The 288358-nt window shown below is 36.5% G+C and overlaps 4 protein-coding genes and 1 non-coding gene across 26 annotated transcripts in view; 3 read left to right on the top strand and 2 right to left on the bottom strand.

The window, feature by feature from the left end:
• PTPRB (protein tyrosine phosphatase receptor type B) overlaps nucleotides 1-14695 on the top strand; it is a 118383-nt gene extending 103688 nt beyond the window's left edge. For all 5 annotated transcript variants that reach the window (XM_074325419.2, XM_019748966.3, XM_088800758.1 and 2 more), the window contains 8 exons: nucleotides 168-258; nucleotides 934-1010; nucleotides 2748-2882; nucleotides 3899-4021; nucleotides 4170-4333; nucleotides 5922-6057; nucleotides 12848-12968; nucleotides 14460-14695. In XM_074325419.2, the coding sequence (XP_074181520.2) occupies nucleotides 168-258; nucleotides 934-1010; nucleotides 2748-2882; nucleotides 3899-4021; nucleotides 4170-4333; nucleotides 5922-6057; nucleotides 12848-12968; nucleotides 14460-14482 (870 nt within the window). In that variant the 3' untranslated portion in view covers nucleotides 14483-14695. The remainder of the gene's footprint in view (nucleotides 1-167; nucleotides 259-933; nucleotides 1011-2747; nucleotides 2883-3898; nucleotides 4022-4169; nucleotides 4334-5921; nucleotides 6058-12847; nucleotides 12969-14459) is intronic.
• Nucleotides 14696-32618: 17923 nt separating this feature from the next.
• KCNMB4 (potassium calcium-activated channel subfamily M regulatory beta subunit 4) lies at nucleotides 32619-88207 on the bottom strand. The gene is made up of 3 exons (XM_019748944.3): nucleotides 87732-88207; nucleotides 68572-68699; nucleotides 32619-35688 (listed from the first exon to the last, which is right to left on the bottom strand). Exons 1-3 carry the CDS (start codon nucleotides 88065-88067, stop codon nucleotides 35520-35522), a joined length of 633 nt encoding a protein of 210 aa, XP_019604503.1. The 5' UTR covers nucleotides 88068-88207; the 3' UTR covers nucleotides 32619-35519.
• An 11699-nt stretch (nucleotides 88208-99906) lies between these two features.
• CNOT2 (CCR4-NOT transcription complex subunit 2) lies at nucleotides 99907-208056 on the bottom strand. 8 transcript variants are annotated; one of them, XM_074325422.1, is made up of 17 exons: nucleotides 207918-207960; nucleotides 169649-169721; nucleotides 153228-153285; nucleotides 143995-144117; nucleotides 133307-133373; nucleotides 122724-122871; nucleotides 121815-121997; nucleotides 119416-119495; nucleotides 116685-116810; nucleotides 114803-114927; nucleotides 113680-113800; nucleotides 113432-113588; nucleotides 111014-111075; nucleotides 110875-110924; nucleotides 108866-108966; nucleotides 107013-107157; nucleotides 99907-101050 (listed from the first exon to the last, which is right to left on the bottom strand). In XM_074325422.1, exons 3-17 carry the CDS (start codon nucleotides 153246-153248, stop codon nucleotides 100964-100966), a joined length of 1596 nt encoding a protein of 531 aa, XP_074181523.1. In that variant the 5' UTR covers nucleotides 153249-153285; nucleotides 169649-169721; nucleotides 207918-207960; the 3' UTR covers nucleotides 99907-100963. The 8 variants fall into 8 exon arrangements, with proteins under 8 accessions (XP_074181523.1, XP_019604497.1, XP_019604495.1 ...); XM_019748938.2 differs by having other exon boundaries at nucleotides 169649-169791; nucleotides 207918-207956; XM_019748936.2 differs by lacking the exon at nucleotides 153228-153285 and having other exon boundaries at nucleotides 169649-169791; nucleotides 207918-208056.
• On the top strand, nucleotides 159431-159561 carry LOC141570283 (small nucleolar RNA SNORA18). The gene has a single exon (XR_012494288.1). It is a non-coding gene; the product is annotated as a small nucleolar RNA SNORA18 (small nucleolar RNA).
• LOC148759089 (uncharacterized) lies at nucleotides 207913-217850 on the top strand. 11 transcript variants are annotated; one of them, XR_016022248.1, is made up of 5 exons: nucleotides 207913-208052; nucleotides 208497-208564; nucleotides 213312-213384; nucleotides 215945-216000; nucleotides 217104-217850. XR_016022248.1 is itself a non-coding variant. In XM_088800740.1 (3 exons), the coding sequence occupies exons 1-3, from the start codon at nucleotides 207949-207951 to the stop codon at nucleotides 217259-217261; spliced, it is 330 nt and encodes a 109-aa protein (XP_088656866.1). In that variant the 5' UTR covers nucleotides 207913-207948; the 3' UTR covers nucleotides 217262-217850. The 11 variants fall into 11 exon arrangements, 2 of the variants coding, with proteins under 2 accessions (XP_088656866.1, XP_088656874.1); XR_016022242.1 differs by lacking the exon at nucleotides 215945-216000 and adding an exon at nucleotides 209451-209532 and having other exon boundaries at nucleotides 213175-213384; XR_016022241.1 differs by lacking the exon at nucleotides 215945-216000 and adding an exon at nucleotides 209448-209532 and having other exon boundaries at nucleotides 213175-213384.
• The last annotated feature ends 70508 nt before the right edge of the window (nucleotides 217851-288358 follow it).

Below are 288358 nucleotides of genomic sequence, written 5' to 3'. Positions count from 1 at the left end.
GTTGGAGGCTGTGGTGGGGATCCGGACTAATGCACGTCGAATACTAGGCATTCCATAGACAGTAGCTAGTGTACATCTTCTCATAGTATTATGTATCTCGAGGATTGTGTGATTTGCTGTATCCTATTTCATATTCTCCACTTGCAAACTTATTTTTGACCTGATAGGACTTAAAAGACGTGGGTCGAAACCAATCGTGTGACATTGCACTCTTGCCGGAGAATAGAGGGAAAAATCGATACAACAACATATTACCCTGTAAGTTTTGTGTTGAAATTTGTAATACTGCCTTCCTCTAGCTGTTTCTTCTCTTTCCCAGGAATAAAATGGAGCTAAAGAAATATGGTGTAGCTGGATTTGGAAGATCTGAGGCTCTGAATGTGTTTACAAAGGAATGACTTGCATGTTATTGCACTTCCCTCCACATAAGCAGTAACCAGCTTCAGCTCTGGTTCTGTGAGGCCTCTTTTGCTGTTGGCATTTCACCCTGGGATCCTACTGCTTCTCTTTCGAGGCCTCAGAGCAGTAACAGGCTCAATAGCACAGGCCAACCTAGGTTTACTTAACAGCCTCCAGTTACAGTTATTATCCTTACCCTGTATGTGAAGCAATAGAAGGTAGTTTTTCTAGACTGCATTTGTTCAAGCAGTGAGAGGGTGCTGGACACTCCTTGGGCAAATGTCAGTGTTACAAAAGAAAGCATAGAGGCGCCCTCAAAGGGTGTGGTGTGTGTTTATGAGCCACCTATGCAACCTGGGGCAAGTCAGTTATCCTGTCTGAGCCTCATTTGCAAAATGGAGATGAGAATACGTCCCTTACGGGCCTCTTGTGGGGATCAGAGCTAATGCATGTCAAATACCAAGCATTCCATAAACCACAGAAAAATCACCCCAAGACTCAGTAACAAATCTCTCTTAAAACACTTCTTTCCAGATGATGCCTCTCGAGTGAAGCTGTCCAATGTGGATGATGACCCGTGCTCCGACTACATCAATGCCAGCTACATCCCCGTAAGTGAGCCACTAGGCCGGGATGCCTGGATGAAGCTCTGATGGGTGGCCACACTGCAGATACCTCTCCTCCTGTATGCTAGCATTGTTCTCAGGTCCGGAAGCACACAGGCTTAAGACCATGTCTGATTGCCATAAAACATGGGGTGTCCAGTTTGATCACTGCTAAGGCCCATTTTTCACAATGGCTATAGTCACAGGATATTATAATGAGCCCAGCATGCATTGTCACAGGTTGTTTTCTCTCTATAGCCCTTAGGCAAGATTAGTGCTCTCTAAAGAAGCTGGATCGCCCCTGCTAAGGCTGCCTAGTTAGGGAAGCTGATTCAAAGTTATTTAGGTTTTTGAAAAACCACAGACACACCTCAAAGTTTGTGTCAAACTTTTAGGCTCAGATTCTGGCTAGCATCGTGCCAACTTCCTAGAGCACACTGCAGTGGAAAAAGCTTTAAGGTCAGACAGATCCAGATTTCAATCCCATCTCTGCCCCTTGCTGACTCTGTGACCTTGGGCAAGTTATGTCACCGCTTTGGGCCTCCATTTCTTTTCCAAACAATGAGGATAAGTAATACGTATCTCAAATAGCACCTTCCATTCATTCAATAAACACTCGGTAAGTGCTAGCTATAAGTCAAACACTGAGCTGTTACAGGAATAAGGTAAGATATAATCCTGACTCTCAAGGAATTCTCAGCAGAGTTGGGGCATCAGGAAGTGACAAGGCGATGGCATGAGAAACAGGCTGGAGCAGTGCTTCTAACGTTAACATAGATCCACATCATCTGGGGGTCCTGTTAAAATACAGATTCTGATACAGCAGGGCTGGGGTGGCACCTGGGATTCTGCATTTCTAACAAAGTCTTAGGTGAGCCCCGTGTTGCTAGTGTGACGACCACTCTCTGGGTGGCAAGAAGCTAGACGTTGCCAAAGGAGTTTCTAGGAGGAGAACATCACCCAGCAGAGAGAAAGATAAAGGAAAGCTCCTCAGAGCAGGCCGCACGCTGAGACTTGGAGGATAAATAAGGAATAGCCAGATGAGAGTCAGTGTTTGGGTGGGTGGGACGTGGGAGTGGCAGAGGTGATGTAATGTAGAGGCCCTGAAGAGAGACAAGGAAAGAAAGAGCTTTGACTTGGATCTGCAAGGAATTCTGTATTGCTGGAGTACAGAATGAGTGGGTGAAAGTATCCTAGCTCATAGAGTTGTGGCTAAGATTAAATAAGATCTGTGAAAGTCCTGTCCCACGGCATGTTATATGGTAGGTGCTCAATAAACAGTGGTTTCTCTTTCCTTAAATTTCCCTTGCATGACACCTCTTACTAACATTCTACTGTCAATCATCCAAAATGACGAACTTCTAAGTTGAATAAATAGGGAAAGAGCCTGATCAACGTCAGTCCCTCAGACAGTTTACACACACACACACACACACACACAAACACACACACAGAGAGACACAATTGCAGGTGAAATGTTTTCTAGATTTTCACCTGAGTCCTCCATTGCCTTTCAGAATAGACCTAACCTAATAAAAGGGAATTTGGCTCTTAACAATAGTGCAATGTTCCGGCCTTATGTCCTTCCTGCTCCCAAGCCTTGACACTTGTGTTAGTATCTTTTTCTCAAATCAGGAGCCTGGCAAAGACCTACATATCATGTAATCTGCAGCACTAACCCTTTGTTTATAGTTCTGAAGAGGCCCATTGTTTCTGACTCTCCATATTGTAAATTCATCTCAGGGCAACAACTTCAGAAGAGAATACATTGCTACTCAGGGGCCTCTTCCTGGCACTAAGGATGACTTCTGGAAAATGGCGTGGGAACAGAATGTTCACAACATTGTCATGGTGACCCAGTGTGTCGAGAAGGGCCGAGTGAGTAAACAGTCTTCCTGACTTCTGAACTTTGCTTTCCGACACCTTGAGGGAATTCTTCACCATCAAAAGTTAAGCCCACAGAAGCCAAGTAGGGAGCATGTAAGAACATCGTTAGTGAATTAAGCCACTCAGTTATAAAACGCTCTAATAGGTGATGCCCGATTTGGATTCTGGGTCTGAAGTTTCAGTCAGAGGTGTTTCCGTTTGAGGACTGGGATTATCAGAAGTGTCCATGACACAGACAGATGAATGGGCGCCATCCTTCAGTGTATGGTGAGCGGAAATGCCTTGCTAGGGTCACTGGCTCTGCTCCTATTTTTACAAAAGAAGGAGAAGGGAGCTTTGGGCTGTGTCTGCAGAAACAAAGAAAAATAGTTCATTGGACAAATTAAGCAAACCTCTTGTCATGCACTTGTAATCCTCTATTTTATATGGTTACTTTGAGAATGAAAGAGATGACATGTGAGTACCCCCGTATCTGTGGTCAATAAATACATGTCCACAATCTTCTTTCTCCTATCTTTCTACATATAAATATGAGCTAAGCTAAATGTTCTGATTTTTCAAAGATCATTTGGCCCAAGGTATTGAGTCCAGCTTAGGACAGTGATATCAAAATATAAACAAAACCAGGCCTGGAAGACTATACCTTCCTCTGCCCAGCTAGATCTTTCTTCAGAAAGAACCATTGTAAGATACGGTTTATCAGCTAGTGGAACTGAAATGCTAAGGAAATCAACAACAACAACAAAAAACCATGAAACACTGCCTGAAAGGCAGACGAATCCAGAGGTTGCAGAGCATGTTCCCTGAGCAGCATGTCTCCTTCACTTGCAGCAGGAGCCCAGCTTCAGCTCTGGCCATGAGCAGGTTAATGCAAAGCAGATGGTCAAATTGCTTTAGCAGCTGGTCCTGACTTCCAATTTAGGAAGATATGTCGAGGAGGAAAAGTCCAGGTTCACAGAGGAGTCACATTTCCAGACTCACTTTTTTTTCTGTCTGTCTTCCGCTAGGTAAAATGTGACCATTACTGGCCAGCGGACCAGGATTCTCTCTACTACGGGGACCTCATCCTTCAGATGCTTTCGGAGTCCGTACTGCCCGAGTGGACCATCCGGGAGTTTAGGATATGCAGCGTATGTTAGTTTGACTTGTTTTAATAACCCAGCTTGGAAAGATGAAGGACACCTGGGAATCCCATTTTCGCTGGCTCCCATCCTGTCGCAGTTGTCAAACGTGAAGGGCCTTAGGTCGGCCCTCTCATTGTCCTCTCTGCTCTTACAGGAGGAACAGCTAGATGCACACAGACTCATTCGCCATTTTCACTACACGGTGTGGCCAGACCATGGAGTCCCAGAGACTACCCAGTCCCTGATCCAGTTTGTGAGAACCGTCAGGGACTACATCAACAGAACACCCGGGGCTGGGCCCACCGTGGTGCATTGCAGGTACGTGGTGACTAGTGGCCAATAACATGGCAGCCAGATGTCTGAAAACAGGCAGAAGCGTGGGGCATCCAGTGGGGGCAGGATTCATCTGGACCTACCAGCCTGTTTAGGCCCAGAGGATGTTCTTACGCTCTCTTCCGCCTTCTCCTCCCCCAACCTCACTCCTTTTCACTGACTTCTCCTTCTCTGCTTTCTTCACATCCCACCTCTCTCTCACCCTCACTCTTCATCCTTATCTCTCTCTCTTGCTCCTTTTCCTGCTGTACAAAATGCAAAGGCCTTATGTGACTTCCAGGCCCTCCATAATGGGGCCCCATTTTACCCCCAAGCCAAGTTCCCAGAAACTCTCTCCCACTCTAGCTGGAAGGAGACTGCACATGCTTATTCTGGCTTCTTGCCATTCTTGCTCCTTGGAATGGCCTTAGCACTCTCTCCTCCACCTATTTAAGCCCTAACTCTCCTTCAAGATCCGTGTCCTAGACCTCCCTCCAGGTTTAGTAGCACTTGCCATCTGCAGCACCCAATTTTGCTCTTAAATTTCTGTTCTCTCTTTGACTTCTCTTTGCCTCAGATTATGTGTCCATAAAATCAGCCTAACAAGCAATCCACCTATCTCTCTGTCTCTGTCTCTCTCTGGGGAGTCTGGTGTTTAGCTAATTAGTGTTTGCAGCAACACTTTGATAGCCCTAACTAAACAGCACTAATAAATAAGGAGCAGGGAATTGCTACAGTAAATGTCAAATGCTTTCATTTTCTCCCAATCAGCCCAGCACCCTAGGAGCCCTGCTTTTATATGTCATTGGAACCCTGATGCTTTTAATAGGCATGTGAGGCGCTCAAGAGCTTCCTGCTTTCTGAACATGGCAGGCATTTTCACCCAGGACCACTGAGGGACTGTTCTTTTTCTTACAAATATGTGCATCAAAAATCCCCCGACTATGCAATCACTTTGGGGAGTGGGCAGGGGGAGCAAACCCTCATGAAGTTTAAGGTGTTCACACCCTATGATATGGTAGTTCTGCTTTTAGATATCAACCCTAGAAAAATACCCACAGGCGTACACAGTGGTGTTCACTGCCGCACAATTTTTAACAGAGAAAAACTAAAACTGATCTTGCAGTAGGGAATGGATTAGCGCTGGTTTATGAACTCTACAGAATAGTTAAGAGAACTTAGACATACTTGTAACAACATGGATAAATCTCAAAACACAATATTGAGTAGAAAACTTGGCAGAAAGATAGAGGAAACGTGTTAGCATTTTAGTAAATTTTTGTAACACATAAAATGAGTATATTGTTTATGGATTTACATGGCTATAGGAAAAGTATAAAAACATGCATGGAAATGAAACTTACCAAGTGCGGAGCGGTACTTACCCCTGGTGGAGCGGGAGAGGTGGAGGAAAGAAGTAGAGGCGGGGGCTCTAAGTTCTATTTTTTTGAGAGAGCACATGGAGAGAAAGAAGTATTCCTATGTTCTCCCTTAACCTGGAAGGGAGAAGAAAGACTTCAGTAGAGTCTCTGGATGCAGTCTTGAAAGGCCTATTGAATAAAAAGGCTCAGCTTTCCTTCAATATCTCTTCTAGTGCCGGTGTGGGTAGGACCGGAACGTTCATTGCGTTGGATCGAATCCTCCAGCAATTAGACTCCAAAGACTCTGTGGATATTTACGGAGCAGTGCACGACCTAAGACTTCACAGGATTCACATGGTCCAGACCGAGGTAAGGGTTGCTGGTGGAAGGACACGGACCACATTCCCTGCCTCCCCCCAGTCCTCCCCCCGCAAATGCTCAGGGCTTTAATCTGACAAGGGGAAGTAACTATGACTCATTAGGAAGAGAAAGAACACTGAATGTACATGTTTTCTAGGACTTGGGGTTTTTTTTGTTTTTTTTTTAAATTTATTGGGGTGACAATTGTTAGCGAAATTACATAGATTTCAGGTGTACAATTCTGTATTACATCATCTATAAATCCCATTGTGTGTTCACCACCCAGAGTCAGTTCTCCTTCCATCACCATATGTTTGATCCCCCTTACCCTCATCTCCCACCCCCCACCCCCCTGAGACTTGTTATTTTAAAACAAATCTCAGTGACCTTGAGGACAGTGTGTATACCCTTATATTTACTGAACTGGTTGCCCATCTTCTGCAGGTAGGTAGGAAGAAAGACAGATTAAAAAAAAAAAATCAATGCGTTATACATGGAGGAAAGGCCACCGCCAAGCCATCCTGAAGATCATTTTCAGGTAGTTTGGTGGGTGAATCTAAGAACTTCAATTAGTAAAGAGGAAACAGAGTCCAATCTTTTCTCTCCTCCTGCCCACCCCAGCTGCACCCACAACTCTGGAGACACCAAAGGAGTGTATGTTAAATGTGAAGAATAAATGCCTCCATTTGTACAGTCCTTTGGCATTTGCAGGACATTTTTGAATATGTTATCTCATTAAATTTTCACAATAATCAGATGAAAGAGGTATTATTTCCCATTTCCAGGCTAGAAGATAGGTTCAGAGGTTAAAGGACTTACACAGCTGTGAAGTGGCCACACTGGGACTTGAAACTGCTGTAGAGAATCCTAAGCCCTAAGCACCACGTCCGCTGCCCCAAAGCCTCAGGGCCACGTCTGTGTCCCCACATGGACCAAGCATGTCACTCCCCTGCATGATTGCCTTCCAAGGCCCAAGTTCGCTTACCTTTGTGTTTCCCACGTAACTGCAAAATCCTCTTTAAAAGAAAAAAGAATTCCCATGGTCAAAGAGGTAGAAAGTCCTACGTGTTACTCTCTAGTTTGTATAGTCACAGTATATGTGAAAACTGCATAGGCAGCTGTGCTCCGCAAAACAAGGTTGTCCTGCAATAAAGCACCCCCTAAGCTTCGTGCAACCCACTATTCCCCAAACTACCTTTACCCTGAATTCTTTTCTTGGGTAGCACCTACTAGTATCTCACAGATCTCATATTCTGTAACACATTTGGGAAAACATTGGCGCCATTGTTTCTTGCAGGCAGCGCCCACACCATTATTGTCCTGGGCTTGGAGTACATGCATTACAGCAATTATTACACCACATTTTGATTTCATTATGGGATTTTTTTTAAATACATAAAACTAGGGAAAATAGTGTTATGAATTTCCATCTACCCAAACCCCAGCTTCTGCAATTATCAGTATTGTGGGTTCTTTTTTCATCTACATCCCACATATACTGTTCCCCTACCCTATGACCTGATTGGAATGTTTTAAAGAAAATTCTATGTATCACATTATTTCACCTTGAAATATTGTTTGCGTAGTGGGAGGCCACCATTTCCTGGAAAACGATTCTATTGCACGGCCATCTAAGATGCTGCCGGCCATGACATGCTTGGCTGTGGGAAAAAATGATCAACTCACAGGCTGTAACTAAATGGGAAAATCAATGCCTGAAGTAAGGGTACAATTAATAAAGACTTCACAAGGAAACAGAGCAGGAGTATGATCAGAATTAAAGTTTCCACTGCCTAATCAATTGCCACCCAGCTCCTGTGACCCAAGGCTGGAGAGACCGGGCCAACTTATAGGATAAGGACTCTTTTTAAAGTCATGACCACAAGATCATTACATCTAAGAACTTTAACCGTAATTCCTTAACATTAGCTAATATCCAATCAGTATTTAAATATTTCTAATGATCTCAGAAGTTACATTTTATACTTGGTTTGCTTTAGAATCCAGAGGCCACACATTGCTTATGGTTGAAGTCTCTTTTAAATCCCCCTTAATGTACAATAACCCTCCTTCTACTTGGTTTTCCATGCCTTATATTTGTTAATGAAACCAGCTCATTTATTGTGTAGATTTTCCCACATTGTGGATGTGGCAGACTACTTTTTATGGTGGTCATATATTAGGTTGGTACAAAAGTAATTGTGGTTTAAAAGGTTAAAAATAATTGCAAAAACCGCAATTGCTTTTGCACCAACCTAATATTACTCCATTCTCCATAGTTTTTGTCAGCCAATGTGAGGCTCGATTAAATTCAGGTCTGTTTTTACCACCACAGCGCTTCACGGGTGGTGCTGAGTATTTCCTGTTGCATCACATCAGGAAGTACTTCCTGTCTGTGTCTTTCTCTCAGTGTTGATGAAATTGACAGTGACCATCCACTATCATGTTCCTCATTAGCCTTTCACTCAACAGTTTGGGAACCCACTGGTAACCACTGTCTAGTTCTGTTATTTCATTAAAGGTTGCAGAATTATATCACACTGTATCATAATTGTTATCTGTCAGCTTTCTCTAAAAGACTCTGAATTCCTAGAGGGTACGAACATGTTTTCCTTCTCTCTATCCTCAATAGTTTTGTCTGTTAAATGAATGAACACATATTCTACGATTACGTTGTTAATGTGTGTGTTTTCAGGCTCCCTAGTTATTGTCAGAGGCTTCTTGGGCCACGTGTCACTTCCATACACCTGCCCAGAACTCTGGAGATACATTTTGGTGATGAGTAGGCACTCCCTATTGATGATGAGGCAGGCACTGCCTGACTTCCAGGGCAAGGGTAACACGAGGTGCCAAAGTTCTGCATCCTTCTCCCTGGATATAACTCTTTCTTTTCCCTGACTTCCTCTTTTCCTCCTGCCACTCTGAGGATTCTGTGGCTCTTGTTCCTTAGGTTGCCTCTTCACTGTTCAAGTTCCCCAAGCTTCTGTCCTCAAGGCGCCACTCTTCTTTCACTGCACCTTTAATCTTTGTGATGTCCTCCACTGCCCCACATGGCCTCAAGAACCACATGCGTGCTCATGTTTCCCAAATCTCATTCTCCTTCCCCAGCATCCACCTAAGTCCCTGCCTATGAGTAAGTCCTACCTGGAAGCCTTACAGTCAACTCAAAAAACTCATTATCTGTCTTCAAAAAACAAAGAACAATACTAAGAACAAAAGCACTCCTGCAGTTACTCCTTCCAGTTTCAGGTAACGGTGTCTCCACCCACCTTGCCTTCCACCTGATTGCCCAAGCCCGGGGTCTGACTTCTTTGCCTACACTTCCCACACTCAAACAGCCACAAAATCCTGTCCGTTCTACCCAACATCTTTCTCTCTGTTCTAGTCTCGCCATTGCCACTGCCACTGCCCTTGCCCAGCCCTTTCTCAGCTCTCACCCGGACCTGTTGCAATGGCCCCCTAGTTGGTCTCCTGTCTCCAGCGTCTGTCCTAATACTCCTCATCACTACTGCCCCCAACAAAGTTCTCTAGCTAACTGTGTCAGCTCCCCGCATAAATTCTGAGAAAGCTCTCCATCACTTGTAAAAGAAAGTTCAAACTCTCATCCTTGTGTACAAGCCTCTCCGTAACCTAGTCCCAGCTCACTTCTCCAGTTTCGTGGTGTAACACCACCCATCCCCATTGTTTTAGGGTCTGACAAAATTAAGGAAGTCCCTCCCGCTCCCCGGGCCAGAATAAAATTTGATTCTTCTGTTCATGATGCAGTAAGTGTTGCAGTAAGATAGAAATGTTCTCTCTCTCTCTCTCTCTCTCTCTCTCTCTCTCTCTCTCTTTTTCCTGTTGTAAATGAAATCCCAAACACTATGCAGATAGTACCTGTCTTGCTTTAAGACTGCTGCAGTCAGGCTGCTTCCATAGTCTCAGCAGCCCTGCCCCAGAGCTGACAGGGCTCAGAGCACCGAGGGGTGTGATCCACAGCTGAGCCCCTGCGGGTGACTGTTCCAGGAAAGGCGGAAGGACATTCTGACCCCTGGTTACGCTTCTGCGTCCATGGCAATAGTCAGCCTCCACTTTATTCTACATTATTTGTGATACTAAGGGAGGCAGGTCTTCACAAGTTTTGAGAAGTGTATCAAAGACCAAAGATTTGTAAACAAAGAGGCATTAGAAAGGGGGTGGGATTTATAAGTGTGTCCCTACTTCTCTTTTAGCCTGTCTTGGGCCAAGCTGACTCTGAGATATGCACTCAAATGGAGCAGAGAATAGTAGGTGACAGTCACAGACTGTCAATCTCATCTGCTTCCCATGAGAAGCGAACAGTGGGATGTTGTGGGACTGCTCACATGGGGGATTTTCCTGGGGGGTTTACCATGACCCATGAACCCTACATTTTAGCTACACTGGACTACTCACAGTTTCCAGAATATATGTGCACTTTCATGCCATTTGCGTCATTTTGAATGTACTATTTCTTTGCTCCAGTTCTTACAAGTGTCACCTTTTCTCTCTAGCTTAATGTTTTCCTCCCCCAGAAGTGAACCTGATGGCTTCTTCTTATGTATAACGCTTTATACATAATTCTGTCTTACGTTTATCACCTTATAGATATTTGTTCACATACCTGCCCCTCTGCTAAACTCTGCACTCAGACCATGAAAAGGTTTTAAGTATAATTCTATATATATTACCTAATATTACAATGATTGGCAAAATTGAATGGAACTGAGGCTTCGCCTAGATAGGCTTTAGCTAGACAGAGCAAAAAATGATCTTTTATGATCTGAGGTTCATATATTAGACTTTATCTGCTTTGCGTGAATAAAGTGGGAAGCACATTATCAACCTGAAGGTTTTAGTAGTAATCATTTTCAAAGGGGCATTCTATTGGGAAAAGAAGAATTTATATTTAAGACAAGGCAAATTAATGAATATTAACTTGTTTCAAAGCCCATGGTAGATCATTGTTGAAGAATTTCTTAATAAGGCATAGAATAGAGGTAGAAGAGCTCATTCATAGCTGAATGCTGAGGTCCCAAAGTAATTTAATATCCCTGTAGAATTGAAAATGTGAATCATGCTTTGGATAGGAGGAAGCAGGAAAGTGTCTATAATTTGGTGGATTGTTTTCAAGGCAGCAAGAAGTGACTGCCTCTACTAGCACCCATTGTCAGGATAGTACTCTCCTTGAATTTTTCAAGATCAAGATGGCATAAAACCCTCATAACAAGTGAGCAGAGTTTGTGAGCAGAAAGGCAAAGAAGTTAATAGCTATTAATATTAATAGATGTAAATATCAGTGCAGGCCTCATTTATGATTGTGCTCTCTCTTTGAATTGTCCTAATCTAACGATTATACCAGACCTCCATTACTTAAGTCCCATAAGTAGATGACCACGCTAGCCAGTCAGAGTCAATTTCTAGTGCCAACCCATAAAAATCAATACTTTTTCACTTTTAAAGATCATTTGTGAGGGAAGATCTGATAGTCTCACTTTGTATCTCAAAGCTTTAAGATATTCTAAGGCGGGACCACACTTTAAACATGGGGTCTGTCTAGTTGACAGCAACGCAAAGTCTTATACCTTTTAATGGTCACAGGATGTTAGCTATAGAGGAGACCTTGGCCTCCTTGTTGAATAGACAGAGAAACGGAGATCCCATGAAGCCTTCTGATTCAGCCTAGGCCAGCTGGAGGCAGACAATGAGCCCAGCATCCCTCACTTGGTGTTGCTCTCCTCCCAACCTCCTCTCTCTCTGAGCTCTGAGCAGTTGCTGTGTCATTAAGGGAGCCTCAGGCCAAGCACTTTCACGTGAACATCCACTCCCTTATAGAGAGCTCAGTAGGGAGCGAGGAAGGGAGCCCGATGCACAATGCCTGTGGCTGAGCTTCTGTTGTCTAGGGAGGTCTTTGTGGTGTCTTGATGGTCACCAAAACACCGACTCTTCTATATTTGTTTCTATTTTGAAAGTAGTTAGTTCCCAGATAGTTGACAGGTGGGTTTGTCTTTACTGTGTAACCCTCTATTGTTCTCTGCAGTCAGCCAATATCTTTGAGATTCTTCCATGAGCCAGACTTGAATGCTGAGAGAACCAAGATGCATAAGACACTGAACTTGCCCTCAAAGAACTGATAGTCCACTGGGGTCTGTTGTCCACATCTCCTTTTTCTCACTATATTCCCAAAAGAAAAGAAACAAAATGGCAGAGTACACAGTGAAATGATCTTCTCTTTCAATAATGCAATGAAATTAGGATTCATCTAAGAAAACTGAAGTAGTGAAAAGAACATGAAATTTGAAGTCACATACCCAGGATCAAATCTTACGGTCCCATTTATTAGCTGTGTGACCTTGGAGAAATTACTTAACTTCTCTGAGTCTCATTCATATGGATGAGTATATCTACTTGATGAATTTTTCAAAATGATCAAATGCGATTATTTATGTAAAAAGCAATAGCACAGTGTCTGGCATTCATTCATTTATTTAATAAATATTTGTGGAGGACCTACTATGTGCCAGACATAGTTGTAGGCCCTCATAGAACATATTCTATAAACATTCATACACCTAAGAAAAAAGGAACAAATACCACCTTTCTGCCCATTACCTTTATTATCTTTTCAGTGGACACAGAAAGCAGCCCCTCCACTATGTACTAGCGACCATTGTGAAAGTGATGATCAAGAAATTTGCTAGCCATATTAGACCCCATTACCGTTGATATTTTGTGAGAGTCCCTCACCTTCCTTAGACTTGAGAATTTGCCTTCCTCTGACATGTTTTCTGCTCTCTCCTAGTGTCAATATGTATACTTGCATCAGTGTGTAAGAGATGTGCTCAGAGCAAGGAAGCTACGGAGTGAACAAGAAAACCCCTTGTTTCCAATCTATGAAAATGTGAATCCAGAGTATCACAGAGGTAGGAGCTTTTTATAGTTAAAAGTTTGAGTGAAAAAACCTGAATGTGTAACAGTAGAGGACGAAGTACACCCTGGTGCATTCACTGAACAGAATACAATGTAGTCATTAAAAATGATATTTTTGAGGGTAATAACATGGATATTCTTATAAATAAGTAAGAAAAGCAGAATGTAGAACAAACAAAACAGCACCTGAGGGGAAATGACTGAAACGGCATATACCAGAATAGTAAAACAAATTTCTCTGAGCAACAAAATGTGGTTTTTCATCTACTTTATATGGTTTTTAAATTTTCTAGAACAAGCAGGTGACATTTTTTTAAATAAAACATTTATTAGGAAAAGGTATAAACTTTATAAGGCACTGCTTTGATCAGACAATAATTATCTGAAAAATGAAGGGTCTGCATGCCTTTTCTTACTCTGGACCATCATTCGACTTAATTTAACAACATCAGCTAAATTGTAAATTTGAAGTTACATTGTATTAGTGATTTATTACCACCTCACAAACTACCCCAAAACTTAGCATCTTCACTCAACATTTATTTATTACCTCACAGTTTCTGTAGATCAGGAATTTGGGAGGGGCTTAGCTGAGTGGTTCTGCCCAGGGTCTGTCATGAGGTTGCACAGTCAAGACATTGGCCAGGTCTGCCATCATCTGAAGGCTTGACTGGGGCTGCAGGATTCACTGTAAGATGCCTCGCTCACATGGCTCTTGGCAGAGGTCACAGTTCTTTGCCACATGGACCTATATCCATCTATAGATTAGACTTTTTTTTTGACAAACATTATTGCAGAGCTATTTTATCTCCATTTCTAAATGATCTTCCATTTTATTTAGTTCTCTGCACTCTCTATACCCACCCACCTAGTCAGTATGTTAAATAGTTAATAAAGTGTAAAACACAAATACGTAAGAGAGCTGCTATTGAAAGGAGTCCTTTGTAAATCACGTAATCCTTTTGTATTATAAATAATTACCCCTTAATTTATCTGTATAGTAAATTAAGGTTTTTGCATGTCAGATTCTTTTAAGAAGCTCTAGGAAGGAGGGAGCTCCTGGGATCTTGGAGTTTCCTTTGTCTTGTTTTGACATGTTTGAGAGTCTTTTTTTTTAGAGTAATCCTGGGTGCTCCTGAAGGAAGTTCACTGTGGTATGGTTAGCTTCAAGCATCTGAAAGTAGGATTCAGGTCCTAGCTCTGGAACTAACTAGCATTAACAAGCTGTATGTGAGGTATTCTGTCTCTCTGGACCTATGGGCTCATCTGTAAAACCAGAGGGGATGCACTAGAATCACTAGGCTTTTCCAATTCTAGATGGCTCTGAATGTAATGAACAGGCCCCCACAGCGATGGTCTCCTCCTAAACTGTATTGAGTTTTAGTCATTTCTGCTAGTCTTTCCCACTTGTAATTTTCATAAACAGAGCAAACAACTATGACACGCCCCACTACACTCTCTAATTACAGTATCCTTCCTTTCAGATGCGGGCTATTCAATGCATTAAGAATGTACCCGAACATCTCCTGGATAAAAGCTATTCACTGTGTGATGTAAAAAAAAACAAAACTCGCTTCATGCCCTATAGAGGTGCCAGCTATTTCTATTGATAGTATACATAATTTATTAATCTGGAGAATTTAAAAGAATTTACGTAATTTAAAGGTAACAGATATTATTGTATATAGTTGTATTTTGTAGTTTCTTCTGTAAATATGTATTTTTTCATAATGTTTAATATTAAGCTTTATATAATACTATTTTTCCACACTAAAGTGTTCCTGGGTTGTTCTACATGAACAAATTCAGCCTGTATGACAGGACTACGTAAATGTGTATGGAGGGGGTTGCGGAGTCAATCCCAGGGGCCATGTTTTTTATCGCTGTTCATGATAACTGGACAGGATAAAGGGCAGGGCTGGAGAGAGCATATAGTATGGCTGGCTTTGCTGCACTTCTGTCCATTGAATCTTGGGATCCAAAGATGATCCAAATGCTATTTGGACAAATACAGCAGTCAAGAAAAGGCTTGGAAAGAGTGGAAGAGGTGAAGCAGGACCAAGCTGAAGGATGTGGTTGTGCCAAAACTAGTTCCTCTCCCCTTTCTCCTGCCAGAGATGCAGGCCAAGTGGCTAGCGTAGGGGCCGTGTAACTTGCAGTGCACGGCCAGGCTGCAGGGTTGACGGTTCTGGTAAAGACGGATCCAAACAGAAGTGATGAATTCCTTATGTCAAGAAGAATGCCACCTGTACCTCTGATTGGAAACATGATCAACATGCAGAGCCCCATCCATCGTGATGGATTATTTCAGTGAGGAGTGTGAACACGCACCCTTCCTGTAATGGATGTGGGTCAATGGGCACACACTCGTTGTTGTCTTATTTCCAGTGGGCTGCATTCCTGGAAAAGTCAAAATTAGGCCAGTCATACTTGGTTTTCCCATTAAAAGGAGATTGTGGTGGCAGATTATACTCCTGATCAAAGGACCCAGTGTCAACATTTTTAGAGAAATGTCCACAAACATCATATATCGTTAATTTTAAACAATAATAAACAACAAAACCAAAAACTCAGCAGTGCTTAGTGTAAAATTTTCCAAAAGACTCTTTTAGTAAATCACTGAGGTCAGAATATCCAGTAGCCACCTTAAGTTACATTTGATATAAGAGGCACTGCATACTCTACCAAGTTTATCTTCAGTATTTGTGCCTGTTGTGACTCTAATAAATTTCAGTGAGTTAGAAAGTCGGCATCGTCCCCGTCAAGGTCCAGTTCTGAGAGCTGATAAGTTAAAAGGTATCTGGATGGAATCCTCCTGACTACCCGAGAAATGATCTAGGAAAATTGGCCCTTTTCTCACATAAATTTCTCTGTAAGAAACTTAAGAATTAGAGATCAAGTTTGTTGATCTCATAGCTTTATTACAAAAGGAGCATATTTCTTTTCAAAGTACATATTTTTGCTATGTACCATAAAGTCTCATAAATAATATAATGGGTATAGTTGGTTGGCATAGTAATTGAAAATCATTAAATATATCCAAAATAGTTATTTAGTTATGTAAAGCCACAGCCGAACCGGAATTGTTTCCAGGGCTATTTGAAGTGTATAAAAAACAGGGGAAAACTATAAGAATGAATGTGAAGAGTAATAGGAGGGTTCCAAGTTTTCAGTTTCATTGTGTTCAACGCCCCTGTGAAATGACAGTATCAGCCTTTGATTCTGCTTCAGGGAACTAGGTGGATCTTCTAAGAATGAAAGAAACAACATATATGTACGTGTTGCAGATGTACAAACGGGGAGAAAACAGAGGTCAGAGATTTATGAGATGTAGTGTCTATTAGGAATAACTTTCTCTACATTAAAAGGTAAAAGCAAGAGAAAAATAAAACAGAATTCTTAACTAACGTTGCTCAGTGCAAAGCACATTATTAATACATGGAAAGGAAAATTCACTTTGGCTTTTTATTCACTCAGAAAACTTTTAGTAAGTGCCTGCAACCTACCAGGCAGTGTCCTAGAAACTCCACGTTTCTACTCGTGTAAAGAGAATGCATCACAATAACAAAGTTAGGGTTGTTACTATTTTCAGGTAAGCTTGAAAGAGGGCCTCAGTTATGCAGCTCAACAACCAAACCAGTCCAGGGCAGCTGGCAGCCTGCTCCAGGACCCCCTGGCAAGTGCTGATGCTGTTTCCGTAGCAAGCCACTGGATCTAGAAGAGAGAATAATTAATTGCACAAACCAAGAATTAAAACCATAAAAACCTGCACATCTGTAACAGTAAATAACACTCACGTAGTCTGGTGTATCTGGGGCGGAATCAGTGTTATGGAAATGGACATCACAAGGGAAAACTGTTTGTTCTTTTGGTCTAATCCAGGAAATATTTATTCTTACCCTCCACCTATCTAATTTTAAATCTCCTTAGCAACAAATATTTCACTATCTTCCCTCCCACCGCCACCAAAGACTACATACGTAACTTACCTAGTGAATCTATTTATTAAATTTAGGAGGGGGGGAAGGTTTCTTTGACATTCAGCTCAATTGGATGTATTTAATTTAATCCCATCATGTGCTCTATCTTGGTAAACACTCCATTTCCTGTCGTGGTGAGCATCCTGTCTGTGCACCTGTGCAGTACAGTTTAATCATCCGTCTTCAAAGTGCTTTGGAGCTATTGAATCTTGGGAGATGCCCGTCTTGCATCTTAAAAATTATTTACCCAAGTTCTTTATAATTAACTCCTTTAATCTCCGCTCATTAAGTCAATTTCGTGTTATCATTCTGTTGTTCTCTGGATAGCAGCCAATTTTTCAGTTCTTGAATCTGATTTTTCTAAGACTCATTGCCCTGTCTGGGCCGGCACAGATTTGTCCTGAGTAATTTACCATTCCCTTAACGGTTCTGAGTTTCTCGTTTTCACTACTTGTCCTCTTCTCCCTTTTGAATATGTTTGCTTTCCTGGTCAAATGTGATTTTGTTTTCCGTTCATCTTATCTCCTCCTGTCCATTAGTATTTCACAGCCTTTTTAGGCTCCACCTTGTAGAAGAAATGACCATGATTTCACTTTTAAATACTAAAATGACCTCTGCACACAGACACTTGGGGGAGGGGGTCAGTTTTATTTGGGAGTGTCTTTAATTACTTTTGTTATGACCTTTTGGAAGACAACCCAAAATGACATGTGAAAATAATGTGATACCACTAAGCACATGTCCAACAATACAAAAATAGGCCTCACATGTTACACTTAACAGTCTGATTCTCTTGCCTTGGTGTCTCAGGAACCAATTTCGTATATTAAACATTCTTCTTACCTTTTGCAAGAAACTTATTAGCCATATACTAAATTTGCCTTCACTTGGCTTTCCTGGGCCCTTGAGGTTGGAATCCTGAAATCATAAACCTGCCAGATCTGTATGACAGTGAATGGTAAGATCTGAGTCCCAACTCTGGGATGCTCCAGAGTGAAGTTCACACATACGAGCCAGACCAAACTTGACCTGGTGAAAAAAAAATAGGTAATATTTTTTTGAGGTAGCGATTCAACGACTTTCCAGTTCCATTTCATTGAGGAAATGAAAGTAATTGATCAGCCAAGACAAATATTGGCAAGAAGGAATGGTTCATCTACCCTCCCTCCGGAGCTGTGAGGCAAGCCCTCCAACCCTACCCCATTCCTACCAAGTCAGAGCGGAAAAGGCCTATCAACCCTAATGCCCTAAGTTTCTGAGTATTTTCAACTGTAGATTGCAAATTACATCTAGTATCCAAAGAATGTTTCACATCAAAGGAAAATCCATAAACCATGACTGTTGAAAGCAAGTGAAATGATGCAGATAAGGGGAAATATTTGAAAAGGCGATCTAACCAGATGTCATCAGGAAAAGAAAATGACATCCTTTCCATGTGTCCAGACTGTCCTTTGAAAATGTTATGTTTCTATTAGGACCTATCATCCTTTTGAGGTTTCACTTTGATCACTGGCCGGATGATTTAGCTGATTAAGCAATTGAATTGATTCATTTAGTTTTGTAAATTGACCAGGTGTTTGACTAAATTGACTGAGTTTGGAGTTCTGAACACACTACCTTAGATTCTTGTGGTAGATGAGGCCTTTGAAAATATTTGGCCATTTTAGTTAAAATGCAGGGTATCATTTGATGCAGCCTTGATAATAGCAAAAATCTGTGCTGTTCTAAAAATGCTACTAGTAATGGAAATATTTCTGACTAAAAGAATATTCTTGACTTGTAGGGAGGCTCCCTAGGAATAAATGTATACAATAAAAATTATTTTTTTAAAGGTTGTCTATATAGATACATTCATAAAATAAGGAAATTGTTGGTGAATGCTCCTAAAATAGAGGCTTATGTAATGGAAATAAAAGAAATCTATTAACAGATTTACCAAACATTATTTTTATAACCTATATGCCAATGTACATGATCTTATATAACAAAATAAGTTGTTCAAAACTGTGAATAATGTCAGACAAATGTAATGTGTCCTTTCTAGAATATTCACAAGAAAGGTTAGTTATGGCTGTTTTCTGCCTTATGTAATTTCTTTTAAGAAATACTGTCTTCACCCTAAGAGTAAGCTTTGTGTTATGTTTCAGATACTGTATTTTAATAACTGAGTAAGTAGATAAGCATCCCAACAAGAAAGGAGCATATGCAATTGTGGCTTTAGGAGTTTATAGTAGAGTTGGACAGAGTTCCATCTGCAAACTAGTGGGAGAGTCTGCAGTAGCCTTCGTGAAATTTCCTAGTCTCAGCCACACTGACACACGGGTGCACGAATGTTGTTATCTGAAGAGTTCTTGATCTGTGGTCTTCCAGCGGGACTCATCAGGCTTATAAATTCTGCAACGACAAGGCCTAAGTCTTTCATCTCTTCTCTCCTCCTACCTTGTAGAAATTAGTGCACAACTCATAGATATTCAACATACACTTTTGGAGTGGAAATTGCTCCTGGCCTGATACTTTGGATGGTAGGTAGGTTGTCAGTGTCTAATAACGCTATTGTCCATTGAGGTTCAGCTGATGGTTCTTTGATTTGTGTGAAGCTTAAATAAATAATGTAAATAAATCCAGCAACTGAACTCCTTATGTTCTATAATAGAGCACTTTTATGTTTTTAATATCATGTATTCTTTCTTTGCAAATCTGGTTATTTAAAATGGCAGGAGATGATTTTATTTTTTCATACTGTAGTACCTTGCAACAGTGTGGTGTTTCTAACCAACTCAATTTGAACAAAGAACTTCATTGGTCTTCTTATTTAAATTATGTATTTGCTTAATATATTTTCATATCTATAACTGTGGTTTAAAAAAATCTATAAAGTATCTTACGCACCTTCTCGCTAGTACAGGAATAAAACTGCTATTTGTTGAAGTAAAGTGTCCTGTCTTCTATTCACCTGTTTCTCATTTATTAATTTCTGTCACCCTTCTGCTCAGGAGAAAGGTCACAAGTGACTGCTTTTAAATGAGAAAAATTTCCCAGGCCATTATCATAAAGAACACAGTTTTCTTAACCTTTACTCCTGTGGGTGCTGAGTTGATTGCCTAGGGTATTAAGTACAGAGAATAAACTCTCTGGTTGACTGTCTCCAACTAAATTCTTGGTTTTAATTCTTTAGTTCATTACTAACCAAAATGTCATCTCTTACCAACAGTGCTGGTGTATTCTCAGAGGTGCTGCCCCAGCTGGGTCACTATGAGCTCTTCACACATTGGTGGGCAGTGTGACATTTGATAAAGAGCTGCTGTGCCGATTTCCAGAATTATTATATTGCCCTTTTACCTTTTTCATATTTCAGTTGAAAGATCAGTGTCCTTCACCACTTCAGTATTTCATTTTTCTACGACTTACAGAAATCTTTGTTTTTTAAAAAAAATATGCAATCCTAGATTGTATATTAAATCAAAGTAATCCTTTTAACACAGTTCCTGGATTCAAATAATTAGGCTAACAAAATAATTTGACCTATGAGGCTGCACTTTTTTTTTTTTCCAAAGTAGCTCTGTGTTTCATGGAATTTCCTCTTAAAGAAAAGGAATATTACAATTCGAAATGATCACTTAGTAATTTTGCTGATACATCCTTCACAATCATAAAATGTTAGAACTAGAAAGGCCACCTTAGGGATGAACAATGAAGGAAGCCAAAACCCAAGTTTACAAGTGACACAGCAAAATGGGACAATGCTGGAATTGAACTTGGTCATCCTACTACTTACAGGAAGGACCTGTCTACATGTAAATACAGACAAATATGAAAGCTGCTCAGAAGCCAGTGAATGCAGCAGCCAACTCCAACACTGAGACAGAACCTTCAGTAGAACTTCCAACATTTTGTGTGATTGTTCCTTTCATTTTTGTATCTCATACGTCTGGAGACATCCGTTTGTTAAACAAATTTCAGACTGTATTTTCAAGTACCTTAGCAAAAGTCATCACAATCTTAAAGTTGAAATATTATTGAATAGAAAAGGAGAGAACATGATTTTCTAATACAATACTATTATGAAACTTATTAAAGTTAATTAAACCAAACCACCTGAAATCCAGAAGAGATTCTACAGCTAGATTTTGAAAGAATTGGCAAGGCATTTGATGTTGCCAATAAAAGGAACATTCGTAACAGAAGGGTAAAAATTAATTGGTAAAATTCAAGCTCGAGTAACTGAGAAAACCTTGTAGGGATGGTTGTATGTATGAGTTAATAAACATTTATCTCCTCACCAAAGGAGGTAACAAATCCCAAACGTCATACACGCTAAAATATTTCCCCAACCCAGTAGCTCTCAAGGAAAATTTTACAATTCTAGTAGAGAATGGTTGATCTGAGTAGAACTTGCCTTTTTCTCTGGGGGTTATTGTAATGATGCAAGAACTTCTATGTAAATTACTTTTGTCTGCTCTTAGAGTCCTTGACCCCAGAAACAAACTTTGCATCTATTTCAGTCTTTTAGGAAGAGCTAGCAATGAAATGATTCCTGGCTCTGCTATCCTACTGCATGCCTTTGGTGGCCAAGAATGTTCTATGTCTTAGGGCTTGCCAAGGAGCTAAGGCAAGAATCAACAATCACAAAAATCAAAAACAAGAGACTGACAATACAACCATAGAAACAAAGGGCATTAAGAGTGGAAAAGTTCAGAAGCCTAAATTCAACCTCAATCAGAACATACCATTGTAAGACATATAAAGTAAAATTTTAAGCCATATTTCATTCCTAAAGAACTTTCGGCCAGATGTCTCAGTTGGTTAGAGCACGAGCTCTGAACAACAGGGTTGCCAGTTCGATTCCCACATGGGCCAGTGAGCTACACCCTCCACAATTAGATTGAAGACAACGAGCTGCTGCTGAGTTTCCGGAGGGGCAGCCGGCTGGTTCAGTTGGGTAGAGCACGAGCTGTTAACAACAAGGTTGCTGGTTCAGTTCCTTCCATGGGATGGTGGGCTGCACCCTCTGCAACCAAGATTGAAAACGGCGACTGGACTTGGAGCTGAGCTGCGCCCTCCCCAATTAGATTGAAGGACAATGACTTGGAGCTGATGGGACTTGGAGGGACACATTATTCCCCAATAAAAAATTTTTGGAAAAAAAAAGAACTTTCCAATGATCCCTGACCCAGTCTTTACCCAAATAGTAGATGTTCCTTCCCCACTCGTGACATATGGCTGGGGAAGGAGATAAATGTCTACATGCAAAGAATAACACATCAGCAATAAATAAAGGTGAACCAGGACAGAAGAGAAATAAAGTAAAGGATCTTGCTTCGATGGAAGACTGAGGAGAAGACAACGGGGGAATAAAATTAAAGGAATCTGAAGGAACTATTGAGTCTTAGATCTCTTGTAGTAGCAGAGGATTTTCAAATTTAACCCATGAGGAAGACATTCCAAGTCCCATTTAAAGTGTTACAGAAGGGTACGGCATGTTTAACCTCTAGGATGGTCACTAAAAGTTGTGATATCTAGACAGTGCTTTTTACTTTTAAAAAGTGTCGATGTAAGAAACGTCCAACCTGTAGCAATTTTTTACACTACCTTAGTTGAGCCAAAATGACCACATATGCCAGGGAGTACAATCTCAAGTGCTCCTCAGAATAGCCGTTTTGAAACTTCTTTTATGCATTCGAAGTTAAAGAGGGAATGTAAGGAAGATTACTTATGTGGAGGTGAGGAAAAGCGAGGTGGGGATGGGATTACAGGATAGTTAACAAGCTTCTGTGCTCTCTTGAGGGTGGTTAAGGCTTTTTTCAAAGGTATGTTAACCTAGATGCACTGAAACAATGGACAGGGCTTGCTTAGGACAACAATAAACCTTTTACTAAACAAGGTGTATGCCCGGGGTGTGACTACCCACTATGACCTGCCCAGTTAGGAATTTATGATCAGATCACCCTGTGAGGTTAGTTTCCACAGAACCCCTTTCTTTGTCCACAAAAACATTTAAGGTTATTATCTTATTGAGTGCCTTCAACTGCAATATAATACAGATTACTGAATGTCCCACTTTATAGATAAGAAAGTAGAGGTACAGAGAAGACCAAGGTAGTGCCGAAAATTTTAGCAGAAGAATAGGAATAGCTAAAGCATATTAAGTGCTAACTGTGTATTAAATGCTCTCTATGTATCATCTCATTTAGTTCTTCATACACCCTAGTTATTAGACTTATAGAAAGATAAGGAAACTAAAGCTTAGAGACAGTAATGTGCCCAAGGCCATACAGTGCCAAAGCTCAGCTTCCAATCGGAATCCTTCTGACTTCAGACTGTGACCACATAACCTCTGCACTAATGGATCTCAAAGTCTGGTCCCCAGCCAGCAGCATGGGCATCACCTGGAACCTTGTCAGAAGTGCAAATTCTCAGACCTACATCCCTCAGTCTAACCAAATCTGAAACCCTGAGCGAGGGGCCCAGTAACCTGTTTTAATAAGCTCCCGCCTCCCCCGCCAGATGATTCAGATGTATGATATTCCACATGGAGTTTAGGCAGCCTCTCTGCTATGTAGCTTCTCATCAGTCAAATCTAACTTGTCTAGAAGAAACTCTGTCAAACCCGATTTGACCAAGAGGAATAGTAATGTGTAATATTTTTTGAATGCCAGCAAATACTAAGCACTTAATAAATGTTAGCTACTATTATGATTATGTGCCAGGTACTGTTCTAAACTGCCTTACCTACACTATCTTTTAATCTTCCCCAAATTAAATAAGCTGAGGACCGCAAGTATTCCCATTCCACAGATGAATAAACTGAGGCTGAGAGAGAATATCTTGCCCTAGGCCACATGGCTAGCAAATGCCACTTTGAACACGGACAGTGTAATTCTAGAGTCTGTGTTCTTAACTGCTTCATGTATCATAAGTTGAAGAAAAGGTTGATTAAGCACCACAGCGTAAATTAAAGTAAACTTTGGGCTTCCAGCGTTCAATTCAGTTTTGCAGGTTCATATGTGCTTCAAATCACTTCCTGCTACACTTACCCTATTGACTCTTGCCAAAAGTCCTATTAGTCCATTAGCCCTGATGTTGATGGACCTCGCAGCATTTTAGACTAAATGTGACAGCAGTCACCCATTCTAAATTCATCCCATCTGTTCCCTCTGGGGCCCAGGAACATGCTGATAAACAATTCTCCAAGTAACAGTAAATTCTTAGGGCAAAGGGACAGTGATTGTCTCATGAACAACTGGCATGTCAACTCAGAATGGTAGACACAAAGAAAGAGAAGTCGCCACAAAGAGGAATCCACAAGTAAGATGGAAGAAAGGGACACCGAGAGACAGCTCCCAACTCGCAGACAGTCTATAAAAATCAGGACCAAATGACTGCTGAGCCATTTGGGGAAAGGAGAAGAAAAACCAGGCTCTACAACACTGTTCAGAGCAAGCGTGTCCTCCTTTAGTCTTCTCTAGAAAAAGTATAGTTTCTTTAACCAATCCTCAGATGACAGCGAGGCAGGTTAGTCAGCAGGACTCCAGGCAGTCAGGAATTTCCAGGTACAATGGACAAGGACAGTCTATCTACAAGGCCATAGCCCTGGGAAACATCATTAGCACAGGACAGCGGGTTTGTTCCACAAAGGCTTCTCCAAAGCCTCCTCAAGGCTGAGAATTTGATAAAACAATACCAATAGATGTCAGCTTTTCTCCTTAGATACACAAGAAGCAGTATAAAAACAGAAGTCTTTGCTTTAGCCGGTGGGCATCCAAGCTTCAGGTACCCCTTCCCGCTCGGGAGCCATAACTCTTTGCTTTAATAAACTATCCTCTTCTGCAACCCCTGGCCTCTCTAGTCCATGCCCCATTCTTCGGTTCCACGAGACTACGATCCCGGTGCGCGCACACACACACACACACGCACACACACACTAGAAATCCTACATCGACAGTTTCCAATCTTCAAACCACCCTGGAAAATACAGCAGCCAAATTAACACAGTACTAGTAAGGCTCCAACACCACTTTTGTGCATTTCAATCTATCTTTTGCCAAAATAGGATTTAGAACTCATAAAATTTAAGCAATACTTTTTGAGTTTTAAAAAAGTGAGGTAAAAAAATGAGGTGATAGTTTTCTTATATTGACAAATTGGCTGTGAACTTAATGTTCCTACAAAATGAGTCACTTGGATTGGAACATTAATTTATTTGAGCATTAGAGTCCACATTACTCTGAGAAAAGTGCCATTGCTCTCTCCGTACACAGATCATCTCAAAACAGTCCTGACTCTTGGCCATAGTAGTAATAGCTTTGGTTTCCTTCTCGACTTCCCATCCCAATTCTCAGATACTGGAGGTAGTAATGCCCCTTTGGAAGAGAGTTCAGTATGAGAATCCACCAGGCCACTCTTATTCCACCCACCCAGAGAGAGAAGTTGTTTCCTGAAACTCAGATTCAATGCGACCATATGCTCTGTATTAGAGACCATGTCTTTGTCAGAGAAAGTGGGTGAGACATGGCATCTTCAGGTTTGAATTAACCCACATGGTCCATAAGAACTGCAAGTACCTCATGGGGAGGAAAGCAGAGTGAGAGGAGCACACTCAGCTCTTGCAGGGGTGTTTGGTGTTGGCCCACGAGAGCCAAATATGAACTGTTCTGAACCAGTTGTTAAACACAGTCATTATTGAAAAGCAAATTACATTAAGCTTAGAATTTCATAAATTATATTAAAAACAAAGGTACTAAATACTAAAAACTCATCACTCTCTAATTATTTTACCAGATTTTATTATTATCTCTGCTCTTGGGGTTATTTTTGTCTACTGTATCCATATGCTTGAAATACCATATAATGGTGTCCTGTGCATCTCTTCCCAATGCCGAGTTCAGTGATGTCACATTGATAACTTGTAATCAGAGACAGAGGGTTTATTTACACCACAAAAATCAGCAAACCCTATGAATGAAGGCACTCCTCTCATCCCTGGCTGGGTGTCAAACGTTTACCAGCTCACCACTTCCCATCAGTAAACCTTTCCACCTCATACCCCCAAACACACACAAACACTGCACCCCGCTTACTCCATCAAGGGGTACAGCCATCAGCCTCATCATTTCATCCGATAATTATAAAAGGCAAAGTAAACCTCTCTGTAGAGTTGTTTGTTTTTTCCTTTTCAACTTTTCTTTTTTCTTTTTTTGGCTTGGAAGTTTTTATTCACACATTTATACTTCATCTGTTTCCTCTTTAAATTTCAGAGGAGATTTTAATTTTATAATAACACAGAATTGGTATTTAAGACATGCCGTCTCAGAAAGGAGAATTTTAGGAATTAATGCAGATACTGCAGTGTTTTGGGTTTCTCTTGGTCTCTGATGTAGGAGACATTGTGGAAAACCTCCCTGGGTATTCTCCTTCCTAAATGACTTTTATGTCCATGGTACTGGAGTCCAGTCATTAAAGACACTCCAAGGTTTCCTCTAGATTCCCAATTTCATTCACTTTAGAACTTCAGTTTCCCCTCTGTAGCCACAACACCATCCAAAAGGCTTTTGAGAGATTGTTAGGTTTGTTCATATATTTGGGGAAAGTGGTAGAAAAGGAAAACTGCTCAATTATCAGGGGCAAAGTATTTTTCACTTTTCATTGTCAAAATCAAATGTCACTGAACAGAAGCCCTCCACTCGATGAGTCCTCCCCAAGAAAAAGTCACCTAAAGGGGGCTAAAAAGAACAAATGTAAAGAACTGAATTCCTCCCTCGGCTTGCTGGTAGGACCGAAGGGGAATGGCGTGAGATGCTGGAAGGGAGCAGGAGGGAGCGGATGGTCCCTGTCAATCACTCTAGATGAGAAAGTAGCGATGACCTATGAATTGGAACTCTGAATTCATCGACAATCTGTAGTTTTCAGACTGCTCAGGGGTTCAGGTAAGGATGGACTGAGGAGTTAGGCGATTATAACATAGCTAACATTCATTGCGCACCTCCATTGTGCCAGGAACTCTGTTAAGCAGTAAGCAAGCATTTTGCATATATTATCTTTCCATACATTTTCTTACCGATTACCGTGACTAAAAGGCCCCTCCCCCCAAGAGTAAATACTCTCCTCAAAGTGTCTTTACACACTTCCAAGTAAGAGATTTAGACAATCTGGTTAATGATTGCAAACAAGCTTTAAAGGAAACAAATACTGCTTCATGGCTCCAACAAGATGAATTTTGTCGGAGATTCCAGAAAAAGCTGTTGGACAAACAAAACTGAGTTTATTAAATTTACAGCAGCAAGGGAGACTATCTTGACAAAGTCTTAGTACTCTCTCAAAAAGAGAAAGAAAGGAAAGGGTACAGAAGTTAGAGATTTGAACTCAAATGATTTAAGCTGTTCTTTTAAGGTTCAGAACTTAACTGGGACTGAGCCAAGTTCATAAGATAACAGTTGAGGATTGGTGAAGCAATGAGGTGAGAATCATGAGATAAGTCTTGATTAACTGTTGTCCTTAATAGTGAGCCTTCCCCCCTGATTTTGGAGTAAATCCCTGGTATTTTTGTAATACATTCTTTGAACTTCTCCAAAGACTTGTCCCTCTAAGGCAGGGGTGTCAAAACTGCGGCCTGCAGGCCAACTGCGGTCCGCAATCCATTAATTGGCCCGCAGCAAATTCCAAAAATATATTTAGTTTACTTAAATAAACCAGGTGAGGCAATATGTACTTCACCTCGAGTGAGTGGCCCAGCTGTTTGTGTATTTTACTGCATATGGCCCTTGGTAAAAAATGTTGAAAAAAGTTTGGACACCCCTGCTCTAGGGCATTATGGAAGCAAGATTCTTAGGAGTTACCTGTCTCCCATCCATCATAACAAGTAGGGTTTTTTCTTTAACCTTCATTTTATGGCATTCTACCTCTTTTAGAAACATTAGAACACTTAAGAGTTTCTTAATCTTTTGACCACTTTTCTTTGTTTTATTTACTGTAGAGATCAAGATCCTTAGTTATTTCCAAAACATTCCCCACCTCTTGCCATTGGTGTTAACTTTCCTATATCTACTATCTAGTGAGTTGAGAAGTCCTGGTGAATATAATGACTTCTGCCTTCTTGGTGAGTTTGGCTTGAGTAAAACCATCATTAGTCTATGACTGAGTTGAGATCTGTTTTTACATATCCAACCTGATAATTTCCTGGTTTTGTCTTCAGGTATGACACATCAACAAACAAGGTTAACTCTGGGTTTTCTAGAGGAATTTCTAATATATTTGTTCAGAGAAGAGGTTAGGCAGCCTCGAGTTACCCCTCTGGTAAAAGAAAGAAAGCAGCAGGATTTAAAGTATTACTACCAGAGAAGGAAATGTGTGAAGGAGAAAGTAATAGAATTTCATGAGAATTAAGGTTACCTGCTTAACTGTAGTGTCTTTTCGGTAAGCAAAAATGACTGTACATCATGAAGGACCACGAGTCGGAGGAAAACCCCAGTTAGCAGTATCCTTCACTGATTTAGCTGCAGCCTCTGTTATTACCCTGAGATGAGGCAGGTAGACTTTAGCCACTGGGTTAAGAGAAAAGTTATAGCAGGCTTTTCTCTGATAAAACCATGCAATTGAATCAAAACACCATGGACTTGTACAGATTGTTTATGCATGAATAAGTAGAAAGGTTTGAGATACCTAAATTGATCCAGGGTAAGAAGATGTTAAAAAGCTAGCTTTAAATCACAAAATGTTGTCTCACATTTAGGTTTCCAAAGAAGAGTTGTCATTACTGATAACAGTTAAATAACAAAGAGGTATTTTTAGAAAGGTTGGGAACTAACTGCCTGCAGTAGCTATAGGACCCAGGCATGCTCTTAATTGACGGAATTGTCTGAATGACTGGCCTGGGCAAGTTTTGAATGACTTTTAGTCTGTCCAAAGTGAGAGATTTACCTCGTTGGAGTAAACCTTGTCCTAGATGGTATAATTTGTTTTGAGAAAATTATAACATTCCTTCTAACTTAAAGTCCTTCCTGAGTTAAAATCCTTAAGAAGATAGAAGAAATCCAGAGAGCTCAACTCATCTTTAGAAACTAATGAGGTCATTCAAATATTGGGTAAGACTAGAATTTCAGGGAAATTTAAGGTCCATACTGGCCTAGTCAGGGACTTGTTAAAAAAGAGTAGGGGGGCAGCTGGGAGGCTCAGATGGTAGGAGCGCTGTGCTCCTAACGCTGAGGTCACCGGTTCAATTCCCACACGGGCCAGTGAGCTGCGCCCTCTACAGCCAGACTGAGAACAACGGCCTGACCTGGAGCTGGGCTGCCATAAGCTACCATGACCAGCCTGTGGCCAGCGTGCGAGCGGCCGGCGAGGGATACCATTGACTGACTGGCTCAGCTGGGTAGGACTTTGTCAGGAAAGCACAAGCAGGATTACCTATCTCAATCTAATCTAGGATAATACATGTTTGCTGTTTTAAGTTGCTAAATTTTAGGGTAATTTGAAAACAAATATAGCAACTTTCCTACCATTCACTTGTTTAAAGGGCAGCATATGATATTTAAGTACAAAAAGCACCATTAGCCTGTCTTTATTACAAATTTTCATTTTAGACCAAAATTGCAATATGTATTTGTTTATTCATTAACTTACACTTTTACCAGGTTTAACTATGCCCTGGATATATGATAAAAAGTTTAGATGCACACAGAAAGCACTTAAGAGTTAGTTGGTGTTTATTATTATATTTTTTGTCATTATGTACAAAAAGATCAATAAGATATATTTGTTGTCTTCTATATCTGAGGAGAATATATGGATTATATTCCATATATGGAGAATGAGTGGATTAACAGCCATACAACACATGATCAAATTTTATAATACATGTTCAATTCTTAAAATAACAGAGGTATGTACAAATACCTATGTGATCACAGAGGAGGAAGTGATTAGTTTTGCAGGTAGGATGAAGGGAGGAGGTCAGGCCTGAAAGGTAAGGCAAAATGCCCCAATACAGGAAAGGACATAGAAAACAAGATGTACAAAGGGCATAATGAATCTTGGGAGCATTCATCCATGCATTTACCCATCCAATACATACTTATTTAGCACCTTCATGTGTCAAGCACTGTGCCAGTGGTGAAAAAAAGTTTCACCAATATTGCCGACCCTCATGGATCTTATCATCTAATAGGAGAGTTAAATAGATGTATTTATGTGCTAGTAAACAAACAAATATATAAAAATCAGCAGCAAATAGGTACAAAAAAGAAAGCAGGGTAAAGAGGAGAAATCTACTTACATAGGACGGTTAAGGAAGGCTTCTAGAAAGGGTCAATATTTAAGCTCAGACCTAATGAATAAGAAAAAACATATATGTATAGATGATGAGAAGACAGACCTAAACCATGGGACAGAACCACATATGCACAGGCCGTGAGAAGAGAGCACAGCATGTCTGGAGGTAGGGCACGTGATGGGAATGTGGAGCTATTGGGAAAAGATGTTAAATGGTTTGATATACTTCAGTAAGTTTTCAGAAGAACAAACTGTCTGAGCCAGGTAAATGGTTCCCAAGCCATGTTGTCTGGTAGTAATTTTGTCCCATTATTTATTCTGTCACTGCATTGTCTGCCCATCACTAAGCTTGACACAGAAGTCTAAGAATGCATCCAGAGCATGGAACAGGTAAGGACAGGGGGTCAGAGATCTGAGAATCGCCATCTGAGATCCCCAGATGAGACCATTCAGAGGAAGGCAAGGTAAGTTATATCCTTGCCACAACATAGATCTAAAATACGTGGCTTCGGCATTGTAGCCAGGCAGCCAGCAATGAGGAAACAGATATTGCAAGATGGAAAACTAGACACCCTTGCTATGCTTTGACTAAGCATTAGGTAAAACTGTCACTAGTAGCTCACAACTTGGAAAGCAGGCCTGAAGCAATGGGGAAAGTGGGTAGAAAAAAGCAGAATGATGACATGCACTGTTTGATGTTTGTTAGTAAGGTGCTATGAAAAATAGTTGAAGTGAGACAAGAACTAATTTACAAAGAGGTAACACAGCTTTAGTCCAGGAGCTGTACCTGTGTCCTGCAGCCCAGCTGCTTCTGCGTTCCAAACAACAGAGAGATGACTTTGCAGTCTTCCTCAAATTACTCAGCTACAGGGGTAGCCGGTTAGCCCAGTTGGTTAGAGCGCGGTGCTAATAACACCAAGGTTGCCGGTTCGATCCCTGCATGGACCACTGTGAGCTGCGTCCTCCTTAAAAAAATTACTCAACTATAAAAAAGACTGCAACCTTACCATTTGCAACAAGATGGGTGGACCTAGAGGGTATTATGCTAAGTGAAATAAGTCAAAGAAAGATAAACACGAGATGACTTCACTTACTTCACTTATATGTGGAATCTAAACAACAAAATAAATGAAGAAACAAACAAAAACAAACACATAGATACAGAGAACACATTGGTGGTCTCCAGATGGCAGGGGAGTTGGAAGGGATGAGTGAGAACGTCAAGGGATTAAGATGTGCTATTGCCTGTTATAAAAATAGTCCTGGGGACGTGAAGTGCAGCATAGGGAATATAGTTGTGAACATTGTGATAACTATGGTATCAGATGGGTACTAGACTTACGGGGTGATCACTTCCTAAAGTACGTAAATGCCTAATCACTATGTTATACACTTGAAACTAATATAATATTGTATGTCAAGTGTAATTGAAAAGTAAATATTTTTTAGAGTCTCCAGGGGGCAGCCAGATGGCTCAGTTGGTTAGAGCGGAAGCTCTTAACAACAAGGTTGCCAGTTCAATTCACTCATGGGATGGTGGCTTGCGCCCTCTGCAACAAAGATTGAAAACAGCGACTGGACTGAGTTGAGGGGTCCTGGAAAAGCACACGGTTCCCCCAATATTCCCCAATAAAAATTTTTAAAAAAAGTCTCCAGTAAGTATTACTGACCAGACACTGGGAGTCAGCTCAGCAGAAAAGATGAGATAAAGGGTTTTGCATTCCCACTTAAATTTATTGTTGCAGAAGGTTTCAAGGTGGCTGCCGTTAAATTAAGGGATGGGTTGTGGGCCAAGCACAGAGACTACTAGTAAGTAAGATACTGCTGGCTTGAGAACTGTGAAAGAGAGAACCTTTGGCTGTGGTTACTTTCATATGAACTAACTGAAAGCAAAGAGAGCAGAAACCCACTATGGTTTTGATGAAATTTTATCTCCAATGTTGTGGATACCCCTCAGATGGAACATGTCATGCAGGGTCTCAGCTCCTGCTCCCCACACAAGAACGCAGGATATGGTGAGGCCAAAAAGGAACACCCACAGAGCCATGGATGGGGGGTTCATGCCACTATAGTCTCGCTGGCGGCTGGGTTGGAGACACAGGAAGCAGGCTCCACACGATGCACACTCCGCCACCCGCTTCTCTGCCAACCAACCAACCAACGCCCTAGCGTAGCCACGGCAGTTATATTAGTGGCTAATGGCTAACCAGTAACAGCTGATGGCCACCCAGCCACAGCAAATGGCCCTCTGATTACAGCTGATGGCCATCAAATAACTGAACCAGCACCTTTCCACGTGAGGCCGAGAGCCTGGAAACTGCTCTCTGGAACTCTGTTCCCACAGACCACTTAACCCATAATTTGGCTTGGATTTGAGACTAATAACCACACACACATAAAGAGGGTATGAAAAGGTTTATTATTCACATAATGAGACTTTCTGGGGAGAGCAGGGCAAGTCCCCAGGCAGATCCAAAAAATGACTGGACTGGCTTGACTTTTATTGTTCTTAGAGTGTGAGGCTGGGGTGAGGGTTCCTGTGTGCAGGCCAGAGCTTGTATAAATTTGAACTTCCCACCTGGCCCAAAGAAGGAGGCCCCCAGGCTTTCTAATCAGCTTGACCAGATATGGAGCTTAGGAGCAAAGGGGAGTGAAGAGGCTTGAAAACTCTCAGCAGTCACACATCAAAAATGGAGTTGGCCTCTTTATCACAGCCAAATGAACTATAATCCTAGCCTCTAAGAGCCTATGTTTGCTCAGTCTCTAAGGAAATCTAGGTTACAAATCTGTACCAGCAGACAGGGGCCTGCAAAAGCTGTGATGCCCCCTAAAGTTTTAGATATGGTTATGAATCTGATGAGCAAGAATTTCTTAGAAGTCAAGCCTGGGACCACAGAGGACGATGGACAAGAGTTTCTCCCAGACAGCAGATTCAAGGTTTAACCAAGGACCTTATTTCCTGCCAGGGCAAGGGATCTTTGTCAGCCCTGCTCAGATTTTCATCATGGCATGAGCTATTCATGGCTATGCATCATTCTTTCCTTTTACGCTAGTATTCGCTCTCCCCTTTTCCTTTTAGTAATAGAACCTTTACCCTGGAGTTTTAGAACATATGTCCATCTAGCTGGATGTAACATGCCCCAGCCTTCCTTGAAGCTAGGGATAGCTACAAGTATGTAGTGAGTAGTTATGAATGGATTAGGAGAAGTGATGGCTGAAATCTCCTTAAATGGAAATAGCTTGCTCCCAACTTCCTCTTTTTATACAGTGATGTGCTTCTTTGAGACAGCTTGGACCATTACCCTTGGTAATGAAAGAATAAGGTAGGTGAATCCTGGGTCCCTTGATTACCTTGTGAAACGGAGGTGCCCTAACTGCCCTAGACTTCTCAACTACATGTGGATAGCTGTGTAAGGAAGAAATAAACTTCTGTCTTATGTGAGAGATGATTATTTTGGAGTCTTAGACCACTTATACAAAAAAAGAGAATTAAAATATTAAGAAGTTAAGTTTCTTTACCTTTTATGATTTTGAAAATGTTATTTCCTTATTACTGTAGGTTTTATCTTTAATGACAATTATAAATAAAGTATCTCAAATTTAACTGGCTGTTATCATAGATTACATAAGTATCATAGATTATTGGATTAAGATAAAATAAAGTCGATTTCATTTCCCACAATGGGATGCTAAGATGATGATTTTCTCTGATTCCCATTTGCATGTGACTCTGCTTCAGAATAGTTTATTGTGTTGCTAAGACAACAGGGATGCTGCAATAGAAAACCTTGAAGTCAAGGTACTATAGCTGCTTCAAAGGATGTCATAAACAGTGTGTTCAAGGCCTTGTTCACAGTGCAACCTGTAACACTTGAATTAGAAAAAAAATCATCATACTCATCCAGCGCCCTTCCACAGAAGACTATGACTCTCTCAATTACTTGCATTCTAAAATTAAAAGAACAGTGGTATGTGGACTAAAAGTCACAAAATTGTCATTCCACTAATATGTATTTTTCTTGGAACTCTGAGCAAATCAATGCGGGGAGCTTGTCCTTAAATTCTAATTTGTCGTTATTCTACTAAAAGCATGTTGAAGGATATTAGAAGAAAACAAAAAGAAATTAGGTTGTCAATATACATTTCATCCAAACAAAGTTTGATTCCACCTGATAAATAAATAGGGTAGGTTTGATATTCACTGAGACCTGTGACTGATATTTGGAATTTGAATTTATAAACAAATGCAAAGAAGTCGGGTCTCCTCAACGAACTTTAGATAAAGGCACAGAAAGCTCAGCAGTGATGCGAGCTGGGTTGCATCTCCAGGTTTGTCCAAGCAAACGAAACAACTGCCGCAATATTTTTGCTTTAATACTGGTAACATCAAGGCAGGGACAAAGAAAATCGAAACAAACTGTTTAAACAAATTTGGAATATTTTTTTCTGACCTACAAAAGAAATGAAAACAGCATTGAACTAAGCTGAAAAGTGTCCTTCACATCATGTACATTCTATTGTATGAGGATAAAATCCACCAAAAACGACACGAACAGATGAATAAAGGAGAGCAGTGCTCTTAGAGCGAGGACAGGCCTTGTCCCCTCTTAAGAAATAATCTGGTGAAAACTAATGGGTAGTCAAAGGCAAGTGTTGCAGGATATGTGTTTCCAATCTTTGAGCGTCGCTTGCCGAAGAGTCACAGAAGTGACAGGAGACTGAGTTAACAGCGCAGTAACCTTCTTTCAAGCAAGAGTCCAAAGCTACTCTTTAATAATGGAAACTGGGGATTACATAGTGACGTCAAGACTTGTATAGGATCGGAATCTTCACCTCCAAGTAAAAGTTCAGTCTTGCAGAACCAAATGAAACCCAGAAGACCTTTTTTTTCTTTTTGAACCCGTGTTCTAAGCATAAAAAAAGGAAATAGAAAAGAACACAGACCACGCTATTTTAATACTTTTAAATACCATAAATCATAATGATTTGTATACTACACTGTACAATTATATACTGTTACTTTCCAAAGAAAATGAACCTCTTATCGGATTTTCTGACACTGATGCTCCAGACTGCTGAGAGCTTCACCCTTGATCCATCGCTACAACACACACAATACAATCTGCGAGGTTCCAAGTCTTCCAGTCGTGCCTGCTGCTGCTGCCGCTACCGTTGAGGGAGGAACCTCTCCGAGACCTCTCAGAGCCCCTTCCGTCTCCTGCGCCGGAAACAGGCTCTGCAGGTAGATGTGTGCGGATGGATGCAGCTTCTGGGCTTTGCTTCCCACAAGCCTCCTCCCTTCTAGGAGAACTTGCGCTTCTTCATGGTTTCTGCCTTGACTGCCAGGCTCTTGGCACAGATGGTCAGGACCACAATGAGAACGCCCACCACAAATGTCACCAGGGGCCAGAGGAAGCAATGCAGGAGGACAATCTCATCATGCGTGCGATGCAGAAGCACATCATCTGGTCTGCAAGACAGTGGAAGATAGAAAAGAAAGAGTGGTCAACTGCCTTGGTGTGGCACTGAACATTTTTTACAACCTGGACTCCTACTTGCTTTCTGGTCCAAAGGGGAGAATCATTGACAGTCAAGACCTCATTCTGACTATAAACACTGTCCTTTGTGCTTCACATCCATTACTGTCAGTTCTGAGGTCTCGAATCAAGTAATTGTGCAAATGTATATATGATTTATAATGTAGTTCACATGTGGCAATGTCAAAAGTGTAGCAATCGCTTATGCTACTGTTTTCTTTCACTTTAAGTTGCTTAACATATTCCATTTCCCCACTCAGTCTTTAATGTCGGCTGATTACAGTGGCTCAGATCAGTCTCTGGGTGGTGAACACACAATGTGATACATTGATGATGGATGAGTATTACAGAATTGGACACTGGAAACCTATGGAACTCTACTAACCATTGTCATCCCAATAAACTTTCAAAGAATACAATTAATAAAGTGGCTCAGATCAGTCTAAAAATTACTTATGGATTGACATTCTCAAACAAATCAAACTAGACCTCAGCACTCAATCCAAATGACCCTAATCACACACACACACACACACACACACACACACACACACACACACACACACAGTTAAAGCCACTGTTTAAATTTAGTCGGAAAGACCTATGCTGTAGCCTTCCAGTTGATGCAGCTTCACTCCATGAAGGCTTTTATTAATGAACAGACAAATAAATGGTTGAATTTAATACATTTTCCCATGCTTCTAGGTGGGATTAGCCATCATTTTGAACCACTGACCACTTTCTTGATAAATTTTGCAAAGTCTTAGCACTATATTTCTGTCTTATCAATGATGGGCTCTATTTCCAATTCCAGCACTGATCTCATTCACAGGAAATAAAGCTGAGGTATGTTCCACAGCCATGATCTCTCATCTTTGGCCATTAGAGAGCGAGATCCTGGGAATTTAGCTTTCATACAAGAAGTTTACATTCTGCAAGCTATTTCCATTTCATCCACTGGAAGGTTCGTTCTGTTATACTAGAGCAGTGCTGCTGTCTCCGGAAAAGAAAACAATGCAAACTATTTGCCCTCGAGAACATCAGAGTCTTTAGAGAACAAGGGCAGTGCATTTAACACGTTGCGTACGGCGGGGTTTAAATCCCTCGTGAAGATTCTCGTGATCCGTACGCAACGTGTTAACAGAGAAATGTTTCCTGAGGAGCTCTCACTAATCCTAGCTCTCATAATTCATGACCTATTTTCCCCGAAAACTGACAAAGAATGTTGGGTATATCTCTTCCACCTATAATGCAGCCATCACGTGGCATCAACAAGAACAGTTTCTGCAGATTGGCTTTGGAATTACACAATCGTCGCTCCTTTCTGTGCATAATATAATTTTGAATTTTGCATATAAACAGATTTTTATTGATATCTTATATTATTTCAATTAAAATTAGTACTAAGTGAATACAGAGTCATTATAACAATTAAGCAAAAATCATTCCTGTTTACAGAAATTACTCCTTTTTCTGAATCCCTGTAGCAACACATTGTTTTCAAGACTTGTGCTATCATTAACCTGTGATATATATTAATATACATACATATCCTTGTTTCCCATAAGGTCACTGACTTTGTCCTTGCCTGTTATTAGACACATAGATGTTGTTAAACAACTGCTTGCTACTGATGAAGGGGAAACTGTCACTGTTGCAGCCTTGTTGTCCATGAAAAATTTTAAGAAACTTCAAGTTGTGACTGTTAAGAAAGTTGAGGCCTCGGTCCAAAAATAATCAGGACATAGTATAGTTGCAGTTATATTTTACAGTCTTTGAAATCCCAAACCCCTCACTTCCACAATTCTTTTCCCAGCTACGAGACTCACAGCTTCAGATGCCTAAACTCAAGTGTGCAAGGGAAGGTAAAAGCTGTCTCAGGATGAATTTCCTTCCCTTCCTTCTTACCTTCATTCCTACCTACCTTCCTTTACCTTCCCCTTCCTTCCTCTTTTGTTTTGAGGAATTATTTTGTCTTGAGATCCTGCTCCTCCAGAATCTATTGGTACAAAGATAAACTAGATTCTTCACCAAAGTGTGAAGGTGCACAGTGTGAATGTACTTCATACCACAGACCTGTACTCTTATAAGTGGTTAAAATGGTCTGATAACAACAAAAAGGCAGGGGAACTTGCTTAGATTTGTAACACTATTTTAATGAATTTGCATGTAACTTCCATAAGTAATGTGTTTTGCAGTCAATTTTCTAGTGAAATGCTTCAGTGAGTATCTTTTGTATTCCTCTTCTAGTCATTGTTTTTTCATATATTTTTATTTGTTAATTTATTTTTCCAGTTATAGTTGACATTCAATATTATTTTATATTAGTTTCAGGTGTACAGCACAGTGGTTAGACATTTATATAATTTATGCAGTGATTCCTCCAATTAGTCTGGCACTATACATAGTTGTTGCAACATTACCGACTATATTCTCTAGTTGCTATTGGTTAAATTCTTTACCACAACGTTGTACAGTTGAGATAGAAAAATAGTCACCGATGAAGGTGGTTAGAACACTTACACCTATTATCTAAAACACAATTTGAAGAACATTTACTAAAAAAGAATGTGGATAAATAGGAGAGGAAGAGAGAAAATAATAACTGGAGCATGCTGGACCCAGATATTTTTTATTTAGAAGCTTCTTGGCATTCTACCCCCTATAAGAGAGCCCTTGGGACAAAACTTTATTTTAATATTTCAAATGACAAAACATCATTCCCATGAGCTAGCAAATTCAACACAGAATTTGTAATCACTTCAAAAGCCTTCTTTGAGGTAATATATAAAATATTTTATAAAATATTGTATAAAAATGTTCGCATTTCTTTATAAATAATTAATGCCTGCTTTCATTTCACACAGTTCTAAGACGCCCCAGCTCCCTTCAATGGAATGAAGGGTAGCAGAAAATGCCACTTTGGCATAAGGATTATTTTGAGCTGATGGCAATTGAGAAGCATATACAAGAAAAACTCTCCACCCTCCCCTTATTTGCTTAAAAGCAGGACATAAATTTGTAAGGTGCTCCCCCTCCCCTTTCTTCCAGGAAAGACAGACGCTCATCAATGGAGGCAACTGTAGACCATTATCAGCCCAGAGAGGGCACCAGAGGAATCTATATTACAAACTTTACTGACTAGCTCTTTCATTAGTTCCCCCATGTATTCACCTCCCTATAATATGCTGCCCTAGAAAATTAAAGTCTCTTTCCTTTGTCTTTTCATGTCTCGAAAATTTATTGCTTTTTTAAAAAGATGCTAAGTAAGCCCGAGTTCTAACCACCTCTTTGAGTTACGCACCACTGAATGCTTCCACATGAATGGATGATGCACATGTTAATAAACTTCTTTGCTTTTCTCTTGTTAATCCGTCTTTGTGGGTCTAATTTAGCACCCCAGTCAATGAACCAAAAATGGGTGGAGGGAAAAGTTTTCCTCCCCTACAGAAATAACTTACTTCTCTGTACAGTAATGCTTATGTTCACCATTCAGTTATAGGATTTACTGAGCTTATCTCTAAATTGATCCTTGTGACATAATTAAAGTGTGGCTCTTTCAAACTGGGCCTTTAGTGCCTTAATGGAATGCACTCCCCTGCCTCAGTTTCCTCCAATTTTATCAGGAAGCTTTCAGATGGGTTAGCAAAAGTTATTTGCAAAGGGGTTTAGACTTAGAATTCAGTTTTTCATAATTCCATGATGGTGGGACTAAAGAGGAACTTTTTTTAAAAATCACTCTTTTTGGCATTTGGCAAACTAGATAAATGGTCTGATGAGATGTGAATATGATAGAGTGAAATCAGGACGGTGATGCAGGCAATAAGCAAAACAAACAAAAAATAATGATGATTACTCTATCTGAGGACTTCAAAAAGTTGGGGTGTGTAGAAACACTAATGGAAAGCAGTTTTTACTCCCACACGGTTGGGTACAAACACCATAAAAACAGGAGTAAGTGCTGTGGGTCCCTTTATAAATACTTTCCTAAGGGTTGGCCCTACCCTGAGTTGAGCTCTGAAAGTATATTGGGATAACAGTAGTTAGCATTTATTAAGTGTTCACTGCCCTCATGTGCTCTGGTAGGACATTTAATCTCACTGGATCCTTACAATAACCCTGTGCTGGAAGAATTTTAACCTTTTTACAATCAAAGAAACAAAGGCAAAGAAAGATTAGTTTGCCCAAGATTACACAACTTAAAATAATGATACAAATAATGATTTAAAAACCATATCTGTATGCTTTTTAAACCTGTACTATTTACCCCTCAGCTAGCTTTTCTCAAATTCACATCACTTCTGGTGTTCGCTGAAATTCACCTTCCTGGGTTTCAACCCCTGGTTGATTATATCAGAATTTGAGGTTGTGAGGCCCAGACATCTGCAGTTTTGAGAAGCTCCTGGGTGATGCTAATACACGATAAAGTTTAAGAAGCACTGTGTAAATTCTAATAGTTTAAAAAATTTGGTGTGAAACATGAAGCTACTTAGTTGGCTATTTCTGAAATTGCCTAATTTCATTTTCATGGCCTCCACATACTTTTGTGCATAAAGGTGCCCTAAGATAAAACAGGAGAGTGGGGATGGGGGGTGGCGTGGTCTTGGGGGGAAGGGTAGGGGGTAGAAATCCAGACCCTGGTGCTAGATTTTCCAAGGGGAGGGGCTTTGTTCTATTTGGCAAGATAGGATAGCAGATCTAATTGTACCAGATAAAAAGACAAAGATGTGGTATATATCATCCTAAATATAAAAATATAACTCATAGATACAGATAACAGAATAGTTGGGGGGAGAGCAGGGGGGAGGGCAAATTGGGTAAAGGGGACAAATATATGGCGAGGGACGAAAACTAGACTTTGGGTGGTGAGCACATAATATTCCATTATACAGATATTGAATTATAGTGTTGTACATCTGAAATTTATATAATGTTATTAACCAACATTACCTCAATAAACTTAATAAGAAAAAATTAGTGAAAAATATATTTCCTTTGACTTTGTCTCACCAAATGAGATTTCTTCCAATACCACACAATGCCTGTTCTATTGGCTAATAGGGAGAGAAAATGGTGACCTCCTTTTTTAATGAGCTGGAAAACTTCTTAAACTTAACCAGTTCGTATAAAAATCTGAACTGCATTATAATTTACTAGTATTGTATGATGGTAACTGTACCAATCAGGACAAGGCGATCTACTCCAAAGTACTTCCTCCAAGAGACCCTACAGGAAATGGAAATCTTTCTAGATTTATTATTACAAGTACTTCTCATTTACCTGAGCAGAGAATTTTGCTTTTCATGGAGGCTACCAGAAAGGTAAAATTTGGCCCAACTCTAGCAAGACTACACAGCTTTTTCTGTGCCAACCTCTCATACTTTGTCTCATTTTCTTCACATGTTTCTGATTTATTTTGTATTGCTAAATTCTATCAACTTTAAAGCACTCGCTTGACCATTCTTAGAATAGGCATATATCAGTTATCTACATTTACATATGAGGCATACAATAAACCTTGGAAACTTTTTCAGTTGTCAAGTTTTACCCATATTTCCATGAGAAATACGATGTCATTACAGGAAGTTGCACTTATGTATTTTGATAAAATCTTATTTTAAAGTCTACAAATGCTTCATCATTATCACAATCATAAAATAATTCTGCAGGCAAAATGTCAGTCCAGTCTGCCAAGCCTCTGTATAGTAGCATAGCCAAATGACATAAAAATGTAGTGATTTCATCTGCCAAACCTTTAGAATAGGTGCTATCTATTCCTGTTCTAAAGCTTGTTTATTATTTATAACATGACCTACTTTTCAAAAGAACCTGAAGTAGGTAACAATAAAAACAAAAGACCTGAGTACAACAAAATCCTTAAACTGACAGTAAAGATCAAGTACAATTTAATTAGGATGGGAAAAAAATAGAAATTCCAGGCTAGGAATAGCTCCTGCCTTAAGCATCAATGGAACTCACCTCTGAATGTCCCAGCACCCAAGGAAAAAGGAACAGAGATGCATTACACCGTTGCCATTTAAAAAAACAAAACAAAACAAAAAAAATGGAAGCATGCCAATTCGTCAGAAAAATACTTTGTTGCTAGGGCTACATTCGATAAATTAGATTGTGTATTTTTTACATAAAGTAATCTGTATAACACATTTAAAAGGCCGTTAAAATAGTAGTTTTACAAACCTGGCTAATGAAATCATTTGAGGAGTTTTTACAATATTGATTCTAAGGTCTCAGATCTCCTGAATCAGACTGAGGTTTTAAACAGCTTTCCGAGTGATGCTAATAATTACTCACATCTGGGCATAACTGACTTAAGGCTTTTTAAGTATCAAAAATGGTTTTTGACAATAACTGAAGAGCAAATCATTCAAGACTGAAATCCCTGAGGAAACATTTTATGTTACTGGTTGAAAGGAGAGTCTTCTGTCAGGTTAATTCCTGACATGGAAGTGACAAAACGATATTTTATCATGAAAACCAAAAACCCTGACATGTATTCATTCCTGTATAACTTTGTCTACTCGGAGCTGGGTTTCAGACAGCCTTTCAAAGTTTTCCATAAAAGTCTCAAATGTATAAACAAATATACATTTGAAATTTGACAGCTGAGAGGTGACTATGTCACAGATTTTCAGGCAGGAATTGCTGATCATTGATATCTAATCTAGAAAACTTTGATGTAGGTATTTTGATTTTCAGCAAGACTCCATGCTATGGGCTTTCTAGAAGGAGCTTTCATTAAAACGCACCTCAGGAAAACATTTGACTTGATCTATTGATCAATGATTTTTAAAAGATTTCAAGACTTTTCTACCAAAAGATATTAAAGACTGATTAATAACATTGAATCTGGTTTTGACTTAATTGAGCTATACTATTGACCGTAATTAGCCACTGTGGTTAGTTGCTGTTTGAAGCAATCATAGGGCCTTGACAAGAAAAAAGTATACTTGTCTTCCTATGTGATCACAGGAAGGCATTTGAACAGAGAACCTAGACACTGTATCCAGTTCTGTTATAGCTCTCTACTGTCCACCATGTGAGAACACAGCAAGAAGATGGCCGTGTGTAATCAGGAAGAGGGTTCTCACCAGAACCCAACCACGCTGACACGCTGACCTCAGACCTCCAGCCTTCATAATTGTGGGAAAGCAATGTTTGTTAAGGTAAAAAAAAATAGGAAAAAAAAATTCCACTATAAATTACAGTAGGAATACAGGAACCAGAATAGATATCCTTAGCAGTTTTTCTTTCTTTTTTTTTTTTTTTTGTGATTTGCTCTATCATGAGCCTATTTTTGCCCACTCCAGTTCAGCAATGATATTGTGATTAACTAAGGGCTTTTAAAAGCTTGGGAGGTATTGTATCAAGATCATGGCTCTGTTCTACAGACGGTTCCTACGTATGGATGAAAGGCTGATTATAGATTTATAAATGTTATAAACATCCTTACATTTTCTTAACTATTTTCTCCAATTAGGTGAATTTAGAGTAGTAATGTTCAACTGTATGAAAGTTCTTCCTCAAGCTTGCCTACTCTTCGTGCATATTCAGGAAATTAAATCAAGGCCCAAACCTGTCATTTCTGGAGAGAAAAATGTGCATTCAGCTTTGGCAGCATATATAACAAACTGGCAGGTGTTTTATTTTTGACCAATAAAGTGTTGAATTAAGTATAAATTGGAAAGATTATAAGTTCACACTGATGGAAAATCCTAAGTAGCCTGGCAAGTGTAGGATAGTATTTCAGATCATGAGCTTGAGTTAGACAAACTTGGGTTTGAACAGGGGCTTGGCAACTTGCTAACTAAGAGAAATAATTAATCCCTCTGAGTCTTAACTTTTTCATCTGTAAAATGGGGATAATAACATCTACCTTACAGGGTTATCCTGAGGAGTAAATGAAATAATGTATGCCAAGTGCTTAGGCAGATGGCTGCCTAATAGTGAGTATTTAATACCCAATAAGGGGTGGTAATCATAATGGTGAGCATGATACATTTGGGGCTCACAACTCATACAATGACTTTTAAATGTTGGCAATAACACATATTTTCCAAATATCTTCTTCAATCTAAGACTATCCCACTGAAATCACAGGAAATTCCTTTGATCAAATTAAAATTTTGGCATTGCCCCTTGCCCTCTTGTACCCCTCGTAGTCAGCTTTCCAAGTCCTGTACAGGTAGGCTTAAATGTAGCGGTATTAAGAAACAAAATAGATTTAACAAGCAAATGATTACTTTCCATCTTAATATATGCATCTCAGATGGAGATAAGTAAGAAAACAATTTCTTTAACACCAGTCCCTGGATTAGGAACAAATAGAAGTTATCCCTAATTTTATCCCCAAAGCCATTATTTAACAACAAATTATGGTGTTTGGGCTTAGCAATGTTTTCCTACTGATTAAGATGGGTGTCCTTAACAGTTGCAGCCCAGACAAGTAATTTTCTCACCCCAGATCTTCTAAAGCAGAGGCCTAGGGAAACCACTGTAGCTCTATGTTCCCAATGTACAAACTTCTTTTAAGGTTTTATTCACACTGTGTGGTAATTACTCTTTATACATCTGCCTGTTTTCCCAACTTGATTCTAAGAACCCTGAGATCAGGGACCTCATCTTATTCTTCCCACCATAAATAAATAAATAAATAAATATTAAGATGGATCCAAAACTTAATTGTAAAAAACAAACCATGAATGCTCTAGAATACCTGAATTTTAAAAAATAAGCTTAAAATGAGAAAAAAATGTCTTTCTAACATGATTTTTGGGTGTAAATATGTCCTAAATATTCTGTTAGACTTACTTACACAAAGAAATTATTCACTGTTTATTAAAAATTAAAATTTAACTGGTGTCTTTTATTTTAATTTGCTAAATTTGACAACCCTAATTTCTAAGTAAGACATGAAGTGTAGAAACTATTAAGAAAAGATGGATGATCTAATTATAGAAATGTAAACATTTTTGTATAGTCAAAAAACCTCCACAAATCCCAAACAAGAAAAAAAAGGAATTCATCATCACTAAACCAGTATTACAAGGAATGTTAGAGGAACTTCTTTAAGATAGAAAAAAAAAATAAAAAAAAAATATGAATAATAAAATGGCAATAACTACATATTTATCAACAATTACTTTCAATGTAAATGGATTAAATGCTTCGAACAAAAACATAGGGTGGCTGAATGTTTAAGAAAACAAAACCTTTACACATGCTGCCTACAAGAGACTCACTTCAGATTGAAAGACACACACAGACAGAAAGTAACGGGATGGAAGAGCACATTTCATGAAAATGAAGGAAAAAATGCTAGGGTAGCAATAATTATATCAGACAAAACAGACTTTAAAGTAAAGGCTATAACAATTCTACTTCTGGGTATTTATCTGAAGAAACCCAAAACACTAATTTGAAAAGACATATGCATCCATATGTTCGTTGCAGCGTTATTCACAATAGGCAAGATATGGAAGCAACCTAAGTGTCCATCAACAGACAAATGGATAAAGAAGAGGTCGCATGTATATACAATGGAATATTACTGAGCCATAAAAAGAATGAAATATTGCCATCTGCAACAACATCGATGGACCTAGAGGGTGTTATGCTAAGTGAAATAAGACAGAGAAAGACAAATACCATATGATTTCACTTATAAGTGGAATCTAAAAAACAAACACAACATAAATGAACTCATAGATACAGAGAACATTTTGATGGTTGCCAGATGGCAGGGGGGCTGGAGGGATGGGTGAAAAAGAGAAAGGGATTAAGATGTGCAAATTGCCAGTTATAAAAATAGTCATAGGGATGCAATGTACAGCATAGGGAATATACTCAATAATATTGTAACAACTATGTATGGCGTCATATTGGTACTTATCACTGTGATCACTTCTTAAGTTATACAAATGTCTAATCTCTGTGTTGTACACCTGAAACTAATATAATATTTTATGCCAACTATAACTGACAAGTAAAAAGATACTTAAAAACAAATAACAGCAGTGGAATGTGGTAAAAAAAACACAAAACAGCACTGACCTCAAATTTTTAATTTCTTGTAGTAAATAAATAAAGTTCCATAAAGCAAAAATAAAAACTCCATAGGCAAAAATAAAAACATATTGCTAATATTTACATTAAAAGATGCTGAATTCCATTCATTAATGAAAGAAAAGCAAATTAAAAACAAGATACCATTTTTTACCTATAAATAACACTCAGTTCTGAAGAGAATGTGGGAAAATAAAACTTTTATGTAAGTTAAGTACAACTTTTTTTGAATAGTTGTTAGTATCTATTAAAATTTTAGATGTATATAACTTTTGATTCAGCAATTATACTTCCATGAATTTACTCTTCAGATATTTAAAAAAAAAAAAAAAAAGGCAATGGGCAAATTTTTTCTCTTCAAGATTTTAAAAATTAAAGTAGGGGCATAATTTAGGATATTATCTTTCTTTCAGAATCTACAGCTCTCTATTCACTGTAGCAATCATTTCTTTTACTCGAAAACTTCACCTCTACATCTTGTTTTCATGTTTTCAGTTATTCTGCCAATTTACATAGATGGTTAAAGCTGCTTTGAATATATTTACTTCAAAATATTATTCACACAGTAAATAACAGAAATCTGTTGTCCCACGATATTTCAGATATATAAATCCATATTATGGTCAAACACTGTACTATGTATGAATTGTCCAAGAAACCTTCACCAGACTCAACTGCAATGATCCTAAAAGAGAAGAGTCACCTAAGGAAGAACGAGGCTGGACTGGGAGTTCTTCAGAAAAAATGAGGTTTTTAAAGGACCTTTAAAAAAAAGATGGAAGGGAAGGGGCAGGACCAAGGATGAATAAACAATGACATAAACCTATAACAACACCGTCAGGAAGGCAACGCCCAGAATAAGATGAGCTGATGAAACATGCTGCAGACAATGAAAAGGGCTGTGAAAGCTATGTTCAAAGGAAGAATCAGAACAAAACGGACAGGCTACCCACCTACTTAGGACAAATGACTCAGTGTTAATAGAGAAACCTGGAACCACAAAACTCACTGTTCTCATTTCTCCATGGAGGAAAATACTATTCAGATTGGAAATGATGGCCCAAACCAGGATAACTGAAACCCAGGACAGGCAAGAAGACAATAAGAGATGGCACTTCTGAGACATTTCTTTTGCTGGCTAAGGAAAATCCCCTGGCAAAGGTATTCCTAATTCCACAACAGGAACACTTTTCCTTTTCTCATTAAAGTAAAAAGAACTATTATCTTATGAAATGTTCATGTCATCATCGGTGCTTTCCCAATACAATGAGGCCCTCAGATATAGACTCATAGACCCACAGATACAGACTCCCTCTTAGGAGGCAGCTGTGGGTCCCCAGAAAGAGCACAGGCTTTTGATTTTCTTAGGGATGGGGTGAAAGTTGTGACTCTCCACTTACTTTAGGCAGGTCATTTATCTCACCAAGCCTCAGTTAACTCATTTGTACAACGGGAAATAAAACCCTTATTAGGAAGATCAAATGAGGGTATTTATGTGGAAAATATTTTTCTACAAAACCAAACACGGCATAGATGGCCTTGAATCTAGTCCATATCCAAGTTCCCCAACGTTGGAGAAATATATTCGTCAACCCACAGAACATAAAACACAGAACCAGAATCTTTTAAAATTTGTGGCATTGTCAAAGCTCAGACTTAAACAAAAGCGAAGTCAAAGTCAATTCCACTTGGAACTATCTACAAATTACCACCTGTATGTTTTCTATGCAGCGGTAACAAATTTAGTGGCTTAAAACAACACAAATCTATTCTCTCATAGTTCTAGAGGTCAGAAGTCTGGAATTTGATTCACTAGGGCTAAAAGGAAGGTGCCAGCAGGGCTGCATTCCTTCTAGAGGCGCCAGGGGATAATCTGTTTCCTTGTCTTTTCCAGCTCCTAGAGGTTGCCTGCATTCCTTTGTTCATGGCCCCTTGGCATCACTGCAACCTTTTGCTGCCATCATCACATTCCCTACCCTTCCTCTTATCTTCTATCTCCCTCTTATAAAGACCGTGTAATTACATTCAGGGCCTATCCAGATAATCCAGTATAAACCTTCCAACTCAAGATCCTTCACTTAATTACAGCTACAGAGTCTCTTTTACCATATATGGGAATATAGGTAACAAGGTAGGGAAACAAATCTATGAGGATTAGTAGGTGGACATCTGTGGGGGCTATTATTTAGACAACCACACTACCATAACTAGCCTATATTATAATCTGTTCCTTATTAATACAAGTATTTTTATCCCTTTCCCCAGTTAGTCATTCAGAATTAAATCAATAGAAGCATCTTTAAAAAGAAAAAAAGAAAAAAACCCCAGAGAATAAACTCTTTTCTATTACCCCAACCTGAGTTATAAAAAGTATTTATTTTTTTCATCCTTTTTTTTCACATTTGCCCTTTTATTACAAAAGTATTTACATACAAAACACACCTGCCTGAAGATACTATGAAACACTTCTCTTTCCTTCATCTACATCTTCCTATTTTGTGCCTGCGCCTAGTCAGGGCTCCACAACTTCCCTCTCTACCTACTGTTCCTAACCACATCATTAAGGAGCTTCCCGAATTGGAATACAGTCCTCCATTCTAATCCTCCCTCAGGAATTGCCCTCTTATTTCCTATAGGATTTCCTTTCTGTCTCAGCAATACGTCTTTGCCATTTCCTTTTCAACTCTATTCTTCATCAAGTGTTTCCAAAGCTTCTTAATTCTTCCATACTCAGATCTTTCATGAGTAATTTTTCATATTAATTCTCCATATTAATTTTAACCACAATGCTATGCCATATCATGAACTTTGTCTCCATTAACTATTCTCCAAACCTTTTTCAATTCTAAATTTAAAAATTGAGATAGAATTTCTATACAGGAAAATTCAGAGGTAGTAAGTGTACAGTTTCGTCAGATCTTCCTATCATTTTAATACTGTTGATTTCTGATCCTTTTACTTCTATGTCATATTTTTAAAAGTTTTACAATTTCTATCCAACGCATTCTTTTATTTAACAACCTAAATTCTTCCATACAATTATTTTTCTCATAAAGATCAATACTGTATTATTAAATCAGATTTTAGTCTGAAATGGGTATGTTTAAGGGTGGGACCATTATGTTCCTAAAAGAAATCTCTCAGAACCCATTTCCCATCAATGGAATGACACCTATTCCTGGAGAAACATCCTCAGAAAATGGAAATGTTGACTTATGATGTAATGCTTGAAATACCCTTCTGTTTTTCAATTCCATATTTAGAGGAATTCATTCTTAAACATCAAAAGGTGCTTGTTGCCACCTATCATGTCTGAGAACACACTGATACAAACGGGTCTCCTAAAACTGGGAGGGACTAAAATCAACACTACTAATTACACCAGGACACCCCAGGATTCCTCTCACTGATTAAGACAAAACAACAGGGCCCCTTATTTACTTTGTGAAGCAAAATACCAAACGGGAAAGAGAAGTTCTCCTTATAAAAAAGACTGCAAACACTGAAAGGATAATCATTGTGCAAAATTATGTGCCTTTTTCTTCAAAACATCGTCAAAAACAGGGTAGAGGCTCCCCTTTGAAATCAAATGATATGCAAAGGCTTAACACTGAGCCAGTGCCTTCTAGGCCCATTTAATATTCTGATTCTGAGATCCTACTGTTCAAACCTGCTGCATTGTTTTAGGTGAAGGAAGTCATAGGTTGCACCCAGCATAGTAACTGCACACACAGAAAAAGACTCTTTTGAAAGAGATTTTAACAACCACATTTTGTATCATTTCCCTAAGCTGAGTCATGTTCTCAGCCCTCACTGCAGGCAAAGGGGATGCCGAAACTAGCAGGAGATGGAATCACAGATCACACACTTGCAATGTGGGTGTGAGAAACCGTTTCCAGGGAGAAAATGCCAAACATATTGATGCACCGAAAATATGCATATAAGCAGGGATTCCATCGGGTGTTGGTAAGACTGGAAAGAGCTTCAGAATTTGGTTCTCAAGGAAATGAGGCGGGTAAGGAATCCCCCCAAATGTCAATGTATCTTCTAACCATCTGAAGAATACTGGGCATATTGTGTGCAGATGAAAAGTGGCATTTTAAAAGGAGGTTGAGACACATTTTCCCCACAATTTTTGATATAAAGTCAAGATGGCAGAGGCTGCTTAACTAGTAAAATAGAAGTGGGGGCAGGGCAACAGGGCTCATTCATCCACCCACGGCTCCAACGCAAATGCCCCAACTAAGAACAGCAGTCCAGAGGGTCTGCCCAACTCCACAAAGCCTGCATTTTTTTCCCAGTGATTCTCACACCTAAAAGAGCATCACTCTGTGCTAAGCTCGAAGTGAGAGCTCAGTAAATGTTAGTGGAATAAGAAGGGAATGAAAATCCAGTGCCACCGTTTCAGTGACGCAAATGTTGCGATTGGGGAGGGGAGCAGGACCATAGACTTCATGGGAATTTTTTCAAAGTCTACTTCTATTTGTTTGAAATCGCAAATATCATAGATGCATTTGCATAAATAGTCATGTGTATTTGCTTGTGTTTTTACAGATTGTGCCAACTATTTTCAGATAACTTCCAAGAGAAAGTGATCATGTGTACTATTCTTTTTTGTCATTACAAAATTTATTTCCTTCCTGCTTAGTTATTTTAAAACCTATCTCTAGCCGGTCCAACCAACCCACACGCACATAACTACTGTCTCTCCAGGTTCCTGTTCCTTCAACTCACCTGCCCCATACCTGCTTAGGTGCTTTCCCCTACTTGAGATGCCTTCCAACCCTGTGGCTCCTATATAGGCCATTGTTTCAGACCTAGCATGCTAGGAAATGGTGCCAGCACCTAGTTAAGCCAAAACCAAATGAGCCCAAGCAGGTGAACAGACCTTCTATTTTTTGCAAACCTCTGAAAAAGATCTTGTAACTCATTCCACATTAATTCATTTCACAACTTATTCTCAGGAAATCACCATTAATGTCCGATAGGTTAAGTTCAATTCCCTATAATTAGATTCTCAAGGTAGAAAAATCAGCCAGTGGACATAATTTAGTATTTTCTTTTCTATACCTCTTGTGTCAGTATTGCTCCATTATTTTGGCAACTATGAAGAAACGGTCAGAAAAATGAATCCTGGGTAAGGGAAAAATGAATCACATATCTTTTTTATTATTATGGAAGCTTGAAGGAAACATGCAGCAAGGGCTACCTCCTATTATACTATTTTCATTCTAGAAGTTTCCCAATTGTTAAAACCCCATTTCATTAAAATGTTTTGTGCACCAAAGAGTTATTTTTTAAATTAAATAATTAGCAGAGTATATATACTTCACTGCTGCATGTAGGAAGGTAGAACTAGGCTAGCATTTCTATCCAGGCTAGTAATGCATCATGCATCCTAACCCCTAAATTATGTTGTAAAGACTACATGAATAATAGCTTTACATTCAGCTTTGTTGGAGTCTGTTAAGCAGTTATTTCTTTTGGTATAAAGTGCATTGAACAGATATTAAAATACTCCTGCACAGTAAAATTAGCTAACTTAATTGTGAAGCTCTTTTCCTAACTGATAAATTGCTTATAAAGATATGTTTGGAGAACAGAAGTTTTATAGAGAAATACGCATAACAAAGTGATTACTTATGATACAATAATAGAACTTATAAAACTTGAGCAATTAAAAAGACTATATCAGTCCATCTTAAAGTTTCTCTTGGATGTACTAGTAACTTACCTTTACTCTGGTAACATGTAATACTCAAAATTCAAGAAAATACATGTAAATAGTTACCAGATTGTTGGACTTTATAAACACGATAGAGTTTGAAGATTGTAGGCATGGGTATTCCTAGTGAAATTTGCTTTATTTACCTCTGCCATGAGACTAATGTTAATGTCCCAGATCGGGGCCACTCCTTTAGCAGGGAGCACAGCAGTGGAGGACCCAAGATACACATGTACTACAAGCAGGAAATAAACTCTCATTATTGTGAACTATTGAGATTTCCAGGTTACCACAGCACAATTTAGCCTAAACTCACCAAAATGCACAGGTATAGACTGTGGATCCTACAATTTCAATAAGTAAATAGTCACGATGGTCAAAATTAGTCTTCTTAATCTAAAGCACAGAAACAGTTTGCAGATACACATTTGAGAATTTCAAAAGACTTTCTTGGGACCCAATTCTCTTGCTTTCAGCCATTCAACAACATCTGTGGAACACCCACAATGAGGGAGACACTAGGTCTATACTGGTCTGTGGGCTTTCACTAACCAGCTGTCAGCTTTGGGGCACAAATACTGTCTGCTCCTGTCTGTACTCACATTGCCCAGCACAATGCCAGGCACGTGCTCTAGGTGCTCTGTAAATGTTTGTTGCTGTTTATTGTTGAAATATATTTCAAAATGCAATGGGCATTTGTACTAAGTAAAGAGGCAATAAAAGAAGGAGTGAGCGATCCAAGATGGCAGAGTAGATAAACACTGTGCCTGCCTCATCCCATGAACACATCAAAATCACAACTAAATTATAGAGCAATCAACCTTGAGAACCATCTGAAGTCTAGCTGAACAGAACTTTTATAACTAAGGATATAAAGAAGAAGCCACATCGAGACTGGTAGGCAGGGAGGAGACACAAAATGGGCTGGACCCAAACCTTTCTGTGGCAGTTCAAATTCAGGAGAGAGATCTCTGCCACAGAGGTTCCCCAAAGAGCAGTAAGGGACCCCAGCCCCATGCGGGGCTCCCCAGCCCAGAATACCGGTGCTGGGAAGAGAAGCTCCCACATCTGGCTGTGAAAAACAGTGGGAATTCCAACTGTCTAGGTGAAACAGAAGGCTGCAGAAAACCCAGATGTACCCTAAACGGGTCTGCGCACAGACTCACTCGCTTGGACACACTCACCCTGGGCTACGGTGGAGGGACAGTGATTTGGGGGGTGTCAGAGACATACCGGGATAGAATAAGTTGCGTGGCTCCAGGACAAGGACTGGAGGGACAGTTACCATTTCCCTATGTGAGTTCCTACTTCCGTGTAGCCGGCAGGCAGGCGCCATCTTCCCTGTGTTGAATCCTCCCCCACAGGCCAAATATGAATTTGAGTTGGTCTGGTGAGCTCCACTGGCTCCAATCTGGTGACTCACTGAGACCCCACCACATCGAACTCCGAACCACACCAGGCTTTATCAGCAGCTGAACCTTACAAAAACTGGCAGCTAGCAGCAGGCCTTGGAGTATCCTGGCTTTTTGCGGAACTACCCCAGACCTGGTACTGGTGGTAGCCATCCTTGGTTCACAGCGTGGCCTCTCCCACATGCCTCCAGGTGCAACACAGGCAGTAACCAACTTTGGATTGCTTTGTAGCTCCTACCAGTTAGTCCCTGGCCCTGAACCAGAGCCCCTCCCAAGAGGCCCCAAAACCGACATACTTGGAGGTTGGCTTCAGACCACAGCAGAGCACCACCCAATTAGCCCCACAAGTGGCACACACAAAGGGCGGTTTTAACAGGTTCCAGAGTCCTCTCAGGTGAATCCTGTTCCATGGGGTAAGTCCCCTGCACAGCAGTCTGTACGTTGTGGATGTGGCCAAACTCCACAGCCAGTCAGCCTTAGCGTCAATCCCACCCACTGATGTGCCAAGAGCAACCAAGGCTCAACTCTAACAGGAGGGCACACACAACCCACAGAAGATACACTGTGTAGCACCCAGAGCAGGTGACCAGGGACACTGTGCCACTGGGCCCCATAGGGCACCTATCACATAAGGCCACCTGACAAGACTGGGAGATATAGCTGATCTACCTAATACATAGAAACGAGCAGAGAGGCAGCCAAAATGAGGAAACAAAGAAATATCTCCAAAATGAAAGAACTGGAGAAAACTCCAGAAAAAGAACTAAACAAAATGGAGGTAAGCAACTTACCAGAGACAGAGTTCAAAACAATGGTTATAGGGATGCTCAAGGAACTTAGTGAAAACTTCAACAAAGAGATAGCCAGCATAAAAAAGGACACAGAGACCATAAAAATAGAACAAGTCAGAAGTGAAGACTACAATAATAGAAATGAAGAATGCACTAGAAAGAATCACCAGCAGACTAGATGAAGCAGAGGATCAAATCAGCGATTTGGAAGACACCTTAGAAGAAAACACACCATCAAAACAGCAAAAAGAAAAAAGAATTTTTTTTAAAAATGAGGACAGTTTAAGAGACTTCTGAGCAACATCAAGCATAACATTTACATCATAAGGGTACCAGAGGGAGATAAGAGAAGGCAAGAGATTAAGAAGCTATTTGAAGAAATAATGACTGAAAACTTCCCTAACCTGGTGAAGGAAATAGACACAAGCCCAGGAAGCACAGAGAGTCCCAAACAAGATGAACCCAAACAGGCCCACACCTAGACACATTATAATTAAATGGCAAAAGTTAAAGACAAAAAGAGAATCCTAAAAGCAGCAAGAGAACGGTAACTAGTAACTTACAAAGAAGCTCCCATAAGACTGTCAGCTGATTTCTCAACAGGAACTTTGCAGGCCAGAGGGATTTGCAGAAAATTTTCAAAGGGATGAAAAGCAAGGATTTACAACCAAGACTACTTACTCTACCCAGCAAGGCTATCGTTTAAAATTAAAGGACAGATGAAGAACTTCCCAGACAAGAAAAAGCTAAAGGAGTTCATCACCACCAAAGCAGTATTACAAGGACTTCTTAAAGACAGGAAGAAAAAAAAACAAAACATGAATAATAAAATGACAATGCTTACATATCTATCAACAATTACTTTCCAGGTAAATTTGATTGGATTAAATGCTCCAATCAAAAACATAGGGCTGAATGGATAAGAAAACAAAACCTTTACATATACTGCCTACAAGAGACTCGCTTAAGACTGAAGACACACACAAGCTGAAAGTAAAGGGATGGAGAAAGCTATTTTATAAAAATGGAAATGAAAAAAAAAAAATCTATGGTAGCAATACTTATACCAGATAAAATATACTTTAAAATACAGGTTATAAAAAGAGACAAAGAAGAACCCAGCAATCCCACTTCTGGGTATTTATCTAAAGAAATCCCAAACGCTACTTCGAGGGGATATGTGCATCCATATGTTCATTGCAGATTATTTACTATAGCCAAGGTGTGGAGGCAGCCTGTGTGTCTGTCGGTGTAAGAATGGATAAAGAGGAGGTGGTACATATATACAATGGAAGATTGCTTGGCCATGGAAGGGAGATGGGTTCTCGTCATCTGTGGCGGCCTGGATGGACCTGGAATGAATTGTGCTGAGTGGAGTATGTCAAACAGAGAAAGACAGATGCAATGTGATTTCACTTATATGTGGAATCTAAGAACAGAATTAACAAACAAAACAGAAACAAATTCATAGATACAGAGAATATTTTGATGATTGCCAGATGGGAGGGTGGTTGTGGGTGTGGGTGAAAAAGGAGAAGGGATTAAGAAGTACAAATTGGTTGTTACAAAGTAGTCATGGGGATGTAGGTTATAGCATAAGGGATATAGTCAATACTATTGTAGTAACTATGTATGGTGTCAGATGGGTACTAGATTTATCAGGATGATAGATGGGAGGAGGGTTGGGGGAGAGTGAAAACTGTGAAAAGATTAAGAAGTAAAAATTGGTAGTTAAAAAATAATCTTGGGGTTATAAAGTTAAGCATAGGGAATATAGTCAATGATATAGTAATAACTATGTATAGTGCCAGGTGGGTACTAGACTAGTCAGGGGGATCACTTCTTAAAGTATATAAATGTCTAACACTATGCTATACACCTGAAATTAATATAAAATAATGATGAATGTCAACAGTAATTGAAATATTTAAAAAGGGGAGGAAAGGTGAAGGGGTATAATAGGTCCAAATTTCCAGATATAAAACAAATACCAGTCGGTCATGAGGATGTAATATACAGCATAGGGAATATAGCCAATAATATTGTGACAGCATCGTACAGTGTCAGATAGTTGTTAGACTTACCACGGTGATCACTTCTTTAGGTATATAAATGTTAAACAACTATGGTGTACACCTGAAACTGATATACTGTTGGATGTTAGCTACATGTTTAAACAAAAATCTTAAAACAAAAACAGAAGGAGGGCTTACATGTTCCTGGGAAAATAAAGAGGAGATATCTTTGGGTCAGACATGACAGAAGAATGGGAGTTTAGAGTCCAAGTTTCTTAGGAGAAGATACAGCACATCCAAAGGCACAGTGGTTTGGTCTGGCATGTCAGATGATTTTCCCACTGATGATACACTGAAAGAAGGCGACAGTAGCAATCACTTTGATCAGATTCAGTAGAGTCCCTTATGTTATCCTACCCCAGTATGGGCTGGACTTATGTCCGATGCCAGCAGCAGTACAGCAGGACACTTAAGAGCATGGACTCTGAAGGCTGAGTGCACAGGTTTGAATCCTGTTTCTGTTACTTTCCAGCTGTGTGATTTGGGCAAGTTGCTTAACCTTTTGTGTTTCATTGCCTCATGTATAAAAGGAACTTTATGACAACAATGCCTTGTAAGGGTACTGTGCAGATTCAATGATATTCAATGCATAAAGCACTTAAAGTTTCTGGAACAGAGTCAGCACTCTATCAACGTATTGGCTATTATTGGGTAAGGCCAGAGGAAAGTCACTGGTGAAACAGTCAGGTTCCTGTCTATGACCCAATCCCTTTCAGCATTTTAATCAATAACTTGGGTAAGAGGATTGAAGGCCTTTTGATTTGCGATTAGGATAACATTTTATGATGGAAGAACTAACAAAGATGACACATGCCAGAATCAAGATTGAAAATAATCATAAGAGAAGGGAACAATCAGTAAAAAATCAACAATATGCATTTACTACGTAGCGATACATGTTAAATTCTTGCATTTAAATCTAGAACACCATTCTCGCAAGTTTAGGAATGGAGGGGAACCTACTTTAAGAGTAGCCTGTATGAAACAGATGTGGGGGGAGTAAGTTTGCTAATTGTAAGTTCTATATGAATCAACAGCATGGTGTGGCTGCGAAAAATGTTAGTGCCATGTTAGGCTTCATTAGAGTTGTAGTCTATAGATTGAACAATGGGGGCAAAAATGTTCTGCCCTCCCCTGCACAGGCCAGCCTAAGACACAGTAAGAAAAAAGGACGAGCATCAGAAACAGTGAGAACAAGTCTATTCTCAACACTGACAGCAGGATGGACTTGGGACACCTGTGGTCTGAGCAAGGACTCAGGATAGATCCTTCCCCTGCTCCTCCCTAGTCATGTGACCTTGGAGACTCTTCGGTAGAACTAGGATAGCATGGTCTACCTTCCCACTGAGACCATGCACTAGGCAAGATGTGATTTTTTTTTTTAAATAAAATATACGTAATGTAAAATTTGCCCTTTTAGCCATTTTAAGTATACAATTTAGTGGCCTTAATTACATTCACAATGTTGTACAACCATCACCATTACCAACTTCCGAAACTTTTTTATCACCCCACATGAAAACGCTGTCACCGGTAAGCAGTAACTCCCATTTCCTCTTCCCCCAGCGCCTAATTGACTTTCTATCTCTCTGAATGTGCCTGTTCTAGATATTTCCCAAGATGAATTACTGATAACGAAAAATGTTTGGAAATGGAATAGGCTTCTTCAGGGAGAGGTAATATCCATTGTCACCAGAGTTGTTAAAGCAGAGAATGGGAAAAAGAAAGCTTTTCATTGTGGAGGGGGTTTCCTTTGGGTTGGAGTAGATGACTGGAAGGAACTCCACAATAGCCTGTTTGAGGCGAGTCCTGGCCCCATTTTATCTAAGATGAAACTGAGGCAAGAGCTCCTCAGTAAGTAGCCCAAGGTCATATACTGAATCACAAAGAGAGCTATGGATAGAACTGAAGTCTCCTGATGCACGGCCCTGCCCTGCATTCTGTCATCTTGACAATGCTGCGCTCCTTGACCTACTTGTCCCACAATTCTTATAGCTTTCCTCCCAAATTCCCTCAGGGCTTTGTTTGATGGCTGCATAAACTATCTTAAGTGGAAAGTGATTAATAACATCAAAGTCTGAACTTTATTGCCACGATGATAAAAGCTGTTAGACAATTAATTTGCGAACACAAAGACACTTTGAATACCCATCAGGAAACAGATCCTCAAATTTCTATCAACAACATTTGCGGAATGTATGGACATTAGACTTCAAAAGCACACTGGAACAGATTCCATAGCACACTGAAAGAGCCGCAGCACTCACTGCTTTTCTTTTTTTTTAAGTACAGTTTGAGAAAAAATAAAAGTACGGAGTTTGAGAACAAAGAGAGCCTTCAATTCTGATGTAATCCCTCTTAGTACGGAAACAGACACAAATGTATATGGAAAAGACTCAATTTTTAAGTAAGATTCTAGATTCACTGTTTTTTTAAGACTCAAGAGACATCATTGGACTCAATATCTAAAGAGAAGGCCATTATGTATGTTCCTTTAAAAAGTAACAACAGAACCACTATCTTCTTTAATGACAGGCTTTAAGAAATATTTTTCAGAGTAAATAGAGAAAAAAGTGAAAATCTCTATTATAAATTAAATTTTTACCAAATATCACATCTAGTATCTAGTAATTCATTCAAAAGTCAATAAACTATCCCTATAGAATTTATTCAAAATATATGCTCCCATCTTTATATGCACATTTTCTCCCATGTGTATCCTAAGTGGTCTGCCAGTAAAGGCAAGGATTTTTTCTTTAGTAATTTGTTCTATAAAAACCAAAAGGAAAACTCAGAGAGCCGATGAAACAATTAAATTTAACATATAAATATATGCAAAGAAATCTGTCTTTAGGGCTTCATAAGGCAAAAACGAACGCAAAGGCATTGCAAATATCAATTAAAAGTAACCAATCGTTTTTCACTGTATTGGTCAGAAATGTATTCAAAGGCACGTATCTAAGCATGGAAGTGTTCGTCTCACATCATAAGACATCCAGGCAGGCAGGGCGGAAGCAGCTAACCAGCGCTGGTGCTGGAAGCTGGCTCCTTCTGCCTTTTGCTCGACTCTTCCCAATGGTTGTGCGTCCATCCTCCTGCTACCACTTCAAAGTCGCACAGGGCGTTTATACTCCTGGCATCAAGCCACATCTATCCACTTTTCTGCCAGGACAAAGGGACTGGAAACAGGAGTACTTACGTCAGGAAAGCAAACGCTTTCCCAGAATCTCCCTGTTGATGTTGCCTCTGTGGAGGTTCAGAACGAGTCACCCCAAGATGTGCCTCTGTGGTATGCAGGTTATTTTGAGCTAAAGGTAACTTTAGCCACAGGCTCAAGAGAAAGTTCTGTCCCTCCCTTAACTACCTACTGTGTTTCCCTGAAAATAAGACCTAGCCGGACAAGCAGTTCTCAAGTGTCCTTTGAAGCAAAAATTAATATAAGACTCGGTATTATATTATATTATATAAGACCTTATATTATAGTAAAATAACTTGCAATAGGGAACTTCCCCATAATGGGAGATTATCAGACATAACCTATTCTGACCTGTCTATAGGGCAAGACAAACTTCTGTTTACTAAGGATCTGCTCTTTCTATCATCCTGCAGGGAAACTAGGAAGCCCCCAAGGCAGTTTACGCGGTCCCTAGCTCAGGCTGTCTTATATACTCACGTGCTCTTTCTATCTCAGAACCTCTCCTGCATGTGGGATCTCTGAGTCTCTCACATATGTGAGGTACCCTTACACATGCACGTATTACATTTAGTTATTCTCTTGCTAATCTGTCTCATGTCTACTTGATTATTAGACCAGCCCGAAGAACCTTGAGGGTAGAGGAAACTTTGCTCCTCCCTCCACGCCTCTCGTACAGGTACAGTCACCCAGGACGGAAAGCCAGACTCACCCAATGCCGTCCTCTTCTTAACCTGAACCCCATCATGCATCACATGCATCTCTGAGTCTGAGCATTTCACTTCCTTAACGTCTCACGTCCATACCCTCCTTTCCTTCCTCCACTAACTCTGCCTTTGCCCGGGCTCTTTCAGTCCCATGTCTAGACTGCTGCAATCATCTCCAAACTGCATACCCTTCCCCCAATTTCAGCTTGTATCCAGTCTACCCTCCATGCAGCCACCAGACTGGTCTTTCTAAAACACAAACATGACTGTCACTCCTCCACTGCATACTCGTATAGAATAAAGTCTAAAAGCCTTAGCATGACATAAAGTTACATTTCATCTGATTCAACCTCTTCAGATTCATCTACCACCTTCCCCCTAAACGCACTTTCCAAGCACATGAAGCTCCTTACTTTCTTCTAGATGCCCATGGTATTTCAAACCTTAATGCCTTTGAACATGCTATTATTTTCCCCCAGATCCCTTTCTCTCACCTCGTTTATCTGAAAAATTCCTACTCATTCTTCAAATTTCAACTCAAACTTCTCCCCTGTGAAGGCTTTTCTCTCCACTCCTTACCTCCTTCCATACGTCCAGGTCCTACACTGCGTGTGTATGTGTGTGTGTCATTATGTCACTTATTACATTGCATTCCAACTCCTTGTGTACACATTTGTCTTCCATACTAGGCAGCTGAGTTCCATGAAGACAAAGACAAAATGTTATTATCTTTGACCACTGCTGCCTGGTATATAGCAGGTGATGAATAAATGCTGTTGACTAAATGAAAGAGTAAACGATTGAAATGGTTATAATTTTATGGGCGAAATCGAGGAGACTGAACAGGGTAACACCATGATAGAAGAGTGATAAGCTTTTTTCTGACAGGAAGATCTGTGTAGCTCCTAAAATGACATTGTTTATTCCAAAAAGAGGACGTAGTTATTCCTATAAGTGAATTCTCCAAATAATTAAAATTGAACATTTTAAAATTCAATGAAAACTAATAAAATTTTAAAAATATTATTGGTAAAATATTTCTAAAAATGCATTACACATTTCCTTGCCTTTTAAGGAGAGTGTGTTGAACCAAATTTAACCTTTTTTGATGACTCAGTGTCATCATTATGAAACTCGATTATTGTGGAGGCAGGAGGACTGTCTACTCCTCTATTAAATGGCTACAGACTGTTAACCATTTAGTTCTTTGCTGATTTTCTTTCTCTTCCACCATCAGGATTTTATCTGCCATCTTAAGCTGTTGTAATTGTACAAGCCTTCAGAATCAGAGAATCACAAAACCGTAAAATTTGAGAACTTAAGGAATCTTAGAGATCATTTAGTCTCTCCATTTATCAAATTTTATAGATAAGAAAATTATGCCCTAAGTAAATGAACAGTCCTTTTCTAACTGGTTGCTTTTAATAGATTTCAAACTGTGTTCTGCACTCTACTCAATTTTAGCTCAGGCCATTATGTTCATCTTTTTTTTTTTTTTTAACATTCTAAGGGTAAATTGAATTTAAAATTAAATACTACAGGACAAACATAATTTGAATTAACTTAAAAAACAGGACATATCTGCTCAGTATCAGAAGTACAACAGATTTATTTTATTTATCAATAGAATCTCTGCTTTTTAGTTATTTGTGTGTGTGTATTCTATTGCTTTACTCATTAACAAAGTCTCTATTATTTATTAATTCAATACCTCACTCAGCCTCCAATCAGTGAATAACCAGGCTATTCACTGATCAGTTATTTCTACCCTAGTGGCTAGACATTTATAGGACAAGGGAAGAAACACACATACATTTAATAAGTACACATTACAGTACAGATATAATCCTTACCAAAAAAAAAAAAAAATCCCTAAAGATGCACAATATTATCCTCATTTTAATAAATTTCCTTGGTTTCCTTGGAGGAAACCAAGATTGAGGAGTTGCACGGTTTACCCAAGGTCATACAGTTAATCCGCGGTACAGGAGAAATGTAAACCCAGATGCCCGATGCCACATGGTTGCCCTTGAGGAATTTATAATCTATAAAAGCAGAAAGGCACATGTTCAACTAACACTGTACCAGCATGGTAAAAGCAACCATGGCAGTGTGGGATCACAGAAGAGGACATAATTATGCCTGAAAAGTTGAGAGATGGTTATACAGTGACATTTGAGGCAAATCTTATTAATAGTAATAAAAATAATAAGAGCAAACACTTTTATAGGTATTACTATGGGTTAGGCACATGCCATCTCATTGATAACCTCACCGTAACCGTATTATTTTTCACTTCTACAAAGTGAACTGAGGCACAGACAGGTTACAGTAACACACCCAAGACCACAGAGGCTAGAAAGTGGCTGGTTCCAGGGTTCCTTCTATAACCACTGTGATATGCTAATTCCTAGAAGTGAAAAAGGAGAAGGTGTCCCCTTGTGAGGGAAAAGGACAGGAACAAGAGCAAAGACATCAAAGTGCATGAGATACAGAGCACCAAATTTTGCTGTGTATAATGCGCACTTTTTTGCCCAAATTTGTGAGGGAAAAATAAGGATGCACATTATTCATGGGCAGAATTAATTCCGTAACTATATAAATGTTTTTAATTCTTTTATTTAAGCTTATGAGTTAAAAGTGGAACTCTAGAAATCAATAACGATATCTGCACGCAACATAATTCCCTGGCATACGATAATGGTTTTGTTGAACTTTAGGATGAAGTTGCAATGACAAAGATGTGTAAATATCATAAATTTGTTAGAGGTACATAAAATTTTTTGTACCATAATATGTTAAGAAATTAAATGCTAAAATTCCTTTATAATACAAAAAACCAAGTACCTAAATGTAAACAAATAAAAATTTGAGTTAAAAAAATTAAAGCCAAAGATTTTTTGCCCTGAAAGTCTGGGCCAAAAATGTGGGTGCGCATTATACACCAGAGCGTATGATACTCTGAGGTGACTGGAAAAGCTAGAGTGAAAGTTTAAACCATTAAATTAGATCATGTCACCACTCCTTTACTTAAAACCTATCCGTGGCTGCTTCCTGCATTTAAGAGAAACCTAAACCCTTCCTCCTCCCTCTCCAGCCTCAACACTCACCATGCTCCCTTTCACTCACAGCTCTCCTGTCACAATGGCCTTTCAGTTCCTAAAACCAACCAAGCTTTGCCTTGCCTGAGAAATTTTTCACCTGGTGTTGAATCGTTCTGAAATAGTCTTCCCTTCACTTTTTACCTAGCTAACTCTTGAGCGTCCTCTGGTCTCCACCTAATTATGATTAACTCGGACTGGTCTCTGAAGTGCCCCACCTTGTTGTAATATTTCATAGTAGAACCCTCAGTTTTTCCTTCTAGCACTTACCCTACTTTGTAATTATTTATCTAATGGTGTGGTGATAGATTACAAGCTCCGTGAAGGCAGGGACCCTGTCTGGTTTTGTTTTCTTGCTGTTTTAATTTTGTTTCCATCTGACTGACACATAATTAAATAGCAGAAGTTACAGCTATAATTGGAAGGGCATGGTCTTTATCCTATGGACAATAAGAAGGCAAACAAATTAAATCAAGGACTGTGTCAAGATCCAATAGTGGCTTAAATAAAGCAAAACAAAACCTAGTGTAGCGTGGGTGACAGACGAGACAAAGACCAAGGCTGGAAGACGAGCTCAGGATTACTTCAACAATCTAGATGAGAAATAGTGAGGGCCTGAATCCAGGGGATGAATTTAAGATTTCACAGGTGGTGTGTGGATTGGTTCATTTGATGACTCTCTGTGTGTGTGTGTGTGCACTCTCTGAACTACTATCCACTAAGAAGTATAAAATAAAGCATTAAAAAGTAAATCTGTATAGAAAAACACTATGTTCTCCATTGGAGGAACAGTTCAAAAAATAAAGCCTGTTCACTCCCCCTGGCCCTTTGATCCACAGGGAACTGAGGAGTGAGTAACCATTTTCCAGGGACATCCCTTCTTCAAAGGAAAGTCAGTTAAGACAAAGATGAAGAGGAGAATTGCATGAGAAGACTGAGACTACAGACACTACAGCAATGGAACGAGGGTTTCGAAACATATTTGGTAAGGGGGTGTAATTCAGGTTTTACTGAGAAAAGATAAGCCACGGAAAGACTAAGAGACAAAAAGTGGTACAGGGAGGGTAAGTGTAACCTCATCTATGGAAAATGTGTAAAACAGAAATCTACACATTGGAAGGAGACTGTGAGCCCCAAGACTGAGGGAGGCAAAGAGCTGAATGAAAGGTGATGTGGGAACACCATTAAAGGAAGCAGCCAGTGCCAGGCTCCCCTAAGCCCTCGGCGTCCTTCTGGGCGTAGGAGGAGGGGTGGCCATATGGGGCCTGGCCTCCCATGCAGACATGGCTGCTGGTGGTTGCTCTGGCCACTGCAGATTGTACTGCTGAGTAGCGCTCTCCTAAGTAAGACTTAAACCGTGCAAAGCTAAGACTCCGATAATCTTCGTTTTCAATTTTTTAAATAACATCTTCCTCTTGAAAGTGGAAACTTCTTGATAAGCATTCTCCCTAATTTCCTGCATGTGCGTGAAATCTAAAGGTTACTTTAAATATAAAGTTCATCTTATCGAGAGCATCTGGGAAGTCTCTACAGTAAGGTTATTTTGATCTCTATTTAGCAGTAGTAAAAAGTATATTAAGGGAAGGCTCCAGGGACCTGCCATTTTTCACATTCCCAACCAGCACTCGTTTCCTCTTGCATATGTCATGGTAAAAGAGCCAAACTCCAAACTTCTGCTTTCCTGGAGTCGCTGAAAATCATGTCTCGAGTGTTGCTGGTTGTGACAGACCACCCCCACGTCTATCCACAGCCCGACAGTTTGGGAATGAGACAGTGAGATGATGGACAGGGAGTGAGAATGCATTCTGAGGGAAGTATGATGGGCTTAACTTGACTGTTACTAAAGTTAACACAATTGGTATATAATGTAGGATTAGCTCTTTTCAGATAGTCCTCACTATTCTGGGGGTACAGTCCTTGATTGGGTACTGAGGATATGCAGACTTCATTCCTTCACAGGAGACAACCCTGTTTGGGGGAGGCCACTTTTAGTGAACTCGGTGCCTGAGTGGGGAGTGAAAGGAAATTTATTAAGATGACCACCAGTTAGTTAAGAAAGCCCCTAGGAGGGGGTACCCCTGTTTGCTTCCAACTGCAAGTTCAAGTTCAAGCTCTCCCGCATTCTGAAACCGGAAGCAAAACAGATCACCCAATTCAGACAGTGCTGGGTTCAGTATCAAACTGTCCTGACTGCTGGTGCCTATTCTCTGTAACTTGGCTCTTGCTTCACAGGCAAAAAACATCCCTACTTCTTAACCTCCTTCCATTTCCACTGCTCTTGCTTATCAGGCTGATCACGGCTCTCAAAGTGCTTTATCAGGACCAAGCAGATGGTTAATAGAAGGATGTTTGGGAATCCAACTAACTGGATTCCACTTAACAGCTGTGTGCACTGGGCAAGTTATTCAATTTCTTTGGGACTCAGTTTCTTCATATGTTAAATGGGGCTAAGTTCTTAGAACTATTATAAAAAAATTGGTGATCTAAACAAAATATTATTTGCAATGGTTGGCACAGCATAGCCACTCGATAATGTTACTGTTTTCACTCAGTACTCTCCTTACTTGCTTCATCACTGAGCTAGAGTTTCCAGCCTTTAATTTATCTTTTCCCTCCAATACACATTCAACACTCACACCAGTTATCTTCCAAATCAGAGATCTGGTCATGTCTGTCTTCGGTTTTTAAAAAAACAAACAAAAGCCTTTTACAAATTTTCATTGCCCATATGACAAAGACCATTTCCTTAGTACGGCATTTATGATCTTTAGAAATCTGATCCCAAGCTACCTTTCCAGCTTACAAACTCCCCACTCCTAATTATATAACATGTATACCTAATGTACTATACATTGTCAAGCCTTGGTTTATTAGTATATTCATAAATATATTAATATATTTCAAATATTAGATTTACATATATATCTAACATACACTGGGGGTGCCAAAAAATGTATACAAGTGGACACTTTGGTCAAAGTTGCTCAAGCAGTAGTTCGCTGCAATCAGAAGTGTCTGGACATGGATGGTAGTAACCACTTTGAGCACCTCTTGTAATTGCAGAAGTCAAACATGACTTGTATTCACCTTTTGTTATTGGTATATATTGAGTATTATAATTTTAATACAGTTTTCCTTTCTTAAAATGTGTATACATTTTTTGGCACCCTCTGTATGTATAGCTATGTATCTCATATATCACAATGATATATATTATATATATGTCATATATCATATATATTATATGAGGTATATTAATACATAGATTAATACATATCTTGTATATTAGAATTTCATATATTAGATATATGAGATAGAAAGTGATAAATATTATATAATATTATAATATATATCTCATATATTAGAATCCCTGGAGTTAATTTTTAAAAATAGTAATGCCAAGGTTCAGCTACCAGAGATTCTAATTTAATTGGTCTGCAGTGCAATTTTTTTTTAAACGTTACTCTGGTATAGTTATATGGAGTGAGGGTTACAAATCTCTGGGATGGAGCTACACACAGAACATGGAAGACACACCTTGTAGCTGATACTTTTGGTTGTTCCACAAATTCCATCACCTTTCTTCTTCCTTTCTAAATCTATTCAGGTGTATACCTTTCCTCCATTCAACTTAGGACACATTGCCCTATCCTTAATTCAGAGGTAAATTCTGATTGTTCTTTCTTGTGATTGGCTTAGGTGCAGGCAAAGGAACTCATTACAAACCAAAATACCTGAGAGGAGGTTGGCTGTGAGACATTGTAAAAATAAAAATATGTCAGGGGAGACCAGCTCTTTCTGGCTTCAAACACTGCTGTGTCTGGCTGTAATATCCGGAACCACAGCAGCCATGTTGTAATCATGAGGGGAGCCACCCTGAGGCAGAAATAAGATCAAAAAAGGAGCTGGGTTTTTAATGACACTTAAGTCATTGCATCAAACAACCCTAAGGCTGCTGCATTTATGCATTTCTTGACGTATGAAATAATAAATTGCCCAACTGTTTGCAGTACTTTGAGTCACAGTTTTATGTTTAACTGCAGCAGATGGCATCCTAACTGATATACAACTAAATCAAACTTGGAGATCAAGTAAAGCAGCCCAGAGAAAGTGATAGTTGAGGAGTCCTCAGCAAGGTAGTCAAGAAGCAAGAGAAGCAAATAAAAAGGTATGGATATAAAAGTATAAGATATTCTGGGAACTGCACATAGTTCGGAAAGGCTATTCAAAGATTAGGAGTATGGAGATAAGGCTGGAGAGGTGGTCGTCTGGGGCACGGGGCTAAGGAGCCTGTGTGCTATGGTAAATATGGCCACACATCTTTGCAGCTTTTTGTATCAAAAGGCAGCGTCTATTTCAACACCCCCGGAACCTGGGCTGCTTCATGACTTGCTTTCACCAATAGAACGTATCAGAAGTGATGTGATGGGAGTTCCACAGCCAAGGCCTGGCTCTCCTGCAATGCTGTTCTGAAGCAGCCATGCTGTAAGGAAGGTGATCCTGCCTACTAAAGAATGAGAGGCCAGGTGGAGGAGAACTACGGTGCTTCACCTGAGCCAGCACCAAGTGCTGGGCATGTGAGGGAAGAGGCCCTTTTGGACCATGCAGCTATTCTAGCCATTATCTGACAGCACATGAGCCCAGGAGAGATCTGCAGGGGATACTCCCAGTCAACCCATAAAATCATAAGAAATAATAAATCAGTGTTGCAAACCGCTAGATTTCGGTTGGTTTCTTACACAGCAATAGGTACCTGAGGCATAGGCCAAGCCAAGATGTTTGGGCTTTACTCAAAAACTATGAGAAGTAACCTGCTTAGACTAGTGTTTTAGAAAGATCCCTTTGGCAACAGCTTGCAGAATGGTTTGGAGTGGGGGCAGGGTGCAGATGGAAGGACTTGTCAGAAGACGACGGCATTAATAGAGCTGAGCAATAATGTGGATCAGAACCAAGTGTCAGAGGGAAGGCCGAGAAGAGACATTACAGAGGTCCAATCAACATGACGATGAACACAGGTTATAGAATATAAAGGAGGAAAGTGAATTAAGAATTACTCAAAGGTTTCTGGACTAGGTAACCGAGTGGATAATTGTGCCATTCACTAAGAGGAATAGAAAGTTGACATCACTGGAGAACATCCAAGTGGAGATGTACAGCAAGGACTTTCGAATACTCAATAAACGTTTGATGAATGAATTAGTTCGATTAACCCGGGTGGGACTGAAGTGTTCTAGTCCAAGGAGCCATTACTAGATGGCACAAATTGAGTTCTAAGTCAAATAAAGTTTGAATGGTATGAACTCATTTTATTGATACTTTGTCAGAATAGAAAGGAAACGGAAAGATAAGATTTGACGCAGTCCAAAATGCTGACAAACCTGCAGTTGTTTACCTTACACACATTAACCTGTAATTCTCAGGGAACACGACTTGTATACAATGATCCTACCGAAAGGCACTTCCTTAGTGTATCCAGAGGGTAAGCTCTAAATACAAATTTTGGGGTTTTTTCTTGTTCTTCTTCTTTTTTTTTTTTTTCGGCCTTCAGATTCTTTACATGCTTCCCATCCTGTAAAGTAAGGAGGGGCTTCCCTAACTACATGTTGGAAAGAATTGAGACTGTCTCCATATTGTGTATTTGTCAAGCGAGCACAATCTATGCTTTATTGATGTCAAAAACCAAAGAGGCTATAAACAATATCAACATGCACATGTAAAAATTGACTTACCTTTGAAATTGATTAAAATAGCAAGTAAATGGCTGGGAACCAATCTCATCTTTCCAGTACTGTTGCCAATTCATGACACTTTCCAAGTTCTTCTGATTTTCTCTCTTACAGGGAGGGATATAGGAGCACTAACAAAACAGAACACAGAAAGTAAACCTATTATTCCATAGAATATTGAAATACAGTCCATTTTTTATAGAGATATGGCATTATGCAGATAAATCTAATTCTGATGTACCTAATTTTTAATACAACCAAACTGAAATTACTAAACTTTGGCGAGTCCTCACTTAACATCATTGATAGGTTCCTGGAACTGCAATGAAACAATGTATAACAAAACCAATCTTACTTTAGGCTAATTGACAGAAACAAGAGTTAAGTTTCCAGAGCATCTCATCAGTATTATAATGAATAGACACTGAACGAAATGACATTATTTGAGGACGTTTTGCATTATTTCAAATTTCCAATTTGGCACAATACAGAAAATATTCCAATAGCAAAAATAACCTTTTGTCCTTATAGGATAAGGATACATTACAAATAATTAGTTACAATCTAGTAGCAAACAAAAAGCTCTCTTTTGAGAGGCTGCCTATCAACAAAGGGAAGCAAAAAATAAATAGTTAATTTGATCTCCAATTTCTATCTATGGATGTTGATATTTTCCTCTTCTACCTTTAACTAACAAATTAAGCTCAACAGTTAAAACTCCAGTTTTCTTTTGTTACATTCTCTCGGACAACAAAATCAGCATTAAAGTTCCTCTCAAGTACATACTCAGTGCATTTTGCTAATAGATGCCTTTTCCTAGCCATGCCTCTTACAAAATAGTTCTCTCTGAAGGGGCTCTATTACTCTAAGCAAGATAGATTCAGCAGAATTGGAAAATCACTTTTAACTCTGGAGGTTAAAATTAGCCCTTAGCATTCTCATCCATTTTCTCCAATTCAGTCTTTTATAACGATGATGAGCAGGATGAGAACAATGCCAGCTTACAGTTATTAAGTGTTTACAATATACCAGTGTAATAAATGCTTAGCAGGTTTTAACTGGTAACAATCCTATAACGATCTCCATTTTATAGATAAGGAAATTGAGATTTCTGTCAGCTCCACAACTGGAATTAGATTCTGGTAATTTTATCACATTCTACTCTCAGATGTTTTACCAAGGTGTCCATTATTAAGCAGGTAAAATATCCATTAGCTTTATAGTGTAATTTCAGTGGTATCATTTTAGAGTATATAATTTATAAGTACCTTCCCATTATTTCCTGGTAAAAGACAAACTTTCTAGCATGATGTACAAAGCTCATCATGATCGGATCCCCGTCTTTCCTTGGCCTCACAAGCCTGGGGTACAGCCATATAGAAGCACTTGCTCCCAAAATCTGCCACGTACTGCCACAGCTGTACATGCTATTCTCTCTCCTCTTAATGCCCCTTTCCTTAGTCCCCTTCTTTCAAGATAACAGTTTTGGTGTTACCTGTCTGGGGGAGGCTTCTTTTTTTTTACTCCACAGTTAAGCCCCCCTCATTTGTGCAGCCATAGGTGTTGCACCCCACATTCTCACAGCTGAAATCACACAGTAGTATACTTGTCCGTTTTATGTCAGCCTCCCCAGTTCGCTGGCAAGTTGGGACAGGGCTACTTTTTTCTTTTCTGTATCTTCACACTTAGAACTATTTCTGATGAGTGAAGTTTCAAAAATGTTGGTAGAATTAATTAGTAATGACACACTTAACAACCAGCAATTCCACTTCTCGATATTTATCCAAAGAAAACGGAAACACTAGTTTTAAAAGATATATGTACCCCTATGTTCATTGCAGCATTATTTACAACAGCCAAGCTATGGAAGCAACCCAGGTGTCCATCAATAGATTAATGGATAAAGAAAATACGCAGCAATAAAAAAGAATGAAATCATGCCATCTGCGATAATATGGATGGATCTAGAGGGTATTATGCTAAGCGAAATAAGCCAGGCAGAGAAAGACAAATACTGCATGGTCTCACTTATATGTGGAGTCTAAAAAAACAGACTCATAGAAACAGAGACTAAAGGGATGGTTACCGGAAGGGAGAGGGTGGGGGGAAGGGTGAAAAAAGTGAGGGGAACATAGTCAATAATATTGTGATACGTTTGCATGGTGACAGATGATTACTAGAATTAGTGGGGTGATCACTTTGTAAGCTATAAAAATGTCGTATCACCATATTGTACACCTGAAACGAATACAACTAATATAATATTGTATAATAACAATACTTAAATAATGACTCTTAGAAACATTTTTATTCAAAATGATAAAGCTATTTTCACAGTGGTTAAACATTTTTTTAAAAGACAATATAAATAAATTTTAAATTTTAGTCAATTTGGTTATTTTCTATTATATATAGCAAATTCACATTATGCAAATATTATTTTAATGATGGAATCCCTGCATATTTATCTTCTGCATATATAGTTCCACTTCTATTAATAACAGTAATATAAAGCTAAAAGTTTCTGTGAAATTATGAATTCTGAGTTCATTCAAAGCAGCAGTTGAGCTTAGAAGCAATGGAGACCGTTAGATAGGGCTCCAGTCTTATCATTTGTTGGGTGTTTGGGCTTGAATACATGACATCTTTTTTCTGGATTTCATTTCTTTTTTTTCTAATCTGTAAAGTCTCCAAAACAATCTCTAGCTTTACATTTCTGATTCTCTTCTTGGAGGTACAGCAAACATGTCCCCAGCAGAAGCAGGACTACAAATACTATTGCAATCTTTTTCCCAGGAGAGATCCTGCCCACTGGGGACATGACCGGGCAGCCCAACCAAGACACCATTTCAGCTAGCAAAAGGGCCGAGTGTGGTAGGTCCTTTCCTGGGGGTCCATACTTGGGGAAATGTTCATAAGGGGACTCTGATTTTCCTATTGCTTATTTCCTATAATGTGCTGGACGTTTCCGTCTCTTCTACTAAAACATTTTTTAAAATATCCCAATCAATTAGTTTATAAAGGGAGAACAGGAAACAATTGTGCTCTTTGTAGGAAGGAGAAATTTCTAGATTTAGAGGTAGAAGCCGTGAAATCCTAAAAATTCATCAGAGCCCTTTTTGCAATGGGTATACTCGACATAAGGGGTATAATAAACATTTTAGGGAATAACAAGTAACAACCAAATGTAATTAAAGCAGACTTAAAATTTTTGCACATTAACTGGGGATGGGTTTTAAAGAAATGTCTCTACCAAATGACAATTCTATGATCTAACCAGGAGAATCACACCTACATGTTTCTGAAAAAGTCACACACAAACTTTCACTGAGTGCGTGAAGTTTTATATTACATATGTCATGGTTTCACATGAAAGAAAAGTTTCTTGCCTTTACAAAATTTTGAGCTAGTGTGGATGGATTCTTGGAAGCAAAGTGTTTTTTTCATTAAGGAAAATAACCTGAGATCGAAATCCAAGTATTCTTTCCATGGACTGCATTCTTTCCAAAGAGTATCATAGATTAAATAATGATCTTAGACTACTCTAGCAATGTTTAAAGCTCATATTGCCTTGAAAGGAAAAATTTTTAAAGCCTAAACTTTATGTTTTAAAAAGTCATTATTGTTCATTTTCTTTTATCTTGATTCTCCAGGTTAATTGGTCTTTAAAATATCTGTGAAGCCAAACTCAGATTCTCCCTAGATTCCTCCTCAATTCTACTTAAGTGGATCAGTGTAAATTGTTAAAATTTTAAAATAAGTTATAAATTAAATTTCAAAGTAGTGTGCTAGCAAAAAATTTTAGAAAATCAGTCATAGATTCCTTTTCTTTCTAGGTTGCTCAAGTCTGATGGCTTTCCAGACACTATAATAGCTCCATCAAGAATCTCTCACCTTTGGGGGAGGGGCACAAAGAATAATGGCATATCGTCATCACCATCACCATCACCATCATCATCATCATCAACATCATCAAGGCCAACATTTATTGACTATATGTCAAGTATCTCATTAACCCAATCTCATTTAATCCAAATGAGCAAATATTATAATCACCCCCATTTTACAGATGAGAAAACTGAGGGGCAGAGGCGTTTAGGAAAACTTGCCCTAAGTAACAATGAAACGGCAATGCTGGGATTCAGACTGCCGAGTTCTTAACCACTGCACCACACTGCCTCCCACATCTCTCTGTCTTTACAGCTTCCCAGTTTTCTCTCTTTGGTGCTCCCTGATTGGGGGCTAAGGGAGATGAGCTGACTTTTGTATTCCTCTCTTGGAGAACTAGTGTAATGATTCTTTAGGAATGAAATTGGTGTAGTCCTCCTGAGGACTATTAATGGCTGAAGCATGACTGGAACCAGTCTCTTGCAGTCCTTCGTTTTCCTGGTACATTCTCAGAGAAATGCACGGTAAGTCTTCGCTTGTGCCCTCCGGCCTCAATTTGGCTCTAGAGTTGGTTTTTCGTGCCATGAATGTAATTTCACTTAGATGAATTTATAGATGCAGTGTCTTTAGTCATGGAGGACAATGAGCATTCCCTTGGAGAAACCTCATACAGTCCTGACATTTTTTGGTTTTCATTTGCAAAGGCATCATTTCCTAATATCTAATATGACTGTTGCCCAAATAACCTTCCTAGAGTCTGTGTCATTTGCTGCCTAAACTTGCATGACATTACTTTCTTTCAAAGGTCAGGAGAAAAAGAGACGTGATATATTTGTTTAATGCTTACCTTTTACTTCTGCATTCATGAACTAAGTTGATGGGATCAAGTGGGCTATTCCGAGTATATTAATATAAAGGCTTCCAGTGAGTTTATTAAGGGAAGATACTATGTATCATCACTTGACGTGGAATATTTGATTACATACCTATTATTACTTATTTTTCCATCATCTTATTTTAGGGCTTATCAAGATTTATAATAGCATTCTTTTTCAGCCTGCCACAATGGATTTATATTTTAATAGAACTCTTCTTGAGTGGGTTCTTTGTGTGGTAAGTGTCTTGAGGATTACATTTCAATCATGTGGGCAGAGTAGGCAGAATTCACTTTCTTCCATTACTGAGTCATTTAAGAAAACCACTGCACAAAACACGAGATCTATTTAACTAAACATTGGGGACCACGTTAGATGTTCCTTGCTCCTTACGCCTTTCCCTCCTCCCTTCCCAAGAGCATGCAGTGTTGTAATAGCATATTTACAAAGGGCTTTGTGATTACAAAAGAGGAAGTGAAGATTGGGCTTTGGGCTTTTGAGATTTTGAGAGAAGACTTTACAGAAGTCTTCTGTCTTAATAGAGATTGCTTCCAAGTAAATGGGTTGGGAAGATGACATTCCAAGAAGAAATGGAATGTGGAAAGACTCTGTGTGTGGATGTTCCAGAAAGACTGAGTCATCTAATGTGCTCGGAGCACAGGGGGCATGGGAGATGGCGTTGGAAAATGCCCAAATTATCTGAACTACTACTCACTGGAGAATTGTTCTTCTCCCCTGAAACGCTTCTGTGAAAGTTTCTCCTACCTTCCACAGAGGATTCCTACCCAGCCACCAATGCTCCTTTAGTTAGAATTTATCATTGTGTGTTGATACCACATCTGCATTTTTTAAATGAAATAATATTCATTTAACTTTTGGATCTGACAAGACTGCTAAGGTTGGTGATATTATTATAGCTGAGAAAAGTTTGAAACAACACTCCACTTTCAAGAGAAAACAGTTCATTCCGCTTTAAAGTTAGAAAAGAAAAATACACAGTCTTGCCAAATGTAAAGGTCACTTCTAAATAGAAGAAGTCAGACCAAAACAAGAAATTTAATCTGGAAGAAGCTCAATGGTTATTATTTATAACAAGCATGACCGTACATGTAAAAATTTGTTCAATGGCTTATGATTGTAGTATAAAATCGTTGAGGAGGTGGCCAATCCTCTCATGAGCACATAGGACACTGAAATAAAAGAAAACTTTCTTAAATGTTCATGCATGCATTCCGATATGCCTCACTAATGACATTAGTGTGTCCTGTATTGTTTATTGTAAGGTACACAAATCCAGTGTGTGTGTGTGTGTGTGTGTGTGTGTTTATATTTAATGAAATATTACAAACATCATTTCTACATGAAGGAGACCAGTAAGCCCTGTCCATGATGAGTCCCCTAGAACCAGATTGATAGATGGTGGTGATAAAAATTGATGTTTCATATTTGTAGCAGAATATATTTTCCAAAGATGACTGTACCAATATTTATCCCATTTCACATGCTCTTACAATGTGACACTGACACTCCTCTATTCAGAGGTATGGGTTTATCTTCCCTTCCCTAGAACGTGGATGAGCCTGTGATTACAGAGAAAGTGATGCTGTGTGACTTCCAAGGCTAACTCAGAAAAGGTGACATAGTTCCTGCTTGCATCTCTCTCTTAGGAATGCTTGCCCTTGGAATCTGGACACTGCTGTGAGGAAACCCTAAGTAGCCAATGCAGATAGATCACATGAAAAGGCCTGTGTGGAGAGGAACTGAGCCCTCCAGCCAACAGCCAGCATCAACTGCCTGATATGTGAGTACATGAGCCTTTGGACGATTCCAGCCTCCAGGCGTTGACGATCCCACTGGGACCTCAGACGTCATGGAGCAGAGATAAGCTGTCCCTATCATGCCCTGCCTGAATTTCTAACCCACAGAATTTGTGAGCATAATAAAAATGATCTGATCCACAGAGATCTTTGACAGTGGCTAATGAATCATAGGACTCCAAGGACTAAAATGGTGGATAGCCTTCTAAGGTTCTCCTTGACCTACATACCTGAAAACTGCTTGAGGTTTGATGAAATAAAGCCCAGTGATGTAAGATAGGGCTCCTCATCAATCCCCAGGCCTAAAGCTCCTTGAATGAAGGGGAGGCTGGTTAGCCTTGAGGAAAGATCCCGTAGTAGCAAGTCAGGTCGTGCCTACTGAAATTTCCTCCTACCCTTTCTCAAGAGAACATACAGACATTTACCAGAGTAGCTGTGCAGTGAGGAAAGGGCAGACGTGTAGAGTATTACTGACCACTGGCTCTGTGCTAACACTGATCGCCGGCTATCTTAAGCATGACAGTGCTCAGAGTGGGGGTTCTCTGGGTCAGGGAAACATAGTTTTGACCCAAGTGGTGTGACAATGGGCCCAGTGATCCATGAACGCTCCTGTGGTTGTTCCTGCAGACCCTGAATGTACAGATACAGGACATGTTAGCACCAGGCCTCACGCCTACCTTGAGCCCCTTACCCATGGGCAGAAGGCTACTATGGTAGATGACTCTGAAACTACTGGCTCCTTCCCCAACAGTAAACCTATACACCAATACTGCTTCCCAGGGAAGTCTCAGAGATGACAGGAGTGGGAATTCCTATCACACGCCCATTTACCTTGCCTGTTTGGCTCTTGAAGAAGACAAAAAGTCTTAGAGAATGACTGTATTGTTAAATGAATCAGTAGTGACTCTACTTTCAGCTGCCGTTTCGGATAGAGTCTCTTAAGCAAATAAACTAACCTCTGGAGCCTATTCTATGGTGATGGCTCTAGCAAATGCTGTTTTTTCCATCTGTGTGGACAGAGAGCACCAGGGATGGTACAGACTTGGCTGTCTTACTCAGAACCACCTGACCTCACTGGTCATAATGCTACAGTCTGCAGGGACCTTGACCCCTCACTGTCCCATAGACTCAGATGTTATTTCTCTGGAAAGCAGAGAATACAAAGTGCCCTAGATTCCTTGGTGAAGCACAGGTGAGCCGGACGGTGGGCAACAAGTCCTGTCACATCAGTGATGCTTCTTGGGGTCTAGTGGTCTATGGAATTTCTGGATATCCCCTCCAAAGTGAAAGACAGATAGCTGCACCTTTCACTTCTTAAAAGAAGAAAGAAGCACAATGCTTGGTGGGCGTCTCTATACTTTGAAAGAAACATATAGTACCAGTACTTGGGATTACTACTCTGACCCATTTCCTGACCCGTAACACTGCCAGCTTCCAGTGGCAGCCAGAACAGGTGAACCTGCTCCAACTGTTTAAGGCTACAGAAAGTCCTCTCAGTTCACTATTGTGGCCCAGTGCCCCCAATAGTATACAAGGGGTCTGTGCCAGTTGGAGGATATAGGGCGCCCACTGAGAGTCCTGATAGCATAAAGTAAACCCATACTTTCTTTGGCAAATAACTATCCTCCTTTTGAGAAGCCACTGGTTTGTTACTGTCAGTAGAGTCTGAATGCCTGAACGCGTAACATCAAATCATCATATTATCCATTGTACACTGGACTATGTGACCCACTATGACACATGTGTGCGTTTACAGGGCTGAAGGAGGTCCTGCAGGCAAATAAGTTTCATAAGCAAATGGCTCACACGCCCAAGGTGCCTTCTCTTTGTGTTCTATCACCTTTCCCAACTTGTCCTGCTATGCAATTGTTAATCTAGGCCTGTTTTCCTCATACTAGATGTACGTACTTCCAGGAGTACGCTGCAGTGTGCTAGTGGGTACTTGAAGCCTATGACCAATTTTGGCAGATGAAAAAAATTGAGTTCAATGAAAATAACTTTGAACAAAACTTCTGATCGTTTATTTTTCTTTTAAGAAATGAATGTTGGGGGTACAGACCTATACTCATTTATGGGCACTGGCTAACAAATAATAAATTGCATTTTAATTATTAAACTGATTCTCTTCTCAGAAACAGAACTCTGATCAATTCATAAACTCTAAAAGTTGTATTTCTCATGCACTCTTTCTCAGAAAGCTACTTGAGGATGTACTCCACCAAAACAAAGGTATAAACCAAGAGAGTGGAAGGCATGTGGTCAAGGAAACAAAGTGTCCGACAGAGGAGATCCACAACAGTCCTAAGGAGCAACCAGTTCAGTTTGGGACACTAGGCTGCAGGAATCCAGAAAGGGTATCTGAGGAAATTTTAAAAGGAGAATGAAATGGTTACCTATTATGAATAACCATATGAAAAACAGTATATGAAGGTGGTTTACAATTCTTTGGGAGAATTTTGGAAAAGTACATAAGAAAGTAAAATATGAAAAGGGGATGATTATTAGTTCAAGAAAAATAAAGTTACAGAAATGCATACATAGTTAAAATAAGTTAAATATTCAATATTAATTTAGTAAAAAATTATGATAGGCCTATATTTAAAGGATGAGGGAGGAAAAATGGGATGGAACAGGATGATGTAAGAAAGTTAAATCCTCATATTCCATCATAGGTGGGCAACAGCATCTAAAATATATACATCAGACAGCCTACTGTTTAGAAACATGAAGGTAAATACAAAGAAAAAAACTGAAAATAGTTAAAAACAATTGTCTATAGGTGGCAAAAGGGGTTGGGACAGAGGAGTTCCAACAGTTCTATTGAGAACTTTCTCCATTTCTTTCCTCTATGGTAATTGGTCTATTTTTAAAAAAATCTCTATTAGATTATTTTAGTTTGGAAGTTTATATTATCCTATGGAATCATCATATCATCCTACGGTTTTTAAATTTATTGGCATAGTATTGATCAAAGTATTCACCCAAAAGTATTTTAACTTTTCCTGTACTTGTGGTTATTTCCTCATTCTTGTTTCTAAGTATGTGTTTTTGAAGAGCCTTTATTTGGTAACTAAACTTGTTGAGGATTCATATCTGACCTTATCTTTCCGGAAAAACAAAACAATCCTGCACTCCTTGAAAATGCTCAGCATATCTCCAGTGGGAATTTGAAGCTCTGCAAGATTTTAATGCCATGAATTTGTGTTGTTAATTTTCTACCCAGCTGCTCTGCAAAATCAAATAAACATCAGCTGAAAAACACTGAAGGTCAAAGTGTTTGACATTAACCCGAAAACAGACATTCAGTATATCACCTGGGCATGGGAGCTAAAGCTGGATGAAGGAAAGCTCAAGGCAGCGAGGAGGTAGAGGCCACCTCAAATCTAAGCAGTAAGTGCACCCACCATTGAGTGAAGTTCTCCGCGGATTGCACCAGAAAGCAAGCTCCAACCCAGCAGGAATTTCCTTCACCACTGCATCCCCAGAACCTAGAGTAGAGCCTGCCACTTACAGGTACTCCATAGATCTCTGTTGAATTAATGATCCTGCAGATATTTAAAAATAATACAACCTGTAGATATTTGAATGAGTAAATACTTTCCCACCAGCTATAAAGATTAAGGAATGGAGAACTGGAGGTACTGAGATACCAGACACTATGCTGCTGCCTCAATATTACAAATAAAGTTTGTGACAAAAATCCCTAAACTCTTTCCTCATCTGTGAAATTTTCCCTACTTGACGCCTCAGTAAGTACAAATGCAAATGCCAAGATTTACCTGTTCAATTTGTTCAAGTATTTATCAATAATACCTTCTGGAATGTTACATACATTATCTATAATCCCCAGTCTGTGGAGAAACTGAGGATCAAGAAGTTAGGTGACTGACCTACAGATGCACACCTAGATTCAGGTGTAAGCACCACGGCCTTTTCCATTATTCCTATTAAATCAGCTATGTGTGCAGCTCCGTCCTGGACACTGTCTGTGAAACCTAATATTGTCCCCAAAATGGGGACTGGAGAAGAGGCTTTCCATTCCCTCCATATTGTGGTGACATAAACTGGTTGGGTGAGATGGGTATACAAGTACAACACACTATGGTTTTCTCAAGTGGCCTCATCTTCAGTACACTGACCCTCACAGTTGTATTATTTAGTCTTTTCCCACGTGTTTCACAGAGTATTATGGGGGATTGGCTCACGCAATAATGGAGGCTAAGAAGTCCCATCATCTGCTCTCTGCAAGGAGGCCCAGGAAAGCTGGTGATATAATTCTGTCTGAATCTGAGGGCCTGAGAACCAGGGGAGCCAAAGATGTAAGTCCAAGTCCAAAGGCTCAAGAACCAAGGGCACTAATGTCATGTTCCAGCCCAAACAGAGAACAAATTAGCCCTCCCTCTGCCTTTCTGTTCTACTTAGGTCCTTACAGATTGGATGACGCCCACCCACATTGGCTCTTCTTTACCAAGTCTATAGATACAAATGCTAATCTCTTCCAGGAACACCCTCACAGACACACCCAGAAATAATGTTTTACCAGCTATCTGGCATCTCTTAGCCCAGTCAAGTTGGCATATAAAATTAACCTGACACCTAGTGTTCTATACTGAAGAGATGGGCATTTATTGCTAAGATTTCTGCACATGTTGAGTTTTGAATCATTTCTCTACCATGGTGCAAATATTCTTCCAAATTTTGTCACTTTTCTTTCAATTTTAATGTTTCAAAAATATATATGTTGTAGCATGTATCAACACTTCATTCCTTCTTAGAGTCAAATAATATTCCCTGTATGGATATAGCACATTTTATTTATCCATTCATCAGTTGCTCAACATTTGAGTTGCTTTATTTTTTGGCTATTATAATGCTGCTATGAATAACTGCATAAAAGCTTTTGTGTGGACATGTGTCTTCATGTCTCTTGGGTATGTACCTAAGAATGGAATTTCTGGGTCATATGGTAACTACATTCACCTTTTTGAGGAACTGTCAACTGTTCTCTAAAGTGGCTGCACCTTTTACATTTTTCCCAGCAATGTATGTGGGTTCCAGTTTCTCCGCACTCTCACCAACACTTGTTACTGTCTTTTCTAAAATACACATATAGTCATTCTAGTAGGTTGGAATTGGTATCTTATTGTGGTTTTGATTTGCATTTCTCTAATGACTAATGATGTTGAACATATTTTCACATGCTTATTGGCCATTTGCATGCCTTCTTTGGAAAAATATTCACATTTTTTGCCTATTTCTTAATTGGCAAAAAATTTCTTAATTATTTGCCCTTTTTATTATTATGAGTTATAAAAGATCTTTATGTATCATATATATTCGACCTTTATCAGGTATGATTGGCAAAAATTTTCTCTCATTCTGTGGTTGTCTTTTCACTTTCTTTTTTTTTCAAGTATGCATTAGTTTATTTTGTGTATTTCTTAACCTTATGTAGACGAAATCATCCATACGGGTACTGACAATCAGAACTGAGGATTTCGTTGTCACTAAGCAGTATTATTGGCTGGTTTTCCATTCATTAGAACCATTTTAAAATAATGTTGGCCGATAAAGACTATTATATAAATATATGTATTACAAAGGAAAAAATTAGATTAACTTTCTAGGATTTAGGATTTTTCTTTAATGAGCTACAACATCAATATGTGCTGCTGTAATATAGTGAGATTATAACTAATAAACTGGTCATCACATAAGATTTCAAAGTCCAGTTGGTCTACTAAATCAATTAGATGAATGGTTCAGAAGAATTAGATGAACGGATAGTCTTTCACATGTGCAACAGTATACAGAGACCTTCTAGTGACCCAATCTACTGAATTCTGCTACTCAACAAAGCAAATACATAAAATGAATTTGTTTGAATTAGTTCACTTACAAGAATCATCACAAAATTAAATAATTTCATAAACACATGGTTTTCAATATAACACTGGTAATTTTAAAAGAAGAGGATATTACTACAACTCAAAAGTACAAACTTTTCCACATGGATTTATGTGTCCTAGGGAATAGCGACGGCACAGCGTGAGGAATAGTTAGAAACATACGTAATATGAAAAGTCATTCTATTCAGTATTTTACTGTGATTAATTATGGTAATTGTAATATAAGTGTACTGTTTATCTAGGAACTCAACTGAATATGAAACTCTGCAAAAGACCCAAAAAAAAAAATTTTTTTTAATTCAAGCTAAATAAGGCTTGACATCTTCATTTATAATAAGTGTCAAAAACATTTTAAATACACAAAGTGTGTCAAAACTTATGAAATATCCCAGCAGCCTGCACATTATATTGTTTCTGAAGAGCTGTAATATGGGTGTTATTAATATGTTCTGACCAAGTCTTTAAATATTTAATCATATTAGTCACCTATTCAAAGACCTTCCTTGGCTTCTGTATTAATTTCCTATCGCTGTCGTAACAAACTTAGTTAATAAAATTTGCTTAAAACAATGCAAATGTATCATTTTACAATTCAGGAAGTCAGAATTCAGAATGGGTCTCACTGAGCTAAAATCAAGACACCAGCTGAGCTACATTCTTTTCTGGAGGCTCTAGGGAGAATCCACTTTCTTGCCTTTTCCCACTTCCTTAGGAAAAGGGGGCTGCCTGCATTCCTGGCTCATGGCCTCCTTCTCTATTCAAAACCAGCAATGGGTTGTAGAGTCTTTCTCAGATTGCATTATCCTGACCTCCTCTTCCACATGTCAGGACCTCTGTGATTACACTGGATCCACCAGGATAATCTCCCTATTTTAATGTCAACTGATTAGCAAGCAGCCTTAACTCCATCTGCAAGTTGAATTCCCCTTTGCCAGTGTCACATAGGATGTTGACAAATTCTAGGGATTAGAATGTGGACATCTTGGGGGGCAGGGCAGCACCATGGCTTCCCAGTGTTTAGTAAACCTATGCTGGCCGCCAAAGATTTCTCCTGCCTTACTCACAAGCCTCCACTCTGTGTGCCCTGTGTTCCAGTCCACCTGCCCATCCTGTAAAACACCCCTTACTTGCACAGCTCCATAGCTTTACTCCTGGCATTTTCTCTTCCTTGTTCTCTTCATACCTTCCAGCTTTCCTCCCACGATGAAAATCCTACTCATTCTCAAGATCACGGCAAATGATGTTTCATTCTCCACAAAGCTTTTCCCTTAACCTTTCCTCGCTACATGTGCATAGCGTATTGTTTGGACCTCCCTGCAGAAGTTAACATTGTACCTTGTTTGATAGTTGTTGGTGTTCTTATCTCCTCTGCTAGACAGTGATCCCCTGAGGGCAGAAACTCATGGATTCATCCTCACTTATATGGATTTTCAGCATGTCTAAAACGGAACCGTTGCTTTTTCATCCATGCTGCTCGAAAACTGCTCTCCTCCCGTTTTCCTATCTAGTAAAATCAGCTCCTTTCACCGAGTAGTGCTTGCCATGGACCTTGGAGTCATCCTCAACTCCTCTCTCCCTCATTCCTTCCATAGGATCCATTAGCGAACCTCACCAGTGCTACCCCTGATCTAAGCCGCCACCATCTTCTGCCTGTCCTACTTGACTCCCCATTGCCAGTCTTGCCTCTGTACCTCTCACCTTGTACAAGCGATGTGTGTGTGCACACATGCACTCACATACACACAAAAAATTCTATCATCAACTCAGCAGCCAGAGGAATCGTTTACATTTTTTAAAAGTCTAAGTCTGATTATATCTCAGTCCTGCTTAACGTCAGTTAGCTTACCATTCATTACTGGTAGAATAGAATCCAAAGTCTTCATCACGTTCTGTAAGGCCCTACTCTCATCTCCCACTGTCCTCTGCTTCGCTGTGTTCCTACACCATTGCCTTCCTCACTGCTCCTCACACAAGCCTGGCAGTCATGTGCCTCAGGGCCTTTGCACTTGCTGTTCCCCCAGCCTGTGGAACACTCTTTCTTCAGATAACCACATGATTCATTTCTCTATGTCCTTTAGGTCTCTGCTCATCCCTTCAGGTTCTTTGGGTCTTTGCGCAAATGTCACTCCATCAGAGCCATTTTCCCTGACCATCCTATGCAAAAGAGCAGCCCTTCGTTTCTTCCATCATTGTCTCTACCCTCCCATGGCTTGAATTTTCCGTACACACATATCATTACCTGACATTACATTACAAATCTATTTCTTGTCTGTCACCCTCCACCAAAATGTATACTTCATGAGGGCAGAGACTTTATTTTGATCTCTATTCTAGTCTCAGAATCTAGAAGCATGCATAGCACAGAGTAGGCATTTAATTAGGCATTTAATTCATATTTGTTATATGAATGAACTCATCTTTGTATGTCCTCCTGTTTCTTGCCCAGTTCTTTGATCATAATAGGTGCTAGAGAAGTATTTGCGGAATTGAATTTGATGTACTTACTCAAAACTATTTACTATAAGCCCCAGAGGAAAAAAACTACAGTAAACCACATTGTCATAAAGAAAGAAAGACTGTAAAGATGTTGTCACAATTCAGCTTAGCCTTTTGTTATTTAGTTTTGATACCATGGACCTCCCTGGAGCGCAAAGGATATCACATTGAACATTTACTTCAACGATGGAGTTCAGAAATTAATCCAGGCAGCACATGCTGTCCACCCAGGGATTGTGTGTGTGTGTGTGGGGGGGGGGGGCACACAAGCACAAATACCAAGAAGGTCCCTGTAAGCCACAATGCCCGTAGTTAGGTACACCCAGTTTGGGGGGATATACTTAAATTTTAAAGCGACTTCTAATTCCACCTAAGTTTTTCTTCTCATCAATGCATTTCTCTCACTTTTACAGTACTGGTTTCTCAGACAGACCTTTGTCCTTTGTTTTTAGGTCTTTCGTATCAGAGAAAGAAACAAACTCAATGCAAAATTAAAACATTTAGCTTCTAATCATCCACTCTCTCGTTTCACATGCAAAAGGCCAGTTTTAAAAATTTATCTTTTCTTGCGATTCAATGTATATATTGATGCAAAAGCAAATGTCTGGAACTGCATCAGCTCATTTCATTTACACTCAACCAACTTAAAACGATCATTTCCAGACTACAGTTGCTCCTTGAACAAGGGGCTAGAGGCACCAACACTCCCGAGTCCAAAATGTTGACCAGAAGCCTTACTGATAGCACAGATAGTTGATTAACACATATTTTGTATGTTATATACATTATATACTGTATTCTTGCAGTAAAGTAAGCTAGAGAAAAGAAAATGTTATTAAAAAATCATAATGAAGAAAAAATACATTTATTACATTTATTGAAAAAAATCTACATGTAAGTGGACCCATACATGCATTTCAAGCTCATGTTGTTCAAGGGTCAAAGGTAATTTTAAATGATTCTCCACTTGTCCTTCAGAACTTCCTTGAGTCCCTCCTTTTGTACCAGGACCCTATATCCATCCAGTAACATGGGTAACATCTTTTACCGTAAAAACACAAACATTAATCACAATGAATCCTTTTGGTTATTTTACTTTTCTTGATCAATAGATGAGTGCTTTCTCTAACCCACTGGTTTTTGACTCTGTCTCCCCATTAGAATCACTTGCAAAACTGTTTAAAAAACGGGACTGCCCAAGACGCACCCACAACCAAGTACCAATCTTCGAGGGCTGGACCAAGGCATTAGAATTTCTTTTTCAAGTTCTCCTGGTGGTTCTAACGTGCAGTCACAGTGAGAATCAAAACCCTTGGCATACACAAGTCACAAAGAAATTATGCAGTGATGGGAATAGTATCAAGAGGAAGTTGATCACAAATTTAGATTTTGCTACAGTTAATTCACAGAGCAGATCACTGTCATGTGTATAATTGGTTGACTTGAATACTATATTACACGACTAGATACAGTGATTACTGTGGACCATAAGGATATGATTCAAAACATAAATAACTTGAATATGACTTGAAGACACTTTAAAGAAATTATTAGTCAAAGGTCAAATTTTTTCACACTAGCTTCTTTAGTAGTCTATGGTTAAGATGTTACGTAGTTGCAATGTTTTTCCTTTTCCAGGCCTTGTGCTGTAATTAAGACAGCAAATTCGAGGGAGGGAGAAAAAGCCTTGTTCTCTTTTTTCTAAAAAGTGATTCCCTAAATGGTTTCCCGTGGTAGGAGGGGTCATAAAGAACAGAAGGCTGAAGGTCATTGGCATCCATGACACTGTAGGGAATCCAGGCATTCTACAAAGGGAATAGGCGGATAATGGGCCTTCAATAGAGGTAAGGTAAGGCAAAAAAAAAAAAAAAAGAGAGAGAGAGAGATATGTAGGCAGCCAAAATGCAACAGAAATGGGCACTGGGTACTGCCTAATTGCAAGGACACTGGGGAAACATTCCGCTTATGTGCTGGACTCCGGCACAACATTTTGGTGACATTGAATTTTTCCATCACTAATTGCTTACAAGAATTTCCAAATTGAGCATTTAATTGCCCCAAAATAGAAAGATAACTGTAAAAGAACAAACTTATGTCCTATAAATACTACACTGCATCATAATTTGGATACAGAGCTGTATGTATACTGATTTGGCTGCGGAAACCTTCAGTAAATTGACTGGCATGTTGTTCATCATTTTCTGTAACAGATACATCTTTCACTAATGCTGTCATTTCTTCAATACTTTATACAACGTTATTTTGTTCAGCTACTTCTTCAAAACAATAGTTGCCAGGATCTGAACTGGCAGTAGAAGAAAATAGATTATTTGTAACAAAAGGAGAAAATTGTAGTATTACATAAAGCATTATGACTTGTTCCAAGTGGTCTAAAAATCTATGTCCTAATCATTTCAATTTACTTTTTCTGCCAGATCCTTCAAAATTGCCTGGAAATTGGGAAACTGCCTTTTAAAATAAATTCTAACTTCTCAATGTCTTTATTAGTATTAGCCATTTACTCGTATATGTGTATGTAATTTATTAGTGACTGAACCAGTATAGTAAGCTAATTAGCACTATTTCACTAATTTTAACACCTCCTAGATGATAAACTACCATGCAATTTCTGAATCACTATTGCTGCTTGGCATCTTTCTTTATATTAATGGCTTAATCTGGGGGGAAAAAGTGATGTTTCTAAAGCCCTGAGATTTCTTTTGAAATTCCTGAGCATTAAGTAGACTAACTTCGAACTACTTGTCTTTGAGACATTATTGCTTTTCAAGACTTTGAACATTACAATCTGTCTAAATTCTGTATTTCTGTATTTACTGTTTATATGTTATCTTCATTTTACAGGTAAATGAATATTCATTTATCAGAGGAATGTCTTTTTTTAAGAGGAGTCATATTTTTTAAAAGGAATCCCTTTAAAAATTTTTCCTAAATTCAAGAATTTATCGTTTTGGAGATAAGACCAGGAGTTTTGCTGTAGAGAAATGGTAAGCTTATTTTAAATACTTTAAAAATATTAACATAGAAATGCTTTCTTTTGGATTGATATAATTATATCTTCTCACATTTCACAGAAAGTTTTCCTGTGTATACAGGATTCATTCCCTTTTGGACTGTTTTCCTGCTTGATGGTCAACAAAACCCTCACAAGGAGGGAAAATGTCAGTAACTTGAAAGAAGATACACACCCTCCACTTTCATAGGGAAGCAACAAAGATAGTAAAAAAGACCAAGAGAAGAAGAAAGAAAATCCCTCTTGCAGAACCAGGTGTACTACAAAGCTCAATTAGATCACAGACTGAGGACACTGCTTTTTATAAGTTTTTGCTCCAGGGGGAACAGTTTGCTGAGTCTTCCTCTCGCTGCTCTCCGTCCCTGGAGTCCTAACCAGGTTTTTTCTCTTTTGCTTGTGAGAACGAAAAAAGTTGCCAGGGAAGGGATATTTGGTGCATTTCACGGAGGATTTTTCTATTTTCAGCAAGTTTTACCGTTCTCCAGATGCTCCCAATTTCTCTAGACCATTTTGAGAATCTATCTCACGAAAACTGTGAGTCCACTGTCCCCTCCCCAATGGACCTATACAGAATTTCGCATTTGATTCTACTTCGTTTGTCGATCCTCAAAAGCTCATCTTTGGACCCCAAGTTAAAAAATACGTCTGTCTAGAGTTAAAAGGCAAGGAACCCTGTAACACCATTCATGGGGGCTCAGAGAACACCTGAATCTTCCCAGGCGAGTTCTTGACGCGGCCAGTGGGAGCTCCGGCCTTGACCGTGCGCGGCAGTAGTGGATTCCCGCTACCCACTGGCATTAATCGGAGGGAAAGTTAACTTTCCTCTTCTTGCATTTCTCCAAAACCTGTCCTGTAGGAGCCGGATCTGACCTGGACCAAGACCTCAAAATCTGAGACCAGGCAAGACAGGCGTGTAAAGAAAGCCTCAGGGCACCCGCGGTCGCCGCCCACAAGCCCACCTATAGGACCAGAGCTCCGGGGCTCCCCGATGTACTTACTCCTGGTTTGAGTACAGCCTGCGACGCCTTGTCTACTCCTAGTAACGCGAGCGTATTCCGAGCCCACCCCGCGAGCGGTCTACCCCTGAGGCTCCCCCAAACCTCAAGACCTCCGCAGAAGCGAGGCATCTCTCGCCCGGCGCCCTTACCTTAGGGTTTGTCAGGAGCTGGTGCTCGTCGCTGTGCAGCAGCGCCCTGGAGTTGGACTCGGAGTTGTTCACGTAGACCTGGACGCAGGGGTACTGCGAAGTGCCCCTGCAGTCGGCGCCACAGGTGAACGTGCACTCGAACACCTCGCCGAGCTGCTGCACCGACAGCACCGTGCAGTTGGCCGCCGTGGCTTGCAGGTCCTGCAGCGCGGGACTGAGCCAGCAGAAGCCGAAGATGAAAAGCGACACGACGCCGGAGATGATGAGAAACAAGCCGAGCCGGATGCTCTTGTCCTCGGCTTCCGTGTACTCGTAAGCCACCCGGAGCTTCGCCATCGCCCCCCACTCCGGGCGGCTGGCGCGCTCCCCCCGCCCCCTCCCGCCCCCGGCGCCCTGCCCGACTGCCTCGGGCGGGAGGAGCCGCCGCCGCCGCCGCCGCGCGACAGCAGGGGAGTGGGCGGCGAGGGGGAGCGCGCGAGAACAAAGGGGCCGGGGCCCGCGACGCCCCCGGCCGCGGCAGCGCCCCCCACCCCCCAGCCTCGCCGCCGCCCGTGCCCGGGAGGCTCGCGGTGCTGCCGCGGCTTCAGAGCCTCCTGCACCCTCGGGCGCGAGGAGCGCACGGGCGACTCCTTCCTCCAGCGCCCCCTGCCAGCCTCCGCCCGCGCGCTCTCCCCGCCTCCCCCACCCCGCCTCCTCTCGCCGAGTGTCTCCCGGTCTCCATCGCCCGCCTGCCGCTTCTCTGCGGACTCGCGGGGCAGCTGCCCCGAGGGCAGGAGCGGCTGAACTGGGGCGAACTGGGGGGAAACCCCGAACGGGATGTGGCTCCGCCCAGCCCCACCCGCCGTCGACCTGGGTGGTGGAGCCTCGTCCCGGGGGCGTCTCCGTGAGCAAGAGGCGGATAGCGGCGGCTTGCGCTCGGGAGCCTTGTTAAATCCCCTTGGAGGGACGTCCGAGATGATAGCTTAGGATCAGTGCAGTTTAACCGGAGTGAAAGTTAAAAGAAGAAGGAAAGAAAATAAGAAAGGCAAGAGGGAGAGAGTGCGGTGTAAGTGGAGCGGCGGGAATCTTGAACTCCAAACGGGGATTGGTCAGCCGGCAAGGAGAGTGAGCGCTGCCAAGCAGCGGGCGTTCGTTCCCCTGGAAACGGACAGCGGGGACCCGGCGGCCTGGGGTGGAAGCCCGCAGAGAGCGGCGTGTGCTGGGGCGCGCCCTGGGGAGACCCTGTCTTCAGTTCCCACCCCGCGGACAAACAAGCTCCGGGCAGAAGGCGTGACTCCCCCCCTTCCTGCCCACCCCCGCATCCTTCGCACCCCCAGAGAGTGCGGTAATGGTCGTCTCAGGCCGCTGCCCCAGCCCGGACCCGAGGGCGGCAGAATAGGAGTGAAAGAGGCTGAGTCGGGCGGAGTTTCCTGTGGAGGTAACATGCGTGGGGGCAGGGGCCTGCGACCGGCGAGACCAAGGAAACTCGCTACCTGGGTCCTGGGTAGACCTCGCGGCAATTTAGGTATACTGAAGCTGGGTTGACTCCACTCGATTTCTCCCAAGGCTGAGAATGATTAAGGACCGAAGGAAGCAGGTGGAGAAGCTTGCGGCCCTGAAAGGAGACACGACTGTCCCCATTAGGACCGCCCCCTCGCTCCGGGACTCCCGAGAATCCTTTCTGTTTTGCTTCCCTCCGTAGGAGTCTTGCCACCCTAGGCCCGCCCCAGGATTTGTAGATGAGCTTTCCAGGAGCTCTATGCATGGCGACAGCAGCGTGCAGATCCACTTTGGAACAGGTACCGTTTCTAGAGCTGCGTTCTGCTCTCCTTGTTCTTCCCGTGGCTGCCCCCGTGCATACCTTCAGCCTCTACTCTTTTCGTGACTTTTTTTAAAAGTTAAGATTTTTTTTTCCCAAGCCACACTTCTATCCTAATATCAAACTCGAGAACTTTTTCGACTTGCCATTTTTAAGAATCAGAATGTTCACTCCTTTGCAAAATACATAAACATACCTTTTTTCTTGATTTGCAAGTCCCAAATGAATATCCTCTTGAATCAGTTATGTTCCTGATGAATGTGGAAACACCCAAACATGGAATTGACTTCTCTTTCTTGGATTTCAAATATTACTTAGCTAGTATTGAGTACCTGCCAACCGCAGTGCTAGTACGTTACTTTGAAGTACTACATTCCCTTATGGGGCGGGTACACACAACAGTATTTCCAAGCCAGGAGCAAAGCAAATTTAATTACAGAAAGAATAAATTAAGAAGATGCGGGGTTTGGAAAACTTTAAAATCAGGAAGACACTTTATACTTTAATACCTTTCAAGTTTTGAAGGAGTAGATTTCTTTTTTTCTTTACCTAGGAATTTTCTTCCCTTTCTGTTGGCATAAAGACAATTGTTAGTGATTACATTACCTGAAGGAAAAGTGAGGTGATAGTTGAAACAGCTTCACCTGAGATCCCGGCTCTTCAGTCTGAATCTCTTTCCTACTGCAGGTTATATAATCTGCCTTTTCAAGAAGGCTAAAAAGCCAGACCCAATTATTCAAGCTTGGTATGCTGAGCAATTTAACCTTGAGGCAGAATTGACTCTTACTAGTGTTTATAAAACAGGGATGGGGTGTCTAAAATAATTTAATGAATATGGTTCATTTCCAATGATTCCAGAGCTCAGAGTTCTGTGAATGAGCCCTCCTCTGCCTCAAAACTGAAGCAAGACAGTCTTCTAAGTCTAGAGAACTAATATCAGAAAATTCTGTCTTAATTTAACCTAAATGTTTAAGGGCTTTCAAATCCATTCTCTTTAGAGTTCTTCATTTAGTCACTTTCCTTCCTTATGACGATTCTTAAAGTATTTGAAGTAACTTTTGCCATCTAGCCTTCTGTGCTTTAAACATGTGCTTTCTCCTTTTATTTCCTATTTTTAAATTCTTTTCTGAATCCTTGCATTATGTCTTTCTTATTGAAAGTCAGTCATATCAAGACTTCCCAAATTGTCAGTTTTTATTTTACCCTTAATTGAATAATGTGTATGTTTTTAGCTTCATTTACTTGAGGTGGGGCTGCCTTATCACATTTCCAAGGAAGGTTGGACATGTCAGCCTCTCAGTTTCTGAAAATGGGTAACCATTGACTCTCTAAGTTAGAATACCGTTTCCCCAAAAATAAGACCCAGCCAGACCATCAGCTCTAATGCGTGTTTTGGAGCAAAAATTAATGTAAGAACCGGTATTATATTGTGATATATATATATATATATATATATATATATATATATATATACACACACACACACACACACACACACACACACACACATATATGTACACACACACACACACACACCAGGTCTTATATTAATTTTTGCTCCAAAAGACACATCAGAGCTGATGGTCTGGCTAGGTCTTAAACCCATAGTAGTAAGAACCCCAGGGATCCCAGAGATACTAAGCTGTGAGGTCACTTAACATCTTCTGTTTCCTTTCCTGTGGAGGTCAGAGGCAGCACAGCAACTCACACACACACACACACACACACAAACTAGTCCTTCCTTTGCTTATGTAGTTTTCCATCAATTAAGATAAAAAATGTAATACTCAGAACTAAACTGACTTATTTGATGTACATCACTGCAGCAATGTTTTCAGGAGAATCAGGGCCAAGCCTTGATGAAATTCTTTTCAAAAGAAAAAGAAGACCTATCTAAACACTCTTATCATTTGTTCTCATATTCAGTATTCTTCAAGAAGTCCCGTGACTGATGTTAAAGTTACAATATAAATTTAATATGTATATATACTTTTGTTAAAGGATTCTAAAAAGAATTATAAGGAGGGCTTTGGAATCCTAGGAATAGAAGGAATTCAGAGCATGTTGGGAAAATGTTTATACACTGTTTTAAAAATTTGCACATTGTGAAGTTTTTCAATAACAAACTGCTACTATATACTCTAATAGCTAAAACACATAAGGGAAAAAATTAATATTGTATCACCTTTTCTCATTAGAATTCACATTCTGGAAAGATTTTTGATGTTTGCAACTAGAATAATTACATAGGAATAAGCATGAGTGATCCAATCAAAGAAAACCATATAGAAAATCTTTATCTTTTCTTTTTCATTCAGTTTATGTAACTGTAGATTTTGTTGTCATAGAAAATTAAGTTTCCTTTTTATTTAGTCTTAACTTAAAAATGCTTACAGTTGTACTACATCATTTCTAGCTTGCCAATATCAAAAAATTAACTTTCTTGCCATGCTTCATTGTAAATGTCAAATATTTGTTATTAACCTCAGAATTTTAAATTCAGAATAAGGTTCCTATTTGGCTACTATTTTTCCTAATTATTTTACATTCTTTCCTGTCCATAAACCTTATTTGTTATGTTGATCATGTAATTATTATTGAAATTACTATTTCTAGATATTTATATTAGAAAGGAAAGAATCTTACATTATCACCTAGTTCAAAATTAAGCAGGAAAGGAAGCTCCCAGAGACTTTGCATTTTGTTTGAAATAGTAAAGAATGATTATTAAAAATATTTTTGTTACAGTTAAAATGTTTGCATATGGCCTTTATGTTTGCAATTGAGAAAGGAAAGCAAAAAGCACAGATAGTCACTTCTTATTTGTAAATTCATAATACCATACTGGAAGTGCTGGCTAGATTGCCTAAATTCTCACCACCTGTTAGTCTTTTATTTTTTTTATGTTAATGTAAGTGAAAATACACACGTAGTACAAAGGAAATTAGCTTTGGAATAATAAAGCAAGGAGTTAAGAGGTTTTGGTCTCGGCAGTAAGAGAACATAATTTGATATAAGATAAATAATTGATGTTCTTGAATTGTTTCCTTCTCTTCATATAAAAGGGTTGGACTAACAGAGAATTTTAGTATTCTGATTTTTAGTCCAAGTTGATCTTGTTCTTGCCGTGTTCTTCAAAAACATGGGTATTACTATCAGATAGTACCTAGTCAAATTAAAAGGTCTTTTAATAGTTCCAAAATATGGAGACCACCTTGTGATACAATGGCTAACAGCGAGTGTTTGTCTTTGGAGAAATGGACCTACAGCTGTTGAACACGTAATATAAACAAATGTCCTAATTTAATCTTCCCATTAGATGAAGAGGGAACAAGAGATTAAGTAATTCCAAGGATGCACACATTGACAGTGCCAGATTAAAACACCTACCCATTCTTTTTCTACTATACTATGCTACCTCTAAGAAATAGCTGTTAAAAAAAAAAAGTGTAGGTAATACAAATGGATTTAAAATGTGCTTATATTCTTATATTCAGGTATAGTTAGGCTTGCTAAAAATCCATAATTGTGAAACCTGACTCTGAAGGGGGACAGTGGGTGGGTGAAGGAGCTAATGATTTAACCTGGTCTTCTTGTTTAATTTTACTTTGAATCACTTGTGTTGAAAATAGCCTTTTTAGATGCATAGCAAATATAAGTAGTATTGTTTTATGCGGGAAAGGGAAATTAAGCGTAGTATTTAGGTTTCAGAGAGACTTGTTGGAAATTCAAACTACATTCACAGTAAAAGTAAACACAGGGAACCGCCACATGTTAATAAAACAAGTCATTAAATAGTTGCAGGGTAGGAAAAAAGCCTATCCACCTAACGGGAGGAAATCACGTAATACTTCTAATAGATTTCTTGGCTTTGCTTGGACACTTCTGGTGATGAAAAATTCATTAATTCCTAATGCTACCCATTTGATTTTTGGACGTTTTAAGTAGTTGTAAATTGAAATCTGCCTTGTCATAACATCCACATAAAGGTCCTTATTCTGCCCTCTGGTGTTATGTAGGCTAATCTGCCTCGTAAAAGATCCCACTTCAGATTGTGGGAAGAAAATTATCTTCTCCCTCTTAGGCCTTTCTTCTTATACTTGTTTCTTCAGTATTCTTTTTTGATATGGTTTAGAAAACTAAGGTCATATCCTTACCCCAAAATGCTAAGGAAAATAGATAATTCAAGGTGGGAAGGATACCCAGTTTCAACATTCTCTAAAACAAGTCTGTACCTTTCTTTTCCATGTTATCCAAACTACAAACATGTAGGATGGTAAGATTTTGTTGCTCATTAATTAACAACGTCATTGCAAACGCAGAGAAACTGGGAAAGAATTGTGGCTCATCTTCAGTAGAATTTGGATTCCAAATAGTGATGTTCAAGTCAACTAATTTAATGTTCAAATATTAAATCCTTGAGAGTGAAATAAAAATGATATGAAAGTTCAGATTAAAAAGGGGAAATCGAAATCAATTTTTGAGCAGAAAACTAACGACTTGTTTTAAAAAAGAGGTGTAATTTTCACTCAGTAAAGGAACACGTTTTATATTTAAAGAATATTAATCAATTGAAGATACTTAAGTCAAAATAAGAAATCAAACTCATTTCTCTTAAAGAGGGGAAATATTTAACAGTTCAAATTTTCTTTTAAGACAGTCCATTTTTTCGTGCAACTGTTACATATGGTAATTAAAACTACATCTTAAAATAAATGTTCAGTATGTAACACATTTAAAGGTAGCTTCCAAACATTCTGTCTGCCCCAAATCTTTATTTTTATGCAAAAGATGAAACTATTTATGTCACTCGGCATATAATCTTCTCTCCGAGCTGTATATTTTTGAAAAATAATCAGTGCTTAAGTTTCTTCATTATAAATGAGTATCAGTAAGGCTTATCCTAAGAATCAAGCAGTCAGCCATTTGTTGACTTCATACCACCCTTGAAATTTGATGCATTTCTTCCAAATGTTTAAAGACCTCTTGTGTTATTACTATCTTCAGTATATTAGAGACTAGGTTGGCCTGGAAGAAAAACATCACTTGTTAAAAATTTTAAACATTAAATTATGTAGTCAAAATGTTACTTAAATACGAATGCAAATTATCGGAACATTACATTTCAGGATATGCTTATGAAAATTAAGAGACGAGTTCTGATTCACAGTATAAAACTGTTTTCCTCAGCTATTGTCCTCAATTGCTTGTTTAAAGGAACTACCACTTTTGGCACAAATGGGGCCAGTTTTATTTCATCTTGTAATAAAAATGTCAAAAACATATTGTGGTGTGGTAGCTGCCTATCAGGCCTTGGAAGTGAAAATTAAGTATCTTACACAGAATGAAACATTCGTTTTGCTATATAGAAAATGAGCTGATCATATGCTTCAGACTATCCAAGAATTTGGGTTTTTAAGAGATGGGGAATTATGACAATGAAGACGACGATCACTGTGAGTTTTATGACATTTTTCAAGAAGTCATTTCAATGGTTGAGGGAAAACTATGGGGCAAACATTTGGAAATGATTAGCTTTTAAAACTGAACATTAAATTCTTATGATAAAGAAAAAACAATAAAATCTTCTCAGGTCATAGTATTATACAATAGATGACTAGCTTAAAACTTTTTTTCAGTTAATGGACATAGAAGTGATAATGTACATTAGCTGCCATTAGTATTTATGCACACAAACTAAAGTGGAAATCTAAAATCTAGACAAAACATTCCCAGGAAATAGCTAAGGTTTTAAAAAAAGCATCTCTGCTGTTTTATACTTGGAAATGGATTTAACTTTCCTCAGTCTGCTCCAGGAACTACTACTGTAATAATGTGGTTTTTGTGCTAGAACATTGGATACAGAAAAAGTTAAGGAATGCCCAATACATAGGAATGCATTACTCCAAAACTAACTTTAACGGGATTTCACCAGAACCTTAAGATTTTATTCTAGTTAGTACCTGTACAGTCAGCCAAGTAGTTTCATTGGTAGTTCACTAACTTCTGAAATGACTTGTGGTATTTACTAAAGTATGTATTCCTAGCCTCTCTCCCTGGACATTGGAAAGTCAGAGTATCTGAGACCTAAAATTGACATTTGAAACATGCTTTCTGGGTGATTGTTATGGCACATTAAGTTTGAGACTTGCCTAACTAGAGGGTAACTCTGACTCTCGTTAGTTTCTGCAGCTATGTCAATCTAAATTGAGCCTTACATCAAATTTAATGATCAGCTTTAAGTAAGAAATAGGATTATGGCTTAATCTAATTCTGTAACCACTACTGTAGCAGGAAAACGGGAGATCGGACACTAATGCAATGTATAATTTCATGCTAAACATTTATCTCAAAACTTATTAAAAAACCCTCTCTTCCTTCCTTTGAATGTAGTACATACACAAATAAATCTGGTGAATATACATACATACTCGTATGATTTACTATTTGTTGTATTTTACTGTTTCATGTTTCTGAAGCTTACGAAAAAAAGTTGAATAGGTGCCTCCTGTAACTTTAAATCTTTCCAAAGAGAGCAGTGAATTTAACTAAACCATATCTAAGACTCACTGAAGACCACATTTTACAGTAGGTCAATGTTAAGTATATACTTTTAGCCCTGATGACACCATATTCCTCAACTTCAGATCAAGGAAAGGATATCAACATCTTAAAGAACAGAAAGGAGGCCTAGAATTTATCAAATCCAACCGTTTACTCAAACAGGTTGTCCTCTCAATAGCAATTGCTAGTCATCCAATTTCTGCGTGAATATTGAAATCCTCACTTCATGAAGCAGTTAGTACTGGGACGGCGCCGTGACATACAGAACCAAGATCTCACCCAGCTTCCCCCACCTGCTAGCTGGAGAACTGCCTTCTCATCTAAGTCATGCCTTTATTTGAAGATGGCTGTCATGTCTCCCCTTAGTTGTCCCTTCTCCAAGCTGTTCTAAGATGCACATTCTTTCCAAGCATGGCACCTTTGAAATTGGTATGCATTTTGTAATTAATGGCTTGTCATAATTTAATCGCACTATTTTTCCTTAGAGGTACACAAAATAATGTGCCTTACAATTGTTGGCAATTAGGTTTGCTGAAATACAGTAATTATCCCACTTCAGTGCTTTTTCAATAAACGACAGCACATTTAGGATCATTCAGTTCAACTCCTTATCTTACGAGTTGAGTATATACAGAACACTTTCCATTCAGTCTCTCCTTGGTTATATGCTGAGATGGAATCTAATGTCATAAAGCAACTCATTTCAGTATCTTAATGACATCAGTTATGTTTTAATATTGCCCTGACATCTTTCCTAGTTCTGCTCTTTAGCCACACAAATGAATTCATCATTGACAGCTCTTGAATTTGATATTTGAAGACAGACACCATGTTTCCATAGTTTCTCCTCTAATACTCAACATTCCTACTTCCTGGGTGGGATTTTTTCTTGTTTTTGTATGGTTATTTAAAATGGAAATTAAAATCTGCCTCAGGACTATGTTGAAGACAGGCTACAATAAGCATGCAGTGTACTTACTGCCTAGCAGCTAGAAGGCATTCTACATGCTCTTCCCCTGCTTTCTCCAGTCATGGCAGCTCTTAAAATACACAAGACTTCCTACTCTGTTCCAAGCGGTATCCTTTTCCTAATGTAGCTGAATATTAATTACATCAGTCTATTTGGCAACAGAATCAGTTTACATTGATGTACATAGGAACCACTCTTAAAGCCATGTTATGTTCCACCATTCTTTTTCTTTGAGCAACCAGAGTGCAAAACTAAGTAGTTATCCTGATTCGATGCATCTCATTTGATGCAATTCATCACAAAATTACTGGGTTTGATTCAGATCTCAATTTTGTCTATTGTATTTGCTTCATCTCCTATACTGGTAATTTATTCGTGGTATGATCTAATTTACTGTCAAGGTAATGCTACTGTCAAGGAGTGAGCCTTGTGACATGCTATTAGGATCTAGCTTTTAAAAAGACTGATACACATCTGGCTTATTTCATTCTCCAGACTGTCTTAATAGAATCATTTAGTAGGTATTTCTATGTCTTCATTATAAACTACATAAACCATGGTTAAGAGAACATTAAATACACACATCCTCTTACTTTCACATACATGGATGTTTAGGTTTTCTACAACTTTTCTTGCAAAGTTGATGCCATTAACCAAATCTAAGTTAAATGAGTCCTCCTTTGCAGCCATGCTCAGATGCCACATATTTAATGAGCAATGGGTGTAACAGAATGGAAGATCTATGATTTCTGAAAGAAGGATTCAGAGGAAGTGTCAATAAGAAGGAGCAGAGTGGGAAAAATTTGAAGTTTTGCGTTAACTGAAAATGCATAAAGATTCTTTTGAAAATGAAAAGCAGAAATTATAAATTATTTCAAAGCCCAGTGCTTTAATTTGTATATTTTATTTTTAAATTGAAATATCAATTTATACCATTCAATCAACATGTAATTTATCAAGCACCTATCGTGTTTCAAGTTCAGTGGCAAAAAGGAAAAGACTAGATAAGTGGCTGCCTTTATACCGCAAGAATTCAAATAAACTTTTTTAAATTAAAATGTATCCAAGGAAAACTGTGCAGTGAAAAATCCCTGAAAATTGAGTTTTTTCATATAAATTATACCATCACAAGAAGCATAGAATATATAAAGGGTGCCAAAAAAATGTATACATATTTTAAGAATGGAAAAAACTATTAAAATTGTAATGCTCAATATATACCGATAACAAAAGATGAACGCAAGTCATGTGTATACATTTTTTTTGGCACCCCCGGCATTTGAGACTAAATAGCTGAAAGGACTTTCCTTTGCAATTAAATAGCTTTTGGTTGCAGAAAGCCAATTATAATATAATCACAAAAATTACTTAATATAATGTACACCTTTGTCATTAGTAATATAAGGAAAAATTAAGAAAATTTATACCTAAGAAAATGTGAAATATTAGTTTAGGCCAACTCTGTACATGTTTAACCACAAATTATAAAACCAAGGAAAATAACCGTTATATTAAAGAGTTTAATATTTTAAAGGTTTCATATAGAATTTTAAAACTTGGGTTTGAAGTCAAGAGCATGGTTAATTTCTGATATTAACAAGTTGTAAAAAGTTGGTTTACATGCCAAGAGTTTTCTCATTTTGATGATTCAGGGTAAAAAGAACTCAGAAATCTGGAAAAGTATGCACTTAAAACTTAGTATAGGCAATTAAAACAAACAGCTCAAGCCAACACAAACCACTTACTACGAGCTATCTTGCTTTTCTGAGTCATTCACACAGTACCAGTCATGATCATGGTGACATTTTAGTGTCTGCATTCACAATAAAGATCCTCTTCCACTTGTCTGTTTCTCATGGTTATGGAGGAAAAGTTACATTTTACACAGCAAATTATTATGAAAAAATGTAATCTTTAAGAAATTATAGGATTTGACACTGGTTTGTCAAATGTAGTGTTTTGTTTTTTTTGCACAATTGTAAAACTATAATTACGTAAGTGCCATCTTTCCTACACAGGAGATGCTTTGGTTTAAATCTGAAAGATTAAAAAACTGATACTTTTATGTCAGTTTCTCACCTCAAAATACATAGAAAAAGGTAATCTTAAGTCACTTTATATTCCTGTTACACAAACACAGCAATACCATAAATGTTTCATTTTTAAACATGATTTGGTAAATGTCAATAAACTTTTACTCTTCATAGAAAAATAGGTTAAAAATGAAAACTTAAAGATCAAAACTCACTGCCTTTTTAAACTCTCTAGTTCTGCTCTCATAGCTTCAGTCTTCAGACATTTTCAAATACACTATTTGTCTTTAGATGGAAAAGAATCCATCAACTTGTTAATGTGAAATATCCCGGCCAGCAAACGGAAAGTAAAATCTACCTATCACCGCTTTTGGCTTACCTTGATTATACTTTGTCTTTTTTTTTTTTTGTTATATTACCTTGAGTATTAATCCTCTCCCCACCCGACTACTTCTTAAAGATAAAACTCAAAGGTGTATTAAGAAATTTCTCATAAATTTCACACAAAGTATTTTGACTGGATCCCAAGAATGTGCAGAAAGTATTATTTCTAATAGTTCTATAATGTTTAAAAAATTGTTTTCTGTCTTGAAGTTGGTTAATACTAAGAATGTCTACATTTTTTACCTATAAGTGAAATGGTGTATGGTTCTATTAACTACTTGTCAAAAGCTGAAAAAAAAGACTCCGTTTTGAATTGTTTAGTCACACCATTCAGTTTGATATTTGTAAAACTTTAGGTTTTTCTTCCCCTCCATTTTCATGTTGAAGAAGTAATTTCACAATTTCAAATCAAAGTCAACACTGCAGTGAGGAGAGCTTTTCTACTTTATTACAAAGAGAAGAAGCCTTTATGTGGTCAGAAAATACAAGATTGATCTTTTTTTCTCTTCCTATGAAACGCTGCTGTTCAAACAGCCAGAGTGAATTGTCTCAGTTCACTTCTTTAAGTCCCATCACATTCACTTGGGTATGGATGTCCTTGGCTGCTGAAAATCTGGCCCTTTAGTGCACAGGGCGACAAAGTCCCCTGACCAGCCGTTCCAGAATGTCCCATTTTCATATATTGCATCCATGCACACCTCCTAAAAATGAGGTACAGCAGGGCAAACATTTTCCAAAATAGATGTCATATATATAATATATACACATTCGTACATACATACCTTTATTCATGTGATGTCCAAAAATTTAAAAAAAATGTACACATTTATTACAAAATCGTAACAAAGACTGGACAGTGTTTTGCTCATTCTGGAAAGATGAAGCTCAGTAATAACACAACCCTGGAAATTATCCAGAGATTGTGGCAATATCTTTCTTCTAAACAGTCAGATATTCTTGCGTTAAGCTTGGCGAAACTGCCTTTCAAAAACAAGGGGAAGTAAAATGAAGGAAGTAGACCTTGCTTATCTTTCCAAATGAAATACGAGAAGGATCTTCACATAAAAATGTACAAACATTTGTTATTTTATTACCAATAGTGCTACAATGAACAATGCAAATTTTGTGGTCTAATTGTTGAGTCTTTTGTGGATTTTCTTTTTTACATCTTAGAAACTAAATGGTAACCTTCTGTCAGTGTACTTGTTTGTCTTTATAGACTCAAGTCTGTCTGCTGGCAAAAAAAAGAAAATAAATGAAAAAATTCAGACCCTGCTCGAACTAGAGAAAAACAAATTACAAATTTAGTTGTTGGGCAGCACATAATTAGTAAGGCAGGACCTCAAATGGTGACCCTTTGCGTAAGCCAATTGCCAGATTCTCAAGGAATTAAAACCAGGGTGCCTGAGCCACATCAGTTCTGCAGTTATGTTGAGTATTGTGCTGAGACAGCCATACCCCAAGAAAAGGGAAGTCTTTTTTTTTAGAAGGCTTGCTGAGCAGGGTTGTAGTTGAAGGTGGATGGCAGGTGAGGCCGTTCTTCTAATTTGTCATATTCCAGATGGAACTCCTATAAAACCAAATTTAAGAATTTAGATTTCTTCTCCTTTGTTCTCAGGGTTCTGTCAAAATATATTTTACTACATGAACCAAATACCTACATATATGAGAATGAACACAGATATGCCAACTCTTTTTTCCTTTAGATAAAATACAGCTTGAATAAAACTAACGTACTGTAGTTTCTACCTGATAGGTACAAAAATACAGACTTTCTGTGTAGACTTCTCATGAACATCTACTTTATGACACACATTCTCTACATTTTTTTTGCTCAAAAATAAAAGCTTGAAAGGGAAATCACTGTATCACTAAAAAATAAAAAACACTGAAAATTATAAAATATTTAAAAGTAAAACCTCCTTCAATGAAGTATACAACCTAAAATTTTTTTTTCATAAAAATGTTTAGAAATAAAGAATTTCTTATAAAATTTGTCTAATTTGTCTTATAAAAAAAAAGATAAAATTATTCTAATCTCATTAAAATCTGGGGAAAACAATGTATTTAAAACTCTTACATCTCCAGACTTCCCATTTCACAAACCTAAAACTCTGGAAAGATGTAACTGCCACCCAAAACTAGGCAGTGGTTCATGTAGGCACATTTGAAGATGAACTGCACAGTTTATTTCACTTAAACTTTCAAAATACTACATTAACTTAATGACTTTTGTAATTTAGAGATGGTGAAGCCATTTTTTCATACTTACCCAAGATCAAAGAGAGATGCAGAATATAACTTGGTGTATTAAAACAACAAAAAAACACTGCAAATCCAAAGAGCAAGAGGTTCTAAAATCACTAATTCTACAACCTGAATTCAGTTAGCACAAACTATCTCAGTCAATCCCACTTAAAAAATTATGAACCTTAGTATGTATTATGTTTTAAAGCCAGAAAGTAATGTTAGACACATGGGTTAACATATTTTACTGTATCTGTATTGTTTTGAACTGATTCCATAATTAATGTTTCCATTATTAAATTAAGGGGAAATTTTCAACATTAAAATGAAAACCTAGGTCACAATTAAATTTTGAAATACAAAACCAAGTATTTAAAATTTAAGAATATTATATTAATAATTACAGAAATCGTAGGTATCTTATTGAAAGCCTAGTATGTATCAAAACTAGAGGTACAGCTGATTTTATTCTAATCTTTGATAACTCTATAAAGTACATATATTATCTTCATTTTGCACCTGAGGAAATGAGGCTCACAAGTAACTTTCCCAAATCAGACAGTAATTATCAGATGTAGGTAAGATTAGGATCCAGGCCCATGCGACACCAAAGCCCATGACTTTTCTAGTATAACACATTACTAATATTTTTAGCCCAAGATCCAAAAAGAATCACTTCATTACAACCCCTGTCCAGAAATAATGTTGAACAAATTCAGTCCACTGACAAATGTTTATAAAGAAGGCACACTGTGGTGATTTTCATCTACAAAGTTTCACTTTACAGGACTGACTGGGAGAATGACTGAGGCACAGTGGTTCTTCTGCTTCCCAGTAAAAACCAGCAAACACCAGAACCACCACTGCAATCACCATAACCCTCCCTAAGGCACCACTCTCTCTTCCTTCCCATCTAGGCTTTACAAGAATTTTATTGCCTGGCTTGAAGATGAATATCCAAGTTAATGAAGAAAATATCTTCTTGTTACATCATTCTTGAGAAATTCAAGTTAGCATTTTAGTTCTAAACTATGTGTAGTTATATGGTAAAAAGTCTATTTGTAACCGTGACAAATCATGCATCCCACTGTTATAAATATTAAAATATTATTCAATTATCCTGTCCTTGTTGTTGTCCATTGGTGAACTACATTCTAATTATTAGAAGTTTAACTAGAGTAACTTCATCAATGCACGTATTTTTTTCCCTACATCAAAAAACAAAAAGATCAGTTTAAATCTAGGGAACACAAATATTTTTAAGAAAATCTCAAAAGACCTTATATATCAAAGATTCAAAAATAAAATAGGTCATATTTTGTCTTCCGTTTTTTAAATCTTTTTTTTGGAGGGTAGGGGTTCCATATACTTTTATTCTTAAAACACGTAAAGCTTACAGTAACTGGTATCTCTGTTTCCTAACTGTGATTGTTGATAATATCTCTTTTATGTGTTTGTTATATATACACACACCACACACATGTACACCTTTGTATAACCTGTAGGGGCGAGAAGAATGCCTTTTTCATACACCACTACCTATTGCCTAGAACAGTGCCAGGCCCCTAGCAGGTGTATAATTAATGGCTGATGAATTAATAAACACAAGTTTTCTTCACTTCGTTTATGAACGTAACAATTTTTTAAATATTCAAAGATTCAGTGTTAGAAGGTCTATGTATATATTTGCTTTAAAGGAAAAAAGAATCTAGATTATAGTTTAATGATTTAAAAGGCTATTAAAAAGAGTTCTAAATACTTTTTAAAAATAACTTTCAATGTCTTAGTTTTTCTATTAATAAAATTAGGTTACATTCTCAAAGGGTTACTGTGAAGCAAAATTGAAATATATGTACTGGATTCAGATAACCAAATATTATTATTATTACAAAAGCATTAATGTCATAATTGATCTTATTTCTCAGAGAAACATACTCTGCAGGACTGTTTCCTCAAATTCTCAAAAATGTCAGCTTTCTCTTAACTATGATAAATCCTCATTAAATTTTAGAAAGTAAACTATCTTAAATAGTTAGAAATAATTTTTATTTTGAAGAAAAGTACATATTACTGATTCAAGTATAAATATGTAATAAAGTGTACCAATGAAGTTAATGAAAAAATTTACATTTATATTAGGCTATGATATAAACACCTAAGCATTAAAAATCCTATTCAGTGTTCGACCCAAAAGGTGAAGACAGGTTGAAAGAATTCTTCAATTTTTAAGTCTTTAGTTTGAGAAACTTATTGCTAATAGGGCAGCCTCCATTACCTAAAAATTCTCTGTGGATGAAACTGTTTTAAAAAATTTTACCCATTAAGATTATATACACATCTCAATTACCACAAATTTTAAATTAGTAATTCCCACTAAATTATACAGGACAGACTACACAGCCTGCTGACAAGTCAAGATTATCTAAAAGGAGAGAATAAGCAAATACAGTATCAAAATTTTATGTACATACATTATTGACAGATAGGAAATTCTTTAAATAAATAAGGGGCTGCATCCGAGAACTCAGAGTCAGAATTTTTAGGGATAAGAAGTACTTTTGATTTAAATCATCTAATGCCTTAATATTACAATTCTTCATTTCTCTGAAGATATCAAATAAATTTGCAAAAGAAAGAACCTCATATAAGATACTCCGAAAGGAGACCTGGTTATAGTTTCATGGGGTCAATACTTTGCATGATACCATGATAACATCAAGCTATTATTTGTAATACTAATTCGTACTACAGACTTCTTACAGTGAGTTGAAGCTATTTAATGCATGTTCTTTACCTGTGAATACCTGTAGTAATCCACACCTACTTTACAAATGGGGATTTTGAAGTTAACTTGGGACATGGACTTTTTAATGGCTTTTCTGTAGCATGATGAATTGTTAATAAATATACTATGAATGAAACTTAATTTCTTAATTCCTAATCCACTTTCCGGGAAAACACTGAAAACACCCTTAAAAAAAAAAAAACCAGAAGTCACTGTAAAAAGTTTATTTTGTGAGTACAATACAACTTAAAAGTTTTAAGTTTATGAATTTGTGTTTTAATATAACCAAAAGAAATTAATATTTGATAGAAACCAATAATTCTACTTGCTTTCATCACTATGAAAATAATTTGGTTGAAGAATGTCAGTGCAAGTGGCCAGCAAATTATCTCAAGAGAGATTTCTTAGGGAATAATATAATGACATTTCCCAAATTTTATTTTCCTACTTCACTGCTAAAAATTTTAAAGCTCAACTGTACAGGAGAGATGGGATAAAACTGGGTGAACTATTTTACTCTCTCCCCCACAATTTTCTTTCAAATGACATTTACCTGACTGGGGAATTGCTTTTGTGAGAGAATAAAGGGGCCCTATTGACATGTAAGTTGTTTCTGAATATTTAATTTTATGGGTCAAACTTAGTTCTCTAGAAAAGTGATTTTTTTCACATACGTTTATTCACATATACTGAACTAAAATTTAACTAAAATTATATATCTATCTACTTCAAACATCCATCCCTTTTGAATACACTAAGTTTGGGATAATTTACAATGACAGTGAGCAAAAACTTCAAATAGATGGAGAAAAAAAGCTTCAGATAAATGGTGAAAACTTCAGTGATTTCCTAATAGAATTTTCCTCCCCTCTAAAGATACTTCCTCTCCCCTGCAGAATCAACTAACTGAGAGGTTCTCAAAATATGGCTCTAGACAAGGACCAGCATCACCACTGGCATCATTTGGGAACTTGCTAGAAAATGAAAATTCTCAGGTCCAATCCACAGACTTACTAAATCAGAAACTGTGGAGGCATGGCCAAGCAACTTGTTTTAACAAGGTCTCCAGCTAATTCTGATGCAAGCTAAAATTGGAGAACCATTGACCTAACCTAACAATGATCAATTATCATTTTTCCATCTTTGGAGAAATAGTAATATGCTGTATTAACAATGACAATAGGAACAGCAGAAACAAACTACCACAACTACTCCCACGTATGAAATATCCAATGTATGCCAAGCACTGTACTCAGTGTAAATGTGTTTGTGTGTAATCTCATTTAAACTTCATGACAATCTAGAAGCAAACATTTCAATTTAAAAGGAAACCTGCACAAGTAAAAACATAAATAGCAGAAACAGGAGTTAAATCTATGACTCAAAAACTATGGCTTTCTATTACACTATACTTCTTAAAGAACACATGTAACATACACAATGTCTCATGTACTATTTGTAATGAATGTAATTATTTCTATTTAACTAAAAGGTTGGTCATGGATCTACCTTTTGAAATCAATGTATGCGTAATAATTAGAATTGTTAGAATAATTCAAATACAGTATACAGTGGTATATGGACTTGGTCTGAGAAGTGATGACATTTACCTTTGAGAAACACCGAAATATAATTTAAAAAATTTAACCTGTTGTATGTTTTGTTTTGGTGTTTTTTTGTTGGGCTCATCTTTTCCTATTTCTTTTTTTCAAGTTTTTATATGAAATCTTGTGATGTAAAACTTTTTTTGTGATTAATACCTAGTAAGCATTTTGTATTACCTTCTGAAAATGTTTTACCTTTTTATCAGTTTAGTAAAGCTGACTCAAAAGGAGGGGGAAAAAAGCCCAAACCAAAAACTAAAAAAAATCATCCAATGACCTATCAAGAAATATTTTTCTGTAAGTAATGCTATAGTGAACATCAGGGTTCAACCAATGTCACCCCAATACATTTATTAGGTTGGTGCAAAAGTAATTGCAGTTTTTGCAATTTTTAACCTTTTAAACTGCAACTACTTTTGCACCAACATTATAATTTAAAAAAAAGAAGTATTTTTTTCTATTTAAAAAACTCAAGCATCTTCCTTGCAATGAGTGCAAGTGTTTTAAAAAGTCTGTTACCTGTTTACAAACTGGTTTTAGAAAAATCTCATACTTGCTTAATTAGAAGTAATAATAATGTAAGAATACATGACTAGGATTACCAGGGGGTATCTTTATTTTCCAGCTGAGTAGACACAAAAATATTTCAAATGTCACCAAGGCTTTTGAAAACTCACAAAATTTCTTACCAAGTTCAATCCCTTTTCTAACTATGGGTGAAATGAGCTGTTTCTGCATACTCTCCTAGAGTTCACTCAAGCCAAAGAGTGGAGACAAAAGACTTAGCAAATATCCGGCACATTATTGGAATGAATGCATTGGTACATATAAACAGATAAGAGGTCACTTCTTTTTAAAATCTAGATTTATATATTTACACATGGAAAAAAATATACCTTAGCTACTTTCCTCCAGTTAAGACAGTCAAAGAAGTAATATGTTCCCCTCTCATATGTATTGGTTTTCATTGTTGGCTCCATGCCTGGTGCCCTGGTAATCCATACTCGTTCTTCTTTGTGGTATCTCCAATCACGGTTAAAACTTCAATTTTTAAGAGAAAAAGACAATTAATTTTTTCCTGTGGCTCACATTTTTTAAAACTTTTCTCAGAAAATAATTACACATAAAATGCATAAATATGAATGCTTCTTTATCCTGCTTTTATTGTTAGTAAATACAACCCTAGTGAAATATAGGAAAATAATTTCTTAGTTTGTGTAAAATCCATACTCTTCAACTAATACACACATCTTTATTTAACTGAGGAAACTTTTATGCAAACAAAACAGATCTTTAAAGCTCTATGAGCAATGTGATAAAAACTTAGGCAGACCAAATAAAAATACATTGTGTTCCAAAAACTTTACTCTTTTCTTGTTCTTCTTGATATACAATAGAAATTGAGATATCTATTAAAACACACAAAAACTCCAACTATTTGTATTATTTTGTAAGGCTCTAAATACAAAGTCTACTTGAATTATTTAAATTCACATAATTCTGTAACTATGTTGAAAACAGAAGATCCATTTTAAAAATTCTTAATGTATTATTTTTATTTTTTATTCAAATCTCATTGATCCTAAATCATCAAAAGCCAAAAGGATATTCACCATTAGAATTTATTCAAGAATCAATGAGGATTTATAACCACTTGTAAATTGGGGAAATAACATTCAAAGGAGGTAAATGTACCACAAAAAACATCTCTGGTAAAACAAACCTCCATGTAAACAAATACTTTTCTACCAATACCATAAGGTAAATTTTAGACAGAACTAAGATATGAGACAAAACTGCCAGTGATGGATGGATAAATGAATGAATGAATTTATTTACTTATGAATAAATTAAAAGAAACAGGTAACAATTGCTATATTACAAAAAAAATGAGAGGAAAACATGGGAAAAAACAAATTCTCAATTGAGAAATAAAAAACAATTTATTATCAACACAGTGAATTTTACATTTAAGTATGTGATCCAAGGCCATTTATAGAAATGTTATTAGGGGTATTATAAAATACTTAAAATCTGTTAAAAGGTTTCCTAATCACAACATCACGAATTTTTAGTGACAACTCACTCTATAGTAAACATGATTAACAGTATAGTCTATTAGTAACAAAATATGTTACCAATAGGACATGTGAGAAATGACACAAAATTGTTATTCTTAGGGCATCAGGTAAAAACAGAAATGCTCAGGAAAAAAACATATCCAATGGACCAACTTCTTAACACTATTTTCTTTAAGTTGGCCAGTAGGCTCCTGATAATGAATGTGGATTTTTTTAACACTTCAAAACGCACAAGAAATACATAGTGACTTGCCGATATAATATTTAATAGATGTTTATTAAATGATGAAATTCACTTTGTGATTCTATAAAGAGTAAGATGAGCCACCGTTATGAACCATATCTTGTACTTCATGTATTTATAAAAATTAGATTCACCAAATCCACGAGTCAAGTCGATTTTGTCTTCTCATAAATTTAGGGTAAGTTTAAAATTCTTCTTTTTATGTATACAGTAATTATGAAGCCATGGTAGTGTACGTTTCAATCTAGATTAGCTTTAATTTACTAAATGTAAAAATAAACAATTTATATTTCCTGATGGAGAAATATTTCCACTTGAAAAACAAAAGACAAAAAACTACAGCCATCATCATTTTTAAAAAGCAGCTTTCAGAATAAACAAGACCACTATAATACAAAAGTGTTTAAAAATACTTCGAACATACAGCTCTACTGCAGCTAAAAGTTGTAATACGTCCCCTCCATTCATGTAATAGAGATAGAAGAGAAGGTCTTCTCCGTATCGGCCAAGTTTTATTGCAGCCAGCTGGAAAAGAGAAATATATTATTCTGAAAGATAAAACTAGTTTGAAAATCCTAACATAATTGCTACCACTAACGTAAAAATAGGAAGAGAAACAGAAACTCATTTCTTTGTAGCAGATAACTGTTATTATACGATTACACAGGTAGTTATAATTCTAAAGAGGAGTTTCATCATTTAGGGGAGTTTTATCATTTAAATGACTAAAGTCACTTAACAATTATTTCTGGTACATCTATTTTATGTACCAATAAGAAAAAAAAAAGGTAAATAAAAACTTCTAAGCAAGTTCAAATGCTGTCTTACTTAAGGGATTTATTAATTACCCAATGTGGCAGTAACAGTGGAAGGAACACTGCCCAGAGATGCAGGACGGATATTCAAGACCTAGTTCCGTTACTTACTAATATGCCATGTCCAAGTTATTTAATGTATTTGAACTTCAATTATAAAATGTAGACAATGACATCTGTAAGGGTTACTAAAAATGAAAATGAAATTAAATAAGTGACTATATGTGAACACACCTTGCAGAGTGATACATAGAAAACTTACAGGAAATGTTAACGGAATCTACATCTGACAGTGATTCACAAATCAGTTGGTTATGTATTTTTAGCAAATCACAGATGTTACGTACAAAAATCATAAAGAGCTTGCTCTTTATTTTGTTTAAATGGATGACTCAAATATGACTGCTTTACGTGTCCCTCCACAAAGCAGAAACAGTTACCTACAAACTATAAAACTGTGAGTACAGTAAGTCTCAAATTCTCACATTACGGTAAACCTTTATTAAAAGTTCACCAAGATGAAAATACTTCCACCTCTTTCCCTAATCATGTAACAAAATGTTTATTTAACTATCACACATTCTCTGAATATAATTTTTCTTTCCATTCATACTATCCCCATTCAGGTAGCACTGCCAAATGTGTCAAATTCTCCTATATTAGTATTTCTTAGCTTGGCATAAGAAATGGTTCTGGAATCCTTAGGTATTTGGAGCAAAATAGTGCTATAGTGGAGGTGGCAGCAAATCACATAATCCAAAAACAGAAAAAACTGGTCTGATACTTCTTATCTTCCACCCTATTCAAGTATTAAAATACATAATGAGAAATATGTCTATTTACTTGGCTGTCCACACAGCTGTATCCATTTGACTACACAACTCCATGGTACAGATGCAGAACACTGTCATTCAAATTAGACATTTATACACATATGAATAACAGGTAAATGTATATAATTTTAATAAATTATAGCCTTTTACAAGACCAAAATTTAGATATCATTTCTAAAAACAATGAAATGAAAACTTGCTTAGTTCTTTACCCTAAAGCAAGAGTTTAACATTTTTCTTTCTTAGATTAAAAAGAAGATTAACACTGCTATGTGTTAATAGTTACTTTATAACTAGAATTTCAGGTAATTAAAAAAAGACAAAAAATACAGAAAAAAGCAAAAGGTCATAAATAAGATATATATATATATATATATATATATATATATGACACTATCTGTAATATTTGTAAAGAAAACTCTTTCTTAATAAGGGCATAAAATTAGAATATCAAAAGTAAATTTAAATTTTTCAAGTGAGTTTATTCCCATCAACTGTGGTTATGGCTGTACCCTGTTATTAGTAGCTATAAAAATATTTTACCAGTCCTAACATTGTTTTTAAAATATTTTAAAAATACAATCTAGGACCTCATAAAAACTTAAAATTACAAACAAAAATAGAAATAAAATTGTTAAATATAACTGAGTGAACATGTGACAGCATACCCAAGACCACTGCTAATTATTTCAAATATACTGTCTGAACTCAAAAAAAAAAAACTGCACCTGAAAAATAGATAAATTTGTGTTGACTGAGTAGAATAATAAATAAACTACACTCACCTTATCCCTAATGTGAATGTTCGTTAAGTACTCAGATGGAACATGAAAGTCTGGATAATAAAACGAAAAAAGCTTTATTAACTGATTCTCACTTACAAACATATTTTTAAAAGGTCTGAACACAAATATATTTTCCTACCTATGTCTTGAGGTCGACAAGGTGAAGATGCCCAGGGTGATGCAAATTTGGGGTAGAGATTTCTGAATAAGAGGGGGAAAAAAACACTCTGAAGTTCAAAGTAGAAAAAAAGATTTCTAATTTTAGTTCAGGAAATCAGGAAAAACAATGACTTCAAAAGTGAAATGAGCATTTTTACTTCTAATTTCCCTTCTTGGGTTTACTATGACTTATATACAACAGGAAACTGAAACAAGGTTTTATATATATATATATATAGAAATATTACTTCAAACTCACTTAAACTGCTTTAAATTCATTAATACCATGCCCCCAAGTAAAATTACTTTCCCATTTATATGGCCAGAAAAAAAAATCAGTAATTATTAAAATCAAAGGTTCAAATTCACCAAATATTTACTAAATGCCTATTAGATGCCTGGCACTGTTCCAGGTGCTTGGGAATACATTATGGAAGAAAGCAAAAATCACTCACAGACAACAGGAAACCTACTTTCTGGTTGGGGATGGTGGATAGGAGGGAGGCAGACAAAAATAATTTGTGTAATAAATAAACAATATTCCACGTTACTGGAAGGGTAGGGAGGAGAGAGTAATTGCATAATTAAATAGGGTAGTCAGGTTAGGTCTCATTTAGAAGGTCAGATTTGAAAACAGATCTGAAGGATGTAAGGGAATTAAAAATATTAATTATCTGGCAAAGACTTTTAGTCTGAGGAAACTGCTAGAGCTAAGGCAGCAACATGACCAACATGTCTGAGGTACAGCAAGGCCAGTGAAGCTAGAACAGAGAGAACAAAGGGGCTTTTGAGGCAGGGGCAGGAGAGAGACACAGATCATGCCTGTTGGGTTTTTAATTATAAAGAAACTGCAAACCCTTACTAGGTAGTGAGCAGAGAAATAACTTACTCAAGAAGAACTGTCCTGGCTGCTGTGTATGAAGAAGAGATTGTAAGGGGCACCGGGAAAATCAGGGATACCTATTGACTGGCTAACAGAGTAATCCAGGCAAGAGAGGATGGTGATTAAAACCAGGGTGTCAGCAGTGAAAAGCAGTGGGAAGCAACACAGCAATGATTCCACTATGTCAAATGTTGCTGACAGGTCAAAAAGGTAAGTTCCTGGAAGTGACCACTGAATTTAACAACACAGTGGTCTTTTCATGACTTTGATGACAACTTTTAGTGCAGTGGAGGGCAAAATCTTAACTGAAATGGTTTTAACAGAGAATAGAAGACAAATACGAGACACAGAGATGTCTCTTTTGAAGAATTTTGTTTCAAAGGAGACTAAAGAAACGGGGGGCGCATCAGTCAAATCAAGAAAAAGTATTTAACATGAAAGAAGTAACAGCATATTTATATGCTGATGGAAATAATCCAACAAAATGCAAACAATGGTGAAAGCATGTATCCACTATGGCAACAGGGTGGAGGATAAGAATAACGGGGTACAGATGGTAGGTAGTAAGTAGTTAGATTTGGTGGGAGAAATGCTGACATTCTCTTCTGATTGCTTCCTTCTTTCTGAGCAAAGTAGAAATAAAAAAAACAAGGTCATCATCTGAGAGTAGGGCAGGAGAAAAGGTATTAGAGGTTTGAATAGGGAAGTGTAAAATAGTTGGATAGGAGAACAAAAGCATGAATGGATTAGGCAGACCAGCTATGATTATGGTTGGCAGAATAAGACTCCTACTTTTGAGGTTCCTGACAACAAATTTAAATTCAGACCAGGCAGCGAAGTTGTATGGTTTTCTCTAGCCAAGCTCAGTAGCACAGGTCAAAAATGGAACAGGCAGAGATATAACCAGGGTTGTAGTTTCTGTCATGCAAGTATGACAAAGCAAGAGAGGGGCAAAGGAGTCAAGGGCATATATGACTGACCACTGCATTTAACCGGGTAAGAAGTGAGTTCACTGCAGGGAAAGAGAGACAGGGATGCTGAAGAACAATGAAAAGGTAAAAAGAACGGACTGAAGGTCCCAATGGAGTCACATGATTACAGGAGCCAGTACTAGAGGGAGAGAGATGGAAAACAGGAAGTGGCATGGGAGCATGAACGTAAAATTACAGAGAAACTGAAGTTACTATTACTAGTAATGGCAAGGTCAGAGGATGACGAAAGAAGCGAGCAGCTGAGATATGGGAGAGGGTAAGATTTTTGAAGAGAAATTCAAGGAGCTGAGATTTCAGGATTTTGGAAGGACCCTAAAAGTGTCGAAACTGCCAAGTTCTAAGAGGAATGATATTGGAAAATGACAGTGATCAAGGAGCTGATGAGAGGAGATAACCCAAAGAGTCAATAGGTAACAGCAATAATGAGTGGCAGCAGGTGATACAATTTGATGACATGAAATTAAAAACTGAAAGTCTACAGGGAGGTATTATATACAAATGTGGAAAAAAGAAAAAAACTTACTCAGGAGAGTTCAGATTGAGGCCTAATGTTGTTAAGTCACTTCCTAATGCAAGATGTACCATTCCTGGGTCTGTTTCTGCTGCCCTGATAAATGTTAACAGGCCAATCATTCCAAATTGGTCCGTCACCATCCCTTGAGGAATGTTAGTAACCCGACCTGGATAAGAAGATTATGGTCATTTTAATCTTTGATGAAACAGTAAAGAAAATGAATTCTACAATGTCACTGACATATTTTAGAGTCCCACCATCAGGTAACACCTGGATCCCTTTTTTCTGCTGGTTATTATTTTGTGTTGTTGAACTTTTATCTCCAGGGAATTTGGGTCCATCTGTACTTGAAGTTGTCTTGCCAGATGTATTCAAATTCTAACATGAAAAAAAAAAAATTAAATGTAACATTAGTAAATTTGTTAAGTATAAAAATTTCCTGTTCACATATTAGTAACTTTCTATTTATTCTTTATTATATTTACATTGGTAGCAAATTATTACCTGTTTTTCAAGTTCTACATGAAATTTTTTGTTTCCAAAACTGTCCCATGGCATACAAACAAATCCTGTATTATACACAGTTAAGTATTTAAAGGGCAAGGAGTATATGGAAAATATTATTTATCTCAGATCTCCAGTCACAGATAAAATACATTATCCATCCATCCATCCATCTATCCATCCATCCATCCATCATCTCAGGACTTTATTTATGCTTTTGGATACACTTGAAGTTCCACTCTTCAAAACTTTCATTTAGAAGAGAAACTAAATATAATACACTACCTAAAATGTCACCATAAAAACCTCCAAGATAAGTTAGAATATATGCATTTTTAAAATTCATATATATATATATATATATAAGTCTTACCCAATATCTTCTTTATCAATTATTTTAACAATATACAAACTCCCATCACAAAAAAAGCGCAATTTTCAGTGAAACGTGGAAGAAATAAACATATTCGTTAAGTCAGAAAGAGGAAGCTGAGTTGGCTGAATCAACACAGGAATAAAAATGTGTATAAAGATTCTTCAAGGTGAAAACTTACTCAAGAAAAACACAGCTCCTTAGAAGGCTATAATATCAAACTTCATGGGATCCAGCTGACAGGGACTACAATAAAAGTCTAAATTAACTCTGAGAAGTTCAACAGAAATTTGCAAACCTACATGAAATAGGAAAAAAATAGGCTATCTTCTAAGTCATAAAGGTTTTCCACATTCTTCAGAAGTTAGATTATTACAGATACTCAAGAAAAACAATTTTGTAATAGTATTTAATAAGTCCTTAATACAATCTATAAAACTGTTTATAAGAGAAATCTGAAGGGAAAAAAAACTACATCACTCACATAATTCTCAGTTACTTACAGATTTACTGTCATCATTACTTGATGTTGGATCTTTATAGCTGGAACCAGGTAATGCTGGAAAATCTTCGTTGTGTATTGAGAAGTCCTGGGATTGCTCATTTGCTGGTTTTGTTACCATTCCAACTATGCAATAAAAATAATCCAGAGAATTGCAATTGATATTTATGCTATTTTGCTACAAATTATAAAAAGTTAACTTTCCTCATGAGAATATACCAAAGAGATTCTTATTTTGCTATGAAAGCATACTTCAAAAAAATTAGTATTGAGGGTAACAATAAAGAACTAAATTTTTATATACTGATCAATAACTCAATATACAAAAAATACAAGGGAAATAAGTGGTAATCTTGTAATTCTAATCCAACGTCATATTATATAGATGCTTTAAAATATAATTTGATATTGGTAATAATTATTAACATTTTTGGTTTAAAAGCTTGCTTTATTTAAATACTGGACTAGCTATTATAAACACCAGTTAATTGTTAAATACAAATGAACAAAATAAGTTTTAAAAGAAAATGTCAGTATTCTACTTGAAAGTGACTTACAGAGTGAGCAAATTGCAATCAATTATAAAATAACTCCATATTAGTTCAGATTTTCTTGGACTTCATGTAATAGATGTAAAACATGCAAGAACTGGGAAGTAATCCTCCCACTATACTTGGCATTAGTCAGGCCCTTATTGGAGAACAATATCCAGTTTGGGACTCCACAATTCAAGAACGATATGGAGAAACTAGAGATGGTCCAAGGAGAGCAACGGGAATGACTAAAGGGATGAAAAAATGGACCTATGAGGAAAGGTTAAAAACATTAGAGTCTGAACTGAGAACCAAATAGCTAGGTAGTCAACTTCCAGGGCAGATCACTTTTTGTTATTTCTGGAAGAGTGATTTGGAAACTTTAAAATAGGAACAACAAATTTTTCCCTTCTTGACATATTGTTATTTGTATTCATATTCTGAAAATCATGGAAATCCTTTTAGACTGAAAATGGGAAAAACAGTCATAAGAGTGACGAACTGATCCCCTTTAAGTATATTGTTTCTGCTACTGGCCTCCATCAGGTTCTCCCAAAAGGAAACAATTATATGCAAAGGACAAAAACAGTATGGCTACATTGCTGTTACATAATTTTCATTTCTAAATTGTTACTGCACGTTTCACACACCCCCTTCTTTTCATTTAGCTTCTATTAACCAAATCTCTCATTTATTGGAGACATTAAAAAAGGGGTATTAATAGTGACCAAGAGTCTACATAAACTATACATGACCCATGAGTAGTGGTTCTCAACAGGAGACAATTTTTTCTCCTTTAGGACATTTGTCAATGTTTGGAGACATCTGTGGTTGTCACAATGGGAGAAGGTTAGAAGGTAGGGAGTGCCATTGGCATCAAGTAGGCAGAGACCAGGGATGTCGCTAAACATTCTACAGGACAGCCCCACATTTACAAGGAATTACTGACCCAAATGTCAGGAGTGCGGACGTTAAGAAACTGGCTTAGAAAAAGTCTTTACTGTATGGTCAGTCATTATGAATCACTAAGAATGCAGGAATGTGTTCTTTTAAAAAAAATGTGTGATGAATTTTTAAAAAAGGCAGACCACAAAATAATCATTAAGGTGTATGAAGGCAGAACTGCCAGAAGAAAGTAAGTTCTGAATACCAACGAGGACTTCTTTTTGGGGTTTCTGTACAAACTAAGTTTTCCCATTTAGCTTTGCTATGATGGTATTCTGGGAGGAAAAAGCACTTTGTATGTATCACCTGACAAATTACACTACTCTGACTAGAAAACATACATGTGTGCGCATGCGTGCACGCAATGGAAACGTTCCATTGGCCGTCATTAAAAGGCTTAATTACCATAAGGAGCTCTTCCAGCCAAGGGGTTTATTAATGGAGTTGGGTTACCACTTCCTTCCCTTCTGTTTCGGTCTGCTAATGCTGGAAAATCTGAAAGGTCCAATCCTGTCACATTTTCACTTCCATCTAAATAAGAAGAACACTAGTTACTGATTCTACAAACATTTAAAGAGATTATTAAAGACCAACCATAACACACTTTGAAATGACAGTCCCTTCTTCCTAAATGATGCACAGCACTGTAGTAGGTATACGTAGGTGCACAATCAACACTGTGGACTGATTTCACATGAAAAAATTTCATGAACAATCAGCAAAGCAGTTTGTAACTAGCATAATAAATATCCCAAATCTTAGAGACTTAAGATAAAGAATAAGGAGTACAGTGGTACATTACTTCCCCTGTGAAAGATAGTACTCTAAAGTTATAGCTTGTTAGCTAGGAAGAGAGATTGTTGTGATGTAACTGCTCTTTTCATTATATTCAAAAGCAGAGGTTGTATCTGGAATGCTTGGTGCTTCAGTAACATATAGGTGTGAGAATGACAGTGCCTCCTGCAAATGGCAGAATCATATCTGAGGCACAGGCAATGGAAGCAAAGCCTTATGGACTTCTGTCCTGTGGTCTGTTGGTTCCATACACAAATGTGTATGCATGCATTTGTGCATGTGTTTACAGCTGGGCATGTACGTAGGGTGGCAAAAAGAGGGTATAAGTAGGGTTTCCATGTATGGTGAATGCTGGGAAGCATGGGAATATGATGTAAAGCCTAAAAGTTTATATTACCTATTACACAGTAGGCGCTCAATAAATATATATTGAATGAATAAAATTTATTTTTGTTCATTTTAAAACTCAGCTCACTTCCTTTTAAAAATTAAAATTTAACCCATTTCTACTTTGCCTATTTTAATCACCCCCTTGATTTTTTAACTTTTATTATTCTATTATTCTTATAATTTTGTATTTTTAATTTTAGAGACTTTAACTTTCTACCTTAGTTTTAGCCTGTACTATGGCTTTTCTTTAATTTTTCTTTCACCTAGTGTTTTATGACCATTTTAAATTTATTTTACCCTTTATACCAGTTAATTTTAATTTTTCTCCAAGTTTCATAATTAGAAGAATCTCAGGAAAAAGAACTATTATCTCATGTTTATTCTGCTGATAGAAAAATAGTATTAACATTCCAAGTTAGGCGACAATTTAAAATTATGAAGGGTGAAAGATAAAAATCATTCATACCTACTGTTTTTAAAGAAATTGCAGTTTATGAATTTTGCATTTTAATGATAGTACTATCTGAACAAGACAATAGAAAATAGCAATTTACATAGTTTCAATCTACACAGTAACCTCTCGAATTATTTGATTACAAATTAACTATAAACTCTTAATATACATATATTAACTTTTAATTTACATTTTCAGTTCCTCTAAGATGGAATTTAAAATTGCCATGTTATTTGAGACTACTTTTAACTTAAAAAAGTTAATAAACCCCCAAATTTATATTTTTAGGGAAAGACTTAGAAACAATTTTCTTATTGTTAAACATAGTTAAACTGCATTTTAAAAATAATTCTAAAATTTATAGAAGTGTATGAAACCATAATTCAGAATATAAAATGGCACTGTCAGACACAGTTATTTTATGGTCCATTAAAGAAAAAATCTCACCAATTAAACTATGATATGCAGCCTGATTTCAGAGATATTAAAATATGAAAAAAACGAGCATTTTAGAGATACTGAATATGGTACTTCATATTATTTTAACATCTTCAACACAAAACTATAATTTTCAAATGCTGAAACTTTTCATTTTAAAGTTTCATTCGATCAATCTCTGCTGCTAAACATACGATAACATTTAAAAAATGAAAAGCCCATAGCCACAAATGACATTTCATTACTAAATCTCATGCTTCCACATATGCTCCTTTTCACTGATCATTCTTTTCACCTTCTACTTCCTTTACATCATTTCTCTCTCAACAATTGTGTTCATTTTGCTCCTATGACCATAACAACATCCTTTATTTCCTTTATCAGGAAGGGTCTGGAGGCAAGGGCAGAAGAGGGTGAAAACCGAAGGAGAATAGCAACAAAGCTGCCTGTTTAGTCTGAAGCAGTTGATAAAAGATTAAATAAACCAACAGACTGCAGGAATTATTTACTGTCAAAATCAGAATTGGTTTTCCATGTAATTAAATTTTGAATTTTACACATAAAACTGGATAAAAAATTCATAAGGATTAAATGCCAAAATGAGTATTATTAAAACTATTAAGAAAAAAATTGTAAGTGATCCATATTATTTTAACAATTTCTTTGCTCTGGGTCTCAGTAACAAGAAGGCCATACCACCCAACCTAGTTTAGACTGCAGTAACAGGACTGAGGATAGGAAACGCTTTTGAAGCAAAAAAAAATTCTGCAGCATAAACATAGTCTAAGTTAATGTTTAGGCTTCTCTAGGTATTAAGAAAATACTGGTATTAGAACATTATGCTATCACCGTGCCAAGTGAAAAAATATATTTAGGTATCTTCCAAGTGTTCACTGAATTAAATCCTATTCCTGTCAAATCTTCACTAAATTCAATTCTACCATTTTAACACACACACAAAAAAATCCTGTAATATTTTAAGACCAGTATGCTGAATTGCTTTATATTTCAAAGATCTACCATATTTTTTATAGGGTACTAGCTCCAGAATAAGCTTACCTGTTCCATTAAAAATGTTACTTGATAAGGAGTTATTCATTCCAAATGCCTGATTCCTGTTCATTCCAAATCCAGACATACTGGGTACATAGAAAATAATTTTAGATATACAGTAAGAACACTAACTTTCAGATGATGAAAAACAAAAGTGTATATTTTTGATCTCCTCATATAAAACAACATGTTTTAAAACAAATACTAATTTTATTTTTTTGAGTATAATCTTTAATTTTATTTAAAAACTTCCCTGAGTCCTTACATGAAAAACAGAGAACCAAAATGTCTTATACAGATTAATTAAAAAACAAGGAATTTATATATGTCTTGAAGAAAACAGAGATTAAGGGTACTACTTTGTGTACTTGGAGAACCAACTTACAAGATAGGTACTGGCAGAACTAACCTCAAAACTATGCTGTTTAATGTAAGACTATGGTTCCTGAACACCTGCTTTTCTTCCACTACTGGTAAGGCGTGCTATTGTTACTTGCCATAGAAGATCTTTTTCCTTACAGCCTGTCTTTTCCAACTAGAATATAAACTCCTCATGGACAAGGTCTGTGGCAAATTCATCTTTGCATCCTCTGCCCTTAGTATTCAGGAGGATACAACAGGCACTAAACAAATGTTCGGCTGACCTGAATTAAATGATGTTTTTCTTTAACTGAATTCAGTGTTCCAAAACACATCACTCTTATCTAAATACAGTGTATCTTTCAGCTACTTAAAAGAAAAAAATTCTGTCTGTAGTGCCTTCAATTCTAAATTAATGCACAACTGGTATATGGTAAATAGTTACAAATGCCTCCCCTTTTCCCAAAAGCCTAAACATGGGAAAATAAAAACAAAAAATAAGACTAAACCTAAAGCAAGGCCAGAAGTAATTAAGAATTTCAAAAAGAATTAATGAAAATTCTTCACTGAAAGAATTCATCTTTTACATCAAATTATCTGATAAAAGACAGTGTATCTGTGTTATGAGTAGGGTTAAATTGTTTGAAGATAACAGGTTTTTTCTGCTTTGTTTTTGTTTTTCTTCCCCCCCAAATCTGTAAAACTAACTTTGGCCAAACAATATCTTCATAAAATATACAGCTGGGGGAAAAAGAATACTTTAGTAGGAAAGCCAACAGAAATTTCTGTTTAATGGTATGTTGGAATTGCTGATGATACAGGCACCCTCAAACATTGAATAAGTACTAAGAAATGAAAACATTCTATAACAAACTTATCAATAGTAATGAGCAGGATTTTAGAGACCTATGTTTAATGACAATTTACAAGCAAAGTGTTTTTTTAAATCAATTAAAATGTGAAAAAAAATGGAAAGGCAAAAATTTAAATATACATTCAATGAACAATACTACAAGAAAGCAGAAAGATGTGATAAACCCAAGAAGTATTATACCATTAGGAATCTATCAAGGAGATTAGAATTTTGATAACCCTTTACAGATAGTAACTTTTTAAGAAATTAAAAGAACAGTAAAATTATGAAAGAAATACTAACAAATCGAAATAAGAGTAAGAATTGGAGCTTATGAGATGAAGATTAAACAGGAAATGGGTTAATAATCTATTTTAATTGAGATTTTACAAGTATTAGTTTAAAGAAAGTGAAATAAATATATGATGATAGCAACTAGATCAAGGTCCTTCCCCCCCTAGAATTCTCCATTTTAAAAAATTAGCAAATTTAAATGCTATTTTTGCAAGGAAGAAAGCCTTATATTATAGATCTAACTCTCATATAAATTATCTAAACAGCTTAAAAAATCTAACATAGTGGATAATTGGTCTTTATACTGTTGTTATTATTATTTGCATAATAGCATATGCAATGGATAATGCAAAAAGGAGTAAAAAAGCATAACAGGTCATCTTTTTGTTTTAAATCCCAGGACATGGCATAATTTTCAAATACTGTAGATGCAGTTTTAAAAAGTCTTCGGTTAGTCTCCAAAACTTAGTTTCAGTTGAAGAGGTACTTAACCAAAGCATAAGTGGAGCAAAGCAGTAATAACAGTCAAACATGTCTCCGGTCCTATTCATAACCCTGGAACTCTTAGCACACAGGTGACCAGCCTCACTGAGTAAAGGAAGGGCATTATCAAGAAAAATTTGCCTGGTGGCTACCTAAGAACAATCCTATTCTAACAGCAACAACAAAAGGCTTTAATGTGTTTTCTAAGATCACTGATTTTCAAAAGAACACGTCCTTAGTTTGGGGAAGTTCAAGTTGTAATGTTTAACAGAAAGAGAATCTCTGGTCATAAACACATGATGAAACACACTTATGAGACAGAAGCCACGACTCAAGAACAGAATGTTGAATATGAAAAGGCAAATCTGAAAATACCCAGAAAGACAAGTATACACAGTATCAATAAACATCTTACCTGTTCACAGTAAAAGGCTGTCGAGAAGGCTGCTGCTTTGGCATACATATTATGCTTGGCGAGCTTCTGTTGGGGCTACCTAACCCTGAACTGCTCATGCTATTTGTCCTGCTAGGAATTCCAATGCCCTGACCAACCTGGGAGTGGTTCATCATATTCCTAGGATTCATAGGCAAAATACCCCTGAAAAAGAAGTCCATTATACTAAATAAGCTCTCTACAATTACTCATTAAAATTCTCTGTAAATAATCAATTGGCCTAATTCTAGAACTTCAAACACACTTTCAAATTGCATTGCTAATTTTTATTAATTGAATTACTTTGTCCAGTCATTCTAGTTCTTTGAAAAGAAAACCAAAGTAAACAAACCAACAAAGGGCAAATTATAGTGGAAATAATATATGGTGATACCTAGGATGAGAGAACTATTAGTGTGACTATGACATAAAATAATACAACTGTATTTCACACGTAATTAGAATAATTTCATTCCAAATGTATGTCATTCTATCTTCTTCATACTAATATGCATCATCTATGTAATCTGTTTTATTTTATTCTCACTAGAGCAATGGGTGTGTGATGAAGGACGCAATAATCAGAATTATCTGAGGAGTGATTTTAAATTGCACATCCTCTGTTGAGGAAGAAAACTGGCTTTTGAAAAAGCTCCCCAGGTGGTGATTAACCCGATATCCACCCAGTTGACAATCAGTATGATAGTTTCAGGATAGAAACATCTTACACTGGACTCAACAATTTGCAGTGAATAAAAGGAGCAGAGGGTATCGACTTTCTTTTCCTCAGTGAAAGGCACTGAACTATTAGTTATCTTATTAAAAAACTAAAAAGCTTGCTTACTCTACAAAGATACATTTTGAGAAATATTCTGGTCCATCAATAAATACCTGCTTGGAGATGGAGGCGTGTGAAGTGACATTGTTGGTACCCCTGTTGTTGGCGTGACGTGGCTCGGTAACTGAGTGCCTTGTGATAAGCTGCGATTTAACTGAGGGGTATTGTTGCTCATCCCCCTCATTGGAAGGCCTAGTGCACCTAGTAAAAAAATTCAGAAGAAGGAAATTCATTGCCATCAGGAATGAAATTGTTATCCATCTTCTGGAGTTGGCAATTTAAAACATTTGAAAATGACCTAACATGTAATATAATATGCAAATTTTGAATGGATATATTAAATTCACTCCACATGGACTCTGATTTTAACAAAAATAATGTTCTAGTCTGAAATTTAGTATTATGAATGGACATTGCTTTTATATTTCTAATCTTTTCATATTTCTATTTTACAAAAACTATGTCTGTCAATGATTTAACAAATTAGATGACGTATGTTCAATAAAAACATTTTGTACAAATATGCCTTTAAGAAATTTGCAATCTTGTGTTTTTGTTTTAAATCATACCTAAGGTACAGACATTTAACCCCACTTTGCTGAACTTTAATTAACTTTAATTTTTGTGTGATCCTTCTTAAATGCATTTAAGAGTCTCTTTACCACTACTTTATACATACACACTTCTCAACATTACAATTTTTACAAACCCAACAGAAAATGCCAACAACTAATTAAAAACTCAACCTGAATATAACTAAAAGCAACAAAAATTTAAAACATTTAAAAAAGTTTTCAAAGTACAATGACCTTCTATTTATCCAGGACGCCTGGTGTCAGATGTAGGGATAAATGTGTTCCAGTAAGTGCCTTTTTAAAGACTAGTGAGGGTTTACCATTCAAACACAAAACACAAAAAAATTAACCAACTGGGATAAACATTTCAAAAATGTATGATATATTTCCTTCCTTTTATTAGTATGAAACATAAATTAGTATTTTCTTAATGACATAGAATTATCATGGATAACTAATGTGCTAGATGCCCCCCCCCCCCCCCCAATCCCTAAAAGTAAGGATGTTTAGCTCTTGCCTCCATTTTCCTGACCCACACTTTTCGGTACTTTCTGTTTCTGTCAGCTGTGGAATGGTACATCAACCAAGCTTATTCTGAACTGGAGGTTAAATAAAAGTGGTAAGATGTAGTGAGAGCTAATGATAAGTAGATGACTTTAGTGCTAAGGATTTAAAGGGACTCCCCTTGCCCCTTTACTGGTCTAATTTTGAGTCCAAGAATTGCACTGACCTGAATATTTTGAAACTATGACCTTCAAAAAAATTTGAAGTATATATACGCTCTGAATGTTTCCTTCAAATATCTTTGCAAAATTTATCTTTTGGCATAATAATGAACCATCTTCTAATCTAGGGATACCAGTGGATCACAAAGATTTCACTGGAATCTGCCAGCCTCAGTCCTCAGTTTATAGCCTAACTATGCTTCTCAACTGAATGAAGCCAATGAGTATAACTCAATACAGCTACTATATCATCCTCTTTTCATTCATGTTCCATGAAGACGTAAGTTTGGTTCTGCATTTCTTGAAGTCACATAAAGAGAACTGGCCTATATGCTGTTTTAATCACTATATGTATGTCTGGTCACTACACATTTTATGACAATGAGTATACCACTAGTTGCAGCCACTTTCTCTGAAACTGGGACAAAATAAGGAGGAAGAAGAGATTAAAAATCAGCCTGTATCAGATTTCTCCAGAAGAAATCAGTCTTTTCTTTCTTTCAATCACATAGTTTCCCCCTTGGCCCTCTAGAGGCTCCCATACTGAACCACCAAAGTGATACTTTTTACATCACTCACTCAATAAACATTTATTGAATGTCTACTGTGTGCTAAGCATGGTGCTAGCTGCTGAGGATACAGCAGTGAACAAGACAGAAAAAGGCTCCTACCCTCAGGGAGCTTGCATCCTTCTCCCCAAATATGCTGTCCTAAAGTCAGCTATAGCTGCAAATTTCCCGCGGAAATGTGTTTCTCAGTTACTAATCACCAAGAAATAATATACAATTTTTAACAGACTTCTCCAAGGTGACACAAAGAACCAAGAGTAGAATTTAGATCTCTTAACTTCTAGTGTTCTTACTGGCAGTCTTATGGGAGCTCAATATAATATTAAATTAGTGCCCTTGTGAGTTCCTACTGAATCTTAATACCGCTTACATAGTCTGCTTTTTCTCTTACTTTCTTTTTTCTTTTTTTGAATCTTACTTCTCTTCAAACTTTTTCTAAACCTCTATCTCTTGTTCTCTTCCATTTTCCTTTTCCCTCTCTTCTCTACACCTGTCAAGTTTTCTTTCCCTACTTTTACTTTTCCTCTTTTTTTCATTTCCTTTCACCTTCATTACTTTAAACATACATTTTCCAAAAATCTAGTACTCTTAGGCTCTTTTCTAATCATTGATAAGCCCTACAAAAAGACTCACTGAGATTTGTTTACTTCAACCCTTCACATACATATTATTCTATTCTGTCTTATGAAAATGTGTAACTTCAGAAATATTTTAGAGAATGGAGATTATCTGAACATTAGCAAAAAAAACTTTTGGAAAAGGAAACAAGAATGGGTAAGTCAGTTAAGGACTGGCAAAAGTGAGTTAATTTATAGTGCTGAGAGTGGAGGAAGACTTAAAGAAACTCAAAGATTAGCATTTACTTTTATTTTTCCTTCAACATTCTTGATTTCATTAAAGAAACTAATAAATTCAAAAGGTCTGATTTGCATTTTAACTAGGTAGGTATGAAAAAAATCAATAGAGCAGAAAGGAGTGTATCAATTTCAAACTGTATGATCAACCCTTGAATACTTTTAGTAACTGAATTATTTTAAATTCAATGTAAAAACCAAATCCCTTTAAAATATAATGAATTAGTATCGCTGAATAGGAATATACAAGGATTTATTTTTAGTAAATAAAATACACTAAGTCATTAAATTTGAGTTAGTTGAGTCAAACTATTACACTGGGTAGGTTCAGGGTCCTGAGGGAAAAATTGACTCTTTTACTAGTATGGTTACAAACAGTCATGGAAAATCATCTCCAAATTATTATATCAAGAAAAAGACATGTAAGCTAAAAGGGAAAAACAAAAAAACAGCTCACACACAAAAAAAGGTCTGGCATAAAATAGCTACAACAGGTAAATACAAATATTCACGCATGAGCTTATATACTGGCAAGTCAGAATTAAAATTTATCAAGCATCTATGTGTCAAGCACTATGCTACTTCATTTCCTTTCCTCCTTATAACAATCCTATAAAGGAAATATTTATTCCCTTTTTACTGAATAGGAATAAAAGAACGAAAAAAAGAAGTTAAAAAGGTTCTCAAACTCTTCTGAATCAAATTTTTCTTTCATTTTGACAAACTGATAATAATAATACAGTATTAGGAGGAATATATATATTCTAACTAGGAATCTATTTATTTGGCAGGGTGCCAAATCAAAGGATAAATTAAATTCTTTATTAATCATTTTTCAGAAACCCAAAAGAATATGATCTAAGAAATGTTTCCATAAATTATTTTCACTGCACGAACTGATTAACAGCATATCCCTTAAATACTTATGGGAAGATAATGTCATTCTTTATTCAAGGTTTTGCAAGGGATAAACAATACAACTTAAAAGAAAAAAAACTCAATCACAGCAACCAAATCCTTGAATACACATACTTACGTAACGGGTGAGGGGGGAAAAAAAAATCCCTAACTGATGCAAGAGGGCTTAAAGTGTCCCCATTTCCATTCCCAAAGCAATGAGCTTCCCCTAGGAACTCAATGTCGTACACACACTAACAAAGGACAACCATCTTCTTACCTCCAAAGTGTCCTGCATGTAGCTGGTTAATCCTCCCTGTAACATTATTTCATTATGCAATTTCCTTCATTAAATGAAAAGATTTTAGAGATAGAAAAGTCTCCAGAGATCACCATTAAATTTAGTTATAATGATCATCCAACTAAGTTATATATGAAGAACTAATATCAAGCACTAAGTGACTCGCCCAAGATGTAATTTCTTGACTCCTATTTCAATCCCTTTTTGCAACCAATCACTTTCCACTTCTTATAGCAGTTGTTAACTTTTGCATCACCTGGGTAACTTTAATGTCTGGGTCCAATGCTCAGAATCTGTGACAGTCTGGGTCTGGGCAATTCATGGGCAGTGGGATTTTTAAAACTCTACAGGTGTTGCTAGGGGTACAGCCGGGGTTGAGAACCACTGTTCTACAGTGTCAAATCCAATCACAGTTTAGTCTTTAACGTCCTGTCAGGTCCCAAAAGATTCTTCTAATCTTTATTTCATTTTCTTTCTTTCCCAGTTTTACTTTACTGAGATATAATTGACATATAACTCTTCCATTAATATTTTACTCACTCCAATACATACTCTTCTTACATACCATATATTTGGCTTACAATCTTTTTCCTTCTTTTTCTATCCACTCCCCTCATCTGCCCCTGAACATTTTATCCTTCTCCTCACCGAGAACACCTTCGACAAAAGACTTTTAAAAAAAAACAACTACCATGATCGAGCTGTTTACATGCAATATATGTATGGTGTGCTTGGGTGTGTGTATATAGGAAGGACCACTAACTCAGACTAACTCAGTGAAAGAAGAATGGATCTGGGATCAGAAAAATGTTTCCTGGAGGAGACTGTACATGAATTAAACAATGAAAGAGACCTAGCCAGGTATTCGGTGGTGGTGATGAGGAAATCAAGGGGATAAAAATGTTAACAACAGGTCAGTCTGAGAAAACAGCAAAATGTATGAAAATGCAGACAAGTGACAGGCCTGGGAAGAGTACGCTTGCTTCTGTGTACTAAGGATGTGTGAGACAAGAAGCATGGATGGAGCTAGCTGGCTTCAACATCCTCAACTATGAGAAGTTGCTGATATGTTAGAACCAGCTAAGCATCCCAGACGACATTGGCTGGATCTTTACAGCAGCTGGCACCCTACCTATGGAACAGCTGTGTGAAACCCTATATACACTTTTGTACTCCTCCTCAAGCTAAGTTTCCATTTTGGATTAGTGGAACCCATTCACAAAGTAACACAGGTCTCAAACCTCCCTTTCACATCCCACATCACCAAATCATATTAGCTCTATTTCTAAAACGGCCCACGTCTGACCCCTTCGCAACACCTCCACCACTCGCTCCAGTCATCCTAGTTTGCTTGCCTCAACTACTCCATGAACAGCCTTCTCTCTCTCATCACTGCTCCCTCCTCCATCCTGTCCATTTTCTACATACGTAGCAAAGTGATCTTTTAAAAATGATACTGTACCTTAAAAATTCTTCCTATTAAACTTAGAATAAATCGAAATTCTTTACCAAATCTTTACAAGACTCCATGATCTGACACCTGCCACTTCATTAATTTTCTATTTTGTTCATTACGCTGGTCCTCTCACCCTTAACACAATGAGTTCATTTTTACATTCTCACGAGTAAGAACTTTTGCATTGTTGTCTGTACCTGAGAAGCTCTCCCCCAGATCTTTCCAAGGACTACCCTTCTCAACATTCAGGTTTCCATTTGAATATTACCTTCTCAGAGACTGCCTATTTGCCTGATCCATGTAAAATATTAATTCCACCCATTTATCAATTATTCTGACTTTATTTTTATAGTACTTATTACCAGAATTATATTATTTACTTAGTTCTCTGCATGCTTATTCTGTCTTCCCCCCATTTATATATAAGCTCCATGAAAGTAGGAACTTTATTTGCCATACTCTCACATCTTGGAATAATACTTCACTCATGGTAGGTACTCAAAAAATGACACAGTAAATGAATAAATCCTACGTAATGCCTTAGTCAATACTCTTGCAATCTGTGGATTTAGCATTTGTAGTTTCTACTATGTGCAAATGGCCTCCTAGGGTCATGACATTCAGTAAGTATTAATATGTAGCATCCACGATTCAAAGAAACTGTTGTTCTCAACTCATGTCCACAGTTACACTTAGAAAGTAATATAATCTAGGCTCTAATATTTACTATCTGTATAACCTTGGGCAAATCCTTTAACCTTTCACGGGCTGTGGTAAAGATTAAATGAGTGAATTCATATAAAGTACTTAAAATAGCACCTGACTGCACACTACACACTTAATAACTATTAACTTGGGGGGCAGGACAGGAAGATGAAACCTGCATATGGAAAGAAAAAGTTAATAGGTGGTCCTAAAGGTGAATGTGGTAGCCTAATGGAGTAATGGTTTTCACCAGAAAAAGTTGTTTTCTGGGGGGAAACAGTTTGCTATAGCTGTGTTCTTGAACTTGGAAAGTGACAAAGATCTTGAGATATGTTTCGCAGAACTGTGAAGATTGTAGCTCTCAGCTAAAACCAATGTAACAGCCTAATAGGTTTCCTGTGCCTTAATAAACTAAAACACTCCCAAATCGATCCTACCCCGTGCTGTAGATGTTGTCCACACTACTGAAATAACCTTACCTAGAGTCTCTCCAAGGCCAATGTCAAACAAGATCTTATCTGTAAATCCTTTCCTGATCATTTTCCAAGATATGCAATTACTTTTGAAATACGTCCACTAAACTCTCTACTCATTCCTCCACTTAGTAAAATAACTTGTGTACTTATCCTACTATATTCGTGTACAGACCGTATCTTGCTCAACATTTCCTGAGTGCCTGCCATGTGCAGAGTCCTGAGGACGTAAAGGCAGTGAGCACACGCAGAACACGGCAGCACATGTATGAGTGTGGTGCAGAGATGGCACAGCAGAGAACGATCTCTCCAACCACACATCTGCAGTATCTAGCATGATTCAGTATAGCATATGGTAGGCACGCAGTTCCTCCCTCCTTTTTTTTTTTTTAAATATTAAATTTATTGAGGTGACAATTGTTAGTAAAATTACATAGATTTCAGGTGTACAATTCTGTATTACATCATCTATAAATCCCATTGTGTGTTCACCACCCAGAGTCAGTTCTCCTTCCATCACCATATATTCGATCCCCCTTACCCTCATCTCCCACCCCCCACCCCCCACCCCCTTTACCCTCTGGCAACCACCAAACCGTTGTCTGTGTCTATGAGTTTCCTCCCTCCTTTTTGAAGCTTTCCTGTACCACTGCAACTTACTGTGCTTTTCTCTCCAAACCTAAGTCTGTCCATAGTATTCAACATACCTCTACCCTATGTATTAGCATTGCAAGCTGTTATTTAATACTGTTTTATATAAAGGTCTTCACTTCTCCAACTGTAACGTGCTTCTTGACAGCAAGAACTCCCAGAGAGTTGTTCAGTTTTAATTCAAGTACCTTGTCCTCAATTTCCTGAAGCTACTACCAAAATGTGTCATCTGCCTACCTACACTGTCAACAGCATCATTTCTGAACCAGCCACCTATGTTCTGGTTCTCCACATGGTAAGTAACCTTCACAAAAGGTGTTCTTAAAACATGAGGCTAAAGGATATTGTTGAAAGCATGAGACCATGCCACTGCTCTCAAGCCAGGAGATCCCAAAAAGACAAGTTTATTTCCTCTCCCAGCTAGACACCAGGGTCCTCTGAGAATTCAGATAGACACAAATGTGTATGATGGATGCAGCCATACAGCTAGTTAATCCATGTGCCTATAAGATAACAGGCATGTGGGAAGCACTCAGTAAACAGTTTTCTTTTTCTCCAACCTTCCAAGGCTCTAGATCCTGTTAGTAAGAAAAAGTCACTCCAACTATACTACCACTTAATTTCAACGCACTGAATACCCAGGAGAAATTAATTACTGGTTCCCTTTTCGTTCTAATATAGTAGACAACTTTAGGAAGCCTAGGGATCTTTAAAACTCTAAGTATACCTACAGTTTTATGCACACACTCCAAGTAGAGAACAAGATCATACAACTTGAATACAACATTTTATTCACTGACTTCTATAGTTATCATGTGGTGCACAGTATTCACAGGAACTCCTGGATGAAAAGTTACTTATTTATTTAGATACAATCATACTGTGATCATACGAGAACCTGTGATCCAGCATTTCCTGGGTACCCTTATGTATTATGCAATCACTTCCACCCAAATCTGGCAAAATGGAGGTTTAAGCAGTTCTGTATCCTCTCCAAGAGGAATTCCCTCCCTTGTCTAATCTCGTTAGTCTTAGTTTTGGAGAGGGCACTCTTCCTTCTCCTAATCTCTCTAATCGTTAAGAACATAAAAACAGGAGACCTCCACTTTAACAGCATAAATTCCTACTGAACTTTGCCAATCTGAATATAGTTAATGGTGGTACTCAATACACTTGGAAGGCAAAAGAATTTAGTTATACGAAAACCAATGCACAATTACAATTAATTGCTCTAATAATAACATCTGTAATCTATTACTACCTACTTATTCCTTCCATCTCCTTTCCTTTATAAGGTCAGCCCCTTAACTTTTATGATGCTTAACTATTAAAACCTGGACCTCAAGTCCCCCATAGTAGCTGGTGTTCTCTTCTCTGACAAAGTATGTGTTCAGATTACTTACCAGCTAAATGATTTATTTGGTGCTTTGGGGTCTATCCTAACAGATACTGGGAATCCAGGCTCTCTCTTTTTTCACTACTTGTAGCTTCTAAATCAGTATGCTGGAAAGGAATAATTGTATCCTGACTTGAAACATTTTAGTTCCATCTAAATTGGATGGTTCAATTGATCTAAGGTTCAATTTTTCTGTAGGCTAATATCCACAATGTCAGTTAAAAAAGTGAGCCATATATTGAAAATGCTGGTTCACGACTACTACAGGAATATAGCCATTTAATATACTAAACTCTAACAGGAAATATTTGTCATACATGACCTCTTTTTAAACTAGTAAGTACCTTAAAATACATTTTCTAATGAAAATACCTTTGCACATTTATATCCTTAACAATCAGCACAATCATCTACACAAATTAAAAAGTCAATAAATGTCTACCATACCAATGAAATAATTATATTAAAAAACCTAAACCATTCCATATCTTAGCCCAATTACAATTTCACATTTGCAGATTAAAAAAAATAGATCAGATTTTTAAAGTCCACAGTAAGTGATTTTACTGTAAAAAACTGCCATTCTCCTTCATCACATAACCTTAGCTTCTCAAATATAATTTTTCTCCATTCCATATCTACTTTTTTGCTGTGATAAATTGTGGGCTTTAAAAATAAAACAAAGTAAGTTCTTTGCAGTTACGCTATAGAAATAAATGGTAGCTTTAAAATAACTAGATATTTCCATGGTAAGGATTATCAGGAAACGTGAAAGTAGTAGGTTTCACACTAAAACACAAGCTAAATGAAACAAACTGCTAGCTAATTTTTCAACAACAAGGATGAACATTTGTGGATAAATAAGCAACACTTCTTTTAATAATAAAAGCTTTTAAAATATGTTCTCTGCTTAACTACAGGAAAACTGCTAATATCTATAAGCAATCAATAATTTTATTTACTAATTCTGTATTAATAAAATTGTGTTCCATAGCAAGAGAAAGGACATAAAGAAAAAAGTAGATGGAAACTATATTTGTCTAACAAAAAAACTGTCTTCCCCCTACTATCTTCAAAATAAGTTTGAAGGGTAAAGTGAAGGGTAACCTAACAAAACTTTGCCGTTTATTACACTGGGAAAGAGTTTCAAATCAAATAAGTGATTTTTATTTGAAGCTAGTTAAGATACTTGGCCATCAGATTACCTTCTCTAGTTACCTTATTATTCTGTAATCTACGCCAGGAATTTATATCCCTTTTAACACTCTCCTCCCATTAACAGAGATGAGATCAGCAGCAGTTTGACATTAACAGATATGATAAACTATTATTAATATATAACAGTTTGAAAAATTAATTTGAAAAAATAGGAAGATTTTATAATTTAGCTTTATAAAGGTTTTATATGATCATAGCTAAAATTTATTGAGCGCTTACTATGCGCCAGGCACTGTGCTAAGCGCTATAAAACTACTACAATACTTAAAAAGAAATAAAATCCTGTATATGGGAAAAGCATTAAACTGTGAGTCAAAAATATAGATTCTATACCCAGACTGAACTAAAGTAAAAGTAGAAATATTTGCTAAACAAAGAGAACTTTTGACAAACTGTTAAGTAATGGGCTTACGTTATTAAAAAGGCCAAAACACACAAACAAAACAACCTAGTCAAGTGACAAAAAGAAAAAAACAAAAAACAAAACTTTTAACTTCCTCTAACTGAAAACAGAGATGTCTATTTTTAATTTGTGTAGCAAACTCTTCTCCAAAAATATTACAAAAGAATATAGACACAAAAGATGCCCAAATAAATTTTATCTATCCTATAACCAAGTAACAAATTTTGAATTAGAAAGGTCTGAAATAATGAGTGAGGTTTTGCTATGTAAGTGAAATAAAAAAACCCTAAAAATTAAGTTATCTTTCCTTTTAAACCCTAGAACAAACCCACAAGGGCAGTATCGGTTGTTCTTTACTTGGTAGCTACATTTTCTTTAAATAAAGTATTCCAGAATAAATACAAAATTCTTACTTTGTTGCCCGTATAAACTTGCCCCAAACTGAGACAGCTGACCTGATGTAGATGGTGATGCCAGCATCTAGAAACAAATTAATTATATTAGAGCATAAAGAAAAGTACACAGATGTACATGTTACAAATCTGTACAATATATCATAATACATTAAGTCAAACCCACATTTCTCATTCTTCAGAAAAAAGCATAAAACAAACATTACATAATAAATTCCATGTTCCTTAAGAAACTATCACAATTGGATGAAATCAAGCTGTGCAAATAAAATGAATTTTTTATTACTACAAAAGTTTTTTTTCAAGCTACTCTAAATTAAACTATAGCAGAATTATTTCGCTTTAAAAGAAAATAAACTAGGCTAACAAAAACATGAAGTCAGTATCTGGAAGTCTCTAAATTTATAAATGAAATTACCTAATTGTTAGACGCTATATAAAGCTAAATTCTAAATTCAGTTCATTAAAGTTGAAAATAAAATTACCTAAATAGAAGATGTATATTTTGTAATAATAGTTCCTGATTTTTATATACAAATAACTGATGTGTATCACACGGGTAGAAAAAAAATCTAACAAATATAAACACAACCATGTACGTGGACACAATACCAAAAATAAGTCAAAATACTTACAAAAATATATAGACTTGGTATATAATGTATACCGTTTGTTAGAGAGTAAGGTGAATTTCATGGCATTTCCATATAGTGTCTTTCAGTTTGTTGCATCAAAGTCTTTTTTTTTCCTAGTAGAATATAAATTCTTTCAAGGCATATTATATTCCTGGAACATGTTCTATTCATTTTTTATTTCCTCATAGACTACCACTGTATGTGGCAGTGCTATACACAAAGTAGATAATTAAACAGAGTGAAAGTGTACAAGTAAGTGCATGTTTGTGCATTATTCCCTGTCTTATACTAAGCAACCATCAAACTACCTTAATTAAACAAGACATGGGCTGTATCATCAAGTGGATTATAATCTAGTGAAAGAAGAGAATGAATTATACAACTAATTATATTCTAAGGCACAGTGTGGTAAACTCTCTAAAGGAAGTATAAAGGACTACCAGGAGAAAATAATTCTAAACAAGGGTGAAATAACAGGAATACTTTGTAAAACAGTAACATCTCATGTCAATATAGATGAGTGGTCTTCCAGGCTGAGAATACACAGTGAAGGTACATCTGATCAAAGTTAGTGACGTGATTAGAATACAAATAACACACATTAGTGACTGGATAACAGATTAATTAAAGAAAGGAGATAGGGTTGCCCCTATGCATACTGAGGCATAAAAGAATGGGAAATAAAAGAGTATGCCGGGGCTAAATGTAAAGGGTCTTCTTAAATGTCATACCAAAATGGCTACCGACTATGGCAATAAAGAGAAAAAATAATATCAAGCTAGGAAATGACATGATCAAACTGTACTTTGGGAAGATAATTCCAATAGCAAAAATGGATGGAAATGGTAACATATTAAACTAGAACAGAAGTGGGACTGCACAGGCATTCTGATGGTAGAAGCAACAGTATTTGGTGCTATATTGAAATAGCTGAGGTATGGGGAAAAGGAGGTGGGTGAAGAATCACCAGACAGGGAACTATCAGAGGTCACTCTGGTTTCCAGTGAAAAACTGTGCTGACGCTGACCACATTAGGAAACCAACAGGAGAAATATTTAAGCAATAGAGGTTTTATAATACTTCATGCTATTTTCATGTCAAAATTTTGAGTTATTTCATTCTAAAATGCAATAATTTTTATACTACTGTAGTTTTAAGTTAATGATACATATCAGACTCTAGTAAGGTAGAGATGTTACACACTACTCTAAAATAATAGTATTTAAATCTAGAAACAAATTTTCTAAAAAAGCATCACACCTTATAAATATTCCTTTTCATATCCAGAGGATATGTAATCTAAACAAAATGAAAAAATACACATTTCGTGCCTGATTGAGTCCTTTTTTTAGGTACCATTGTCATGACTGTTACCACGTAACTGGAAATATTTTAAGCTCATTAAAGATTAATTTCCAAGTCGCAAGAACAAGATCAAAGAAAACGTGTAATATATAGTGAAGCTTTCGTTAGTGAAAGAAGGTAAAAGGTTTCAGGGTCAAGATTTTCGGTTATCATTATAAGGAATAAATGAAAGTAAAAGAGTACAGCTGTTTTCAAAGGCGTCAAATATGTTGTTGGCCAACATGAATGCATGACTTAGAATGACCCATAATGTGAACATTTTAGAATGGACCATTTAAAATGTTACTTTTCCCAGAAATGTATATGTTTAGTGCATATGTAACTCCTAAGAACAGACATTTTAGTCTGCTTTCTCACAAAGGTCACATGTACATACATTCACAAGTGAGTTACAGGTGTGCCGAGACACTGGCCCTCTCAGCACTGAGAGGCTAAGTAGGGAAGGAGGCACAGTAAGAAGGCAGAGAGGGCATGCTCCCTGGACCAGTCATTGGAGACCAAGAACATCAGGAGATCCACTAACCAGACAGACATATTAAATATCATTTTCTCAATGTGTGAGTACATGAAGAAAGTTAGAAAACTCTGCTTTACAGGAATATGAAAGTAGTTTAAAATTTCAAAACATCCATGTAAAGCAAGCAATGATCAGCTATACAAATAGATGTTAAAATGACTGCCTCAAAACATGTCAAAAATGCATATATAATTTCTTATAAAGAAATATATCAGGCTTATAAAGAAATTATATACCTGATGTATATACCTGATGGTATATACATGTTTTAAACTCCAAAAACATGCTTCATGAAATATATCAGGCTAAAAATAGATTTAAAACAATAAAGCAATGTGAATGGGATAATATGAAATGGAATGTGAAATGTTATTTATGAGGGCAAAGAAAATGCGTAAGAAATGTACCCTGGCACAGCAATAAGTACAATTAACAGAAAACAGAAAATTTACATACATTTTAAAATGCTGAAAGTTAACAATATAAAGGTAAATTTCTTATGTAGAAAAATATAGATCAAGAGACACATTACAGTGTGCAGTAAGAAATGCAGCAGAAGTAGAAAGACCTCAGCTTTGGAGTCAGAAATAAATCTGGGTTTGAATCCTGGTTCTGCACTTACCTAGGGGAGAGCCGAGTTTGTTTCCTTCCTGTAGGTGGAAGTAACACTACCTACCTCATGAAGTTGAAGTGAGGCTTAAATGAGGTAAGATATGGAACACAGTAAGTGCTCAATAAATGGTGACAGAAGCTGCTAATAATCTAGACTTCCTCCCAGCGGAACTCATTAACAGCAGTCAGGGGCACTCAGCCTTTGGGTTAATTTTTTGAATAGTACCCTAAATTAATTTTTGCTTAAGAAGCTAAAGAAAGAAGTTTATCACCACAAATTCCTGGTAAAATAAGGACAACTTGTGTTCTTAGAGGGGAAAATGGTAGAAAAGGATCAAATGTCAGTCAGTAAAACGCTGAAATCAAGTAGAATACTGTGTTCCCAGTCTAAATAAAACCATCATAACAATTATACTCTTCCTCATTTCTCAGTCTATAATAAACACTGCAGTCAAACAACAACAATAAAAACCAGGAAGCAACTAGAACTAGTAATGCGATTCAAGTTATTTCCCTGACCCAACTAAAAAGCCCCTTGACCTTTTAATATATAGAATGTCAAATAAATCAACAGATCATAAACTATTTCTAAATTATTTACACCGCTACTAGATAAAAACTGAAATTCACAACCAAAAAATCTAAAAATTTTAGTTTAAAAAAATGTGTATTTTAAAATTTAATAGGCAAATCTGGCTCCTGCCAGCAATCCATAACAGCACCTGTGCTCTCAACAGTAACCACCTCTCACAATTACTCCTTCCAATAAGTGTACTTTCAATTACAAATCCTATTTTAAGAAACAGTAAAATCAGTTTGGTCAAGAAATTACTTCAAAGTATAAAAAATAAAAATTTCCTGACCACAGAAGCAATTAAAAAATGAACTAAATTTTCAAATGTTTTTAAAAATTCATTGTACAATATACTTAAATGTATGGTGATAACATAATTCCTAGCATTCTGTTTTTATTTCAGGACAAAAACAACAAAGAAATATGACTTTGACTATATCATAGCTACAAACAGAAAAAGAAACAAAGGGAAATGTAGACAGAATCTGAAGAACATTTTAAAATTAAAAATAGTATGGTTAAAAAATACATGAAACCACTGAAGTCAGAATGAAATCTAGTAAACAGGCAAAAAAAGAGAGAAAGACTATGTAAAGCTAATACAGTAAAAAAAACGAAAGAATGGTCTTTCTCTTGTCCCCCACACGGACATGGGAGGGAGCAGGCAGAAAAATAAACTTAGTCACAGGACGTGTTATCTTATGAATAAGATAACTAACAACAACTTATGAATTTACTAGGTATTTCAAGTAATTTTGCTTAAACATAAAATTTTCAAAACCAAAAAGTATAATATATGCTGAAATAGTAATAATTGTCAAATAATTAATAAAAAAGTGTGGGAATGAACATCTTTATATTTTTCTAAATTTTTGGTTAGAACCAAAGTACAAATTTATAGAAAGCATAACCAAGGACTGTTCACATTTTTAAAGGCTCTTACTACGCACTGATAAACTGCTTTCTACAAAGTCTGTATTAATTACACTTCCACAGCAGTGGAATGATCCCTCACAGATATTGGCTCTTCTTCCATTAAAAAACAACAAAAACTCCTTGCTAATATGATAGGAATCAAATGGTATTTTCTGAATATGAATTATTATTGAGACAAAACATTTTGCAATCATTTTTGTAGATAGAGCAAAATTTGATATAGCTTGTATCATTTTAACTTCCTTTCATAAATAAGTTTTTATCTTTAAAATACTGAATTTGAAGATTATGTGAATGTCAATGAATTTAAGAGGTTTTAGAACATTCCCTTCAAATGATCTGACATTTAATTCCAATTTCTTTAGAGTACAGTTTGTTTTATTTCCATTTAACTTTATCAGGTTATCACTCTTATAAAAATTTGACATTTATATGCATTCACATTTTCTATTAAAACTTTTAAAGGTGATTTTTGAGTTTTTAAGGTAAATAATATCATCTGCAAATAATGTTAATTCTGATACTTTTTAATATCAACTTTCCTTCCCTTTCTTTAACAAAGACTCACTGAGAAACTACTATGTCCTACACATTGTTAGAGATTCTAAGAACACAACAGCAAACTAAACAAAGTCCTTCTCCTTGTTAAATTTAAATTCTAATGGAGTAGACAGGATAATGAACAAGAAATATGTACTTTCAGGTAGACAGATGCTGTAATTGTTAAAATGCAAGAAAGAATTTAGAAAGATATAGAGGGAGTAGTACTGATAGTATATACGAGGCTACTTAGGAACAGTGATCAGAGAGGTTTCTCAGGAAAGATATTTTAGCAGATACCTGGATGTAGTGAGAGAGAGAGAGAGAGAGAACCATGTGAAGATTTGAAAAATGAAAGTACTAAGGTCCTGAGATCGAACGAATTCAATGAGCTGGAGAGTCAGCCAGCACGACTCCAGTATGTAGTTAAGTATTAATCATGAGGATGACAATGATAATGGTAATAGAAGGTATCCTTATTTTATGCTGGAATTTAATAAAATATTGATTATTAATTGGCCTGCAAGAAATCCCAGTTGCTCTAACTGCTGTAGGCTAATGCAAGGATGAAAGCTATGAGTTCAAAAAGGTATGCGTTCAAAATAGGTGGTGTTTGCCAAAATAAGGAAGTAGCCTACTCTTAAAGTTTAAAGAATTTTTAAAAGTAAGGAACAGATATATATTTCATATCTTTATAGCATATACTAAAACAAGCAAAGAGATTCCCACAAGTTTGTCCTTCCAAAATGATTATGCTTAAGAAAGATTAATGAGTACACAAAGACTAGTAAGTCTAGAAAATACGTTAGCAATTAAAATACAAATACGTATATATTAAAAAAAAAACTCTAAGAGTTGTCTACGACATGTCTTATATGAATATTTTTCATTTTCTATAAGGTCTCCAAAAAGAAAATAATTATAACAAAAAAGAAATCAAGCCAATATCTGCCTCTGATTTATTTAGTCTTTTAAAAACATTTAAGTTAATGTATCTGTAATATTTACAAAATTACTTATATTTCAAAATAGCAAATTCAGCATTCTAAAGACAGACACATTCACATACAGGCATCTGTTGAAATAAAAGGTCTCGGAAAGTGAAAACTAGTCCTAAATAACTACTTAGCACTTTAATCAGCACACAATCTCATAAAGAACAGTTTCCCAAATACTTCTATAACCACGTACCGTGTTTCCCAGAAAATAAGACCGGTCTTATATTAACTTTTGCTCCAAAAGACACATTAGGGAGTATTTTCAGGGAATGTCTTGTTTTTTCATGTACAACAATCTACATTTATTCAAATACAGTCATGTCATCTTCTTCTGGAACATCGTCATGACGTACTAAATGCGTCCGTCTGGCTGACAATCTTAACTGCGGCTTATTTTTGGGGAAACGCGGTATATGATGAAGAAAGTAACATTTTATGCTCTATGAATAGGGTAAATCAAGAAATTGGTTGGTTTTGTTTTTTGTTTTCTGTTTGATAATTGGCTTAAAGATTTCCTCAACCACTGGCCAGTTTTCCTTTATCATAAATTACAATTTAAAATTATTTTCTCACTGTTCTCAGATAGAAAAAATTACAAAATTATCCCATTTAGTATTTTAAAATTTTTTCTCTTCAAAACGTTTTATAAAAAACAAAATAATCATTATTTGCAGATGATACATATAACCATACCTAAAAAAATTAAGAAATTGGATGGAATGTTATTCATATCAGTAGCAATATTTATTTAACATTTACTATCTGGTCTTCTAAAAGTTTTTCACACAGTTATTCATTAAATCCTTATTACCACCCAGGAGTCCTATACTATTATTCCTATTTTATAGATAAGAAAACACACACACAGACTGAGTAACTTGCCCACGGCACACAGTAAATCATGTGGCTGAGATATAAACTGATCCAGTAGGATTTCCAGAGCCCACATTCCCAATCAACAAAAACTATTAAAAGAGCTTTGTAAAATAGTTGGTTGTAAGTATATACACAAACTATTCTATATCAGTAAAAAAAACAATTAAAAAATGTAATGAAAATAGCAACCATAAAACCCTACTTACTAAAAGGCATAAAGAACAGGAATAAAAAACAGACATACTCTTCTGAAAGAAGGTAAACATCAGTGTAAATGTGCAATAGTCAAAAACATTTTTATAAAGGATGGGAAAGACCTTACCTGACTAAGATGTGAAAATTGTCTATACACTACAGCAATTCAACTATGTTGTAGTTCTGCCATAGAAACAGTATGATAAACAGAACAAGCGAGTTTAGAAACAGGCCCAAGAATACATCAGACATTGGTATGTATTAAAGAAGAAATTAAGGGAAGGCCAAATTACTGAGAGGAGGCCAAATTACTGAATGCAGGCCAAATTCAGCACACTGCTTATATTTATAGGGTGTATGAACCAAAAAGAAAACTTTTTTTTACATTTTAAATGGTTATACAAATACCCACTTAATATCCTTTATTTAGCCTCTTGGCGTGCAAAGCTAAAATATTTACTATCTGGTGATTTATGGAAGTTTTCTGGCTGCTAATCTAATCATAAACGGTGTTGGGACAATTGGTGAGGGGGAATCTGGCATCATAAAATTCACACCTTACACCAATAAACATTTCTACTTTCCTAATGGATGTAAGTTATATGTGAAGAGTGAAGCACAAAAGTGCTAGAAGAAAGTAGTTGAGAAAAGTCTTTCTAAGTGTAATGTGTAATCTCAAAAACAGAAACCATAAAAAAAAAGAGACTGATGAGTCAAATTCAATAAAAATGATGAATATTTTAAAAACCAAAAATTAAATCGAAAGCAAAAAACTGGGAAAATATTTGTAACAAACAAGATGTTATTAATCTTCATATATAGAAAACACTAAAAAGTAAACGTTACCATCTCAACAGAGAAATAGAAAATGGTACAAAAATAGGTAAGCCACAAAGGAAGAACTACAAATGGCCAATAACTACATAGAAAAGACACAACTCTCTCTCTCTCTCTGTGTAAACCTAGTAATATTCTGCTGTACATTAAAACAATAAATTGGTTTTGTCTGTTGGGAAAGACTTAAAGGCATGGAGAGTGCTGATGACAAAAAATTGCCACAAGCTTTCTGATGGAAAATATGTCACTATGTCCCAGAGATTTAAATAACATTTTTAAGATAAAGTAAAAAATCAAAATCTTAGCAACAAATTAATTATTCCTGACTATCAATATTATGGGTACTTTTCTTCTCCCATGCACATTTTGTAAAATTTGTATAATGCTCCTGGTACTATTCTGCAATTTAAAAAAGTATCAGCGACAGCAAACATTGATAAGTAGTTACTACACACATTATTATGAGTCCCATTTTACAGATGAGAAAACTGAAGCTTGGAGAAGTTCTTGCTAATAGGCAAAGCTAAGATCCAAACACATACCTGTAGTGCTTTAGTGCCAAAATTCTTAATACCTATGTCTTATTACGTTCTTATTTAAAAAAAAAAAAAAAAAGTTTTATGAAGCAAATCATTCTGTGTTCATTCTGTGACAACTAGACTAGAACAGTAACCAATATATGTGAGTATGTGAATAGATGTAAATAATTCTGACTAAAAATATTGACATATTTCTGCTCTCTGAAAGAAAAATAACTCTATCATTTATTCTTCTCACATTATTTCAGATTCAGTTTGAAAGTTTCATATCTTCCTAATTAGAATAAGTGCTTTTCATAAATAAATAATATTCCACTGCCACTTTTCCATCAAACTTAATTTGCACTACAATCACAGTAACACACATGTAGATTAGTTTTATAGTTTCTGCAGTGATGCTACCAGAAAGACATTCCAAAATCCTTTAACTGCAAGATCAACACTTAAACAGAGCAACTTATATAAAAAAATAATTCTATTGTAATTTATATAAAATAGCTAGGACAGAAATATAACAGAAAATTAATTAGATGACATTATTCTATCAATTATTAAAATGCACACTAATTATGAAGAAAACCACCACACACATAATTTGAAAAGAGCCTTGATAATGCCATTGATACTTTGTTGCCAAAATGACACCATTTTCCAATAAAAATAAAGGGGAATAACACCAAAATGGGGAAAATTTTTTAAAAGCCCATCAAAATCCTAACTTAGATGTAGGTTAAGCCTATTTGTGAAATTCTAAGACACAGGAAGTAATTTACTAATGACAAACTTTAATGAAAAATGAGGACATTTGTTACATATATAACTTTGTAACTATTTTAAACATCAGTAAGAATCTCATTAGGTTAATAACTAGAGTAGATTATTAAAAAGATAGGTAAATTAGAAATAACAAGTTTATAAAATGAATATGCCATTTAACATTGTTTCACTATAATGTTGATGAGAAAAAAAAAATCAATTCCCAGTAGGGATCACTGAGTGTATGGAGTCTGCACGTTCTCCCCATGTGTGGATTTCCTCCAGGTACTCTTCATTTCCTCCCACATCCCAAAGATGCTAATGTCACTGGCACGTCTAAGCTGGCCCAGTCTGAGTGAGTGTAGATTTCTGTTTCTGAGTGCGCCCTACAATGGAGTGGCATCCTGTCCAGGGTGGGTCCCACCCTGCACCCTGAGTTGCCGGGATAGGCTCTGGCCACCCTCGACCCTGACCTCGAATTAGTAATTCTCCTAAATGTATGTATAGCTCACATTTCAATGTTTAATATTGGAAATGTTTTGGGTCTTTATTTAGAAGTTTGGTGATATTTTTATGACCAGAATATCCTGTAGCAACCTAACTATTGCTTCTATCAATTAGCCTGTGCTAAAACTGGTTTTGTCATACGTCGTTTTGTTTAAAGTCACAGTTTCCAAGAACCTACTGATGACCTATCGATGACATTAAGACTTACTGTATAGTGTATAATTTAAAGTAGCTTACCAGAATTTGAAAATGACAATTGAATTTAAAATATTTTATCAGTTGGCTAATTATGCCTAGCATGTGTCCTAAATCCTTCCATTCCAAATGGGATTATTGAATTACTATCCTTACAAAGCACTTAATTCACACCTCTATAATAGGAAAGATGCTGTTTCTATCTGAGGTCTAGGATTATAGCCAGAAGATTACAATGCAAAGGTAAGGTTTCATTGAAGCCTGCCTTGTATCTTTAAATTGTGCAAATTTGTTTTCTATTCTGTGTGTTTCAACATAAAAATAAGTTACTTCACACAAAAAAATTGATGATTTAGAACTAATACCATGTTCACCTATGTCTTTGAGTACTTCCTACTACAGTATTACCATATCCCAACTTGAGAATCACAGAACATTGTTTCCCATTAAAATGTAAGCTCATCATCTTTGTATCCCTGGGGCCTAGCAGTGTGCCTAAAACAGTCCCTTAACCAAAGACGGTACTCTTCAGTTCATATACTGCTTTTCAGAAACCACAGAGAGGTGTAGGCAGCTGAGTAAACACAATGTAACTGATTAACTTACATCTTTTTCTGACCGATGTGGAAACATAGAAGACTGGCTGTAGTACATATTTTCGTCATGGTAGTCACTGTCGACCCCCTCTACAAACTTCTTTCTTGAAGCACCAAACATGCTGTTTGTCACCTAAACAAAAATATTACTTTTATCAAGAATATTTTGGAAAATATTATGTTTTACCTTACTTTTATGTAGAAACAGAAAATGAAGGGAGGATTGCTAAAATAAAGAAACAGATCAACTAAGGGCTAATGGGGTACGTGAGAAAGTCATTAATCTGACTATAATAATATAGTATTAAATATTTACTTCCAGGTCCTAAAAATCAGAGCGATGTAAAGCCTGTCTCATGTAATTATTCTACTTACTTCAAAAGAAATATCACTTACTCTTGAAAAATAGCAACCCGAAATATAATTTTCGCATTAAAGATTTTTAAAAATTAAGTTTGGGTTTAATTATTCAAAATCTTCACATGCATCTTCAATATTACTGTCTTTGTCATCACTATACCTACTTAAATTATGTTTTCCAGAGCATATGATCTTCACTTTCATTCTGAGATTATTGAGATACAGAGCTTTTTGAGTCAGTGTAAAGATGCATACTAGAAATTTTATTTCAAGCCACAAGTACCCACTCAAATAATAGTAGGATAATTTTTTCATTCATCATCCTGGTATAAATTTATGAGCTCCACTATGTGACCTGCTTACTCTTTCACTTTTTAAGCCTTTACCACATTCAACACTAGTAATTTGAGTCCATACCAAAATAATTACTGAACCTGTACTAATTTTTACTGTTGTTTTTTTTTTAAGGTGATCTCTATAAAGTTTCCAAAACTATCAACTGACTGAGTTTATTTAAGGTCAGTGTATCTTCTCCCTAACAGTACTTTGTAGTTCAAAGTAAACTGAAATGTTGTGATAGGAGGGATTTGTAAAGACCTGAATACACACAGTGACGTCTTTTTACAAAATTTTGGGGAAAAATATCAAATTTGTTATCTGTCTTGTATACATTTTATGAATAATGCTTTCTTCAATTGTAAATAAGAAACAATTTCTTTTACTTCTCATTTCAAAATGAAACATTGTAGTTACCATTATTTATTTATCAGTAGACATGGTGAACTAGTACGTGAGGGACATTAAAACGCAAATTTAATGTGCAAGTTTGTTGAAAACACCCATGCTATTTAACAATTGCTTTATATGTTAAGTTCCCTGTTAAAACTGTAGAAAACTAAAATATTTAACTACTCTTCCTGTTGAAGTCTGAGAAAAAACTATTCAGTTAAATATGAACAATAGTGTGAAAGACAGCTTAACCACTGCAGCGCTATGTTTTAGGGCTATTAATCTCTTTAGGTGTGAAATACAGAAAGATATTTTTAAATGGCCTATTAATTTGTTAGAACATACTTAATCTTCTTTGGGCAGTGACTCCCTGGTGAATCTCATGAAAGCTAGTCTATAATTCTGAATGTAATTTCAGGGACTAGGATCCTACAGGCCTATTCACCAACAGGAAAAAGAAGTGTTGTTTAGTGAGTTTAATTTCAAAAAAGTAACAGGAAGAAAAGCACTTCATCACCTACAAACTGAGACTCTTTACATATGAGATTTTAAATGTTTGTTTTGCAAAAGTTTAAGATACATTTAATTCTCTTTAAAGGACCGTTACTATTCAGTTCTACTTCTAAGAAAGGATACATGGAAAAAATGACACGAAACTTACAGGATTCAATAAAATTCCAGGCGAGTACCAGGATATATCTCACCAAATTTAACAGTCACAAATTAACTCAAATGGATACAAAGTAAACTCTTCTTTTGACAATTTTTGTGTCACATTTGTCCTCATAACCAATTACAGAATGCTAGAATTCCAAAATTGTACAGAGAAACTTCAGGTAATATTGTACAAAGAGGTTTTACTGTTTTGAAAGTAAAACTAAACATGAAATGTCTCAAAGGAAAACAGAAATGTTCCTCTTCCATCAATACCAATTTTCCCAGATTCTGTGTGTGCGCGCGCACCCATGCACGTGCCAGAGAGAGAAAAAACACAAATACACAGAAATTCACTTTTGTTTTATGTGCTTCAACACAGAAATTACACTTCAGTGAAAATACTAATATTCTTACATGACATAAGCAAAGAGTGTAATATTTTGCTCTCCAAATGCAAGCCCCAGCCCAGGGACAGTTACCAGGATAAAACAAAGAATTTTATGATCTATGGCAAAATCAGAAAGGAAAAAAAGACAAAGCAAATTTTTCAAAAAAGCTAGTTTCATTTCATTTTAAATGGCCTGTCCAGTATTTCATACAGAATGATGGAATAGGGTAGGAAAGTATTTTAGAATAGCCAGCAAGGGTGAAACTAGGAAGATAAGCAGGTAAGTAAGGGAACCAATGAAGCAAAGACCTATAGTGAGAATATTCAATACAGAGGGAACAGCAAGATCCTCAGTAGTGTGGCTCAAGAGCATTAACTTAGTGGAAAATGGTAGGAAATGAAGTTAGAGATAGTGGTGGGGGCCAGATAATGTACCTTGAAGGCCTGAGGGACACTGGATTTTATTATACACGAGATGGGAAGCCAAGAGAGGGTTTGGGGGCAGTTTAAGGCTGATGTGATTTGGCATATATATATGCCAAGTGATTGTAGCTACTCTGTAAGGAGTGAACAAAAGGCGGGACAAGAATGGAAGCAGGGAAACGGGCTCTTGAGAGGTGGCGGCTCAGACTGTGGCGGCAGTGGCTGAAGTGATCATAAATGGTTAAAAGATGTATTCTGAGGGAGAGCTGACACTAATGAATAAATGGATGGATGATAATATGAATGGGTAACATTACCTTCTGGAAGAGAATAAGTAGAAATCAAAGGAACCTAGAAATCAATTTTTATTAATTTCAAAGAGATATGCCAACGCTATTTTGAAATACACTAAAATTACTGGTTATTCTTATTTATATTAAAGTCAACATGCTAAATGGAAATTTTAAAAATTTAAAAATAAATCATACTTTATTTTACATTATTACATATGAAATTTGTTAGAATCTTTGGTATTTACAATTTGTCAGTTTTTTTCAAGCAAATATACCTGCTCTACTGACTCTCATACCAGATGTTATAACAAAGGACAAATAAAAATTAAGATTTTTACTAAGAAAAAATATGATATATATATGCACTAAAAGCAGTGTTTAAGATTTTTTGGAACACATATCTTAAAAATTTAATCAAAACATTTTATCTTTCCTTTGACTCCACAAGAACTAATGAGAATGCATGCATGCGCACGTACTTCATTATTTAACTTGGAATAGACAGAAATTCTTAAGGTATGACATTCTCAACATTTAAATACAGTAGTTCAAAGCTAAAGGCAGTAAATCAGAATCAGAGAAAAAGAACTCACAAAACCCCAAACCTGAGATAATCTTAACCAACAACTTCAAAGACTGGTAAAGCGGCCCCTGATCCCGGCGGGATGAATGGCAATTATAGAACATAAAAAATAAGAGGCTAGGTCTGGAGCTTTTCAAATGGCCAAAGAAACAAAACTAGGACACCTTATAAATAAAACTTGAAAATATGTATGCATGTGCGTGTATGTGTACAGATATAAAGATAAATACGAAAGGTTTAAAAACAGACTTAGATCATATCCAAGGCAGGACAGGACAATATTGAATCATACAAATTTCGTTCAGTAAAGCCTCTGGAGAGAAACTGAACTCTGAAACCCACTGACTGCCTATAATGCTGGCAAATACTGGCTGATGCATGGAATCCTACTTCCAGGGGACAAACACATCCGTAGCAGAGTGGTCCTTTTCCTGATGGCAAACACATGCAGTTTGATTTCAAAATCTATCTTCAGTCTTAACTCAAGGTTCTAGCAGTGTATTTTTTTTTTAAATAAATTTTATTGGGGAATATTGGGGGGACAGAGTGTTTCTCCAGGGCCCATCAGCTCCAAGCAGTTGTCCTTCAATCTAGTTGTGGAGGGCGCAGCTCAGCTCCAAGTCCAATTGATGTTTTCAATCTTTAGTTGCAGGGGGCGCAGCCCACTGTCCCATGCGGGAATTGAACTGGCAACCCTGCTGTTGAGAGCTCGCACTCTAACCGCCCCTCTGGAAGCTCAGCAGCAGCTCATTGTCTTCAATCTAGCTGTGGAGGGCGCAGCTCACTGGCCCATGTGGGAATTGAACCAGCGACCTGTTGAGAGCTCACGCTCTAACCAACTGAGCCATCCGGCCGCCCCTAGCAGCATATTTTAAAGGGCTGCTAGATATTTCTCTCTGAGAAGTACAATTTAATAAACTACGGCAGTAATATTTAAAACTGACTTCCTGAGTTATTTTCTCCTGTTTTGTCCTGCACACCCATCAAGTTCTCTCCTTTCTTCAAAGTGTCTTTCACATCTGTTTTTGCCATTCTTCATATCATCATCTTACTTTAAACTCCAGATTAGTTTTTTTAAGTCTCCTGACTGGTCTTTTCACATTTCAACAAACATGAAGTCTCCTCCTGACTGGTCTTTTCACATTTCAATAAACATGATGAGGAGCTATATATATGAATTATGCCAGAAATTCTGTTAATGAACCCAAAAACTAAACAAGTAACAGCCCCAAGTCTTGAACAAGCTCAATCTAGCTAGGAGACAGATCTGTAAATAAACAATTACAAAATAAAAATCTGTAAGGTGCTTTGGTAACACAAATAAGGGACTATCTAACTTTGAGGGAAACAGACTTTAAGATTTTATTATAAAAGAAGTAATAATGTTTGGGTGAACACAGCCCTGATTTTAAAAACATACAAGTGTGTGGGGTGAGAGACAGAAGCAAACTTTGGCAGAAGAGACAGCATGCCAAGTGCTCAGAAGTGAGAGCAAGTCCAGGAAACAACGAAACTTACAATAAAGCCAACGTGGAGGATGTCTGGAAGGACAGTGACAGCTGGTAAGGAAAAGTAGGCTGGACTTCTGCCAGGTTAAAAGGACAAGCATGTAGGCAGGAAAACCAGGTACAAAAATCTGGGTGAGGAACTAAGCTGGACTTCCCTCAGCTAACACTTTATTATGGCGCCGTATTAATAACCACGGCATCGACTCTGTCCCTCTCCTGTTCTAGTATCTCGGGTTCATTCCCCCTCTCCCCCCCCCCCCCCCCAAGAGGACACAGACCAAGACTCCTGAGATCGTGACCTTACATAACTTTGCAGCAGGAATCATTTCAAAACCCAACACAACCTTATGCCTTAGCTTAATTTGGGTTATTCAGTTGTTCCTATTCATGATAATCTCTGAAAATGCCATATATAACCCCTGCGATCTTCAACAATGGAAACTCAAGCTGATCAGACTATTTATTGAAATCGTCCGTATCTTTCCATCTGTCATGGACTAGCACAAGCAACTCCAATACCCTCCTAACAGATCTTTATTAACCCATTCTTATTCCCCTCAAATCTACTCTGTCATATCAGCCAAAGTGAATTTTTCAAATAAAAATTTAATTGCCATGGCTCTGCTGATGGAAATTGCTTGCCAAATCAATAGTAAGTCTTACAAGGCCCTAGGTAACCTCTGTAACCTTAACTCTCTCCACAGATCACCTGCCACCACTAAACTGCTGTTATACCTCAGTTACTAAAACCCAGTTTTTTTTCCATCTCACGGCTTTACGTATCCTGATACCTCCATTTAGAATGCTTTCTCCCATTCTTTGAAGCTCATACTAAGTGAGAACCCCTGATTTACAGTCGTTTAAAACACCTTATCATAACTATAATTATACTATAGTAATAAATAACTCTTACTGACCACTTACTATGTGCCAGGCAATATATTCTAAATGTCTTAAAATGTATTTACTTATGTAATCCTCATAATTTATTTAGTACCGTGGTCCCCCCTTATCCACGGGGGATACATTCCAAGACCCCCAATGGGATGCCTGAACCCTTGGATAGTACCAAATCCTATGTATACTATGTTTTCTCCTATCCATGCATACCTATGATAAAGTTTAATTTATAAATTAAGCACAGTAAGATATTAACAATAATAAAATAGACTAAACAACATACTGTAATAAAAGTTATGTGAATGTGATCTCCTTGTCTCTCTGTTAACTAATCTGATAACCCGCTACTAAGTGACTAATGGAGGATAACCTATACAGTGTGGGTATATCGGACAAATGGATAATTCATGTCCAGGCAGGATGAACAGCCTGAGATTCCATCAAGCTACTCAAAACAGTGTGCAATTTAAAACCTACAAATTGTTTATTTCTGAAATTTTCCATTGAATATTTTCTGAGCATGGTCAACCATGGGTAATTGAAACCACCGAAAACAAAACCGTGGATAAGGGGGGAAACTGTAATAATTACATAATTTACTTATTCAATCCTCATGTATTGACTTATGTAGTCCTCAGTTTTTGATGAGGAAAACAGAGAACCAGAGAAGTTGGGTAAATTGCCCCAAGGTCACAGATCTGATGTGTCCAATGTTCTGTGTGTGATAAGTGACAGAGATGGGATATAAACCCAGATAATCTACTAGAGTCCCCCTTTTATCCACTACAGTACACTGACCCCACACATACAACTAATAGTTTAATGTGTGTATTCTCCGCAAACTGTAAGCTTCATAATGGGAAAAGCAGGAAGGGGTAAAAAAGAAAGAGGGGGGTTTATTTTGTGGTGAACAATGGTAAGTAGAGGATTCCAAAATCCAATATTTATCCCTGTCAAAAAGATCTCTGTAGCAGAAGAATGAGAATGGACTGGCTAGCAGTATATGATACAAAAGCCAGTCTCTACTAGTTGACTGTATCTATTTTAGAAAAACTCACATTATTATTTTTTTTAATTATGCTTAGAAGAACACTATTACACCAATTAAAAATTGTTGTTTCCATAGTCCACATGAACTAATATTTTTAAGTTCTTTCTAAATATAGAGAACATAACTTAATCCTTCAAAGAATTAGGATGATTTTAACGGAACTCTAAATTTCATTACAAAGCTACTGAAATATACATTGTAGCATTAAATATGTAGGATACATCTAAAAACTGGGTTAAATGAAGAATAATCCCTAATGGCAACTTTTTCTTATGGATTCTCTAATGTTCCCAGGAGTTTTACTGTTAGCATGCTGATATATGTGAACCATAATAAAATCAACTATTTTACAACATTAAAATATAAAGACTTCCATTGACAAGTTTTCACTTTACGAACAGAGTTTGCATTCACCTTGTATTATAAAGGATAAAGAGTGCCAAAATACAGTGGGGAAGGGGGTAAGCCACACTGTTCCTTTCTCGGTTTTCTCTAATGGAGATTTCACTAATTCACTCTAGTTGGGGAATACAGCATTTGACCGCACGCTTACATTTCCCTCCCAATTCCACATTTATTATCAGCAAAAACTTCACATACACATACACACAGGATTCTCTGTTGTCTACAAAGGAGGGAAAAAACTAATAAAAACTCACAGCCAACTGCTATTAACATTTATCTGTCTTTATCAAGATGTAGTTAATCAACATAGAAACAAATCATGACAAGCCATAATATTTGAAGATAATCTGGTTATTTTTATTATTGCCCTTACAGGGAAGAGCTGATAGGTCAAATCTCACTGAGGGACTGCACACATTCTACAGAACTAGCATATTCCTAGTTCAAATATTAAATCTACAACCCAGAAATATTTATAACCCGAGGAATTTTTCTTTAGGCAGTACATTTTGGTAATAGGATTCTGAGCAGTAACCAAACATGCTTCACAACTATTATAAATAACCCTATTTTATTTAATTACTGAAAAACACTAAAAAAAGAAATGGGCTTAAACAAAAAAGAAAAGGGTACATACAGTGGACAGAAAAAAAATCTAGTTTCTTAAAGAACAAAAAACTTAATTTCTGGAAATCTTTAGGAAAAGAACAAATGATCTTTCCTCATGTAGGAAGCATATTACTCTTGAAGGAAGCATATTACTCTTGAAGTTCTACTAGTTCTAGAATCCTGCAGCATGATATTTATCGTATGATAATGTATAATGAATAGTTTATGAATCTGCTTAGAAGGAATCTAAGAAAAGTGAAGGTTTAGATAAATTTTCAAGGTAGAGTATCTAAATTCATCAACTTGAATTGACAGCATGGAAAGAAAAGCAATACAATTCAAAGTTTTAGCAAATGCAGAATGCCCAATAAATGAGCAATAAAAGTCTTATTAACAAGTGGCAGTCAACAGGCAGATGCGCAGGAAACATATGACTCTGGTTGGAAATGTGATTCAGCAGAAAACTAAGCGTCTATATGAACATATCCACTTCTGTACTTATTTTGTTAACCTCAAACCCAGAGGTAGAAATGTTCCCGTCTTCCTGTCTGTATATTTCAAAGAAAAAGATGCTTAAAGTTTCTATTCCTGCAAGTATTAAAAATACAGCTACCATGTTTCCCCGAAAATAAGACCTAGCCGGATCATCAGCTCTAAAGCATCTTTTGGAGCAAAAATTAATATAAGACCTTATATTAAAATAAGACCGGGTCTTATATAATATGATATGATATATATCATATGATATGATGTATGATATAATGTGACATAAACCCAGGTCTTAATTTTTGCTCCAAAAGACACATTAGAGCTGATGGTCCAGCTAGGTCTTATTTTCGGGGAAACATGGTACCTGCCTAATATCTTGAGGAAGAGAAGAACAGCATGTCTAAAGCGAGTGGAAGGAAACTACAACTTGCCTCCTTCTGAGACCAAGTTACATGTAGCAAAATTTTAAGTGTACAGATTTACATCTTCCCCCAATTTTTTTCTTATCTTCTTTTCTGAAAATGAGTTTTCTGGTCCTGCTATACACAGTGGAGAATATGAAATTAAAAACAAAACAAAATTAACACCCTTCATTTGTATTGTATTAATGGTTTATTCAGTTTAAGGTTTTTCCCTGTTTCACATCTAACAAGAAGTAAAATTATTTCTTAGAGCACTAGGCTTTTATTTAATAAGTTATGAGACAGTTTTATAAGAAAAATAATTGGTAAGAAACATCGTATTTTCAAACTAACAAAATGAGTCACTGGTAAAATGGCCCAACATGCACCCTCACAATACTGATGAAAGCACGATTTTTCCCCCAGCCATTCCCACCACATACTCACCTGTGCAACTTCTTTCAACATTTGCTACTCTGGGGATTGGAAAGCTCAGAGCTGGAGGCTGAAGTGAAGAAGGAAAGGTTGGAGGGTGAGCCATGGCACCAGCCCCACACTAGGAGCGCCCCTGAGATACTACAGCCTGGTTGACACCATAGCTCTGAAGTTCAAACTCCAGCAAACGTAAGAAAGGAGTCCAACCAGAATATGATAAACGATGGGATTCTTCTGCTCTTTGAAAAATAAGGAAATGGTGCTATAAAGATCTGAATGTCCAGTTTCAACATTATAACTCTGTTTCACATCGTTATTTCCCAACCCCAGAATCATCTCTCAGACTGATTCAAAGTACTAATCAAAAGGGAAGGAGGGAGGGCAGAGCTGTCTATAAACTTTCACATTTTTCCAGAAAAATGACAGGATAGGGCTTACCTGGCCATCATGAAAACATCTAAGACAATATATTAAAATGCTTTGCCTATCCTCTCCTTGTATACTCTCTCGCTCTCCTCAGCACTCAACATTAAATCTAACACTCTGCTACACATTTAAAATAAATTAACACCATCAACAGCAGAATGACAACTGGACTACAGGGATGCATTTAAATTCCTAAAAGTAGACCAGTGAGTTTTTAAAAACCAGGGATAAGTTTTGGTATAAGTATATTCCTTGGGAATAAATGAATCTCTTAAAAGTGTTCCACTGATAAACACAAATTAAGAACCCATCAATTAAAATAAGCAAACTAGAGAAATACAAAGATTTTTTTAAAAAAAAACCAATCTAAATATAGGACTTAAAATAAATGAGATACTCACTTTTATAAAAATGAGAATACTTGTTTTATAATATAAAAAAGTAAATTAATGATCCCGAGAAAACTAGATTCTATTATGAATATGAAGGCTATAAAAAGATTCTTATTTATTTAAAGATAACATTAACATATTGAAGGTAACAAATATCTTAAAACAGTAAACTAAATATTGAGGAGTATAAGAATCCTGAATTATGTTATATGAAGCAGTTAAAAATGAAAAGTATTCTTTCAGCAAGGGAACACAGGACCTTTAAAATACCTCTAAATATCTTGCTATATAAATCAATTAAATAAACATTCAGTGAGCATCGACCATGTAATGTGCTAGACGGTACCTGTATACTCATATACTTTACCCATTTGATGCTCAGAATAAAGGAACATCACAAGTCAGAGAGAGTAGAGGAGAAAACGCATTTACAATGGAGTCTTGCACCATTACCATGACGTCCAGGGCCTCAGAGAACTCACCCTTTGTTATCTCTAATCTCCTACCTACCATTTTCCTCTGTTCACACTGTGTTCTGGATACTGACCATTCCCCCAATTCCTCCCCACACCCGCGCTTGCTATTATTCCTCAAATACCTAAGGCATCCTGCTGTCTCCAGGGCTCTGTGCTCGGTGTATCCTCCAGGATGCTCTCTTCCCCTACATGCCACACAACCTTACTTCAGGTACGAGTCATCTTAGGAGGACTTCCCAGCCTGCTCTATTTTAAATTATACTGCCCTTTCCCCCAACCCCTTAGGCACACTCTATCCCTTTCCTACTTTAATTTTTTCTCTATAACATGTATCAACATATAATATACAATGCATTTTATTTATTTTATTTAACGTCTTTCTATGCTCTAAAATGTCAGCTCCATGAGAATAGATTTTGTTTGTTACTCGGTTCACTTCTGTCTCCACAGGATCTGGAACAACTGCCTGGCAAAGATAAGGCCCGTAGCAGGAATGCCCTCTCACCTTATTCCACACATGCCGTTACCTGAGTGTTTATTTGACATTAATTGACAAATGCAGCACTTAGAGCACATGCAAAAAACTTTATAAGCATAATAAGTATTTTTAAAAGTATTGGAATTATGTCAAAAAATTAATGTTAAATTTTAATTTCTGAAATATATATGAATAAAAATTGTTTTATGCCTTTTCCCACTGCAACGACAACCACATCCAAAATACCTAATAGACTACCAAAAACCTTCAGTGGTTAGGATGTTATACTACAACAGATAAGGATCCGGAGATTAAAATAACTTTTTTCCATTTCCCAAATTTTTTCTCAAAGTTAGATTACCCATTTTTAAAAAACTTGTTTTGAGAGTTATTTCAGACTTACAGTTTAATATGATGAGACAATACATGTCTTCACTATCACAAAATCCCATTAGAAGAATTATACTACTTAGAGCCACTGGGTTGCACTGTAGTCCGTGGGAATATGAACTTGCTTGCAATTAGCTGAACAGCACACGCTGAACAGTCTGACACAGTGGGTCTGGTGCAAATAAGCACTAACATGGATTGAGTGTCTGCCAAATGATAAGCACTGCTCAAAGCACCACATACACACACATACACACACATACACACACACACACACACACACACACACACACACACACAACTTGACTCAATCATACTAAAACTTCTATAAGATTGTTATTTTTTCCTCAAATTGAGGCACAGAAGGCCTATAAACTGTACTAAAATCAGTCATCCTGGAGAACACCCAGCCCCCGGCAACCCCAATAAGATACTAAAGGTTTATTCTCCAGAAAAACCCAAGCAGACAGGATCCAAATCTTGGAAATTAGCCCAAGTGTCAGGGGGTGAAGCATGGGCTTGAAAACCAAGGGATGGGAAAGAACCTACATTCTGAACTGTGGGATCCTTAGCTTTTTTTCCTTAACCTGCCTACAGAACACTACCAAACAGATAAAGAATCACCCCTCCACCCCTCCTGAAAACTACAGTTGATCCTTGAAAACGGGGGTTTGAACTATGAAGGTCCACTTATACGTGGATTTTTTTCAATAAATACTGTAAATGTATTTTCTCTTCATTATGATTTTCTGAACATTTTCTTTTCTCTAGCTTACTTTATTATTAACAACAGTGCATAATACATATACAAAATACGTGTTAATCAACTGTTTATGTTACCGGTAAGGCTTCCAGTCAACAGTAGATTATTAGTAGTTACGTTTTTTGATGAGTCAAAAGTTTTACAGAGATTTTTCGACTGCATAGGGGTCGGTGCTCCTAACCCCCATATCATTCAAGGATAACTGTACATGTTTTCTGTGGAAAAACTAAACTGCTCCTGAGAAACGAATGTCACACACTATGAAAATGAGGTCTTCCCCAATGAAATGGTTAACTCAACTACATGTTAACAAGCTCTATCTACAACACCGTTCCCAATTTTTAAAAAACTGTCATTTGGAAATAATTTTAGACTTACGGAAGAGTTGTAAAAATATCAGTGGTCCCATATACCCCACCTTCCCATAGTGGTAACATCTTATATGACCATAATACAAGTATCAAAACTAAGAAATTAGCTATTAACTAAACAACTTTACACAGATTTCACTAGTTACTCCACTAATGTCTTATTTCCTATTCCAGGATCCACATTACATTTAGTTTTACATTTAGTTTTCTTAGTCTTTGCCAGCCTCAGAATTTATATTTTTCCTTATTTTTCACAACACTGATGTCATAACACTGATGTCACTACACAGCAGAATGTCCCGCAATTTGGGTACGTCTGATGCTTTCTCATGAGTAAACTGAAGTTATGATTTTAAAGCCACATAACCACAGAGGTGATGTGTTCTTCTCAAGTGCATCGTATAGTACGGTGGATATAGGCCAGTGAGTGGATGTGATGACAATATGTCATATAACAAGTGATTTTAACCTTGATCTTGGTTAAGCTGGCATATCTGCCAATTTTCTCCACTGTAAATTGCTGTTGTCCCTTTCTAAACAATAAATGTTTTGAAAGAAGTATTTTGAGAACATGTAAATATGTGTGTCTTTAAATTTTTGCCCGTTAATTATAGCATTCATCCATGGGTATTGCCCGCAGCACCAATTCCTGTGATATTCTAATTGTGATTTGCTATTTTCTTCATTTCTTCTATACTGTACTTGTTAAGTGAAATGCTTCTTCAAGTAAACCAATCAACTTTTAAAGAACTCAGTTATAAATATGAATAGAATATCAAATAATGTACCTAACTGGCCCAAAGTGATATAGGTAGAAAGTGAAGAAGAATGTCTCAAAGTCAGGGTCCTTCACTCTCATAAGCACATTCTTTCAGCTTTATTACAATGTCCTTATCCCAGCAGAAAAGGTTTAAAATTTCGTATGCCCCAAGCAGTCTTTCTTAGAATTCTGGCCTTGAAAAAATATCTTCCGATTTTCATTAGCACACGTACTACTATAATGTCTAATTTACTAAGTCAGGTTAAACAATAAAGAGATAATATACCATTCTATGCTACAGAACACAGACTTTTGCAGTGAGGAATATTAATTAGTAAAATTATTACTCAGCTAAGAAGATAAATGGCTATTTACAGGTCTAATAGATTCTGAGGAATCTTGAGGGAGGGAATTTAAGGGAAATTGTCTAATTTTTTGATTTAGGTAAAACAGACTCAAGGCTATGACTCCACATAGGAACGAAGGGTTACTTACTGACTTGTGCTGTTTTATGTTTCTTTACACATGACCTTAAGGTGTAATGAACAGCTGTAATACTTCTGTGTATTGCATACCACATAGTGTTTTACACAAAAGAAAGCAGTCAAGCCTTGACGGAATACTGACACAAAAGCTCTTTATCAGGAATACTTTTCCATTCTTCTCAACCAAAACATAATTTTAAAAAATGAACCTTAGGACTTCTACTTCCAACCAAATGGAGTAGGAGGGACCCACTCCCCGCCCCCACCTGCAATTCTAAAAATTCACAAAATATATAAAACAATCATTTTCAGACATATGACACGAGGCAATGCAAGACAACAATCCTCGAGAGAAGAGAAAGAACTGATGTGAGCCCTACAACTGCCCTTGCTTACAGACTGAAGGAATTTCCAGGTTGTAATTCAGGGAGAGACCGGGGAGCCCAGAAATCTTTGTGAATTGAGGAAGTGCAGCTGAATGTCTGGGTAGGCCAAGGCAGCTAGAATGAAAAGGCTACAGTACCAGACAGGAGTGAGCTGCAAAGAGAAAGAGTTGTAAAGAATCCCTCTTGAGTCTTACGCTAAGTACTGATCAGCGTATATGTATGTGAGGAAACTACCTGAGGCTGGGTGAAGAGATAGTGAAAACAATTTCCAGGGCTCACACAGGGCTATTCCTACAAGTCAGAGTAAAAAAACCTTGTAATTCACAGGGCATTAGTAGAGTACTTAGAAGAGTACGCCTCAGTAGTTGGGAAAAATTAGCCCTAAAGTCTACTGTGGTTCTATCTAACAAAACTGAAAATTTTAAAAAGTGTCAAATGGCTCAGTTTCTAAGTAACTTAGTTGTGTCTCCAGAAAGGTCAAGAATAGTAACAGAAATACAAAAAATATATAGCACTGAACAGGTAAAATTTCTAAGGACTGGCATTGAAGTAAAAATTACCAGGCATGCAAAGCAGCAGTAAAATAAAACACAGAGGGGGGGGGCGGGGGGGGGTTACCAACAATCAATAGAAACAGACCCAGAAATGACACAGATGATAACATTAATAGACAATGACATTAAAACTATTATAAAACTACATTTTGTATGTAAAAGGTGGAATAACTGGCATGATGAAAAACAGATCAGTGAGCTTAAAAAAATTTCCTAAGTAACACATGAAGAGAAAAAAGAATTAAAAAAATGAAATGGGGAACTCCAGATGATAATACTTATGCAACTGGAGTCCCCAAAGTAGAACAGGGACAAAATAAATATTTAAAGAAATAATGGATAATAAAATTTCCAAATTTGATAAAAACTATAAACACATATTAAAGAGGCTCAAGAAATCTTTAAGCACAAAAGCCATAAAGAATATTATACCAAGATACATCATAATGAAAATATGTTAAAACCAATGACAAAAAAATTTAATACTGAGAGAAAAACTAAAGAGAATTAAAGAATGTAAAGAGGAATAAAGATAAAAATGACATCAGACTTTTTGTCGGAAATGATCTAAGTCAGAGACAATGGAGCAAAGTCTTTAATGTACTAAAACAAAAAAAAAAACTGTCAACTTTGAATTCTATACCAGTAAATCTTCCAAAAATAAAAGATTTCAGACATACAAGGCCTAAAAGAACTCATCACCATCAAAAATGCATTACAAAATATTTTTTTTAGTTTAGGTCTATCCTGATGGGACTTCTTCTGTAGACCCACATCATTGGAAGTGCTTCATAGAGTAAATAAGTACTTTGCTTTATTCATAGAACTATATGTTAGGTTTGTGGGAAAGAACTACAAAATAGAGATGCTAAAAGTATGAAAGATCTACTAGTCATTTTTTTTAATGTTAGATATTGATATATCCCAAAGATCTGTACTATTCTAGGGTGTGATAGCTTAGGGGTGACTATGAAACTTATTCATGTTTAGAGGGTGTCTGAAATTGAGGACCAGGCAGATCCATCTAGTCTGACCCTCAAAGTGGCCCTAAGGCAAACTGCTTCAAGAAATTGGATTCCAAAGACAGCAGGTGGGAAATTTTTGAAGTATGTCATCAGTATGTCCACATTCAAGTGGAGATCAAGAAAAAAGTACTGCAGACTGATATTACAATTGTGGTTTAAGCAGAAATTCTATCTTGAAAAGTATGACTCAAACTTTGGAGGAACTAAGATGACAGGCAGCGGAAGGATTCGCAACATGTGAAATTCCTCAAAAAGTGACTTCAAATAATTTTGCCTATGTCATCCGTTTGAAAAAAAAAAAAAAAAAAACCCCAAAAATTAAGTCTTTCAGGTAGAAGGAAATCAACACTGTAATGAAAGAAGAGGAGAGTGAAAAGGTGGGGAAGGAAGGAAGGAGGCAGGCGGGGGGGGGGGACCAGAGGGAACAGGGCAGGGAGGGAGTGGGGAGGGGAGGGGAGGAAAGGGGAGAAAAAAGAAAAGGAAGGGAAGGGATGGAAAGAAACAAAAAAGAATCGGGGGAAAAAAGAACCACCAAACATTTTAAATTATGGATGACAATAAAAAGTGGAAATTATACCCCCCCTTCCAATTATAATGAACAATGAGAATATATCACGGGTCTAATCAGAAAATGCTTCCCTTAAGAAGTGAAACTTGAGCTGAGACCTAAAGAATGATTAAGATATATGTTTCTGGGGGGCGGTCGGATGGCTCAGAGCGCGAGCTCTGAACAACAGAGTTGCCGGTTCGATTCCCACATGGGCCAGTGAGCTGCACCCTCCACAACTAGATTGAAGACAACAAGCTGCCGCTGAGCTTCTGGAGGGATGGCCGCATGGCTCAGTTGGTTAGAGCGCATCCTCTCAACAACAAGGTTGCTGGTTCAACTCCCACATGGGATGGTGGGCTGCATGCCCTGCAACTAAGATTGAAAACGACAACTGGACTTGGAGCTGAGCTGCGCCCTCCACAACTAGACTGAAGGACAGCAACTTGGAGCTGATGGGCCCTGGAGAAACACACTGTGCCCCAATATTCACCCTCCCCAAAAAAAAGATACATGTTTCTGGTAGTATGGCAGATTATTAAAAAATCCCAAAATGCTCCATTCAAAACCAACTAAAAATGCTCCATGAAATACTGATTCAGCCAATCAACAAATATCTACTGAGCATATACCAGGCATTATTCTTGGATGGGATTCAGTGTGAACAAAATATTAGTGAAAACTAACACAAAGAATACATTTTATTTTTAAATGAATTGCTGAGCTTGGAAGGTAGGGAAGGACGGAAATACAACTCCCCACCCCCCCAAAAAAAAACAAAGTAAAAGTTGGAATTCAGAGAAGCCACACGGTTATGTCATCAAAGGGCAAGTTGTCCAAGGTAGAAAAGCGATTAAAAGACTTTTACATGAAGTTGGCACCTTAAAAGGGTACAATATAATTATAATAACCTCTTAGTGAAGAAGACACCAAAAATTCTTGATGGTCTTGATTTCGATGCTAGGCAGAGGAGGTGAAGAAAATCCCTTGAGAATCTAAAGCCATAAGCCAACCTAAATTTACGCTATCTGTGTGGACTGCAATCTCAAGCCAACGTTATATTTTTAATTGGTCCTCAATTGGTGGTATCATAGGTACTGGCAAAAGCAAACACAAATTTTGGGGGGAAATGTCCCTACACTTAGTCATCAAAGAATTCCTCAGAGTTCTAAGAAACATGAAATGACAAACATACACACAAAGAAACAAGGTGCCATAAATGAGAACAAGCAGAAACAAGACATTAGAATGATCTGTGACAACTTCCAATTGTTGCATTTATCACACATTAAACACAAAACTATGTAAAATTATTGAAGAAATGAAAGAGGACATATTGGAATCCACATCTAAAGAATGAATGGTAATACGTGGCTACTAATGGTAAATGTGTGGGTACAGAAGACATAGACAAGATTAACAAACTTGATCTAATGGAGTGAAATAAAGCAGTACACCCGCCAAATGGTCATGCATTTTGTTCAAGTATATAAACAAACTGGTATACTAACCACATTCTCTAGTTACAGTGAAATTACATGAGAAATCAGCAACAGAAAAAGAACTAGAAAAACCTTGTAAGTTTGGAAAACTAAAAACACTTAATATTAAAGAATAGGGCCGGCCCGGTGGCTCAGGGATTGGAGCTCCATGCTCCTAATGCCGAAGGCTGCCGGTTCGATTCCCAACTACAAGGTTGCCAGTTCGATTCCTCAACTCCTACAAGGGATGGTGGGCTGTGCCCCCTGCAACTAACAACGTCAACGGGACCTGGAGCTAAGCTGCGCCATCCACAACTAAGACTGAACGAACAACAATTTGTCTTGGAAAAAGTCCTGGAAGCATACACTGTTCCCCAACAAAGTCCTGTTCCCCTTCCCCAATAAAATCTTTTAAAAAAAAAGAAAAATTAAAGAATAGCAAAACCTCTTACCCTAAGAAACAAAAAGAAATATAAACTGTTTAATATAAGACAAAAAATAAAGAAATCCCTAGCAAGACTGATAAATAAGGGGAAAAGGCAAATAAACAACCTTAAGAATGAAAAAGGTGCTGCAGAGAAAAAAATATAAGGTAGCATTGTAAATAATTTCTTTATCCTGGTAAAGTATATCTACAAAAAAAATTCCTGCACCAAACATATTTATTGGTGACACTTAAAGCTTGGAAGACAAGCAACAAGAAAAATATTTCTACTAGTAACACTTCTATTTGACATTGTAGCAGAAGTACTAGAGAGTTCAAAATTTTAAGTTATAAAAATTATAAAGGAAATATCAAAATGGCAATTTCCAAATGATGTTGTTTTACATAAAAGTCCCTAAAGAACCTACAGACAAATTTTAATAGAAAAGTATGGCAACATTAATATCAATTTAAAGTCAATTGTATGTCAATATAACACCTATAAAATGTAATTTTAAAAATACTATTTAAGCCCCCCAAAAGCAACAGAAAAGTACTTATGCATCAATCTGACTAGACTTGTACATTCATTATTTTAAAAAATAAATGAAACTTAATTTGAGAGAAAATACAGGAGACTATAATACATGAATTCAGGGAAAGAAAGAATAACGTAACCACATTAATTCTTCCTCAAATAAAAAAAAAGTCAATGCAACTCTACTTTTATAGACAGCACTTTTTTTCATATTCCAAGTTTGTCATTGAAAAAAAGGCCAAGAAAGACACTTGTGAAGACCAAGACAGGCAGACAGACATGAAAATTTAACGCAAAGCTATAGTAATTACGAAAATGTGGTATTGGTACAGGCTTATATAAACAAACACATCAACGTTACAGAATAGAGATATAAGAAAAGAGACACAGGTCTATAAAAGAACTCGATTTACAACAGAGCTAGCACTGCTGATTAGTCGAGGAAGGCAGAACAAGTCAATACATGATGCCGATATAACTGATTATCTGTATGCCGAGGAAAGGAAATTGGACTCCTAACTCACACCATATATAAAAATCAATTTCAGATGGATTAAATGTAAATATGAAAGATAAAAAGAAAAAATTTTTTTAAAAGATACAAGAAAATTTCTTCATTTACTTAATTTCAATAGAGAAATATGTCTTAAACACAACCTCAATAAATTTACAAACATTAAAAATTTGAGATTATAAAATGTCAGATCAATATGAAAACTGTTGATGGGACTCCAAATTGACACAAACACCCCTAAACATATTCCTGGAAGACCTTTTGTGAATTTAATTTTCCTCAATTCTGAGAACATGGCTTGGTTCAGAAAACTTCTCTAACTTCATGAAACTCCCTCTTCTATTGTCTTCATGTAGTGTTTAAAACTACCATTGCTTGTTTTCTGAGATTTCTAGCTCTGTTCCCCTCTCCCACTTTTATCTGGACCTCGCTTCCCTCGGTCTCTGTGGTCCCTATATTCCTTTGATCTCACCCAGAAACTTCTCCTCAGCAGGGCGGAAGGCAGCCTGGTGGGTCAGTCTTGAAAGGTCACAGAGTAAGGGTGCTCCAGTCACTTGGGCCTCACCATGGGTCCCTTAGCTGATCTAATTCATAAAGTGGGCAAAAACCCTCGGCCGACTTACAATTGGCTAATCACGCTGACCACTTTCAAACTGGCTGTTCACAACTTTGAGGTGCTTCCAGTTGCAGGTCCAGACCCCCCAATGCTTCTCTCTGCTTTCTTATGCACAAAAACTGATAAATGCATATCTTTTTATTTTATTAGTTCTCACCTGCTTATATTTGGGGTTCATGGGGTAACTCATTACCAACTTTTGTTACAAATGTTTTACTACCTAGTTGTTCTATCTTTATGTAGAAATTCAGAAAGATAAAACAAACAAACAAAACAAAAACCTAAGCTGCCACTATCACTGCAATCATCCTAGAATCGAAGCAAGGCTTTAGATTAGATTTTAAAAGATAACTTTGCTTCCGTATTTTCTCTGATTCACAGAAATATTTTTACTAATGTTTTAACTTTCTATTTAATACATACATGCCATATTCATGATTGAAGCAAACTGCTTAAACATAAAATATTTTTCTAAAAGAGAATACAATATTTCATGTGTACAAGCCTAGGGCCTCATTTCCCAAAAGACCAGATATTTTAAATCTTCTTGGGGAAACACAGCAGTGTCTGTCAGATAGCATGTGAACTGCTACTGTAAGTGGCTTGGACCGAATTAATATAGCAGAGCTGTTAGTACTTTTTTTGGCACAGGGGTACTGTGAAAAAATTACTAAGACACTAAGGGTGCCATAAACTATGTGTCTTGGTGAAACTTGCTTTCTGGGAAAAAAATGTCACCTCATTTGATGAATTCAAAAGATACGGGAAAAAAAGTATTAGAACGTTTAATGCATTCAAAAAAAAAGGCTAACATTGTTAGCTTCATGTAATTATAAGGCAACCAATGAGGAACCTGGGAATTCATTTGACTTGATGTTCTTGGTTTGCCAGAGGAAGAAGAAAAAGAGGAGCCCTGAATGACAAATATTAAAATTTATTTTTTTTTAAAAACTAGGTCATGGAGCCCAAACGACTTCTATCGCTGATAATGTGGATCATGACACGAACAGGAGCATCACATCTGAATGTGTAATTTGAGAGCAATCTCATTTTAGCAGTTGTGTAACTGCAACTGAAGACAGCTTAGTCATCCATTTTGAGTTCTTCTTATCTCTTGCTTCATCTCTGCTACAGACAATAAGTCACAGCCATTTGTTTCCAAGAGTTCCTTTCAAGAGCAAATTGTGAACCAGTTGGCTGGTTTCAGGCATTTATTTTTGGACTAATTCCTTCCTCAACACCTTCACCCAACACCCAACATCAACAATGAGGAAAGCCTCCATCTTTCTGTCCTAGGCACTGGATCTACTCAGTCAACTCTTGAATCGTTAAGTATTCATTTTTTAAAAATTCTTATTCATCTTAAGTATTCTTTATGTTTATCACGTATCTTTAACATACTTTATGGTATCACAAATTCTAAAATGCTTTGATGCTTGTGCTGTTTTTATATTAGAAGCTACTATGTTACAACTATGACTATAAGATACCATCAGTTGTTAGATGCATTCTGACAGAAGATAAAAATTTTCAATAATGTATAAACTTAGAATTCAAGAAATGTGGTACTACTGCATTACTTATTTACATTACACTTTTATTGCAATTCAAAACAAAAAATGTAATTTGTATGCAGTACTGTATAACACTCTTCCATATTGAATGGAAACATACCGATACATTTCTATGTGTTAAATAATTAAGTAACATGTTTTAAATGCTTTGTATTATGCAGAAATCCTTGGTGAATTGTCAGATAAGTGTTGAGTATTCTTGCAATATCTGGAAAATTGTTTATGATTTCAGGTAGGCTAATTTTCTTTTTCCATTCAAAATAACTGAAGATAGTGTACCCCTTTCCAAATAATTGCCAAACACAAAGATGTACCTGTATATACTGACAACACATGTAATAAAAATATACTAATAAAAAAAATGAAATACAAAATGTAAACTAGTGATTACTTCTAGAGGAGGCACGGGAAGGATGGGACATGGAAACATTCCCATTAAGTACAATATGCAAGCTGCAGAAAAACAGTATTTGTTAAAAACAAAGACAACAAATCATATTTGCACATTTGCACCTATATAACCACTAGAAAAGATATGAAAAGATACACGCTAAACAAAAGGAAAGCTGCGAAGATAAACTTTCAGGTTCTATTTTATGTTCCTGTATTTTTCTTCAAAGTTTTAGCATGAGTATCTATTACTTCTATGATTTAAAAGATGAATAAAAAGGAAATAAAATTTTTAGTGGCGGGGGAGGGAGAAGGAAATGGCAATACAATCACTGCCATAGTTCTCTGACATACTATATTCCACAAAGTCAGTGTGGCATTTTATATTATGAGGTATTCTTCAGAAACATAGGAACTGGAATGCATTAGATCCAGTTTACAGATAATGTATTGAACTAGTCAGTATATGATGTGATTAATGATCTCTTATTAAAAAGTTCCATTCAGGGTAACATCTAAAAATCTTGGAAATACCAGTAGTATGCTACCCAGCACACTTTGCAGTTTCTTCCTTTCAATTCTTTCATTGTTTTATTTAATTTTATTGAAACGTGCACTGAATAACTATTCTGTACCCCAAACCATGCTGGATTCTGGCAATACCAAAATAAATAGATATGGTTCCCGTTTTCAAGCTTACAACATGCAGTAGCATTGTCCAACACAATTTTCTGAAAGCATGAAAAAGTTCTACATCTGCACTGTTCAATGTGGTAGCCATTAACAGTATGTAGCTACTGAGCATTTGAAATGTGGCTAATGTGGCTGAGAACATAATTTTTTATTTTATTTAATTTAAATAGCCACTTATTGCTAGTACCTGCAGTATTGGGCAGCACAAGTCTACAGAAAGACAAAGACAAACAGATAACTGCCAACGTCTAAGGGTAAACACTAAGGTTATGAAAGCAAGATAACGGAGCACTGAGCCCATCAAAGAATGGCTTCTGGATCTACTGACATCTAATTCTTAAATCATATGAAGAAAAGTGAGGCATTAAATGAAGAGGAACCAAAACAAGTAAAGGCTACCACTACAAAAGCACATGGTAACGAGACTACTTAAAGCAATTTTGTATCACTAAATGCATAAACTCACTATAGAGTGAGAGGAGAAACACTGGAAAGGGAGGGGTCAGCATGGCTTTATTATGAGAGAAGAAAAGCCACTGATAAGTTAAACTGGTAGTTAACATGGTTAGATTTGTGCATGCTCATAGATGGAGTAAATTAGAGGAATATAAATTTGGCAAGAAACTGGAATTACAATTCCTTGAAAGAAACTTGATAATCCTTCCAAAAATGAATGAACGATGAACCATTTAAATAATTAAATTATTTTACCTTAATATATGTCAATCTATCTATGCAAATAAACTTCAACAACTCTAGTCAAACTCCAAAAACTTAACCAGGCTTAAATTTATGGTAAGAAATGAAACACAAAGTAGATACCAGTATAAAAATCAATACTTCAACCAATACCTATTTGAAAGTCACTAGCTTTTAGCACAAAGCTGAGGAAATGCACCTTCCTGAACTAAATTACTGAGGCTTTAATCAAGTCTATAAGGAAATCAGAATTGGAGAAATAGTATTCTTACTAAACCCTGGAGTATTAGCTTATTATTATAAGGCTGTTTAAACATCACTATAAGACATCAACTGCTTTCCAAAAACAAAAGCCCCCAAAGATAAATTAAAATGAGTATCAGCATGGATACAAAGAAATCCTACTTTTTCCATGAAAAACAGCAGTAAAATTCTTCCAAATGGAATTTTTAAAAATCCAAATCATTTAACTCAGCATATATTAACATGAACTCTTAACACTACCAATACAAATATGTGATTTATTTAATGTTCCTTTGAATTTCTCATATGCTCTCAATATATTCATCATAATATCAGATAAGAAATTAGATTTCTATACATGTATTTCTGAGAAGAGGCTTCAAAAATAAAATAATTTTACAACGAAGATTTAAACCAGTTTCCAAGGATATTTCAACATGCATTACGTGTCACTAAGCAACAATAAAAGAGAAAAGGAAAAATATTTTTAGCCTTAAAACTAACCAAGAATGCATTTTTCAAGTAATCTCAAAAACATGGATTATTTGTAAATAATGTGACTGGAACAATAAACTATTTTTAGAGTAGAATGAACAGGAATTAGGAAATCTCTCCATGTGCAAAATATAATCTCATTTTATTCCCTTAGACGAAAATTTTGCAATCTATATTAATATGATTCCATGAAGTAAATTAACCATCCCATGTAATGATACAAAGTTCTCTGCAAACTGGTTTATGAGCACCGAAAAGCCACATAACCTAGAATCACAATATTCTCAAAATAATTTACCAAGAACCTATCAAAATATGTAACAACCCAAGTGGTGTGACCAATTAAAATCTTACAAGTCAAGGTAGTTGGAAGTGGTTGTGAAACATGAAGAGCTATAGCAAGTATAAACATTTAGCAAAGGTCATGTTGGTCAAGCCTAGAAGAACCATTCAGAACAGAAAAGGTTACAGGGAGAACTGATTCCTCATAGCTACAGCTTACTCTGGCTTATTAAAATCAAAATGCTCTGGCAAGAAACTTTAGATATCAAGTAGGTCAAACTCTGGAAAGGTTAAATGTGACACTATTTTTTATAAGGGGCAGTGCCCAAACCAGAACCTAAGTTTTATAAGCAAAGGCCCTCTGTTATTACACCATGAATATGCATGTACAATTTTCTCCACTGCTCACTTTTACAGTTTGAGGGAAGAAAAAATTAACTGGGCTAAAATTAATGATTAGCAGATTAACCAAATAATTAGCAGATTAACCAAAGCTGCTGCCATTACACTAGTTGCCTTCACAGCCTAGAAGAAATGAAATTGGTGGGTGGGTTGGATACGTATGTATCTGTGCAGAAAGTCTAAAGCTTATTCCTACTTGATATTCTATATTCTGAATCATACATAATATGATAATGAATTATCAAATGAATAAAGCAGATTTTCTTTGAAAAAATTATATTCAAATGTTTTCTTTTAATCACTATTAATAGCACTACCTTTAAAATTCAACTTCTTTTAAAAGCTCAGAAAGAAAACAGGAATATTACACTTCAACTACCCGTTCAGCATCTTTACACACTACATAGGGGGTGGATAATAACTAACTTAATAAATGAGAAAACAAGAATCTAGCATCATAAAGACTGCAAGTGAATGACAAATTTCTGAAAATTCACTGCAAGTGAATGACAATTTCCAAAAATCCTGGGATTTTCATTTCTATTTCTTCTATACTCTAACCAATTTTGTCAACATTTCTGTGATTCTCCACTACCTTGAATATAGCGTAAGATTTCAGGTTTAGTCTTCCAGGAATAATATGCGTAAAAGCAATCAACACTTTATGTTTTATGGGACACTAGGTCTGAATCCCGCCATGAAGTTATAAATTGTGTATCAGATAATCTAAGTTTTGACATATATATATGTGTGTATATATACACCTACACATATATATATATACACACACACCAGAAAATTTGTCTTGACACTAAGAGAATATACATTTATTATAAGCATGCTCTATTTTGAAAAAATGTTCCCAACTATTTCAACTGTCAAATCTAATATATATATATTTTAAATTATAACCCAAAATTTTCAAAATGAGGTATATCCAATCTGCTGGTTCCAGTTAAATACAACACATGAAACAGTTCAATGTAGCTATAGGACCAATAGAGAAAAAGAAAAAAAAATTGATCTTACCTGGTAGTTTCTTTTCTCAGATAATGTATGTCCATCAGTCCTCACCATAGAGTCGTGTCCTTTCCTCACAGTACTGGAGGCAATCAAACAGAACTGTCACTCAAGGGTCGTGTCACAGGAGGGACCGCCCACCAGTTCTCCCTCTAGAGTGGAATTATCCAAAAGCCGTCAAAATTACTAACATGTAAACATATGAACAGTAGCAAAAATATCTAATATGATACACAGAAAATAAACAAAAACACAGTGTGCTTTTTTAACATCCAGATCTTCCTCTCAAATCATCTGGGGGAGGGCTAGACTGGCGGACATACTTTATTTGAGACAGAAATTATTAAATATGAAAAACTCTTCCCATTTCTATACTGTCCGCCAGACCTCACACACAAAAAAACTTATAAATAAAAATGGAGTGGTATCAAAAACTTGTAAATAAATATATCTAATTAATTCAGATTCTGTCATTTAATTTCAAATCCCTCTCCTTCAAAGGCTTGCTTACTTACATTGCATTCATTCAATTTATGTTTATCCCTATGCCATAAGATGAAATACATGTTTTTATGATGATTAGTAGATGCAAACCTAACTCAGTATTCTATTAAAATAAGAGGAGCAACAAATGTCAACTTTCTGAAGCCTGTGTCCTTCAATCCTCCAATCTCATGCATGTTCGAATAGAATCTGCTTTATTACACTAGGGCAGAAAAATAATGGGGTTCATTTCTTAACCTGAACAGAGATAAGTTACGTCCAAAATGACTAGGCACTGTGCGCATCAAGATGCAAAAAAAAAAAAAAAAAAAAAAAATCACTGAAGCAGAGGTGATAGTCACTAGAGATGCTAAAAAAGTGTCAACTGAAAATGAGACATCAAAAATTTTAAAGTGGTATCTGCAAAGAATCTGTAAGCATACATTTTTAAGACAAACGTCTCTCACCTAAGTTTTAGTAAAATGTTTACCCTCGGGAAGTAGTAAGCATTGATCTAACAATAGTTGCTAACCACTAAACAGACGTTCAAATTTAGAGCAATTGTTTAACATTATACAAAATTTACTTTGATAGAGGATAATAAAACCATCTAATTTAAATTCACAAAAAGCATCAATCAATTTCATTAAAACCAAAACACAAACACACACACACACACACACACACACACACACACACACACGGATTACCTCTAAAAAGCAATCTAATCAGCGGAAAATGTTTTCAAGGAAAACAAACCATTAAGAATAAATATCGTTAAAGTTTATAAAAGAATCCACGCAATGGAAACCTGTATTTTGTCTCCTGATTTGTTTGATCACAAAGTTAGTGAATGCTATACTTTTACTTAGTTTTGACAATCTTCAACTGTATATGCTTGATGAAATATTTTAAGATTCCTGACTCTATGGCAAAAACGTAAGTGCTCATTACCAAATTTATACGTACCGTTGGAATTAAGTATGTTTCTCTCAAAAATAACAAAGGAGAAATGCTTTTAAAACCTTACGTGTATCTACTGCTATAAATGTAATCCTCACCATCTAGCAAGGAATTAGGTTATTCGTAAAGAAAAATAATCAAGTGAATTGGATGTCCAAGAATAGTTAAATGACACACATTCAGCTCTAATTTAAATGTTCATGACTGTCACAAAATGAGAGCAAAACTATTTTATCATGCATCCCCTAAACAACAGTAACCCTGTTTTAATGTTAGTGTTTTATAATATTAATAGGCTTGAAAAAAGTACCTGCCTTACTATTAATGTATTCATGGCAACTCTGAATTCAATGTAAAATAGTATAAAATTTCAGTTTTTCATTACAGAATAAGAATGTTTTCCGTCCTAAATAAGTTTAAAGTCCATGTATTTTCTTCAAATTATACTAGTTTCAACAAAAGTTACAAGTCTAAAACCAGGCAAGGCCATTTTCAACAGTATAATCCACCTATGTAAAAAAGATACACTAAATATCTTAATTAAAAACAAAAATTAATATTTAACCTGTAAATTTACCAGATAAAAGACAAATATTAACTTTGGAATACTATGGATTTTAGTACAAAGGGAAATCTTGTTTTTGCTTGTCTCTTTTGTTTCCCCTCTTAGGATAACTTGAAATATTTCATGGCTTAGGGTTTCAATCAACAAAAACTATATGTTTTAACCAACATAGGAATCAACATTCTATACTGAAAAATAACTAAGAACCATTACCTCCTTTTAGCAAACGAAGAAAAAGGAATGAAAGGACTTTATTTTCTTCCAGGTGACGTGAAAAGCTAACACTGTCACCACTATCTTGTATTAAGTTAAAATGTTCAGGAATGGATTGTGTTGATACCTGTCATATTTCGAATGAAAGGACGCACAATCGATGAAAGAGGATGTGAGTACATATGTGAGACAATGTATGCAAAAAGGAGCAAGCATGAAAGAACATGCACTCTAGCTGCCTAAATTTATACACTGGTTTCCCCAAAAGTCCTACAAACATTGAAAAAGCCAGAAAAGACAAATATTTACAAAACCAAAATGAAATTTTCTATAAAGCTGGGATGCCTTCCAAGATGGAAAAGCAGAGACTGTATTTATCCTACCTTAAATAACCAGAAAATAATAATAAGAAAAAAATGAAACAATAACTTTCAAACACTGGATGTCATTTCAGGACAGAGATCAAGAGCAAAGAACAAATGAAGTAAGCCCTATCACCTGCAGAGCTATGAGGCTAAAACACAGGGAGAGGTGAGGTGGAACCCAATCAGAGCCCTTTCCTTACTGAATTAAGAGTTCAGAGTTAGAGGAGACACCAAGGCAGCTAGAATTTGCAGAGCAAATGGAGAGAAGAAAGCGTTAGAGACAAAGCGCTCCAAAGATCAGGAAGAAAGACTGTTCTCCAGATTTTAGATGAGTAATCATCCGTGAGTGCATGCGAAAAAAACTACTGAGAGTCTGGAGAAAAGCCTCTGAAAAGTAGTAGTAGTATGAAAAATCACCCGAGCTCATGTTTCCATCAACCAGAGTAGGATCTCTTAAAACATGGGGTATTAAATAGAGTTCATAAGGTAATGAATGTCTTATCGATGAAACCAAATAAGCTTTATAATAAGGATGTTCTGGACCAGCACTAACAATGCTTAAAACCAAGCCTCAAAATGATCAAGCTAATTCTAAGTATCACAACTGCACCCCAAAAGAAAGCCCAACAATATTTAAAATAACACAGCAAACTCCAGCATTAAATAATGTTAGATCTGTAGTCTAATTAGTTATATAATGCCCATTTCTGGTTCTAATAATTCATTATAGTTGATGACATATATTGTCATGTATAAAGGAAGATGACTGGAAAAAGATAGATGATGGGCACACAGAACTTCTCTGTACTATTCTGCACCTTCTTATGAGTTTATAATTGTTTGAAAGTTAAAAGATTTTTAAAAGGTTTAAATTGATCTAGAGATAAAAACTCAGTATCTGTAATGAAACATGCATTGGATAGGATATGCATTGGATAGATTAGATGCTTCAAAAGAAAAGTTTAATGAACTTGAAGACAAAGCAATAGAAAAATTAATCACAGTGAGAAAAGGGACTAGGAAAAAAAAAAAGGAAATGTGAGAATACCACGAGAAACAGTGAACTGTTGGGCAATACCAAGCAGTCTAATGTTAATGTAACTAGAGGGACTGAAAGAGTGGGAAGGATAAAAAGCAATGGCTAAATTTTTCTTAAATTTGATGAAAACTATAAATTCACAGATTCAAGAACTTCAGCAACCTCCAAAGAGAACAAGAAAATCACCTCATCATTATAGAGTCAAATTGCTGAAAAATAGTGACAGAGAAATCTTAAAGCAACTAGAGGCGGGGAGACTACACAGAGAAACAGAGATAGGAATGAAAGCAGACTTCTCATCGGAAACAATGCACATCAGAGGAGAGTGGATCAACATTTTTAAACTACAGAAAGAAAGAAAACTATCAACCAAAAAATCTAAATTCAGATAAAATATCTTCCAAAAATGAAGGCAAATATAGCCACTATGGAAGAATTTGGCAGTTTTTAAGAAAGTTAAACATAGACTTACCATACAACCCAGCAACTGTGCCCCTGGATATTTACCCAAGTGAACTGAAAACTTATGTTCATACCAAAACCTATACGTGAATGTTTATAGCAATGAAGATGACCTTCAAAAGGTGAATAAAGAAAATGGCGTACATATATACAACAGAATTCTATTCAACAACAAAAAAGAACAAGCTATTAATTCATGCAACATGAATGAATCTTAAATGTATTTTGCTAAGAGAAAGAATTCAGACCAAAACAGCTATATGGTAAATATTTCCATTCATTTAACATTCTGGAAAGGCAAAACTACAGGGACAGAAAATAGATCAGTAGTTGCCAGGGGCGTGATGAGGAACGTAAGGAACAATTGATGAAAAAGAAGACACACAGAAAACTTTTAAAGTGATTGAACTACTCCATACGGTATCGGAGTGATGGATAAGACACTAAGCATGTGTTCATTAAAATCCACAGCACTTCACAACATAAAGAGTGAACCTGAATGTATGCATATTTTAAAAATCAACCAGGAGGTTAGAAATGCAGACCTCATAAAAGACTAACTGTATGACAAATGTTTGACACAGCCACACTAAAGGGGGTATGAGAAATAGTGCTGACCTAAGTAACTTTGGAAAACGGTATGCTATGAAATAACTGTACATAAACACTGTGTTCTAGTTGGTAAAGTAATTCCTCACAGGGCTATAGGTTAATAATTCCGAAACTACTATGCATGCATACTGGAGATAAACAAAAAGTGAAATAGATGGTGGCTGGTGCGAGCCAGGTTTCCCACTGTTGGACAGGGAAGTTACAGGTAAGCAAAGAGGGAAGGGTACAATAAACTACAGTCATGCACCACTTAACGACGTAGATACATTCCGAAAAATCATCATTAGGCGATTATCTTTGTGGGAGCATAACAGTGTGCACTTACACAAACCTAGACGGTATAGCCTACAAACACACCTAGGCTACAAGCTTGCACAGCATGTTGCTGTACAAAACAATATAAGAGTAAATCAAGCACAAAAGAAAATCATGCATCAACAGACCCGGTAAACATAAATATACGAGGCTGCTGCTGATGTAACACAGCATATTGCTTTACAGCAAACTTTTTCTTCATAAGTAGAGACTACTCCAAAACACACATAGTATAGTAAATACCTAAACTAGCGACACAGTTATTCATTATCATCATCAAGTAGCACATACCATACGTAACTGTGTGCTATCCTTTCATACGACTGGCTGGTGCAGTAGGTTTGTTTACACCAGCATCAGCACAAACATGGAACACGTTGCGCTACAACATTAGCACGGCTAGGACATCACTAGGTGATAGAAATTTTTCAGCTCCATTATAATCTAATTGGGGAAAAGCTCCAATTTTGTTTGATATTTGCAAATAACTAAGTTAAATAAGTTTATCTCTAATATCTTTACAGACTACCAACAGAATTAAATTTCAAGACGGAAAAGTAATTCATGTTAACACACTAGTAGGCACTCATGTACAATAATGTCTCTCAAATTCAAAACACTTTTAGAATAAATCACTGAATACATCAGTATAAATGATAAAGAATAAACATTTTACACCACATTTTCTGTGTTGAAAAACCTCTAAAATAGATTTAGTCATGCTATCAGCTTAAAATCCAACAAGAAGTCAATCAGGGGGAAACAAAAACCAAATCTTAATGTAAAAAAAACACACAAAAAACAAGTAGACTTATTCATCCTTAGATGTTTCCCTAAATCAGAGCCCAATAAAAATTAAGTAGATATTATCTGGACTAATAAATGATAACTGAACCTGCTTTTCTCCTTTCTGAAAAAGGTTTCTCAAAACAAGCAATCAGCCGAACCTGAGTAAAATCTCTAAAAAATACTTCATTGGAAAGGGAAATAATTAGTTTTATTCTCCAAATCCTATTAAATTTTGGGTGTCATATCATCATAGAAAAATGTATACCTTGAACGGAACAAGAACCAGAAAATCTGAATTCTAGTATTAGCTTGATCAATTTGTTCTCTCTGGCTCAGTTTCCTAATCTATAAAATAAATGGATTAAATTTAGATGAATTTTTCATACACAAGCACTTTGCATTTTATATTTATTAAAAAAGATTACATTTTTATAATTTTATATTTTAAATATTTTGTCAAGGTAAATCCACTTAGGAAAGTGAACAGTAACAGCTGATTTTCTTCCCCATGTTTTCTTTTTTCTCCTACTTTATTACTCAATAGTACTCACGACACTACCCAATATTTTGGAGTTTGGGAATGGTATCTAAAATATCTATAATTTGGTAGTCATTACCACACTTAACTTCAAGCCACAATGTGAATTTGGACAGGTTAAGACAGCTGAACCAGTTGAACAGGTTTTATTTTTCGATAAAGGAACATTATATTCCAGGTTGGCTATTAACTATAGAACAGACTACCAAATGTGACCAATTTCACTGATGCTCAATAAAAGCTAAGTAAATGCACTTAGACATTATCTTTAAAATCTTAGGATTTCTCAAATTCCACAACTATGTCAAGCAACTTTCTCTTGTTAATAGGTAGATTATAATTACACAAATGTTATAAACTGATTTTCTGAAATAATTTTTGGTTCAATTACACAGATAAATATTCTCAAAATTCTGAGTTGATGACCTATATGGTACATGTAAGAAACACAGGCAGACAGAATTAAAAATAAATATAACTCAAGAATTTCAGTTTCATACCAAACTTAGTCTGGAAAAATTGCCACAGTAACTAAAAAACATTTTTCTGAATGCTTTAATAATACAGGTTTTAGGGGTCTATAATTAACATGTAAAATGTAAAACTGCCTATTTTACAAAGAAAAACATTTAAGAAAATCAACACTATTCTCTAGAAATCAACTTACTCTCTGGTTGTCACAATTTAATGTTTTGTAACTTAATTTTGTATTTTCTATTCTGTACTGGTAACCTTTCTGATACACTATTTGTAACATATCTGTGTAGTTCTCTCACATACACATATATTCCAAGGAAAATTCTAGGCACCTCATACGTAGAATTTGCCACTAAGTAGAATAGAAAATCAGTACATCTGATTAAAAGGCAGAGCATCTCAAGACAGAAATTTTCTACAATCAAGTCTTAAAAATCCTAAATAAAATGAAATACAATAGAGTCCTATTAAACTTAAATGACGAAAGTTCAATAATTTCTAAACCACAGGCATGAAAATTAAAAGCTTATTTGTTTGAGGCTTAAAAGCAATTGGGGTATAAGATAAGGACAATTGGGTGTCCTCATCTTCCAGCTGCCTGACACTTAGAGACATTTACACAAATTGCTTAACCTCTGCGTGATTCAATTTCTTCATATGAAAACAGTAATATCTGCATAGTTTAGCTTATGGCTATGATCAAGTAAGTTTGTGAACTAGATTTATAATATACAAAACCTCATTTAAACAAAGTTGTTTAAATTAATTAGAATAAACTACCAGATGTGATCTGTGTAAACACCCAAACTATTAGTACTTACTAATTTTCTGAAAGTTTAGAGCTAAAGAAAGTATTAAAATTAATGAAATGTTTTAGAACCTTTCATTATAATTAGCTAAAAATCCACAAGGGTTACCAACGATGGAAGCAGCTATTGCGAAAACAGTCCCTCTAAAATAAGACCAAGTCATATTAGCCTCACACTCTACTGTGGAACAGACACACTGGCTCTGTCAATTCAACAAAGGAACTTGTGTAAGTTATAATCTAGAAGTAAAACTCCTTAAAATATGTAACAGCTCCCTTCTTACTCTGCCTTACGAATGGTCAATAAACAATTATTTTATATCACCAACTGAATATACCATATGTGAGCCAGAAATCTGAAAACTGCAACTCTGATACTAACAATTTTTATAGGTAATATTTTTTCTCATAATAACGTAAGTTGTTGGTTCTACTGGTAAATATTAAAAACTGACTAGTTCATATCAACTGCTCAGACTTACCAAATTCATAAAAACTGATTGTGCTTACCAAATTATCTGAGAAAACAATGATAGTCACATTGTTAAATTATAAGGCGTATTATAAGAAGTAACTGAAAAGTTGCTCAACATGAATTTAACAAGTCAATTATGTATATTTTTAAATCTCAAAACTAATTATGTTTATAGTTTTTCTAACAAACTATTAAAGAAGTAAAAAGCAATCAAGAATAATTATGGATATTAATATCTATTTAAAAACAACGTAAGAGTTGGTGAATGCACATTCCCAACCCCTCAAAGTTTAGTGTTTGTAAAAGACAAAAGGGGCAAGTGCTATCCTAGTTCTGGGTGACAGACAATGGACTGGCCAGAGATGCCCTGCACAGCACTGGTACATGACTGTCTAGGGCACTAACAAAGAAATGAAGAGACAACAGACGTATTGATAGAGGACAGAAATAGGCTCAAGTATTTACATGTTTAACACAGGATGCACATCAGAATCACCTAGGGAATTTTAAAAAAAATACTGATGTTCCCCTTCCTTGCCCCTACTTAAATTAACTGGCCAGGTGCTTTTTAAAGTGCTCCAGATGACTCTCACGTACAACTCAAAGGTTAAGACTATCAGGGCTAAGACAGTACAGGAAAGTGAAATTAGAAAATGTTTTCATCTTAGCGTTAAGTATTGAGCAGAGAGAAACACTATAAATGTATAAACTGATTTCCTATGCATTGCCAATGTGCCTTTCCTTGCCTCTTATTCACTCTACCTCCGATAAATGATGCTAGGCCTTAAACATTAATTTTTAAATTTTTTTTAAGCACACAATTTCTGTTGTTGAAATGCATGCATTGTAAATTCAGAAGTGGATATTAAAAAGTAGATGCAAACACTACAGTAAAACTTTATTAGAAGAAATTTCTAATAAAAAAGTTCCTCTAATATATTCAATACTTAGATTTTTAAAATGTCCACACTCAACATTTCTTCCTAGAAATGTAGTACTATCATTTGCCAACTATTAGGCACTGTGTCCTGAACACTTTACCTGTATAATTTCTTTCAATCCTCAAACTACTTCTATAAGGTAGATATTACTATCCCTTTTTACAGATAAGAAAACTTTAAGAATAAGAAAATTACACAAGGTCAAAAGATAGTAAGTAAGCTAGAATTAAAAGGGCCAAAATTTGAGCTCATGTCCACTTGACTTGAATCCAGTCTTAGCTACTATGCTTTGCTCTCTCTCTCTCATATATATACCGGGGGTAACGAAAAAAATGTATACAAATGATTTGTATTCATCTTTTGTTATTGCTATATATTATTACAATTTTAATATTTTCTTTCCTTAAAATATGTATTTTTTTGGCACTCTGTATATACTTCATGAAACCATAATCGGTGTCATAGATATCTCAAATATATCATACATATGTATATATGATATCATAATCGATTATGAATTTCAAGGAATTCCAGCTCTTAAATAATACTTCAACTCAAGTCTCTGCTTTTGGTAGCTATTCTCCTACAAAACAAATTAGCAAAGGGGAGACAAGTAACAGACATTAATCAGCTGGAGACTCAAAGTTCAGGAAGACCCAGATCAGGAAGTAAAGTGCCCATAATACCCTTTCAGACACAGCTTTAGAACCTAAGCAGAGAAAAAAACAGGCATTGTGTCACACGGCAAACAGTTAAATTGTTTTGTTTAGTTTCAAGGCTGGAAGATTATTTTGTCAACTGAGGTCTCTGTGTATATCTCAGTCACAGAAATGAATAAATTCAATGTATTTTATCTTTATACAATTCTTTAAAAAGGGGGCTTCAAAATTCCTTCAAATTCAATTTCATTTTCTACATCTGTATTACTACCCCTTTCATTCAAACCACAATTATTTTTTGCCCAGTTGGTATCCCTTCCTCTATTTTTTCCTATAAGAACCAAGTAGCAGCCAATCTGGTCTAGGCACTAAGGCATTTTAACATCCAAGAGTCAGAGAGATTAGATGCACCAAGTGAAGGAAAGAGAGGGGGACTCGCCAGTGAGGGAGATGAAAACCAAAGAGTGTGGTAACTATTCTTAAAGTTTACTGGGAAAAGTGATTCAAGGAAGATTGTAACCAATTGTTTCAAACGCTTTCGATAAAAAAAAAAAAAATCTCTGGGTTTAATAGCATGGAAGTCACCTGGTAATCTTGACACGAGTAATTGTGGTGGAATGTGGAAATCAAAGCACTGACTGGACTGGCTTGACAAAAGAACAGGACGAGAAAAGCTGGAGACAAAATATAGATATCTTTTTCAAGGAGTTTTAACATAAAAGGAGGGAAACGGGGACTAGCTGATGGAAAAAGTGAGGTGAGAGAAGCCTTTTGTAAGATAGGAAAATTTATGACATAAAAGGGGAAAGCTGATTGTACAAGCTAGAGGGAGGGGAATTACTGGAATGACGACTTTGAGAAGATGTGGATGGAATCAGTAAGAGAGAACGGCCTTAAGCAAAAGGCTGTATCATCAATAGAAATAAAGATAGCAAATAGGTACAGACTTAGACAAGTGGATATAGCTAGAACTTTTGTAAGTATGGAAGTTCTCATCTGGTTGTTTCTGTATTTTCTTAGTAAAATAACAAAGTCATTAGTTGAGAGTGAAGACATACAAAGAGGTGTTGAGAGATTCGAGGGAGGAAAAAGGATGAAACAGCCTTCTGAGAAAAGTGGGAGAGGAAAGAGATCAGAGGAAATGTATCAGAATCGCCAAGTGGCACTCAGGCCCCACTTGAAATTGATGCTCAGCATTGTGCTCTTCGCCAGCCACACGCAGCTTCAGGGATGCAGGAGGAACAGTGTCAGTGTCAGGCAGAAGTGGGATGAACCAAAGCTGGTGAGTAAAATGAAGCATGAGGTAGGCAAAGTAGTGATTCGGACGACGGGTACAAAAAGAAGTGAGGGCATATCTTACCATTTCCACGCTATACTGGCTTTCTTTGTGTGTCTCAAACATACCAAGTCAGTTCTCCACTTAGGGCCTTTACAGTTGCTGCTCCTTTTCAATGATCTTTCCCCCAAATCTTCAATGCCAGGCAGTCTCTTGACATTAACACCCCTGCTTAACTAGCTCTCTTCAGAGAGGTCTTACCTAAACATTCACTATTTGAATTTTGTCCTTATTTAACGTCTGTCTCCATCCCTTAGAATGTAAGCTTCTGAAAGAGAGGAACCTTGTCTATTCTGCTGACCACTATTAACTTCAGTACTTAAAATAGTGTCATGTAATAGATACACTTTATAAATGAACCCTATATAATATACTAAATCCTATACTAACTTAAAGTTTATGAAAACATTTTCCTTAAAAGAACAGATTGCAGAAGAAGCATCTGTCTGATAAGAACAATGCCAGAGATTTATTTAATTTTACTTTAGAACGTTAATTTCAAAAGATGGCTGCTGCACATATCACCCCTCAAAATACATACTTATAAATATAAATGTACATGTACTCGCCTTGATATTTTGATGCAGGACCAGGCTTTTTCTTCGAGTTGAGGATTACTAACTAGGTTTTTACATGATCTTTTTGTATAATTTATTCAAAATCACATCTTTTAAGACCTCCATTTTGATTTCGTTTAAATTTAAAAAGATCTTTAAAAAGGCTTAAATAACAGAATAGTTTGAATTTTTACAAACGTTTTCTAGTTTTTTAATAATTGTCTCACTACAGTTCTGTTGACTCCCTAACAGTCCTCCTCCCTCGTGACTGCCCTAGTTGTTCAGACATTCAACCTTTCCCACGTGATTTAAGGGGAAATGTTGATCAGCTGAAGCCAAAATGATAATGTTACCACACAACCCTCCCACACCCCTTGTCAGAAACTGGTTTATGGAAGGAATCAATTCTGTCTAAAGAGACATGAGGGTAAAACTGATGGTAGGATTTTAGGAAAGGAGGGAAAAAACAGCCCTTCTCTCTCTGCATAGCCATCTTGTAACCAGGATGAGAGCAAGCTATGGAAAATGGCAGTGCAAAAAGATGGAAAGATTCTGGCTCCGGTGTTAATCATTTAGCTGCTGCATTAACCAACACAAAAACTGCCATTCTTCCAGATAATGTGAGAAAACAAATTTTCTTTACTGTTTAGTCAGTTGAACCAAACTTTCCTAAATCTTTAGGCTTAGCCTAACCTAATTCTTTAGTAATTTTTTAAAGCACTTTGTATAAAGTCTTTCCAAAGCATCCATCTTGCTTTTCATTAAACAGTTTCTACACTCATATTTCATTAGCTTAGGTCATACTTAAACTAAAAATTACATTAACACTGGCATAAAAACCCCAATTCTTGGGCCTATAACTAAGCTGGTGGGAGAACAGTACAAGAGTAAAGTACAATTGATCACTGGCTGTGAGTGCTCAGAAGACTGCACTACCGGATGTGAGAGCACGGTTTGGAAGAGCATGCCATTTAAGTGGAGGTTTGTAAAGCACATCAGTCACAAACACATTCCTGTACATATAATAGATTCTGTCTATAACAAATAGATATACTTCTACAGTTGGCAGGGAGGCAGTTACAAAAATTCTATAAAAATTTAGGACATACGGTTCTAGGAGAGAAATTAAAATTAGAGTAAACCTAGAATCAAACAAGTACGAGACTATTTAACCCCAACTCCAGTCACATAGCACAAAGAGAACACAGAAACCATAAAGAAACTTTACCCCACTATGTGCTGTTTTACTGCTAATGAACTGAGAATATTGACAAAATACTGCAATTCAAAATTTCAGGCAATAGAGACAAAAATGTACTATTTGCCTTATTTACGTAACAGCCAAGTTCCATTTTATCATGTGTCATATTAAAAACTATAGCACTTTGCTATTTACAAGGGATAGTTGTATTCCGTTTTAAGAAATACTAGACAAATTATTTCAAATAGAAATTTACCAGCGAGTTGGAAACAATTACTTAGTATTAAAACAGCCAAAGATCCTTGATACTAATAATTACACTCTTTTTTAATTTCCTTCCAAAAATACTTACTGAGCTCTACTATATGCCAAATAAAGAGGACTCACTAAGAAATGCCCATAAGAAACACACAACTGAAGAATTTATTTCTAAAATAAAAACTCCATTTGTATAGATCCTGGGTCAGAAACCATACCTCCAAATTATTCTCTAGTTATAAAATACTAAATAACAGTTACAGATGGCAATAATATTCACGTCTTTAATAGTAATATTCATTCACTAAACATATTTTTTATTAAACATAACTTATGTTTACCTAAAACACAGTAGACACTAAGTTAAATGTATTGGTAGGCTGATTAGAGCATTTAACCTGGGTTCTACAAATTCTCAGTCTGTTGCTCAAATGCAGTAGTGCATGAACTTGGATGGAAAATTTACATTTTTATTTTATTAACCTCTAATTGAGATTTAGTATTTCTTTAATTAAAAATGTAAATAAAAAGCCACAGTGGTACTACCTGCACCAGTGATTTTGTTACCATTAGAAATCACACATATTTTCATTATTAGTTTAGTTGCTTCAAATTTGAAATTATCATTTATTCACATTACTAGTTTAAAAATTATTATACACCACTGGACTTTGTTGATATGCACATTATTGAATTTATTTATTTGCTATTTAAAAGACTGTCTTCTAATATAATTGGTGTCCTTATAAGCATGCACATTTAATTTTGCACAAGTATTTTAAGAAGGGGGCCACATGTGTCAACAGAGAGCCAAAGGGGTTAAATGCCCCAAAAGGGATAAGAACACATCAATGAGCGCATCAGAGCATGGGTTAGGTTGTCTGCAGAGGGTAACAGAATGCACACTCCTTACAGAACTTGAAAAAGCCTCAGATCACATTTAGTTGAATCTCCTCACTACAAAAATAAATTGTGAGGTGCTTTGCTCAAGGTCACACACACAGCTAATTAGTGACACAACCAAAGAAAGCAGAATCCAGGGATTCTGGCTCATAATACAAAGCTAAATCAACTTTGATGTGACTTGGCTATAAGAAAGCAAGACAAGGCAAAGATAACTCGGCAAATACGTGCCAAAAGGTTATTAGGGAAAGAAATAAATTATACAGGAAGAAGAGCCAGTTTGAAAAAGAAAATGATGGGTTGAGGTGTTAAACATTTTGAAAATACATTCTATAGCATGACACGCCAATTCAAATGTTGAAAAAGACTAGTCAGAAAACAAACAAGTGAGATTCTCTTTGCATACTAAACCCGAACATTCCAAACACCAAAATATTCCACATGTTATTAAAATACACTGTCACTCCCATTTTTCCTGAAACATGCATTTCTTCGTGTTTTTCCACTTTACAGAGAGAGACACAGGTAAAGTGAAAATTTTACTTCCCTCCTGATCTACGATAAGAAGTACAACAGCACAAGCGCAATAGTAAGTGTCAAATAACGGTTGGTATCAATGTCAAGAAAACAACAGAAAGCAGGGACAACTGTGAAAAACTGGAGAGCCTGTGCACCACCTACAGAAGGTAGTTGCTACTACTCAATTCTAGCTAAATGCCACTAAGAAAAGAACTGTCAACCCAGAATTCCAGATGGAACAAAAGTATCCTTCACAAAATAAAGATGAAATAAATATACTTTCAGAGGAAAGAAAACTAACATAATTCATCAAGAACAGACTTGTTCTAAAGGAAATTTCCTTGGACAAAAGGAAATAATGCTAGTAGAAAACTTCAAGAATGAAAAACCACAAAAATGGCAAATATGTGGATACGTGTAACGGAAACAGACCAGGAGTTGGCAAATGTTTTCTGTAAAGGGCCAGCCAGATAATAAATATTTTTAGGCTTTGCAGGCCAGTCTCTGCTGTAACTAATCAATTCTGCACTGTAGTGCAAGAGAAGCCACAGACAATATATAAACTAAGGTGTGGCTATAGTCTAATAAAATTTTATTTACTAAAGAAGGTGCCAGGCCGAATCTGTCCTGAAGTTGTAGTTTGCCAATCCCTGTGGTAGACTACTCTTCTCTACTTAAATTCTTTAAAATATTGTATGATCATTTAAAACAAAATTTACACCATTGTCTGCAGGGGTACTGGAACAATGTAGATATAATGCCTGTGACAACCACAACACAGCCGAGGGTGAGGAAACGGAACCACATGATGACAAGACTTCCACATTCCACTTGAAGTGGTAAAACATACATTGTAAGTGTAGTGGATTGAGTTTTGTACCTGATAAATATATTCAGGGCCTAAACCCTGGTATCTCTGACTACAACCATATTTGGAAATAAAGTCTTTGCAGATGCAGCCAAGTTAAGAGGAGGTCATATTAGATTCGGGAGGGCCCAAATCTGATACCTGGTATCTTTATAAGAAAAAGAAAAAAGAGAGAAAGAGAGAGAAGTAGAGAGAGAGCAAAGACAAGCAAGAGAAGATGGAGACAGAAACTGGAACAACGCAGCTATGCCAAGGAACAGCAAGGACTGATAGCCACCAGAAGCTAGAAGAGGCAAGGGAGGATTCTCCCCTAGAGCCTTTAGAAGATAGAAGCCCGGCTGACACCTTGATCTCAGACTTCTAACCTCCAGAATCAAGACATACCATGAATAGTCTTATAGCGCCTTAAAAAAACTGAACTCACAGTTAAAATCCTCCAGGCCTAGATAGTTTCACCAGTGAAGTCTACCAAACATTGAAAGAAGTAATACCAATCTGAAACGATGTCTTCCAGAAAATAGAACATGAGGGATTACTTCCTAAATCATTTTTATGGGGCTAGCATTACTCTGATACCCAAACCAAAGACAATACAAGAAAAAAACCTAAAAGACCACTATTCTTCATGAACATAAATGCAAAAATCCTCAACAAAATATTAGCAAATCAAATTCAACAAGATACCCAAAGATTAATAAACAATGAACAAGTAAGGCTTACCTTGGGAATATACCTGCTCTCCTTTCTTCTCTGTTTCTTTAAAATAATATGAAATCATATGAGGTAGTAATAACAATATATTGTTGGGCTTGTAAAATATACAGCTGCATAATATACAACAGAACATAAAGGGAGAAGAGGGAATAGAGCTATTTAAGAACAAGATTTCTATTTCTCACTGGAATTAAATTAGTATAGGTCTGAAGTAGATCTTGATGAGGTAAGATGCATATGGTAAGCCCTACAGCAGCAACTGAAAAAATACAAAAGAATCTAGTGAAAGTATCATTAAAGGAATGAAAATGTTACACTAGGGGGAAGACAGTCACTTGATGGAAAAGAAAGTAGACAAGGAGGAATAAAAGAACAGAAAGACCAGAAAACAAAGCAAAATGTCAGACACATATTCAACTACATCAATAACGTATTAAATGTAAATGATTAAACAATCCAATCAAAATGCATACTGTCAGGTTGCAAAACAACAAGAAAACACTACATGGGTACCACAAAAGATATTTCACACTAAAAATGCAAGCAAGTTGAAAGGAAAAAGATAGAAAAAGATACATCATGAAACATCAACCACAAGAAAGCTGGCGTGACTATACTAGTATCAGACAAAACAGACTTAAAAATATTACAGGCAAACAGATACATTTTATTATGATAAATGAGTCAATCATCAGGAAAAAATAACAATTTTAAACATGAGCCTTACAGAGCTCCAAAATAAATAAAGCAAAACTGAAAGAACAAAAAGAACTAAACAATTCAACAACAGTAGTTGGGAGACTTTAATACCCCACTTTTCAATAATGAATGCAATAGACACAAAATCAACAAGCCAATGGGAGACTTAAAAACCAATATAAAAACTAGATCTGACAAACAAATAATAGAACAGCAAAATATATGTCCTTATCCAGTACTAATGGAACATTCTCCAGGATAACTATATGCTAGTCATAAAACAAGCCTTAAAAAACTTAAAAAGACAAATCATGCAAGTACGTTCCCCAACCAAAGTGGAATGAAATTAGAACTAATGACAAAGTGATATTTGGGAAATTCACAAATGTGGAAATTAACATACTTCTAAAATCAATGGGTAAAGGAAAGAAGAATCCATGTAAACTAGAAAATATTTTGGGAAGAATGAAAACAAAAATAAAAGATACCAAAATTTATGGGATGCAGTGAAATTACTTAAAAATTTATAGTTGTAATGTAAAACACCTATATTTAAGATTTCAAATCAGTAATTTAACCTCCTAGAAAAAGATGAGCAAATTAAACCAAAAGATAATAGAATAAAAATGAGTTCAGAAATAAGTGAAACAAAGAGAAAGACAAGAGAAAAATTAAAAGAACCAAAGTTGATTACCTATCTATAAAGAAAAACAAAATCGACAAAGTTTGAGCTAATCTAACCAAGAAAACAGAGAAGCCTCAAAGTACTAAAATTGGGACTAAGAAAAGGCACATTAATACCAACTTTACAGATATGGAGAGGATTATAAAAGAATAATGTGAACAACTATAATACGGTCACAAGTAAAATAACTAGTTGAAATGGACCACTTGCTAGAAAGTCGCAAATGCCCAAAATAGACTCAAGTCTTCAACAGACCATCTGAACAGACCTGTATCAGGTGAAGTGATTGAATTAGTAACGTTAAAACTTTTCACAGAGAAAATCCCAGGCCCAGATGGCTTCACTGGTAAATTCAACCAAATATTTAAAGAAAATTAGCGTCAATTCTTCACAAATTCTTCCAAACCATAAGAGCACATGGAACACTTTCCTAATTCATTCTGAGGCCATTATTGCTCTAATAACATCAAAGACATCACAGAAAATGAAAACTACAGACTAGTATCTTTTATAAAAATAGACACACAAAAAAATAACAAAACACTAGGAAACCGACTCCAACAATTGTTAAAACAGAATATATGCTATGACCCGTGAGATTTATCTCAGGAATGCAAACCTTGTTTAACATCCTAACATCAAATGATGTAATACACCATATTAATTGAAGACAAAAATCACACGATCTGACTAGATGGAGATTAAACATTTAAAAAATCCAGCAGTGCTTAGTGATTAAAAACAACTCAACAAACAGTAATAGAAAGAACTTTCTCACACTCACAAAGGGCATCTAGGAAAGAACTACAATAAGGCTGTCCACTCTTGCTACTTCTATTCAACCTACTGAGGGTTCTAGCCAAAACAATTAGACAAGAAAATGAAATAAAAAGCATCCATCCAGGTTTGAAAGGAAGAAGGAAAACTAGATCTATTTGCAAGTGATATGAAACCCTAAGGAAGCTACTGAAAAAAAAAAAAGTAAGAAAAATCTATTAGATTTTATAGCACTTTAACAGTTTAGGTTTTAATAACAGTTTGATGAGTTCAGCAAGGTTGCAGGGCACAAAATATGCAAAAATCCATTACACTTCTAACAATGAACACTCCAAAAATAAAATAAAACAATTCTATTTAGAAAGCATCAAGGGCCGGCTCGGTGGCTCAGGTGGTTGGAGTGCCTTGCTCCTAATGGTGAGGTCACCGGTGGATTTCCACATGGGCCAGTGAGCTACACCCTCTATTGCTAAGATTGTGAACCATGGCTCTCCTTGGAGCTGGGATGCCATGAGCAGCTGGAGGTCTGCGTGGGCTGCTGTGGGCTGCTGTGTGCTGCCGTGGGCTACCATGCCCTGCCAGGAGTGGCTGACCGCCAGCATGAGTGGCCGTGGGCTGCTGTGTGCTGCTGTGTGCTGTCGTGGACTACAGTGTGCTGCCATGAGCGGGGGGCGGCCAGCATGATTGGTGGGCAGCTTTCGAGAGCTGCCATGAGCCACTGTGCGTGGCTGACCAATGACCAGCAACAGACGGCCTCAGCCGGGGGGAGGCGGGGCGCGCAAGGCTCATCATACCACTAGCATGGGCCACGGAGCTGTGTCCTACACAACTAGACTGAGAAACAATGGCTTGAACCAGAGAGGGGTAGGGGAGAAGTGGAAAAGGGTGGAGGGGAGCATCAAAAAGAATAAAATACTTAGGAGTAAGATTAATAAAAGTAGTACAAAGCTAAAGACAAGAATAAGCTAAAGGAGTTTAGCACCACCAAACCAGCATTACAAGACATATTAAGGGGATTTCCTTAAGAAGAAAAAAGAAAAAAAACATGAATAAAATGGCAATAACTACATTCCTATCAATGATTATTTTAAATGTAAATGGATTAAATTCTCCAATAAAAAGACCCAGAATGGCTGAATGGATAAAAAATGACCCATACATACATATGCTGCCTACAGAGACTCACTTCAGATGTTAAGACAGACATAGACTGGAAGTTAAAATGATGGGGGAAAAAACAGCTCACGCAAATGGAAACAAAGAAAAAAGCTGAGTAGCAATACTTGTATCAGACAAAACAGGTTTTAAAACAAGGGCTGTAAAAGGAGACAAAAAGGCTCAGCAATTCTACCTCTGGGTAATTATCCAAAGAAAGCCAAAGCACTAGTTTGAAAAGACATATGCATCCCTATGTTCATTGCAGGATCATTTACAATAGCCAAGATATGGAAGCAACCTAAGTGTCCACTAACAGACAAATGAATAAAGAAGATGGGGTACATATACACAATGGAATATTACTTGGTCTTAAAAAAATGAAATGTTACCATTTGTGACATGTATGGACCTAGAGGGTATTATGCTGAAATAGGCCAGACAAAGAAAGACAAGTAACTATAGGATTTTACTTATATGTGGAATCTGAAAAAACTAAATGAACAAACAAAACAGAAACTCATAAATACAGAGAACATTTTGATGGCTGCCAGATGGGAGGGAGTTTGAGGGGACAAGTAAAAAGGGGGAAGGGATTCAAATGTGCAAATTGGGGCCAGCCCGATGGCTCAGGCAGTTAGAGCTCCATGCTCCAAACTCCAAAGGCTGCTGGTTCGATTCCCACACAGGCCAAGTGGGCTCTCAACCACAAGGTTGCCAGTTCAATTCCTCGAGTCCCACAAGGGATGGTGGGCAGCGCCCCCTGCAACTAAGATTGAACACGGCACCTTGAACTGAGCTGCCGCTGAGCTCCCGGATGGCTCAGTTGGTTGGAGCACGTCCTCTCAACCATAAGGTTGCCGGTTCAACTCCCGCAAGGGATGGTGGGCTGTGCCCCTGCAACTATCAATGGCAACTGGACCTGGAGCTGACCTGCGCCCTCCACAACTAAGACTGAAAGGACAACAACTTGAAGCTGAATGGCACCCTCCACAACTAAGATTGAAAGGACAACAACTTGACTTGGAAAAAAAGTCCTGGAAGTACGCACTGTTCCCCAATAAAGTCCTGTTCCCCTTCCCCAATAAAATCTTTAAAGAAAAAAAAATCATCATTTAAATAAATAAATAAATAAATAAATAAATAAAATGTGCAAATTGTCAGTTATAAAAACAGTCACAGGGATGTAAAGTACAACATAGGGAATATACATTGTGATTATTATGTATTATGTCAGAGGTGTACTAGATCTATCAGGGTGATCACTTCTTAAGTTATATAAATGTCTAACCACGATATTACATACCTGAAACTAACATAGTATGTCAACTATAATTGAAATTTTTTTTTAATTATTAAAAAGTATGAAACATTTTGAAATCTACAAAACATCGTTGACAGAAATTTAAAATGAACTATATAACTGGAAAAACATCCTGCATTCATAGATCAGAAGACTTAAAATGGCAATACTCTCCAAAGTGAATCCACTGATTCAACACAATCAAAATTCCACTTGGCTTCTTTGAAGAAATTGATGAGTTAATCCTATAATTCACACAGAAATTCAAGGGACTCAGACTAATAAAAACAATGTTGAAAAAGAACAAAGTTGGGAGATTCACACTTCCCAGTTTGAAAAAGCATACTAGCATAACAGACATATAGATCAACAAAATAGAATTGAGAGTCTAGAAATAAACCTTCATGTTTTATGGTCATTTCATTCTAGGCAGGATACCAAGATAATTCAAAGGGGAAAGTACAGTCTTTTCAACAAATGGTACAGGGACAACTTAATATCCACATGTAGAAGAATCAAGCTGGACCCCTTTCCTCACACCATTCATTCAAATGGCTCATAGACATAAATGTGTAAGCGAAAACTTAGAACACAGAGAAGTAAATCTTCATGACCTTAGGTCAGACAATGCCTTCTTCAACATGACAGCAAAAGCATAAGCAACAACAACAAAACATATGCTGGATTTCATCAAAATTAAAATCTTTTGTGCTGCAAATTATACTACAAAAACGTGAAAAGAAAACCCAGAGAATGGGAGAAAATATTTGAAAGTCACATACCGTGTTTCCCCGAAAATAAGACCTAACCGGAAAATAAGCCCTAGCATGATTTTTCAGGATGACATCCCCTGAACATAAGCCCTAATGGGTCTTTTGGAGCAAAAATTAATACGTATAAGACCCGGTGTTATTTTCAGGGAAACACAGTATCTAAGAATTTGTACCCCGAGCAGGTAAAAAGAACCCTTACAACTCATTAATAAAAAGACAGGCTAATTTAAATATAGGCAAGGAATCTAAATCTGAACAGACATTTTCTCCAAAATTACACAAATGCCCAAATATGTACACAAAAAAAGTTAATGTTATAAATCACCAGGGTAATGTAAATCAAAACCATGAGATACCACATGATACACAGGATGGCTATAATAAAAAGAAACTGAAACTCATCTACTGCTGGTGGAAATGTTAAATGGTACATAGCTGCTTTGGACAACAGTCTGGCAATTCAAGAAGTTAACATACTGTTACCATATGACCAAACATGTCCACTAAGTATGTAACCAAGAGAAATGAAAACATATGTCCACCAAACCTTGTGCACAAAGCAGCATTATTCATAATAGCCAAAAAGTAGAAACATTCAAATGTCCATCAACTGATAAACACATAAATAAAATAGGTTCTATCCACAAAATGGAATATTCTTCAGCAATAAAAGGAATAAGATATTGATAAATGCTTCAATGTGTATGATCTTTGAAAGCATTATGCTAAGTGAAAACAGTCACAAAAGACCACGTATTTCATTTATATGAAATGTACAGGATAGGTGGATATACAGAAACAGAAAGTAGGCCTGCAGTTGCCTAAGGTCAACTGGGGGTGAGGGATTAAGAAAACAGGGATGAACTGCTAAAGGGTGTAAGATTTCTTTTGGGGGTGATGTTTTAAAATTGATTGTGGTGATGGTTTCAAAGCTCTGTATACTAAACTATACTAAAAACCACTGAACCGCACACATTAAATGGGTAAGTTAATGTATGGTATGTGAATTACCTCAGTAAAGCTATTATATGAGTGTCATCAGTGTAATCTACCATATTAACAGACTAAAAAACAAAGTGATCATATCAACTGACAGAAAAATTATTTGGCAAAATTCAACATCCATTCATCATGAAAACTTTCTGTGAACTGAAAACAAAACAATTCCCTTAATTTGACAAACTTATATCTATCATTATATTTAATGTCCATGAAAGACTGGATTCTTTCACATTTTAAGATTACAAGTAAAGCAAGGATGTCCCAGGCAGTGCAATAATGCAGAAAAGAGAGCAAAAAGAAACAAAAAGAAACAAACAGCATACATATTGGAAAGACACAAATAAGAAATCTTCCCTACATACAGATGACAGACTGCCTGAATGACATACGCAAAACAATCTATAAAAAGTTCCTAGACCTATTGTGAGTTTTGCATGGTCACAATCAAGATCAATGTATGAAAAAAATCTTAGTTCTTTATGCTAGTAATAGCTAGTATAGCTCCAGGTAGTTCTCACAAAATGAGATACTTAGGTATAAATATGAGATGCATAGTTATATTTTTTACATAGTTATAAGTCTAACACATGTAGGATCTGTATGTTGAAAACAACAAAACACTGATGAGTCAAATCAAAGAACTAAATAAATGGAAATACCATGTCCAAAACTCAATATAATTAGGACATCTATTAGGGAGACCCTAACTGATCTACAGATCAATTAATACAATGCCAATCAAAATCCCAACGGTGTTTCTTATGAGAAACAGATTTCCATTAATTAGAAAATCCGACATTAAAACCACAATGAAATCAAACTCACTAGAATGGCTATATTCACAAAAAAAGAGAGTAACAAGTGTTAGACAGAAAGAGGGAAAACTGGATCCCTCATACATTGCAGATGGGAATACAACACTTTTTTAGGTGCTAGAGATACAGACACAATAGTAAGTAAAAATAAGGCAGGCAAAGTACCTGCTCGCAATGAACTTTTCATCTAGTTACTAAATAATTAACAGAAATGATTTCTGACGGTGACAAATGTTAAGCCAGATAGGGTATTATGATATTGTAGTGAGTAATGGCAAGAGATATACTAGATAAAAGTAATCAGGAATGACCTTTCTGAAATTACAATTGATGTCATTCGAAGGATGAGATGGTTATATCAGTTATACCTATATAGAGTCATCTGTTAAATAAGAACTCAAAAATAGGGGTGGCAGGATGGCTCAGTTGGTTAGAACGCTAGCTCTCAACAAAGTTGCTGGTTCAATCCCCGCATGGGATGGTGGGCTGTGCCCTCTGCAACTAAGATTGAAAACGGCAACTGCACTTGGAGCTGAGCTGCGCCCTCCACAACTAGACTGAAGGACAACAACGTGGAGCTGATGGGCCCTGGAGAAACACACTGTTCCCAAAAAATATATACATATTTCTATTTATATTATTAAACAAAATGGTTTTTCTATATTCGCTGAACATATGCAACTACCAACAAGTGATTCTAACCTACAGATGACCACTATTACCATAAATTGATTTTTTTAATGAAAAGCCAAGAACACTAATTTTAATTAGCCCGTTCAGTCTCATTTGAAAAGTAAATCAACAATTTTCATTAGGTGTGATTTTTTTATTTTAGCATTGAAATAATGAATGTACCCTTACTTTCAGTTACCTCTTTGGGGTCTAATGCACTCAAGATTAAGAACCACAACTCTAAATGAAAATGTTTCTACTCTATCTGAAGGCCTAAAAACTGAATACTGTTTTTAAAGATCTTATTTTAACTCATTTTTCGTATCTTCAAAAGCACAATTTACTCTGCCATTATCTGACTCACTTTCATTACCCCTATAACACCATTTAATCTCCCATTTGTACTTTTCCACTAACTTTTACCTTTCTTCTACATTATACATTTTCAGACTGAACCATCATTTTTCTGTTTTCATCTAGTAACTTTTCCTACTGAATGCGTGATTACAGCACGTTTGATTTAACCAGTTAATCTGTAAGACAATAAATCAGTGAGACTTACCCTGTAAAATTTAAGAAAAAGTGACATACTGACAAACAGTAAAATTTTGTAGTGGGTAAAAGATACCCTTCAAAATTTAGTGTTCTTGTTCTAAATTTTCTATATACCATACAAAAGCAGCAAAACCTATTGTTCGCCAAACATGTAAAATTTTTCTTTCCAAAGATCAAGTCTAATTTGAAAGGAACATAATTAGGAGTAACAAACCATATCAATGCTTACAGTCAAAATATAAACTTTAATAACCTTTCAGTTATTTAGACAAATTAAAAACTATCTCCTGGTCACAAGCACACATTACTGATGGAATCTACTGAAAACCACATTGACTCTCAGCTCCAAGGCCAAATAAAAATATTAATGCATTCAGCAAATATACATTTATATAATATTTAAGTACCAGCACTAAGTTGAACAGAAGATTTTTTAAATAGAAGCATTAAAAATTTCTAAAGCTCACAGTGAGGCATGTCTTCTAGAGTATCTGGTACCTAGTCGGCATTAAATTAAAATTTGCTGAATGAATAAATGGTATGTGAAAAGCACCTACTACAGAACCTGACTCAACTAAATGTTAGTGTCCTAGCTGCTTTCTCCCCACCAGCATATTATTACTCTTTGAAATAATTATCCACCAAATAATGAAGTCAGAATTACTGATTTTTTTCCTCCTTTATCTTACTAAGCTTTCCAAGCTGTTAAAAAAGTTTTATAAGTTATAATCATAATTTTAATTGAAAGAAAACCTACAATTTTTTGACCTAGAAGGAAACTAATCAAGACCTAAAAGTGACCATTTTCACTACCGTGTTTCCCCAAAAATAAAACCTAGCTGGACAATCAGCTCCAATGCGTCTTTTGGAGCAAAAATTAATAAAAGACCCGGTCTTATTTTAAGACCAGGAATATAATATAATATAATATAATATAATATAATATAATATAATATAATATACTGTACTGTACTGTAATGTAATATAATATGATATAATAAATATACTATAATAAAATAAATATAATATACCAGATCATGACAAGGTCATTTAGTTCTAAAACTTGTATATTTACTGTACCAAATATGCTTTCATTCAACAGACACACTGCAGGCGCCAGTTAGAATAGTACAACAAAACACTATTCAAAAGAAATGATTGATTGATACATGAAAAACATTGATGAACTAAAAATACTATGTTGAGCAAAACATGCCAGACCCCCCAAAAAATGCATATTGTACAATTACATTTGTTGGAACCTCTAAAAAAAAAAAAAATCTATACTGACAGCAGATGAGTGGCTCCTGTGGCCACAGAGGAGGACTGCCTGGAATAGGGAGATGATGGGAATGTTTTTATCTGGGCTGTGATGGTCACACAGGTGCAAACCTTCTTTCCCACTACACTCCAGCCGCTTGCATGGACTTGCATGGCCAGCCAACTCAAATCTGCTTCCTCATATACTTCATATTCTCTTGGTCTCTTTTCCATATACCCTTACTACCATCTGCCATACCATGCATGTTTTATTTTTCACTTTGTACACTCTATATTCTCTTAGTACAATGCCTGGCACATAAAATAAGTTATATAAATATTTGCCAAGTTAATAAATAAAATATCTAATACAGTACTTAAATGTTCTTTTGCCTACTCCCCACTAACAACTCATTCTGTTCAAATTCATCCATGAATACCAAATTGAAGACTTCTAGACAGCATAAGTTTATGGTAAAAATGCAATCCCATTTTAGCATTTAACAAAACATTTTAGCTACATTTTTAGTGTTGATACAGTAAATTCAATTAGGCAAAAATCCTCTTAAACTTTTACATTGTTTGATTTATCTAGTCTGAACCACTTTGTGGTCAATTTTGGTATCGTACCTCTACGTTAACCTCACTAAACATTTGTGTAATATTAAATATTATTTATTTTCTTCCCCAGGAAATACAGAATGATTCTTGGAAGGGGACCAGAGATAGGATTGTAACTGCTTATTTTATTCTTAATTTTTTTTCTTACTATTATTGAGAATAAAGGATATAAATAGAAAACACACAAAACACAAATTGCACAATACAGATTCACTACTCGGAAAAACAAAAAAAAATGCAAATTTTTAAAATTGTAAGTTTACACCTTCAAAATTTAGGACATTTTTTTTTACACAACCATACTCAGTGTCACAGACAATAAAGTAAGACAATTCGTTGGCGGGGGGTGGGGGTTTATCACTTTGTGAGGGGTGTAAATGTCTATTATGTTGCTTTGTACACATGAAACTAATAAAAAAAGAAAATTACATTCAAGTAATTTATAAAGAAAGAAAAAGAAATTTCACACATAACTGGTGAGAAATGTAAATTGGCACAGCCTTGCTATGGGAAAACAAGACAAGTAAATATTAAAAGTTTTGGAAAATAACCTTTCATACATTCAACAAATATATGTCAGTTCCTAAATGAAGTTTCAAACACACATTAGTGAACAAGAGTGACCTGACCCCTACTTATGATCTAGTGGTGAAATGAGGGAGGGACAAGATAGAATGTTAGAAATCAAAGGACCTTAACTGTTCTTTTTCTGTGCCAATTGATACCTTCATATCAGAAATAAAGATAAACTTTCTGAAACTGACAATTTTATAAAAGCAAAAATATACATCTTTATCATGTCTTGAGATTTCATCATGTACATTATTTGCCTAAGGCTGGCATATATACAACTAAAAATAAAACCCATTTAATGAAACAATTTTGGATGTAGACTACTATAAAGAATGAATTCTCTAGTTACTTCCAGTTAATTCCAGTAAATTAACCAAAAAGTCTTTGGTATTGAAAATGTTCCTGATATGTGTTAGTGAATTGTTTTTCTGAGAATAGTAAGCATACTGGACATAAATCAGTATTCAATGCCTGAGAATCATTAGTAAAACCATCAAAAATTTTAAAGGGGGCATATCTTCACCAGGATTTGCAGCTCTCCTAGATGTTTACAAATTTTATATAATAAATGTAAGTTTTATTAGTAAGTTTTAGATATGAGTGAGTTGTCTTTGTACCATTTTATTTGCCTTAGTGAATATGAAAAAATAGAGGAGCAATCTAAGGATTTGTGGTACCAAGATTTCAATTTCTAGAGTTTGAGCATACGTTTTTAGGATAAGCATTTTATTTGAAGGCAGATTATTTTTTTATAACAGTACAAGATTATTCAGTAGACCTCACAAACACAAAATATCAGTAACTAGATTTTACAAGGGTGATAGTAAAAGCAACACCTTTCCCTTCAATTTACAACAGTCATTTTCCAAATTCATTACTCTGTGATTCACTTTCCTTACTTTGTTACTGCAGCTACTTAGTACTACTAGTGTGCTTTCCTTATTTGGTATTTACTTGAACGCTTCAAAAGGCACAGTACCCAAGAGATCATACAGATTTACAAGAAGGAAAAAACAGTAAAAGTTATTCATACACATTACATACACAGAGCACATACAATAGTTTCAAACTACTGCACTGACATTTTCAATGCTCTAATTATAAACTAACAAACGATTTTCATTTGTAGGGAAAAACAAGCATAATGTTCACAAAAATTTGCTTGGCTAACAATGATAAAGAGAGCATACACAGTTACAAAAAACGGAATAACCCAAAGAATATTCACTATCTTTCATCCTTAACAAAGACAGGATGAAGATGAGGTAGACTTCCTGCTATGTACTTAACACACCGAAAGTATTAGGACTTCAGCATGCAAAAATATCCAAGTATTAATTGGCCTCCTATAATCAACACAGCAGAATCACTTTTCCCACTCTCCACACTTCCCCCTCCTCACAGTCCAATAAGCCAGCTATTTAATTTCATAAAGTGCAATCCATATGAATGCAGCAGTACCACAAGGTAAAATAAATGAATGAATGAATCACACAACTTGAGAAACTACTAGTTTAGTTACATCCAGTAGTAATAAAGAATCATTACCATAATACTTTCACATACTTTGCAGTTAACCAAACACTTTTGCTTTCATTATCTCAACTCTCATCAGCAACATTATGAAGCAGAAATGATTAAAAAGCTGAGGCTCTTCAATACTAACTGATCTATCCAGGCACACAGCTAATAAATTTATGGAGCCCAAACTAGTCTCTCCAAACCAATATATTATTGTTTATATGATAGGTTCCATGCTATGTATTTCCTTTGAACTTCCTCCAGAATTCTGAAATATTTATTTTGCATAAAGGAAAAGAGATAGGAACCAGCACTGCTAAGAACCTATTGTCAGGTGTTTTATATGACTGTATTTTTTTTCATTCTTTTTAGTAGATGTGTAGTGTATTTTATTTAAAGGAAATGGACACAGGCAGAGAAAAGAAACTTGCTATATATGCTCAATATAACTCAGGTTGTGACTGGTTGACGAGTCCGAGTCCTAAGCCAATGCTCTCCCCATTAGATTTATCCCACTCAACAAAGGAATTAAACACAAATTATGTGTCATGCACCATGCCAAGTGCTTCAGATAGAGCAATGCTAAGATGTATTTATGTTACTCAAAATACTACACACAATACTTAACACAATGTTATCTAAACAAATTTCCTAGTAGGAAAAACATGTCTAGACTGAGAACAAAACTGCACCTTTCTTGTTTACATTTACAAATTTGATACAAAAAGTAGCATGGTGCACTCTATGAAATAAATTGTGGCTAATTCTCAGCAGTTCATCTTTAAGCACTAAGTCCCACTCAAAAAAAAACCCCACAAGAGACTTTTACTCAAGTCAACTCTATGAGGTAAATAATGTTATTTATCCACATTTTTCCATGAGAACACTGAAATTTAGGAAGGATAAGTCACACAGCTAATTAAAAGCAGTACAATGGTCATTCCAATTCAGGCTGGCTAGTACCAGAGATTTTAACAACATGCAAAACTCCAGCACAACATAACTCTCTTTAACAGGAAATAGTTATAATCAGCTCCATTTTGTTCAGCCAAAAATGAACTAAATAGACAATTAGGCAACTCAGGCAACTCAAACTCATTAACTTTTGCTATTAATACAAAAATATTATATACTAAATACTATCAAAGTAGTAATTTGCTCAAATTGCATTCTTAGGAATCAATTCTCTTTTATTTAAAAACATAATTTGGACTTTTTTTTTTTTTGCATTTCAGAATTAACATAAAGCTAGCAACCTAAAATAAATGTGTAACTGTTATGTAGTATTATGAATGACACACACATACATCTTAGCATTGTAAAATAAGCACTTCTAATAATATATAGGTACCAGCTCCTATGAATGATTATGTCGTTAATTTAGACTTTTTTTGGTGTTATTCTCATTTATCCAAACAATGTTAAATTTCATGTCTGCAAATAACAACCTTCAAACTGTGCCTGCCCCTTAACTTACGTAATAAATTCCATCCATTAATGCAAAACTTTTACCTACTGGAATTGGTATATATAACAACTTCTCTGGAAAACAAACTAGAGAGTTTCAAAGTTTATACAGTTCTTAATAAAGAAAAAAAAATGTTGCCAATACAAATACAAAATATTCAATTTGTCTAATGGAGATAAAATAATCTTTCAAAAATTTCACAAATACTGCATACTACACCATCAAACTTGTAATTTTAATTATAAATTGACTGTGGAATCTAAAATTTGCCCCAAAAGCACAAACCTGATTACCACTTGTACTGTTAAAAAATTGTTTTTGGTTAATTATTCCTCATCATGTAAATCTTTCACACTATGGCTAACACATTTCTCCAACTAACTTCTCATGAGGTCCCAGAACTCCATCAAGAATTACAACGAATTACTTTGCCATTCTCCAAATCCAGCATATTCTCCCAGGCTTCATGCATTTGCAATGCTCATTCCATATACTCACCCACCTACGAACTCTAAATCCTCCTTTAAAACACCAGTTCAAATACCACCTCCCTGAAACCAACATATAAACTCCCTCCAACAAGACTGCTGCACTCTAGCATATAGCCACCTCAATAACTAAACTTGAAGAATTATTCAGCACACCTATAATAGTGCATGGCACACAGCAGTATTTACTGAACTGTACAAAGAAATCTGATCAAACATGAAAATCAGTTCTAATTAACCTCTTAAAAAAAATCTAAAAATTTGCAAAACTAAAAACTCTTATTGAAAGGTTTTGATAATTCTACACACAAACTAAGTTCTAAGTTTGCCCTCCTTCATAAGTTTCTGCTAATATAGAGTCCCCATTTCCATTTGATCCTGAAAACCTTACCATGGCCTCTTAATGAATCCCTCCTTTCTCCATCTCTTACAAAACATATTACAAATTACTAGGTCCACCAACATATTTTCAGCAGTTGAAAGACAAGAATTACGTTTTAATCATCTATTTTTTTCCCTGTAGAGTTTACTATTTATGTAGAAAGCACTAAGTAACTGTTTACAAAACTTACCATCAAACCTGAAAAACTTGACCGCATCTCAGAACCTTCAATTCTTTCTGCTTTGAGAACCATTCACCCAGATTTTTGCATGACTTTCTCCTTTTTCAATTTCTGCGCTAATGACCCCTCCAGAGGAGGTCTTCCCTCATCACCCTACTTAAAATAGTCTCCTCCTTCCATCCCTTATCAAGTGGTGTACCCTTATCCCCTTTTCTCATCACAATTACCACTATCTGAAACTGCTTATTTAGTTGTCTACTTGTCTATATTCCGTCTCCACCTCTAAGATGACAGCTCCATGAAGGCAGACTTGTCCTATGGACCATCGTATATACCCAGCACTACAGCAATGTCTAGAAGACAAAAAACACTCAAATTACTAAAGGATTTAGTTGAAAATGTCTAAAATGCTAACAACCAACCAATAGAGCCTAAAAATTTAAATAATTTCTATCCAAATGCTACTAAAAAACAAGTAAATCCTATGAATTTTATATCTTTAGAAAGAAGAAAAAGTCTTGACTTTTTTAAAAACGCAGATTTTAGGTTGGAACTGACCTTAGGGCTCAAGTCCAGTGGTTTTTCAAACTATGCTCCGAAAATACCTTAAGAGCAGTCAGACATCAAATTCCCTGAAGCACTGGACTAAAATTATTTTATACATATACATCTGTTTTAGAACATGTGATTCACAGAGACCAGAAAAGTGCACTATATAGTCATGCATCACTAAACGATGAGAATGCATTGTGAGAAACGCACTATTAGGTGATTATTTTTGTGGGAACATCATAGAGTGCACTTACACAAACCTGGACGGCCCAACCTACAACAAGCCTAGGCTATACGGTATATAGCCTACAGGTCCTAGGCTAAAGCCTGTACAGTACAAAACAACACAAGATTGAATCAAGCATAAGAGAAAATGCAATCAAGAGACGCAATAAAAGAGATGTATGAGGTTACTTACTGCCTGCATAATGTGGCATACTGTTTTACAGCAAACTTTTTTAAAAGTAGAAAAATTACACTCTAAAATAACGATAGAAAGTACAATATAGTAACGTATAAACCACTAACAGCGGTCATTTATTAAGTATCTGTACTGTACACAATTATATGTGCTGTACTTTTATGCTACTGGCAGTGCAGGTTTGCTTACACCAGCATCACCACGTGATGTGGTGAGTTGTACTGGGAAGTTAGGACAGCTACAACGTCACTAAGCAACAGGAATTTTTCAGTTCTATTATAATCTTATGGGACCAACATCACATATGCAGTCCGCTATTGACTGAAACGTCATTTTGCTGCCCATGACTGTATATCAAATTTAAACACTTTGAAGACTGCGATCTCTTCCGCCAGGTTAGTTTTGCTATACCGGGCAGACCTCAAATAAAGTTTGGCCTGACATGTCTATAAATATAGCTACAATTTCTCATAAATGTGCACAGATTATAAAGAGTATAACTCTAAATTTTTTTCTGATCTAAGGCCAGATATGCTTACTCGCATAAAATTATAAAAACTACACTTCTAAAAGCACTATCTTGTGCACTATTAAATCAAGGTAAAGTACAAGGTATATCTATTCAGCACATAATCTTCTTACAAAGTAACTGTTCAATAAGTAAATTTACAAAATATGGCATCAGTGTGATATATTAACTACTCTCATAACACAATATTAAATTTTTGCTGTTTCTTGATAAATACATTTATAATTTTTAACAATATGAGCAGCTGTTGTATTTTGCCAGAAAGTCAAGCCTTAAACAAAAATTTCCTTCTACGTCTTTCACACTCCTATATTATTTTAATTAAAATTATCCTAGATCTGCAAGATGACCAATTAAAAACAAAACAAACTTTCCACTTACACCTACTTCATATGATGAATCAGGATTTTCCCTATAGAGTAGCATTAAGTGAGAATGGTATTAGATGCTGAGTCCAGTCTAAGAATAAAAAGGCCTTCACAATTCCCAATTACTAATTTTCATACTAATCAACAGTTTGATTGTTCTATCTTAATGTCAACGTTAAAATTTAATCTTATTCAAAAAGTTAACATCAAAATCACAACCATATAAAATTGAGATGATGTATACCAAAAAGTGCTTCACAAGCTGTAAAGCATTTTTTAAATATTAAGTAGTAAAATTAAGCCAAAAGGCATCAGGTACTTTGGCATGGTAAACTTACTGAATATTATTTCACCAACCTATGAAAGACTTTTACAAACAGAATATCAAATACAAAATTTCTATGAAGTATAATTTACAATGTAAAAAGTAACACAAAAACACATTCCTGCCAGATAGGACACAAAACCAAATGTTCCTCTCCAAACACATTGCATTACATAATCAGTCATTATATTTTGTCCAGGTGCTGACACAAAATGCAGTTATGTTTCAACATCCAAATATATGAATGGAAAAATGGTATGTCAATTTTTTTTTTTTTTAAAGCAAGCCTATTCATTGTTACCTAAATTGCCAGGACACATTCATTTTCTCTTATTTTATCATTCCTTGGGAAAGTACAAATTTACTAAGTGTGCATTCTCATTTACTTTCACATAAGGAAAGACATTTCAATTCAGTAAAGGCAGAGAAAGGATTGGAGTCCTCAGTACTGGATCAAATTATCTTAAAAAATATATACCATGTCTATATCTTTAGTAGTTTTTAGTCATTCAAGTCTGGAAAATATATAGGCAAATGAACGACAAGAAAAGATTTCTAAAATCTTAAGTCAAATGTTAGCATCTCCACTACATCAACTCTGGGAATCATTTACTCTGTTTTGATGGCTACATCTCAAAAACCTGATACAAAACAGGGGCACAATATTTTATTCAAACCCTTAAAAGCCGGGTGTTTCTCAGAATTGGGATTTTTCATATTTTAGAAAGGCAAAATAGTGTTTATACATATGACCTAACATGGCTAAGCAATGGTAAAAATATAGGCCTGTGTAACTATAAATACAAAATATCTCCTTCAACCAATGACCTTAGTGACCTTAGCCATACAAAATACAGCAAGAAATATAGACCTAAACACTATGCCAGAAGCATTTTACTACTAACATCTTTCCAGTAGTCCTGTACTCTCTCTCTCTACATTCATTTCTCAAAGAAGCTGGCTATCTAGTTTCCCCTAGGTAATTAAGAAACAAAACTGTAAGAAAGGATTCAAGGAAGTGAAGGAATACAGGATGCCCTTCTCCCCATTCCCTTTTCCAATCTGTCATTCCTGATCTGTGGATTGGAAAACAGCACTCTGACAGCATTGTCAAATGACAATCTGGCACCAGTTCACTTTACTGCACATTTACTGATAACCTACTAAGTACTATGCACTACAGAAGGTATTAAAAATGTAAATCTAAATAAGACAAAGCCCTACCTCTTAGGTGCTTAGAGTCTAGTGGAGGTTATGGTGGGTGGTAGGGTAGGACAGCAAATTACAAGTGTGACATATTAAGAGAAGTTTGACGAATAAAAGCAGTATAAAAGCAGTATAAAAGCAGTATAGCAGGAGGATGTTGGGAGTCAGGAAAGGTTTCATTAAGAAAGTGACACCAGAGTAGTTTTGAGGAACAAAAAGTCTGTCAAACAACAGAGAAGTGATAGTAAAAATAAGCCCATCACATACACACAGAAAAACACACATGAAATCAAAAAAAAGAAAAACTTTCACAGTAAGTGGCAAATATGTCCAAAATATCTATCTATATTTAAACAGATTCAAAGTATATACAACTTATTAAATTGTGTCCAGAAAAGGGAAATTTTAGGTTTTTTCCTCCTAGATAATTCATTTTGCATTTCCATATTATATAAACTAGGAGATCTGACCAAGAAATAAACATTGTGAACCATTTCATTAGTTCATAATGCAGCATATACACAAGTGATATACAAAGAGATTTTCACCTTATTTCAGAGTACAAGCCAGCAGAAAAACATATTAGGAATTTTTTTCCAGGTCATCCTAATAGTACAAAGTAAATAACTGAACAAGCCATATCAGCATGACTTGTTATAAGAGTTTGAAGAGTGTATTAAAAAAATGAAGCCTAACAGAAAAACTAAAATAACAAGAGAAAATATATAAAGTATTCAAATTGAAGTAGGAGGAAAGGGTCAATGAACAAAACCAAGGTAAAAAATATAAAATAATTTTAAAACCCTTATGTCCATTCTATTTCTTTTCAAAGACACTTTCCACAACAGACATCAATTTCAGTATACAGCTGTTCTTAAAATATCTAGTGAAGACCAAAAGGAAATTCAATTCCTTTAAGTATCACAAGTAGAAATCATCCTTAGTAAGAACAGTCACCTGTATCATCATCCAGAGTGACTCCTCTCATAGCACTAGGTTCCTTGGTATCAATACTGTATGTAATTCTATTCAAACATTACAGTGCAACTCAGATTAACTCTGCCTGTAAAACTGCCCTACCAGGTACCTTGGTTTCTTTTGCTTCTTTGTGTTACAAAAGCCACTCGAGGTCTAGGTAACAAATAAAATCTTAGTAGTATCTTCTAACTAAGACTATCACTATTGCATAAGTTGTCCTCAAATGGCTATTCAAGCAAGCACATGGAAAAGTTTGCTTTTACATAATTCTAATAGAATGAACATTCTACAGTTAAAATAATTAAGACAAAAAATAGTTTAACATTGCTTTTAAAGAGCAAAAAAATAGCTAACTTATTTTTATTAGTCTATTAATGTCTACTCTTTCATACATAGACATGAAGCATACCTTTTATTATCAGAAAATCTTATGAAGCAAATTTGTCACCAAGGAGGGTAAAACTGTAATTCCCACAGGTTGTGAAAAATTCTGTAAGGCTCTTTAAAAAGTACTTTTAATACCAATATCTATGAAGAGAGAAAAAACAAAACTGTGTTCAAGGAACTTCTAATGAAATCTACTCATAAATTTAAAGTATTTATTTACTTTGAAACAAGGTTATAACTGTAAAGTATCTCAAAAATCGAAAAGTAAATTAAACATCCAAAGTTACTAAGTAAAAACATAGGTAATTAGTTCTCTTGGGGAGGCATATTCTGAGTTTAATCAAGGTCAAGTACTTTTAAAAAAAAAAAGGGATGTAAGTCACTTATACATTTTGCCCTCATTTTCCCACCATATAAATTCACTTTAAAAGTATTACAGAAACTGAAAAATTTTCAAAGTTGTATTTGTTTGGTTAAACATACAGGCATTTTTCATTCCCCAAGAGTATCAGATTAGGTTACAGATATCTCAACCCAGTATACTTAGAATAAAAGGGTTCTGCCAACAAATGATGCTTACATGAATATATTTTTATTGCTGCAGCAGCATCAATTAGGATGCAAAAATGTGAAAGTTTCTCAGTTCCTGTCTAAAATACAAAGTATTCACAGAAGTCACTGCAATTCAAGCCCCCAGAAAAGGATGAGAGAAAAGTTAACTTTTTAAAATTAAATGAGGATCTTACAAAGAAGTGGAGCAGTTTTGCCTTTTTAGGTGCATTTTGTATTTTTCCTTTGGATTTAATTTTACAAAATTACAAACTGTTGAGTTCAAGATACAAAGCTTACTAAAGATCTTGATCCATTAAGAAGTATTTCAATGAGAAGAGATCAGAATGCAGACATCTAACCATTTGAATGTAGTAGGCATTTAACCATTTCAGCTCACGGTGATTCTTAATCATCCCTTTACATCTAGGATAAGGTCATCTACCATAATTGCCAAAGAGGTGTGTTCGTTGACGTTTGGGAAAAAATACTGTCAACTATAACAAGTATTACCTAACAATTCAACATAAACCTGGTATGTAAATACGTAAATACTTTCAAATCAAAAGGTGCCCTTATTCCAGAGGTCTAGAAATCCCTAATATCAAGCACGACAGGAAATGTCTTCAACTTTGAACAAAATTCAAGTATGGCCTCTCTACAGATTTTGTTAACTCAGTGCCTTCTACCATTTCGCAAATCATCTAAGAGTTGGTATCAGTGTATACTCAATGTTCTTATACTTATTAGAAACCATCCCGAAGATTAAGAAAGGAGTAGGATTCTTAGGCCAAGAGATTTATGAAAATGAAACAAAACTGTTGCATTCGGTCTTCTGAAAAGTGAAGGCATCTCCTAGGATTCAAAGGAAGTTGATGTTTGGGTTCCTTCCGAGAGGGTGGTACCCGCACGTAGGACTTTTATGGTGGTAATACCGTACTCACAGGGCCTGGAATAAATGCAAATTCTAAAACCTTGGAAATGCTTTTATTAGAAACAAACAAACAAACAAAAAAACTACAACTCGCATTCAAAAAGGTTCAGTCACCAAGAGTTACAGGTTTTCTCTACTCGACGGACACAGAGCCTCAACTAAGAACTAGGAGAGCCTCTTTTAAGACTACTCGTTTCTTCCGTAAAACTTTTAAGTTAGACTCAAGACAGCAAAAGGTGGAGAGGCCCCGGCGGAAGTAGAAACCTAGGGCTAGCAACTTCACAGACAGAAGCGTCTCGGGTTCCTCCGCTGCCCAGCACTATCCGGACTGTCGCTACCACTACGGAAGCTTCACCCTCCGGGTGCGGTAGCAGAGGAAGCATCACAGTTGCACTCCTTCCACCATCCGAAGCCTTCGGTATCCCAGGGCCTGGAGGCGCCTGAGGCCCGTTAGCCAGTCCAGTGTTCCCCATCTTTTATACAAACACACATACACACAAGTTGCAAGTGATGTTTGTGTACTGAGAGAATGTGAACAGCCAGGGACCGCGGCAGCTGATGGGAAGGCGGCAGTGCCGTCTAAAGCGGGCCCGGGCTCCTTGGCCACCGCCGCTGCCGCCTTCTCTTCTTCCCCAGGAAGCGGCGCGGCGGAGGCTCCTCCGTGCTGGCGGGAGCCCGTGGGAGCGGAGTCTGGGGGAAGCCCCAGCGCCGGCCGAAGGGACCGGGCCTAGGATCCAGAGCTGCCGCTGCAGCGACCCGAGTACAGCGACGCTTTACGTCCGGTCCACCACCCTCCTCATACACACCCCCTCCCTCCCTCCACCGCCGCCACCCCCCCCTCCCCGCCCGCTCCACTCTCCCTCTCTCGATTGGAGCTGAGACAAAAGCAACGGGAAGCGGCGGGCCGGGACGCTGCCCGCAGACCCCAGGCGCGACCGGACCGGCCCCGAGGCATTCCCCTGCCTTGCGGGGGCCCCGAATCCGCCGCCCCCGCCGCGCGCCCCGCCGCCAGACTTCCGAAAATTTGCCAAAAACTCACCGCATGAATTTTCTTGTCCCGCGGATCCAAGATGGCGACGTATCCACCGCAGAGGCTGCTGGGAGCAAGACCTTTACCCTCTGACCCCCGCCGTGACCCCCGTCGTTCCGGCTTCCCTCAAGGCGGCGGCGGAAGGTGGGAGCGGCGACTGCCTACGGGATAGGGTTGGGGGTGGGTAGACCGCTTCCCGCGCGTTAGACTGTAGGTGGGGAGAGGTGATTCACTCCATCACCTCCCCCTCTGCGGCCTCCACCTTGTCTCGCACCAACTCACCCGGAGGCTTCTAGCTTCTCCGTGGCCGTTATAACGAGCGGGGCCTCTGCGGCCTCTACAGTTCCCCAGAGGCTGGGTTGCTTCACACTGGGCACGGGCACTGGGTGCGAGGTGGGCCGCAGGGTCCAGGGGCGGGGACTGGTGAGGTGGCATAGGTCCGCCCTCCCTGGGGATGCCGAGCGTGTTTGTGTTTGTGTTCGTGTCCGACACCCCGCCCCCTCCCCCCCCACGTCAGCCTGGAACGGGGGCCTTGCTCCCTCCCAGCACGTGAAGCAAGTTGATCGCTCTCCCCCTTTCCTCCCTCAGCCCCCGCAACCTCCGGTGCTCGTGCGTGCACTTCCAGGGACCGGCAGCACGTCACCTTCAGCTGAGAAGTGAGTCCCCCCTGCTGCAACCACTGGTAGTTTCTGTTCACCACCCTCCTTTTTTCTTTTTAACTTGGTGAGAGGGAGCATATTGGGGAGCAGGTTTTTAAAGCACTTCTGGGTGAGCTTGCGCCAGCAGTTAGATTTGTAGCCCTTGAACTCGCCCCCACTCCCCGATCCCCACGTAGGCTTGAGTGACCGGCCGGGCTGTCTGCAAGACCGTTTGAAATTACGGTGCTTTTGGTGGACACTTCAGGAGAATGAAAAGTCTCTGCTTTCCAGAAAAGTAATTGTCTCTCAAAGTGAAATTAAATTTCTTTCTTTGAAATAATAAAGCTTTCTTTATTCTTTTGTATATGAATAAACTCTTCCCTTTTTGTTACTACTCGGCATTTTTGGACTTAAAAAGAAAAAGAGCCTCTGCATGTCTGTTTTGGGATTGTGTAGTTTCATAAAGTAAAAACTGTTTCTATTTTGGGTGATAGAATTTGTTAATGTAAGGTACAATTCATTTGGAGTAAATAAAATGTCTGCTTCCTTTGTTTGTTCCTTTTGTAAAATCCCCTTTTCCTCCCCCAAAACTCACTGTAATGCAATTGAAAATTTTATTGAAGGTCAAAGGGCATCTGTCAGTCATAAATAGGAAGAAAAATAAGCATACTATAAAATAAAAGGTGACTCATGTTTACAGTATACAAGGTACTTTGAATTTGTAGTTTCTGTGTAAATTTGTTTCAACTCCAAACGGTGCTGATGTAGCCAACAGAAAATGTTTGCCTGGTTATTCATTTCATTAAGCATTCTGCTTCACTGTGTTTTTTACTTCAGGAAAATTCAAGGGGGACTAACACTTCTTATATTCTTCCCTCCCTTTTTCCTCCCTTTCCCCCAGTAGTTCCTTCCTGCGTCTTAAGCTTTCTCTTCTATGTAAGATGGTGTGTGAAAAGACTGACTGCACCTCTATGTCATACATATAGGTATTTGCACACCTATATGTACATATATCTGTGTAGTACTGAGCATTTTAATCTGTTAATAACTTGAAAGTATAACTATTAATATTTGGAATCATAAGATGGAATAACAAAAATGGGATATGTGGATATGTATATAGTAACATCAAGTATCACTTACCATTTATTAGTTTGACTCACATAGAGGACTTTGTTAAGACCAAAAGATGTACCTTATTCTTAACATCCCTATATTTACTCAAAAAAGCACAAGTTTTAAATAACATAAACATTGGTAAAATTGAAGAAATCACTTCTAGAAGGGGACAGGTCTAATTGGAGGTTTTGTTACCTTGGACATCTTCCTGAAAGAAATAAGACAGCAAACATTTCCACAGTAAATGTGTAGGGTAGGAGCATTAGGAAAAAATACACTGATACTGTTGCTTTCTTGAGAACACTGTTTAGGATAAATTTACTTTAAGTCTTGTTGGAGAACAAGTTTTAAATTGTTTTGTTACTGGTGTCCAATCTGTTAAAATTTTGTAAAGCTTGTTTAATACCTACCTTAGAGGTTGCTTTTAGGTACTCAATGAGTTAACATTTGTTATGAGCTTATAGTAAGCACTCTGATACATTTTTTTAAATTGTCCTATTGCATGAAAAAGTCCATTTTTATTGCTAACATTGATCAAGTTTGCCCATTTGGTAGATAGGTTTTTTTTTTAATTATTATTCACTTTGATGGATAAAACAGTCCATACCCTGTATGTGTTTTGTGTTTGTTTGAAATGTGTGTAAGGTAAATTCCTTATGCATCTCATAGAAAAATTACTGATTTAAATTGAGAGAAAAAGTCCTTATTAGGGGAAAAATGAGTTTATAAATAACTAGTTATAAGAAAGGAGGGCCTTACATTTTTTAAAAGTTGTAGACAATACTGAAAATCTTACCATGGTAAGGGATGAAAAGGACAGATATCTCAAATTTAACAGGTACTGAACTAGAACATTTGGATCCAAACTCGTCCCATAAACAGTACCAACAGTTTGCTCACTTGCTGAGGCATAAAACTAGGAATCTTCTGTGATTCCTCACATTCTGGGTCCAATCCCTCATCCAGTACCATCAGCTCTTCCTTGTGTTTTCTGAACTCTGCCACTTCTCATCACCTGTGATGCCACCACCCTGTCCAAGATACATTATCTCTTGCACAGCAACATCCACTATCGCTCTGCTTCCACTTTTCCCTGTGCCCCTTCAGACCATTCTCTACATACCAGCCAGAGCCATCATTTTTAAAAGTTCATAAGGCTACGCCACCCCCTTGTTTAAAACCCTCCAATAGCATCCCTTAGAATAATATCGTTTTCTTACCACGGCCTTTAAAACTGCATAATCTGCCTCCTGCCTACCTCTTCAACTTCATTTTATTCTTACCCAGCCTGCCTTTTTGTTTCTGACTTGTACCAAGCTTTTCCCAGTCTGTAGCACAGACTTATTAGTTGTCTCCTAAAATTTCTGGTTTTTTCATAGTAATAGACGGGGGCACATGGCTGTCCAGAATAAAGACTATATTTTCCAGCCTCCATATATCCCTGTGGTAGTTCCGGCCAGTGGGATATCCATGTGGCACGTCCAGAACCATCCTTAAAAGATAGCTGTTGGACACCTTCAGTCTTTTGCTTCTTTTTCCTTTTGTATCCTACACCCTGGAAGAGTTGCCAGTTTGGGCCATGGGCAAGTTCTCCCATACTAGGGTGGAAACCTGGGGCTTGAGACCTTTGTGGAGTACCGTACCAGTCCTGCATTCCTTACATTCAGATTTTGATGTAAGGAAAAAGTGAACTATCTTATTAAAGCTACTAATTAGGGTCTCTTGTTCTCAATTGAACTTAATGATGCTCCATTTCAGGGCCTTTGCACTTGCTTTTTTTTTTCTGTGAGATATGCTTTCTCTATGACTATATAATGTGTTTCCCTGAAAATAAGACCTAACCGGAAAATAAGCCCTAGCATGATTTTTCAGTATGACATCCCCTGAACACAAGCCCTAATGCATCTTTTGGAGCAAAAGTTAATACATATAAGACCCGGTCTTATTTTCAGGGAAACACGGTATGACTAACGTTCTCATCTTTCAGATCTTAATTCAGTCAGATATCATCTCTAACATGCCTTCCTTGGCCACCCTATCTAAAGTAGCTCCTTTTTGCATTTATTCTCTCTCACATGACCCTCTATTTTCTTAATAGCATTTGTAATTTGTCATTTTTATTTATTATGTTTCCCTTCACCCTACTAAAAACTGTAAGTTCCATGAGAGTAGGGACTAAGTTTGTTTTGTTCACTGCTTTATCCACACACGGTACACATTAGAATAGTAGTTACATGTCCGAGACTGAATAAATGAACCACTGAACTAATGAAATAGATCCTTACCCAAGATTAGTTAGACTTTTTAAGTAAATGTCTTGAAAGTTTTCCTTCAACGCATAATGTATAAAATCCAAGTTAGGAAGCAGCTAGGAAAAATAGTGCTAAACTAATGGAATAAATATGCTTAGCTTCCAGCTTTTGATAATGAAGATATGTACCTTTTTCTGGGAAACTTACAAGGTTATTACAGAAAAAAAGATAAAGTAATTGGTGAGACAGAATGGCAAATCAAAAAGAGTGCTGCAATATAATATCTAGGGCAGAAACTCCCAGTAAATAGTAGTCTGATTTATTATACTGGACCTCAGATTTATCATCTAAAATATATGTAAGAATCTTAAGCTTTGAATGGTAATATTATAAAAGTTTAATAGTAAGCCTGACTTAGGAGCGACATAACGTGTTACACATTAATTTGGTCTTCAGGTGTTATTTTAACAAGTGATTATGTCTTGATAATACTGGCAAGGGTTCAGAGAAACAACTTATACTACTGAGTATAAATTAGCACGTTTCTAAGGTACGATTTGGCAATATACCGGGGGTGCCAAAAAATACATGTACACATGACTTGTATTCATCTTTTTGTTATCAGTATATATTGAGTATTAAAATTTTAATTGTTTTTTCCTTTCTTAAAATGTGTATCCATTTTTTTTTGGCACCCTCTGTATATATATCAAAAACCTTGAGCATGAGCATTTGACAGGGCAATTCCTCTTCTAGAAATATGTCATAAAAATATGTATAACAATTTTATTGCAAGAGTGTTCATTACTGCATTGTTTACTAGAATACTGGTTAAATAAGCTACATCCATACAATAGAACAGTATTTAGCCTTTAAAAATGACGTGGAGAAAATTTTATCAATATGCTATATTAAGTGTGATGGAAGTTTTAAAATATAATTCCAATTTTGTAAAAATTTACAAGTTTGCAAAGGACCAACAGGATATATACAAGGTATTAATTCAACCTTGTAGAAGTAACTGTTACAATTATTTTTATTTCATTATTTCCATATCAGTTTTTTAATTTTCATAGAATAAAAAAATTTAATACTAATAAAAAGGCTACCTTTATCTTTAAAGAAACAAGCTAATAATTTTGGGAAATAGTATCACATACTTAGTTGCCAAGCCTGATATCTTTCATCCTTTCTTTTTCCCTATACCCCACAACTAATTATTAATTCTTGTATATTTTACTTTTTAAATGTGTCTAGGAGCCACCCTTCATCTGGTCTTTCTTCATGAAGTTTTACCTCTTTCCAGTCTTCCAAACTACCACCCGATTCTATAGTGCATATTTTAGGAGACTCCCCTGCATAAAACCTTTATAATGATGCCTCATCACCTACAGGATAAAAGTGCAAGCTCCTATTCATGCAACAGAAAGACCTTGACAGAACACTTTTCTACATTCGCAGCCTCAGGTACTAGTTGTGGTTTTATCCCAATACTTTATGCTACTTCATATTTCATGCTCTTGTAGTTTTCTTCACTCTGCCTTAAGTGACCTCCTGCTCCCCCCAAAAATGTCTTAACTTTTTAGGTTTTTATGCTGGTTTTAAAAAATATGTCCACAAATTCTTTGATGCTTTGTTCTTTAAGAGGTGGAACTTTGTTCACCTCCCTTTGAGTGTGTGTTGGATTTTGTGACTTTTTGCTAATAAATAGAATAAAGTAGAAGTGACTGTGACTCTGAGACCAGGTTATAAAAGACGTTGGGACTTCCTCATGCATACTCTTGAATCACTCTGAGAAGCCAGCTATCATGTCATTGGACATTCAGGCAGCCCATAGATAAGCCTATGTGCCAAGGAAATGAAATCTAACAGCCAGTAAGGAACCGAAATGTGCCAACAACCACACGAGTGAGCTTAGAAGCAAGTCCTTTTGCCCCCTTGAGATGACTCCAACCCTCGCCAACAGCTTAACTATAGCCTTATAAGAGACCCTGAGCCAGAACCAGGTACCTAAGCCACGTACCTTAATCTGAGAGAATAAAAACGTTTTAAGATGCTACGGTTTGGGTTAAGTTGTTATATAGCAATAGATAACTAATGTATCTTCCTTCAGGACTCATCTTTTGTGAAATTTTTCTGAACCCACTTTTTTCCTTCACTTAACCTTGCTATAGAATTGGGTTTTGCCCTGCTCCACAATGAGCTGCTTAAGGACAAGGACTACGTCTCATTTTCCCCTAAGTGTTTTATTCATCAACAAGTGTTTTTAGCACGTACATACCTAGCACTACACTAAACAGAGTCAGTAGCAACATGATTTGATTAGAGAAAAATATAGTTAGGAAATAGTAATAGCAGCAACGGATACGCAAACATTTAAGACTCACTACAGGCGAGGCACTATTATAAGCATTGTATCTATATTAACTCATGAAATCCTTGCATCTACTTCATGTATTAGGAATTGCTAAAAATCTGTGGTACAGACTATAAGTTCTTTGCTCGATCAGAAAAGGAAGTGAGAGAGAACTGGTGTGTCAGGGATAACTTCACCAAGAGGCTGTTTAAGGTCCATTTTGAATGACAGTATAGATAGATGTGGATGAAAGGAAAGGGGACATTTTCAGTGAGGGGAATAACATGAGCAAAATCATAAAGTACCACAAACTGGGTGGCTTAAACAAATTTATTTCCTCACAGCTCTGGAGGCTAGCAGTCCAAGACAGAGTTGGTTTCTTCCAAGGGTCTCTGTCCTTGGCTTGTAGATGGCTGTTTCATTTCACATGGTGTTTTCTCTATATGTGAGTCTCCAAATTTCCTCTTTGTATAAGAACACTAGTCATATTGTGTTAGGGCATACCCATATGACCTCATTTAACCTTAGTTCCCTTTTTAAAGGTCCTGTCTCCAAATACAGTCACATTCTAAGGCACTGGGGATTAGAACCTCATAAATTTCGGAGGGATACAATTCAGCCAACTTGGAAGCGGAAATGAATAGTGACAGAACTAGCCTAAGATAAACAGGGGGCTAGTGGAATTTAGGTAGAATAAGGTGGTAGGATTTTGGAGAGTTTTAAATGCCAGGCAGAAGAGTTTAAATGGATGGGTTTTGATAAGTCACTGCTAATCAATCAATTACAAGGTTTAGTCAGCACACAAAAAGGAAAAATAAGTTAAATAGAATCGATTACATGTTTTTTCATATCCGCTTTTATCACCTGGCCTTGCTGCTCTCCTCTTTCCAAGATAAATTATGAGGCATCTCCAAATTAATGTGATGTAAGTTTTTACCCATTCAAATCAATTTTGTACAAGAAAAGAAAAATTTTGTCCCCACTTCATGCAAAAGACTCAATACTTTTTATTCTGCTTTCTCAACTTTATTGAATGTTTAAATACATGATTAAGCTGTTTTCTTAATGAAAAGACCAACTATTTTATCTTATGTATGAATTATAAGGTATCTTCCACTTAAAAAAGTAACATTATTCCCCCAAAAGTTACCAGATTCAATGAATGTATAATAGTAAATCAATTTAAAACTCACATGTAACCAGCCAATGCATTTTTGCTGGCAATGAAAAATTAAAATCTTTTTAAAAGGGAAAGGGATTAAATACTGAATTGATAGAAGGAATGAAAATAGTTTATACATACCAATAGGTTGATGAAAGAATTATCTAAAAAAAATAATTATCTGTGCTTCTTAACTAGTAATGGCTTCAGTGATAGCCATTCAAAAGCTGAATGTTAATGTTTTTTTTAACTGAGGAACTTAACGTGAAAATACAGTCAGTATTAAAGACAATGAAGATTATGAAGACAAACTATGAAGTACGTAGATCCCAAGAAAACCTTGGGCATGAGAGAATCTAAAAACTCCCTACCTCAAACTGATTCTATGCTATTCAATAGTTCTTGTACTCAGGGACTGTTTTTATGTTTAACCTAAAATTTTTACATTGCTTTTTATTTTGTTTTTACATGTTATTTTTATTTATTCCTTGAAACTGCCCACATTGCAGATTGTTCATGGATGAAATATGGAGCTGAGCAGATTTTTTTCCCCTACAAAACTATGGTATAAACTTACTCAATTTTCCATCTGATTGCTAATAAACCTTAGCGTACACAGTTTGTGAAATGAACCCCTTAAGGACTGAATTGTAGAGCATGCTGCAAGTTAATAGGAAATAGCTAAAAATTAGCATATAAACCTATATCCGATCAACAGTACTGAATGCTGGCAAACATTATCGTCACACAAGAAAAATATTTTAGAGAGATACAGTTCAGTCCTGCAAGAGTTAATATAAACCTTAATTATTATTGTTTCTAACCATACTTCACATTACAGTGCTAGAAAGCAGTCAAAGGTCTAGCACAAAAAATTACATTTATTCAGTACACATCAGAAATAACACCTTTTAAAATGCAAAGTAAGTAACTTGGTTAGTAATTAAAAAGCATTTTTTTCAAAAAGGTACCCTGTGTCAATTTTCTGGTTAAACATGAATAGTTAACTTTAGTTCTCAAAAATTGCATTAGAAATTTTCTGTGAGGACACTTGATTGCAATTTCATTGAAACAAAACAGTTATGATCAGAAGTCTGTGCAGGAAGAGTGACAAATATTCCAATAATTAATACACCAAGATGCCTTAAGTTGCCAAGACTTAAGTCAGAAACAGGTTATATATACTAGTGTTCAATTCTGAAATCTTTCAAAATATAAAGGGAATAAAGTCTTTAGCTCTCCTTCCCAGATTGTGACATTCAATAGAACTAATAAAAACTGTTTTGGGATCATAGGTTCAGCTTCTATGCATTATTTTTAGAAATTGCATAGAATCAAGAGTGTACTGAAAAAAAAAAAAAAGAAAAACCAGAACATACTGTACTTTAAATGAAGCATTCACCATTCTAAAACGAGAGACATTGTGATGGTAAATGACCAGCATCCTTAATAATACCATCATTTTTGGAAGGAGGACATGTTCCATTACATACATTCTTAAGATCACTTTTTAAGATCTTCCATACAGATGGAGGTTACTGATTACTTATAAAAGCATTTTGTAATGCTGGAGAAACTTTATTAAGCTTCTCTTCCATGTTTTGTGAAATCTCATTATGATGACTATAGTAACACTATACAAACACATAACCAAAATATTTTTCTCAGGGCCGGCCCGGTGGCTCAAGCGGTTGGAGTTCTGTGTGCCTAACTCCGAAGGCTGCCAGTTCGATTCCCACATGGGCCAGTGGGCTCTCAACCACAAGGCTGCCAGTTCAACTCCTCGAGTCCCCCAAGGGATGGTGGGCTGCGCCCCCTGCAACTAAGATTGAACACGGCACCTTGAGCTGAGCTGCCTCCCGGCTGGCTTGGTTGAAGCACAGGTTCTCAACCACAAGGTTGCCAATTCGATTTCTCGACTCCCACAAGGGATGGTGGGCTGTGTCCCCTGCAACTAGCAATGGCAACTGGACCTGGAGCTGAGCTGCACCCTCCACAACTAAGACTGAAAGGACAACAACTTGACTTGGAAAAAATCCTGGAAGTACACACTGTTCCCCAATAAAGTCCTGTTCCCCTTCCCCAATAAAATCTTTAAAAAAAATAAAAATTAAATAAATAATATATTTTTCTCTTCAACCTGTCACCTACCTATACATTTCATGCAGTATTTGATGCTCAAAAATCCCAAAATGACAATGAAAATAAAAGAAATTGGACAGTCCCTTACTTAGCGTTTGTTGATAAGGCTTTCCATAATTGGGAGTTTCCAAAACTTTGTGTTATTTTCATGGCACTCTTGCTGACTTTTGTAAATATTCTATATCTTTTTTTAATTGTTTTCCAGATATATTAAAAACATGAGGGTATATTTTTAATATAACCAGTTTTGAGAATAAATGCTTTCTCATCTTAGTACAATGTTCAGTTCTGACTTGGTATCCATTGATCATTCATTATTCAAATGTCATTAAATCTCAGTTAAGTGCTATTCATTGTGTTTTACTGTCATTTAGTTCCCAAGAAAACTATGTGTTGTGGGTATAGTAATATAATTTCCCCCATTTTCATGTATGCCACAAGTATGTAGCCGATCTCCAATTTAAACTTGTGAACCATATTTTGCCCTTTAAGTATTTTTGTTTTTACATTGAATTTCTGTTTATTACTAATCTCCTTTGGAATTGATCACAGCAATATTAAAGCCACTTAATATTCTAAATCGAACTTTAAAGATGTTATTACTCTCCAATGCTTTCATGGGTCACTATGAGCTATAATAATAGATAGCCTAAAAGGAAAAGCCAAATAAATGAGGTAACCAATGGGAAGAATAAAATAACCTTGGAAATTATAAAGTGGCTGCAACAAACCAATCTGCACAAACAAACCTCAAACAACAATAATTAGAGATAAAATAGGAGGTCAATATTGGCCTAATAATTATAGCTACCACTTAATTTGGCATCCACTAGATTGCAAGCACCATAATTACATGATTTCACTCAATCTGCATAACATGAGATAGGTGGTATTTGCATTTTAGAAATGAGGAAAGGGAAGCTGTAAGAGAGGTCACCTTAGATTACACAGATTATTTCTAACTTCAGAATCCTTTCTCTTTTTAATGTATGTAATTTTTTTACATTGTATGTGATGTTTTTATATACCCATTTTTCTGGTGAGGGTCCATAAATTTCATAAGATACTTTGAGATCCCTAGTGAAAAATATCTAAGAACCACTAAAACTCCTCGTTTGAGTTCAGTTGCATTTATCATAAGGAAGACAGTAACTCTGAGATGGTTTGGCTTGATCAATCGAATGAATAAATATGGATAACCTAGATAATTAAAACTGATTCAACTAACATTTATCAAGTTCCTATCATACACCAGCCATACAGATTGTATAGTATTGTTTGTCAATCTTAAATAATATAGTAACACCTTGTAATAATTGTTGTGTGTACCCAATGTGATAAACTTTATTATAAAGTTACCCTAATATGTGCAATGTGTGAATAGAAAACTTGGTGTAAGCCTATGCTCATAGCTCTTTTCTAACTATTAAACTGGAAAAAATGGAAATTAAAGTATTTTAAATTAATCACAATAATTTTAATGTAACAATATTGTTTTGCTAAGCCTAAATCATCATCGGAAATTAATACAGCACAAATTTTTTTTAATTTGGGATACCAGTATTGCTATGTGATAATTCAATTTCCCCCATTTTTTCTATCATAATTTTTCTAAAACCTTTGTTTCAGAAGCAAGCAATTACAATATTTGGTCTTCACCTGGCACGTATGCATCATTAATTTGTTTCTGTTCTTTACTGTAGCCCAGGGCAATTTAACTTTTATAGCTTGGCTCCAACTCATTTATAAACATAAACAAAAATATGGGTATTTAACTCAGGTGAAAGAACATATTTACGTAGTGATCTTCCCTGTCATCCAAAGTATAGCTATACTGATTTTTAAATTATTTTTTAAATAAAATTTCAAAACTAAAGCTTTTGATGAGAAATCATAGATATTCAAGAATATTAGTGAAAAGCAAAGGTTAAAAGTTTGGGGGTTTAGATTAGCACAGACCTGGAATATTATCCAACTAAATCACATGCAAGCAAGCTGAATGCCCTCGAGCAAGAGGCTTCACTTCTCCAAGCCTCAGTTTTGCTACCTGAAAATTGTACACATAAATATTGCCATGTCTTTCAGGGTTGTTAACATTTTTATGAGATTATCTATGTAAATGCTCAACATAATACATGGAATGAACCTAACATTCAAAAAATAGTAGTTACTATAATGATGATGGTATTTTTATGTGAAATACCACATGTAATCTAAGAATTTTAAGTGAAGAGAAAAGCATAATTTATTAAGGGAGAATCTAAAAGGGAAAATGCAAGAAAATGATAGACTATTTAAATGGCCATTTAAAACCACCAACAACAGAAGCCTAAATGTGCTAGCTAGCTGTCACATATTTCCTGTTGAGAAAAATAAATCAGGTAAGGTAGGAAAATGAAACATTAAATGATTACACTTCATAGTATCAACTAGTGATTATGTTTTATTTTGCTACTGTAAGACTATTTTAATAGTTTTTTTTTTGTTTTTTTTTTAATAAGATACATACGTTAGCCAATCTTTTTCAGTTTCTATGTCGGCGTCCCTTCCACAATTACTATCAGGATTTTAAAAAGACCATCACTTTTTAAAGAAAGAAATTTACAAGAAGATAGTTACAAAATATTCACAATAATTCTCAAATAACATTACACTTTTAATATGGTGTCCAACTCTATAAAGTAGGTAGAACCTAAAGTTATAATCAATTAAGGTATTTTAAAAAACACTGCCTATGGGCCTGCCCGGTGGCTCAGGTGGGTAGAGCTCCATGCTCCTAACTCTGAAGGCTGCCGGTTTGATTCCCACATGGGCCAGTGGGCTCTCAACCACAAGGTTGTCCGTTCAATTCCTCGAGTCCCGCAAGGGATGGTGGGCAGCGCCCCCTGCAACTAGCAACTAGCAATGGGAACTGGACCTGGAGCTGAGCTGCGCCCTCCACAACTAAGATTGAAAGGACAACAACTTCACTTGGAAAAAAGTCCTGAAAGTACACACTGTTTCCCAATAAGGTCCTGTTACCCTTCCCCAATTTAAAAAAAAAAAAAAAAACCTTTAAAAAACAAACACTGCCTATAATAGAGGTAAATACTGTATTTTGTAAAACACTTGTACGTCATCAATATGAGTGAAGTTAATTCCTATGAGCTTCTAAATCTGAAAAGTTGCTACCTCTGCTATACCTTATGATTGGTGAAGGTGGTCCCCAAACCTCTTCATTTTAATAAAGTAGCCCACAATTAGGAAATAGCATTTCATAAGCATAATCTGCAAAAAGTGGGCAGAGAACAGTTGAAGGGTAAATCCCAGAGAAACAGCCAATTGATCACTTACAAACTCAGCAGCTGCCACTGAAGAGATAATTTGATGTATAGCACAAAAGGAAAACAAAAAATAAGACCTCTAAACAGTAGGGAACACCTTTTCTGGTAGCCTCATCCCAGAAGCTAGCTTTTTTCTGCGAAAAGCCAAGGACTCTTATGAAAAACAAAAACAAAAACACTCTCTTACTGTAGTAGCGAAGGGAGGAGAAATCCTCTATGTTTAGAGAAGCAACAGCAGACATAGTTATTATACTTCTTTACACTGAACAACTTGCAGGAATCTGTGTGGTTTCTTAAGGAAACAAAAATTACATAAAGGAAAAAGGGAGGGAGATAGAATCCAAACTGGATATACTGGTAAGTATTCTGTGAAAAAAGAATTACATTTTAAATTAAGCATTGGAAATGCTGAGTTAAACCAAGTAAAAGAAGTTTCATTATCGCTGGGATTTTTCATATGCTAATGTTTGTGTCCCTAAGTGCCATAGTTCTTTTTTATTAAAGACTCAGCTAATACTTCACAAAACCATGAACTAACTACTACATTTAAGAAAATACTGTATTTGAAAGGCTGAATATGGGGTTCCTGTATGCAGAGAATGAGGATTCTCTATCAACTTTGTTATAAGGAGTTGTCATGGGATGTGAATTGGATACCACAGATGTTTTGAACAGGACCAAGTAAGAAAGATTTATTTGGGGGGGTGGGGGGAGTGAGGGGGGGATGGGAAGGGGGGAGCGCAAGGCTCATAATACCAGCATGGGCCAGGGAGCTGTGTCCTACACAACTAGACTGAGAACGGTTTGAACTGGAGGGGGGGAGGGGAGGCAGAAGAAAGGGGGGGGGGGATAACTTTAACTGCATAGTATTAACTGAGTAATGTCACAAACAGCCCTATCACCACCACCACAACCAACTCCTATCCACTCTTAGTCAAAAGAAATGAGAGATGGAAAGGAGGCCTGTTGGAGAAAGTAGTTTGTGGACAAGCTGTTCCTAACGTGTGATTGGGGTGGAGGCTAGAGCCTGGAAGAGAATTGCTTCTAAAGATTGGATTTACGAAAGTCAGGGAGACTAGTTTCTTTTCACTGTTGGTCATTTGCTCGGCCATGGAACTTGCTGATCTGGAGCTGAGAAAGGGAAAGGGAATTTGAACGATGATGGACTGAGAAAGGCCAGGACAACAGGGAACTAGCCACCATGTCCATCGTTTAGTGTGGCATAAAAGATGGAGTTTCCCATGGGTGGTGTGAATACCAAGGGAAGGAAGTGGGTTTGAGCCACTTTGTCAGTGTGAGAGCTGACAACATCAAGAGGGAACCGCAGCAGCAAGAGGTGTGAGAGAGGTCTAGTGAGCTGGAGCCAGATCACCACCTTCGGGAAACTAGGTAATGGCAAACCCCTGCAGGCTCCCTCAAAGAAGCCCCGCTGAAGATCTAGCGTTTGGACACTGTCACAGAGAGGTTATCAATGTCCAGTCGATGAAGATTGCATCCTTGCCCAGTCAAGTAAGGAAACATTTGCCCTTTTCTCTCATTGCTGTTCTAATAGAGTGGCTGAAAATCATAGAATATATGTAAGATGCCATTAAAGGAGCCACCACTCTGAAAAAAAGGAAGTTCTTTCTACCTGGTACTGGTAGGGAGAATTACTGAAAAAAATGAAGACATTTCTTGTTTACACTCTCAACAGTTGGAAACATTTTAGTAAAGACAGAAATACTTAACAACATTTATACTTATACAGTTCATTTCAAAGACTGGTTTCTATAATTCCATTATCAATTTCTTTTGTGAACTTTGTAAGTTCTGAAATTTAAAACATCCTTGCAAAGTATTATAAAGGTGTACACACAACTGACAGTTTTAGTGAAGATTCTGAGGCCCAGAAAGAAGAAAGTAAGCAACACCCTTTACAGAATGGTATTTTTTTAAAAGTCCTGTTTCTTTTTGCATTTGCCACCAATTACAAAGACAGGCAGCTATGTCATTCAATCCTGATATTGTCACCTAGTCCAGATTTTAAACAGAAAAGTAAAATTAAAAAGCAAGAGTATGAACTACCTCTTTTCTTTTACATTGTCCTTGCTTAACTTTTTACATCAAATGGAATTGCACAGAATTTTAGATCAGTGTCTTTACTTCTAAGTCAATAGAATGAATAGTTTCACCCAAAAAAGAGCAAAGAATAAATTTAAAAGTTTTATTTAATGTGATTTAAGATTCAATCTTGCAGTCAATATTGAATTTCACTGATAGTTAATGGAATAATATCTAGCATATATTTATTCAAACCTTTTAACCATCTCGAATATGTTATTAATATGAAGCATGAAGAACTACTTTTTGTTTGTTTGTTTACTAGTGACAATAATACAATACAAGTGATTGCTTAGCAACTTTAGATCTGGAAACAATTGGATCATTCTCATGTGAAGAACAACATGTGTGCATGCAAATTCCCAGGGCGTTCATGCTGACAAATATTTACTATGTGCCAGGCACTGAGCCAAACTCAGGGAAATAGAGCAGTAAGGAAAGCAGATAAGGTTCCTGTTTTCCTGGAGGAGACAATAAACAAATAAATATTCAACATAATATTATGCAATGATAAGAATTATGAAGGAAATGAAGCAAAATAATGGCTAGAGAGACAAGGGGATGGAATGCTCTTTCAGATAAGGTGGCCAGTGAAGACTTCTCTAAGGAAGTAACATTTGAGCAAGAGATCTGTAGGAAAGGAGGTTGCATGAAGTTCATTTGCTAGACGTGTGATTTAGGTGTCAGGCTATGAATTTAATATTCCTTGAAGACAGAAGATTTTTTCATATTATCAACATCCCCATCTAAGAAACACAGTTAACTTGTCTTTACAAAAAGTAGTGTATTGCTATGTACAGTTACATCTTTATAGAAACTTTGATATTCTGTTGCTTCTGGTCTCATTCATTTCATTTCGTTTTAATTCAACAGATCTTTATTGAGTGATAAATGTTACGAGAGGCTTGGTTCTTCTTGCGGACGCAGTGAAGAATCAAACGTCAGCAAGCTGACTAATATGCAAGCAGGGTTTATTAGTGATACATTCTCAGGGAAGAGAAAGGGCCTAGCCGAGGTGGGAGAGAGAGAGGCATAGGCTCCTAGTATTAGTGATAGATACATTCTCGGGGAAGAGAATGGGCCTAGTTGAGGTGGGGGGGTTGGAGAGAGAGAGAGAGAGAGAGAGAGAGAGAGAGAGAGAGAGAGAGAGAGAGAGAGAGAGAGAGAGAAAGAGAGAAAGGGGAAGAGAACAAGGGCAAGAGAGCTCCAGGGCCAGAGAGGGAGGAGAGCCCTCGTCCGGAGGACTTACAGTTTGCAGGGTAGGGTGAGGGAGTTACACATTGATTTGGTAGGAAAAGGGGTGCGTGCACATCCATGGGAGGGCATGACCCACTAAGATGGGTGGAGGTCTGCTGACTCAGATCCTTATCTTGCTCCAGACCACCTCTCGTCATCTGTTGTAAAAACATTCGTGGCTGGAGGCAGTTAATCAAAGCTAGTTATGAGCTTTTTCTGAAGGCACTATGGACCCCCTCCCACCCATCTACCTCCTACATTTTCTAACTTCTACCTAACATTTACTATGTTCTGGGCTTTATTCTAGGCTCCTGTCATATGCCAGTGACTAAAACAAAAATCTGGCTATGTGGCAGTAACATTTCGTCAGTAAAAGACAGACAATAAATAATAATAAAAATAAATTATATGTTGTATTAGAAGGTGATTGATTTGTGCTATAGGATAAAAAGTAGACCATGTAAAAGGAGAGATTATAAATACTAGAATAGATTTCATTAGTAAATTGGCTAGTCAGGGTGGGTCTCAATGACGTCAGACCAGAGCAAACGCTTGAAGAAATACAGGCATCAGCTAAGCACCTGTCTGGCGGAATGGCTCTCGTTGGCATGTCCATACATACACACAGACACACAGACACACAGACACAAACATACACACATATATATGCTTTTGCCTTCACGGAAGTTATCTTTTTATCAAAATTATTTTTTCAGTTTATAAAAAAAAAAAGTGTGGATGTAATATACCATCACTATATATAACTACTTAAAGGTGTGAATCTGTTATCTTTTATTTACTTTAAAGATAGTAAGGAGGAGGAAAAAATTTTCCCCTACCTGCAAGGTTCTTCTGGCTGGTCTAATAATCACATAGACATGAGACAGATTAGCAAGAGAAAATAACCAAATTTAACACATGCCTACGAGTGTTGAGAAAGAGACCCCACATGCAGGAGAGGTTCAGAGGTAGGAAGGGAACTGATAAATAAGACATTCTGAGCTAGGGACGAGTAAGGTGCTTTAGAGGCTTCAAAGGGTTATTGCAGGATGATAAGAGCAGCTGCTTACGTAGTAAAGAGAAGTTCGTCCTGTCCTATAGATAGGTCAAAAGAGATTATCACTAATAATCGCCTATTATGGGAAAGACCCCTAATTCAAGTTCTTCTAGGTAGTTAAGGGAGGGGCCGAAGTTTCTCTTGAGCAAGTGGCTAAAGTTGGCTTTAGCTCAAAATAATCTGCATACCACAGAGGCACATCTTGGGGTGACTCAATCTGAAACCCCGAAATAGCCACTACTATGGATAGATAGAGATGGATAAATTTTTTGTCATCTGAGATTATGAAGCATTACTGTTTTAAAAGGCACTGAAAATAACATGATTAGAAATGTACATATTTTTATGTACTGACATATAGGTCACATAGCAAATACACTACATTCTTTCCTTCTTGTTCAAAGGTAATGGTGTTCTCAAAGTTATGTTAAAAATCCAAAATAATGTAAGATAAATTAGAAAGCATGGTAGATTACTTTATTCTATAAAATGAATGTAGGACTAACAAGCATAATGATTTGTTGGTATGAGTAGTTAGAAAAATGGACTTTTATGAGTTCATTCAATAAAATTAGAATAATTTAGATTCTTTCACCTTATTTTTGCCTCACTCCATCTGTTTTTCAGGTATCACTAACTTTATTATAAATTTGTTTAAAGTCAGCCCTCATCAGTTTACATAAATAATAATATCTGCTGTTCTGTTAATCTTTATGTTTTTTAGACATGATTTTTTAAAAAAGTAACTAGACAATTATAACTAGCCATAGAGATATAGTAATTATATTTCTTTTCCATTTTCAAATTGCTTTCCTTTTTAATTTTTTAAGGACAAAATTACATTTCAGCTCTTTGGTTTGTACTTTTGAATTAATATTGAATAACAAGGAATTTTTATAACTTTAGATACAGTATCTTTTACTGAAAAGGTCACAAATGTTTCATAAATTTAAACGTATTGTATATTTTCTTTTACTAACATGAAAATAATGTTTAATTTGCTGAAGAAATTTTTTAAACTAAGTATATATATATATATAACTTTTTTCTTTCCAGCCTAGTCTATAGTGTTCCCCTCCCTCTTCTGAACTTGTATTTTCTATACCACTCATTTATCACTTAGTATATGCTGTCTTATGTCTTTTTAGCTTCCAAAAATGGACCACACATTTTCCAAGGACAAAGATCTAGTTCTTATCAGTTAACAAAATGATTTTTCACAAAGTAACTGTTTCACTAACATTTTTCCTCTACCGTGTTTCCCTGAAAACAAGACTTAGCCAGACCGTCAGCTCTAATGCGTCTTTTGGAGCATAAATTAATACAAGACCCGGTATTATATTATGTTATGTTATGTTATGTTGTGTTATGTTATGTTATGTTATGTTACATGATACCGGGTCTTATGTTAAAATAATATCGGGTCTTATATTAAAATAAGAGCAGGTCTTATATTAATTTTTGCTCCGAAAGATGCATTAGAGCTGATGGTCCGGCTAGGTCTTATTTTCGGGGAAACACGGTATTGACACAAGTATAACTTATATAACTCAAAGTTATGCAATATTATTGTGATATTGTGATTTTTAATAAGAAACATATATTTGGCTTTTATTCTCATTTCTGGCACAGAGCTCCTAAAACCCTTGGAATTTCCTAAGTGATAAAGGTGTCTTGTTATTCATTACAAGCCACTGTCAACCACACCTGAGTTTATGTTAATAAGGTGACTTTTGGAAAGCCCTAAGGATGGGGCTGGTTGCCAGGGAAACAAACTACATCACTGGAGGACTGGAACCTTCAGTCCCACTGCCCAACCTCCAGGGAGCATCAATGACCAATGATTTAATCAACCATGCCTATTGCGATGAAGCCTCCATGAAAACTCAAAAGGGCGAGAGCTTTCAGGTTGGTGAACATGTGGAGGTTCTGGGAAGGAGGTGCCCCTGGAGAGGGCATGGAAGCTCCGGGCCCCTTTCCCTCAGTCCTTGCTTGCCCTGTGTATCTCTTGCATCTGGCTGTTTCTGATGTTGACATAAGAAATGTCCAAACCTTAGAGAAATTCTATAAGAGTTTATTTGAACCCAAACGAACGACAACTGCCGAGAAGCAAGCTCTGAAATCCTCCGGAGAATGAAAGTTTTGTACTTTCTTTTAAGCATTTGAAATTAAGGAGGGAACATGAGGAAGATTACTTGAAGGTGGGGGAAAACAAGGTGGGGACTGGATTACAGGATAGTTAAGATGATGTGCTATCTTGATGGTGGTTAAGATTATTTCAAAGGAGTGTTAACCTAGATGGACAGAAACTATGGATAGGGGTTGCGTAAGGCAAAGAGAAACCTTTTCCTAAAAAAGTTACATGCCTGGGGTGTGATTACGGCCATGACCTGCCCTTTTAGGAATTTATGATCAGATCACCCTGTGAGGTTACTTTCCATAGAATTCCTTTTCCTTTAAAAAAAGCAATGTCATTGAAATATAGATAACATACAATATTATATTAGTTTCAGGTGTACACCATAGTTATTCAACATTTATATGCCTAAAGAAATTAGAGTCTCTTTGAGTTCGAAAGTGTTTATGTAGTATGCTTCCCCGAGCTAGGGAGGAAAGGTCAAGCTTTTTACCATTCCTCCTTGCTCTATGACATTTGGGATTCCATTGCCTGAAAAAAATATATTACTAAACTGGCAGTCACCAGCTTTTATATATAAAAAGTTGGTCATGAAGAGCATTACGTAGAAATAAGTTTAGCCCCCAAATGTTTTCGTTTTATATTGACACCAAAGTGTTTTCGCTTTTTTGTCAGTCTGAAGATTTAGAAGATAAGCAAATAAAAGGGCAATGTTCTAATTTTTTCCCCTCTACTCTGCACAAATATTAAATCTAGAAGTGGAAAAACTCTGGCCGTGAAAATAAGAGCATTGGATTTTAAAACCAGCCACGAAACACCCTGCTACCTGGTGGACTTGATCTTTGAATAACTAGGGTAACGTGTTCCCCGGTTCTACCCAACTACTGATGTGACACTGGATCGTGTGTCAGAATCAGTTGTGTCCAAGATGTTTTTAGGAAAACAAGTTAATCTGTGAAATTTACCCCTTACTTCTCGTTAGGTCCTCATATCTGATGGGTACTTTCTTTCCTGCAGGAGGAGACTGGGGGTGGGGAAAGGCAGACTCATTTTAGAGAAATTGGACACTGCACAAGTTATCAAGGTCTAGGGACCCAACTGCTTTGACCAGAAATTTTGTATGAAGTTGGAGAAGGATTAGTCGATTAATCTGATGCAGAGTAATATGAGCTATGGGCATTGTGCTCCTGGATTTTTTCCCAACAAATGACAACATTGACCCATTAGCTTTGGGCAGAGCTGAAGCTTCATGTGAACTTTGAAGTTCACAACTGTAGGTAGTGAAGAGATTGAGCAGTTCACACTGACTTCCAGGTTCCCAGAATTTTTTTGCTGCCATATTTCTCCTCACCTTACCTTTCCTCTACCTGTACACATTCTCCATAGAAATTTACTATATGTGATCTTCTAAAAGTCAAGCAATCCCTACTTTAAAAAGGGTGTCAAGTAGTTAATCTGATAATACAACCAAGCACAGAATTTATGCTCCTGCACAGGTTGCATGCCCATGAAGCTGGCCCTCTGTATAAGTGCAAGATACATCATGAAAATCCTAGCGTCTATTGTAACTAACACAACTTCTAATCTGTCCTCTGCAAGAGCTCTTAAGAGTATGCTTATTAAGATTCTATTTGGAAAAGTGAAATTATAATTGCAATTATCTTATTTTCTCATAGCTGTCATTAGCTTATTATTTCAGTTCACATTAAAATATATAGCTCTGTTAAAAATTCAGAGATTAGTACTAGCTAAACCATAATTTTTGCTATTTTTTCTAAATAACGGATATAAATTCAGACTTTCTTAGAAGAAAAAAGTTATTTTTCAGTTCTGATAAAAGGATGAATTTTTTTTTCATGAATAAGTTTTATTTATCACCATGGAAAGTCTGAATTTTGAACAGATTCCTGGATTAGGGACTTATATCCATCAGCTCGTTCAACTTTAGCACCTGTCTCATCCCCAGTAGCTTTTCCAGGACTGCTACCTTCACCATGAAGCTCCATGAGTTTTCTCAATTCAAACTTGGGTTTCTTCAGCATTTTCACTTTTCTAACAAAGACATCACGGAGCAGATAAATTGATTAGCAAGCCCTCTCTATGTCTTTTCCAATGGTATCTGGAATCAATTTATTGACCACTTCTTTCAAGTCATTTGCACCTCTCGGGTCATGATTTCCTTCATCTTCTTCTGGATTTGGCAGATCTGTGGATGCTGAACACAGAAAGTTTTCCAAATCTGAATGTTGCATTTTTTTTGGTAAAACCAATACAGACTAGATGAAGCCAATAACCATCGGTAGTCTTGACATCAATATGAGCTTCAATCCCGGTCTGCCAGTTTTTGACCATGGAGCACATTTTGTCACGGGTAAGATCCATGCCATGGAAATTAGTTAGGTAGTTTTTGCCCCAAACATCCTCAGTAATTAGCTTGAATTTTTCTAAATGCAGTGTCATCATTCTGCAGATCATCTAGGCTCACTTCAAACCACAGCCCTTGAGACCATCAGATGTGATTTTGTGACTACTGTTCTGCCTTGAGTTTTTGTGACTACTGTTTTGCCAATATTTCTTATACGGAACATAGCTGGTGCTTTCACATCATACCAATCTTAGAAAATGAGCCAACCACTTGTTCTTGGCCCTCTTTTCGCCGCATTTCATAAGACACTTGTCCTTGCCAACGGCCATGGTGCTGCTCAGAGAGCCAAAGGGCAATAGGATGAAACTTGAATAAGCAGTCTGAGGTCTTAGTTTCTGTAAGTTAATGGCATCAGCTTGAATTAGCATCGTTTTAGTAGAAGATTCTTTTGGCCTCATTAATAAAAAATTATGCTTTAGTGAAGGAACCATAGTATTATGCCAAATAACTGCTTCATAGGCCTGATCATTAATAATCACTAGACAAATAACTAGGGAAACACACACACACTTCACATTTGTCAGACAAGCTTACGACTTTAGAACCTACAAAATACAGCAGTTAAATTGCAATGTGCTTAATCAAGCTTGTTTAGTTTACATATTCTTATAATGTGGAAAGTGGAATTTGACCAAGAACCTTTCAACCTACTCTACAAGATTTAATAGCCCTTCTCTCTTTAAAAACTTTACAGCAGTTAAGAAAGCCTAACTAACTTGATTTTTTTTTTTTTTAACTTCTGGTTTGGATTTTTAGGTTGGCTACCTGATTAGTGGATGAAATTGATAAACAAGCATTATAATTCTCACTGTGACAGTTCTTTGTGAATCATATTAATGGCTATATAAATACAGAACTTAAGTTTCAACGCTCTTAAATTGCTCTCTTGAACTTGGTAACGTACTCTTGGTTTTGAGAAATTGGATCACTGAATGAAGTCTCTTCTCACACTACCCTCTCAGTTTGCGAACCAGACCAATATCCCTGCCTCATGGAGCTTAAACTCTAGAGAGAGTGAGGCGGGCAATAGACAAAAATACAAAAACAAAATTTTGGTATTTTAGATGTATATTTAAGTACTAGGGAAAAAGAGAAAGCAGAGAAGGAATATAGAGAGTCCAGGGTAGACATGGGGGCAGCGGGGGATTGCAATACTAAATAGGATGAACGGAAGTTCTCTCTGAGAAGGTGACTAAATGGAAACCTGGAGGAAGAAAGAGTGTGAGTCATTGAATATTTAGGGGAAGAGCATTCCAGGCAAGAGGGTACTGCAATTGCGAAGCCTTGGTGTGTTCAAGGTCCAGCAAGAAGACCAATAAGACTGGAAAGGAGTGAGCAGCTGGGAGTGTAGTAGGAGACAAGGTGAGAGAGGTAAATGACGTGAGTGGAGAGAGCCCTGTGGAGAAGGGTGCAGGTTTCAATCACAGAGGTCACTGTAAGCTAGTCAGTAGCTTTGACTTTTACTCTAAGTGAGTTAACAAGCCATTGGAGGGTTTGAAGCAGACGGGTGACATCTGTTTTGTTAAGAAGATGACAGAAGTGAGGCAAGAAGCAGAAGCAGGAAGGCCAGTTAAGATGCTATAGCAATAGTCCAGGTGAAAGGAGATGAGGACTCAGACCAGAGCAACAGCAGAGGAGGGAATAAGAAACGGTTAGATTCTGAATAGAGAAGAAAGAGCTCCCAAATTTATATCGATTGGAATACTATAACAATTTGCTTTAAACATTTTCATGGTAAAATATTATGATCATTTCCCATTTCTCTAAATATTCTCCAGCATATAATACTAGTGACTGCATAATATAGTTTGGATATAGCATAATTTAGCCATTGTACAGCTAGAACAGTTTATTTAACCAGTCGTCTATTATTGACCATCTAAGCATTTTCCAGTTTTTTTCAATTGTAAATACCACTCAAATGAACATCCTTATTGTTATATCTTTGCAAATATAATTACTACATTATATAGGAATTTCTGCCTGTTGATTTTGGGAATGACTGCTGAATTTGAACTAGAAAGGCAGAAACTAGAAAAACAGAACTATTATCATAAACCACTAACTTAGATGGTAGTTTTTCAGCTATCACTGTAGAAACAAGATTATCTACATCAGATCCACATTGATAGAGTTTAAAGGATATCACAAGTATTTGAATATGAAATATTTATAAATTTCTGCTCAAGACTGAATAAACATTCATGTATTTCAGAATTTGTTTTCTGTTTCCGATAGACTTGGTTATTACTAGGAATATGAACAATTACAAAAATTGCCATCATTTTAACAATTTATATGAACTGTGGCCATGCTGGGTTTCTGGTACCTGCACTTTCACATCCGTCTGTTTATAGGGCTTTTTGCCCGCTCATTCGGTTTTGCGAGTTTCAAAAAGTCACGTGTATATCAAAATAGATAATGTATATTCTTTGAGATCTAAATCATCTATTATTGAATCTTTGAATTATGTTTCTAGAAAGACCTTTAGCCACTTACTGATTTGAGATAACTTTCAATTAGATATATATAGAAAGCAAACTATAAACAAAATTTTAACTTTACTAAGTAATAGAATACTAGGCTTCTTCAGCATGAGAAAGTTGAAATTAGACAAAGTGCTATAACAAATCCTCGAAAAAAGTTTTAAATATACTATTTGAGGGAAAGAAACTAACATTTGTTTGGTACCTGCTATGTGCAAGGTGTTTTACATCATTTATTTATATAATTTTCATAATAGTCATGTGAAATGAGCTATCATTATCCCTATTTTGCAGATAAGAAACTAAAGGAAATGACCTCCCTAAGATCACACGTAGGAAATGACCAAGATAATTTCAAACCCAGTTCTGACTCCTAAATTCATGCTTGTTTTTTTTTTTTAGCTCTACCACATTATGTAAGTGGTTGGGATTCAAACATTAAGGTGAATTTAAAAATATGTGATGTCAACTGAAAGTGGTTTTTAGAAATTAAAATTAAAAAGAATAATTGACCAACCAAAGATTGCTTTATTCTTAAAGCTCAACTACACGTCCCAAGGTAAGTGTGAGGATATAAATTAGCTCTCCTTTTCAAGAGGACAATAGCAAATAGCAATTGATTATTTTTACTCTAAGAGACCTACCTACTTAGACAGAATATCTAAGAGGAAAAAAAGCTGGTTGTTGTCTTCAGATCAGTGATTTTCAAACTTAAAAAAACAACAACAACAACAAGCTATTTCTTTTTCCCAAACAAAACTAAATAAAACAAGTGGGAATGGTTGAAGCAAGGGTACACCTGGGAGGTGGAAGTTATAGCTCTGTTTGCTCCCCACCCAGTTTCCTCCCGTAGGCCACCCTGTGACCTCTGAAGTAATACTTATAAATCTCAGGACTCAGAATGTCATTTAAAGCCCATGTTGTGTCTGGAACACTTGGTTGATCAGATTACTTTTGTAATATTCAACTGATTTACTGTGGTGACTTACTGATCACAATAAAAATGTGCCTTGAAAGTGGTGGAAAACATTCTGGGGTAATGGCCAAGAACTTTTTATTTCATACTGAATTATCTTTCCTTATTTCTCCAAGTCAGAATCCATTAATTCATCTATCATATATTTTTTGAACCTCAACTGAATGCCAGGTACTTGCATGGTTCTTACTTTCAGGAAGCTGAGATTCTAGTTGGGAGTGACAGATAATAAAGAAGTGGAGAGGGGAATCAATTTATGCTATAAAGAAAATGTGTGTTTTAAATAAAGAATGGCAGACGGCTGGTTGATTCAGTGGTTAGAGCGCTGTGCTCATAACACCAAGGTTGCCAGTTCAATTCCCACATGGGCCAGTATGAGCTGCGCCCTCCACAACTAAATTGAAAATAACAACTTGACATGGAGCTGATGGGTCCTGGAGAAACACACTGTTCCCCAATATTCCACAAATATTCCACAATTCATATATATATATATATATATATATATATATATATATATATATGCATATATATTTATTTATTTATATATAAAATGGTTATAGTGTGCTGGACTATATTTTTGTCTCATTGGTGGAAGTTACTTGTATTGGGTTGAATGTGTCCCCTGAAAGTTCATGTCCACCCAGAAGCTCAGAATGTGACCTTAGTGGTAATAGGGTCTTTGCAGGTATAATTAGTTAAGATGAGGTCATATTGGAATAGGGTGGCCCCAAATCCAATGATTAGTGTCTTTATGAAAAGAGAAAACAGAGACGCAGACACTTAGGGGAGAAAGCTGTATGAAGGAGGCAGAGATGGGAGTGATGACCCACGAGCCAAAGAACACCAAAGGTGCCTAGCAACCACCAGAATCTAGAAGAGGCAAGAAAGGCTTCTTCCCTAGAGCTTTGGGAGGGAGAAAGTCCCTGCCGGCACCTTGACTTCGGATTGCTGGCCTCCAGAACTGTGAGCGAGTCAATTTCTACTGTTTTAAGGCACCCAATTTGTGTAATTTGTATGGCAGTCCTAGGAAACTAATACATTACTTTAGATAGAATAGGAAGGCTTCTCAGTATAAACAGAGACATGAATGATGAGAATGATCCAACTGAGATGAAAAACTTACTGGTGTTATTTCATCTCCGTGATACATGTTCTACAAGTATTTAAATTACTAGTTTTAAAACAAAGTCATCATTTTTTCCCTCACTACAAATACCTTTCCTTTGCGAAAACTCCATGAAATCGATATTACTGTTTCTACATTTCATATAGAGGCTGCAGAACTTGGACAGGGTCACACACCTACTAATAGGTAAGTGGCAAAGTCTAGATTCAAACTAGGTAATCTGGCTTCAAGAGCCTAAATTGACCAGATTACGCCGGCACTGTTTCTCACGCTTCAGGCACCAGGCTTTCATTCTACCCACAGGCCTCCAAGGTTGCCCTTTAGTGATGTTCCACTTCATTTAGTCTTATACGTGGAATGTAGTTTCTCTATTTTGTCTCCTTTTCATTCTCCCCTTTATAATAATAGTAATTGCGTATTAATGACGATAACCACAATTGCTAAGGTTATTGAGCACTAAGTTTGCCAGCTTTCTTAATCCAAGCAACAACCCATGAGGTAGATATTATTGTTATCCCAATTTTCCAGATGAGGTTTCTATGGCTTAGAGAAGTTACGTAATAACATCATATAGGATCTTAAAACTAATAAACGGCAAACTCTGGGTTGGTCAGCTCTGTCTGACTTCAGAGCTCTCACTTTTAAAAAATTTTACTTTTATGAATCACGGTACAAATTATATATAGTAAAATGTACAGTGCTTAAATATATAGTTCTATGAATTCTGATAACTTATACACTTGTGTAATAACCACCAGAATGTTCTCAGCTCAGAAGGCTCCCTTATGCTCCCTCCCAGTATATAGTCCTCCAAAGGTAAACACCATTCTGATATCTCTTACCATGGATTAGCTTTGCCTATTCTTGAACTTCCTAACAGTGGAATCATGCAGTATACACTCTGGTGTCTTGTTTCTCTCTGGAGTCCCCACTTTTAATGACCATGTTATACTTTCTCCAACAAAATTGCCAAAACTGCTGCCTTATTTCCCTAAGCTTTTGCTAAGTAATGTTGATGATACAATAAACTAATTCTTGCTAAAATATTAGTGAGTCAAAATGGTTTAATTCTTTTCAGATAACATTAATATTATAACTGACCATACGCCTAGAAGAATGACTACTATGGGAATTCTAAGCAGAGTCTCAGAGATTTTTGGAGGGGGAATAGAGAGATTTTTTTTCCTAGTTTTTAAACTAGTACATTAATTGTATGCCTTTAAAATTTCTAAAATGTAAATGCTGTGTCTCTGACTGCAGTGAAATACTATAGACGAAATCTTAGATGTGTTTAAAAAAATGGTTAATGATATAGAAAAATGAACAATGAAGTTGTCAAAAATTTGGGGTTCTATTCCCTGCTCTGCAATTTACTAGCTGGTTACCTCACTTAAACCACCTAATGTTTCTGGTCATCTTTAATGTGAGGATAAAAACATTTACTGTACCTGGCAGAATTGGTTTGAAGATCAAATATGAAATAAGCTTGTGTATATTAACTGCTTCATAAAGTCTCATATATGATAATATCTATATATCACACTTCCATAAAACAGCTAATAAAATAATGGCTATATGTAACATTAAATATTCTGACCATCTGATGTAATAGGAAATCTTAGTGAAATTGTTTTTGAAGAACTTTTAATTTAATAACCTGGATTGCCAATCACTTGGTTCAAGTTTAATCTCTAAATGAGTTGATTTGGGAAGACATAACAGCAATTTGCTTTCCCACTTCCTTTGATCTTGTTTTTACAAGAGAGGTGAAATACCTCCCCTTAGTTATAAATTTTGTTGGAATGCAATGAATAATTTTTTACTTTTAACTCTTTCCTTAGACTTTCTTACACATTACATATGAGTTTGTCTAGGGATTCTCCTATAACGAGAATTCTCTAATTGACACAAAAAAAGTGTGAAGAATCTATTAGAAAGAAAAATGTGAAATACTTTTATCATTGATAACCACTTACTAATTAATCGATATCCAATGAAAAGAAGTTTTTTGAGGGGGTTGTGTAGGAGAAGGTGGGTGGTGACAGTATGTTCCACTTTACTTTGGAGCGCCACCTGCTGGTAAATTAAGTCTAATAGTGTCTGGCAAACAACAATGAGAATTATGTTGAGATTAGAACAATCAATTTGTTTTCCATAAAACATACTAGTAAGAATCATTGTGGAAAAGGCTGATTTGATTTACCAACTGAATTATTCAATTATTAAAGAGATTTTTCTCAAGGCTTTTTTTTTGGAGAATTTCTTTATTTTAAAGTCTGAACTCTAACCAGAAAAACCACAAATATGTACTGAGGGTCTGTTATTAATTAGTCAAATATTTTAGATAAACACTTAAACAGTAAATACATAAACAGTATCACACTGTGCTAGACACTGGGATGAAATGGTGAAAAAACCTCAATCTCCCTGCCCTTGTTGAGCTTGAAGTTAAGACTAAAAAGAAATAAAATGACCAACAGGTTGCTGAAAGATTATGTTAATAAAACAAGAGACAGAGAGAATACGGGGTGGTTGAGGGAAATACTTTAGGTGGTACTTTCAGGAAAGGCATTTCTTTCTTTTTTTTTTTAAATTAAAGTTTATTGGGGGTAGGAAAGGCATTTCTGATAAGACCTTTAAATACTTGTTCTGTGCTGTATTCCCAGCACTGAGCACACTGCCTAGTACACAGTCAGTGCTCAGTGAATATTTGTTGAATAAAAGGACTGATGACAATGGGTGATAACTTTGAATAGAGGCAATAAACAGAGCTGAAGCATTACCAGCTTTTACTTTTGGTCTGGTGATATGTGCACGGGTCAGGATGGCCTAGTGACACAAAAATATGGTGGGAAAAGGAGTGCAGGAAAACTACTGGAAATACATACAATATAATCGTTTTCCCTTTGAGCTGGGTCAGTTTATCAAATCCAATCGAGGTTCAAAGATTGATGAGAATAATGATGACTCAGTTCAAGGCTACGTGTACTTTAGTTTACCACTAAACAACCAAACAACGGTGCTAGGGAACTCTACACCAAATAAGGATACAAACGAGTGGAAGCAGCTCCCTAATACCTTCCTTGTACTTCACAAAGGCCCAAGTTCAGAACTGAGGCAGCACATGAGGAATCAGATCAAGGAGTTTTAGAACTGCTGACTTTTATAACATTAGTGGATCTATTCCACTACCATATTAACAATTTATCCTCGCACTACAGTAATGTCTTTATGCAGTTTGTTTCTTGCTGTATCATCTACCTTACGCTAGAGCTATAGGCCTACCAAAACTTCAGTGAATCTAAATCTAACTGGAGAGCTAAGAGTAAGATGCTTTTGACTATAGTTCATGCTGAAAAGTAATATAACACCTAGGTATTAATAGTAGTTCTCTCAGTCAGATTGTTTGGATTACTGCCTTTTGTTTATTTACACTTTTCTGTATTTTCTAAATTCTTACAACAACTATATGTTCTTTTATAATCCGAAGAAAAATACAATGAAAAATAGTTAAATGTTAGCTTCCAGCTGCAAAATAATTTAATGAGAAAGAAAGGCAACATCTTTTTTTATGACCTGCCTAACTTGTGAAACTGGCTCCCACTGACAGCCTTTCACTTTGCAGTCAATATAGACCCACCTATCATACACATTTCCCCCCACACATCATCATACATAAATAATACACCTCCACATATAATCTATAAGCATTGATAAGTTCCCTTCTTCAATAAGAAGAGAACCCTGAATTATAGTTGGGCATATAGTTGTTCAGCTAAAAGACTACATTTCCTGGCCTACAGCTCTGCTTGGAGTGGCCATGTGATGAGTTCTTGCCGATGAGGTTTAAGAGGAAATAATGTATAGTATTTCTGGAAAATCTTGAAAGACAAAGGGTATTTACCTATTCTTTTCCTTCTTCCATATTGCTGCTCTGAATATAGTTATGACTGGTGCTCCAAAATTCATACTGGATGAAGAGGACAAAACAGCAGAAAATGGGATGGATCTTGGTATAGTGTAGCGCCAACAGACTAGCCCTGGACTATCTCATGACTTCTCATATGAAAGGAAAAGAAGCACCTGTCTTGTTTATGACATTGCTCTTTGGAGTTTCTATTGCTCTGTGCTGAACTTTATCCTCACCAAATTGGTGAGCAATGTAGATTTTGCTGATGTTTTCGTGACAAATGGAGGAGAAGGCAACATTTCACACCACACAGAAAATTTCATCTTTTCATTATACAAGTCCTCTCTCTAGTCTCTTCTCAGATCTGAATTCCCATTAGACCTGACCCCCCGACCCCGATCACCTGTAACATTATTTTCCTCTCTTGGAGTCCCACTCTCATGTCTCTGATTCTATAAGGACACTTGGGTGGGCATTCTACTTGTTTCAGCTCTTCTTCGGCAATTCTTTTCCATGTAATGAGGGACAATTATTTTAGCTGAGACTTTGGTCTGTGAATATGCTGAATGTTGTACAGTATGCCTTAAGATGATAGTAAAAATAGCAACAACAACCCACATGATTACACGCTTACTGTGGGCAATCATTTGATTTTCACAACAACCCTATAAAGCATTATACTATTTTACAGAGGGTAAGTCATCTGCCTGTGGCAGAAAAGGCTAACTGTCTACCCAAAATTCATGCTCCTCATTCCCTAGAATGGAGTTTGCATTGGGAATTCACCATTCATCACAGACTACATATGCTTTCATAATTGTCATATCTTCCGAATATATTGATCCTTTATCATCATGAAGTATCCCTTTCTGTCACTAGTAATACTTCTTTTCTTGAAGTCTATTTTGTCTGATATTAATACAACTCCTGCTTTCCTGTGTTTACTGTTTGCATGGGGTATTTTTTCCCCATCTTTTTTGCTTTAAATCTGTTTGTCTTTGTATTTAAAGTGTATCTCATGTAGACAGCATATAGTTGGTACTTTGTATTTAAAGTGTATCTCATGTAGGCAGCATATAGTTGATACTTGCTTTTTTTTTTTTTTTACCAGTCCTACAATCTCTGCTTTCTGATTGGAATGTTTAATTTGTTTGCTTTAATGTAATTAATCATATGGCTGATGTATTTAGGCCTGCCATTTTGCTATGAGGTTGGTGCAAAAATAATTGCGGTTTTTGCAATTCTTTTTAACCTGTTAAACCGCAATAACTTTTGCACAAACCTAATATTTTCTGTTTATCTCAAGGACTTTTTTTTTTAAGATTTTTATTGGGGAAAGGGTACAGGACTTTTATTGCGGAACAGTGTGTATTTCTAGGACTTTTTCCAAGTCAAGTTGTTGTCCTTTCAATCTTAGTTGTAGAGGACGCAGCTCAGCTCCAGGTCCAGTTGCCGTTGTTAGTTGCAGGGGGCACAGCCCACCATCCCTTGCGGGAGTCGACATGAACTGGCAACCTTATGGTTGAGAGCTCACCGGCCCATGTGGGAATCGAACCGGCAGCCTTCGGAGGAGTTAGGAGCACGGAGCTCTAAGCGCCTGAGCCACGGGGCTGGCCTATTTTTTGTTCTTCAGTTCCTCATTTCCTTCCTTCTTTTGCGTTAATTGAATATTTTTTCAGTATATCATTTTAATTCCTCTGTTTACTTCCTAACTACCTTTCTTTTCATGTATTTTTTGTTTATTTAGGATTTAAAAATACATTTTTAACTTATCCCATCTACTTAGAGCTGCATTGAATTGCTCCAGATAAAATATAGAAAACTTGCAATAGTATAATTCCATTTGCCCCTTGTTCTTAGTTTTCGTATATGTTGCATCTATACTTGTTATAAACCCATAAATACAGTTTTTGCTTTAAACAGTCATATCTTTTAAATAGGAAATAATACATGTATGTTGATAATTTTTTACACTTACCCATATATTTTCTATTTCACTATTTTAGCATAATTTTACTATACTATCAAGAATCCTGAAATATTTATATTTTTAACTAATAATGTGTTAACAGGAATTTTTATGGCAATAATTAAAAATGGCAATATATTTGTTATAATCATGTTTTTCTCACTGATTTTTATAAATTAAAATTTGAAATAATTTAAATGTCTAAAAATAGGAAAATCAGTACATGAACTATGTTACATACATAGGATGAATAAGCACATTCGTTTTTAGGATACCGGTTAACTGATATATGTATATAATTATTATAATTAATATATAACATTGTTATGGTTTTTAGGAAAAAAGACTAAAAAAAGTAATGTACCTAGATATTAATAGCAGTTCTCTTCAGTTAGTTGGATTATTTATTTGGATTACTGCCTTTTGCTTATTTACACTTTTCTGTATTTTCTAAATTTTTACAATATATGTTCTTTATAATCAGTAGAAAAGTGCAATGAAAAAGAATTCAAGATTAGGGAGCCCTAATCTTATTATACAAACACTGGTCAAAATCTTTAAAACTAGTTAATCATAGTATTAAGAATAATTAATTTTCATAAATATACTTATCAACTTGACTTTAGGATAATATATGTCTTTAGTTGGACAAGTTTGGAGCATAGAATGTAAGAAGGCAAACTGTAGTGAAAGACATATGGATTCATATATTATTCAGTATATTAACACCTGTTCTGTTGGTAGGGTTTCCTTTACTGGTATGATTTAAAGATTGCCACAGGTCCCTGAGAGTTTCAAAGTATCTCCCTGGCTGGCTGCATCAGCCCTTAAAGTTTCTGTAAATTGTTTAAAATTCTTTTTTTACTATGAAACCTACCGTATTTTATCTAGGAGGTGAGCATCCATTGACACATAACCACAGGTTACTGTATCAGACTCAGGACGTTCTGATGAAGAACATCTTGGCAGGTTTGGTAAAGACCTACAGCTACAGAGCTGACAGAGCAGGGCAATTCTAAGCAGAATTCTACAGTGGGATATCCTGGAAAGTTCAATGGCAGCCTGAGAGTATGGAGAGCTTTGTAGGCTTGGAGGCAGGTAGAAGGAAGAGGAAAAGAAGAAAAAGGAGAGAGAATCCTAAAAATGGGTGCAGGTACCACCCAAAATGTATTCATTCCCTGGGCTTGTGTTCAGTTATTAAGCTTGTATTATCTTTTAAGTGGAATTTGTCAGTGACCATTTACTCTCATGGTTCCTCATTTGCTTGCTCCTTCATTGAAACAGACATACAAGTCCTCTGTAAATTTGATAGTCCTTTTGCCTTGATAGGCAAGATGTGTTTGTTATTTTCCCCTTCACATCTTCAAATTCCAAAGAGTTGCCTCAGTAATTGAAGACATTAATACCCATTAAAGAGACACGGCAAGTGAACTATACCTGGAGTAGGGGGGATGTATTACAGGTTAATCAGGACTTTCTGGAGACTGTACTTCTTCTTCCTTGGCTGTCACATGCTCACAATGCTAAGATGGAATTTGAAGCCAGGCGAAAGAGAAGACAGAAGTCTGTGGGAGCTCTTGCTAGATGGACTTTCAGAGGCTCACAAGTCGTTATGTTGGCAATGTCCGTTCAGTCTTCCCAAAGGAACAGTTCAAAGGAAGGAAGTCATAAACACATACACACACACACACACACACACACACACACACACACACACAGAGTCAGAGATCGGAATACATAAAGATGTAACAAAGCCAACTCTAACTCCTTCATTGTAGAGATTGAAAACAATTGAAGTCTGTACAATTTGACTTACCCAAGATTATAACTAGTTAATAGCAGAGCCCAGATTAGAACCCAGGTCTCTTAGCTGTTAATCTAATGGGTTTCCCACAATATCAAGTTGCCTCAGGCCTAGGTATTAGACACACACCTTCAAAGCCCATAAAAAACACCAAACAAAGCAGGGCAAAAAGCCAAAAGCAAGGTCCTGCTAGTCTGACATCAAACACTAGAAGAAAATGTGTAAACATGTTGGTGGTCTAGAATCTCATGGTGCCTTTTTTTTTTTTTTTTCATGGTGCCTTTTATAAAAAGTGGATTCTATCAACTGTACTAAATAATGTTTTCCTCCTAAAATTGCTAAACAAAAGAAGGGAATATAGATTGCTACTTATTTAGGCCCTGAGACATTTTTGATGTGAAATGATGTATATCATTTGAAGTCTGGCTTCAACTGATTTGGCCAATACTTTGTAGCCATGGACAGAGTAAGAATGAGCCTGTTGTGTCAGGATGCTTGGCTGACTGCCAAAGGAGTTAGAATAAGGTCATGTTTATTCTATTGGACATTTTATTCCTTATCTAGACTCCAAGAAGCAAAGAGCATGATAATGAAGTCTATGGGTGACCTAAATTGGGAGGCATCGTCAATGTGAATGAGGAAAGAGAAATAAAATAAACATATATGCCAGAGAAGACACAGTGAGACTTCACTTGAAAAGAAACCTAACAACTTAGGATGGAAATGGGTTCCAGAAATTCTAGGGATAGGAAAGTCATATAAAATGATAATGATTTAAAAAGAAAAGGGGAATTATAACAGTTTGCAAACTGCTTCAAGATCACAATATGGAATAGTGAGAAAAGTACCCCAAACAAAAAGGTGCAACTATATACTTATATATATTTACATAAATCTTCCATCTCAGAAAGATTTTCTGTTATTATTTCGGGAATGTAGACATTTTTGGTGTAGAATTGGAGCTGGTATTGAAATAACCAAGTAAAGATCGAGTTGCATGTAAAAGACACTGAGTACGATGTGAAGGTGTTGGTAGTATCCTCAGGAGCCCAATGACATTAAAGACCAAAGAGGAAGAATTGAAAAAAAGAGAAAGAGAAGGATATTACTGTTTCTGCCCTCTGTTGTCTATTATGCTTTTCTCTCTGCTGCTTCATCAAGAAACAACAAACAGAATTTGTTTCTTAATAAATCCTTGCCAATTTCTAGGTCTAGAAAAGGGCGGCCAGGCTGTAGCTACAATTTAAGTCCAGCTGGTTAAACTGAGGCTCCTTCCATAATCTTATGAATATTTTTGATGTCTCAGGGAACCAGAGCCAGAGACGCTCAATTTTTATTATTCTCCCATGTTTTTGGAATTTGTAGTTGGAATTCTCTCTGAGTGCCCTTATCAGAACATACAGCAGTCTGTTCCACACTATAAGTAATGCCATGATGAAATTTAGCACATGAGATTGCTGTGTGATAAAATTCAGAAATCATGTGCCATTGGACCAGAGACGCCCCCTCCCTCTACACTTGTATAGAGTAACTGAGGTGCCCTTTTCAGCAGATGCTTCTATTTCATGGTAGAAGGAATCCATTAAAGATTGCAAGAGATATTTAAAATAAAGACTGACTCACCCAGAAATCTTAAAGGATCCAAACACATCAATTCTCACCGACCCACAGGAAAGTAGGGGTTTAACTTTTCAACAAAAGTATAATAGAAATGATAAATGATGCATGAAAAGTAAAAGGGAACAGAATTATAAGAAAAAAGAATCACACAGTACTGTAGCCTAATTCTTAGTAAACATCCATCCAGCCTCCAATTTTAAGGGCATGATTCACCTTACAATGAAATAGTCAATATTTACCAGTCCGAATTCCTGGGAGCTTGACAGCAACAAATTCAAGTGGTCTCTCAGAGTTAAGAATGGCCTGGATACCAGGTTTTCCCTTTCTCTATTCTGAAAGTCTGTCTGTTTAAAAAGTTCTGCTGTAACACAGCCATCTGGAATGCTCTGCTCTTTCCCAACCAGCGCATATGCTGCCTGTGATCATTTTCTTGACCAGCACACTATTTTGACAGAGGGCACGGTGTCAGCATTAATTTACCTCACTATATCCTTTCATGAACCGGTCCAGGGACTCCTAAACTGCATCCTCTTTCTTTTGCCTACTCAGTTCTATGCATCTGAAAGATTCAGTTTAAAAAGAAACTGAATGAAAGGCCACAATTCTGAAGATTTCTGGAAAAACAATATCGTATGTGCTGTCAGAGCAGTAAAAGGGACACCCATGTCTGTGATACAGTGATGATTACAAAGAATGTATTGAGTGCATCAGATGAAAGTCATCACTGAAAGATTTGATTTATGTTCAAAGACCTTCAAATAAGTGCTTTATGGTTGAAGGGAAACCTGTTTCTGATTCAAGTAGTATGTATGGGATTTATGGGTACTTGCTACATGGGCCAGGCACTATTTATTTCATTTCAGTCCTACGAAATGCCAAGTATTTTGGTTATGCTGGGGATACAAGGATGAATATAACATAATCACTGCCTTCAAGAGGCTCGTAGTTGAGTACGGGAGATTCATAAATAGATAGCTGCATTCAGTCACAATGTGGTAAGTGTAATGAAAGAGGCAAACATGGAGGGCTATGGAAGCACATGGGGAGGTTAGGCATGGTTTTCTGCAGGAAGGATAGAAGGAAGAAGGAGCAGCTTGAACTAGGGCCAAGGACTGAGAAACAATGCTTCAGGGGTACTAGAGAACAGAGTAGGATGTGGGGAGTGGGGAGAAATGACGGCTAAAGAGTCAGGCAGAGTCCAGATCATGCCAGATCCCGTGTGACATGTTAAAGAGCTTTCCTAGCATATACTTAATGGAATATTTTATTTCTAGCTGGAGAATTCTGTGGGGATAAAAGTTTGGAAAACACTGAATCAAAAAGACTTCTTTAATGTAGAGTCTCTTGGAAACTCAAATATGCTCGTATGCATTGTAATTCTCCAAAACAAGGATATACACACTTCTGACTATGAATTACCTATGAAAGATCATCTTTTGCGACTAGAGTTCCAAGAATCTCATGTGGGAAGTAACGCACAAATCTTTGGGAAATCATTAAGGGTTTTAAATAGATCGAGGCTATGGACAGGTTTGCATTTTAGAACACACGGGTAGCATTTCAGAACTCAAGGTAAGAGACAATTAGAGGGGGACAAAATTGATGGCAGAGACCAGTTAGGGACTATTGTTCCAGAGGAGCAAATTAAAAACATTAAAAAAAATGTTTAGGAGGTTCGATGGACAGAACTTGATCATTGATTGAACGTAGGAAGGGGAGGGATAGGAAAGATTCAGTTTCTAACATGGGTGGTCAGGTGGAGGGGGTGCCAACGATTAAGTAATTATAAGAGGAGAAGTAAGTATAGGTAAGATACCCTGAGTTTAGTTTTGGACCAGTTCAGATTGAGGAAATCTATGATATATCTAGCAGAGATTTTAGGAGATAATTGGATATGAGTGTGAAGCTTCTGCTAAATACCCAGATTTGGTGGTCAACAGCATATCACTGTAGTTAAAATTATGACAATATTAAAAATCACCCAGGAAGAGCAAGTAGAATTAGAAGAAATATGGGCCAAGGATAGAAGCCAGGGGCATTCCAACAAAAGTGTTTATGTACATAACAACTTCAAAACCTTGAATCAACTCAAACCATAAATACAGGTTGCTATTTAAAAATACCAACAACACAGTATTAGATCTATTTCAGTGATGATTTTGGATCTACCTTAAGTTTATGTCTTTCCTTACTTAGACTTTTTATATTGGTCTATATCAGATATTTTAAAAAGCATTCTTCACCCCACTTTAATTAAATTACCAGTGTTTTTTTTTTTAATGTTGAAGTTCTTTCCTTCTTTTAGTTACCCTTTGAAAACAGGGAGCTTCAGTAGCAAATAGAGATTTGAACTGAGGCTGTCATATTTAAACCTGTGAATTTGCAGATTGCTAGTGGTGGCTCCAAAATTTCTACAGAGGAGAGACTTGTGGCAATCCAGTCGAAAGAAGGTGCTAAGGCAAGATTAATACAGGAAATGTTTTTACTAAGGTTGAATGTTTTTTTGGAGGTTGGGGGTTGATGAAAATTATGCATGGGGTGAAGGGAGATAAATTTTCCTTCACTTGGCCTATGACTGCTCTTTTACATAATTAAATATATGGTAATTAATATTTCCAGCTGACATTAACATTAACCCTCTAAGTAGCTAATAATGTGTTCAGCTAAAAGTCTCCTGCAACTAAATTGTGCTAAACCATATCTTCATTGTGCATTTACACGGTGTGATCAAACAATATAGTGAATGTTTAAATTTAAAAAAACTATTACAGTAAAAGACAGAAATTGCTGCACCAGAAGCACTGTGTGACGTGGAGCCTTTCCGTTGTGATCACAAAATTCAGTGAATGCTGCTGCCAAGTGCCATCCAACAGAAAGGCAGGTATCTTCAATATCGGAAGCAGGCTGTCGAACATTAGTAACAGTGTGTGACAAGTTTCAACTTGGTAGGTTCAGTCAGTCAGGTGTGAGCTACGGTTGAGAGAAGGTGTGTTTTAAAGTGTGCCGTAAATCATCCTCCATCATGACTACACTCTGTCACACATCGTTTCTGGTATAAGGCAATTTCTGTCAAATAAAAACATCACGGTGTGTCCTCATCCACATTCATCACCGGATTTGGCACTGTGTGACTTCTGGCTCTTCCTGAAAGTCAAAATGACCATGAAAATAAAACATTTTCAAATTGATTCAGGACATCCAGGCAACCATGACAGCACAACTAAAGACACTCACGAAAAAGAACTTCCAGAACTGCTTCAGAAAGTGGCAAGAACAATGGGATAGGTGTGTATGAAGTGAGGGGAAGTATTTTGAGGGCGATTAACGGCAATGTGTCTTTTACTAAAATATTTTTTTTTATTTAAACATTAAACATTCACCATATTTTGTGATATCTCACACACACACACACACACACACACACACACACCTACCTCTCATTAACCTAATTTATATTGTTGATTAAATTACCTCGCTTTATTCTTCAGTACATTTTAAAAGCAATGTAGTAGAACTTTAAAATATAATCACCCACGGCAAAACATAGCTTTGCTTAGTATCTACCACAGTTGGCTCTCAGTGTGTATTTTGTAGATACTAAAATTTTTACATAACCATCTGAATTCTTTGTGGAAAGAATCAGAGTATAAATAAATGAGTGAATAAATACGTGCAGGATTTCACTTATGCTGAATACTAAAATTATGTATCTAAGGACAGATCTTTTACTTCTTTGATTAAATTTATTCCTAGGTATTTTACAGTCTTTGAAGCAACTGTAAATGAGATTGTTTTCTTAATTTCTCCTTCTGATATTTTATTATTTGTATATTCAAATGCAACTGATTTCTGAATATTAATTTTGTATCCTGCTACTTTACTAAATTCATTTATCAGTTCTAATAGTTTATTGGTAGAGTCTTTAGGGTTCTCTATGTATAGTATCATGTCATCTGCATATAATGACAATTTTACTTCCTCCTTACCAATTTGGATGCATTTTATTTGTAGGGTATCCAATGGACACTTGTCTCATTAGGGAGACCACCTCAGGGATGATGTAGATGCCTGATCACTGCACTGTACACCTGAAGCTGAAGCTGAACAACAATGAATGTCAACTACAATTTTATGTATGTGTGTATATATATATATATATATATATATATATATATATATATATATATATATAGTTACAAGAAGTGGAGAAGTGGAGTACAGCATTAGGAATAGACAGTGGAAATGTAGTGGCTCTATGTGATGTCAGAGGGGTAGTAGATGGGGGGAGGGGGTTATCACTGTGTGACGGATATAAATGATAAATGTCTATTACATTGTTTTGTACACCTGAAACTAATTAAAAAAAGAATTAAATCTAAAAAAATAAATAAATTTATGTATCTAATTCACTCTTACATTGTAAATGACATACTTAGGTGTTTGTGTTGCAAGTTTAATATTATACAAATGTGAAGGAGTATTAAGGTACACAGAACTTTTAAAAAATAAAAACATGAAATAATCTGTGTATCACTTAAGAGTAATTCAAAAGATTATACCTCATCGATCTGAAGAATTAAAGCGATTAGTTTCTTTGGCACAGAGCTTTCTTCCCAAGAATAATTTAGGCATTAAAAAACTAAGTTGTCAAGTAGTTATTATCTTGGAAAAGGCAGAGGCAATACCTGTGGTGTATGTGCCCACTCCAAATACAGCTTTGCAAAAGGCAGGTTGCTTGGAACCCTTGCAAGGGATACAATTAACTTGAAGCTTAATGAAATCAAGGTGGTTTTCAATGTTTCATGATCAAAATAAGGTTTATTGTGACGTTCTGAGAATGGTCAATGTATGGCCTTCTTTAGCTCAAGAGATTATGTTTAGTTAACAGAATAAACAGTGGCAACCATCACTTTTCCCAAAGACTGGTTTCTTCCAAGGAATTCCAAAGGAAGGGCATTTTATATCAATAGAGTCTTTGCAAATCTAGAGCAGAAATATAAATTGCATTTCAGAGAACCTCAAAGCTTGTGCTTTTATAAAAATATTTATGAGGAAATAGGAAATATCAGGTTTGGGGGAAAAGATATTCCATATCTAATTCTTTGTCTTAAAAAATTAGTTTAGGCACCAAAACTGAGATTTTAGTTAATGGCATAGATGATTATATTAGCTGATATTTCTTAGGAAATTTAACTGGTCTTTCTTAGGAATTTCTTGGGAAATTCTCATGAAATCTGCTACCATGTGTCCCTGAAAATAAGACTTAGCCAGACCATTAGCTCTAATGCGTCTTTTGGAGCAAAAATTAATATAAGACCCGGTTTGATATGATATGATAGATATGATATATGATATAAGACCCGGTCTTACAGTAAAATAAGACAGAGCCTTATATTAATTTTTGCTCCAAAAGATGCATTAGAGCTGATGGTCCAGCTAGGTCTTATTTTCGGGGAAACACGGTATTATGGACACATAACGTAATGGTTATGAGAATATATCTCCCCTACAGAGAGATTTCAAGCCCTTCTTTGGTCTGAATGTTCTTGTTTCAAATTGAAAAGGAAATCTCAGAAGGTGTGAATCTGGAGTTTAATAATGACTGAAAGCACTAATGAGCAGAAAGGCTAAAGAGAATTTCAACATCCTGAGATGTTTAGAGATGTCTTTTTGGCAGATGTCTTTTCTGCCACCCACTCCTCCCCAGCCCCATTCCCAGGACATAAACAATCCAAAAAAGACAAAGGAAAATATAATTAAGAATCAAATAATAGCAAAATAATGCAATTAGGAAACTAAAAATATTTCATTCAGATATATGCAATAATTTTCTTATGAGTCTTCATTCATCAGAGATACAGGTTTTATTTGTATTATCTTATGAAAACCAGGCCACATAAATGACCAAGAAATCCAGACAGATGTTTGTGAAACAAACTTGATAGTTTTTGTGTTTAAATATGTGCTTTTACTTAATCCACTTTCAAGTAATATATAATCTACAATAATTTATAGATTCAGTACTGGTTGATTTTTTTGGGTAACATTTATATATACCTGTGTTATTTCAAACCATATTTTTTAATTTAAGTAATGGCTGCTTTTGGTCATATTGTGGTTTACTTTCTATTTTTTATATAATTATATGTGTGTATATATAATATTTATTATTTATATATTATATAAGCAACGTTTATATTCATAATTACTGTTTGCTCTTATTATAAAAAGGAGTATAAGCTGCTAAGTTTTAAAAGGTAAATTAGCCTCATTTTGCATATAAACACAAATTACTTAGTTAATATCTGAATACCAATGAATGTTATTCCATCTCAGTTTTATCTTCTCCTGCTGTCTTTGGCCATCTCTTCCAGCCACTACTCCCACTCTACACTATGTCTCCCTGTTCCTGCTAAATCAGGTAGAAATGGCCTTGCCTAAGAAATGGTGAGTTCAAAAATAGTATATCTAGGTTTGATAAAACCTGTGAATAATTTTATTTAAAAAAAAAATCAAACAATTTCTAGAGCAACATTCTCTAGAGTGAACATTCAGCACACAGGGCATGTGTAAGAGGATCCATAGGGAATGTGATAAAACTACTCGCACTTAGATTTGTCTTTCCTTATCCTCTTAAAATTTCAATCATTGCTTGTTTTATAACATACATAATGTGTTCATAATATGTTAGTCTAGTGGAATAAAATATATAATATAGTCTAGTGGAATATATATACCAGTATTTTTTTTTTTTCTGCTGGGGTGTAAGATCAAAGAAATTAGAAAATCAGAAGTATAGAGCTTAAGAGCACTTGCTTAGCAGTCTGATACCCTTAGATTTGATTTATACCTCTAACACCAGCTGTGTGATCTTAAGCAAGTTACCTAACTTCTCTATGCCTCAGTGTCCACATCTGTAGAATAGTAATAATCATTATAATACCTGCCTCATAGTGTGGCTTGAAGAGTAAATTGAATGATGAATGTAAAGTACTTAGGGCATGGTTTACACTAAAAAAAGTTAGGTACTTGTATGACTGGAAAAGATCATGTGGAAAGGTCATATGGAAACTTTTGGATTAATACACTTAAACTCAAGGTTTTCTTTCACTGAAAGACGCTAAATAGAGTTTTATTATTCAGAGAGAAGAATTTCAAATTGGAGAAATTTCAATTATCACATATTTTTCAGACAAATCTGTTCACATTTTAAAAAACATAGACCACAAAATTACTTTTCTGGGACCAGTGAACTAGCACTTGATGGTCTAAGTTGTACACAGCGTTCATTTTAGTCCCATGTAAGAAAATATTTATTCACTTAATGCAGATACAAATTGAGTGCCTAAGTACATAATTCTAGGAACCCTGAAGGCAACAGTGTTCTTTTCATATTTTTCGTAGTTGAGGTTTATTGATTTTCAGCATTATCGCAAAACTCATTTCATTAGAGAATTTTTTTTTGTAAAAAGGTAACAAAGTAATTGAAGATTTACCTACTCAAAAATTATTGTGCATTAAATTTGTGTGTATGTATATGTATACATATGTATATTTAATGAGCAAAGCTCATTAATAACAAATATGTAATCCTGCAAATCATCTTGAAAGAACTGATCTATTGAGAACTTGCTCCAGAATTAGAGAATAAACAATGGAATTTTAAAAAAAAATCAATGAGAAAGTAAGCTTTTATTTTCAGGAATGTAGTCTTATTTCACTGGGATTTGGAAGTCTTTTCATAGTGGAGCAGGATTGTCCCCTGCCCAACTCCCCAAAGCTTTGCTGAAGTTCAAAATACACTTGTTATTCTCTTTTTAAAATTTATTTTTAATTTATAGTTGACATACAATATTATATTAGTTTCAGGTGTACAACATAATGATTCAACATTTATGTACCTCTCAAAGTGACCACAAGTCTAGTAACCATCTCTCACCACACATATTTATTAAGATATGATTTACTCTATTCCCTATGCTGTACATTACATCCCCACGACGTATTTTATAACTGAAAGTTTGTACTTAATCACCTTCCCCTTTCCACCCACCCCCATCCGCTTTGGAACCATCAGTTTGTTCTCTGTCTATGAATTTGTTTCTGTTTTGTTTTGTTGGTTGGTTTGTTTGGTTTGTTTCCACCTATAATTGAAATCAGATGGTATTGTCTTTCTCTGTCCAACTTATCTCACTTAAGATAATACTCTCTAGGTCCATCCATATTGTCACAAATGACAAGATTTCATTCTTTTTTATGACTCAGTAATCAAAATATATTTCAAAAGTCGTTTTTGTTTTGTTTTTTACTTTAGACCATGTTACCTAATGCTCAGTAGTCGCCTGATTCAGATAAACCTCATGAAATCTGAGTAGCTAGATGCCTGGGTAATAGTTTTATTACATGCTCACTATGGAGTTCTAACAGGAAGGGAGGAAAAGGCAGACAATGGAGCCTGAATACTTATGACAACTGACCTGACATCAGGCTTTCATCTAAGTCAATATGGGACTTTAGCAGAAATGTATCTTAAAGATACATATAATGAAAAATCAGAGTCAATGAGCTATTCGTAGGAGGCTCAACATGCGCCACAAAAGTGTATTAAGTACCTACTACGTAAAAGACATTGAAAAATTCTGGGAGTGAGGTTGGGAAAGATTAAAAATAATAGGATATATTCATCTATATATTCATCTATATAGATGAATAGGATATATAGAAAGACAATGTCTTTCTCCCCAAGGAACCTCCTGTCTGATGAGAGAGATACACTTGTACAAACTAAGCATGTAAAATATAAAAAGGCTGTGGGATAGGAAAGACTACTGGGATTGGATCTTAAGCTTGGATTCAGAATAAGGTTGTCTACTTGCTGGTCTAGACTAAGTTCCCACATAACAATACAGGACACGTCATTAAATTTGAATTTTAAGTAAACAATGAATAGTTTTTATTTATTTATTATTATACAAGTATACCCCTTTGCAAGCAATATACTTGTTCTAAAAAAATTACTTTAAAAAAATTTAACAGGGCATCTTGTATTTTTATTTGCTAACTCTGGCAACCCTATCTTGAACAAGTGTGCTGATTATTTATAGTTTGTCAAATCCATCCACACTTTTCTGCCCTATTCTGCATCCCTCCTGGATGCCAACTCCTGTGATCTCTAGTTCCTGTGCTCCCTTGCCAGTTGGCTTCTTGTTGAATTCAGCCAGTGGGAAGGACGGGGAGGAGACAGTAGGAGGAAAAAGAGGCCAAGTCTTCCTCCTCGCCTCTTCCATGCCGCAGTGAAGCATCTCCGGTGGTGGCAGTATTCCCCTCTAACTACAGCTCTGGCCTGACAGTTCCTGCTACATGGCTTCAGGTCTCCTGGGACCCTGGTCACATTTGTTGCTCCCATTGCTCCTTCAGCTTTAAGAGTAACAACAGTTTTTCTTTGCTGCTTATCTCTGGTTACCTCAGCATCCCTTTTGGTTTCCCTAACTTTGCCCACATCTCTGTAGGGAGTCCATTATAACCTTCATTTGAACCATCTGAGTTAAATTGTTTCCTTCCTGGATGCTGGTTGGTAAAGCCAGTCACTTTAACTTTTTTAAGCCTCATCTCTTTCTTCATAAAATGAAGAAAATAATACCTCCTTCATACATTTTTTTGTAAGACGATTATATATGTGAATATCATAGGGGTGGGAATCTAACATTTGAATTCATACATAGCACACTATATAAATAATTCTTTCCAGCTTTGGTATGGCTGAATAGTGCCAATTGAACCAAATCTCCAACATATAACAACTATAAACTCCTGAACAATATCAAAATCAACTCTCTGAAGGAATTGGATAATAACACCAAACAGGCAGCTACTGGAGAAGAGTTAATACTTGGGTAAAGGAAACAGCACTGGGTAAGTTTCTCATTTTTATAGCTTTAGACTGAGGGCAGGCCCCAGTCTACACCAGATGGGGAGGCTAAAAACCCAATAGAAAATCTGCAGTCTTACTGACTGAAGAACCAGAGGGCAGAGCTTAGAGCATCTATAGCCACTAGAAATTAAGGGAGGAAATCCAAGAAAGGAGAGTTATTTCCAGAAAGAGGAGCCCCAAATTCTATATATAAACGCTTTCCAAATCTCTAGTTGATGCCTGAATCACACCTTCATGGCGCAGACACAAGCAGGTCAACTAAAACTAAAAGAACAGCAGTTAGATTTAAGCTGCCTCCAATTCAGGAGAGTTTGTAGTTCCAGCCAAGTTAAGCATCTATTAAAACAAAGCAATCAACACTTTTCCGAGAAATATAACAGGATACAGAGTCTCTGAAGCACATCATTCACAATGTCCAAAATATAATCCATAACTACTTGATGAAGAAACAGGAAACACGAACAACTATAAAGAGAAAAGACAATTATCAGAAGCCAAACTCTAAGAAAACTCAGATGTTGGAAGTATCAGATAAGGGTTTTAAAACAACTAGTATAACTATGTTCAAGGATATAAAGAAAAATATTCTCATAATGAATGGAAAGATAAGAATCTCAGCAGGGAAATAGAAACTATAAAAATAATAATTACAGAATTGAAAAATACAATATCTGAAATAAAAATATTCACTGAATGGAATTAGCACAGAATAAATAGGATAGAAGAAAGAATCAGCTCAAAGACAGAGCGATGGAAATTATACAACTTGAAGAACAAAGAGAAAAGATTTAAAAAATTGACAGTCTCGAGGGCCTGAGATACAATATCAGAATGTCTAACATTGTGTAATTGGACTCACAGAAGGAGAGAAGAGAGAAAATAGAGCAGAACAAGATATTTGAAGAAATAATGGCTGAAATGTTCTCAATTTGGTGAAAGAAAGAAATTTACAACATCAAGAGTTTCAGAAAGCCCCAAACAGAGTAGGTCTAAGAAAAGCCACATCTAGTTACATCATAGCTAAACTGCTGAAAACCAAAGATGAAGGAAAACTATTGCAAGAGGGCTGAGCAAACAGACCCATTGTGTACAGGGGAACAATTCAACTGACTGCTGCTGACTCCTCAACCGTAACAATGAGGCTAAAAAACAGAGGAACAATATCTTTAAAGTGCTAACAGTAAAAAACAGAAAAGCCAGAATTCTGTACGCAGCAAAAAAATATACTTCAATAATAAGGCAAAATAAAGACATTTTCAGATAAAAAAAAACAACCAAGAGACTTCATTGTCGGCAGACCTGTGCTGCAAGAAATGTAAAAGGAAATTCTTCAGGCAGATGGAAAACGAGAACAGGTGGAAGTTCAGATCTTTAGGAAAGAATGAAGGGCTTTTCAAGTGGTAAATATGTGGGTAGATAAGTATTTCCTCGCAACTGACATGAAAATAATTGTTTCTCTAGGTAGTATTACTTTACAATAATGTGTATAAATATACGAGGTATGACAATTAAGTTCGTGAACTTGTTGCAATGATGTTGCTAACCTTTTTTGATATCAGATGGATCATTCATTATGAATTTGTACCAACTGGATAAACAGTCAACCAAGTTTACTATTTGGAAGTGCTGAAAGGCTGCATGAAAATGTTAGACGACCTGAACTTTTCACCAACAATTCATGGCTCTTGCTTCACGACAATGCACCAGCTCACACGGCACTGTCTGTGAGGGAGTTTTTAGCCAGTAAACAAACAACTATATAGGAACACCCTCCCTACTCACCTGATCTGGCCCCCAATGACTTTTTTCCTGACCTGAAGATAAAGGAAATGTTGAAAGGAAGACATTTTTTTTTAAATTAAAATTTATTGGGGGGCCAGCCTGGTGGCTCAGGCGGTTGGAGCTCCATGCTCCTAACTCCGAAGGCTGCCGGTTCGATTCCCACATGGGCCAGTGGGCTCTCAACCACAAGGCTGCCAGTTCAACTCCTCGACTCCTGCAAGGGATGGTGGGCTGTGCCCCCTGCAACTAGCAACGGCAACTGGACCTGGAGCTGAGCTGCACCCTCCACAACTAAGACTGAAAGGACAACAACTTGACTTGGAAAAATGTCCTGGAAGTACACTCTGTTCCCCCAATAAAGTCCTGTTCCCCTTCCCCAATAAAAAAAAAAAATCTTTAAAAAAAGTTTATTGGGGTGACAACTGTTAGCAAAGTTACATAGATTTCAGGTGTACAATTCTGTAATACATCATCTGTATATCACATTGTGTGTTCACCACCCAGTGTCAGTTCTCTTTCTGTTACCATATATTTGATCCCCTTTACCCTCGAAAGGAAGACATTTTGATGACATTTAGAACGTCAAGGGCAATAGGACGACAGCTCTGACAGCTCTGATGGCCATTCCAGAAAAAGAGTTCCAAAATTGCTTTGAAGAGTGGACTAGGTGCTGGTGTCGGTGCATAGCTTCCCAAGGGGAGGACTTCGAAGGTGATTGTAGTGATATTCAGCAATGAGGTATGTAGCACTTTTTCTAGGATGAGTTTTCAAACTTAATTGTCAGATCTCATATGTGAAAGAGCATTAGATAAGAAGTTTCAACTGAGTCACTGAGATGCAAGGTGTCTTGGATAGAGGGGCACATTCCAATGGCTATGGTAATCCAGGTGCAAGTTTTCAAAGGAAACAGCCAAGAATATGTTAGATGACTTACCCATGTTAAAAGCATAAAATTTTTGGATTTCTGATTTTTGAGAGTGATTAATTTGGAGAGAGCTATGCTGAGCTGTGATTATCAACCATTACCATCCGAAGAGATTGGGGCAGGGGTCTTGGCACTCAGGTCCAAAGAAAGGAGCTTCAGTGGGACCAACCATTTGGATAGATCGATATGGTTGAAGGGTATAAATAGATTCATTCTTTCATTATTTATTAGTTCAGGTTTATTGAGATATGCATACAGTAAAATTCACCTTTTTTTCAGGTGTACAATCCTATGAACTTTGACAAATGCGTATAACATTTGGTGGCATATGAATAATACCACATCATTACCCCCAAAAGTTCTCTGGTATCCCTTTGTAGTCAATTCCCTCCCCATACACCCAGCCACTAACACGCACTGATAACAAACCCTGTAGATTTGTCTTTTCTAGAATGTCATATAAGGAAAATCATGTAGTATGTGGCTTTTTCTATGTACCTTCTTTCACCTAACATATTGCTTTTGAGATTCATTCATTTATCAGTAGTTTTATGGATGAATTTGTTCTTTTCACCAACTCATGAATTTTTTGCTTGTTCACAGTTTTTGACAATTATGAATACAGCTGTTTTAAGCATTTGGATACAGAGCTTTGTGTGAACATGTCTTCATTTCTCTTGGGTCAGGCCCGGGATTTCTGGGGCAATAGGTTAAGTGTATGTTTAACTTTATTGGATTGCTATTTGAGTCTACTTCAGAAATTGGCCAGCAGATTGACCAACAGCTTTAGGAGCAGAATGAAAAAGAGAGCTATCTGCTCTCTCAGGGTGTGCTGGGATAGGATGCATGAGTGCTTACTGTAAACCAGGCAGTCTCTTCTATCAGGAGCTTATAATAAGAACAATAAATTATTTGCTTATAATTCTGTAATTTGGGTGGGTCTCAGGGCTGGCTTCTCTCTGTTGTGTTGACTGGAGTATCTATTCAGTATTGCTAGAGGATCTAAAATGTCTTTACTTCCCAATCTGGTGCCTCAGCTCACATGGTTGGAACATCTGGGGTCTGGCTGAGCCTCTCTCTCCAGCAGAGTAATTGGACTAATGTACATGATGACGCAACTCCAAACAGGTAAAAACAGAAGCTACAAGGTCTCTTAGAATCTAGGCCTAGAAGTTACATAGAACAAAAACAACAAAAGAACAAGACAAACAAATGAGAAACAAAAACTCATAGACACAGACAATAGTTTAGTGGTTACCAGAGGGTAAGGGGGGTGGGGGGGGGTGAGAAATGAGGGTAAGAGGGATCAAATATATGGTGATGGAAGGAGAACTGACTCTGGGTGGTGAACACACAATGTGATTTATAGATGATGTAATACAGAATTGTACACCTGAAATCTATGTAACTTTACTAACAATTGTCACCCCAATAAACTTTAATTAAAATAAAAAAATTTTTGGCATTTTGATTATTCTTGGGCATTTAGAATAACTACTCAGACTGTATTTGTGACCTAACATGATTGTAGGACTTTGTCTAAGGATGGCCAGAAAAAATACGGGGCCTGTCTGAGTTTTGATCCACTCACATTCAACAGTTTAAAGAGTAGTGGGAAACACAAATAAATTGTCTTAAATACCAGTTATGCAGTTAGGTCTATAGGTGAATTTTCATGACAGTTAAAGAATCATTTAAAGAGTGAAAAATTCAGTGTAACTAGATATTTGACATCACATGCCATATACTAGAATGTTCCATCACTTACCAGCTGTGCAATCCTACGCAAGTCAATCTCTCTGTGCCTCCTATTTTTCATGTGTAAATGAGATAAATAGTATCTGCCTTGTTTGGTAGTTGTGAGAATTAGATAAAATGTAGATTAAGTGTTTAGTGCAAATAGTGGCTGTTCAGCAAATGATAGTTACCATCATCATCATCATCATCCGCCCTAAATTGTTTTGCTGAATTAAATTTTTTTGCAAGTCTATTTTTTATTTCCATTTTGTTAGTAGTTACTCATCTGTGGGCTTTTAGAAGTAAGAATATTTTATACTGCAATAACATCCTTACAAATGATTAACATAATGACTGCCACATACATAGTAAGTGTTCAACAAATGGTCGTGTTTATTATGGTCACTTGAATGCAAGCCCTTTTGGCATGCTCTCTTGGCACCGTGCACTGGGACATGCCCTTGCTGCTACTCCATTTAATCTCTTTGAATCTTAGTTCCTGCTTGTGTAAAACAGGGCTTTGACTTCCTTTACCTACCTCACAGCACTGCTATGAGGAATAAGAGCGTTTTTTTGTACGAGCAGTTTTAAAACACTATGCATAACTTTGGGGAGGATGTGGAGAAAACGGAAACTTGGTGCACTGTTAGTGGGCTTGTAATTGGTGCAGCCACTATAGACAACAGTAGGGAGGTGCCTCAAAAAATTAAAATTAAAACTACACGATGACCCAGCAATTCCACTGCTGGGTTTTTATCCAAAGAAAACAAAAAACACTAACTTGAAAAGGTATATGCACCTCCATGTTCACTGCAGCATTGTTTACAACAGCCAAGATATGGAAGCAACCTAAGTGTCCATCGATAGAGGAATGAGTAAAGAAGAGGTGGTAAATATAGGTATATATAATGGAATATTACTCAGCAATTAAAAAGAATGAAATCTTGCCATTTGTGACATGGGTGGACCTAGAGGGTGCTATGCCAAGTAAAATAAGTCAGAGAAAAACGAATACTGTATCATTTCACTTACATGTATAATCTAACAAAACAAATGATCAAAAAAACAAAAAAAACAAAACAAAACCTGAAATGGAAACAGACTCATAGATAGAGAGAACAAACTGATGGTTGCCAGAGGGGTGGAGGTTGGGAGGTAGGAATAGGTGGAAAAGGTGAAAGAAAACAAGAGACAGAAACTTCCAGTTATAAAATAAATAAGTCATGGGGACATAAGGTACAGCAGAGGGAATATAGTCGATAATATCGTAATAACTTTGTATGGTGATAGATGGTTACTAGACTTATTGTGGTGACCACATCCTAAGGTATATAAATGTCAAATCACTATGTCATACACCTGAAACTAATATAATATTGTATGTCAACTACACTTAAAAAATAACTGTATAAATACGAGTTAGCATTACTGTTGTGCAGATTATTTCCTTTTTATATTATTTGTAAATATCTTTTAAATGATATTGAATGACACTCAATATTTTTCTGAGCTGAAACCTCCATTCACATATAAACTGCTTCCTAAAAGTAGATGTGTATTTTCTAGCCCTATACACAGATGTTGTGATTGCAGAGAAGTAACAAGATCCTACTAGCCCACCAATCTTTCTTCTTCTTGGTACTGAAATACTCTCCTACCTTCACTGAAATTTCTCAATTAGTGCTTTTAGTAGGATAGACAAAAAGGGTCACACTTCTGAAAATGTTCATGTTTTACCCAGAAAGGTAAGGAAAATGTAGGTGTTGAGAGATGAGACTGTCTCCTACCACTTCTCAGGGCAAATTCATTGATTAGATCAGCTCAGAGTTAGCTAAGAACATCCATTCTAAAAGTGTGAGATCGTAAGATGGTCATATTTCACTGGAGGAGCCAAACACAATCACAACCATGTGAGAATAAATAGCTCAACGAGCTTTCATTCTATTTATGTCCAACAGAAGGTAGCTGCTTCCCTAAGATGCTTCCCACCAGATGGTGACTTCTCAGTTCATTTTTAACTACCTGCAAAATCACGGCACATGGCTCTGACCTTATTTCATTTTGGAATCTACCTTTTGTTTCAACACTAGATTACCACAGCTTCTGATTTTCATCTGGGCAGAAACATTTCTTAAAAGGCAGGAGGTCAAAGTCACAGGCAAACACATGTGCACATGAATATATTTACTTTTGTAAAAAGCTGTTTAGCTTCCTCTTCATAGGCCATCTGTAATTACAGGCAACCAATTTTTTGTTTCAGACCAGGTTCCCTCCTCTACCTACCTGATAACAATTATCTCTATTGACTCAAGAAATGAAAGCTGAGTTTAAATTATTCTAAAGGAAACATAATTATGAAGGCACATTGGCAGTTCTCTCTATACAGGCCATTCGAAAGTCAATCTAAAATCCCTTGGCTTATCTTTATCAATCCTCATTCCCCAAATCTCCTTTTAGTATTCATGATTGAGAATTGACAGCACAATTATACTGAGCCTCTAGGATAATCAGGGTAAGACCTTTAGGTAACGAGGAGTCACTAGGGAGCTTAGCTACCACTCTAATCAATTACTTTGTTTTGTCAGAATTTATGACCACACACTGGCCCCTTAAAATTAGTCATGGGCAGACATCTTGCAAGTAGGTGCTGCTTGTAGAAAGAGAAATGGGGCCAGTAGAAGGATCAGGACCTGTTCATCACCACTATTGGGAAAACAACTCGCAATAACCCAGGGGTCGGCTATTTTGTCATCTTCTTGGATGCAATTTAGCAAATGATGTTTTGGAGAAATGACAATGATGTACTGCTCTGCCATCAAGTATAAATCCATCTAAACTGTTTTCTCTTTATTTCCTAGGGTGAGCTGATTATTGTACTGAGGCTTATAAATAGGTAATGAGAAAAAGAGATATGCATATATGAAAATAATATTAGTTAAATGAAATGATGAAAATACTTATGACATAGTTCCCTAAATGATGATAATAAGCATTCTCAGCATCATATGGGGAACTTTTAGTTGGGGTATATACTTTTTATAATTTCTGATTTGGTTTTAGCACAGGGCATTATAGCTATTACCCCAGAAATGTGCAGTTGGAAAGAACATTTAAGAATAACTAGTCCAGCATCCTAATTTTACAAAGGAGGAAACTAAAGCCCATTGGGATTAGGTGTCTTTCCAAGGTCACCACACTGGCTCGTGGTAGAGGATCATACCAGACACGATCCCACATCTTCTGACTCTGAGTTTTGCATTCTTCCCACTCCCATGCACGTTACACAGGTAATTACTTTTATATTAAAACTTAAAGGAATTTATGCACATAATTAAAGATAAAATTATACTAAAAAGTGGTCCTCCATCTTAGACACACATTAAAATCACTGGGCGAACTGTTAAAACAACCAATACCAGACTGTACGCCATCAATTATATCACAACGTCTGGGGATGGGATCCAGGCATCACTAGTTCTCAAAGCCCCCAGGTGATTCCAGCGAGCAGCCCAGTTTGAGAATCACTGTATGTACTAAAATAATTATAATGAAAAACAGGTGTCCTTGGCCTAATTCTTCCCAACTCCCTACTTCTACCTTGTTTCCCCGAAAATAAGACTGGCTCTTATATTAATTTTTGCTCCAAAACATGCATTAGGGCATATGTTCAGGGGGTGTCTTATTTTTTGATGTCCAACAATCACATTTATTCAAATACAGCCACGTCATCTTCTTCAGGAACATCGTCATAATGTACTAAACGCGTCCATTTGGCTGACAATCTTAACTGGGGCTTATTTCCAGGGAAACACGGTACTTCTATAGCAGTTGTTCTCAAAGTTTGGACCGAGGACCAGAAGCATTGGCATCACCAGTGATCTTGTTGGAGCTACGTATTCATGGGCTTCAGCCCTACCTATGGAATCAAAATCTGTGAGGATGGGGCCCAGGAAACTGTGGTTCTTACTTATGTCAACATTTGAGAACTCCTATCCGATAGACTATGATTTTTTACTATTTTGATTTCCTCTGTGTTTACCACCATGACCAAATAATATGCTTAAGATCCCATTTCTTAATTTGACAATTTTCTATTTCATCTATTGACTTGCTGTTATGGTAAATGAGAGTTTATTTATCATTTAGTTCTTTGTACTTTCTCTCCTACCCTCATCCTTCCAGTAGAATTTCATCACAAATTTTTCACTAAATCAATCAGTCTGTGTTGACATTATTAATACCATTAAAATATTGTTTCCTGCAATGAAGATAAATCTATACTTATATACTTTTTCTTACATACTTATTGTTTTTCCTGAGATTAATAATTGCCTTATTTATTTATTGGTTAATTTTCTATGTATTTATTCTTAATAATTTTACATGTTCCAGTGTATTTGTTATATGACTACTAATGTAACTTTCAAATATCCAACACTGAGACATTCTGTCCATCCCATTTGGAAACCTATGCCCCTCAGTCTTCCATCCTCCTGCAATGATACGGACTGGTTATTCTCGGAGGTCTGCTATCCAGCTGACATTCTAGAACTTGGCATCATCCTTGACCCCTTTCTATCACACTACATCCAGTCTGCAGGCAAACTTACTACCACTACCTTCAAAGTGTATCCAGACTCGGATCCCCTCGCGCAACTTCTTCTGCGACCACCCTGCCCAAGCCATCATCCCCTCTCACCTGAATGACTGAACTTGTCTCCTTCGTTCTTTTACTCATCCCCCTTCACCCTACACTCCCTACCGTAGTCTTTGGAAACACAGCTCCTGTCATGTCTCGTGTATTTATAGTTATGTGTAAATAAAGAAAGGAACGATGTGCTGTTCAGAAAATGTTTCTTTCTTTCTCTGTGTGTGTGTGGGCCAGATGGGTGGGGTGGATAGATTACAGGTATGAGAATTCCATGTCTTTTCACCGATCATCCTGTAGGAGATCAATGTTATGGGAAACAAAGAAACAAAAACATTAAACATTTATACAATGAATACTTACTGTAAAATATTAAAGTAGAATATGTGATTCTAGCCTGTGAAAATTCACAAATTTCTATAGGAGATAAAAGTTGTACACACAGTACACTGAAAGGGCAAAACAAGGTTTGATTATATGTAGAAACCAGTATTATAGAAATTCAGAGAAAGAAAGAAAGCACTATTTTGGCTGACTAATAAGAAACACTCTATAGAGAAGACAGGATTTGAGTTAGAGTTTAAAATGCGTGTAATAATTTTGTGTGTAGAGACTGGAAGGAGAAGTTTTAGACTGAGATAGCAGTGACATCAAAGCATGGAGCAAAGAAATATAAACCAATTTGAAGAGAATATGGACTAGGATAATATGACTGATATATTGAAATTGTACCAGGGAGCAGATGAAAATAAGATAAAAAGGGTAGATAGGTTTTTATTGATGTTGAACATCTAGTGGATTAGTTGCCTTTATCTTATTGATTTATATGTTAAGGGTAATAATAATAGCTCTTAACTAACCCAAGAAAGTAGATTTTATTATTATCTTCATTTTATATTAATAGATGAAGAAGCTTGAGGCCCAAAGGTGTTAAGTAACTTGCCTAAGGTCAAAAGACTAGAACGTCGTATAGCTCGTATTTGAACCTGTGCAATCTAATTCCTGAGCCTATGTTCTTAAACATGACCCATATTGGCTTTGTCTATTATATATACTGAAAATATTTTCTTCATTTTTCATTTATCATCTTAACTTTGTGTGTGGTGTCTTTCACTGTGTAGACATTTAAAATTTTATGCAGTCAAATTTTCAATATTTCAAAAAAATTGTACTCAGTTTTGTTTTATACTAAGAAAGGCTCAATGTGAAGAAAAATAAAAATATTCTACTATATTTTATTCGGAATTTTTATGCTTTTATTTTTAACTTTATGGTAATTAATTTTGAATCTTTTGTGTATGTCTATGGTCTGAGGTTGGGATCTAATTTCACTTTTACCCCAGATGGCTAGCTAATTGTTCCTAAAATATGCCCTTCCTTAATGAGTTACATGCCACCTTGATATAGTAGATATTCAGAAATGTGTCACATTGCTAGACAATCTACTAATTAGTGCTTCATTCTGGTTAAGAATTTTTTTTAAAAAATGCAACCCCAGAAGGGATACCAATTAAAAATACTAGTGTAAATTAGTTAGATAATATTGGCTTCTTAATGCCCAACTGAGATAAATGTAGCCAACGACAGTAATTTTGGCTTTGGAGGTCAAATCTTCCAGGGGAAGATGATGAAAGAAGAAAAGTTAATTTTTTAATTTAGGGCAGGGATGGGAGAAATTATTGCTTTCTTCATAATTTTGCCTTTCACAGGCAAAATTCTCACATTTTTTGATGACAATATTGTCAGTCAAATCGAATAATTTGATTGACAATAATCTGCCACCAATTGAAGTAATGAGGACTTGTAACCTGACTTTTTAGTAAGCAAATCTCTCCAAATTTTTCTAACTATCTCCCAGCTTTGGACCAATGGAAAAGCAACGAAATAAAAACAATCATAAGGATACATAGTCCAGTATAGACCCTTTCTTGGGAAATGTGAAACTTAAATAGGTTTTTGGGGGAAAATGCCAAATCTTTTCATTTCCTCCAGGACAATATCATGCATGTATATCAGTGGTCCTTCTCTACAGAGTATCAGGAAATCCATATGCAAATATGAATAATTTCCCCCATTTGACTATATGCATGCTCTGAACAACTAATGTCCTTACTTGCCTCCACAATGGTTCAGTGTGATCTAACACAGATTCAACCATCTGTCTGTGTTCTATTCCATTCCCAACATTTGTTTTTCCTGCAGATCTGACTGCTTCTTTTCTCTGCTTTCTGATTCAAATAAAGCAAGCTGTCCCAGAAATGTACTTGTTAGCCAAAAGCAAGTCCCTTGGACTACAGAAATATAAAATTCACCCCAAGCTAGTAATGTTTAAGAATCGCCCCCCCCCTTTTTTTATTGCTTGTTTTGTTTTGTTTTAAAGTATTAGGTTGGTGCAAAAGTAATTGCAGTTTAAAAGGTTAAAAATAATTGCAAAAACCACAATTATTTTTGCGCCAACCTAATATATTGCCTAGAAAGCGTCCCAAAGTCTTACTGACAGAAGCTTTTTAATCTGTTGGCAAAATCAAATGTAAATCTAAAATCATGCTTGGAAGAAATAAACAGAGTTTTTTTAGACATCACCCAGAGGATCACTAGTGTCCTGTTTCAGTAAAGTCCCAACTTTCCTTCTTGAGAAGTGCTGCTCAGTCCATCTGACTGGAATGACTTACATGCCTCTTGAACTACATTCTTTAGTTGCTCCTACAATGAGCGTCTTTTGGTAGTAAACCCTCTTGGCTTTGTTCTGTGTGTGTGTGTGTGTGTGTGTGTGTGTGTGTGTGTGTGTGTGTGTGTGTGTATCTGTGTGTGTGTGTATCTGTGTGTGTGTGTGTCTGTGTGTGTGTGTGTTTCTTTGATAGTATATTTCATTTTCATTCTCAGAAGATCACTTCAATGATACATTTTTCCACTATCTTCTGGGTCCTATTACTGTCATTAAGAAATTAGCTGCGAGTTTAAGTATGTCTCCTTTGTGGATAACTTAGTTTTTCTTTCTAGTTGCTTTTAAGATCTTCTTTCTGTCTTTTTCTGCTCTGCAGCTTCACTCTATCCAGGTGTGGATTTCTACTTATTTGTACTGTTGGGGATTTAATGGGCTTCCTAAATATGACAATTGATGTCTTTCATCAATTTTAGAAAATTCTTAGACATTATTTTTTCACATACTGCTTTTCCTTATTTAAATGGCCTCTTCTAGGAATTCTAATTAGCATTTCTCATACTTTATGTCTCCAAAACAATCTCTAGTGTTTGACACCTATTTATCTCCATGAGCTGCATTCTGAATATTTTCTTCAGTTCTATGATCCATTCATTTATTCTAATCAGCTGTATCTAACCTGCTTTTTAATCTTTGAATTGAGTTTTAAATTTCATTTATTACATTTTCATATTTAGAAGTTCAGTATAGTTCGTTTTCAAGTCTTCCTGATCAGTTTCTATTGTCTGTTTTTCATTGCTCGTGTATTTCAGAGTCTGTTACATTTCTGCAAACATATTAAATATAGTTATTTTGTATTTTTATCTGATCATTTCAATATCTGAAGTCTGTCAGGGTCTTGTTATCTGGTATATTGTTTACTCTTGCTTCTAGTGGCTTGTTTCCTTTTGTGTTTGTGATTTTTAAATTATTATTAGATAATACTTAGAACTCTATCTGTAGAAATTGAGGCTAGCATAAGAGTATGCTCCACTGGGAAGGTTTGTATTTTCTTCTTCCAGGGGCCTAGAAACAAAACACACCAATTCCACTTAAATTTTAACATTCCATTAAGGTAGGTTTAGGTCCCAAATCCTTGTGAAAGTCAGAGAATGGCCAGAGTTTTGTGGAGAGGGTTCTTTTGTTTTTTGGTGTTTTTTTTTAAAACTTCTACCCAGAGCCAATTCTGAGACCAGTCATTTATTTTAATATCAGCAAGGTCAAGTTTCTTTTTTTCTATTTCACTCCTTCCCTGAGATTATAGGCCTTCCAGGGTTCTACTTTTATACACTATGATCTCTGGTACATACAAAACTGTTCCCACATCTTTTTTTGCATAGTAGTTGTAAACTGCCGTGACTCATATAGTTGGCCAAGAATTTGGTGGCTTCAAAGTTCATATATCTTCCTGATCTTCTGTTCCTGATTAGCACTATCTTCTGTGGATTTCCCTTACTTTGTTTCAGTCTCATTCAATAGTTTTAAAAAAATTATCTTTAACTTATAGAATATTTTTAGATATCCTGTGGCAGGAAGTTTTTAAGATCTCTGATTCACCATACTAATGACATTTTTATTTCTCTTTCACTTTTGAATGATAATTTCATTGAATATAGAATTCTAGGTTGACATTTTTTTTCTTTCAACACTTTAAATATGTCACTCCACTCTCCTCTTGCTTGCATAATTTCTAATGAGAAGCCTGGCAAAATTGCTGTTCCTCTCTCCATAGGTAAGCTGTTCACCTACCTCACCTCCCCATATTCTTTTAAGATTTTCTCTTAGCCTTTGGTTTTATGAAATTTGAATATGATATACCTAGGGGTGGCATTTTTTTTTTTTTTCGTATTTATACTTCTTGATATTCTCTGAGCTTCCTGGATCTGTGGTTTAGTGTCCATCATTAATTTAGGAAGATGACTTCAAATATTTTTCCTGCTCTGTTTTCTTTTTCTTCTCCTTCTGGTGTTATAATTATACATATGTTACACCTTTGGCTGTTGTCCTACAATTCTTGAATGTTCTGTTCTGTTTCTTTCATTCTTTTTACTCTTTGCCTTTCAGTTTGGAAAGTTTCTATGGCCCTATCTTCAAATTCACTGATTCTTTTCTCAGTCATGTTGAGTCCATTGAAGACAGTCTTCATTTCTGTTAGTGTTTGTTTTTGTTTTTTGGTTTTTTTTTTTCATTATTGTTGCTTTTACTTCTAGCATTTCCTTTTGATTTTCTGAAAGTTTCCATCTTTCTGCTTATATTACCCAACTATGCTTACATGTTTCTACTTTTTCCACTAGAGTCCTTAATATATTTAAATTTTTTTTTCAATTACAGTTGCTATACAATATTATATTAGTTTTAGGTATACAACATAGTGATTAGACATTTATGGAATTAACAAAGTGATCACCCCAATAAGTCTAGTACCCATCTGACAACTACATAATTATCACAATAGTATTGACTATATTCCTATGCCATACTTTACATCCCATGACTGTTTTTATAATTGGCAATTTGTACATCTTAATTCCTCCCCTCTTTTCACCAGTCCCTGGAACCTCCCTTCCATCTGGCAACCATAAAAATATTCTCTGTATCTCTTAACTTATACTTCATATTCCCTATCTTATAATTCCAACATCTGTGACATATCTGCTTCTAGTTCTGATGATTGCTTTATCTTTCCAGACTATTTTTTCTTGCCTTTTAGCATAACTTGTAGTTTTATGTTAAAAGCCAGACATATTGTATCAGGTCATAGAAACTGAGGTAAACAGGCCTTTAGAGAGAGAGGTATGTTAATCTGACTAGGAGATATGCTGTTTAATGTTTGTTGTAGCTTTGTGTCAGAGGTTTCAAATTTCTCCAGAGTGGTGATAGTATCGGTATTGTTATTCTGAGACTACTGTGTATATAATGTCAGATAAAACAAATGAATAATTATGGAATATTCTAAATCTGTTACGATGTGTGTTCTTGAGAAATGGTATTCTCAGTGAGGAGGAAACTTCTGGTTTTTATCGTTCCTTATGAAAAATTATCCATCATTTGTATCATTGTTCTGCTGTATGTTACGTGTCTTTTTTTTTTTTTTTTTTTTTTTTAATCTCTGGCTGTTTTTAAGATTTTATCCTTAATTTTGTTTTTCAGCCATATGATTATGATGTACCTAGTTGAGGTTTTCTTTGTGTTTCTGCTGCCTGCATTGTGCTGTACTTTTCATGCTTTCTTGGGAAAATTTCACCTGTTATGTCTTCATATTTCTTCTGCCCCTGTTCACTCTCTTCCTTCCCCTTCCATGACTCCAATTACTTGTATGTGAGATCACTTGATATTTTCTCACAGTTATACCAAGGCTCTATTTATTTTCTTCATTTTTTTTCTTTCTCTTATTTAGATTGGGTAATTTTTATTTAAATCAATTAACCTTTTCAGTTCACTTACTTTTCTTCTGTCAGATTTATCTAAAAATATCTTTTAATCCTTCATTTTTGGAGGATATTGTTATTAGATATAGAAATACACATTAAAATTTTATTTCTACTTTAAAGATGGCATTTAATTATCTTATGCCACTTCCAGTTTGCTATAAATCCTAGTCAGTGAATGAAAATATCCTAGATATACTTTTTAGATCAGAAATATCCACTTAGTTCTTTTCTTAAAGAATAGTTTTTATTTCTCTACTGATATTTCTCTGCTGAAATTTGTCCTACAGTTTACTCATTATGAGTATTTTTTTTTTTAATACAGCCTTTTCAGATATTTTTCTTTTTCTTTTCTTTTTTTTTTTAATTTTTATTGGGGAACAGTGTTTTTTTCCAGGACAATTAAGCTTCAAGTCAACTCTTTTTTTTTTAATCTAGTTGTGGAGGGCGCAGCTCAGCTCCAAGTCAAGTTGTTGTTCTCAATCTAGTTGTGGAGGCCACAGCTCACTGGCCCATGTGGGAATCAAACTGCTGACCTTGGTGTTATGAGCACTGCACTCTAACCACTGAGCCAACCTGCTGCCCTCATCATGACTAAATTTTAAGAGCTGTTTTAAACTCCTTGTCTACTAATTCCAGTGTCTAGACCATTCAGACTTGGTTTCAATATGGATTATTTTTCTTTTGGTCCATGGATCATTTTTTTTTTTTTTGCTTCCTTGTATATTAATACTTTTTTTATTGTATTCTGGACATTGTAGAAACACAGGGTTTTGTTATCTTCCTCTGAAGAATATTAGTTGCTGTTTTTAGTAGTAGTTAACTTCGCTGGATAGAAACTCAGAGCTTTTGTCTTCTTTGTGATGGATAGTAGCCAAAATGTGTTAAATTCCCTCACCCTTTTGGCTTTTGTTTTCTACTAGGTGCCTTAGTTTCCCCTTATATGTTTATAGTTCTAGCATCAGCCAAAGATTTGGATGGAGTTTTTATGGAGATTTTCAGACTTTCTTCTTCTCAGGGTTCTTCCTTTACTTCCAGCCATTCTAACAGCTCCATACTCTGTCTTATGATTCCTTCTGCCTCTAAGACTGCAGCTTTCCACTTGAGTTCTAGCTATCCATGCTCCACAGACGGGATTTCCCTCAGGCACAAAGCCATATGAACACAAATATCACACAGTACATTTCCCTTATTTCAAGGATCAACACTCCTTTAGTTTTTGTCTCTGTTTGTTTGTTCTCCACAGTCTTCAACTGGTTGTGTTTTAATTTTATTTATGACTATTTTCTTCAGATTTTAATTTTGTAAAATGCAGGAAGCTTAATCTGATATATACTGTTCTGTTATTGGTAGAAGCAGAACTCATTCTAGTAATCTTTGATTTCCATTGAGTGGGTTTAAAAGCAATGAATGATAGTAGCAATGAGCACATCTGAGCCCAGATTTTGGTTTCAAATACCATTCTTTACATTTTTCCACTTCTGTGATATTTCTGCCAAAAATGCCTAACCCAAATTATATCATAAAAGATCAGACACACAAACTGATGATAATCCCTGAATTGGTTTAGATTTATCAATCTACATAATTCTAGGAGTGGGGTTGAGTGGAATGGTATAGATTGAGAGAACTCTGCAGATTTTCCCAACTTTGCCTTTTTGTTATGCTGTGGTTCTGACTGGATTATGACTGTTAGCATCTAATCATAGAAAATGTTATGATGCTTCTCCCTCAAGGAGTAACTCAAAATAAAAACAAAACACTAAACCATAAAATAAATAACTTACATACTGAAAATAAAATACCTTCTTTCTAAAAAAAAAAGAAAAAAAAAGTCATGTCAATAGGATGCAGGAAACAACTTGAATAATCTCCCACTGGCCAAATATGAGATAATTTGAGCTTCGATGAGGATAAGAATTGCAACGGATCAAAATCCATTACACAAGTTTAAATATGTGATAATGAATTATCATAATGATATTAAGAAAAAAAAACCAATTTGTTACTTTCTGGGGCTAACAGGGAACCAATTTATTATCTTGAAATCTAGGGAAATAAAAGAATCATGGATCTAGCCTGCATTTCCTATATGAAACTGTATCCCTGGGTAGTCAAGTAATATAAAATTATTCCAGCTAATAAATGAAAATAAAATGACAAAATTAAAATATCAGCATTTTTGCTGATACTTTAATGAATTAATGGATCTAGGCATTGAGCATCAATGGTTACTAACTAAAAAAGAGAGAAAACCAGACGTTATGTCCTTCCTGACAAATCTGATTAAGTGTCTGAATTCCTTTGGCACTTTGTAGGCAATAAGAGAGAACAGCATGTTTGACTTCATCATGAGTGAATAATCAGCAAAATCCAGACTTTGGAGGACCCTATATGTTAAATGATCCTAAAGTTCTTCAATCTTAAGAAAAGAGAAATGGTGGAGGGGAAGACTGTGGATTAAAAAATACTTAAAAGACATACGAGATTTCTTTTTAATGGACAATACTAAACTATAATATCTAGCGACACTCTCTTGAATGATTAAATCATAAAGAAATTTAAGAAGTGATCACTATAAAAGTCAGGATGATGATTATTTTTGTAGTTAGAGACATAGCCTTTGGGATGGGCAATAGGAAGAGATTTCTGGAGTAGTTGGAAAAGTTATTTTTCTTATTGTGGGTGGTGGTTACAGGGGTGTTTTAAGAATTACTTAAACCATACATTTATTTTGTGTGGTTTACCATATCTGTGCTTTATGTTATAACGAAAAGGCTGAAACTTTTTTTAAAATAATATCCCAGGAAAGAAGTTCCCAGTTGGTCTAGTTTGGGGTACAGGGATATCTGTGGGTTAGAATTACAGTCTCATCGGATTGTGCTCATTGGTTTGGAAGTTACCCCCGCCCCCAAAAGAAACAGAATTGCTCTCAGAATGGGGCAATGGATGCTAGGTAGCCTAAACCCACTATTTTTCTATTGCAATACAACTTTCCTAAATATTTGGGATAGTCCTGATGTGATATATATCAATCCTCTTTTGGTAAGCAGCAAACCTATCATAGGGGCAAGACAATTCAAAAGAAATTTCTAGGGCCGACCCGGTGGCTCAGGTGGTTGGAGCTCCATGCTCCTAACACCGAAGGCTGCTGGTTGATTCCCACATAGGCCAGTGGGCTCTCAACCACAAGGCTGCCAGTTCGATTCCTCGACTCCCACAAGGGATGGTGGGCTCCGCCCCCTGCAACTAAGACTGAACACAGCACCTTGAGCTGAGCTGCTGCTGAGCTCCCAGATGGCTCAGTTGGTTGGAGAGCATCCTCTTAACCACAAGGTTGCCAGTTCGACTCCCACAAGGATCGTGGGCAGCACCCCCTGCAACTAGCAGCGGCAACTGGACCTGGAGCTGAGCTGTGCCCTCCACAACTAAAACTGAAAGGACAACTTGACTTAGAAAAAAATCCTGGAAGTACATACACACTGTTCCCCAATAAAGTCCTGTTCCTTCCCCAATAAAATCTTAAAAAAAAAAAAAAAAAAAAAAAAAGAACTTTCAAAAATTCAGTCAGCTAGGAATCTAACACATTTTTTAAAATGAATTTATAAGCAAGAATATGTGCAGTTAATTAAAGAAAACACTTGATATTTATAACGAATAAAATACAAGGCTTTTCAAAAATCAATATTTCAAAAGCTTAAATATTATGGTACCTCCAGTTACAAATAAAACATATTTTTGTTTACTAAATGTATATGAGCTTTTTGGATTGTTTTTGAAACCATTACCTGAGATATAAAATATTCTAACATCAAGATAGATAATTCATTATCTCAAAAACTATTCCTATACATATATTGCTTATTAGCATTTTGAACAGGTTAAGTCAAGAGACATTAGGGCCATGGTAACTCCTGACTCTTGGTCCTTCAAATGATGTAAGACAGGCATCCCCTCAGATAACTTTTTTTCCTGTGTAACTCCTGACCTTTCCTTCTCTTTCCATTTGCTTGAAAGAATTTGGAATCAGAATGAGGTGTACTGATGTCTTTGATCATTTAAAAAGCAAATGCCAATATTGAACAAAGCAAACCGATTATAGACATCAGCTACATTAATATATGGGTTTGCAATTATCTGACCCACAATCTACTCCCTAACCTGCTGATCAGTCACTGCTATTAAACATTAACTATCTGAATAGGTATAGATGGCAACCTTGGGAGCCCACCTCAGTGTCTATGATTGTACATTTATTCATATTTATTGAGTACGCAGATGGCCAATAAGCACATGGGAAGATGCTCAACATTATTAACTGTTAGAGAAATGCATATTAAAACCACAATGAGACACCACTTCACACCGACTAGGGAGGCTAACATAAAAATGACAGACAATAACAAGTGTTAGTGAGGATGTGAAGAAATTGGAATCCTCATTCATTGTTGATGGGATTCTAAAATGATTCAGCCACTTTATAAAAACAGTTTGGTAGTTCCTCAAAATGTTAAACAGAGTTACCATATTACCCGGAAATTCTATTCCTTGGCATCGACCCAAGAGAATGGAGAACATATGTTCAAACTTAACCTTATCCACTATTGTTCATAGCAGCATTTTCATAATAACCAAAAACTGGAAACAACCCAAATGTTTATCACCTGATAAACAAAATATAATTTATTTGTATAATGGAATATTATTCAGCCATAAAAAGGAATGAAGTGCTGATAAGGCTATGACTTAGATGAACCATGAAAATATTATAATAAATAAAAGAACACAGACAAGAAAAGAAGACAGACAAGAAAAGGGCATATATCATATGATTCCATGTATATGAACTGTCCAGTATAGGCAAATCTACAGAGACAGAAAATAGATTAGTGGATTCCAGAGGTGGAGGGGAGTAAAGAGGGTAGAGAGTGATTGCTAATGGGTAAAGGATTTCTTTTTGATCATAAAAATATTAAATTATACAGTGGTGATGGTTACAGAATGCTGTGAATATACTAAAAAATAAATATTACACTAAAAGAGTGATTTTTATGGTATGTGAATTATTTCTCAATAAAGCTGTTATAAAAATATCCATTCTGTGCTGGAAACTCTTCTAAGCTCTGGGAATAATTTAGTGAAGACATCAAAGATCCTGCTCTCAAAAAGCTTTCAGTAAAGAGATGCATCTGTTGAATCTCTGCTTGTGTCCTTGAGAGGTTGCACATAGATTGGGGTCCTACCACTTTTTTTTCCAAGGGAAAATTTGGCAGAATAATTTCCCCCCGTAGCAATCCCCCTCTACTTTTCTCTGCAGCCTTTTCCTCTAAGAATATATAAAGAAGAAACTGCCAAAGAAGTAAAAGAGGAGAATGACCTATCACAAATTACCTGAATTTCAAGAAGCTGAGAGTGAACAAAATGATCAGATGCTGCAAAGAGTTCAAGTAGCTTAAGGATCAAAATGTACTCCTTATATTTGACAATTAGGAGATCTCTGCTAACCTCCTAGTACAGTTTCCGTGAAATAGCGGGGACAGAGCAATTCTATAATGGTTGCACACAGCACAGTGCCTGATACATAGTAGTTGCTAATGAAATATTTGTTGAATTGAGAATAAGTGTGCTATGGGAAAGTAAAGACAGAAAATAAGACTATGCTTACAAGAAGTTTGTATCAGAGGTGAAAATAGATAGTGGGTGGTACATGGGAGAATATGAGTTAAGGGAGTTTATGTTTTAGTATGAGAGAAATTGATTATAATCTGAGAACACGTTGCTAGTAGAGAAGGAAAGTTTGAATGCAGTGCAAAGAGACAAGGTAGCAAGGTTTGAAGAGGTGACAGGGTTCCTCTGAGATGAAATTAGATTTATGTAAACGCAGTTGTAATTGCAGGAGTGGGCAAATTTAGGGAAATAATATCTGATGGCTCATCTGATGGTTTCTGTATTAACCAGAAAGCTAAGTCATCTGCAAAAAAAGTGAGTACGGGTAATAGGGAACCAAGAAAGGGGTTTGAAGATAGCAGTGAAGACTTGGAAACAGCGGTAAGAAGTGGAAATGTAAACTTGCCAAGGCCAAGTAAAAGGATTACCAGGACATACTGAAGTTTGAAACTGTAACTGATAAAATGATCCATTAACATGCCTAAATGTTTAATGTTTTGAAGTTTTCTTGGGCATTCTTTCTTTAAATGTTTTCCAATAATTATTTAACTTCAGAGATAAAAGATAAAGAAAGTGGATTAACGCTATATTGACATTTGTCTATGTGTATGGATGTTATCTTCAGAGCTCAATTTGAAAGTTGTATTTCAAATTACAAGCAATACTTAATTTTTTTTTTTCTTTCATGAAATTGTCAAACATAACTTACGTAACTCAGATGCCCTCTTAGTTTCCTGGGGCCACCTAAGACATGGATGAGATTGATTAAATTCACCGTCTTCCTGTGGATTGCTAATGTCTAAAATGTTCCTCGATGCTTATGGGTATTCCCCGAGGTCTTGTGATCTCATAATCATTTCTGGCGCAGACCTCCTGTTTCCATTGAACTTAGTCTAGTTTACAGATCATGCATCACCCTGCTCGTGTCGCCTGTTTCATATTATGTGAGCCCTGTTGTGGGATTGTGGTCTTTTCCCTGATGGCCATTAAAACACTCGCAGAGGCATATTTGTATATGTAGAGATGACTGTGACGAAGGTGGGAACGTTCAGGGGTCTTACATCACAGGAACAGGGACCAACTCAAGTTGATGTCAACCTCCCGTACTCCTCTTTCTCTCCTCACTTTTCTGTCCCCGCCTCTAAGGAATGAAACTTCAATTCCTTTAGTGGCAGAGCTATGTCCCATCCTGCCAAACTCATCTTGAGGTATATCTTGCCCTATCCAAAGCCAGGCAAGTTCTCAACAGAACAAATGGTCCTTCTTCAGAAATCTTTTTTGCATTCCTCACATACATGTCTCTAGCCAATTTCATTTTTTCCTTCTTCTTTAGGACTTACCATTAAAAATATTCTTTTGTTTCTTTTTCTTGAAAAGAATATGGCCATTCGGCAAAATAATCCTATGTCTGAACTAAAAGGAAACGTAAATACTCTCCCTCACCCCTGTATTGTACCACAATGAATTCCAGTGAGGGGCAGGTTACCATAGCCTTTTTGTTTTTTAATTTTTTTCAATTGGGGAATATTGGGGAACAGTGTGTTTCTGCAGGGCCCATCAGCTCCAAGTCGTTGCCCTTCAATGTAGTTGTGGAGGGCGCAGCTCACTGGCCTGTGTGGGAATCAAACTGGTGACCCTGTTGTTCAGAGCTCATACACTAACCAAATGAGCCATCCGGCCGCCCCACCATAGCCTTTTATACTCCTGAATTTTTAAAATGCTTTTGTATAATTATTATAGTCTATAAAATATCCCAAGTTTTCAAAGAAGGCCACATTTTTTCATTAAGGTACCAAAGTCACATAGCTTCTTCAGGTTTCATTTAGACTGTGATGGCATTGCTAGGGGTCTCTTACTGAACGTGGTGGTACGTACACTATCATTACGTAGTCCTCAGAATCCCCGTGTCAGATTTACTAATTCTCTTTACCAAGAGAAAAAAAAAAATCAGAATTTACTTTGGTAACTGCTATATCCCATGTGCCTTAGGTTAATAATTTAATTGCGTTCGTCTGATATGGCCAGTTCTTTTCCTGAGGAGCCCTGTGTGGGGAAGTAAACAGATTGGGCTTATGTCATTAAACCTGCCACTAGCTGTTTATGTCAGTTACGTGACCTAAGGGAACCCAATTGTTCATTAACTGCCCCGTCCCAGGGATGAATTAAGAAGAAAAAGGGACTGTTCGGGAACAGATGAGAAATGTAAGTAAAAATCTTACAACAGGAATGTAGTGAAATGGGCCCATGAGTCTAGGATGGTGCTGCAGGGACCCTGAAGGAACCAATCAATGGTGAGGAAGGTCCCAAGGACATAACCATGTGCTGTCCTCACCACTGGGATTGTATCTCACATACCCACAAGAACAAACAGGAAGTATTTTAACAGGAGGATGAGACGGAGCCTATGATTTGTGCAAACCAATAGTCTTGTTTTTAGGGAAAACACCCTTCTGGGATAAACACAGCAGGCTTTTCGGATTCAGGAGAGTTCAGCTGTTACATTAAAGCAATTTTAGCTTAATGAAAAGGATTTTATGCTGTGACAACAAAATGTGAGTAGAAGTCATTATAATAATATTAATAAAGGCGAAATGATAGTCACTGATAGTCTAAAACAAAAGTCATTACTAAGAGCTGTAATATGAAGTTGTAAGGAGTAGAGAAAATGAGGACATCACCGCCTACATGAGCAACAAAAGCTTAGGTGAAAGAAGACCTGGGTTTTGAGGAGAACAGGGAAAGGGATGGCTCAGGTACCAGAAGATTAAGAAAAGTGAAAAGACCGCTCAGCAGGCAAGAACACCAATGTCCACATGTGAGAGAACATTTCAGGTGGTACTCTTAAGTGTTATTCTGACTCTGTGAATGCCGGTAGTCTTCTGTATTTCTGTTTTGGACAATGTAAAATGATAAACGTCAATCATCAGACTTTTTCTAGGACCTTCTGAGGAGTGAGAGATCCTTCAGAAATAGAAGACTAAAATTGTTCATTTAAAACAAAATTAAACAAAAAAAATCAATGAAATATTGATTAAGCTTGAAATATGTACAAGCCCAGTTTGTCACAATTGAATTGTGAATACTAATAATAACAGGTACTAGCATTCATTATCTACCCTATACCAGGTATTGTACTATGCATTTTACAAACGGAACCTCATTTAATTTACATAATAAGTAAGGTGAGTTTTTTCTCAGGTTTACAAAAGAAGGAAATTGAGGTTAATTAAATGTTTTCCAAAGACTAGTATGTGTAACATAAATGGGAAATTCCAAGCAGGCATATTTGTACAGGAAAAGCTTAGTAAACTCTGAGCCCAGGGATAACGAGATGGTGTTATCTACTTTGTGCTTTATAGCAGACATTAAAACTTGGGCTAAACTTGGGATATTAGTGAAGAAATTATCAAATCTTGTCCTCACCTTGCTACCTTTTCAAGCACTCATTACTTGCTGATGTTACTATGCTAAACAAATTAATAGAATCTTAAATCTCACAGGGCTTACATTCTAGTAAGGGAAACATCATAAACAAGTAAACGAATATGTTGTTTCAGATAATGATATTGCTATGAAGAAAATGTGACAGTGAAATGGGGGGAGGAGTTAAATTTAACCAAGATGGTCAGGGAAGTTTTCCCTAAGAAGCCAAATTTCGAGCTTGTTCTTCAATAATGTGAAGAAGTCAGCCATCTGAAGATCTGGTAGGAAAATGTTTCAGATAAACAAGGTAAATATTTGGGAAATGATCTGCTTGTTAAATATGGATACCCAGACTGTTTTAAGTTTGGCAATATTTTGGTGAATGAAAAGAGACTCAGTTTGTCTTGGTGTTTCCCCTAATTCTTTTAGTATTTAAGTATTCAGTGGTCTAGTCTGCTTTTAAGTTCCCACCACAAATGTACTTGGTAGTCTCTTGCATGAGGCCTCATGCAGCCTTCTCAACTTCTTTCTCAGCTCTTAATGGAGAAAGGCATTGTCCTAGCTGTGGTAATTGTTTATAAGAACATCTGCCATGATTCTTCTCATCTATGTTCAAGTCTTTCTTTGCAACTGTGACTTTGCTACTTCTCTCATCTGCAGGGCAAATTCTTTCTCCAAACCCTTGAACCTGAGCTGGCTTTGTGACTTGCTTTACCAATAAAACACAAGAGAATCGACATTGTGGAGATGTATAAGAGCAGACTCCAAGAAATGTCTGAAGCTTTTGCTCTTGTCCCCTTGGAACACTGCCATCACCATGTGAAAAAGTCCCAGCCAGTATCCTTGAGGTTGAGAGACCACGTGGAGACAGAGGCTCAGCCAAAGCCATCACCAACTGCCAGGCCTTCAAGTAAGGCCATCTTGGACCATGCATCCCATAATGGTCTCCAATAGATAACATCTGCAATGAGTGACCATCAGCAAAATGAGTGAAATCACCAGAAGAATCACCCAACTGAACCCAGCTCAGATTTCAGACCCACAGAATTATCAGCAAATAAAATGGTAGCCATTTTAAGCCACTAAGTTTGTTATTTAAGATGTACTTTTTTTTAAGATGTGCTCTAAATTCCCAGCTTAGAAAACTTTTACAATACATATCATGCTACTAACCAAATATGGGTATTTAGTGCCCTGCACACCCAAATCTTGACTACTATTTGCTGATTCCTGGTGTTTCAAGTACCTACATTAGTAATAAGAAGGGCAATTTTGCTTTGGGATAGTATAAAAATATAATTGAGAATAATGGAGCCCACATTAATAAAGGGATCTTACTTAGCTCTAATGTACCATGTAGATCTGGCCTTAATTACTGCTTCCTTTCCACTAACATTGGGAAGGGTATAAATGACTGGTTACCATGTCTTTGTGGTTTTTCTAGTGCTCTGGCTCCATTTATTCCTTTTTGCTACTTAACAGATTCAGACTGAATAATTCTTCAATTATAGAAGGATGCCTGCTACAACTCCGTTTAGGCACCTTCTTTTTTGTGCTACCGTGTTTCACCGAAAATAAGACTAGCCGGACCATCAGCTCTAATGCGTCTTTTGGAGCAAAAGACCCGGTATTATATTATATTACATTTATTATATTACATTATATTATATTATACCCAGTCTTATATTAAAATAAGACGGGTCTTATATTAATTTTTGCTCCAAAAGACACATTAGAGCTGATGGTCCAGCTAGGTCTTATTTTCAGGAAAACACGGCACTATGGTAGTTTTATAAGGATCTATGGAGTTTAATGAGTAGTCAGTTTCTGATGTATGTTTACTGAAAACTCTTCCTCTGTTATTCATAATCCCACCATTCTATGGTTATTTTGTATGTTGTTTAATCAATATCCCTTTTTCTACTTTCTCATCAACATCAACTATGGGGAAAGCTATCCATTTGCTGACCCGCTGGGGTTTGCGTGGTTTATTCACACAATGGCACTTGCATGTGGATTATTCTAGTCTTTCAAATGATTTTCTCTATTGCCCATGCAATACCTTGGCCAGTTTCATTTTCAGCTCCAGCGTTTCTGCATGGTGTCATATCCCTCTTAGACTGCACTCTTTCTGTTTCTGAGCTCACGTCCTTTAAGCCTAGGCTCTCAACTTCCTGCTTCCTCTTAGAAGAACAGCTCTCAGTTTAGACTAGAAATAAATGGTATTTCCTGAGTTCCATCAATTGTTGAGACTATGCTCCTATCGTTCCCAGGATTACATATCCAGCACTGCACACTTCTCCATATTCTTTTTTGTGATTAACACCCACATGTTTCTAAGAGATAACATTTCTAAGTGTACTTTACTTATAGTATTATAGTGCGTGAGACTTCAAACGTTTTAAGATAAGAGACAGATAAATCCCATTAATGCACTTTCTTGAGGGATAGCAGATTTATGAATGGCAGATCTTTGTAGATTTATAAATCTATAAAATTCCATTTTAGCAGTCTTTTTCTATGATTATATGTTATCAGTCTCTAAATGTGAAAGGCCAAGAGCAGAATGAGCTGGAAATATTTGTAGAACTCTGGATCAAAATTTGGAAAGATTTAGAAGAGTATGAAAAACACTGGTTATCGTTTACAGGGTCTACCCTTACTAAAACAAAACATAAAACCCTAAAACAATATTCTAAATTCACAGGTCTGATTTAGCCAGGCTGATCATTTTTAATTATATTTTTGAATGACAGAAGTCCTACATGAATATTTTTTTATTGTGAAAAATTAATATTACACAGAAACATGCAGAGTAAAAGCTTAAGTATCTTTTACCTTAGTTGTGGTCTCCCCAAAAGCAGATTTTGAGAAAACGATTTGAGTAGAGGTATAATGGGCAAAACTCCTTGTTTTCCTCTTTTATTCCACCGCTCACTAAACACTTTTGTACTCCAAGTTTGTGGGGTTTTCTCCCCATACAAAGCCATTCTCCAGTTCTCAGCAGACACTAGCTGGGTGTTCTACAATTCAATTCAATTCTGACACTATCTACCTGGAGATAGCATCAGATCCCACAAGCTAAGGGCTCAATCTCACAAGACTGCCGCCCCACTTCTGATGCCAACTGCAAATCCAGGTTTTCACCTGGACTTCTGACCGACTCGTTGTAAATCAGAGGTTCCCACAATCCCCTCCTCAGTTTTGACAATTTGCAGCATGGCTCAGAGAACCAGGGCAAACAGTTTACTTACTAGATTACCAGTTTATTACAAAGGATACAACTCAGGAACAGCCAGATGGAAGAGATACATAGGAGCAGGTACGAGAGAAGGAGCACAGAACTTCCACACCCTTTTAAGGCACACCACCCTCCCATCACCTCTGCGTGTTCACCAACCCAGAAGCTCTCCAAACCAGTCCTTTTGGGTTTGCATGGGGGCTTTACTATGTGTGCATAATTGATTAAGTCATTGGCTGTTGGTGATTAATTGAACTTCCAGCCCCTCTCCCCTCTTCAAAGGTTGAGGGGCGAGACTGAAAATTCCAACCCTCTAATGACTTGGTTGGTTCCCCTGGCATCCAGTCCCCCAACCTGTGGTTGTCTAGGAACTTTCCAAAAATCTCATTTTTAACATAAACGTAAGTGTAATTGAAAAGGACTTGTTATGAATAACAAACACACCTTTATTTCTCTTATTACTTAGGAAATTACTTAGGAAAAAGGGTTTAGGACTTTGTGCCAGGAATAGGAGTAAAGAATAGGGAGTAAAGCGTAAATAGGAGTAAAGAATAAATATATATAAATAAATTTATTGATTTATTTATTCTTGTAATACATCACAATATCACAATAGGTATTTTAACTGGGAGGTAAAGAAAGTGAGATGGAAAGGGGAAGAAAGCCAATAAAGGGTGTGTTAATAAATGGGTTACTACTGTAGACAATTGAGGCTTAATTTTGTTGAAGAACCTCTGGGGATCCTGTAAAGTTGTAGAAATTTGCTTCTAAGCTCTATTATTTTCCTTCATTTATTTATTTATTTATCTAGCCCTAGGCGAATCAATATTGTACTGTTTTAGTCTAGGGGTATAGTATGTTTTGATTTCTAGTAGGGTAAATTCCTTCCGCCATTGTTATTCTTTTTGAAATCTAATCATATTTATAATTTTTTTTATTCCATGTAATATTTAGAATAAGCTAAGGGGATTTGGATAAGAATTTCTTTACTTTATAATATTGTCTTCCTATTCAGGAACATGTTTCCATTTAGTTGGGTGTTTTATATATTTGTAAAGGTTCTATTTTTTTTAACATGGGTTTTGTATGTTTCTTGTTTCATTTACTCATTATTTTATAGTTCTTATTGCTACTGTGAATGGGATCTTTAATTTATAATATTTTTTAAACTTGTTATTAGTAGTGTGTAAGAAAGCAGTTTATTTTTGCAGGTTGATTATGTATGTACCCAGCCACCGTACTAATTGGTTATTGTTGGCAAATTTTCACCCCTTCACACTCTCCCTTTTCAAATTTTCTTTTTAGCAGGAGGAAACACAATTTGACTGCTCTTTCCCTCATCCCTTATTTCTGGAGATTAAAGACAAGACTACGTTTCTGACTTTTAATTAGATTTTACTTACCTTTTGGGATCTTGCAATCTAATTTCCACTATCGCCACTACACACTGCTACCCTGGGATACACTTTTCCACTTACAACATTCTGGCTCAAATATGGCTAGAATCTTTATTTTAGAAAAGTGCAAAATTTTTACCATAGTACTGTTTACCTACTTTTAAAAATCATAAGCCTTTTTAAAATAAAGAACATTTCATGGGGTGGTCAGTTAGCTCAGTTGCTTAGAGCGAGTTGCTACTAACACTTGCCGGTAAAAAAAAAAAAAAAGAAAGAAAAAAGCGCACTTCTTCCCAAATATCAACATATTTCTTTACAATAGAACTGGATTTGATCTTCATCACTAATTCTATGGATATCAGGAAGAAGAATAGTTTTTATAAAATGTCCTTGCTGTTGATTTTATGTTAATAACCTATATACTCTATAATGTAAATATATTAGCTCTTCAAAAATTCAAATATAAATTTTTTCCTAATAATGTGCCTTTTTTCAGTCCTAGCCCCAGTCCATACCAAGTTCTTGTTACCCCAACCTTTCAATTAAATCTTTACACACGACTACTACCTGGGTTTCTGAATTTAAGTAGTAATACAGCATTGTCATCAAGAGGTTTGAAATCAGATGGACCTGAATTTGAGTCCTGACTACCAATTATTAGATGTGTGAGTGTGTAAAAATTATTCAACCTCTCTAAGCTTTCATTTTCTCTTTATAAAATGCTAATTATAATAATATCTACCTCAGAGAGTTGTCAAGATTAAATGAGCTATTGTTTGGCAATTAGTAATACTATTATTTCTATTGTCACAGTTCTTATTTTCCTAGACATTATTTGATATCCTACTGTTTATGCTAAAATATTTCAATTTGAGTTGATCCAATAATATATAAAATCTTAGGAGAATAATGAACTCTGAGATTGATTTTACAATACTATCCACTCCCTTCTAGTATTCTAATTGGAGTCTCACTGGTTCCAAGTTTTTTACTAAGGCTTTTCACCCTCAGCTATAAGGAAATTATGAGTATTGATATCAGTAGGAGTCCAGACTTTGAGTCAAGTAATTCTTTTTCCAATGGCATGGGTCACAGGAGAATGTTTCTTCCAAAATGTAGAGTTGAGAAATAAAAGATAGATAAAAAGTCAAGCTGTGTGAGGCAGGAATTGGAAATACCTTGTACTAAATCCTAAGAGATAAGTGACTTTGTAACATCAAAATAAATGACTCAGTGTGCTCTTTTGCTATAAATTCAGGCTGTACTAAATGACTTGCAATTCCTTTGCCACACCATGCAGTTTTACTGTTTTATACTGTTTCATCTTCCTGGAATTCCTTCTCTCTGAGACTACTTATGTCCATCTAGTGGATTCTCCCCAAAGAACCAATACACTATGTGTGCTTTCCTCAGGCAGTGTTTCAGGCCTTACTGTTAAAGATCATCTTCATCAGATACAGATCATGTATACAGATCTGTATACATGATAAAGCAAAATCTATGAACCTATTTTAAAATTCATAGTTTTTAAAATGTGTGCCCATCCATAAATAAATAACTTCTCTAATTGAGGAAATAAAATTTTAATTTTGGATACAAACAAGATTTTAAAATATATTGTACTACTATGATTGAAAAGAGAACAGGGAGGAAAGGGCCAGCCTCCGACCACGTGTGAGAAAAGGTGAGGTTGTGGCTTTCTTACCACACTGGCAATAGGAAACCAGGAAGTGGAAGAGAGGCCGGGAGGCCATGCTGCACATGTACACTGACCTTTAACATGGTGTCTCTATCTACCAGTAAACTGTGGCTCCATGAAAGTAAGATTCTGACTGATAGGGTGAACATCTCCTCATCTCAATCATTACTGTGAGCCCAGAGGTACTCAAGTGTTTCCTGTCAAGACTCACAGTGCTCTCATCCCAACCTTGAGCAGAATTCTATCTGCCCTATGTTCTGAGGTAAAAACAGGAGAAGAGAGAGAAGGGGCATAATGTTTGCATTTTGCAAAATGTTACTACACCTGTGGATGAGGTTACTGCTGTAATTTAGGGAATTATTGCGCTGGATTTTAATATTTTAAATTAGATTATAACGTTTACCATTAAAAGTAAACACATTTGCATTCTGTTTAACCTCTCTGCTAGATTCAGACAGTTAGACGTTCTCACTATTGAGTGTCTTCTGCTAATAAATATACTGTATCTAAAACTACAATTAATTTGCTGTTTCCTTTAATATGATATGCATATACTTTAATTAAATTTCTAGACAATTATGTTTCAAGACTATAGGTGGCAAATGAATTAATCATTGTTGTATCATGAAATGAATTTCAAATGAAGAGAGAACAATTTAAACCTAAACAAATATGCCTCTAGTTTTCCTACCAAAAGTTATCTAAAACCAACCTGTAATATCTTTCTTTAGTTTTTTTAAAATTGTATCTTGGAAGACTTTACATTTCCTCTGGTTTTACAACCTGATTTTATCAACTGGAACAGACTTGATGATAGGAGTAAATTATTTGTGCCATTTTTTAAGTACATAAAATATTCAAGTCTATTTACAAATATGTGTTTGTAAAAAAAAAAATATGAAAAAGAATCCTCAAAGCTAAAAAGAGAATGTAAAATTTTTTTCATCTGAAAGCCCATTTTGGGAAAAGAAGATAAACAAATGAGAAAGTTTGCTGCTATGAGTATAAACATCAATTAATAAACGTATTGTTTTTGTAATTGTTCCACTCTATATTTAATCTAATTAAAAGATTAAATTAAAGCCCAGAAATAGTTCAACTATTTTAATGTTTATGGCGAAGTAGAAAATAATGACATCTTACTGTTCCTTTGGATTACTAACTCTCAAAGTTGCATAACATAGTACGTCAATTAATTCCCGAGACTACAATAGAAATTATTTTTATAAAATATTATCTATCCACTTATCTTTTGGCAATAAGTCAAAAGAATATCCTTTAGGAAATACTGCAATTAAAGGAATTAACAATTAAAAGATATTCATATTTCATGGTTAAAACTAAAGCACATAATTTTTATCACAGTACTTTGAACAATATATAGTATGCTGCAAATGTATAATAATATTAATTTCTGTGTTTTTAACTTTATTTTTCCTAGTGTCTTTCCTCCTATTTAGTAGGGCTTCTTTATGTCTTTTATGTGATCCCTATTCCACTTATTTTTCTCTTAGCCTATCCTAGTAGAGAATAAGAAAGGACTAAGGAACTAACAAGCACTGTGTTAGGTACCTCAGATAATAATCATTTAATCTTAGGGCATGGAAAAATCTGGCTAGATAGGCCAGGTGTCTGTGGCTCATCTGGCCATAGATGAAATAGGTCATTGTTGTTTTGTTTGTGTCGGCCTTTGGTTTGATGTTATTATTTCTCTGTTAGTTTCCTTACTGCTGCTTCAGTGATTTTGAATCATTTAAATGAAACAATAAGCCATAATTTAATGACTAGACTGAAGAGGTCTTTAATGATCCTCCAGCCCAATCGATCTCTTATTGTAGAAATAAAGAAACTAAGGGCTACTAGGAGGAGAATAACAAGGACGACATGCCACAAGCAACAGTCCCCTTTCCCCTGTTCGGTCCTAATCTACTACTCCATTTAGCATCTGTAAGGGGTAAGACAGAAGTATGCACACGGCGCTACGACCAAATAAAGAGGGATACTTAGCAGAGGTGTGTGTGTGCGCGCGAGTGTGTGAGAGAGAGACAGACAGACAGAGAGGCAGAGGCTTCAGCAGCCCTGTGAACAACCAGTGAGGGAGATGAGTGAGGAAAAGATTTCTTGCAATGATTGACACCTAGGATCAGTAAGGAGTAATCCAGGCAAAGATGAAAAGGGAAGGGCATTAAACTCAGAAGAAACAGCATATAAAAAGATATGAAAGGTTCAGAGAACATAGTGTGTGAAACTAAACGGGGGAATTAAACTGACATAAGAAATGGCCAAAATAAGAGTATCTTTGAAGTTTTTATTACTCCTAAGGAAAATATCACCATATTATGAAGACTCAAGAGGTAAATTCTTCTCAGAGTTCTAAAAGGGTGTTTGTTTTTTTATGATCTTATATTTTCTTTAATTGTCCTGTGAGATTCTCATACCCCTTCCCCTTATGTTTTTCTTTTTTGCCATGGCTACCAAGAAGCTTAGAGCTTAGTTTTATATTTAATGGTGGTAGCAAGAAAGGTCTATGGGTGGAGGTAAGGATCTTTTTAAGGCAAGGCACTACCTTTTCTTTGTTCTGGTACCCTGTTTCCCTGAAAATCAGACCTAACTGGAAAATAAGCCCTAGCATGATTTTTCAGGATGACATCCCCTGAGCATAAGTCCTAATGCGTCTTTTGGAGCAAAACTTAATATAAGACCTGGTCTTATTTTCGGGGAAACACAGTATTTCCTATAGAAGTTTATATAAAGGAGCATTAATAAGACCTACAACTAGGACAGTCTGTTTTACAAAGTAAATAAGTCCAGGCTCGCTTCAGCTATACATATACAAAGTAAGCAAGTCCACAAGAAAACTTTAGCTTTCTCCCAGAGTTAAAAATCCATATCTAAATGTCTGAGACATTTATCACTGTGGTTAATTTAATATAATGTACAAAAGAGACGGAAGGTTAGTGAAACTTGAGATGAGTTTGAATGTGCAGGCTAAGGCAGATCTAGTTCTTATTCTTTGACCTTTGTCTCTGGTCTTTGACTTTATAATGATTCTCAAATAGCAGTTTGATTGTGATGAATACTATAATTTGGGGGAATCTTATAATTTTCCAATAGTGAAAGTACAGCATTAAAGTAATTTTCAGCAATGTGTCCTGATTTAGCTAGGGTATTGTTATATAGCATTACATTATTTTCTGTTTACTATTGTGCATACAATGAAGCTATATAGGCTGGAATGCCACAATTGCCCATATGTCACGGCTGGGTTAGTGGCCAGACAGAACTGAAGCATGGTCTTGTGCTCCTATGGGTTATTTTCATGACTGATTGAACAGCATGCAATTAGATGACTGTGTAGCGAGTCATTCCAATATCTTGTACAATAGTTATTTTGTACACTTGGATTTAACCCACATAGACAAAAACATCACCAAGGCGAAACTTGCCCTCAAAATATAGTTTTCATAGGTTATCCATCTAACTATCATTTCTCACTTCTGTCCTTGTTATTCTATTGCTTGAGCTATAAATTGAAGTGCTCACAATTATCACTGAATTCATACCATGTGACCCTGGCTGCACATGAGAACCGGTAACTATTCTATATAAGGAATAGATGTGTGTGTGTGGGGGGGGGGGGAGGGTGTGTGTGTGTGTGTGTTTTAAGGGTTTCATGTAAAGATTTCAAATCTAATTTTTTTCATTGCTTCCATGAACAGACAGATATGTGCATAGAAAATGTGTTGGCTTCAAGGAATGATAAAATCACTCTTAGGGAAGCAGCAAATCCTTAAAGTAACTATTTTAAAGGAAAATATCATTATGAATATATCCCTGAGAAGATAAAATAAATCTTTCATATTACCATTAGAGAATTCCTTTGCAGACTGACATTTTCAAAGACCACCCACAAACTACAGGATAAAATCTAAACTTTTAATATAATACCCTTTGTATTAACTTACCAACTTCCTCTCCACTCTTCTCCCCCATGAAATCTCTGCTCTGATCTTAACGTTTTTCTTGCTAG

The sequence above is a fragment of the Rhinolophus sinicus genome, chromosome 1 (assembly GCF_057876585.1).
Source record: "Rhinolophus sinicus isolate RSI-liver-muscle chromosome 1, RSI-T2T, whole genome shotgun sequence".
NCBI classification, from domain to species: Eukaryota; Metazoa; Chordata; class Mammalia; order Chiroptera; family Rhinolophidae; genus Rhinolophus; species Rhinolophus sinicus.
The sequence above is the reverse complement of the archived record's forward strand: the minus strand, read 5'-3'. Positions and strand labels throughout refer to the sequence as shown.

What these genes read in the sequence shown, in the direction of transcription:
- LOC148759089 (XM_088800740.1), top strand. Translation starts at nt 207,949, where the DNA reads ATGGCGACGTATCCACCGCAGAGGCTGCTGGGAGCAAGACCTTTACCC. An exon ending in CCTCAAGGCGGCGGCGGAAG is followed by an intron (nt 208,053 to 208,496) that starts GTGGGAGCGGCG and finishes TTCCTCCCTCAG; the next exon opens with CCCCCGCAACCTCCGGTGCT. An exon ending in ACGTCACCTTCAGCTGAGAA is followed by an intron (nt 208,565 to 217,103) that starts GTGAGTCCCCCC and finishes TATTTTTCTCAG; the next exon opens with GGCCGGCCCGGTGGCTCAAG.
- KCNMB4 (XM_019748944.3), bottom strand. Translation starts at nt 88,067, where the DNA reads ATGGCGAAGCTCCGGGTGGCTTACGAGTACACGGAAGCCGAGGACAAG. An exon ending in AGCTCCTGACAAACCCTAAG is followed by an intron (nt 68,700 to 87,731) that starts GTAAGGGCGCCG and finishes CTGTTTTGTTAG; the next exon opens with TGCTCCTATATCCCTCCCTG. An exon ending in TATTTTAATCAATTTCAAAG is followed by an intron (nt 35,689 to 68,571) that starts GTAAGTCAATTT and finishes ACTGTCTTGCAG; the next exon opens with ACCAGATGATGTGCTTCTGC.
- CNOT2 (XM_019748935.3), bottom strand. An exon ending in CTGAGAAAAGAAACTACCAG is followed by an intron (nt 144,118 to 169,648) that starts GTAAGATCAATT and finishes ATTTTTGTTTAG; the next exon opens with GTGACAAACAGCATGTTTGG. An exon ending in CTCAATCTGAACTCTCCTGA is followed by an intron (nt 111,076 to 113,431) that starts GTAAGTTTTTTT and finishes CCTCTTATTCAG; the next exon opens with AAATCTCTACCCCAAATTTG.